Genomic DNA, 271,059 nt, shown 5'->3' with positions numbered 1-271,059 from the left:
TGGACCTTAGTGCTGCTTTTGACACTGTGGACCATAATACCTTACTAGAATGGTTGGAAAAATGGATTAGTCTCTCAGGAACCGTCCTCTTATAGTTCAGATCCTACCTCTCAGATAGGACGCACTGTGTTAAATATGGTGAAATGACATCTGAGCCCTTTAGTGTTACCTGTGGTGTTCCGCAGGGTTCAGTACTTGGCCCCCTTCTTTTCAGCCTTTACATGCTTCCATTAGGTGATATTATTCGCAAGTATAATATCAGTTTCCCTTGCTACGCATATGACTCTAAACTATATCTTCCGATGGAGGAATCTGCCACACTAAATTGTGGAAATTTGAGGCCTGCCTCACTGAGATAAAAGAGTGGATGTCACTCAACTTCTTGCGCCTTAACTCTGAAAAAAACGAAATGTTAGTTATTGGTCCATCTAAATGCCCTGACTTGTTCTCAAAAACTGCTGTGAACATTGAGAAATGTCACATCACACAGAGTGACTCAGTTAAAAAATGTAGGTGTCCTATTTGACCACGATCTGTCCTTTCAAACACACGTGAAGAATATTACTAGAACCGCTTTCTTCCATCTTTGCAACATTGCTAAAATTCCTATGCTGTCTCAGTCAGATGCGGCGATTATGATTCACGCGTTTGTTACCTCCCGTCTCGATTACTGTAATGCACTACTCTCCGGTCTACCAAAGTCCAAAATCAAGAGCCTTCAGCTGGTACAAAATGCTGCAGCAAGGCAAGAAAGTTTGATCACATTACCCCGATTTTAGCTAACCTGCATTGGCTCCCTGTTAGCTTAAGATATGATTTTAAGGTTCTGTTGGTATCATACAAAATCATGCATGGACTTGCTCCCTCATATCTTTCAGATTTAATTTCCCCCTATGTTCCGGTCCAGAGACTTCGCTCTGAAAACACTGGTCTACTAGTGATCCCAAGAGCCAAGAAGAGATCCGCAGGTCCGAGAGCGTTCTCCATCCGGGCCCCTGTGCTGTGGAATGCTCTTCCCCCTGAGATTCGATCTACAACCTCGGTGGAAATGTTTAAATCTAAGCTTAAAACACACTTCTACTCTATAGCTTATGAATAACCTATACTTTATGTTGATAATATGTGTATCATTTGCCCTCATGTAGGTTTTAGATGAGGGGATGGTGTCATAATAGTCTGTAATAATAGTTTGCTATAGTCTTTGATCTGTGCATGCCTTTGAGACTCTTTGTGATTAAGGGCTATACAAATAAACATGACTTGACTGTAAAAAAATGAGGATATACTGGCAATGTTCATGAGTCCGGTTGGACCGAAGTCAAGCATGTCATGAATAGTGTAACTTGACACATTTTAGTGTTAATTTAACACTGTCAGATTTGTAAGTGAGGAAGTTTAGAAAATCACTGTAGCTCAACCCTTTTAAAGTCAACTTAAAAAAATAACCTGACATTTAAAAATGGGTGTGTATATCAGTGTTCTGGTTTGCCCGCGTCCCTGCGTCCTAGACGCATCATTTTTGTTGGGGACGCATCGTGTCAAATCAACGTGCGTCCCCGGTAAGCAACTTTTTTGACACCAAATTGTCATTATTACCCGGTTACTTTTTTTTTTAACAAAGACTTATCGCACTCCAAACTTTTCGTCAGGCAGATCCGCCATTGTTGTTTTGGTCTCGCGGTTCTCGGCAAACAAGATCTCATTGCTTCGAGATGATGTCATTGTTGTGGTGCTTGTCGTCGAGGGAAGGTGAAAACCAACACAAAATTGGTAATTTCTTCAGTGTCAGTAATATGTCGAAACTTAATGCAGAAAGTGATAACAACGGCAATAATTCCGGCATGAAAAAACGGCGGAGAAATTCTTCGGAAGATCTCGAAGGCAAGGAAAACACGCGTGTTGAAGCGAACGATTCGACGGAAGAAAATAAACAAAAGAATACTCCTAGCAAAAAAAAGGACTTTTCTGCCAAAATGGACTAAATTATATTCCTGGTTACGCTATGAGGAGGATGATAATGGATTGGACCTTGAGAAGGCATTACGAATGTGGCGGGACAGCGAACCACAAAGAATATACGAATTGAAAAATCTGAAGTGATAAATGCTTTGTATTACCAATTAACTGTGATGATTAAAACTGCATGAACATATAGACTAATATTTCAGCAATATTATTTTCTACAATGTACAATATTTTTGTGAACTAAAAAATCTGAAGTGATAACTGCTTTGTATTACCAATAAACTGTGATGATTAAAACCGAATGAATACATAGATTTATATTACATATTTGTCGCCGATTTACAATTTCAACCTGGATAACACTAAATTTTGAGGACCCATAGATCTCTGTTGGGACCCATAGATATCTGAGCATGCGAGTACCCGAAAATGAACACTGGTATATGTATATTACACAGCCACTCTAACTACTTTCAACTCTATAAGTACTAACACTTATTTAACGTCTAAATAACTAAAGTTATATATAATTCAAACAAAAAACATGTTTTGATGGCCTTTCTACAGTTCTGTCTGTATGCCAATTTTTACGTATGTCAGTGACATATACATGCACTTCATAATTACTTTTAAATTGTGTAATGGAGACGACTTACAGTACATTCTCGCTCAATGCTGTAATGTAAATCTGGTTAGAGGCAGGGATGGATGCATGTGTTTCACAGTTAATGACGTGACACAATATTTAATGACTTTTTTGGTTGTATTTGACGTTTTTAAATTAATTGGGTTAAGGAAACTTTATGAAGGAGAATCTATTTAAATATGTACAGTGGAACCTCGGTTCTCGACCATAATCCGTTCCAGAACCCTGTTCGAAAACCGATTTGTTCAATCACCGAAATCATTTTTCCCATTAAAAATAATGTAAATCGTTTTAATCCGTTCCAACACCCTGAATGTTTACCATGAACGTAAACATGAAGCTAACCCAGGCTAATCGTACGTTTCTTGTTAGCGTAATCTTCCGTACGAAAGATTACGCTAACATGAACGTGTAAAAATAAAAAAAAAGGATTATGAACAGGATTTCTCACCTTTGTGGTGGACGGTGGGGAGAGAAAAATCATCAAAAGTTTTTCAACCTCTTCCAAAACTTGCGGCAGTTGCTTGCTTATAGCGCTAACTTCCTTAGCCGCATCACTCGATTTCACAGCCTCCTTATTCTTTACTATCGTACTGATAGTAGATTTAGCCATGCTGTATTCACTAGCAAGATCGGAAATTCATATTTAGCTATTATGTCTTTCTTAAAGGCAATAGTATGACGAACAACTTGTCTTTTTTCCCCTGTCCTGCTTGCACCGACCTTCTTCGGAGGCATAATTAGGGGCTAAAACACCCGTACGCCGCTCAGCATCGCACCCTAGCGTATCGGCGTTCGAACTCAGATTTTTTTGACCAAAAAGCGAAGCAAGAATTTCTCGAAATTTTTGGTCGAACACCGATTTGTCCGAACTGAGAGGCGTTCGAAAACCGAGGTTCCACTGTATTGTTATATAACTCAATCCAGCCTCTTGTGATAGTTGAAAAGCTCAATCAACTTTGTTTGTTTTATATACTAGGCAAAGTTACTAATTTAGTGTTTTAGTTCATTTTATGTGTGGGTTTCCCAGCTAAATGTGTATATCTCATCTCATCTCGTCTCATTAGCTGCACCGCTTATCCTCAGTAGGGTCGCGGGGATGCTGGAGCCCATCCCAGCAATCATCGGGCAGTGGGCAGGGGACACCCTGAACTGGTTGCCAGCCAATCGCAGGGCACACAGGGACAGACAACTCGCTCGCTCGTTCATACCTAGGGACAATTTGGACCGGCCAATCCACCTGAAATGCATGTCTTTGGAATGTGGGAGGAAACCGGAGTGCCCGGAGGAAATGTGTATATATTTTTCCCAAAGAATTATTTACTGTAGCTCAATTTAGCAAATATTGTCTGAAGAAGCAAAGTTTGCATCCTTGTTTGATTTTTATTAGATTTTTATAAACAGATATATATGCTATACCTTACTTTAAAAATTGTCATGGTGCCCAATTGGCCCCCACGATAAGGTAGCAGCTCATGGTGTCGCGACTGGGACAGTGGACCCAAATGCGGAACTTTCACACGACACTTTATTAAGGGATCGGGGGAATCAGGGAGAGAGGAAAAAAACAGTGATCTGGGCAGGTGGAACAGGAAGCCCCCGTGGCTGGTGACAGGTGGCCAGGCGGACAGCAGGGGCCATAGAGCTGAGCGTGATTGTGGATCGGAGCAAGTCGGGTAGCCGGAACAGGAGAACGCAGCATGGTTGTGGATCGGAACAAGTCGGGTAGCCGGGACAGGAGAACAGAGTGTGGTCGTGGATCGAAAACAAGTCAGGGAACCGGAGACAATCGGGAATCTCGGGGCAGGGGACCGATAGCAGGAATCAGGGGAAGCAATCAGGCAGGAAGACGAGGTGGGCAGGCAGGTCGCGGGATGCAGGAACAGGTGGGAATCAAACTGGGAGTGTCGTGTCCAGCATGGTCGCCGTGGCAACCGGCTGGCCCCGCCCCCTGGGCAACAGCTGAAGCAGATCGCCTAATTAGCGCGTTTGCTTCTTAAGGGGGGTTTGGGGTTTTGCGGGGGCTGGCTCATTGCATTTTCTGTTTTGCATTTAGTGTCTGCATCTCCAGTTCTGTTTTGCTCTGTCCTGTTTTGTTTGAGTCGGAAGAAACCTGTGTTTGCACGTTTTTAGTTAAAGCCTGTTTGTTCTGTCTTGTCCCTGAGTTTTGGACGACTTTTATTTTACTAAATAAAAGTTTTGACGCAATTGAGTTATCCCTTCCTGCCTCCTGCCTCCGTTCCGGTCCGGTCCCCTCGTGACAGAATGAGCCAGGATCAAAAGTGCTTTCTTTGCATGAGCTGAAGTACGCTAAAGCACTGACAAAGAGTGACCGGAGAGGAACCACTTAAATAATGAGAGGGATAATCAGGACACGAGTGGCAGCTGGGGCTGAAGGAGTGACACAGGTGAGGGTGATCAAAGGGCAACTGACAGGATCGTGACACATGGGGGAGCTCAAGGATGTCAATTATTCAATGATAATGAATTTTCCAAGTTTTCATGATTGGATCGGTATGATCGATACTATCCTGTATTGACTTGGACTACATTGATACCTAGAGGTCTAAATATAATGGAAGCTAGAGCTCTTAGATAGATAGATAGATAGATAGATAGATAGATAGATAGATAGATAGATAGATAGATAGATAGATAGATAGATAGATAGATAGATAGATAGATAGATAGATAGATAGATAGATAGATAGATAGATAGATAGATAGATAGATAGATAGATAGATTGATTGATTGATTGATTGATTGATTGATTGATTGATACCTAAAATACCAGTATCGCCATCCCCTAGTTTTGGTCATCCTATATCCCACAATTTTGGTTACAATTTCATTCACTATTGCTTACTTTGTTTTCATTAGTCTCAGTCTCTCTTGAGGTTTTCTAAGATCGTTGTCTTTACTTTTAATTTAGGTTTTACTTTTGATGAATTTGTTTTGCTTTCTTTATTCAGGATAGTGATGAGGTGAGGACAGACTCTCTTGTGAGTTGCTAAGCTCATTGTGAATTGCTGTTCCAATGTTTATTTTAGTGTTTTAGTGGTCTCCTCACCCCCCGCCCAGCAACGCTCTGTTTTCATCACTCACTTGTTTCTGAGTTTGTTGGGGGATTTCACAAAAGAAGCAAAAAAAAAAAAAAATACGCTCACGCCTCTGACAGCGCAGCTGCCAAAAAGAGCCCATAAAATTTTGGTTGTGATCCGGCTAATGGTGTAGATCCAGGGGTGTCAAACTCAGTTTAACTCGGGGGCCACACGATAGAACAAACATTCTGTCGGGGCCGGACTAGTCGATTAAAGAGAAAGAAAAAGAGCGATAAAGAAATAACAGAAACAGGGAGGGAAAAGGAAAGAGGACGGGACAAAGAAAGAAAAATAGAGAGGGAGAGAGCGTGAGAAACAAAAGATAAAAAGTCGTGATAGAGGGGGAAAAGAAAGGGAGAGGAAGAAAAAAATTGAAAGAGAAATAGAAAGACAGAAGGAGAGAAAAGAGAAAAGAAAACGCAAAGGGTATGAAGAGAGAAAGAGAAAAGAGACAAAGAGCAACAAAGGAAGAGAAAGAGACACAGAGAGTGAAAGAGACAGAGAAATAGACAGAGAGAGAGAGACAGAGACAGAGAGACATAGAGAGAGAGAGACAGACAGAGGGCGAGAGAGACAGAGAAAGAGGCAGAGGCAGAGAGAGACACAGAGAGAGATACAGAGACAGAGAGAGACAGAGAGAGATGGAGACACAGAGACAGACAGACACAGACACAGACAGAGAGACAGAGAGACAGAGAGACAGAGAGACAGAGAGACAGAGAGACAGAGAGACAGAGAGACAGAGAGACAGAGAGACAGAGAGAGATGAAAACAAGAACCACTGTACTCTCTTTGTTCGAGGCACCTGGCTTTGGCAACATCAAGTTGCCATATTTCAACCTGCAGCTTGTTTTTCTCTTGCGCTTCTCTGAGTGTTGTCTCGCGGGCCGGATTCAATCCCTTAGCGGGCCTGATCTGGCCCGCGCGTCGCCTGTTTGAGACCTGTGGTGTAGATCCAGGGAATGTATTTTCCTACTTGTGCAAAGATTGCGACATTTGGCCTTTTGGTTGTTTTCATTTATCTCTACTTGTATAAAACGTGAGTGATCTTACAGGAAAAATATGCAGTCGGTGCGTACTGAAGATGAGTCTTGGATCGATGATCCTCGGCTTTAAGCCTGCCTCTGGTGACCTTCTGAATAGTTGTCTGGTTGGTTGTTATGACGACATTTTTCAGCTGGAGACATTTTTCAGCTGTCTTTTGACAAAGGTGAACCATTTGGCTGTGAGTGTGGGAAGCGCACTCCGTTTAATGGATACCTGAGTGAAAGAGATCAAGTGTGTTTGAGATACCATTTAAATGCACATGTCAAACTGGAGATAGAGGTATTAAATAGGTTTTCCTTGAATTAACCTAAGTGTACAGGGAGTAATCCAGGGGTGTGAAACTCATTTGAGCTTGGGGAAGACAGGGTAGAAATGAAAGTCTCACGGAGGTAGACTAGAAGATTAAAGAGAGGAAAATAAAGAAAGAGAGAGAGCATTAATAGAGAAAGAAAGAGAGAGTAAGAAAGAAAGAGAGAAAAAAGAAAATGAGGAAGAAAGAAAGAAAGAAAGAAAGAAAGAAAGAAAGAAAGAAAGAAAGAAAGAAAGAAAGAAAGAAAGAAAGAAAGAAAGAAAGAAAGAAAGAAAGAAAGAAAGAAAGCAAGAAAGAAAGAAACAAACAAACAAACAAAGAGAGGGGGAGGGAGAGAGAGAGAGAGAGAGGGAAAGAAAGAATGAAAGGGAGGGATGAAGAAAGACAGAAAGAAAGAAAGAAGAAAGCAAGCAAGCAAGCAAGCAAGCAAGCAAGCAAGAAAGAAAGAAAGAAAGAAAGGGTAGGAGGGAGAGAGAAAGAACGAAAGAAACAAACAAACAAATAAAGGGAGAGAGAGAGAGAAAGAAAGAAAGAAAAAAAGACAGACAGACAGACAGACAGACAGACAGACAGACAGACAGACAGACAGACAGAAGAGAACGAATATGAGATAAAGAGAGAGAAAGTGAGAAAAAAGAAAGAGAAAAGAGAGAGAAAGGGAAGGAAAGAGAGAATGAGAGGGGGTGCAAAGAGAGAGAAAGAAAGATAGTGAGAAAGAGAGAGAGAGAAATAAATACAGGTACAGTCTCTCTGTGAGTGGCGCCTGGCTTTGGCCGTATACAATCTGTTGGCGGACCTGACCTACTCCGAGGGCTGCATGTTTGACACCCCTGGAGGAGTGCCCAATGGGTAACCCGACATACAAATTTTCAACTTTTTTCATCCCTGGAGAAGAAAATCCAATTTTAAGTTCGCAATGGACTCCACAACAAGCAGATGTTTGGCTGTTCGGCAGCAATCCTCTAAAAGAAATGTTTATTGTTACTCCCACTTGTAGATTACTGTAAAACTAAACACAAACGGACATGTCATTTATTTTACTGAGCCACATGTCTGCAAAGTCTGCTAGCTTAGCATACATGCTAACCTTTTGACATTAAAAAGCAGTAGATGTTATTGCACACCCTATTTTTACACGTGGAACACAATCCGTCTCCAGAATATTCAAGTCAAGTTAGTTAGTTAGAAAAAGTCTCAAAGGGCTGCACAGACCACCATCCCCCAGTGTTCATTTTACCACTGAAAAGTAATGGGTCCAGGGGACTCGCATGCTCAAAAATCTATGGTTCCCAAAAGAGATCTATGGGTCCCCAAAATTGAGTGTTATCGAGGTTGAAATTGTAAATCGGCGACAAATATATAATATAAATCTATATATTCATGCAGTTTTGAACATCACAGTTAATTGGTAATACAAATCAGTTATCACTTCAGATTTTTCAGTTCATATATTCTTCGTGGTTTTCTGTCCCGCCACAGTTGTAATGCCTTCTCAAGGTCCAATCCATTATCATCCTCCTCATAGCGTCACCAGGAATATAATTAAGTCCATTTTGGCAGAAAAGTCCTTTTCTTGCTTAGGAGTATTATTTTGTTTATTTTCTTTCGTCGAGTCGTTCGCTTCAATACACGTGTTTTCCTAGCCTCCCGTGTTTTCCTAGCGATCTTCCGAAGAATTTCTCCACCGTGTTTTCGTGCCGGAATTATTGCCGTTGTTATCACTTTCGGCATTTTGGTTCGACTTATTACTGACACTGAAGAAATGACAAATTTTGTGTTGGTTTTCACCTTCCCTCGACGACAAGCACCACATCAATGACGTCATCTCGAAGCAACCGGATCTCGTTTGCCGAGATCGGCGTGCGGACGAAAAACTTGAACCGCGAGACCAAAACAACAATGGCGGATCTGCCTGACGAAAAGTTTGGAGTGCGGTAAATCTTTGTTAAAAAAACAGTAATCGCGTGACAATGACAATTTTGTGTCGAAAAAGTTGCGTCCCGGGGACGCACGTTGATTTGACACGATGCGTCCCCAGCAAAAATGATGCGTCTAGGACGCAGGGACGCCGGCAAACGAGAACACTGATCCCCTGATCTGAAACCTGCATGCAGGCAAAGAAAAACTCAAAAACCTCAGCATGAGGAAACTAAGAAACCTTGAGAAGAGCCCGCACGTGAGGTAATCCCCCTTCAAGATGACCAGGCTGCAATAGATATTGCATTTGTCACGGGACCGGACCAGATCGGAGGCAGGAGGCAGGAAGGGTGAACTCATTCGCGTTAACGATCAGTTACTTTTATCAAGGAAATAAAAGTCGTCCAACACTCAGGGACAAAAACAAAAACAGGCTTACAGGCAAACAGGAACTCAGACTAGGAATACTCACAAAACAGGCTTTTACTCAGAACGGGCAAGTACAGGTTTCCTCAAGTCAAACAGAACAGAATAATGCAAAGTAATGCAATGAACCCGCAACCGGCAATCCCCAAAACCCGCCCTTAAGAAGCACACACGCAAATTAGAAAATCTGCTACAGCCGGTGCCAAGGGGGCGGGGGCCAATTCATTCAAAAGTGAAATTTTTTTTTGCATTGCCGGAAACTCAGCAAAATGCAACGTGATGTCAAGTTTTTGACACCTTTGATAATGACTTAGTTGCCACACTTGGGATTGCCGTTGCTCACTGTAGTTTCAAGCGTTGCTCACCGACTTTGTGTGAACGCTCAGACCCGTAAGGAAAATTACAGGGAACACTGATAGTAACTACAGTAGAGTTGCAAAATGTTATTAATAGTGCGTTACAGTACTTCTTAATCAGGAAAGTATTTGCGTTCCAGGAACACCTCATCTCATCTCATCAGCCGTGTCGCTTATCCTCATTAGGGTCGCGGGGGGGCTGGAGCCCATCCCAGCCATCTCCGGGCAGTGGGCAGGGGACACCCTGAACTGGTTGCCAGCCAATCGCAGGGCACACAGGGACAGACAACGCATTCGCTCTTTCTCACCTAGGGACAATTTGGACCGGCTAATTCACCTGAAATGCATGATTTTGGAACGTGGGAGGAAGCCAAAGTGCGGAGGAAAACAACGCAACCCACGGGGAGAACATGCAAACTCCGCACAGGAAGTCTGGAGCTGGATTTGAACCCACGACAGGTTCCCATGACATGAACTGTGCCGCACAAGCGCTAACCACTGCGCCGCCGTGCTGCCTGTTCCAGGAACACATTCTTTCGAAAAGTCTCAACACTGCTAATGGCCACTTCTTAAGGCTTTTAGCCATTTATGGACAGCAGTTTGTCCTCTTCAAGGTGCCCTCCTTGTGAATACTGTTTGGAGTTCCCCCAGCCTTTACCCATTCTCCGTCCGGCCTGTTGTAAACATTGTGAATCCGAAATCCAAACCCTCCGCCATTAAACTGCCCAGCCGCCACTCTCGGATAAAACAAACATCTGACCATTTGTTCGGCTTCTATGCAGGCGAGGAGGCCACTTCATCTCCATCCAAGTGATATTGTTGGACAAAGCCCGAAACCTACAGGGATCAATCACAGGTCTTTTTGCACGATTTCATCTTTTCTAATTTGTCACACTACTTAATGCTTCATAAAACCAGGCATTCTTCCACCATGCGTCACGATGACTTACCGGCAATGTTCCCTGTAATTTTCCACGGGTCCGAGCGTTCACACAAAGTCGGTGAGCAACGCTTGAAACAACAGTGAGCAACCGCAATCCCATGTGTGGCAAATAAGTCATTATCAAACATGTTCAAAACTTGAATCACGTTACATTTTGCTGCGTTTCCGGCAATGCAAAAAAAAATGTTTCACTTTTTTTATTGCAAAGGTTGTACGGCCTACAAACGTCATTTGTGTTTACAACAATTCTTTCACAAGATTTTCATTTCTTTTTCTTCCTGGTATCTTTTGTCGCATAATACTAACATTTTTGGGGCTTATTTAGTCAGTTGCACGATAAACAACTGTATTTATTCACATTTTTTAGTGGAAGTACAATGTTGGCAACAAGATTGACTTGGTATAATTGGAAATTATTTGAATGCAACAAGAAATTTTTCTTCTTTTTCCCTGTTTTTTTCTATTTTTTTTTTAATTCCTTTAAAAAAAATCTCATTGTCTTTATTTTTCCCGAGCTGTTACTTTTTTCTTTGTATTCTCTATTTACTTTTTTCCTTTGTTTTTGGCTTTTTTCTGAAATTTTCCTTCCTTTTTCTTTTCCTTTTGTTTCTTTTTTCTCAGCTTTTCACTACTTTTTCATTTTTTTTTCTTTTTTGTTCTATTTCCCCCTCCTCCCATTCCTTTAATTCATTTTGTGCACAACTTTACATAATATTTGGTCGTGTAGGGATGAAAGAAGCAAAAACAACCTGAAGAGCCGTTCGGGACCCGAAAGAGCCGGTTCTTTTTTGTGAGCCGAGCCGAAGAAGCCGGTTCTCGAAAAACTCTACTGACTTTACTCAACTTTGTTCCCCTCAACCTGTGTATTTTTACCTTCATGCACTGTAACTTTGACTTAATTGGCTTCTTAATTAGCAATTCCGAGCCCTGATTTTTGTGAGCTGGCTAGATTTTCTGCACACAAGCAGCTTAGAGGGAACACTGCGCTGGATAGATTTTCTTGTGCGCTTAGAATGTGCAGCTTAGAGGGAACAGTGCTCACCAGTTTCTTGAAAACAACAGAATGTGTCCCGTGACATGTGGGATGGATTTGGCGTGCTAAGCCAGGGACAGATACAGTCTGGTCGGCCAATTATCAGTCAATAACCTAAATATCTGTACTCCTTAAGGAGCTTTTTGAACTTTAATTTATTTTAATTAAAAAGTGAAAAGGGAATAATAAGGCCACGGTTCAAAGATTGCTGCAGCCTTATTAGTGTCAGAGACCAGAAATGGACAAAGGACCCAATAGCGCTCGTTTTCTCAGTTTTTATTGAAAAAGAGGGAGAGTAAGGCTTGCTTCCACGATCCGATGTTTATACCTGCCTATAAAATACAAATGAATACAGTTACAGTGGCGCATCTCAAGTATGCTTAATTTCTCCTTACTAATATTTTGATATTCTCTCTACCAAATAAACTTACCGGTACATCTTAGCCATAATTACAACAATAGAATATATATATATATATATATATATATATATATATATATATATATATATATATATATATATATATATATATATATATATATTATATACTGGAGCCATATCCCCCTAGTGCAGGGGTGTCAAACTAATCTTAACTCGGGGCCACACGATAGAACAAACATTCTGTCGGGGGCCGGATTAATAGATTAAAGAGAAAGAAAAAAAGATAGAAAAATAAGAGAAAGAGGGAGGGAAAAGGAGAGAGGACGGGACAAAAAAAGAAAAAGAGAGAAGGAGAGAGTGTGAGAAACAAAAGATAAAAAGTCGTGAGAGAGGGGGAAAAGAAAGGGAGAGGAAGAAAGAAATCCAAAGAGAAATAGAAAGACAGAAGGAGAGAAAAGAGAAAAGAAAGCGCAAAGAGAAGAAAGAGAAAAGGAAAAAAGGAAGTTAGAGCAAAAGAGGTTAAAAGACACAGAGAGAGAAAGAGACAAAGAGCAACAAAGGAAGAGAAAAAGAGAGACACAGAGAGTGAAATAGACAGAGACAGAGTGGGAGAAAAGGGGTGGAAAAGAAAGAAAAAGAGAGAGAAATAAATACAAGTACAGTGTCTTTGTGAGAGGCACCTGGCTTTGGCAACATCATGTTGACATATTTCAACCTGCAGCTTGGTTTTCTCTTGCGCTTCTCTGAGTGTTGTCTCGCGGGTCTGATTCAATCCCTTAGCGGGCCTGACCCGCCCCGCGGGCCGCCTGTTTGACACCTGTGCCCTAGAGAATGTTTGTTCTATCGTGTGGCCCCCGAGTTAAAATGAGTTTGACACCCCTGGTCCAAATGTTATATGCTCTCTGGTTACTTCGGTTTATATAACTACACTGCCTCTAAGTGGCGGAGAGAGTAATTGCATGTTTTTTTAATATTATTTGCATGCTTTGTTGAACAAAATCCATTTACGTCTACACCATACAAATAAATCCACTTGAATGTTGCGTTAGTGTTACAACCAAACCGTACAAGAAATCCAAATAACAAGAAACTATGTATGAATAAACATGCCAGGGGGGAACAGATAAGTTTATTTAAATGCCAAGATGTTTACTAACAGGGTTGGGTGGGGTTACTTTAACTTGATTACTTTCAATTACTTTTGGATTACTCCAATACCAAATATGCTAATAAAAGACAAAAGAAACTAAATATGAATAAAATGATGACTCACAACACGTGGTAAGCTTTCTCTCCTGGCTTTGATCTTTTTGATCTCCGGCAAAACTAACATAAAATGCGACAGAAACAAAATGAAAATAAATCCAAACAGCTTGCCAACATCATTGTTCCGTTCCATGTATTCCGTTACTCCCCAAGCCTGCACAAAATGTAGTCATTTTATTCATATTTAGTTTCTTTTGTCTTTTATTAGCATATTTGGTATTGGAGTAATCCAAAAGTAATTGAAAGTAATCCAGTTAAAGTAACCCTACCCAACCCTGGAAGTTGAATATGGCCACGTGACAAGGTTGCTTTGTTTGATTGGTTAAACATGGCGGAGACGGACAGTTGCCTACTTACGTAAGGAGGATTTATTAAATAACGAAGTAACGACTTCAATCTTGCCTAATGCAGCGGACTTAAAGTACCGTTTTTTTCACAAATTGACTCAAGTAAAAGTATAAGGATTTAAAAATACTCCTAGAAGTACAAAATTTCCCAAAAGTTACTCAAATAAATGTAACGGAGTAAATTTACTTCGTTACGACCCACCTCTGTCGTGATTACCTAAGTGGAGCCACCTGGGGTAATCATCTGGTGCGCTTCCTGATTGGATGGTGTTCCCCACTTAAGCTGTCAGCGTCAAGAGATGGACGTTCGAGTGTACTCCTAGTATCTCTGAGTGTGACTCCAACATACAAGGTACCCACGATTCCGCTTGCCTGATTCATGCCTGCTTCTCGTTGCCTGACCTATTTCTGTTACAAGTTTTACGATCTACTCTCCCGCCCCGGCCACCGACTTACCCGCTACGTTGCACCTTACGCTTTTCATCACGGAGCTGCCGTTCCGCCCGAAGAGGCTTGCGACTAGCAAGAGCCGACGTCCCAAGCCTGTTCCAATGATCCTTGTCAATAAAAACTCTGAAACTGACGCAATTGGATCCGAGTGTCCGTTCTGGTTCATGACAGTTTATTTTGTCTTTTATTAGCATATTTGGTATTAGAGTAATCCAAAAGTAATTGAAAGTAATCAAGTTAAAGTAACCCTACCCAACCCTGTTTACTAATAGTGTTAGTTGTAACGGTCGTGAGAAGGCTTTTCAAGCAAAATGTTTTTTTACTTCACCATTCAAATGCGTTGAAAGAGTTTTCTCTACTCGTAAATTTGTATTAACTGTAATGATAAGCTCCAGGGCTCATGCCCTTACAAAATGTTGTATTTTCCCTTACAAAATACAAAATAATCTTACACCATTTTTTTAAACATGTTTATTTATGTCGTTTAACATGTTATATTGTACATGTGTTTCGTTATATCATACATATTGTTAATTAACATTTTGTTGTGAGATACTGAGTTGCTCGACATGAATGAGGTTTATTATAAAAAAAGTTAAAAAATGAAGTCGCTTGGACGTTCAATGTAGAAGGAAAAAATGCATGCAAATATAATTTAGGAAATGAAATGATTTGCATTTCTCTAACGCTTTTCAAGTCAATGACTTCCCAAAGCGCTTTACAATGTGCTTCACATTTCCCAATAGCAGCCTTGCAGCCATGTAAGGCGCTAACCTGCTTATTGGGGGTATATTGAAGTTCAGTGTCTTACCCAAGGACACTTCGACATGAAACACGGACGAGCCGGGATTCGAACTGGGATCCCTTGATCCCAAGACGAGCGCTCTACCTCCTGAGCTACTGCCGCCCCAGTAGAATAATACATTTTCTTATTCAAATTATGAATTCATTTTCTGCAATAAATTATTGTTGGTAATAAAGGGATAACCACAAACCTGTCTTTTTACATTGTCTCCTTTTATACTTCCTTTTTTTTCTTAACTTCTTTATACAACATAATAATTCGTAATATAATGCATCAAAGCAAGAGAGCCGTTTGAGAGCCGGCTCTCTTTAATAAGTTGACCCGAAAAAGCCGGTTCTCTAAAAAAAGACGGACTTCCTTTCACTACACAACTACCATGGAATGATGCATGATGAGAAATCCCCAGGCGGCAGACGCATACGCACAGTAGCATCAAACCGCTCGCTTCGTTTGCAACGAAAAAAAAACGATACAGAGATAGAGGCTACCGCGGCGAACTCATTTGACTTGATTGATTTGCCGATTCGTGATAGTCGGTGTATACCGGATGGTACCCATAATTGATAAATCTACCTTTTTCCGTACAGATTTTCTTGTACGTCGTGCACGTCTTAAAATGCATAATAAATGTACTTTGTACGGCAAAAACGTACAGGTTGACAGGTGATTGCGAGTTATATTAATGAACGCAAATGAAAGCGCGGCTTGACGTATGTCTTGAGGTAACAAACGCGAATAGATATAGGAAAAAAATTGTATGTATAATTACATTTAGTTAGCTATAGCCAATGACGATGATTTTACCCGGGAGGGAAACAAATTAGTACACATGGTCTACAACAGGGGCGTCAAACTAATTTTAACTCGGGGGCCACACGATAGCACAATCATTCTCTCGGGGGCCGGACTAAAAGATTAGAGAGAAAGAGAGAAGGGGAAAGGGAGAAAGAGAGAGAGGGAGAGATAAGGGGAAAGCTAGAGAGAGAGAGAGAGAAAAGGGGAAAGCGAGAGAGAGAGAGAGAGAGAGAGAGAGAAAGAGAGAGAGAGAGAGAAAGAGAGAGAGAGAGAAAGAGAGAGAGAGAGAGAGAAAGAGAGTGAGAGAGAGAGAGAGAGAAAGAGAGAAGGGGAAAGCGAGAGAGAGAGAGAGAGAGAGAGAGAGAGAGAGAGAGAGAGAGAGAGAGAGAAGAGAGAAAGAGAGAGAGAGAGAGATAAGAGCGAGTGGGGAAAGCAAGAGAGAGAGAGGGAGAGAGAGAGAAATACAAGTTGAGTTTGTAAGTGGACATATTTCAACCAGCAGCTCGTTTTTCTCTTGTGCTTCCCTCAGCGTTGTCTCGCGGGCCCATTCAATCCCTTAGCGGACCTGACCTGCCCTGCGGGCCGCCTGTTTCACACCCCTGACCTAGAGCCACATCCGGGTAATGTCTTCAAAGTGCCTGATGTTACCTAAAAATATAACTAAATGTAATTTAAAGGCACGTATACAAATATGACTGCCCCTACCACGTAACATATCTCTGGATTTATTTTTTATCCAAGTGACAAACATTATATTTGCATTGGAAAAATGTCGCTATACATATATGATATATAATAAACAATATATAAGAGAATGAAAAAAATATATATATTTTGGGTAAGTTTATGCCTCAATTCCAGTCATTGGAAACGCTGCCGTACAGTGGCGCTTCGGCGTCACAGGGTCATACTCAGCACGCATTGTGGGAAATGTAGTTTTTTGACAAATCCCTCGATTGACTTACCTGTTTTAGACCCTCAGACGTTTGGCCTGCAGTTTATGAGTTTGACTGAAGTGGACATTTACCTTTTTTAAGGTGAATATTTGTGCAACCCTCGCAGAAAAAAAGTTGTTTACATCTTTATTCATTTTGGGGGTTTAATAGAGCTCGTTGTTTTCATAATAAACAGTGTCATTTTAAGACTTCCGGGTTGCTCTTCCGCCTCTCGTACGTGATGACGTTCCATTGTAAGTCCCGCCCACCTCTGGCCTCGACGCACCAGTTACGTCTGGCCGTAAAAAATAGAAACTTCCAAGATGGCCGAGGCCGTGGACTCCATGCATTTCCCAGCAAACAGCCAAACAAATTCCCCCCCAGCGCTGTTAGCTAAACGGCCACCGGAGAGCCAACCGCCGTCCTCTAACGACATTCTACCGCCGCCCACCAAAAAGGTCCGCCTGGAGGATAAGCGACCCAAGCACAGGAAAGTCAACGGAGAGGTGTGCGCAAGGGAAAAACACAACGGGAAAACGAGTTGTGGGAGCCCAGCGAAATTGAGTTTCGGGCCGGGCAAGACTAGCCACTCCGCCGCCCTGGTACCAGGAGCGACCCCCGTACGGAAAATCTTCAAAATCAGCAACTTCCTCGCCTCGCCGTCCAAAGAGAAACGGGCGAAGGAGAAGCGGCACAGGGAGAAAAGCGGCGAAGCGCAGCGCGTTTCGGCCGCGGCTGCGGAGAAAGTCAACCCCGCTCGCTGCCATACAAAGACGGAGAACGGCGACGAGAAGGCGTCGCAGAGAGGTAGGACGGCGCCTTTTTGCGCTCCCCGCTCTTTCCCTCTCACATTTTGAATCAACTCCATAGTAAGGATTCAAACATCTGTTGAAATGTTACATAACGGGGCTTGTGCCGCAGGCCACTGTGTGCTCGCATCAGGCCCTCCATGCAACGCATGTGGACGACTCTCTCATTCACACGTGGAAATATTTCTCCCTTTAGTACTTCAGCATGGATGTTTACTTATATTATGCTGCTCCTTTTGCACAGATCACGACGGCAAAGACAAGGAGCGGGATAGCAAGAAGGAAAAGAGCAGCAAAGAGTGGAAAACCCACAAACTGCCGTCAGAACGTGACATCTCAAAGGAAAACGGGGAAGTGGTGTTTCCTCTGCAGAGAGGTAAGCAAAACACCCTAGGCTCACATCAAAGCCTGACTTACATTTCAAGTCAAGTCATGTTTATCTGTATAGCCCTTAATCACAAATAGTCTCAAAGGGCTGCACAGGTTATTACACAGACTATTTTTCAGACTATTATGACACCATCCCCTAATCTGGAACCAACATGAGGGCAAGGAAAAACTCAAAAACCTTAACATGAGGAAAATGAAGAATCTTTGAGAAGGGACCGCACATGTGGCATCCCCCTTTCAGGATTACCAGACAGCGAAGGATCTTGCAATCACAAATAATACAGAGATATTGTCCACGGAAAGTATAGGTTATTCATATGCTATAGAGTAGAAGTGTCATGTTTATTTGTATAGCCCTTAATCACAAAGACTCTCAAAGCTAATCCCAAATAGGACTGCACGATTTTGGAGAGAAACATCAATTGCGATTTTTCAGACCTAAATTGCAATTTTGATGCGGTTTTCGTTATTAAAAGAAAAGTGCATTTTCTGTGCTAGTTTTTTTTCTGGGAGAACATAAACATAGGGACATGCAATCACATACCTGTCAACCTGTACGGTTTTGCCGTACAAAGTACGTTTTTTATGCATTTTAAGACGAGTATGACGTACAAGGAAATCTGTACAGAAAAACGCAAATTTGTCAATAGCATAAGTCTGCCGCCTGGGGATTTCCCATCATGCATCATTCAGAAAAAAAGATAATGTACGATTATTTTGTACGGGAAAATACGACAGTTTGTACTGGCATAGAGCCGTGGAGGTTGACAGGTATGCAAACATAACTGACGTACTTTGAGACAGAGAGTATGCAATTGTAACCAAACATCAATTATAAATGTACTGATAAAACAGAATTCCAGTTGTCGGGCTATTCCTCTCAGTGTAAGAAAACGATTAAGAGAGCGGCTGGCAAGCTACACGCTAACGTCGGGTCCCCGCGACTTCTGCAATGTTTTTGTGATGATTAAAATACAAGAGTCTCAAATGTTGCAGTTTTCCATGAGTCATAGCTCTAAGTTGTCTGCTTTATTGGTAATGGATCTGGTGTTTGACTAGCCACAATCGTCAGTGGTGGTTTAGAGTTGTTAGCCTAGCTGTTAGCTTTTCCTTCGAACGCCGCCTCATTCAATTACCTGACGCAATAAAAATCCAAGGAGCACCTGCTGGTGATCAGCTTTTCTTTGCGCTTTTCTGACTTTCCTCTGAGTCTGATTCAATTGATGAATTTATTTTCAATGTAAGGAGCAGCTAAAGTTACGAGTTGTGGCGTTTGTTTAGTTGGCCATTTGTGCAAGCGCTGCATGACTGGCAGCTTACACCAGCAAGTCTTGCAAACTTTGCCTCCCTTCTCTAGGTTTCTTCATTTTCCCCATGTTGAGGTTTTTGAGTTTTTCCTTGCCCCCATGTAGGTTTTAGACCAGGGGATGGTGTAATAATAGTCTGTGGTTTGCAATAACCTGTGCAGCCCTTTGAGACTCTTTGTGATTAAGGGCTATACAAATAAAAATGACTTGACTTGACTCTATTGGTTGGTGCTATTAAAAACCTGCTTCAGATTGGCTGGGGCTGTTAAACCACGAAATGTGACAATTCTTGTTGGCCAAACACTCCATCAATCAAAGAACATACAGGAACTATGACCCTTTGAAAAAAATGCAGTGATTTGCAGTAACACTAATGTACTACGTCACATCGCAATATCGATTCGATTTCAGTTAATCATGCGGCCATAATCCCAAATTCTTAAACATACAAAATGTGAGGAAATAGTACCTTTTTTGCATAACATCTAGATGTATTTCTTCTGTGTATTTCAATTATTTTCCAAGGTAATTAATTTTGAAGACAGCATGTGTCGTCTTTGTCATCTTGAGCTGTGACGTCTTCAGAAGAACACTAACACCATTTGCAAGCCAGTTGCCCGATTGTTTTACGTGTTAGCCGAAGAGGTTATGGGTGTTTTAAGCCAAGTTTTAATGGTTTTGTGGAGAATGCCTAAGCTTTGTCGAAGGTGTGGATGTAGCAATCGTACAACAAAGGGCGAGCAGCCAATATGAGGCTAACTGGCAAAAATAACACACAAGAACGGGGGGCTAACTAGGATCGATCAGCGAAAGGTGGCTGTAGTTTTGGCGGAAAGACACGAGGGTGGCTGACCAAAGAACCCACACTGAGCAGACAGGCTAACTGGGAACCAACAGCAAAAAGCTGCGAAGACTGACAGAAATAAACAAACCAAGGAACATGGCAAAACCGGCGCTTACGCGTGGCTAGCCGGTCAAACAACACACGGTGCCCAACACAACGAGCGCCAACCCGGCGAAAACAAAACAGAGAAGCCAAACGCTTAAGAGAAGCTAGCTGGAAAAAAATTATACAAACCGCGACTCGTGTGACGAAAAACATAAACAAAAAACCCACAATCACCTAGCTCTAAGCAGAAATGAACTGTAAGCAATCACTGTTCACTACAATCTCTTTCTGTTTCGGAGCATGCCTCAGATCTTGTCTTAATGAAGTATTTCTCAATTATTTTCTGTCATGCTCTTTTTTGGAATAAAAAATCCTCTCGCAGTGGGCATGAAAGGATTGCTCTCTTTTTTAATTGATCATGTAGTATTGGAGGGGACAAAACTATCAATATCAAGCGATCTTTGTTACACACCACCTCTATCTATCCCAAATCTACTCCTTTCGGCACATTTCCGCTAAAGAAAAACTCTAGCGCCTCATTAGTGTGATTAGATTGCAATGTCTTGAATTTACAACTTAATTTATTTGGCTTTGTGCTGTCCGCTGCCAACATTTTTAACATGGCAAGCATGCGGGTCTTTTCTCGTCTCCCTTCAGGGTCACAGTGAAATGCTACGGGGGGAGACTTTTGTTTGTCGCTTTACCTCGTCTCTTTTCGCCTGTCTACGAATCCGTGTTAAATATTTTTTTCATGGGTTCACTTGAGGGCCTGGTAAACTTCGTCTCCACACTTCATACTCAATGCTTATACTCTGTGTGTAATGCACTGCGTGGAGGCTAAATGTAAACAAAACACTTTTCCACTGAGAACGCCATTGCCCCTATATTAGTTGATGTGTAATTGCACTTTATTCTGTGAAAGATGCCCCAAAATGTTCACTGTAGTCAAACACGCCTGCGTTCCCCTTAACGAAGCCTCACGCCTCCCGGAGGGGGCCCGTCCCACTATTTGTGAACCACTGTCGCAATTTTGAAAGTGTTGTGTTTAATGGCGTCACAGCTCTACAGCAAACAAGCCCTATGGGGCATTTTTTAGACTAAATTTAGAGTCCTCCGACACTTGAAATATTTTGCATTATATTTGCTTAATTGTCTGGAGGAACATCTACAAAATTGTTGGCCAGTGAACCCCCTTTTATCACATTGCAGCCGCGCCAGTGAGGGGTCAAAATCTTTGATATGATGAGTACAGACGACGATGATGATGATCTGCATTTATATAGCGCTTTTCAAGTCAATGACTTCCCAAAGCGCTTTACAATGTGCTTCACATTTCCCAATAGCAGCCGTGCAGCCATGTAAGGCATGCACCTGCTTATTGGGGGTATTAGGGGTTCAGTGTCTTACCCAAGGACACTTCGACATGTATCACGGAGGAGCCGGGATTCGAACTGCGATCTCTTGATCGCAAGACGAGCGCTCTACCTCCTGAGCTTCTGCCGACCTAATTTTTTATTTAGTTTTACCTTCCTATGCAAAACACGTCAATTACTGTTAACATGATTTAAATGTATATGCAAGTGATGAGCAGTTTAAGATATTGCACATATTCAGGTTCTCTAAGGCCCACGGAAAATCAAATGTACTCTTATTTAGGTTTCTAATAAACTGATTTAAAGACTTGGTGACCTATGTTTATAACTAGTCACTTAAATTAATTCTTATAATTGGTCCAGAAATCCAATTTCTGATGTAAACTGATTATTGTCTGCATGTAATTTTAATTATCAGTGTGTTCCCATTACCCTCAGTTTTGCGCCAAAATCAATTTGCGCAAAAGAAAACAAGTTGTAGAAATGTGGGGATTTAAAAGAAATCTCACAAAATCCAGTCAAAGTCACAACGAGCATTTAGAATCCACAGGTTAATAACGCTTAAAATTTGCCAATATGTAACAAAAAATAAATACATATGCATATCTAACTTGTAGTTCTTGTATTGTTTTTCCAATTATGACCATGGCCGCACGGTCCTGACCAATGTACGGACTATGGACTTTGCATTGGCAGGATCAAATGGTACCTTCTTCTTCTGTTAAGAACTGCAAAAGCAGCGGCAGTAGACAGAAACAAATCTAGCGGGAAAACATTGCGAAAGATTTGCACCAAAAAAGTCCCGCACCAGTCAGTTGTTGTACTTGGTCGCCATTTTCTTTTACCTTTTTTTTCCTGTTTGCCGCCTTCTACGTTTTTCATGTTGGTTCTTAACCAGCTGTTAATCTACCTTCCTTTTCCTTGTGAGGAAAGACGAAAATTATAAGAAGTAGATTATTTTCTGTCAAATTTAAAACGTTTTAGAGTCAACGCGATGCTGCGTATGTCTCCCTGCTCCACCACAGCTAATATGTTGTTACCAGACTTCCAGGCTTGCAGCTGTTTTGTACAAGGAGGCATTAGTTGTGTTTTTGCAAAACAGAACTGATATTTGCATATTTTTTTATTTTAAAACAAGGAAACAATTTTGACCTATTTCACTGATCGTTTTTCCACACCTTCTAGTCCTACCACATTAAGTCGCAGACAACACCCCCACTATGGAAGATAACCAGTTATATTTTAATTCTGTTTTTATTATGTTTAAGAAGAGTACACCTCTTTATTTTGTTGAAGCAAAAAAAATTGTATTTTGTGTATTATAATGTCCCCTTGTGAAAATAATAACAATTGTGTGAGTTATTGCCAGGCTGCATATCACATTTACCAATGAAGATGCCTTAAACTGAGTCATCCTCAAGTTTACTAATGCTCAATTGCAAGGCTAGGCCGTACTTTTTAATGGTTATTCACGCTCAAGTCACAGATACTACAATAGATCTCTATCACAGTAATGCTTATTGGACCTAAATAGTACTTGTACCTCACATGCATAGTGTTTGATGAAAATAAAAATTAATTAAGTCGTTATGATGATGGTAGAATGGTCCAACGAGGGTTTCTATCACGTAATCTACATCTGGGCCACCCAAATAAGGCGGTCAGACTTTAGTTTACCTCATGATTATTGTGTTGATGTTTGATATACGGTGATCAAAGCTCCTCAAGCCCTAGCATAAATTATGGAATTACCAGTCTTGGACAAGTACTCACTCCCACATTTTATTCTGTAGAACTAACTCGGATTAAAAATCATGAAAAAATGTTTTTCAAAAGTGCAACTCCTTGGCATTCAGAAACACTAAAATAAATGAATAAAAAACTTTGTTGTGGTTAGTAACTGCTACTTTTATAGCCCAAGCACAGGGAAACTATAGGGAATCACCACACTCTGAGGAAAAAAATATGGAATCAGTGTATTTTGATTAGAAAATAAGGACACACTCAAGTCAATTTCCTTTCCTTAATTGGGGACCTGGATTAGATTAAGTCTGCTTGTAAATCAGCAGTTAAAAACAGTGCAGTCATTAAACCTCGGAGGGCAATGGATATTTATAAAAATGAACATTGGTATGATAGTTCATGTATTTTAGCCTATTACTCAATTTAATGTTTTTTAACTGCATTTTTTTTTACCACTAGAGGCACCTTTCATGATAGTGGCATGCCTTAACCTAAAAAAAGTAGCGCCCTCTCGTGGGAAAGGGTTGCTGTTTTATCATTCAAGAGTCACATGTGGGTAATTGGCATCCCGTGCTGCGTTTTATTAGCTAGTGCAAATTTGCCTCTGATTGGCCGGTGCCGTTAACACCCGAATTTTGACAACTCTGGTTTGCCAAATAACCAAGGGGGAAAACACAAACACAGAACTATAAATCCTTGAAAAAAAGAGAGGATGTTGCGATGAAATAATCGCACTACGGGACATCCAATATAAAGTAGATTTCGGTTAATAGTGCAGCCCTAATCTGCAGTCCTAATTTGTGTTTTTCTGTTGTTCATCTCAGAGCCCAAAGTAAAGTCTGAAGCCAGTTCTCAAGAAGAACTTATGCTCAAAAAGCTCAAAAAGAAGAAGAAAAAGAAGCACAAAGATGGCGAGAGAGCCAAAGACAGGCACGGCCGCCCCAAAATGTACCACCGCTCGTGCCAGACAGTTAATTCCGGAGTTTCTCTCGGTTTGGCCGAGTTCCTCAACCGAGTTAACGGCAACAGCGTCGGTGGGCTGCTTCAGAGCACTCACCATCAGGACCCTTCTTCCATATCCGCCTTGGTGAGAGACAGACTGGGATACAGCTCACCGCTCCAATGTACGCCCATGCCGAGTCTGCCCGGTTTGGAGTTCGGCCACTTGATCCACGTGGAGGTGCAAGCCAATGGGGGTGCCTCGGTGGCGCACGCCTACAGCGAGCAGCTCTCGGCCCTTTCGCCAGCGGAGATGCAGCGCTTCGCCCAAGAATTTGTCACCTTGTCTTTCAGTGAAGATGAAGCTCAGGCTGCATCTTTTGTCATGGGCATCATTCACGGAGCGGCCTCCTACCTCCCGGACTTCCTGGATTACTTCTCGTACAAGTTCCCTAACGCCCCGGTGAAGATGGAGGTGCTTGGGAAGAAGGACATCGAGACCACCACCATGAACAACTTCTACACTCAGGTAAAATTTCCCGAATATCAAATTGATAGTTCCTATCACATCAACTGCATCCAGGCAACATTAGCAGTGGTGAACATTTTGGATGGGTGTGAGCCTAAGTTTACCTTGTTATTTTTTTAGATTGACCTCAGAAATACAATGTAATGAGAACCTTTACAACATGAGAATTTCAATACACAAGTTTTATTTTTTTTTCACTCTATAAATCAAGCTCACTTTAAGAGGGAAAATCCAGTTCACGACTATTTCAATCGTAGACTAGTCCCTGTTTGCTAAAACGATTAATGGAATCATCAGATAATTGTTACTCTTTTTCTTAATTAAATCAACTTCATGCTAAATTTATGTGGAAAATGATCATAAACACAAGAAAATGGAAACAATACAATTTCATATTTTAGTGAACTTACTGTGGACAAAACCGTCACAAAATGTACAAAAATTAAATGAAAAATACACTTTGTAAAACCAAGTAAGCGCAGTGCTCAGTCAGTATAGACGTAAATCCATACATAAACCCCTGTCCATTTTTTTAGGGACAGGCATATAAATAATAAGTTAAGATCAAATAAACATTGTTTATCCCTTAAAACCAAGAACCGTTTCATTAGATTCAGATTCAGATATACTTTATTGTCATTTTACTACACGTGTATACAGAACGAAATGTCGATACATCTGACCCGTACAGTTTCCTTGAATGTACAGATATAAATAAAATGTCGTATTGAGTTGGAGTATTGAAGTACTAATAATATACTAAATAATTATGGCTATGTATAGTATTATACAATGGTGCAAAGAGTGCAAGAGTAGCAGCTAACCAGATGTGCAAAATGTGCAGTCAGGTAAACAAGTCACTGTACAGTAACAATAACACTGTAGTATGATAGTGCAGAGGAGAACAGATGTGCAAAGGAGTGGCTAGGTATATAGCAGCATTAGAACAGCAAGTAAAACAAATATGACGTGAATTTTGTGAGGTACATTCAGTGGTGAACTGCCAAGTCTAACAAAAGGACTGAATGATTCTCAACAGTTTGAAATCTAACCGTTTTGACAACTAAAGTTAGTCGTTTTTAATGCTGTCGTTTGTTCTTTGGACTGCATGCATTTAATTTGTCAGACAACGTCAGTCATAACGCTTTAGCTCTCTTTTGTAGCATAATATATATGGATAAAATGTACAATTCGTGTCATCAAATGCGTATTCTCTTGAACCTTACATAAATATGTTTTCCTCAATTGTTCAATCTGCTCTTTAAATGCTCTTGCATCACAGAGCTACCGCCCTAATACTCAAGATAAATATTAAAAACCTTGCTCGTCATCTATTTATTCCCCTTATGAAGGATAAAATGCTCCCGAACCCTCGGAGTTTTGGTACGCGTAGATAATGTTGGCGCTGCCATTTATGTTACAGCTCCAGACGCTATTGCGCGTGTGCGACTCAGCAGAGGTTATGTTCATGTAGCGCTGCTTCACTCTGTTTGAAACACGTATCAGACTACAATAGTCAACAATGGTTTCATCGTCTACTTTCTATAATTGATTTTTGTCGACCGTGTCAATAATCATTACAGCCATAGTTCTCAAGCAGTCCCTGGGCTACCGCACAGACCGCTCGTGAGCTCAATCCAGTTTGTTCATGTGCCTTTTGCTATCAGGCACCTGATTCTGCGCCCTTTGTTATACCTGCTGTATTCCACAAAAATGTTTTTTTTTTATCGCTTTTCATTTTATAGCATCTCCCTTTTGTGACCTTAATCATGAGTTCCAGAAAAGGAAACAGTAAGGTGTCTCAGAAAAAAGAATGATAAATATTTAAACAAAGCGGGAAACAATCGAAAAGCACGAGTGTGGTGTTCGTCTGATTGACCAAGCTAATACAATCGGTAAACTGCGAGTGCCTATCACAAAGCTGCAAAAGTATTTAAGCAACACTTGGCTGCAATAATTTCCGAGGGAGGTTTCCAAAAAACAACAGCAAAGAGGACGACAAACAAGAGAACTTGGCGTCTACAAAAGTTGCCATCTTGTGTTTAGTAAATAAAATTTAAAAATTGTGCTGTGAAAAACTGTGATCGCGTGCATTTAAAGTTATCGATCGATTAACTGCACCGCTTATCCTCAGTAGGGTCGTGGGGGTGCAGGAGCCCATCCCAGCTATCTTCTGGAGGTGGGCAGGGGACATCTTGAACTGGTTGCCAGCTAGTAGCAGGGCACACATGGAGACTGACAACTCGCTCGCTCATTCACACCTATGGACAATTTGGACTAGCCAAGTAACCTCACATTCATGTTTTTTGAAATGTGGGACAAAACCGGAGTGCCTGTAGGAAACTCACGCCAGTACAGTAAAAACATGCTAACTCTGCACAGGAAGGGTGGGAGTGGGATTTGATCCTATGACCTCAGAACTGTGCCGCAAACACACTTACCACTCAGCCTCCGTGCTGGCCATTTACGGTGATAGTAACTTTAAGTGTAAGGTAATCACATATCAAAAGTTGTGCTACCTTCCCCACTCCACCTCCTGCCGCACCTTCACACCTTCGTGTGGGCAACTTCCTCATAAAACAAACTCATTCTAGTTTATTATTATCATCTTATTTATCTTATCACTTATTACTTTATTTTTTGGATTTAATGACTATTTGTTTCAAGTGAGATAATTACGGTTCACTTGGATCCTTTTGGGAGGTGGGAATCCGGCTAATTATTATTATTATTATTATTTTAATTCATATTTGGATTTTTGCTCGTTTCACAATTCGAGGTGCAAGCACGATCCTGAAATAAATTAAGCTCGTATGTAAAGGTACCATTGTTTAGTGAACAAAGTTCCAGGCTGCATTATGACAACAAAAGTTCTCTGATTGATAAACAACACCCATAGGAGCTAGAGACAAACTAGTGCAAGAGGGGTCAGTGTTCAATTAAGGCTTTCTGGGACTGGTTTTGGCATCACTGACCCAAAGGTTTAAACGCACCCGGGCCATACCCAAAGGTCACACTGTAAGTCAGGGCCTTACTTTGCACTCTACTCGCCGAGTAATTGTACTTACAAAGAAGGTTACGTCACAAAGAAACGATACCTTACACCTTGGTTGTCCAAACTCTTCAGGTAGTGGGCCAGATTCCGCAAGCTGAAAATGTGTGAGGGCTGATTATTTAGCCTGGCAATTTTTGAACAGTCTAATGAATTCACCCCTTGTGAAAGGTTTGCAGTGCTTGGCGATCAGCGTCGCGACCTCGTAGTTTACCTTTGTAGCGTTCTCCTTTGACTTGAAGGGTCTTGTGAAAAAGCGCTGCTATGTAGTTAAGACAGCAACCAGTTGTTACACCTTTTCACAGCATGTTTTGTCTGGCAGTGCCTTTTGATAAAATATTCTTTGAAAACCGCCACACTATTTTGGCAAATTAGGCGCACGCAGTTGTTCTGAAATTTGGTGATAAAATATTCCTATTTCCACTTTTCCCAGAAGCGGCCGCCATCACAGTCAAGTCACATTTATTTATATAGCCCTTAATCACAAAAATGTCTCAAAGGACTGCACAGAATTACAATTACACAATTACCTGATCTTAAACCAGCATGCGGGCAAGGAACAACTCAAAAACCTCAGTGTGAGGAGAAAAGAGAAACCTTGAGAAAGGACCTCACATGTGGTAATCCCCCTTCGAGGATTGACCAGGGTGAATTACAATTAGCATTACTGTACACATAATAGTAAACATTAGGTAAGATGTTGAAAATGTCCGGAAAGTGCATGACATCAACGACGCCATCAACAGTGAACTTTCTTCTTTTTTTTTTTTTATTTACAGCTGCCACGTTGGAAATGGGGTGTACTCAAATTTTTACAGAAAGTAAAGGCAAGGTGGCCAAAGGGCTCCTGCCACCTGGTGAATGAGTGATTTATGTATTTAAAACATTTTTGGAGGGGTACAAATTTATTTTATACTGTCGGGTGGCCACATTTTTTAAACTTCATGACAGAGGCTGCGGGCCATTAAAAATGTGATCACAGGCTGTAACTGGCCCCTGTGCCGGACTTTGGACATGACTTCCTTTCCCCTTCCACATTTATTTGAACATCCAATTAGTGTAGACCCGTGAGAACATCAAACCGCGTTTGGTGGACACATCCAATACGACTGTTTACATTCGGGGATGCACGTGAAAATGGTCAGTTGTCTATCAAATAACCTCACGAGCAAACACAGGATGATTAACCAAAATGTCTTTTAAACACATGTTTTACATGTGTAAATTTTGGCCTCAACTGTGGGCAGGGAATTGCCCAAAAGTGTCTTTTGTGTGCAAAGATAGAAAGCTGGAAATAGTCAAGAAAAGCTGTGAGGGGAAAACTGCCTGACTGCCTAAATCGGCATTCCATCTCCAGGCTGTCGTACTTTGCGGTATGTTAGGTGCGCTTACGTTGCAGGTCAAGATGCAGAGATGGGATGTTTTGGGGGGTAAACTGAGTCATATTTCCGGTAATTAACTTTTGCCTGCTTTTAGCCATTTGAAAATGTCAATTCCTCTCTAAAACATTGTCAGGTTAAAAAATGTTTTTCACTAATCATCTGCCTGTAAATTCCTGCTCACAATTGCACTCCAAGCAGCTTCCCTGCCCAACTACCATTGAATATTTATTATATGATATAGCCAATACATATTCCTACTTGGTACAGTTCCAATTTATACTGTTGTCAAATATATGCCTATCAATACCTTCCACACTCTTAAAGTAGTTACTACTCAATAATCAAATACCATACGTCACTACAGATGATGAAAATTATTGTTGCGCAAATATTGTACTAATACATCTAATTGTGTCAGCCCAGCTCTCAACCAAACTTTTGAGTTCTCTTTTCGGTACATACATACATTTTAATGAGGTAACTATTAGGTGGGGAACGGGATCTATCTCTTGCACACTTTTCCCTTGTACACAGGATTTTCATTTTACCCTTGTCATTTGTGCCCAGTACAAATACAGCGTAAATTAAAATTGAAAAATGATCTACTACATATTTTAAGGGGAAATCTTAGGTAACTGTTATTCTTAAATTAGGTTGCAAATTTATGTTGGTGCGATGAGTAATTTAGCCTGTCTGAATGTTTTTGGCTGGACTTTCTTCGAAATTGGAACACAATTCTGGACCGCAAGTATAAAGTTTTGCCTAGCCCATGTCAAATTCACTTACATGACAAGTTGGAGGGTAAGCTGTCCAAAATATGAATACAAATGTCTGGCAACTTTACATTATGCAGTGTTCATTTGACCTGTGAAAAGTGATGGGTCCCGGGGACTCGCATGCTCAAAAATCTATGGGTCCCAACAGAGATCTATGGGTTCCCAAAATTTTGTGTTATCGAGGTTGAAATCTTAAATCGGCGACAAATATATAATCTATATATTCATTCAGTTTTAATCATCAAATTATGAATTCATTTTCTGCATCAAATTATTGTTGGTAATATACAGATTAAAGGGATAACCACAAACCTGTCCATTTATACTCCTTTTATACTTCCGTCTTTATACAACATAATTATAATATAATAATAATATCAATCATCAAAGCAAGTGAGCCGTTTGAGAGCCGGCTCTTTTTAATGAGATGAGCCAAAAAAAGCCGGTTCTCTAAAAAAATACGGACTTCCTTTCACTACACAACGAGATCTCGTTGGACGAGATCGGCGTGCAGACGAAAACACAAACCGCGAGACCAAAACAACAATGACGGATCTGCCTGACGAAAAGTTTGGAGTGCAGTAAATCTTTGTTAAAAAAGTAATCGGGTAATAATGACAATTTTGTGGCAAAAAGGTTGCATCTCGGGGATGCACGTTGATCTGAGACTAGATAGATAGATAGATAGATAGATACTTTGTTCATCCCCGAAGGGAAATTCACATTTCCAGCAGCATCCCTGAGCTGAGAACAATCGAGAACAATCGAAAATAACACTATGCAAGAATGATGCGTCTAGGACGCAGGGACGCGGGCAAACGAGAACACTGATTATGTTTTGGACCACTACCGATTGATCCAAATTAAGGCCATACATTATTTAATATGCAAATGTTACTTGACCTCTCTCCACTGTAATGCGGTTCCATCAAAGAGACAGATGTCACAGGCGAACTTTATCATATAAGCACTGTTGTGGCAATTTGTGACTGCATTTTAACAGTTTAACAATAAGCACAACACAACCATCTTTCCATCAGAGTCTATCAGTTATTTTTTGATGTTACTTGTTTTCCACCGATTTAAACATAGTCCTTCACGAATACAAGTGTCTCTTTGAACTACAGTATATGTGAAAACTGTGAAGAAACAAGAATGTGAATTGCACGTCAGCGCTTTCTAGTTGTATTACGAATCGTCTAATTATATCCAGGGCCGACCGCTGCAGTGTGGTGCTCAATACGACTGCACTTAAATTATATTCCGTTTTAGCAGCAGCCATAAAATGATCCTCCCGTGCAGTGGCACATTGAGACCAATCCATTTAGGTCACACTAACCTAAAATTATTCCATCCAGGGGGGCGCCTTTCAGTAAAGAACATTTGCCAAGGTCTACCACTTAGAGCTTTGTAATCAGATTACTTAATTAGCCCCATACACTAATATGATGGCGCACATAGGTTCTCTTATAACATTTCTCTCCTGACATTTGATTATTAACCTACTTTCTTACTCAAGAGCTACTTTGGAAATCCTGTATGCCACAATGAGATCAATATTTGGCAAAGACCTGTGGGTGAGGGAATAAAAAAATATTTGGCTGCTGTCCTCATGAGCTGTGATAAAAGCTAATACAAGACCTGCATATAATGCTTGTATGTTCCTACTTGAAAGCTCATCATTATTTTTATTTTTTTTCCTTCAAGCGAAGCAAAGATTTGTAATCGTTACTGGAAATGCTTTTGAGTAGTTGGTCATTGATTTTTATTAGTATGCAATACATCTTATACTTTATACTAAATTGGTTAAAACTTTTACAGCATTGTTCTATCTTGTGATGGGATTGACGGGTAGTTTGTTGAGTGTGTGGTCATTCAAAAAAGAGAACATATGACAATTTTTTGTTAGTCTGTCATTGTCTAACTAGCATTTTTATTACAAGTTTGTTTTCGTCTATCCGTTTCCTCTGCCTAGAAAGGGACATCATCTTCATTAATTTGTCCAGTTTGCCCAAATTATACTAAGGAAAATTATATAAAGATTCTGATATAGATGAAAACATATTTACCTATCCCTGCGACCCTACTGAGACAAAGCGGTGCAGATAATGGATGGATGGAGATCAAACATCTAGTTGGATCCGCCCATCTCTGTCTGTCCCTCGCCCCCTCATACACTCCCCTCCGGAGGAAAACAAAGCCTATACAACAAGGACAATACAACCATCTTCTTTGATCCTTTATCTCTTTGTTTTCCTTATATCCTCATTGTAAAATGTGGAACTGGAGTGCCACGTCCAATTTCGTTGTCACAATATATCCCATGTTGTAACAATGACAATAAAGGTATATTCTATTCTATTCTATATTTACCTATGTACAGTATAGTTTGAAATCAAAATTGCATTTGCCTTCCCAACAGATTTTTAGGCTTTACACTACTCTTATAACTCTCATGAAGAGCTTCGTAGAAGTAGTAACCACACACATTTTAAGTAGGCGAACTGAAACGTCAAAATCCTCCTAAGCAAAACACTGGTCTCTGCAACTTAGTTGATGACAATGTCATTGTCTATAGACATGAGAATTTCCTTTGAAGTGTACTTCAGCTTGAGGACAGTGAGCTTCTTAGCCGAATTTTCACACATTTTAAAGCCGAGAAGCTTCGCTCACGTTCAACCTGAGTACAGGAAATGCTCAACAGGAACTTGTATGCCAGCCCAATGAGATGGTAGGCATCTGTGAGGAGGTTATATTGTAAGAGGACCTCTAATTTAATTTTTTCATATTTTTCTTTTTTCTCTTTTTTTCCCCCCTGCCTTTTCCTTCCTTTTTCTCATTTTCCATGTATTATTTTGATTCTTGTAGCCTTTTACCTCTTTTTGTATTCATTTATTTTCTTTTTCTTTCTTGCCTTTATTAGTTTTTTCTTCTGTTGTTTTTTTTTTCCATTTTTATCTTTTTATTACTATTTGTCCCCCAAAATATTTTTTGTGCATAATATGATCATTTTTAGTATATGGATAAAAGCAACAAAAACAATCTGAAGGGGCTCTTTTTAGTGAGCTAAGCTGAAAGAGCTGCTTCTCAAAAAAGAGACGTAATCCCGGTCACTACGAGCTCATTTGAGTGTGAGGAGCTACCCGGTAAAGGCAGCTAAATTCACTGCTAAATTCAGCAAACATGTAGCACAACACACAACCTGGGACAAACCGACGACAGGGAAAAAGTGCACGATGATTAAAATGAATGATAAGGGCTTTTTCGGCTCCACCAAGCACCTTTTTACCCTCCATCGTATCTGACTCATATCTTTTGTTCTGTCCTATGTTGATTTCACTGCTACAGTAAAGAAGAATGGTGGTGGACCAAACCAACTTAGAATTTGGAACTGTTTTTATAATACTGCCTTAATTTAAAAAAAAATTGGACATTTTATTATTACAAAATAATTTGGCATGAAACAGTCAAACACTTCAAAGTTAACAATTTTCATTTGAACAAAAAGTGCTGCAGAAATACAGAGAAAAAATATGAACATAAATTAATAAAATATATCAGTAAAAAGAAAAATAATAATGAATAATATCTTTCCTCATTCGGCAATTATTGAGCATATTATCTATCATTTGCTCATTCAAAATGTTTATCAGATTTAAATATTTAACAAATGAGTTAACAAAATTTTGAAAAGTCTCTTTACATTTTTTTAATACTTTGTGGTTGATAATGATTTTACTACACATAAAATGTAATTTATTTCCATTCGTTTTGTTTTGTATGATAAGTCTAAATGTAATATGATCTTTGGATAAGGTAGTAGGAAAAGAGTATCTTTCTTACACATTACAAGACACATTTAAAAGTATTTTTGTGTGTTGTTAGGTTTTTAGACACTTGGACTTTTTACTCTTTTATAACAGAGAATATTATGCACTTTTTTTCCATTAGTCCAAAACTTTAATATTTGAATATAGGAAGTCATGAAAAATGTCCTTTTTAAATATCCGATTCATTTATTAATCAATAGAGTAATGAACCGATTTAACGTTTATTGAAAAATTGTTAGTTGCAGCCCTACACAAGACTGTAAGGCGCATGAAATTGAAACTACAGTAGTAGTGCGATGTTTAATCAGTCATTAAATATCACTGTTCAAAATTGCCAAATATTGTTTGCAGCAGAAATCGAGCACTTAAACACTGGACCATTAGTGGTACAGATGACATACAAAAAGTCATTAGAGCTTATCTAAATATCGCACTATTTTTACTCAAGTTGGCAGAATAAACAGTCCCTCCACTTATCCACCAGCATGTCAATAACCTCTCAGTTTAATATGTATATGTACGTAAAAGAGCTTGTAGTATTTTGCTGAATGTCTGTCCGTTTTCAGTTTCTTTGTTTCGCAACGTTATTGACACACAGGTTAAGAAGTGGAGAGACTGTTTAAGTTATCAGAATGCTCTATGCAAATCAGTGTTGCTGGCACAATGAGTAAAATGGTGATAACGAGGAAATCTTCCTTTTCGTATGACATCTGTACTACTGCAGGTCTAGGGGTAAAATTTCAATGCCCTCACCGACACAACGCGGGTTTAATCCGTTGCATACAATGTATTGAAATTTGGGCCAACGATGATCAGCGACTGTTTGATTATTGCTGAAATACAGAAGTATACTTAAAAACTTGTGTAGTAAGGCACATTGGTACATACTGTATGCAAATCCAATCTCATCGACCGTAATCTGCGGTATACACGGTGCACCGGGTTATAAGGCAGACTTTCACATTTCTGGCTAATTTGGGGTTTTTAGGTGTGCTTTACATCCTGGAAAATACAGTATATATTTTTTCATGCTTAGCCATAAATGTCCGGCAACAAATCTATATATACAGATATACTGTATTTAAGGCAGGATTAGTCGCTCAAACATATATAATTTTGATGCAGTGCAAAGAAAAAAACAAGCTTCTTTCAATGAGTAGTACCCCAACATTTCTGAATGACGATCACAGGACATTCATTGTTGCCTAATTCCTCATTGAGTTTCAGTTTTGCATCGTTTGCAGGCTAAACAAACCGACAGACCGCCCACCTCTGGTCATTCCGACATTAGTTTTGTTGGACGGAGTGATTAGAACATTATTGTTTACCATCTGATGTATAATGATGGAAGTATTGTGATGTGTCACCACAGGTGAAACGGACATATTCCCAGGGAACATACCGGGCGGGGGCCATGCGGCAAGTCAGTCTCGTGGGCGCCGTTGACGAGGAAGTCGGCGATTACTTCCCTGAATTCATCCGCATGTTGGAGGACTCCCCCTTTCTTGAGGTATCCATTCTTATTTTTTTATTTTGGAGTGAAAGGTGTTTCTGGTGGGTTATATTTCTGTGGGAAAATAACTTGAGAGAGGTTTGGAAATAATAAGCACTTGTTCCTTCAATCTAAGAGTTTTTTGTTTTTGGGGAAATAGTTCAATCCCTCATTTTTTGCAGGGCTTGGGTACCAAAAAGATCCTGCGATAGTCAGAACCCGCCAAGTACAAACATTCATGTATCTAAAAATACTCTAGTATACTGTACAGTACCAAAGAACAGGCCTTTTTTTAAAGAAATACACAAACTGTACTTGATAAACTTTTTTTTTTCCAAATAACTTCTGTACTGTCAATTCTAATTTGCCTTTTGAAAAAGTCCAACGATAGTCAAAACCCAAAAAGTAAAATGTTTATTTATAAAATACCTAATCGTGCAGTACATTGAAACCAAAGAGCCAACCCAATTTACAGGCTTGCACATTATTATTTTTTTTTTTTGATACAAATATTTTCTGTACTGTCAAATTATAAATACGCTAGTGTTGGTGCATGTATTGCACTAAGGAGCGGAAATTATCTCTGCATACTACGTTTTTACTTCACACGATACTTTGTCGCCACCATGAGGATGTTATAGAAAACTGCATTTACTTTTCCTTTAGCAGGTCGAGAAGTCCCAGGCTGTTGGCGGTGGAAAGCATCTTCCTCTGCTTTTTGTTGCTTTCGTCGGTCCTGGCATTTTGTTGACATGATGGCTTTTAAGAGAAGTTGAAAAAGATTTGCCCGTAGGTTATGTAGGTTCGTCAACCTCGTTCCTGAAACACGGGCAGATACAGGCAGAAAATGGGCAGGGCGACTGTTTAGCCAATCAGAATGCAGAACACAATGCACGATAAAAATCCGCAATGTAGCAAAACCGCAATAAGTAAACCACGATACAGCTAGGAATTATTTTATACATTGTTAGATTTGATGCAGTTCCCAAGTTTTGTTATGTCCACGAATTTAGTAAAGTGGCAAGCAAAGGTTAACTGCCATCTATTTTGTGTGTGTGTGTTTTTTCCCTTAGCGGACTTTGCCCTGGGGAACCTTCTCCAGTTTGCGACTGCAGAGCCCAACGGAGAGCGACGATGGCCCCATCATGTGGGTCCGTCCTGGGGAACAGATGATCCCCATGGCCGACATGCCCAAATCCCCCTTCAAGAGGAAAAGGTGTGTTGACTTGTATGGTTTCAAAGGGGTGCAGAAATTCCCACTTGAACTAAGAGTGCCCAGCAAAAAGTATCGGCCCCCAAGAACCGTATGTCATATTGACACATTTCAGGTTTCAAATTTAAAGCTAAAAAACTGAAAATGGTTTCTAGGAATCATCATCATGTGAGAGGCAATCATGAAGTGTAACCAAATTATTTCAACATTTAATATTATATTTACAATTGAAAACATAAAAAGTAGGTGTTGCAAAATATAGCCCCTGTGTTCTCTCAGCTCAGCCAACTGACTCCAGAAGTGATGACTTCTGAATGATCCAATGTTGACCTAAATGACTGAGTGCATTAAGTTTAAAAGGACGTGCCCTGCGATGGGCAGAGGTGTAAAAAGAAAAACACTTGAGAACAGACAGCATTAAGAACAAAGAACACACCAGGCAGGTCAGGGATAAAGTTGTGGAAAAGTTCAAAGCAGAAATGGGACACAAGAAGATTTACAGATCTTGCAGAGCACTGTGCGGGCAATAGTACTAGCAAGCCAATAGCCATATTGTTTTACGAAGTTACGAATATTTTGAGCAAAATATTGCTACTTTTTGTGGAGAATGTGTAGATGTTGTGTATTGGATGCAGTAACGGTACAGCAAAGGGTGAGCAGTCAAAAGGGGGTTACTGGCAAAAAACACAGAGAAGCGCCAACTGGAAACTATTTGGGACGGTCAACGAAAGGCGGCTACAGCTTCGGCGGAAAACCACACGGCTAGCCGCAACACGCAGTGAACTGCCAGGCTAACAGGGAACTGAAAACCAAAAGCGGCGACAGCTTTGGCGATGAACGCGAATCCGGCATAGAACAAACAAACGGTTACGGCAAAATTATTGGGTAGTGCGGCAAAAACAGGTTAGCCGGCAAAACAACACACGGTGAGCAGCCAAATAGAGCAAACTGGCCCCAAACAAAACCTGAAAGCCCTCAACAGCCCAATGCTAACGGAGAGCTAGCTGAAAAAAATTAAACCAGTTGGAACACGCAAACCAAAAGCCACAATCATCTACCTCCATGCAGAAATGAGGGGTATGTAATTGTTGTTCAATACAATCACTTAATGGGAGTCCGTTACCATTGGGCAAGACACTGAATCCCTAATGCCCCCAATAAGCTGGTCGGCGCCTTGCATGGCCGCTATTGGTGAGTGAGTGTGTGTGTGAATGGGTAAGTGTGAAGTTCATTGTAAAGTGCCTTGGAAGGTCTTCATTGACTTGAAAAGCGCGAAATAAATGCAGACCATTTAGCATTTGCAAAATGGTGTTTTGCTTCAAAGAAATCACCACTCAATTGCAAGCAAGCCAGGTGGTTCAACTTTGAGACTGATTTTTTTTCCCAAATCCCCTGGAGTGTGAAATATTTTGAAACAGATGTTTGTGAGGAGGAACACCACACATTCTGTGCCTAATTGAAAAACGAAACATCTATTTGGGAATACCTTTAAGAATTCTAGTGAGTAGAACGCCACGAGCATTTGACATCCATTTGATTGTATCTAAATTTGGAAGAAGAAGAAGAATTGTTAGCAACTGTTAGATTGAAATCCGTTAAACCCTGCCGTTGTTCTGTCATGTTCACACAAACATCGTTTGATTGCGTTGCAGGTCCACCAACGAGATCAAGAACCTCCAATATCTCCCCAGAGCCAGCGAGCCCCGCGAGATGCTGTTCGAGGACCGTACGCGAGCTCATGCCGATCACATAGGGCAGGGATTCGAACGGCAGACCACGGCGGCCGTGGGCGTTCTCAAGGCCGTACGCTGCGGAGAAGAGTGCGTACACACGTTTGGCATGCTTGCAAGGCTGGGCTTCACAACTCTTTGCTGTGTTTGTACGGGTGCTTGAAATCCTTGAAGATGCAAGAATATAAATGCTATGTTTTCAAGCATTGAAAAGCGCTTGAATTTGGGGTTAAGTTCTTGTCAATGCTTGAAACTGTTGCCAAGTATGCTTAGAACTTATGCCGGATCTGCTCTCCAGTGGCTTTGCTTTGCCGTTGCATTTCTTCTTTCTCCGTGATTAACTGCAGCTGGCATTAGTTTGCATGGCATTGTCCGATGAAGAGTCATCGCCCCCTACAGGATTTGTCCAGTAGGACAGGTGCATGCTTCATCTAAGTAGGGCACTATGAAGTTACTATTATTGGAAGGATCATGTATCAATTATGGACCTTTTTATGGGCCCTGTAACTAATTAAGGTACCATTTCCCAGGGGTAAATTTGAATGGGAAAAATTTCCTGTAACTGAAATTTCAGGCTACGTATTACTGTAATTTTTACTCAACACCCATATAGGGAGAGATTTATCTCAAAAGCAAATATTGTCACGATTTACCCCAAATCCTAAATTTCATGCTCGTTAAAGATTGTTTTTTTTTCCCAGGATAGAGTAGCCTGAAAATGGTAAAAGTAAAAGGCAGTTTCATATACAGTCCAAAAGGCAACCCAAACTCCAGCAAAGATGGAATAAAGAATGAGTACTTGAGAAATGAGTTGACTGAGGCTGCGATCATGATTTTAAGCCAGGAGATGGCGGCAGAGTAACAAAATTTCAAGTTGTGTACACTACCTTTACCCAGCTTCCAATAATTAACCTGTTAATCACAACAGAGTTATAACATAAGTCATTATAGAAATGCATATCAAAATGTATAGCCTTTGCGCTAATTAGTAACAAAAAGTAATTTTCAGCTTGGAAAAGAAGGAAGAGTCCTGACCCAACCACTCCTTTCTCTGTATATATGTGTGTATATATATATATATATATATATATATATATATAACGTATGCAGGGTTGGGTAGGGTTACTTTAACTGGATTACTTTCAATTACATTCGGATTACTCCAATACCAATTATGCTAATAAAAGACAAAAGAAACTAAATATGGATACAAATATGACTCACAACACGTGGTAAGCTTTCTCTCTTGGCTTTGATCTCCAGCAAAACTAACATAAAACGCGACGGAAACAAAATGAAAATAAATCCAAACAGCTTGCCAACATCATTTTTGCCGTTCCATGTATTCCGTTACTCCCCAAGCCTGCACAAAATTCAGTCATTTTATTCATATTTATCAATATAAAACAGCACATCCCTAACCCTAATAAGTGCCTTGTGGCAGCTGTTGGAGGAAATTATTTTTTTCAGTGCGGTGCTGCAGCAGAATCGCACCTGGTATGCTTAGATGCTGAGCGTGCTTTTGTTTCAGGAGCGATGGGCCTGCGCGGATCACCAAAGACGTGGTGTGCTTCCATGCCGCCGACTTTCCAGAAGTTGTGATGAGGCTGCAGCTCGACCTCCACGAACCGCCGCTGTCTCAGGTGCGTCCTCTAACAACCCACAAATTGGGTTCTGCTCCCATCCTAAATACAGTAGTTTTCTTTTCTCCGGGCTCCCAAAGTGAGATCCATCTCATCCGTGTTTAGAGTCACAGAAGTCGTCCTCTTGAAATTTTAATACAGCCATGGCTTAAGCTATTCTGGTTGTACCTGACGCTGCCTGAAGTTTTCGGTCCTATATTTTCCATACATAAGGCGCACCGGATTATAAGGCGCTACAATGGGAACGTCGACAAAACAGTCAGATAGTTCAGTCGAACTTATTACCCCCTTAACATTCCCAAAGCTTGCTAAGAAGCAAATACGTGTCTCAGACATGTACAGAAACAATGTCTGTACGATGTCACCAATCACTCAAATGCATCGTTCCAAATATCATTCGGAAGGTTAAAGTCTTGGGATTCAAGAAATGCCAAACATAGATAGATAGATAGATACTTTGTTCATCCCCGAAGGGAAATTCACATTTCCAGCAGCATCCCTGAGCTGAGAACAATCGAGAACAATCGAAAATAACACGGGAGCTGCTGGAGTGGCTGCCATTCGTGACGGCGCCGGAAGAACATTTCTTAGTTTCCATTTTATTTTTTGCTGGCAACTGTGTGGACAGCAAAGTAAGAATTTTATTGTGCAGGGAAAGGGGGTTCTTTACTGCGCATATGACAATAAACACTTTGAATTGAATTTAGTTTAAAAATAGACACATCACAGAAACAGCAAGATCGTTCTAAAACAAGATACCGGGAAAATATAAAGCCGCATAGCTCACCTAAGTTCTCTTGCAGCCTTCACGTTCATTAATGATACGTAACCATGGTCTTCTTACAACCGTGAGTGTAGTAAATCCAGGAGAGTAAAATATTTACAAATACAGAATAGTAAAAAATGTTTTCTCTATGCCGTAGTGCAACCGAACATGTGATTCACATCTTTTTCGGCCAATTGCAGGCTTTGTTTCGCCCCTTTAGCCTATGCGAGCCTGTAAATGATAAAAAGGATCCGCCCCCTTTACCTCCGAATAACTTTAGCCAATAGTGACTGATTCAAATGATGATTGACACATTGGTTAGGAAATGAAATGCTATAAATCCCAGCATACACCGCGGACTACTTTGCCTTCGGGGGAAAATCTAGTTGGCGGCTGCTTGTCTTAGTTGCAAGACTTTGCGCCTTAATATTGATCCATATATAAGGCGCACTGTATTATAAGGCGCATGGTCAGCTTTTGAAAAAAATCAAGGCTTTTAGGTGTGCCTTATAGTGCATAAAATACAGTAATTGTAATCCTGTGCAGACTTGACTGTACTGGCAATATTCTGTGTCCAATCGGAATTTTGCCTGCCTGTAAACGTACCCTGTGTCGGCCGGCCTCAATAGAAAAAATCCCCACCAATCACAAATAGAATGTTTGCACAGTTTATTAACACTAAGACAGACGAGACGTTTTGAATAGTCATCAAAAGCAAGTTTGCCCCTATCCTATTTGTTGCTTATCTTAAAATGTGTTGCCGCGATGCGCCCGCAGTGTGTCCAGTGGATCGACGACGCCAAGCTGAACCAACTGCGGCGGGAGGGCATCCGCTACGCCCGCATCCAGCTCTACCACGACGACATCTACTTCATCCCGAGGGGAGTCATCCACCAGTTCAAGACCGTATCGGCCGTCTGCAGCCTGGCCTGGCACGTCCGACTCCAGCAGTATCACCAACACAACGGCGACGAGGAGGCGGACAAGTGTAACCCTGACAGCGGCACACTGCCGATCAAGGAGGAAGAATTGGAGGAGGTGACGGAAGTAAAGAAGGAGTTACTTCCACCACTGCTATGTAAGGGGGGATTGATCCTTGAGCAGCAGGTGGACGAGGTGAAAAAGGAGGAGGAACAATGTCGAGGTGAAGTTTACGGAGAAAATGAGACTTCCTTAGTGGCGCCACCAAACGCAAGGGAAATAGGACAGGAGAGGAGTAATGAGGACAAGGAGAAGATCAAAGAGGAGAAGGAAAGGAGTAAAGACGAGGAAAGGACTAAAGAAAAGAATAGGGAGGAGGAGAAAGAAAGGAGTAAAGATGGGAGGGAACGGAGTAAAGAGGAGAGGGAAAGATTTAAAGAAGAGAAAAAAAGGATTAAAGAAGAGAGAAAGGATAAAAGCAAAGATGGGGATAGGAAGCCTAAAGTGAAGGACAAGGAGAGGGAAAAGGTGAAGACCGATTTAATGATGGCGGCAAGGAAGAGGGACAAGGAATCTGGAGTTAAAGGCGGCGGCATCTCGATTTTGCCTCTCAACTCCCGGCCCGAAGAGCAGCGAGACGGCTTCAAACACAAGTCGTCGCAAGGTAAAAAGGAGAAGAGCGGCCACCACTCGGAAGCTCCCGCACCCAAACCCGACCCCAAAGCCTCAGCCAACAAAACTCCGCTCAGGCGGGACGGCAAGAAGGAGGAACCCAAGAAGCCCCCCAGGACGCTCATCACTTTCGACATTTTCAAGCCCATGGAGGCCCACCAGACGCTCGCCCTCTCTTTTAAAACCCACCATCATCACCAACACGGCAACACCAAGCCCGCAGAAAACCGGACACTGGTCCCCTTCAAAGGGACTAAAGTGAAAAGCGGGCCGCAGCTTCCGGACCCTCCAACGCAACAGCACTCGACGCTTAAGCAGACCCTCAAAACTCACAAAGACTTCCTTGTATGAATGTCGGAAATTTTATCAGCGTTCTGCACACATGACGCGACTCCGGTTTTTGGCTACAGTGCACGAGGAACCTGCGCCATGTCAAAATTGGAGCCCATTCACATTTGTAAGGACTTGATAACTAAGCAGTCCATCTTCTGATGTCACTTCGGGCTCTCGCAAGTCACACAAACTGGCGGCGTTACAGAAAGTCGAAAAGCAGACATCATTGGATACGGTCCCGAATGTTGCCGTGGAGCCGCAGTAGGAAAACGTCCCGACATTTCCAACCCAAAACAGGTTTACGTGTATTCGTGTCCCCAAACATCTCCCCCTGCCAAATATTTGCCGAGCTTTTTTGTAGCGGAGGAAGACGAATGTTCGACGAGTCGCTCGCCTCACCATTGATTTGGCTTTCCGAGAATGTACGGCGACATCTGGCGGTGCCTGCTCACCACACGGCATTTTTAGTCGAAACTAGCGCCTATTGGAGGTACGCAACACTCACATACAGTAACAAAAATGGCGACATAATAATGAGCTCCTACTGAATGATTTGCCTTTTTTAAGAATTTGGAATTTGAAGCACTCCACAAATGATGAGAACAAGCGGAGTTTCTTTGTTTTTCGCAGACGCAACTTCCAAGCCAAAACCGGGCTGTAAATTATTATGTATTTACCAAAAAAACTGTACAGCATAAATAGATGTTATTAGCACCCAAGCGAGGAAATGTATACAGAAATTGCATATATTTTTTTGTAAGACGAGTTTTATTTTCCATAGAACTTATTTATATCATTTAACTGTCTTGTTTTTATTTGAGGTCGACGTACATGGACAACGTTGTTGTTTTTTTTAAAGAAATGTAAATCCATTTTATTTCCTAAGATAAAAAAACTTAGTAGTGTGGTTTATACTCTGATCAGAACCTCAATAAATGGTTCAAAACTTTTACCGATTACTATCCGGTGCCTTGCTTCTTTCAACGGATTGAAAACGCTTTATTTGTACCATTTAATTTGGTCGGATTAGTATATTAAATGAACAAATTCAATCACTTGAGTCAATTCTAATATACTTAAAAGTTAAATGAGAGGCCCAAAGCTCCATGTTTTCAAAAATTCCCTGGTTATTACCCAAAATTGTCAATCGGGTTTTTCAGAGCTTGCTCATGCATCTGTAGTTGAGGCCCTTTGGGGATTCTGTTTGACATACGTGCATTCATGTTTATAAACTGAATTCGGTAAAGCTGATATGTCACAAAGCGAGGCGGCATTAGCTCAGGAGGTAGAGCGCTCGTCTTGGGATCAAGAGATCGCAGTTTGAATCCCGGCTCCTCCGTGTTACATGTCGAAGTGTCCTGGGGTAAGACACTGAACCCTTAATAACCCCAATAAGCAGGTTAGCGCCTTACATGGCTGCACGGCCGCTATTGGGAAATGTGAAGCACACTGTAAAGCGCTTTGGGAAGTCTTGACTTGAAAAGCGCTATATAAATGCAGTTCAGTTCATTTATAAAGTGTGGTAGTTTCCTTTTGCTCCATTTGGCATGAAGGTGTGTATTGCATACAGGTGTCACACATTCTCTGTTATCGAGGCCATGGTGTGGTTTTCATGCTATTCACTGAAAAACAAGAGCAACCTCTTCAAATGATTATTTTTGCATGAGCTTGGTCATTCGGGAGGGACTCCGTGTGGAGCCGCTGCTCCTCCGCATTGAGAGGAGCCGGTTGAGGTGGCTCGGGCATCTGATAAGGACGCCTCCTTGACGCCTCACACGGAAGGTGTTCCGGGCCTGTCCCACAGACAGGAGGCCACGGGGATGACCTAGGACATGCTGGAGGAACCCAGTCTCTAGGCTGGCCTGGGAATGCCTCGGGATCCCGTCAGATGAGCTGGACGAAGGGGCTAGGTATAGAGAGGTCAGGGGCCTCAGGGCTTCCTTGCTGAGACTGCTTCCCCCGTGACCTGAACGCGGAAGAGGATTGATGGATGATTGTGACATTTGCAAATAATTGATTTTAAATCTCAATTTGCAACAGGCAATGGTAGTACCCTCGTACGACCGTACTTACTGGTTTTCGCCAGCGCAATGTGCTTAAGCCTCATTTGAGTGTGAATTGGATGGTCTAAAGCAGTGGTTTCCTACATTTTCTGTACCATGGTCTAGTTTATCCATCCATTATCTGAACCGCTTATCCTCAGTAAGCCCGCGGGGGTTCTGGAGCCCATCCCAGCCATCTTTGGGCAGTATGCAGGGGATGCCCTGAACTAGTTGGGTTTGGTGGTACGTCTAAAAATATAACCAAACCAACAACATCACTGATAATAATGAGCCTAAATCTACTGTGTAATAACTAGATCAGCAGGGATCTAGATGCCATGGGAAAAGGCATTTTATCTCATTATAACACTTATTTTTATTCACAGTACCAGACACTAATGTTATAGAATTGAGAAAACTGATGTCCTAAAAGATTTAAGTAAACGCAAAAAACAAAATTCCAAGCAGACAACTCTTTAGTGTATCTGATGCTGTATCAGACTTGGAAGGGCATTGAGTAAATACATTGCACATTTTATTTAGGTATTGTTTTCATAGTTTACATCATTTGATCATTTTATTCATAACTAAATATTTAACAATATGGTACTGTGAGTAAAAATAGTGTTATGATGAGATAGAATCAAATGTTTTTTCCTAAAACACAATTACTTTAGGAATAATGTAACTGAATACAGTGGAACCTCGGTTTTCGAACGCCTCTCAGTTCAGACAAATCTGTGTTCGACCAAAAATTTCGAGAAAATCTTGCTTCGCTGTTTGGTCAAAAAATCGGAGTTCGAACGCCGGTACGCTAGGGTGCGATGCTGAGCGGCGTACGGGTGTTTTAGCCCCTAATTATGCCTCCGAAGAAGGTCGGTGCAAGCAGGACAGGGGAAAAAAGACAAGTTATTCGTCCAACTATTGCCTTTAAGAAAGACATAATAGCTAAATATGAAAGAGGTGTACGAATTTCCGATCTTGCTAGTGAATACAGCATGGCTAAATCTACTATCAGTACGATAGTAAAGAATAAGGAAGCTGTGAAATCGAGTGATGCGGCTAAGGAAGTTAGCGCTATAAGCAAGCAACTGCTGCAAGTTTTGGAAGAGGTTGAAAAACTTTTGATGATTTTTCTCTCCCCACCGTCCACCACAAAGGTAAGAAATCCTGTTTTTATTTGTACACGTTCATGTTAGCGTAATCTTTCGTACGGAAGATTACGCTAACGCGAACGTACGATTAGCCTGGGATAGCTTCATGTTTATGTTCATGGTAAACATTCAGGGTGTTGGAACAGATTAAAACGTTTTTACATTACTTTTAATGGGAAACATTTCGGTGATTGAACAAATTGGTTTTCGAACAGGGTTCTGGAACGGATTATGGGTCGAGAACCGAGGTTCCACTGTACTAACTTTTTTCAGTAACGTACCCAACATTGCAAACGACTCATGGCCCGATTGTCGCTGACCACTTGTCTAAAGCTCTGATCATTTTAATGGATTTCAAACAATTATGTTTGAGTAATTTATTAGAAAAACTTTTAAAAATAGATATTGGCAATTAAAACAGCTGCATGGTTCTTCACAACTTTTTGTGTCCCATTTTTCTCTGCTCCTGATGTTTTTAAAGGTAAAAAAAATGCCCACTTGTTCAATTTGTCGCATTCTTTGATGCTTTCAGACTTTTCAAAGGGAAACTTAGAAACCCTAAATTGGAAATTAATCCGTCCTTTGCAGTAATCCGTGCTGATGCATGAGATAGGAGACAAATCGTAGAATTTGGGACTCTGGAATTTACTCCCAGCATGGGCGAAAGACACTGCGTCCTAGCTCCAGCAGGATGCCCCCCAAAAGAACCCAGAGGGGAACGCACACCACACTGAGCCACACATCAGTCAACCTCTCTAAGCGGGAGCACAAACTCAGGCAGAAGGCAACCTTGAGTCCCACAGCTGCCAAGTACCACAACCTGCGGGCTGCACCAAGGTCCTCCTCGCGCTCTTCCGGCACGCCCTTGCACCTTCTGGCCAGCTTGACCAGCAGGAGTAGGACCAAAATGGCGTCCAGCGTCCACACTGGCAGAAAGATGAGGAACCAGTTCCAATTCACTTTGGCGTCCAACTTCAGGACCAACATGATGAGGAAGAGAAGGCCGAAGATCCAGGAGAGGAACACTCGCTGCACCAGGGACATCTTCATCTACGACCCAATTCCAGACTATTAGTAAAGGAGAGAGACCCGGGTAAGATTCGAGTACTGGGGATTTTGAACACATTTAAAAACCCAAACACAATAGTGTTCATTAGTGATACATGTGTTCAGTCGGAATATGTTCACATTTGGATGTATTAACGTCAATGCAGCACGGAATTGGAGTGGTTGGAGCGTGTGCGACACAGTTCTGAGGTCATGAGATCGAACCGCCTGTGTGGAGTTTGCATATTCTCCCCGTGCCTGCGTGGGTTTCCTCCCACATTCCAAAAACATGCATGCAGCGAGTGAGTTGTCTGTCTCGGTGTGCCCTGCGACTGGCTGGCCCCCAGTTCAGGGTGTCTCCTGCCCACTGCCCAAAGATGGCTAGGAAGGGCTCCAGCAACCCCGCGACCCTACTGAGGATAAGCGGTGCAGATAATGGATGGATGAACCGTCAACATGAATAGGTGACTCTGAGATGCAAGCCTCCAAGACAGGTTGGTAAAGAAAAAGCAACACCTGGAACTTGCCATCAAAAAGAATAAATTAAAATAGGCAAACGACCAGACATTGGCTAACTCGTTTGAATAAATAAGTAGGGGTTTTCCTCATAGAAAGCAAACATTCTGAGTGATCCCAAACTAATGAATACTGTTGTTAACAAGAACATATTTAACTTACAACTCTTTAGGGACACCTTACACGACGCACCCCACCTTTTAAGAGAAAAATAATTGACAAAAATATATATTTTAATTCCATTTGAAGCCAGAAAGTGTGCACAGTTGAGTAGAACTACGATGTAACTTTTACGTGTGTTTTGCCGAATATCGACAGGGCACGTTAGCACAAGTTTAGCACATGAGACCAAACATGACCGACAACATCTTACCGTGCTCAGCAAGAGATTTGTTGGCGCTTGCTTCTTAACGCCGCACTCGGACTGAACGTTTATTCAACTCAAGGTGGACATTTTCATCCGTAGTTTAGGCGGAAAACGTGTTTGTTTTGAGCAACCAGGACAGCGGCTCACTTCAAGTTAGTTGGAGTCACGCGAGACTTCCGTGAAGAAGGCGGAAATTGAATTGAAAGGCTCTACCTTTCACAATAATAGCTTAGAAAATGCTCCTCAATAGTACAATTTTCAGTTTTTGAACACACTTTGTCGTATCTGGGACTGTATTCGTTTTGAAAAGATATTTTTTTTATTTTGATTGTTAATTATTTCTAAATTTTCATGAATAAAACTTGTACCTTCTGCGTGTGTGCGCAATTGCGCACTGCCCAGAGCTTTTCCGCTCAAATCTAGCCAGCTCACAAAAATCAGGGCTCAAAATTGCTAATTGAGAAGCAAATTAAGTCAAAGTTACAGTGCATGAAGGTAGAAATACAAGGGTTCCCCTGACGCTGTGTTCTAAATGTGGTATTTGGAAGTCAATGTCGAAGTAGAAAGAAGTTGAGTAAAGTCAGTAGAATTTTTCGAGAACCGGCTTCTTCAGCTCGGCTCACTAAAAATAACCGTCTCTTTCGGGTCCCAAAAGGCTCTTCAGGTTGTTTTTGCTTCCTTAATCCCTACATGACCAAATATTATCTAATATTATGCACAAAATGACTTAAAGGAAGGGGTGGGGACAATATATAAGACTAAATACAAAATATTAAAAAAAATACCAAAATGAAAAAGTAGTGAAGAGCAGGGAAAAAAAGAAACAAAAGGAGAGAAAAAAGAGCAGGAAAAAAATCAGAAAAAAGGCCAGAAAAAAAGAAACAAATAAAAGGAAATCGAGAACAAAAAAGCAAGAGAAAGTAACAGCTGGGAAAAAATAAACACAATAAGATTTTTTAAGGGAATTTAAAAAAAGTAGAAAAAACAGGGAAAAACAAGAAGTTTGTGTTGCATTTAAATAATTTCCAATTATACCAAGGCAATCTTGTTGCCAACATTGTACTTCCACTAAAAAAATATGAATAAATACAGTTGTGTATCGTGCAACCGACTCAATAAGCCCCCCAAAATGTTGGTATTATCCGACAAAAGATACCAGGAAAAAAAAAATGGAAATCTTGTGAAAGAATTGAAAAAACAAATGACGTTTGTAGGCCCTGCAACCTTTGCAATCGTACATGAGTCAATTCATTCAAAAGTAAAAAAAAAAAAAATTTTCATTGCTGGAAACTCAGCAAAATGTAACTTGATGTCAAGTTTTAGACATGTTTGATAATGATTTAGTTGCCACTCTTGGGATTGCTGTTGCTCGCCGTTGTTTCAAGCGTTACTCACCGACTTTGTGTGAACGCTCAGACCCGTAAGGAAAATTACAGGGAACATTGGTGATAACGTCTTAGGCATTTTTGTAAATGGTTCCATTTTTAATATTTGTATTACTCAAGACATGTGTCTCCCTTTCTTGATTTTACAAAGCTCTTTGAGTGTCAATTCATTGGCTGAAAATGCTAAACAAATAAATGTTTATTTTATTTTATCTGAATATTTAATTTTCAGATTTTTTCCAGTGTTCCATTACCCTTTTTAAAATAATTGTTCGCAGTTCATGGATCCCTTAACCACTCGGGTCGTCGGGACACCACTCCCTGTAGTGTGTCTTGACCAAGTACGGCCTGGCGGCACCCGTTGCTCTCCAGGTGATTTTTGGGGAAGAGGATTGCTCCCTCAAATAAAAAAGATAGTGTTGGTTTCCACGTTTACAAGTACAGTGGAACCTGGGTTTTCGAACGCCTCTCAGTTCGAACAAATCGGAGTCGGAGTCCGACCAAAAATTTAGAGAAATTCTCGAACGCCGGTAATGCATGAGTGCGTACGCTAGGGTGCAGTACTGAGCGGCGTACGGGTGTTTTAGCCCCTTATTATGCCTCCGAAGAAAGTCAGTGCAAGCAGCAAAGTTGCTACAGGTGAAAAAAGAAAAGTAGCGCGTACAACTATTGCATTTAAGAAAGAAATAATAGCCAAATATGAAGGAGGTGTGCGAGTGTCTGATCTTGCTAGGGAATACAGCATGGCTAAATCTACGATCAGTACGATACTAAAGAATAAGGAGGCTGTGAAATCGAGTGATGTGGCTAAGGGAGTGAGTGCTATAAGCAAGCAACGGCTGCAAGTTTTGGAAGAGGTTGAAAAACTTTTGATGATTTTCCTCTCCCCACTGTCCACCTGCGCCTCCTGCTGACCACCACAAAGGTAAGAAATCCTATTCATAATTTTTTTCTTTATCCTTTTTCTTTTATTTTTACACGTTCATGTTAGCGTAATCTTTTGCACGGAACATTACGAAAACGCGAACGTACGATTAGCCTGGGTTAGCATTATGTTTACGTTGAACATTCAGGTAAACATTCAAGGTGTTGGAACGGAGTCCAACATTGAGGGTGTTGGAACGGAGCCCCCTTTCCAATGAACCGCTGACCACTTGTTGTGGAGACCCGGGTGCTAAATGACTTGTAAACGGCCTGATTTTTTTATGTTTACACTTTCATGTTAGCGTCATCTTTCGTACGGAAGATACGAAGATTACGCTAACGCACGATTAGCCTGGGTTAGCTTTATGTTTACGTTAAACATTCAAGGTAAACATTCGGGGTGTTGGAACGGATTAAAACGATTTACATTATTTTTAATGGGAAAAATGATTTCGGTGATCGAACAAATCGGTTTTCGAACAGGGTTCTGGAACGGATTATGGTCGAGAACCGAGGTTCCACTGTAAAAGGTGAATCCTCCTGACCTGACTCAGATACACCACCTTCATCATCTGGTCGCTGTTATTATTTGGTGTAATGAGTCATCCTGCTCTTCAGAGATGAGCCGGATCTCAGCATTCCCAGTGGGTAGCAGCGTGCGACAATACTGATACTGGGGAGGAAAAAGCATTTTCTTCCGAAATAATGAGTATCACATCGGACAATATGCATTGCATCACTTGTGGCTTTCATATTTTATCAAGCTAAATCGGCAGAATTATTTACTAGGTACAGTGGAACCTCGGTTCTCGACCATAATCCGTTCCAGAACCCTGTTCAAAAACCGATTTGTTTGATCACCGAAATCATTTTTCCCATTAAAAATAATGTAAATCGTTTTAATCCGTTCCAACACCCTGAATGTTTACCTTGAATGTTTAACGTAAACATAAAGCTAACCCAGGCTAATCGTACGTTCGCGTTATCGTAATCTTCCGTACGAAAGATTACGCTAATATGAACGTGTAAAAATTAAAAAAAGGACAAAGAAAAGAATTATGAATAGGATTTCTTACCTTTGTGGTGGTCAGCAGAAGGCGCAGGTGGACAGTGGGGAGAGGGATGAAGGAGGAAGGAAAATTATTGTTTGGAAGCATGTTCTTTTCTCTTAAAATACAGATCTAATGACACTTGCTTCTGCCTTCTTTTTAGCACTTTTCTAAAGTGATTCATGACAGTGAATTATTCTTTAGTATCGTACTGATCGTAGATTTAGCCATGCTGTATTCCCTAGCAAGATCAGACTCTTGCACACCTCCTTCATATATTGCTATTATTTGTTTCTTAAATGCAATAGTTGTACGCACTACTTTTCTTTTTTCACCTGTAGCAACTTTCCTGCTTGCACTGACTTTCTTCGGGCTAAAACACCCGTACGCCGCTCAGCATGGCACCCTAGCGTACGCACTCACGCATTACCGGTGTTCGAACTCCGATTTTTTAACCGAACGGCGAAGCAAGAATTTCTCAATTTTCGGTCGAACACCGATTTGTTCGAACTGAGAGGCGTTCGAAAACCGAGGTTCCACTGTATTTATTAAATATTAGATTTCTTGCGTGCTTATTAAGGGTGGTGATGGCCCTGAGGAAGACACTGTCTCTGAGCCTGATAGTCCTTGTTTTAAAGGAATTGTTCACACTGTCACGGTTGCCATGGCGCCCAGTCGGTCCCAGCCGGGTGGCGCCGGGTTCTGTCACGGTTGCCACGGCGCCCAATTGGCCCCGCCCATGGACACCGGCTGAGACACGTTGACTGATTGCTCCTTGGGAGTACTTAAACGCGGTCCTTTGAGCCGTTAGTTGTCTGAGCGTCTGTGAAACTTCTGCAAGACTCCTGTTAAACTCTGTGAAATGCCTCGTCTGTGAATTTGCCTGCGTTTGATCCTGTTTTATTTTTGGCCTGATTTTTACCACTCTTGTTTGGATTTCAATCCACTTCTGCGACCATCGATCCCCGGATCGAGTGCGCGCGCATTCCTCCTCTCCCTAATAAATTGTGAGTACGTTACGCTATTGGGTTCTCAATCCTGTTTCCTGCCCTGGTTCGTGACGCACACAGGCATATAAATTGATTTTGAAATATGTTTTCCTCTGTTCATCCAATACAAGGTGACAATGAATTCTAAATCAACAAATTTGATAAACGATTGAGAAAACAGGAGGAATAAAAAGGGCTGACAGGAATTGTCCTCATATCTGTTTTTTTTTTTCTAAAGTTAGATGGTATTTCTCAAACTATTTAATGTTTCTATTTAGAAATACAAAATACAATGATTTTGTGTTTCTTAAAAACTCTAAATTTTGCATTTTCCTTATTTTGATGTTTTCATCTACATAGATTACATTTCCAACCCATCCATCCACCCATTATCTGCACCGCTTATCTTCAGTAGGGTCGCGGGGGTGCTGGAGCCCAGGCTAACGGGTCGTGCGAGCGGTTCCACCGCTCGATGAAAGCGGCCCTGCGCGCCGGCCTGACCGATGGGGACTGGGTCGATAAGCTACCCTGGGTCATGCTGGGACTGAGGACCGCTCCCAAAGAGGACCTTCAGTGCTCTTCAGCTGAGTTGGTTTAGGGTCAAGTGCTGCGTGTTCCAGGTGGGTTCATCCCAGACCCAACGTCTTCATTCGCCACGATGCCCACCGCGGACCATTGCGCCCTCCCTATGATGGACCGTTTAAGGTCCTGCAGCATGGTGACAAGACCATGGTCGTGGACATTGGTGGTAGGCCAGAGACTGTCTCCGTGGACAGGGTTAAGCCTGCCCACATGGATATGTCCAAGCCATTGGAACTGGCCCAAGCCCCACGGCGCGGCCGTCCTCCTGCGGCACGACCCTCCGGCCCCGTGGGTACCCACTCTGACCCTCCGCCCCCAGCACCTGTGGGCTCTCCAACTGAGTCCACAAGCTCTCCCCCCCCGCTGTTCCAGCTCCTTGTACCCGCAGTGGCCGGGTCAGCATCCCAACCAGGCACAGAGACTTTGACTATGGGTGAATTCTGGGGGGGCTTGTGTGGGTTTTACATCATTCACCCATGGAACCATTGTTCAGTTAGCGAGTTCCTAGGGGGACTCTTAATTCGGCCGGCTCTCGTGTTTGTTTTCTTTTGTTTTGTAAGTTTCGATTGCAGCCCATCCCAGGAATCATCGGGCAGTGGGAAGGGGACACCCTGAACTGGTTGCCAACACAGAGACAGACAACTCACTCGCTCATTTACATCGAAACAGGGACAATCTGTTTTTGGAATGTGGGAGGAAACCGGAATAAACCCACGCAAGCACGGGAAGAACATGCAAACTCCACACAGACGCGCTGACCACTCGCCCGTAAACTGCTCCATTAGATTTCCGTTTCCGTAAGAGTTTTTTGATTCCTTTTTCAAATCAGCACATCCATTTTTAAAAAAATATTTTGGAAACGGATTTCTGTTGCGCGTAAAAATCGAGGGCGCGATCAAATATATCACTTTTTAATATCGAAAAGTAGGAATGTAGGAGTTGAAACAAGACAAACCAAATCGCTCACTTTTTCACATTTTATTCAAATCATTTTTTTTTCCATACAAGCAAATATATCAAATGAATAAAAAGTACAACTCCATAGATTGTCCAAAAAAGTAAAGTACAAAAAACTTGAGGTAATTTTTGTCATTGTTAAAAAACATCCTTTTTTTTAAAAAAAAAAAAGCCCTTCATGTTTAAATGACATGTTGAATTATTTTTTTACGAATTCTAGCTGTCTGAAAAATTACAACACACTCATATTTAGAAGGTGCAAAATACAGTGTGAGACAACATTTATAACAATTGTCTTTTTCAAATGTAAACAATTAAAAAAATCCTCAACGGTTGTCTGTACATAGCAAAAAACAACAACAAAAACAGCAAAAAAAAGCACTTGAGAAGCAACTTTTTCCCTTTAGACTTCTAAAAGCAACAGCATTAAATCAGCCCATTTAGCCACGGTAGCGGAATTCGAACAAACACTTTAAGAAAAGCTGCAAATGTATAAAGACGCTTCATAATCTGACATTCCTTTTAACCAGGGTTGGGTAGGGTTACTTTAACTTGATTACTTTCAATTACTTTTGGATTACTTCAATACCAAATATGCTAATAAAAGACAAAAGAAACTAAATATGAATAAAATGACTACATTTTGTGCAGGCTTGGGGAGTAACAAAATACATGGAACGGCAAAAATGATGTTGGCAAGCTGTTTGGATTTATTTTCATTTTGTTTCTGTCGCATTTTATGTTAGTTTTGCCGGAGATCCAAGCGATCAAAGCCAGGAGAGAAAGCTTACCACGTGTTGTGAGTCATCATTTTATTCATATTTAGTTTCTTTTGTCTTCATCTCATCAGCTGCACCGCTTAACCTCAGTAGGGTCGCGGGGGTGCTGGAGCCCATCCCAGCAATCATCGGGCAGTGGGCAGGAGATACCCTGAACTGGTTGCCAACCAATCGCAGGGCACACAGGGACAGACAACTCGCTCGCTCACACCTAGGGACAATTTGGACCGGCCAATCCACCTGAAATGCATGTCTTTGGAATGTGGGAGGAAACCCGAGTGCCCGGAGGAAACCCACGCAAGCATGGGGAGAACATACAAACTCCGCACAGTAAGTCCGGTAGCTGGATTTGAACCCACACAGGAGGTTCCCAAGACCTTGTGCTGCACACGCACTAACCACTGCGCCGCCGTGCTGCCCTTCTTTTGTCTTTTATTAGCATATTTGGTATTGGAGTAATCCAAAAGTAATTGAAAGTAATCCAGTTAAAGTAACCCTACCCAACCCTGCTTTTAACATTCATGAAAGGGAAAATGGGAGCAACATTTTACAAGAAATGTCCATTTATGTCGTTTGAACACAGTTGTTGCATCCTGTGGGCAAAGGTTCTCAAGGTTTCTTCATTTTCCTCATGTTGAGGTTTTTGAGTTTTTCCTTGCCCTCATGTAGGTTTCAGATCAGGTGTAGTTGTTATGATAGTTTGTGGTTTGCAATAATCTGTGGTCTGTGCAGCCCTTTGAGACTCTTTGTCATTAAGGGCTATACAAATAAACATGACTTGACTTGAAATAATACATATATTTTTCAATATTGTATATGTTTGAAGTTGTTTAAAAAAATCTTTTTCACTATTCTTTAATGTTGTTATCATTGTCCTTGTTTTTTAATTGTTAAGTAGTCAAAAAAACAATTTAAAAAAGAAAGGATTAAAAAAAAAAACAAGTATAAGTACATGAGCTATCATATAAACGCCCATCTATTTTACGTAACATGAGCTGACATGATTGTCCGCCATCTTGCTGCTATGGGTACCCGAAAAACCAAAAACCTTGGAAAAGCATGCCAAAATAACCACCATCACCCACATTTCTTTCTTGTGCTTGTAAGTAGGGTTGGGTACGGTTACTTTAACTGGATTAGAAACTAAATATGAATACAATTATGACTCACAACACGTGGTAAGCTTTCTCTCCTGGCTTTGATCTCTTTGATCTCTGGCAAAACGAACATAAAATGCGACGGAAACAAAATGAAAATCAATCCAAACAGCTTGCCAACATCCTTTTTGCCATTCCATGTATTCCGTTACTCCCCGAGCCTGCACAACATTTAGTCATTTGATTCATATTTAGTTTCTTTTGTCTTTTGTTAGCATATTTGGTATTGGAGTCATCCAAGTCATTGAAAGTAATCCAGTTAAAGTAACCCTACCCAACCCTGCTTGTAAGCACTTGTTTTCGGTTGCACTACACAATACAAAGACATATAATAGTCAAATAATACACACCGTCCCTTCCCCATTCTTAATGTTTATCTGGTTAAATTTTTGATTTACTGTTTTTATTTTTTAGAGAACTGGCTTTTCAATTTAGATTTAAATTTTATTTTGGAGGCTAATTCCATTTTTGATTTCAAAAAACATTTTCGCTATTTGGTAACACTATCAACTATTTAACTTGCCCGATTTCTTTTTTTTTCATTTCGATGCAACTCCAAATTTTGTTTTTCAAAAAATGAAAATGTCTAATTCTAAAAAAAAAAAACTCTAAAAATGGCAGTTGTTTTTTGTGTAAGATATGAATATTTTTCATATCACAAATACTCTATCTTGCCCATTATAGTTTGAATAAGAATGTATTTTGATCAAAACACATATATTTTTAAAAGTGCGACAGAATTTTCCCAATTTATCTCAGAATGTTCTCTATCTCTGCAAAATAAAATTGGTAAATTGAGAAAAAATATTCAAACAAAACTGGGCAGATCTAAGAATATTATGAATAAGAAAGAAAAAAAAAAAGGGAATAAAGATGTTTCAATCGCCCCTTCGTTGAAGACCAAATTCATTCTCCAGTATTTAAATCATCGGTGCAAATACGACACCGGTACCACTAGAACATAAAATGTCTTTCTTTCCCGTCAAATAAAATGGCGAATATTGAACATCAACATAAAAACATTTTAAATCCTGACATATTATATGAAAGTATTATTATAACGATTTATCATTTCCGCGAATTTCTTATACAGACGCTCCCCTACTTACAACCATTCGACGTACAAAAAACTGCAAATACAATCATTTCTTTCAACAGGTCAAAAAATATCCTGACATTGCTGTTAGATTTTGTATCGTGTGCACCTTTATCCGAGTAGAGGACAGTGCTGTAGTGCTTCCTTCCGCCACTAGCAGCGTGTGGCGCTGTGAGAGGTCACCCAGCATCCACCCCGATGAAGAAATCCGGCTTCTACTCCCTGGTTTGTGTGTATACACACTGCACTGTATCTCTAGCACGCTAAGAACTTTGACGTTTTAATTGTTTAATATCTCGTGCATCCATTCGATACGGTTGGTGTAAAGTGTAAAGAAGAAGTGAGCCGTTTCTTTTGAAATGAAAGTGGAATAAGAAAGCTTGATGCGGTTGAGAAAAACGTTGGATTGCTTTTTTTTCGGCAACTTTTCACCGCGGAGGAGGAAGTCGCCTAACTCTTGAAGCCAGTCTTCCAAAAGTAAGTTAAACTCAACTTTATTTATCTTTATAGAGCATGCTATTTTATGAAATGTTTATTTTTTCAGTACAAAACAAGACAGGATACTTATATGTAATGGGTGTAATAATAACTTTTGTTAAATTGAAATTCCTGCTGAAATATGTTGTACAGTTTTTGTGTAAGTGTCCTGCAATGATGAGTCCAACAGTGCCACCTGCTGGTATGGGGTAAGGTTTGGTTTGGCTTTTGATCTTGTGACCGGAAGGCGGATGCCGTTGGCAGTCTACAGCGCGCTGCTAATGGTAAGGCACGATCTTTTGGGTGCTCCGCAAAAAAAAAAGTTCATTTTAAACATTAAAACCACAGCTGACAAATCTCTCAACATGTACAGTAATGTGATTGATGTTGTCAAGCTGTTTGGATTTATTTTGTTTTGTTTCTGTCGCCTTTTATGTTAGTTTTGCCGGACGTTGAATGTTGTGCTAAAATGCTAATTCCCCTTATAGTGTTGAAAATCAGCAGAGTAGCTAACCACGTGTTGTGTGTGACTCATTCATTTGCAGCAACTGTAATAAAAACCTCATCATCCAGTCCAGCGTGAATGTGGATCTTTGGTGGGACGGGTACACCGCGGTTACATATACAAGCCTTAAAGATACTTATATAAACCTTAAACATACAAAAAAAAGCACTGTAGCAACTTACGAACGAATTCAATTACGAACGATGGCCCGGAATCTATCTCGTTTCGTAAATAGGGCAGCGTCTGTAATTGATTGTAAAACAGCCAATAGTCGTATCAATTATATTAGTGAGTACCGAAGGCTCCAAAATAAGGCTGGTATCCACACAATACCTATTATCAGTACTCATCCAAACCACATTATTCTGAAATATGAATTTCGGAGATGTATGTTTTCCAAAGCTTGCTTGCATCTTTAACAATCTCTGCAGCCAACAGTCGCTTCACTTAAGACTATCTTGCAAAAAAAACTGTTAAAAAAGTCTTCAAGTTATGTTGTCGTACATAGAAACAAACAATCTTAAGAAACAATCCTTGCATTTTTGGTCATTGTTGCTTGTTGGTGGAGGTCAATGTGTACCGTATTTTCCGCACTATAAGGCGCACCTAAAAGCCTTTATTTTTTTCAAAAGCTGACCATGCGCCTTATGATACAGTGCGCCTTATATATGGATCAATATTAAGTCGCAAAGTCTTGCAACTAAGGCAAGCAGCCGCCAACTGGATTTCCCCCCGAAGGCGAAGTCGTCTGCGGTGTATGCTGGGATTTATATACCGGCGTTTCATTTCCTAACCAATGTGTCAATCATCATTTGAATCAGTCACTATTGGCTGAAGTTATTCAGAGGTAAAGGGGGCGGATCCTTTTGATCATTTACAGGCTTGCATAGGCTAAAGGGGCGAAACAAACCTGCCATTGGCCAAAAAAGATGAATGTGAATCACACGTTGGGTTGCACTACGGCATAGAGAAAACATTTTTTACTATTCTGTATTTGTAAATATTTTACTCTCCTGGATTTACTACACTCACGGTTGTAAGAAGGACATGGTTACGTATCATTATTGAACGCGGTGGCTGCAAGAGAACTTAGGTGAGCTATGCGGCTTTATATTTTCCCGGTATCTTGTTTTAGAACGATCTTGATGTTTCTGTGATGAGTCTATTTTTAAACTCAATTCAATTCAAAGTGTTTATTGTCATATGCACAGTAAAGAACCCCGTTTCCCTGCACGGTAAAATTCTTACTTTGCTGTCCACACAGCAAAAAATAAAATGGAAACTAAGATATGTTTGGCATTTCTTGAATCCCAAGACTTTAACCTTCCGAATGATATTTGGAACGATGCATTTGAGTGACATCGTACAGACACCGTTTCCGTACATGTCTGAGACACATATTTGCTTCTTTGCAAGCTTTGGGAATGTTAAGGGGGTAATAAGTTGGACTGAACTATCTGACTGTTTTGTCCACGTTCCCATTGTAGCGCCTTATAATCCGGTGCGCCTTATGTATGGAAAATATACGACCAAAAACTATTTTTGGGGGGTGCGCCCTATAACCCGGTGCGCCTTATAGTGCGGAAAATACGGTAAATATTTTGTTGTTCTTGAAAATAAAGCAAAACCCTGCTTCTCACAGTTCCATTTTCAAAGTTAAGGGTTCGTACACGTTTTTCATGGTCAAATTTAAAACCAATTTTCAATTTTTCCAGTACAGAGACCCCTCGCTACTTTGCGCTTCGGTTATCGCTGGTTCACTTCTTCGCAGATTTTTAATTGAATTGTCTTTATTGTCATTGATATCAATGTATCGTGCATTGTGTTTCCAATAGACAGTAGGGATAGATTAGGGAGTGTGGTCTGTGTTGGGTTGATGTGACTGTCTGTATGCACGACAGCGATAGGATGGTGTATGCTGTCAGTCAAATAGCCAGTTTGTCCATTCGCAGTCATCGTCTCCGAATCAAAACAAACTGGGAAGGATAGCGGCCAATAGCTTATAGTGACTCGTTACATTGAAAATCAATTCATCAATTCAATCAGACTTTAACGAAACCCAGAAGAGCAAAATAAAACGCTGATCACCAGTAGGTGCCCCGTGGATTGTTAAATCGAAAAGTCCGTTCGACTCTTTGGTTAGGCTAACAACTCTCTTAAGCCACCACTGTTGAACGTGGCTAGTCACTGTCGACAGAGCCACGAAACAGATGACTTGGAGTTACAACTTATGGGACGGCTACATTTGGGACTCTGGTATTTTAATCATCGCGGAGGCTTGGTTTAATCCGAGGACACCTTATGCTAGCGCGCAACTAAGGAAATTTTGTTTTCATTTGGTATAGTGGACAATAAAACCATTCACTCTCTTTTCGCCGACAATTCTGGTCCAAAATAACCGCGAAAACCAAGGGATCTCTGTACCATTAAAAGAAAATATCCGGTGTGAATCATTTATTTTGCACAGCCACGAATATGTATGGGATTTACGAATGCAATTTCAATCTCGCTTGCTCATTTATTAAGAGGGCGGCATTAGCTCAGGAGGTAGAGCGCTCGTCAAGAGGTCGCAGGTTCGATTCCCGGCTCCTCCATGTTATACGTCGAAGTGTCCTTGGGCAAGACACTGAATCCCTAATAAGCAGGTCGGCGCCTTGCATGGCTGCATGGCCGCTATTGGTGTGTGAGTGTGTGTGTGAATGGGTAAGTGTGAAGCACATGGTAAAGCGCTTTGGGAGGTCATTGACTTGAAAAGCGCGATATCAATGCAGACCATTTACCATTTACAAGAAAATCACAATTATATTCGTTTCGAGACGAATCTCTCCCCATATAGGTGTTGAGGAAAAATGACTTACATTTTCAGTTGCAGGAAGTTCTTCACATTACAACTTACCACTGGAGAACACTACCTACATTTTTTGAACAGCCCATGAAAATGTCCATAATTGGTATGTAATCATCAGGGTTGGGTAGGGTTACTTTAACTGGATTACTTTCAATTAGTTTTGGATTACTCCAGTACCAAATATGTTAATAAAAAGACAAAAGAAACTAAATATGAATAAGCCTGCACAAAATGTAGTAATTATATTCATATTTAGTTTCTTTTGTCTTTTATTAGCATATTTGGTATTGGAGTAATCCAAAAGTAATTGAAAGTAATCTAGTTAAAGTAACCCTACCCAACCCTGGTAATCATTGCACTAATACACATTTGATAGTGCCCTGTCTATGATGCACCTGTCCTCTCGGGAGCGACCCATCGGGGGTGATGATTGTCATAGGAGAATGCCGTACAAACTAATGCCAGCTGCAGTTAATCACAAAGGAAGAAGAAATGCAATGGCAAAGCCAACAGAGAGCAGTGTCCTTTCTAAACAGACTTGTTGAGAAACATGGCCACATTTTCAAGCATTTACAAGCACCTCACCCAAAATCCAGGCACTTTTCAATCTTTGAAAAGGGATTTCAAGCACTTGTATGAACCTTGACCCTTAAAAAGGAGGTTTCACTGTAGATTCATGTTTATAAGCCTCGAAGTTGTGAAGTTACATGGTTCCATGGAGAATTCAAAGATGGATTCAAAGCCATTAAATGTATTAACAAGCAGGGTTGAGTAGGGTTACTTTAACTTGATTACTTTCAATTACTTTTGGATTACTCCAATACCAAATATGCTAATAAAAGACAAAAAAACTAAATATGAATAAAATGATGACTCACAACACGTGGTAAGCTTTCTCTCCTGGCTTTGATCTCCGGCAAAACTAACATAAAATGCGACAGAAACAAAATGAAAATAAATCCAAACAGCTTGCCAAGATCATTTTTGCCGTCCCATGTATTCCGTTACTCCCCAAGCCTGCACAACATTTAGTCATTTTATTTATATTTATAAATCTGCCCGCTGCTATCAATAAATAGTAGCTTGCACACCCCGACAGAGTTTTTATCGTCGCCGGCGACTTTAATCGGGCATGTTTATGGACTGTACTTCCCAAATCCATTCAACACGTGGAATGAGCAATTAGGGAAAAAACACTGGACTGTGTGTATGAAAGACCTAGTTGGATCCGCCCATCTCTGTCTGTCCCTCACCCCCCTCATACACCCCCCCCTCCGGAGGAAACAAAGCCTATACTACAAAGACAGTTAAAACATCTTCTTTGTTCCTTTATCTCTTTGTTTTCCTTATCCTCACTGTAAAATGTGGAACTGGAGTCGTCCAATTTCGTTGTCACAATACAGGGAGTGCAGAATTATTAGGCAAATGAGTATTTTGACCACATCATCCTCTTTATGCATGTTGTCTTACTCCAAGCTGTATAGGCTCGAAAGCCTACTACCAATTAAGCATATCAGGTGATGTGCATCTCTGTAATGAGAAGGGGTGTGGTCTAATGACATCAACACCCTATATCAGGTGTGCATAATTATTAGGCAACTTCCTTTCCTTTGGCAAAATGGGTCAGAAGAGGGACTTGACAGGCTCTGAAAAGTCAAAAATAGTGAGATATCTTGCAGAGGGATGCAGCACTCTTAAAATTGCCAAGCTTCTGAAGCGTGATCATCGAACAATCAAGCGTTACATTCAAAATAGTCAACAGGGTCGCAAGAAGCGTGTAGAAAAACCAAGGCGCAAAATAACTGCCCGTGAACTGAGAAAAGTCAAGTGTACAACTGCCAAGATGCCACTTGCCACCAGTTTTGCCATATTTCAGAGCTGCAACATCACTGGAGTGCCCAAAAGCACAAGGTGTGCAATACTCAGAGACATGGCCAAGGTAAGAAAGGCTGAAAAACGACCACCACTGAACAAGACACACAAGCTGAAACGTCAAGACTGGGCCAAGAAAAATCTCAAGACGGATTTTTCTAAGGTTTTATGGACTGATGAAATGAGAGTGAGTCTTGATGGGCCAGATGGATGGGCCCGTGGCTGGATCGGTAAAGGGCAGAGAGCTCCAGTCCGCCTCAGACGCCAGCAAGGTGGAGGTGGGGTACTGGTATGGGCTGGTATCATCAAAGATGAGCTTGTGGGGCCTTTTCGGGTTGAGGATGGACTCAAGCTCAACTCCCAGTCCTACTGCCAGTTTCTGGAAGACACCTTCTTCAAGCAGTGGTACAGGAAGAAGTCCGCATCCTTCAAGAAAAACATGATTTTCATGCAGGACAACGCTCCATCACACGCATCCAAGTACTCCACAGCGTGGCTGGCAAGAAAGGGTCTAAAAGAAGAAAAACTAATGACATGGCCTCCTTGTTCACCTGATCTGAACCCCATAGAGAACCTGTGGTCCCTCATCAAATGTGAGATTTACAAGGAGGGAAAACAGTACACCTCTCTGAACAGTGTCTGGGAGGCTGTGGTTGCTGCTGCACGCAATGTTGATCGTGAACAGATCAAAGCACTGACAGAATCCATGGATGGCAGGCTTTTGAGTGTCCTTGCAAAGAAAGGTGGCTATATTGGTCACTGATTTGTTTTTGTTTTGTTTTTGAATGTCAGAAATGTATATTTGTGAATGTTGAGCTGTTATATTGGTTTCCCTGATGAAAATAAATAATTGAAATGGGTATACATTTGTTTTTTGTTAAGTTGCCTAATAATTATGCACAGTAATAGTCACCTGCACACACAGATATCCTCCTAAAATAGCTAAAACTAAAAAAGCCCCACTCCAACTTCCAAAATATTCAGCTTTGATACTAATGAGACTTTTGGGTTCATTAAGAACATGGTTGTTGTTCAATAATAAAATTAATCCTCAAAAATACAACTTGCCTAATAATTCTGCACTCCCTGTATATCCCATGTTGTAACAATGACAATAAAGGTATATTCTATTCTATTCTATATTTGGTATTGGAGTAATCCAAAAGTAATTGAAAGTAATCCAGTTAAAGTAACCCTACCCAACCCTGTTAACAAGGAATAACAAATTGTACATGTGTGAGTGGGCTACACGGTGGTCTGCCTGCTCTCGTGACCGTAACCGAGATTTTCAGAGGAATGAGGCGGGAAGTCGATGAAAATCCCTTCCGAGTCTGAATCGGCAGAGTGCGGCACTTGCCCGATGATGGTCTCGGGGCTGGATGATTCGCTAGGAGGCGAGCAGGACACGGTTGCCTTTCCTAAGTCGATCACTGTGGTGGTGGCTTCGGTGCCGTGGAGGGGCCCCGACGAGTGAAGGATGGAGGGCGACGACAGGGGCAGGTCCATAGAGGCGCCGCCCGTCTGCATCATGCCTGACAATCAAAGTGAACAATGTTTTTGCAATTAAAGGCAAGGGATACAGTACCAGTGTTCTCGTTTGCCCGCGTCCTAGACGCATCATTTTTGCTGGGGACGCATAGATAGATAGATACTTTATTCATCCCCGTAGGGAAATTCACACTTCCAGCAGTATACCCCATTGTTTATTAACAGATTAACATGATGCCCTAGGGGTGCTTGTAGCAGAGTGGATGATGTCACGCTAGTCCAAAAGTTCGACATCCCTGCGGCAGATGGAAATCTTTTTCTTTGTGTCCAGGGATACACCACCTCGTGTTAGCAAGTCCGCCTCCTCTCCGATTACCCCCGGCTTTCGTGTCTCTGAATAGCGGCGTTGAAGTCGGATAGCTCCGGGTAGCTCCGGGTGGCTACACGTTAGCGTCCGGAATGCTAAACGTGAGCCACGTTTCAGCAAAACACAGCAACTGCGCTCCCTGTGCGATGTTTTCCACCAGCACTCGATCTTATTTGGTCGTGAGTTCGCATTTACCATGATTACGGATGGTACCGAAGACTTATAACGCCGCTAGCCGCTTCGCTAGCTCCGGCTCTTCTTCCACGATAGGCCCCTTCATCACGCCGGCAAGAGAATTCTTCAGGGCAAGGAGTTGATTCCTTGAATAAACGCATTTTTGTGCGCTAAAACCCATGTCCATAGGATAGAGGTAATCCATAGTGTAGTTGTCAAAACGGGAAGAAAAACACCGAAGTTAGGAGCGGACAATAAAACAATAGGGCAGCTGCTGGAAAAGGCAGCCGCTCGTGGCAGCGCCGCTTTGATTATAGTCTCAAATCAACGTGCGTCCCCGGGACGCAACTTTTTTGACACAAAATTGTCATTATTACTCGATTACGTTTTTTAAACAAAGATTTACCGCACTCCAAACTTTTCGTCAAGCAGATACGCCGTTGTTGTTTTCGTCTCGCGGTTCGAGATTTCGTCTGCACGCCGATCTCGCTAGTGTGCAGCTTGCTAGCCGCTCTCTAAATCGCTTTCTTGCACTGAAAGGAGAAACCCTCCAATTTTGTAGTCCTTTTGGATAATGACAATAAAAAGCCTTTGTTCAACTGCAAATCTGTGTTCTGTATTTTTATTTGTAGATTTGTTATTTTGTTACAGTCGTACACTCTCAGTTGGTAAGAACGTCATCTCGAGGTAAGTTAAACCCTCTGGGTTTTTTATGAAGGTGCGACGTTACTTTGCAGATTTTTACTTTTGGCAAGGGTTCTGGTAACTATTAACCGCGATAACCGAAAGATTATTGTACCTTTGAAGTGCGAGCCCACGCAGAGCCTGTTGGAGGCGGATCCCGACAGGTCGGAGCTGGCCGCCAGCTCGGCGTATTTCAACTTTTGTTCCTCCATGCAGGAAATCATCTCGCAGGCCGAGTGCCGCCGAATCCCACCGCTGCCCACCGAACCGCAATCGGCGTCGTACTCGGCTACGGGCGTTAGCAGCAGCGGGATGTTGTAGCTTTTCGATCGCACGACCGGGTTCTTGGACAGGTGCTCTGCAGACTTGGACCAGCCCCATTGGAAGCGCTTTTCTGTGGAAGGAACCACAACAAGGCGGTCTTGTTTTTAGGAACTATGAAACAATATCAACATATTCATCTACTTATTCATCTATAGATATATAGATAACCCAAATCTTAGATAACAAACGTTTAACTAGAATAGAATAGAATATACCTTTATTGTCATTGTTACAAAATGGGTTGAACATATTGTGACAACGAAATTGGACGTGGCACTCCAGTTTCACATTTTACAGTGAGGATAGAAGAGAACAAAGAAGATAAAGGAACAAAGAAGATGTTAGTCCTTGTTATAGGCTTTGTTTTTCTCCGGAGGGGGGTGTATGAGGGGGTGAGGGACAGACAGAGATGGCCGTATCCAACTAGGTCTTTCATATTACTGTACACACGGTCCAGTGTTTTTTCCCCTGGTTGCTCAGTCTACGTATTGAATGAATTTGGGGAGAACAGTCCTTAAGCATGCCTGATTAAAGTCGCCGGCGACGATAAAAGCTCCGTCGGGGTGTGCAAGCTGCTGTTTATTGATAGCAGCGAGCAGGAGATTTAGCGCTATGCTAAAGTTAGCATCCGGTGGAACGTAAACAGCAATCACAATGACCACAGTTAGCTCTCTCGGTAGATAGAAGGGTCTATACGATACTGCTAGAAACTATATCGAGTGAGCAGTGTGTGTTAATGATTCAGCTGTTATTGCAGCGCATAGTCCCCCACCCCTGTTTTTATCAGAGTCTCTGTCGTGTCGGTGTAGCGTGCGTCCTGCTAGTTGGACTGCTGCGTCGGGGAAGCCAAGACTCCGTGATGACAAAAATACTGCAATTTCGGACAAAGCTGTTGGTGGCGATCTGCAGCTCAAATTCACTAATTTTGTGGACGATGAATCTGGCGTTGGTCAGGAACATGCTCGGAAGCGCTGGTCTGTGTGGTAGCCTTCTTAGCTTAGGCTCGAGCGGCAGCCTCGCTTTTACTTTCGCTCCCTCTGCCGTCTCCGTCGTTGTCGGCAGGCAGATCACCCAGGGTGATCCCGGTAGTCTCTGTATATCCCTCGAGATGTTGTGGATGTTATTGTAGTCGTGAAAGGAGTTGAAGAGAAATTATGAGGGATAAAAGAACACTAAAAACAAAAAGACGAACTGGAGAGCCTGAAGCTGCTGCACTCGCGCGCGCCGCCATCTAGACTCCTGCCAGCATGGCTAAATTAGATATTTAATGTCTAGAGCAGTCAAGGGAAGCCTAGCTAGAATGGATCCCTGAAGTGTAAATCAGTCCGTAGCAACATAGCTAAAGCCGATTTTTGACGTAGCAGTAAAGGGCAGCCTAGCTTTTGTCTTTCATCAGAATCCTGCTTAGCAAACGAATCTTTGACATCGAAGGGTAAGCTAGCTCGAATGGATCTTTGACGTCTAGATCGTCCGTAGCAGGGCTCTCCAATCTATTTCAAGGCGAGAGCTAATTTTTGTTACTAATTAGCGCAAAGAGTTGTAAGATATGCATTTTTAAAACAATAACATATTATGTTATTACTATGTTGTTACTATGTTATGACCAGGTACTTTATTGGAAGTAGCATTAGAAGAAACCAAAAAGAAATATTTTTGCTAGAAAATCACAATGACTCAGCAATATTGAGCTATTTTCAAAAAAGGTAAGCGGGAAAATCAGTCGTTCTTAGGTGGCAGGCCTACAAGTAGCACGTTGGAGACCCTGGTCTGTAGCAACTCAGCTAAAGCGAATCTTTGACGTCTGTAGCAGTCAGAAGCAGCCCAGCTAAAAAAAATCTTTTAGGTCATAATCCGTCTGTAGTAGTGTAACTAGAGGTGATCTTTGAAACCTATAACACTCAAGAACAGCCTACGTAGAATAGATCTTTGACATCTAAATCAATCTTTAGTAACCTAGTTAAAGTGGATCTTTGACGTCTATAGCACTCAAGAGTAGCCTAACGATAATGGATCAAAATCTAGGTCTTGGCAAGGTACTTGGCTGACTCGGACAAGCCCCACTGAAAGAGTTTTTGAGGCAGGATCAACAACAAGGTGGTGTTATTTGAAAGGGGGTAAACAACAACAATGATAGTATCCTTAAAAGTGGCTTAACGAAGCCAAAGATTATGTCCAGGTGCTGTTTGTTTTCCTGCAACACTTGTATCCTCTTGGGGCCTGCTAACTATTAATCAAAATGCTTTCACTTTAGTGCCGGGAAGCCCGCTCAAGAGCTTGCCTCCCTGCATTCCCTTTTTCTTACAAAGTTTCACTATCCTTATTGCTCATTTATGCAATATATACTGCCTGTATATATTGTTCAGTGTTCTCGTTCGCCCGCGTCCCTGCGTCCCAGACGCATGATTTTTGCTGGGGACGCATAGTCTCAAATCAACGTGCGGCCCCAGGCCGCAACATTTTTGCCACAAAATTGTCATTATTACCCGATTAAATTTTTTTAAACAAAGATTTACCGCACTCCAAACTTTTCGTCAGGCAGATCCGGCAGATGTTGATTTGATCTCGCGGTTCGAGTTTTCGTCTGCACGCCGATCTCGAGTTGTGTGGTGAAAAGTCCGTCTCTTTTTAGAGAACCGGCTTTTTCGGCTCAACTCATTCGAGAGAGCCGGCTCTCAAACGGCTCACTTGCTTTGATGCATTATATTACAAATTATGATGTTGTATAAAGAAGTAAAGAAAAAAGGAAGTATAAAAGGAGAAAATGAAAAAAAGACAGGTTTGTGGTGATCCCTTTAATTGGTATATTACCAACAATAATTTGATGCAGAAAATGAATTCATAATTTGATGATAAAAACTGAATGATTATATCGATTTTTATTATATATTTGTCATCGATTTACAATTTCAACCTCGATAACACTAAATTTTGGGGACCCATAGATCTCTGCTGGGACCCATAGATTTTTGAGCATGCGAGTCCCCGGGACCCATCATTTTTCACAGGTAAAATGAACACTGATTGTTTCTCTTGTACATTTCTCAAAGTGTAGTTCTTTCCCCCAAAAATGTCCTTACACTGATCCCCGGGAGTCGTAATATTAGTCTTACCCAAAACACAGCAGTGGTCCTCGCTTTCATCACCAGAGTAAAGCCCGTGAGTCCCCAAGTACGGCGAGACCACCTTCTGGACTAGCGACTCCAGCCTCAGGTAGTCCTCGGTCACGCCACGAGACTCGTGAACGCCCTGAAGGCATAAGACAATTTTGCGTTTTCACGATGGCTTTCCGAGTCGCCGCAAAGAGTGAGGAGGGCGTTTACCTGCAGTATGAGAAGCATCTGCGTAACAGAGGGCGGGATTCGCGCCCGTGGCCGAGATACGGCATCCTCTAGCTTGACGCTCAGAACGATTGTGCTCCGGAAGTGCAGCAGAGCCAACTGGCGGACGGATGGTTCCTTGCCCTATTACCCATGAAAGCCACAAGCAGGGTTGGGTAGGGTTACTTTAACTTGATTACTTTCAATTACTTTTGGATGACTCCAATACCAAATATGCAAATAAAAGACAAAAGAAACTAAATATGAATATATATATACCGCAGCCATATCCCCCTAGTGGGAGGTGGCTAGAGTCATTTCTGGCTCTTTTTGGGAGATTGATACAGAGGAGGGGAACCCAACTGAGATGTTGGGAGTCATTCGGTGGCCAAACCCCCCAATTCCAACCCCTAATCCCAAGCAGGGAGGCAACGGGTACCAATGTGTAAGTCTTAGGTATGACTCGGCCGAGGCTTGAACCACAACCTCCCAGTCTCGGGGCGGGCGCCATATCCCCAAGGCCTAGCATATTTGGTATTGGAATAATCCAAAAGTAATTGAAAGTAATCAAGTTAAAGTAACCCTACCCAATCCTGGCCACAAGACAGCATTATTTATTCAATTTAAATATTGTGTGGGTGTATGTTGGGTCGGCATGACTGTCCGTGTGAGCGACTCTGATAGGCTGGTGTATGCTGTCAGTCAAACAGCTTGGGTGGGATTGCGCATAAGCCATCGTGTCTACCCAAAAGAAACTGAAGCACGGCTTCAGCTAGTATTTCAGTGACTCGTTACATTAAAAAGAACTTCATCTATTAAATCGGACTATGAGGGCAGTCAGATGAAGAAATTGTAATTACTAGTAATGGTAATCCAGGAGTCCCCAAACTTTTTTCTGTGACGGCCACATAACTTTTCCCTTCTCTGATGAGGGGCCAGGGTCAGTTTGTAACAGAAAAAGTGTGATGATTGCAGGAGTGCCTAAATGTAAAAATGTATTGTAAATCTCACCTGCAAAATAGATGGTAAATGTCAGTCTCACACGACACCATTTTCTTGTTGACATTAAGAGTGATTTATTGAACAAGTCTCATTAAATCATGTGAGGTCCCGTGAGCCCCAAAACACCCTTCTCTGACCTGTGAGACTATGTCATCTAGTGGTGATATACTGGTACTTCACTTTTTCTGCTTTACAAAACAACACCAAAATCCCAAAATATAACATTTTAACTAGTCAGCAACCCTTGTTGCGCCGTATAAAATAGTTACTAACTAATAGTTAATAATGAAAATAGTTCATAACTAAGAATAATTTTATTGCAAAAGTCCAACTTCATTATCAAATACAAATACACATATATGAAGAAAAAAATCAAAATGCTTTCTGGTATTGTTCAGGGGGCCGGAACAAATGTGGAGGCAGGCCGCTTCTGGCCCGCGGGCCGTAGTTTGGGGACCACTGTGGTAATCACTGGTGAAAGGAGAACCCCTCCGATTTTGTTGTACTTTTGTATAACGACAATAAAGACAATTCATTCAACTGCAATTCTGTGTTCTGTGTATTTATATGGAGATCTATAATTGTTTTTTTATTAGTCAGTAAGTATGTCGTCTTGAGGTAAGTTTGACACTTTCAAAAAGGGGAATCGCTACTTTGTGGATTATCACTTTTTACCCCGATTTTAGCTAACCTGCATTGGCTCCCTGTTAGCTTAAGATGTGATTTTAAGGTTCTGTTGGTAGTATACAAAATCATGTATGCACTTGCTCTCTCATATCTTTCAGATTTAATTTCGGTCTGGAGCCTTCGCTCTGAAAATGCTGGTCTACTAGTGATCCCAAGAGCCAAGAAGAAATCCTCAGGCTCAAGAGCGTTGTCCTTTCGTGCCCTGGTGCAGGGAAATGCTCTGCCCCCTGAGATTCGATCTGCAACCTCAGTGGAAATGTTTAAATCTAAGCTTAAAACACACTTCTATTCTATAGAATATGAATACCGTAAATTCCGGACAATAAACCGGAACCTTTTTTCCCAAACGTTCAACCCTGCGGCTTATTCAGTGATGCGGCCAATTTATGGTCGAGTACAAAAGGTAAGATTTAGACCGGTGGAATATATGCGCTGAGGAAGACTGCAACTTCTTGGCTTGACTAGCGGCAAGAAATCTTTCACTAAAACTGGCCGCATGAAAGGCAACTTTTTCGCAAGTCTGCCAGTGGATCCTGACAGCGTGGGGCAGCATAAAAAAATCCACCATCGCCAACGGGTTCCGAAAAGCCGGTCTGCTGCGTGACGGAGAGGAGGGCAGAAAATCAGGAGTGGATGGGAGCGTGGGACGACGTTTATATGACAAAGTTTCTTTCCGACACTGAGGAAGACGACTTTGATGGCTTCAGTTCTAAGGAGGAAGATGAGGACGGTTTACCGTGATTTTTACAAGTACGGTATGTTTTTTTAACTGACCCGTTTACTGTGTTGCGAGCGTGTTGCTACCATTAACCGCCCTGTCACAGGCACCGTTTGGGATGAATGTTATATTATTATTATGAAAGCTTTGAAAACTCTCTCGGTGTACTGCCTTTCTTTGTAAATATGTGTAACCATGTATAATATGTATTTGCAACTGTATATTTTTGTAATGTATTCATTTTAGAGACTTATTCTGATATGTTTTGTACGGGCGAATCAAAAAGAAGGGGCGTTACAAACACGGGCTGACGGGAAGTGGGTAAAGGTGAGTGTTTGTGGACACGGCGGACAATAGTGGATATATATTTTTCCCACCCTTACCTTTGGAAACTTTTTTCCTTGGATTACTTTCAACGGGACCCGGACTCTGCAGGTCTGCATCAAACCTTAAGTATGGGTATCATTTTCTGTTCATTTTGCCGGCTGTGAATTTTGGACTGTGTACTTTATTGAAGGACATTCAATTTCTATCGCGGGACTTAAAGTCGTCGGGTTTGGGTTAATTTAGTGTTTGTGTTACATTTTTTAATGTGGGCGCATGCGGCTTATATACAGGTGCGGATGGTGTAAGTACAAAATCGGTTTTCCTCTTAAAATGTGGTGGGTGCGGCTTATAATCAGGTGCGCTCTATAGTCCGGAATTTACGGTAACTTATATTTTATGTTGACAATATCACGGGATGGTGTCATAATAGTCTGTAATACGGGCGGGTACTTAGGGAGTGCGCCGATCAGCTGGCTTGTGTACTAACAGACATTTTCAACACCTCGCTAGACCAAGCCAAAGTACCATCATGCTTCAAATTTGCCAACATCATCCCAGTGCCAAAGAAAACCCAGATCTTATCACTCAACGATTACCGGCCCGTTGCACTGACTCCTATCATAATGAAGTGCTTCGAGAGACTGGTTAAAGAGCACATCACCTCCAGTCTCCCCTCTTCATTCGACCCCTTTCAGTTTGCCTACAGGACAAACCGCTCCACCAGGGATGCCATCTCCTCTGCGCTTCACCTGAGCCTGACACACCTAGAGGAGAAGAACACCCATGTGCGGATGCTGTTCCTGGACTTCAGTTCAGCATTCAACACCATCATCCCACAACATCTGGTAGACAAAATGGGGCTTCTGGGTTTCAACACCCCCCTGCGGAACTGGCTGCTGGACTTCCTCTGTGACAGACCCCAATCTGTGCGGATAGGTCAGAACAGTTCAGATGTCATCTACCTCAGCACGGGCTCCCCCCAAGGCTGCGTCCTAAGCCCCTTGCTGTTCACCTTGATGACACACGACTGCGCCCCTAGGTCCGCCACAAACCACATCGTGAAGTATGCTGACGACACAACGGTGGTGGGCCTCATCAGGGATGACAACGACCTGGCCTACAGAGAGGAAGTGGAGCAGATGGTGGGCTGGTGCAAGGACAACAGCCTGGTCCTGAATGTTGACAAGACTAAAGAGATCATTGTCGACTTTAGGAAAAACCAGCCCAACCATGCCCCACTTTGCATCAACAACAAGGCTGTGGAGGTTGTCAGCAGTATCAAGTTCCTAGGGGTGCACATCACAAACAAACTCACCTGGTCCGTGAACACTGCATCTCTGGTTAAGAGGGCACAGCAGCGCCTGTACTTCCTGCGGAGGATGAGGAGAGCCCACCTGCCCCCACCATCCCTCATCACATTCTACAGGGGCACCATAGAGAGTATCCTGACCAGCTGTATCTCTGTGTGGTGTGGAGGCTGCAGCGCTACCGACTGGGGTAGTGTGAGGAGGGTAACGAGGACAGCGGAGAAAATAATCGGGACTACACTTCCCTCCATTCAGGACATTGGCCAGAAGCGCTGCTTATCCCATGCTAAGAACATTACCGGGGACCCCTCTCACCCCCATCATGGACTATTCACTCTGCTAGCCTCTGGGAAGAGGTACTGCAGTGTGCGGTGCAGGACCACCAGGCTCCGCAATAGTCTAGTCCCCCTGGCCATTAGACTGTTAAATGGTCAATCTAACATATAGTTAACTAAAATCTAAACGGCTGCTAATTTGACTTTTGCACTAGTGGCAGTTTTTTTATAGCTTGCCACTCCTTGCACATTTGATCTCTGCACTATTGTTACTTACAGTGTTATTACTTACAGTGTTATTGTTTACAATATAATGGTACTGTGTACCTGACTTGTTAACCTGACTGCCCATCTTGCACATCTGGTTAGCGTCTCTTCTTGCACTATCGGCACTATGGTAAATAACACAATACAGCTTTATTTATATCTGTACACTGAAGGACACTGAGGGAAACTGTGGGAGTCAGATCCATCGACATTTCGTTCTGTATACACGTGTACTAGAATGACAATAAAGTAGATCTGAATCTGAATCTGAATCTAATAATAGTTTGCAATAGTCTTTGATCTGTGCATCCCTTTGGGACTCTTTGTGATTCAAGGCTATACAAATACACATGACTTGACTTTTTGCAGGGGTTAGGGGGTGGCTTTGCCCAACTTTTTGTCTCTTCTGTTAAAGTCATGGCCCGCGGCCCACGTCCGGCCCCCAAAAAGGTTTTCTTCGGTCCCTGGGGTGATCTTAATTTATTATTGTATCATCCACACTGAATTGTTGTGCAGTTGTTTGCACTGTACGAATACTTTATTTCATCATCAAAATATAGAATGATAGAAAATTGCTGGGAAGCACGGAGGTGCAGTGGTTAGCGCGTGCGCGGCACGGTTCTAAGGTCTTGGGAACCTCCTGTGTGGGTTCAAATCCAGCTACCGGACTTCCTGTGCGGAGTTTGTATGTTCTCCCCGTGCTTGCGTGGGTTTCCTCCGGGCACTCCGGTTTCCTGCCACATTCCAAAGACATGCATTTCAGGTGGATTGGCCCTAGGTGTGAATGAGCGAGCGAGTTGTCCGTCCCTGTGTGCCCTGCAATTGGCTGGCAACCAGTTCAGGGTGTCCCCTTCCCACTGCCCGATGATTGCTGGGATGGGCTCCGGCACCCCCGCGACCCTAAGGATAAGCAGTGCAGCTAATGAGATGAGATGAGATCTTCTTGGCCGTCATTTTTTGGTATATATCATGCAGGTTTTCTGGAACTGTGCAACATGATGATGCCGGTATTCAAGGCGTGGTTTTCCCGACTGAAAGGTAAAACCCGGGACACAAATGCACTACTTTGTGGCGCTTTTGTGACGGTGGCCCACCTGGACGGGATGGAAGATGGCCTGCAGCATGGGAAGCACGTCACAGAAGAAAAAGTCCCACGTCTCAGCCAGAGAGTCTAGTAACTTCTGACCTGGAAGTTGATGGACAGAATTGGAAGTGATGTAAACAAATAATAGACACATTTTTCTGCCTAAGAGAGAGCAGTGGGGCTATCTTACATACCGTAAATTCCGGACTATAAGCCGCTACTTTTTTCCCAAACTTTCAACCCTGCGGCTTATTCAGTGATGCGGCCAATTTATGTAATTTTTCCAACGGCCGCCAGAGGCGATCGAGTACAAAAGGTTAGATTTAGACTGCAACTTCTTAGCTTGTGCATAAAATTAAATTAGCGTAGACATATCCTCATCATGCAAATTGCAAAAAGAAAGGCTCATGATGCAATTGTCAAGCTAAACGCAATCGAGCAGTCCGATATAGAAGGAAACAGAGCTACTTCACGTAAACTTTACTTTGCGAGCGTGATGCTAGCGTGTATTTGAATATGGGAGCATGGGATGATGTCTTTATGACAAAGTCTCTTTCCCATACTGAAGGAAGACGACTTTGATAACGTCAGTTGTAAGGAGGAAGATGAGGACGGTAAACCGTGCTTACTATAAATACGGTATGTTTTCTTAACAGAGCTGATTATTGTGTTGCGAGCGTGTTGCTAGTAGCGTTTTGCTACCCTTCACAGGCACGGTTTGGGATGAAAGTTATAATATTATAATTAAAGCTTTGAAAACTCTCTCGGTGTACCGTCTTTCTTTGTAAATATGTGTAACCATGTATAATATGTATTTGCAACTGTATATTTTTGTAATGTACTTATTTTACAAACTTATTCTGATATGTTTTGTACGAGCAAATGAGAAAGAAGGGGCGGGGCAAACGCAGGCTGACGGGAAGTGGAGTAAAGGTGAGACGTGTTTGTGGACGCGGCCGACAATAGTGGATATATATTTTTCCCACCCTTACCTTTGGAAATATACACTTTTCTCCTTGGATTACTTTCAACGGGCATCCGGACTCTGCAGGTCTGCATTAAATCTTAAGTACCGGTATCATTTTCCGTTCATTTTGCCGGCTGTGTTCTTTAGACTGTATCCAAATTGGTTAATTTTGTATTTGTATTGCGTTTTTTCAATGTGGGCGCATGCGGCTAATATACAGGTGCGGCTTGTCTCATCTCTCATCACATCAGCTGCACCGCTTATGTATGTACAAAATCGGTTTTCCTCCCGAAATGTGGTGGGTGCGGCTTATAATCAGGTGCGCTCTATAGTCCGGAATTTACGGTAATAAACAACTCTGCACAGAGTTTCTTTGCAGATATCCAAAGCTAAAGGTAAGCAGAGCTGCATGATGTTTGGTTGACTGCATAAACTAGAACATTCTTTAAAACACATACTGTGCCGTGAAAAAGTATTCCAATTTCTGTGTTGTTTTTTTTTGCATATTTATCACTCACAAAGATCAAGATGATACTTTGACATCACACTTCTAACTTATTCACTGCCTGCCTTGCTAAAATGGATATTCAACGTCTATAGCAGTCAAGGGAAGCATAGTAGAATTAGTCTGTAGCACCTGAGCTAAAGTGGATCTTTGACAGCTAAAGCAGTCTGTAGCAACCTAGCTAAATTGAATCTTTGACGTCTATTGCAGTCAAGGGCAGACCAGCTTGAATCTTTGACGTCATAATCCATCCGTAGCAGCGTAGCTAGAGTGGATCTTTGCCGTCTATAGCAGTCAAGGGAAGCATAGTAGAATTAGTCTGTGGCACCCGAGCTAAAGTGGATCTGTGACAGCTAAAGCAGTCTGTAGCAACCTAGCTAAATTAAATCTTTGAAGTCTATTGCAGTCAAGGGCAGACCAGCTAAAATGAATTTTTGACGTCATAATCCGTTCGTAGCAGCGTAACTAGAGTGGATCTTTGCCGTCTATAGCAGTCAAGGGAAGCATAGTAGAATTAGTCTGTAGCACCCGAGCTAAAGTGGATCTTTGACAGCTAAAGCAGTCTGTAGCAACCTAGCTAAATTAAATCTTTGACGTCTATTGCAGTCAAGGGCAGACCAGCTAAAATGAATCTTTGACGTCATAATCCGTCCGTAGCAGCGTAGCTAGAGTGGATCTTTGCCGTCTATAGCAATCAAGGGCAGCTAAGGTAGAATGGATCCTTGATGTCCCAATTAAACTGAAGAAACCTAGCTAAAGTGGATCTTTGACGTCTATTGCAGTCAAGGGGAAATTGATTTTTGACGTTTTAATCCGTCCAGAGAGGCGTAGCTATAAAAGATCTTGAGGATAAGCTAAGATACCTGAAGACGGCTTCACAGAGTCAAAATAATTGTATTATTTTTAGAATAAACTGTTACCTTCGTAGAACCTAATTTTGTCCCTTAGGATGACCATGCCCTTAGTCAGCAACTGGTTCTGCAAAATAAAATCACAAGAAAAAGACAACAAAATAAGATAAAGGAATGTATACAACCAGTCTAACATTCCCAACCAAAACAAAATCTACAAAAAAGGTTTTATTGTATTTAATGTAAAATCAAAAATAAAAGCTTACTCTTCAAAATCTTTTTTGCCAAGTTGTGTTTGTTTAGAATTTGAGTCCAACTTCACAAAACACGGCTTTCGGATTGAATTTGCATTTTTGGGATATGAACGAAGTATGAAATCAATATGTGTGTCATGGGGCGTTTTCTTCTTCTTCTATGTATTATCAAACAAGACAATTATTAGTAATAACTCAGTTAATTAGTCATTTTAGGTAACCATGAAACCATGAATAGAGATTTGAAAGCCTAATTGTATTTGAACAGGTGCTGATAAACAATGGTGACTGAGTTGTTAAGTGTAACATTTAAGCAAGCTATACAGTGTTCTTTTGAGCTGTGAAAAGTGATGGGTCCCGGGGACTCGCATGCTCAAAAATCTATGGGTCCCAACAGAGATCTATGGCTCCCCAAAATTTAGTGTTATCGAGGTTTAAATTGTAAATCGGCGACAAATATATAAATAAATATATAAATCTATATATTCATTCAGTTTTAATCATCACACTTATTGGTAATACAAAGCAGTTATCACTTCAGATTTTTCAGTTCACAAAAATATTGTACATTATACAAAATAATATTGCTGAAATATTAGTCTATATATTCATGCAGTTTTGGCAGAAAAGTCATTTTCTTGCTAGGAGTATTCTTTTGTTTATTTTCTTTCGTCAAATCGTTCGCTTCAACACGCGTGTTTTCCTTGCCTTGGCGGTCTTCTGAAGAATTTCTCCGCCGTTTTTTCGTGCCGGAATTATTGCTGTTGTTACCACTTTCTGTATTATGTTTCGACTTATTACCGACTCTGAAGAAATTACCAATTTTTTGTTGATTTGCACCTAATACCAATTGTTTTTATGGAGGCATACTTCTCTTTCACTCGACAACCACCAAAACAATGACGTCATCTCGAAGCAACGAGATCTCGTTTGCCGAGATCGGCGCGAGACCAAAACAACAATGGCGGATCTGCCTGACGAAAAGTTTGGAGTGCGATAAATCTTTGTTAAAAAAAAAAAAAAAAGTAATCGGTTAATAATGACAATTTGGTGTCAAAAAAGTTGCGTCCCGGGACGCAGGTTGATTTGAGACGATGCGTCCCCAGCAAAAATGATGCGTCTAGGACGCAGGGCCGCGGGCAAACACTGGCTATGAATAGCTATTTACAGCTATTTAAGCACGAGGTAAGATTTAACATTTCTGTTCAATTAGTTTACAATTGTTTTACTATGAAAATTTTTCATTGGGCGCAGTTTTTATTTAAAAAATGAATGCTGGCTGGGGTTTCTTGGTTAAAACAATTACGATCATAATCATAACCTGACAGATATCACCCTGACCTCATCATCATAAGTTATAAATCTGTTTTCAACACTTAGTAGAAAAATATATGTGCATATATATATAGTACATGAATATGTTATAGGGCAGCACGGCGGCACAGTGGTTAGCGCATGTGCGGCACAGTTCAAGTCATGGGAACCTCCTGCGTGGGTTCAAATCCAGCTCCAGACTTCCTGTGCGGAGTTTGTATGTTCTCCCCGTGCTTGCGTGGGTTTCCTCCGGGCACTCCGGTTTCCTCCCACATTCCAAAAAAACATGCATTTCAGGTAAATTGGCCGGTCCAAATTGTCCCTAGGTGTGAATGAGCGAGTTGTCTGTCCCTGTGTGCCCTGCGATTAGCTGGCAACCAGTTCAGGGTGTCCCCTGCCCACTACCCGATGATTGCTGGGATGGGCTCCGGCAGCCCCGCGACCCTACTGAGGATAAGCGGTGCAGCTAATGAGATGAGATGAGAGATGAGATGACTATGTTATATTTACAGTATATTATATAAAAAAAACTAAGAGACCATTGTGGGTAGATGGCAGTGGTATTGGTTAGGGGGTACAAACAAAACAGATTAAAGGTTAAAAGGACAGTGTGTATTATTCAGCGCCTCCAAAGGGTAAATAACAACTCTGTTCATTAAACAACAAATATTTATTTAATTATTAAGCAAAAATACACAAATTATTATAGAAACTTCCATTTTAAATAATACCCGTAGGTTATTATTATTTCACCCAGAAGGAGCTGACTTACTCGTCCGCATTCTTGTTGCAAAAAAAAAGGAAAAGGCTGGGCAAAAAATGGGATAAAAATAGGCTGGTTCGGACACTTTGAGCCTCTGTCGTTTGTATTCTTCCTTATCTCTTTTAGCACTCGTTTTCTGTTGCACTACACAATACAGCGACATGTAGCGGTCAAATAATACACACTGTCATCTTTAGTATGGCCAAAATATTCTGCCTGACAGCTAAAATGCAATATATACAATATATATAAGCATTGTGTTTATTTACCGTAAACTCCGGACTATAAGCCGCTACTTGACGGGACTTGAAGTTTGGCTTGGATTAATCTCGTGTTTATTTGGTGTGGGTTCATGCGGCTTATATACAGGTGCGGCTTGTGTATGGACAAAATCGGTTTTCCCCTTAAAATGTGATGGGTGCGGCTTATAATCAGGTGCGCTCTATAGTCCGGAATTTACGGTAAATCAAAAGGTTTCTAATCATTGTCATATATTTCTTTATTCTTTCAGTATTTTTTTTAAATCTCAAATAATCATGCAAGTGTTGAAAGAGGATTACCTGAAGGTATTCGGTGAAGAAGGAACCCAGCTCAGTTTTCAGCAAGTGCCTGTCAAAAGGACCTTGAATTTATTGAGTGACTTGTGATTTCGAAGTTTTGTTAGTCAAGTCATGTTTGCAAACATTTACTTGTCACAAAAAATAGGACAGAGCATGCATGCAAAGAAAAAAGACGACCTAAGTTTTATTTAAATTAAAAAAAAAAAACACTGGAGTTATAAAATAAAGAAAATAGTGTTAAAAGAGCTGTATGGAATTTGGAGCTTTTTAACTCTCTGCCACCATCTCTTGGCTTGAGTCGTTATTGCAGCTTTACTCATCTCGTCCCTAATGCTTGTGCAAGTACGTGCATTTCTTAGACACAGTCAAATAAACTCTTTCTTTTTCTTCTGTTTTGGGTGGGCATTTGGAATATACTTTAAAAGGGCCTCTTCTTACTTTCACCATTCAAATGCTACACTAACAAATACCTAAAAAGAAAACCCAGGGGACACGCATGAAGTTACCCTCCACCCCACACCCCTCCCCTCAATTCCTCATACCTGATGTGTTCTGCGACCAGAACTGCTTTTCTAAAAGTAAGATAAAAGCAGTTAGGCTGAATGGAAACCAAATTTATAAGGGCTCTTTGAACTCACTTGGGCATTGTTGACACCTAATAATTAGAGATAATATTCTACTTATTACGGACACCTTAAACGACATGCTTCACCTTGAATTATGATGTACTGCACAAGTAATCTCTCAGGGTGTGACTTTTCACCTTGAGTAAAAGTTGACTAACATGACCAAGTGCAGTGCAGTGTAAAATACGAACTCTTATCAGAGTAAAATTAACTGTACGTTCAGTGTATATTTTAAACTCTGTAGAAAGGAATATATATTTATCGGGGTAGTGTTAAAATTTCCTCTTTAGGTTATTTTACTGTGCCGCTGACATCAAAAGGCATATGTAATTTTTGAAATATCAACCAATTCATCCTCCAGAATGGCATCTGAAATGTTTTCAGAATCACAGGTGTGTTTAGTACAGTGGAACCTGGGTTTTCGAACGCCTCTCAGTTCGAACAAATCGGAGTCCGACCAAAAATTTCAAGAAATTCTTGCTTCGCTGTTCGGTCAAAAAAATCGGAGTTCGAACACCGGTAATGCGGAGTGCGTACGCTAGGGTGCAATGCTGAGTGGCATACGGGTGTTTTAGCCTCTAATTATGCCTCCGAAGAAAGTCAGTGCAAGCAGCAAAGTTGCTACAGGTGAAAAAAGAAAAGTAGTGCGTACAACTATTGCATTTAAGAAAGAAATACAGTAACAGCAAAATATGAAGGAGGTGTGCGAGTGTCTGATCTTGCTAGAGAATACAGCATGGCTAAATCTACGATCAGTACAATACTAAAGAATAAAGAGGCTGTGAAATCTAGTGATGTGGCTAAGGGAGTGAGTGCTATAAGCAAGCAACGGCCGTCCACCTGCGCCTTCTGCTGACCACCACAAAGGTAAGAAATCCTATCCATAATTCTTTTCTTTATCTTTTTTTTTTTATTATTTTTACACGTTCTTGTTTGCGTAATCTTTCGTACGGAAAATTACGATAACGCGAACGTACGATTAGCCTGGGTTAGCTTTATGTGGGTGTTGGAACGGAGCCCAACTTTCAGGGTGTTGGAACGGAGCCCCCTTTCCAATGAACCACTCACCACTTGTGAAGACTTGTAAACGACCTGATTTTTGTATTTTTACACGTTCATGTTAGCGTAATCTTTCGTACGGAAGATTACGATAACGCGGACGTACAATTAGCCTGGGTTAACTTTATGTTTACGTTAAACATTCAAGGTAAACATTCAGGGTGTTGGAACGGATTAAAACGATTTACATTATTTTTAATGGGAAAAATGATTTCGGTGATCGTACAAATCGTTTTCGTACAGGGTTCTGGAACGGATTATGGTCGAGAACCGAGGTTCCACTGTAATTAGATTGCATGCGTTGTTGAAAAGACTAATGCCCCACACACCGAAATAAACAAACACGGGTCGACAATGGCAAAATGCCAATTGCCATTGGAGACGCTCACTGATAGCCACAAGGCTTTGCTGTTTATGTCATAAGTATGAGTGTGTATATGTGTACGCATTGGACAGGAAGGTCTGTGCAAAGATAATGGCATATCTGCCCTAAACAAACGTCAGAAAAAAACAGCATCGGTAATGCTAAGAGTACCGAAAGCTCAAGCTTGTAGACTGGCCTAAATTGTATATACATCAGAGCAATAATGCAATCAATAATAGTGCAAGGATTTTTATCAGCAACACATTTTCAAAATCAGTCGAGAAAGATAAATACTCATTTTTTTATACATGGCATATATATATATATATATATATATATATATATATATATCAACATACACACACACACATGAGAGAGAGAGAGAGAGAGAGAGAGAGAGAGAGAAAGCAAGACCAAGAGAGAGAGCGAAAAGTGAGACAGAGAGAGTGAAAAGCGAGAGAAAGAGCGAAAAGCAAGAGAGAGAGAGAAAAAGCAAGACCAAGAGAGAGAGCGAAAAGTGAGAAAGAGAGAGTGAAAAGCGAGAGAAAGAGCGAAAAGCAAGAGAGAGAGAGAAAAAGCAAGACCAAGAGAGAGAGCGAAAAGTGAGAAAGAGAGAGTGAAGAGCAAAAGAAAGAGCGAAAAGCAAGAGGGGGAGAGAGCAAAAAACGAGAGAGAGTGAAAAGTGAGAGCGAGAGAGAGTGAAAAGCAAGCAAAAGAGAGAGAGAAAGCAAAAAACGAGATAGAGAGAGAGAGAGAGAGAGAGAGAGAGAGAGAGAGAGAGAGAGAGAGAGAAATTGCATCTACTTATTTTTTTAAGTCTTGTGTGTTTGCTTATGCTGATCATGGCCTGGGGAAAGCATGTACTATTTTGGAAAGCTTTACCAAATATTTCGTATTTTCTTCCCCCTAAATTAGATCGCCTCTGTGTTTTTGTCTTTAGTTTGTCTCTCTTAACTCATTCAATGCCATAATATATAAGTACGTTTTCAGAAGCATTGTCCCTGAGTGCGCAAACATTAATATCCACTTTTCTTGTTTTATCTTTAAAAACTATGAAAAAGGATTTGGTACTGTTCATCCGTGACAATCAAGCCTCTAGGAATAATTTCAGTATGATAAATCACCATGAAATGGGATGAGTGGCTTCGATCTGATCATTGTCTACACATCGGGGAAGCCCTCACTTCCTAGTGTGGATTCTATATCCAACGAATGTGTGTAGGCAGCCACATATGACGAGTAGGCATAGTGAAGCAATTTGGTGAGAGTTGAGCAGAATTTACTCTTACATTATTTTTTAACATAATTTTCTCTATTCAGTCATTATTACATGTTTGTCCTGGAGTGCCATGTTTAATCTCATTGTAAACAATGTTCGCTACGTTCTTATCAATAACAATACAGACAATTATATGTTTAAAAAATATTTTTGTAAGTATACCTTTTTTCCCCTTTACTAGAAAAAGTTAAGTTGCTAAACATCTTCAAACTTGAAAAAAAAGTTCTTAAAAATAAGTTTTTTTTTTCTCAGATTGTGAAGAATGATTTTTTTTTTCTGTGAATAAACTCTTCTTTTTGTATGAGTCTTATTAATTCATTTTAACGGTGTTACTCTCGTAAATCCATGGCTTAACTCACCTGACGCCTTCATTTAGAAGATAAAGTTCATTGTCGGCCAAACCCTTCTTCTGAAACACTGCAATGACAGCATTGTGGATGCTGAAAAGACACAAAAACACAGCTTTTTATTACGTTCTACAACATGATGATAACAGCGAAAAGATTTTGAAAACCTCTGTTAAGTAGCCTTGCTACATATAAGCTACTTTAATTATGAGTAATCCGAGATACGGATGCCTTTTAGCAAAAATATCGCCTGACATATGACAGAAAATACAAGGTACGATAACTTCCAGAAGCTTCCGCGAGAGCGCCGAGTACTGGAAATGGACGGACATATTCTGTGGCACAGCATGGGGAAGCAGTGAGTGAAGATACCAAAGCCGCGGAAGAGTTTACACAGCGCTTTGCTTCTTTTTATTTATTTATTCATTTATTTTTTCTAATTCTATACTAAAGTGTTAAACTGCAACAAAACGGGCCTTTCTTGGAAAAAAAATGTCACACTGAAGAGCAGGGATGTCAAACTCAATTGCACAAGGGGCCAAAATTCAAAACACACTTAAGGTCGCGGGCCAACCAGGATAAACATTTATTGAACACACTTAAACTGAATGTTTTTGGAACATAAATATGAATAAAAACAGACAAGAATATTAAATTTAAACCTTAAATCACTTATACAGAATTTATTATTTTGCTGTAAATAAAAATATCTTTTTAAATTATACAACTTAGAACTTAACTTAAGCAACATAACATTAAAATAACATTCAAATTCCTTTGCTACTATGTCAATGTATATATTAAAAAAACTTAAATATCCCAAAAGATTTTGCTCTCCTTAATATATCTCCTGTCAAAAGTACAAATATGAAAATGCTACACAAATTATTTTGTAAAAACGTCACAACATTCTGAGAACAGGGAGCCTGATGTGCTTACCTTTGGCGCAGACAAAGTAGGGCGAGAGATGGGAGGGAGTGCTTGCACTTTTTGCATAGCTCCACCCATCCCTCCCACTCACCCAATCAAATAACTTTAAATTCTCTTCCAGTGTCTTGGCGTATTTACAATTTGTTCCGTGGATTCTGAACACTGAACACAGATTATATGTGCTGAAGAGGGAAGCTGCTGGTCCCTAAGCCCATAAAAGATAGTCTAACCTCTTCTGTGCTAATGCCAGTGGTGACTCCAAAGTAAAGCCACTGTTGTATCAACAAAGAACCTGCGCACAATTAAGACTCCTAAAGTCAGTTATCTCTGCCCTCCACTCACAGTATAAGGTTGCATTCTTTTTGGCCAAGCTTCCAAGGGCAGTCGGGGTTTTCTTAGGTGTTCGTTCTACCCATCATTTTACTTTGTTTGTTTTCCTTTTATTGGATCCTCCATGCAGAGGGACCCCATCTTGCAATTCTTTCCCCTTCCCTCGTTGGCGTGCACGGGCTTGTCGGCACGCTAGTCAGCGGCGTACTCTTCCCAAGTCCTTACCAAAGAAATATGAAAATTCCGGTTTGCTTTAGGCTCAGTCCCTCAAATCAAGTTAATGTGTCAGGCTCGTGCGGGGCTGTGACAACATCAAACCGCATCTGGTGAACCCACGGTACTATCGATTCAAGATTTCGCCTCTGGATTGGCCGGTGGAGGCAAGTGCTCGAACATATCATTGTTTAGACAGCATACCTGTCAAACCTGTACGTTTTTTGCCGTACAAAGTACCTTTATCATTTATTTTAAGACGTGTACGACGTATAAGAAAATTTGTACGGAAAAACGCAAATTTGTTCATTATAGGCACCATCCGGTATACACCAACTATCACGAAACGGCAAATCAATCAAGTCAAACGAGTTTGCAATAAACTCCCATCATGCATCATTCTGTGGTAGTTGTGTAGTGAAAGGAAGTCTGTCTCTTTTTAGAGAACCGGCTTTTTCGTCTCAACTCATTAAAGAGAGCCAGCTCTCAAACGGCCGACTTGCTTTGATGCATTGTATAACAAATTCATCTCATCTCATTAGCTGCACAGCTTATCCTCAGTAGGGTTGCGGGGGTGCTGGAGCCCATCCCAGCAATCATCGAGCAGTGGGCAGGGGACACCCTGAACTGGTTGCCAGCCAATCGCAGGGCACACGGGGACAGACAACTCGCTCGCTCATTCACACCTAAGGACAATTTGGACCGGCCAATCCACCTGAAATGCATGTCTTTGGAATGTGGGGGGAAACCAAAGTGCCCGGAGGAAACCCACGCAAGCACGGGGAGAACATACAAACTCCGCACTCCGGTAGCTGCCCTATATAACAAATTATCATGTTGTATAAAGAAGTTAAGAAAAAAAGGAAGTATAAAAGACAGGTTTGTGGTTATCCCTTTAATCATTATATTACCAACAATAATTTAATGCAGAAAATGAATTCATAATTTTAATAAGAACATTTATTATTCTACTTAATTATATCTGCATGTATTTTTTCCTTCTACAGTGAACGTCCAAGCTACTTCATTTTTGAACTCTTGAAAGTATTGGGACAGTGGCTCAGGAGGTAGAGCGCTCGTCTTGGGATGAAGAGATCGCAGTTCGAATCCCAGCTCCTCCGTGTTACATGTCAAAGTGTCCTTGGGTAAGACACTGAACCCCTAAGCACATTGTAAAGCGCTTTGGGAAGTCTTCATTGACTTGAAAAGCGCTACATAAATGCAGACCATTTCATTTCATTTTATAATAAACCTCATTCATGTCGAGCAACTCAGGATCTCACAACAAAATGTTAATCAACAATATATATGATATCACAAAACACATGCACAATATAACATGTTAAACTACATAAATAAACACGTTTGAAAAAGAAATATGGTGTAAGATTATTTTGTATTTTGTACGAGAAAAAACGACAGTTTGTAAGGGCATGGAGCCCTGGAACTTGACAGGTATGAGACAGTTCAATTGACAAATTTACAGTCCAAATAATTTTTGTGAAAGGCCGCCGAGACCCTCGAAAGCCTTACCTGTTCCAGGTGGCGTTGGCCCCAGCCCTCTTCTGCTTCTCGCCTCTGTCCTCTGGTGACCCTTTTTCACTCTTACCCAGCTCGCTGAGGCTGGGCGAGCTCATCAGCTTGAGCCGGTGTAGAGTCCTCATAGAGAAAAAGGAGAAGGTCCGAGGTTATGCAAATCAGGTACGGTCAAATGAAGTCCAGGGAGGGAGACAGAGGAAAAGGAAGACCAAGGACAGTGCAAAACAAATAAGCAGGACAGTGATGCCAGAAGAAAGCGTAGGACGGGTGCCGCCTTCCCCGAACTCTCTGACACAAGAGAGAGAGGACGGACGGAATTCTCAAACAATCCCACCATTGAAACCAACAAATACGTTAATATGCTTCATGCAGATCTCCAGAAAAGTACAGGCGGTAAAGCTGGTTAGAGGAACTCTCGCACGGATCGGTGATAAGTTCAGGAGGAAGTCCAGTTACAATACGGGACAATAAAAGAGAAACTCCTTACTACTTGTGTGTGAGGCAATTGTGCACACTAGCACAGCAAACTAACTACCGATAATAGTGTAAACAGCAGTAGTGTGTCATGGAGGCCATGGCGCCCAATTGGCCCCCCGGTGTATAGCCCTAGCTTCTGTCACGTTGCCATGGCGCCCAATTGGCGCCCATTTTTTTCCCTGGTATCTTTTGTCGCGTAATACTAACATTTTTGGGGGCTTATTTAGTCAATTGCACGATACAGAACTGTGTTTGATTACATTTTTAGTGTAGGTTCAATGTTGGCAACAAGATTGACTTGATATAATTGGAAATTATTTAAATGCAACACAAACTGTTTCTTCTTTTTCCCTGTTTTTTTCTACTTTTTTTTTAATCCCTTTAAAAAAAATCGTATTGTGTTTATTTTTTTTCCAGCGATTACTTTTTTCTTGCTTTTTTGTTCTCTATTTCTTTTTTCCTTTTATTTGTTTCTTTTTCTTTTTTTCTGGCTTTTTTTCTAAATTCCTACTGCTCTTTATTTCTCTTTTTGTTTTTTTTCCCAGCTCTCCACTACTTTTTCATTTTGGTATTTTTTTCTTTTTTGTTCTAATCCCCGTTCCTTTAAGTCATTTTGTACACAATTTTACAGAATATTTGGCCGTGTAGGGATTAAAGAAGCAAAAACAATCTGAAGAGCCGTTTGGGACCCAAAAGAGCCGGTTCTTTTTAGTGAGCCGAGCTGAAGAAGCCGGTTCTCGAAAAACTCTACTGACTTTACTCAACTTCGTTCTACTTCGACCTTGACTTCCAAATACCGCATTTAGAACACAACAACAGGGGAACTCGTGTATTTTTACCTTCATGCACTCTAACTTTGACTTAATTCACTTCTTAATTAGCAATATCGAGCCCTGATTTTTGTGAGCTGCCTATATTTTCTTGTGCGCGGAAAAGCTTTGGGTAGTGCGCAATTGCGCACTCACGCAGCTTAGAGGGAACATTGGTCATCATTAGTGTTTTCCAGATAATTATGGCTAGGCTATCCAGGAGCTTCCAGTGTCTTAAAAGTATCCAGTCTCTAGTATTTTGAAAGAGGTAGGGTACAGACCCCTATACTACAGTTTGTAAATTGATTTCTTGCTCTGTCAATCAAATGACACGTACCTCACGATACGTCACTGGCAGGAGGATACATTTATGGGAGGTCGCTGGTTCGCGCCTCGGCCGAGTCATACCTAAGACTTATAACATTGGTAAAATGGCGGCGCCCTCTGTTGGCTGCGGCTGCATCGGCTCGCTACAACGGGTCAGGTGTATCGACATTTCGTTCTGTGTACATTGTTACAAAGAATGACAATACAAAGGAAATTATTATTATTATTATTATTATAAGTGCACAAAAATCTAAGTGTGTGGCTAATCAATTCCCTGAAAATTAGCTGGAAATGTTGCAAGTTGTGATGGTTAAAAAGCAGACTAGAAAAAGGCAAGTGGATTTCAAGTGTAATGCTACAATTTACTGTTGTGTAAGAAGAGTAAAGAATGTCAGACACCTAATAGTTATTTTTGACGGAATAAGTGACTACAATAAAAAGAGATGCTGGATTTTTTTTTATAATAGGTTTTACTGGCTAAATGTCTTAAAAATTGTTTAAAAGCAGGCACAAATAATTTGCCAAGCTTCTGTATACCCACCAAAAGGCTGAATATTACTAATTGTTTTTTTCTGTTTTTTTTTAAATACAATAAAATGTTGTGTGAGCTCTAGCCGGACTAAACTTGACATTCAGATTTAACATAATGTTCATCAAAAATTAAGGACTATGAAGGAATATTGTGTGATTTTAATCAATTTTATGATGAGTTCATAAATGATTGAAGTCTACATTTTCACGCGATGGCGATGCGTTTCATTGTTTAACAAAAATAAGTAAACAAAATATTTCAGTGGAGATAATTATACCTGGGAGTAGGCTCTCCCAAGTCAAGGACCACTGGCATTCTGCACTTGACACGTGATGCATTCAAAGATCCCATATGGTCTAGCGGTTAGGATCCCTGGTTTTCACCCAGGTGGCCTGGGTTCAACTCCCGGTATGGGAAGCATTGCTCTTACAAGGGTACAGGAAACTTCTGTCTTCCAACAAAGTTACAACACTCCAGCACTTGTGTTTTAGGGGCGGCATTGGCTCAGGAGTTAGAGCGCTCGTCTTGGGATCAAGAGATCGCAGTTTGAATGCCGGCTCGTCCGTGTTACATGTCGAAGTGTCCTTGGGTAAGACACTGAACCCCTAATACCCCCAATAAGCAGGTTAACTTGCATGGCTGCAAGGCCGCTATTGGGAAATGTGGAGCACATTCTAAAGCGCTTTGGGAAGTCATTGACTTGAAAAGCGCTATATAGATGCAGATCATTTCATTTCTAAGACCAGAAACATTTTCTGAACTTTCCAACATTCAACAAAAAGCTCTGCTACCTGACTGTTTTTTTTTTCGTTATGTTCCATATAAAGCTCAATTTAAAATGTGTTTTTTTAAATAAATTTAACCTGAAAACATTAATTGTATAACTGTTACAAGCATGGCTAAGAATACAACTTCACAGGGAAGGATCCTCACGGTTCTTAGTGCAAAGCCACTTTCACGATACTGCTAGCACTACATCAGTGAGCATATGGTCATATGGTGTTAAATTAACACTGGTTATTTTACTGGGTCGACAACACAATGCATGACCATTTTGTTGATTGCTGTGCACTGAAAATTAGTAAGACAGTTGCTTGAGGATAAGATAGATAGATAGATAGATAGATAGATAGATAGATAGATAGATAGATAGATAGATAGATAGATAGATAGATAGATAGATAGATAGATAGATAGATAGATAGATAGATAGATAGATAGATAGATAGATAGATAGATAGATAGATAGATAGATAGATAGATAGATAGATAGATAGATAGATAGATAGATGTAACGAAGGGAACAGACAATCCCATTTCACCTCCATTTTAACTTTAGTGCAAGCGAGTGGCTTCTTGGAACTTTTCCAACAAATTTAAAAAGATGAGCGAGGGAAATATATTTTTGTTTTAATAGGGTTTATGTAGGAAGACAAACATGACACAAACACTAAAGGGATTTTAATTCTCTGCAACTCCAGACAAATTTGTTTTTTATTTTAGGCTAAAAGGGCGCTTAGGATCGACAACTGCATTGCATCAGTTTTTTGCTTGTCATGTCTGTCAACATCATGTGAACCCATGATCAAATAAAGACCTCTCCCTCCCCCTTGACTTGCTTGTGTTACAACAGTATGTTTGAGTTTGCTCATTTCCCACGCACAAGGTCAACTGTTAGAAAGAATAAGCAGTTCTGTGAACAAGTAAATGTTATGTCCGCTAATCACAGGCTTGAAAGACAGATCAATTGTCCCCAACCGGCAATAGCCGATAGAATATAATGCTGAACCTTCCAGTGTTCTCGTTTGCCCGCGTCCCTGCGTCCTAGACGCATTATTTTTGCTGGGGACGCATCGGGTCAAATCAACGTGCGTCCCCGGGACGCAACTTTTTTGACACCAAATTGTCATTATTACCCGATTACTTTTTTTTTTTTAACAAAGATTTACCGCACTCCAAACTTTTCGTCAGGCAGATCCGCCATTGTTGTTTTGGTCTCGCGCCGATCTCGGCAAACGAGATCTCGCTGCTTCGAGATGACGTCATTGTTGTGGCGGTTGTCGAGTGAAAAAGAAGTATGCCTCCGAAAAAAACTGTTTAGGTGCAAATCAACAAAAAATGGGTAATTTCTTCAGTGTCGGTAGTAAGTCGAAACATAACACAGAAAGTGGTAACAACGGCAATAATTCCGGCATGAAAAAACGAACACTAGCAAGAAAAGGACTTTTCTGCCCAAATGGACTCAATTATATTCCTGGTTACGCTATGAGGAGGACGATAATGGATTGGACTTTAAGAAGGCATTACAACTGTGGCGGAACAGCAAATCACGAAGAATATATGAACTGAAAAATCTGAAGTTATAACTGCTTTGTATTACCAATTAACTGTGATGATTAAAACTGCAAGAATATATAAATATTTCAGCAATAATATTTTGTATAGTGTACAATATTGTGAACTGAAAAATCTGAAGTGATAACTGCTTTATATTACCAATAAACTGTGATGATTAAAACTGAAATAAATATAGATTTTTATTATATATTTGTCGCCGATTTACAATTTCAACCGCGATAACACAAAATTTTGGGGACCCATAGATCTCTGTTGGGACCCATAATTTTTGAGCATGCGACTCCCTGCGACCAATCACTTTTCACAGGTAAAATGAACACTGACCTTCACCACAGGTCAGAGAAAATACCTTTTGGATCCATGTTGGTGTAATTCTGTAGACATACAGTGCTTGCAAAGTATTCATCCATCAATAACTTTTTGCCATACAGTATTGCCATATTTCAGGCTTCTAATTTATTAATAGAAAAACTCTAAATAATTTATTAGAATCAACTACATTCAGATTCAGATTTACTTTATTTTCATTCTTGTACACAGAACGAAATGTCGATACATCTGACCCGCACAGTTTCCTTGAATGTACAGATATAAATAAAATGTTGTATTGAGTTGGAGTATTGAAGTACCAATAATATACTAAATAATTATAGCTATGTATAGTATTTTACAGTAGTGCAAAGAGTGCAAGAGGAGCAGCTAACCAGATGAGCAAAATGGGCAGTCAGGTAAACAAGTCACTATACAATAACAATAACACTGGAGTACGATAGTGCAGAGGAGAACAGATGTGCAAAGGAGTGTGAGACATGACAAGAAAAAAAATATTTGTATTTTTATTAGTTTAATGAATACTTGAATCTGTAAATTCAGTTTGTTCTTGAGTATTTAATACATTAATACATTAATTACCTAAATAATAATGGTTTCTATTTTGAGGGTTTCGACTATAGAGGAATGTTTTCGGAACGCAACCCCGCAAAAACTGGGGATTACTGTACACAAAAAGTGTTTTCCAAGTTTTGATAGTATACCTGAACTTTTCTTTCCTGGAAAGATTTTCATTTCAAAACAAAACGATTTCAATCTAAAATCTAAAAAATGCTTAAAGGGACACTGTCACGTCTGACGCGGTTGCCATGGCGCTCAGCTGATTCCAACCGGGTGGCGGCGGATTCTGGCGCGGTTGCCTCGGCGCCCAGTTGTCCCCGCCCATGAACACCGGCTGAGACGTATTTGACCGATTGCTTCTTAGAGTACTTAAACGCGTTCCTTTGAACTGTGCTTTGCTGGAGCGTTTGTTATCCTTGTTAAACTTTGGTGAGACTTCTGTGAGATTTCTGCAAGTTCTGTTTAATTCTGAGAAATGCCTAGTCAGTAAATCTGCCTGCGTTGGATCCTGTTTTGTTTTTTGGTCTGATCCGTTTGTTATTATTTTCTGTTTCCCGCTCCGCTCCGTGACAGACACCACGTAAAATGAAGAGCACAACATGTGGATGTATTGTGTACCGATAACTGTAGATAACATAAACCTCGTATATGGTACAGTAAATTCTGGACTACAAGCTGCTGCTAAACACTGTGGCTTTAAATACGGTGCAGCTTAATCTTCTTCTTTGTGGCAGCACCGAGGAAAATGGCAAGCTGCTCTTTTTGACAATCCATGCGCTCTATAGACAAAACACCACGGAAAATTCTCGAAACATTTATAATGCCCTTCGAGAGAAATTAGTCAATGTTTATTTGTATGTGTATTTAAAATGTACTCTCATTATTTAAACTGTTTCACCCACGAATAAAAAACTCCATTTATACATCTGAAATGAACAGCAGTGGAAGGTATCAAAAACGCTACATTTCTTTTTCTGTATCATCCTTGTCAATATCAGGTCGCTGAAGTTTCCTTTAATCCTCGAAGAATGATAACAAGATAATTTAATCTGGTCAATTTCCGCGATTACTGCTCGCAACAACAGCATGAAAAGACAAGTCTGTGTTGCAATCTGGCACAATTCTGCACATTTTAAGTGACGCTGCCTTTATGCGCCTGTTCTTTTGGTTTAGTAGTAAAAATGTGCTTATCTTCGTAATCGCCACCTCGAATAGTCACATGATCCAAAAACATGTGACATAAACAACTATGAGCAGAATGGAAAAGGAGCAGCTGAAAATAATAAATGTATGCTGGGCTTAAAATGTGCAAAATAGACATGAATTACCGTAAATTCCAGACTATAAGCCGCTACTTTTTTCCCAAACTTTCAACCCTGCGGCTTATTCAGTAATGCGGCCAATTTATGTAATTTTTCTAACGGCCGCTAGCGGCGCTCGAGTACAAAAGGTAAGATTTAGACCGGTAAAATATATGCGCCGAGGAAGACTGCAACTTCTTGGCTTGTGCATAAATTAAATTAGCGTAAACATACCCTCATCATGCAAAATGCAAAAAGAAAGGCATGACTTGACGGTCTGCTGCATGAGGAGAGGAGGGCACAGAATCAGGAGTGGATGAGAGTTCCAGCGACAGTGACAGCGCGAGTGAGGCTGCGGGAGCGTGGGACGATGTCTATATGACAAAGTTTATTTCCGACACTGAGGAAGACGACTTTGATGGCTTCAGTTCTAAGGAGGAAGATTAGGACGGTTTACCGTGATTTTTGCAAGTACGGTATGTTTTTTTAACAGACCCGTTTACTGTGTTGCGAGCGTGTTGCTAGCGTGTTGCTACCATTAACTGCCCTGTCACAGGCACCGTTTGGGATGAAAGTTATATTATTATTATGAAAGCTTTGAAAACTCTCTCGGTGTACCGTCTTTCTTTGTAAATATGTGTAACCATGTCTTATATGTATTTGCAACTGTATATTTTTTATGTATTTATTTGAGACACTTGTTCTGATATGTTTTGCACAGGCGAATGAAAAAGAAGGGGCGGAGCAAACGTGGGGTGACGGGAAGTGGGGTAAAGGTGAGACCTGTTTGTGGACGCGGCGGACAATAGTGGATATGTATTTTTCCCACCCTTACCTTTGGAAATATACACTTTTTTCCTTGGATTACTTTCAACGGGAACCGGACTCTGCAGGTCTGCATCAAACCTTAAGTACCGATATCATTTTCAGTTCATTTTGCCGGCTGTGATTTTTTGACTGTGTACTTTAATGAAGTACATTCAGTTTCATTCGCGGGACTTAAAGTCGGGTTTGGGTCAATTTTGTGTTTGTGTTACATTTCATAATGTGGGCGCATGCGGCTTATATACAGGTGCGGCTTGTGTACGTACAAAATTGGTTTTCCTCTTAAAATGGGGTGGGTGCGGCTTATAATCAGGTGCGCTCTATGGTCCGGAATTTACGATAGTTCATTTTTATTGTTGTTTAGGCCTGCGTAATAAATTCTGCAGCTGCTAGTATACAGACAAAATAGTTTGAGCATGCAATTTTTAATCTTGTCAGGTGCACTCTGTAATCCAGAGTTTATAGAAATTTTGACTTGTATTTGTTGCAGGTAGTTCTAGAATGTTTCACGCACCAAACCTGGTAATTTTACAGCCGCCTTACTCCCTAAGAAGGGCAAAAGATGGTTTCGACTTGATGACCGACGTCGAGATTTACCGGCACGCATATAAGGGGATTACCCAGAATGCTCCAGTTAGGAACCTTTAATCTTGACATGCAAGTGATGCTCACCTCCTGATAGGATGCTCATTGCCGCCTTCCAAGTCCGGACTTGAGGGAGGCGCCGAGAAGGTGCTGAAGTTGAGAGAGAGGGGCCGGGGGGAGGACCGGGAGGCGGCGTGCCTCCGCCTCAGCCCGTCCAGCATCTTCAGATGCCAAAGAAAAAAAAAGGATGTTAAAATAAGCCAAGGACAGGAAAACTTAAAAAATAAACATAATCATTCATAATATCTTAAAGAAAAAGTAACTTGGACTGCATTTTTTATAGCTCAAATCACTGAAGAACTCCCAAAGCGCTTTACAATGTTTTCAATACTGTCATGTCCTGCACGGTTGTCATGGCGCCCAGCTGGCCCCGCCCCTTGACACCGGCTGACCTGCATTTTCCTGATTACTCCTATGGATACCGTAAATTCCGGACTATAAGCCGCTACTTTTTTCCCCAAACGTTCAACCCTGCGGCTTATTCAGTGATGCGGCCAATTTATGTCATTTTTCTAACAGCCGCCAGCGGCGCTCGAGTACAAAAGGTAAGATTTAGACCGGTGGAATATATGCGCCGAGGAAGACTGCAACTTCTTAGCTTGTGCACAATTTAAATTAGCGTAGACATATCCTCACCATGTAAATTGCAATAAGAAGGGCACATGACGCAGCTTTCAAGCTAAAAGCAATCGAGCAGTTCAATAAAGGAGGAAACAGAGCTACTGCACGTAAAATTTACTCTGCGAGTTCGTTGCTAGCGTGTTTTTGAATAAGGGAGCGTGGGACGACGCTTTTATGAGATGGTCTCTTTCCCATACTAAAGGAGGACAACTTTGATGACGACAGTTATAGGGAGGAAGATGAGAACTGTTTACCGTGATTTCTACATGTACGGTATGTTTTTTTTAACAGAGCCGTTAACTGAATTGCGAGCGTGTTGTTAGTAGCGTTTTGCTACCCTTCACAGGCACGGAAAGTTATAATATTATTATTAAAGCTTTAAAAACTCTCGGTGTACCGTCTTTCTTTGTAAATATGTGTAACCATGTATAATATGTATTTGCAACTGTATATTTTTGTAATGTATTCATTTTAGAGACTTATTCTGATATGTTTTCCACGGGCGAATCAAAAACGGGGGCTGAGGGGAAGTGGAGTAAAGGTGAGACGTGTTTGTGGACGCAGCAAACAATAGTGGATATATGTTTTTCCCACCCTTACCTTTGGAAATATACATTTTTTTCCCCCTTGGATTATTTTCAACGGGACCTGGACTCTGCAGGTCTGCATCAAACGTTAAGTACCGGTATAATTTGCCGATCATTTTGCCGGCTGTGGTTGTTGGACTGTGCACTTTATATTCAGTTACAATCGCGGGATTCAAAGTCGGGTTTGGGTCAATTTTGTGGTTGTGTTACATGTTTCAATGCGGGCGCATGCGGCTTATGTACAGGTGCGGCTTGTGTAAGTACAAAAGCGGTTATCCTCCTAAAATGAAAATGTGGTGTGTGCAGATTATAATCAGGTGCGCTCTATAGTCAGGAATTTACGGTATTTATACCTTCCTTTTGGAACTGCCCTTGGCCAGATCATTGTTTACCCTTGTTGGAAACCTGTTCATGCCTGTTTATTCTTGTTGTGCTTGTTGGACTTTGTTGCACTTCAGTGTAACATTCTGAGAGATTCCTGCAAATTCTGTTTAATCCCGTTAAATGCCTAGTCTGTAAAATTTGCCTGCATTTGAGCCTGCTTTGTTTTGTTTTTGGTCCGTTTTGGTCCGTTTTGGAGGACAACTTTTCTTTCTCAATTAAAGTGACAGATCGCTTACGCAAATGAGTTACAACTTCCTGCTTCCCGACCCGTTTCGTGACAAATACCTATTTATTCACAAACACTAAAGAGAAGGCAAGTCATGATTATTTGTATAGCCCTTAATTACAAGGAGTCTCAAAGGGTTGCACAGACCACAGATTATTGCAAACTACAGACTATTATTACACTATCCCCTGATCTAAAACCTACATGAGGGCAAGGAAAAACTTAACATATTGTGCATTCGGTGTATTGAACTTAAAGGGAAACGTAGCAATATTCATTCACTAGATGTGACTGCATCGTGTAGTGAACAGGTGTCAAACAGGCGGCCCGCGGGCCAGATCAGGCCCGCTAATGGATTGAATCCGGCCCGCGAGACAACACTCAGAGAAGCGCAAGAGAAAAACAAGCTGCAGGTTGAAATATGTCAACTTGATGTCGCCAAAGCCAGGTGCCTCGAACAAAGACACTGTACTTGTATTTATTTCTCTCTCTCTCTCTTTCTTTTCCACCCCTTTTCTCCCACTCTGTCTCTTTCACTCTCTGCGTCTCTCTTTTTCTCTTTCTTTGTTGCTCTTTGTCTCTTTCTCTCTCCGTGTCGTTTAACCTCTTTTGCTCCAACTTCCTTTTTTCCTTTTCTGTCTTTTCTCTTTCTCTCTTCATACCCTTCGCGCTTTCTTTTCACTTTTTCTCCTTCTGTCTTTCTATTTCTCTTTGGATTTCTTTCTTCCTCTCCCTTTTTCTCTCACGACTTTTTATCTTTTGTTTCTCACGCTCTCTCACTCTCCTTCTTTTTCTTTCTTTGTCCCGCCCTCTTTCCTTTTCCCTCCCTATTTCTCTTATTTCTTTATCTCTTTTTCTTTCTCTTTAATCTACTGGTCCGGCCCCCGACAGAATGTTTGTTCTATCGTGTGGCCCCCGAGTTAAAATGAGTTTGACACCCCTGGTGTAGTGCAACCTCGAGTGCTACAAAGCACAAGTAAGACTTATATGTCTTAATCCCCTTTTTGTTTTGTTTTTCTTTAAAAAAGGCTTATATGAGGCTTTTATTTTTATTTTTTTAATGAATTGAAAAAATACAACAATTTTGTATCCACCCACACCAGTGAAATCTCTCAAGAAATGACATATTACGGCTCATATGTTTTCTGAAGCCGAGCCCTAATTGGTGTTACCCATGCCCTCACAAGTTGTGATGTCAATTTCAGGTAGAAAGTAACAAACTACCACTAGGAAATGCAACCTTAAAATTTTGGAAAGCCAATAACAAATGTCTACAATTTATATGTAATCCTTACTCTAAAACACGTATCACGGTGGCTTGGTTAGGTGTAACCTGTGCTTATCCTCTTGGGTGCAACCCGTAGAGACAATGCCATACAAACTAATCCTAGCTGCAGTTCATCACGAGGGAAGAACAAATGCAATTGCAAAAGCAAAGCTACCAGAGAGCAATTTTGTCTTCATTTTTAAGCAGACTTGTTGCAAAACAGGTCAACGATTTCAAGCATTTACGAGCACTTCACCCGAAACTCAACCTTCTTCAATCCCTAAAAATTCTACATGAGGAAATTTCAAGGATTTCAAGCACCCGTACAACCCTGGACTAAACACATTTCAGTTTTTGTTTTAATGCACTGGAATCCGAATCTGTATCGAGTCGGCCAACTGTGTTTTCAAAGCGTTATCTTGCATGTGCAGTCTTGAGCTACAGTTTCGTGTGTGTCGTTTCCACGCCAACTGGAGGAGTTTTGCAATATTTGCTCAACTCGCACTGCAACATAACCACACAAGTACACAGTATCCAAGCATAAAAGCATGTATAAGCTTGCCCAGCAAAACTACAAAGGAATTGAGCATTTATTTAATGTTCCTGAGGTCCATCTTTTAATCCTTGGACTGAGATTACATTACTGGCACGAATATCCTTTATTAGAGTCCCTTTTGGTAAATAATTAATCCCTAGAAATGAGTAACAGTGCAGTACTAGCAAGGCTATGGCCAGAAAGACCAACTGTTGGTTATTGGTCCATCTAAATGCCGTGACTTATTCTCAAAAACTCCTGTGAACATTGACAAACGTCACACAGAGTGACTCAGTTAAAAAACTTAGGTGTCTAGAACCGCTTTCTTCCATCTTCGCAACATTGCTAAAATTCATCCTATGTTGTCTAAGTGATAGGTTGGTCGTTTTGGTTGTAACATTTCTCAGAATTCACTGTGTGAATATAACTTGTTTTTATATTCCTAAATATAAAAACAATCTTTCACACACACACACACACACACACACACACATGAAGTAACGTTTCAATAATCAGTCTAATTGCATCTCTTGTACGTTTATCAGTCTTGTACTCTTTTATTTTGAAGTCGCATTTCCGGTGTATTTATCTGTTTCCTGTGTGAAAGAAGTTAACTAGACACACGGGGGGCGGGCAGTGCGGCCGGGGCACTCGCCCGGACAGTGCTATTAAATTTATTTACCTTAATGCTTGTTTTTATTTGAGTAATTCTGCCAACATAGAGTTTATATAAGTTTTAACTTTATCACTCAGTCGGATGCGATCCTGAAAGGGAGATTACCACATGTGCGGACCTTCTCAAGGTTTCTTCATTTTCCTCCTGTTGAGGTTTTTTAGTTTTTCCTTGCCCTCATGTTGGTTTCAGATCAGGGGATGGTGTAATAATAGTCTGAAATAATAGTCTGTGCAATAACCTGTGCAGCCCTTTGAGACTCTTTGTGATTAAGGGCTATACAAATAAAAATGACTTGACTTGATCATAGAATGTACCATCCCAAATGGACACAAAGTATGTGCAAGCACCAAGATAACTGCTTTATATTAATTAACAACAAAAAGCAGTTATTTTGATCAGCGCCACACAGATATGAAATAGGCGCCGCAAAGGCCGACATTCCTAATGACGCCCTCAACTCCAGTCAGTTATTTTAATGGCTTCCAGCCAAACACTTCTACAGTGCTTTTGCAAAAGCCCGTTTTCTCTGGGGATTGCAAAAAAAGGCATTTTCCTTGACATTGCCATTTGTGTAGTAACACACATAACAGCTGGGCATGCTGTTTATATTGTGACTCTAAAAACGCAACTCAACATACAAATATTCCCTCACTCCATTCAAACTAGTACTGCTACTAAAGCTGTTCTGGGCCAAAAATGTGCACGCATCCTGTGCTGATCTGTGAATGACATAGGCTGGAAAGCGATCTATAATCATCTCATCTCATTAGCTGCACCGCTTATCCTCAGTAGGGTCGCGGGGGTCCTGGAGACCATCCCAGCAATCATCGGGCAGTTGGCAGGGGACACCCTGAACTGGTTGCCAGCCAATCGCAGGGCACACAGGGACAGACAACTCGCTCGCTCATTTACACCTAGGGACAATTTGGACCGGCCAATCCACCTGAAATGCATGTCTTTGGAATGTGGGAGGAAAACCGGAGTGCCCGGAGGAAACCCACGCAAGCACGGGGAGAACATACAAACTCCGCACAGTAAGTCCGGTAGCTGGATTTGAACCCACACTGGAGGTTCCCAAGACCTTAGAACTGTGCCGCGTTAACCACTGCGCCGCCGTGCTGCCCGATCTATAATCATATTTATTCCTATTAGTTTATTTAGTACTGTTTTTAATTTACTAGTTTTTCACCCTGCTATTAACTCATTCAGTGCCATAACGTAAAAATTTGTAATCAGAAGCATTGTCCCTCAGTGCCAAAATGTAAAAATATGTTTTTTAAATTGTGAGTATCAAGCCTCTGGGAATGGATTTAGTATGAAAAATCAAAGGGCAGAAGTGGTTTTAAATAGATCTTTGTCCACACATTAAGGGAGCCCCCACTTCCTAATATTGCTCCCTGTGTACAGCGATGGAAGTTGGTAGTGAAGCGTGAAGCAGTGTGTGAGAGAAACTAATACAGGGTTCCCTACAGCTTAAGGCAATTTAAAATCAATAATTTTCGAGATTTAATTAAGATCAAGTCGACAAAAAAAAACGAATTAAAACCAACAATAAAAACACACAGAAATATTTCTTGCACACAATACATCATGCCTCACACATATTAACCGTCATAGCTTTTAGCCATGACACAAAAACGAATTTTCAAAAAAATGTTTAACATCTGTTCTCCCCGTGCTTGCGTGGGTTTCCTCCGGGCACTCCGGTTTCCTCCCACATTCCAAAAACATGCATGTCAGGTTCATTGGCCAGTCCGAATTGTGAATGAGCGGGCGAATTGTCTGTCCCTGTGTGCCCTGTGACTGGCAACCAGTTCAGGGTGTCCCCTGCCCACTGCCCAAAGATGGCTGGGATGGGCTCCAGCACCCCCGCGACCCTACTGAGGATAAGCAGTGCAGATGATGGATGGATGGATGTTTAACATCTGCACAAAATGGAGCACGATACATTTTCCTAATATTTTTGTACTATGGCTATGGAGGCATTCGATTCTATTCATTTATAATTACCAAAACGACAAGGACATTTGGTCAAAACCTTCCCAAGCAAGATACTGTGGTTCTACTCGTGTCCTAAATTTCGTGAAGCTTGAGATGGAATAAATGTTTAACGCTTTTCCATGGCTGTGACGTCACTTGACGCCCCTGTTATTTGGGTTCCTCCCCATAGAAACGCGCCACCTATGGATCAGACGGGTGAACAACAGTCTGGGATGCGAACGTTTTCTTTTCTTTCATGTTCTTGACACAAAACAAGCATCAAGGCGCGGTTTTTTTAACGACTACCTTGTTTGGGTGTGTTTTCAGTCCAAGGTGAGCTCGGAAGCCACACCAGTCTTGCGAATCTTTCATAAAATCTCCCCTCTCCCCTTTTCCTTTGTCTTTTTTTTACGATAAGAATTTTACGACCACCTCATAGTGTTGCTTTGCTGGCCTAGCGCGTGCAGAAATCGAACGAATTCTTAACGATTATTTCCAAGAAAATCGCCAAGTATTCTGATGCACATGCATGCAACAGTCCAAGAAAAGATTGTTCAGAAAATGTTCCCAAAAATAAAGAAAGTCCTCCCTCTTAAAAAGCTTTTATTGTGGAACGAAAGTTGCCACGCTTACCGTTCCTATTCCCTGTCGCCTGGATCCAGCAAAGATGACGCGTGCATATAGCTCCAATGTCAGTTCAGTTCCGTGAGCCGGGCTAGATAGAGTCCATTTTCGGGGGAAACGAGAAGGATGAGACCGGTGTGCGGTCCCAGGGATGCGGTTGCGGTCGGGTGGGTAATGGTGTTAGCTGGACAGCCCGGAGCGTGAAGTACTCATTCATGAAGCATAAACCTCCGCTCGTTCCCGTGTGCGCGCCCCCGCTTTGTTTTGATGAAATGCACGCGATCCCGCAGCGGCACCATCTCGCACGCGCGTTAGTGTCTGTTTACGCAAGGAGGTGTGGCGTTGGAGTTTGTGTATGGTGGAGTAGTGTACTTTACGGGATGTTCGTGAACGCCCCAGGACCACATGCAAGTGGCACGCGCCCACTATTGTTTCTCTGTGCATGCGCGTTATATACGTAGTCCGTCTTCGACGTTTTACTTTAGTCCTTTTTTTTTTTTTTAATATTATACAGTAACATACCTGTCAACCTCCAGGGCTCCATGCCCTTACAAACTGTCGTATTTTCCCTTACAAAATACAAAATAATCTTACACCATCTTTTTTTTCAAACGTGTTTATTTATGTAGGTTAACATGTTATATTGTACATGTGTTTCGTGATATCATATGTATTGTTAATTAACATTTTGTCGTGAGATACTGAGTTCCTCGACATGAAGGAAGTTTATTATAAAGAAAAGTTCAAAAATGAAGAGGCTTGGACGTTCATTGTAGAAGGAAAAAATACATGCAAATATAATTAAGTGGAATTTTACTATTCAATTATGAATTCATTTTCTGCATCAAATTATTGTTGGTAATATACTGATTAAAGGGATAACCACAAACCTGTCTTTTTTCATTTTCTCCTTTTATACTTCCTTTTTTCTTAACTTCTTTATACAACATACCAATTCGTAATTTAATGCATCAAAGCAAGTGAGCCGTTTGAGAGCCGGCTCTCTTTAATGAGTTGAGCCGAAAAAGCCGGTTTTCTAAAAAGAGACGGACTTTCTTTCACTACACAACTACCACGGAAGGATGCATGTTGGGAAATCCCCAGGCGGCAGACGCATGCGCACAATAGCATCAAACCGCCAGCTTCGTTTGAAACGAAAAGAAAAAAAAACGATACCGAGATAGAGGCTACCGCGGCGAACTCGTTTGACTTGTTTGATTTGCCGTTTCGTGATAGTCGGTGTGTACCGGATGGTACCCATAATTGACAAATTTGCGTTTTTCCGTACAGATTTTCTCGTATGTCGTACACGTCTTAAAATGCATAATAAACGTACTTTGTACGGCAAAGCCGTACAGGTTGACAGGTATGCAATTAACTTATTGTTTTTATGTTTTTTTCAATGAATTAAGTTTGTTTGTTTTTACCGCTAAGAGTCGCTTATACTATTACGAGAAGTTGTTTTAAATTTTCTGGTTGAATAGTTGTTTTTTTAAACGTGAATACATTCTATAATCTCAGGTTTAAACTTCACAATCATCCTATTCAATCAATTGAAGGTGTTTTTTTATCTTGATTTAATGAATTAATTTTCTGTAATAACAAAAAGACGAAAACGTTGGCAAAAAAAGTTTCCTGCATAAAAATATTTTGTAAAATGAGCACGTTACGATTTATTTTCAAAGTTTTTCCATTGCCGTAACGGGGATGTTGACCCGACCAATGTGACCGCTATGTAGGCACGCTAGCTAGCAGGCTGCTCGGAGCGTTGACGTATCGAGTGTTCTGTGCAGCAGTTTTTCAACCTTTTTTTGAGCCAGGGCATTTTTTTTACATTGGAAGTATTTTGCAGCACACCACTAACCAAAAATGGAATAAAATGACACTGAACAGTATGTTTGATAACAATATAATTTATAATACCCCCAGTTTTTACAGCACAGACACTTGACAATGACATAATATTTGCAAAAAATGATTCATAAATGTTTTATAACATTTTAAAAAGTCACATTGGATTATTATCTAGTGTGTCGCGGCACAGTGGTTGAAAATCCCTGTGGATTCGACTACCGCTTTTGTGAGTTCTAGAGAATTCAATGCGTTTCCTCTTCTCACCACAGGGAGTAGTAGTGAGCTATTCAAAGCCAGTGACGACGAAGCAATATAGCCAAAGCAAGACTGCGCGCGCTTCTATAATTTTTAAATGTTTTGGAATACTTGTTGTTTTACTCGTTTAAATCTTACCTTTTTTACATAACACTTTTAAATATGTCTAAAATATCAGAGAAGGGAATGTCGCCTCCCACGCGCTTTGGCCAGGTATGAAAAAAAAACGTAACAAAGCAACTTTGAAGAGATTTTCTTGACAATTGTCACTGTGTATTCATATCAGCTTGTACAAAATGGAAGTTCATACATATTATCCTGCCCTGTTGTTATCAAATGCCAGGTTTGAACGTGCATCAAATTGGTACTTTTTCTCTTCCCACATCAGTTTGCTTACACAGCTGAAGAGCAGCAGGCTGTGCACAATGCACTGCGACAAAAGCTGGGGCCAGAATTTATCAGCACCAGACTGGCTGGAGGAGGACAGAAGGCAAGTTTTTTTGAAGATGGAAAATAAATTCAACTACTTGTGTAGTCTACAAGTACGGGTGCTTGAGATCCTTAAAAATGCTTGCATATGAATGAGATTTCATGGATTGAAAAGTGCCTAAATTTTAGGGTAAGGTGCTTGTGAATGCTTGAAATTGTTGCCATTTTTTTCAACGATTCTGCTTAACAATGCCGCCAACACTGCTCTCTGTTGGCTTCGCTTTGCCATTGCATTTTTTCTTCCCTCGTAATTAACGACAGCTTAGAGCAGCATTAGTTTGTATGGTATTTCCTACAGGTTGTATGCTACACATAAACGGGGCAATGTGAAATGTGTATTAGCACAAGGATTACATATCAATTATGGACATTTACTGTGGGCTATGCAATTAATTAAGGTAGTGTTTTCCAGTGGTAAATTGGAATGGGAAGAACTCTCTCCAATTAAAAAAGTAAGGCACATATTTCTGTCAATTTTACTTAACACCCGAATAGAGAGAGCTTTGTCTCAAAATAGAATATATTCACGATTTACTCACGATCTAAAAACATATATCTTGATAGTGTTGGGAATTAAACACATTCAATTGTACCGTTTACCTAATTATTCGAATTAGTTATTTGACTCCATTAACCAAACATAACCTTCATTCACCCAGCTATAAATGCTCTTTTCTTTTCGGGAAAATATGGGCAAGAGACCGGCATTTCCACACGGGGGCAGATTTATTTTCTTAAAGTATTTAACTAAGTGAATTCCATCGAATTAGCCGAATTATTGTTGAATTTGTCGAATTAGTCTTTGTCGAGCCTCCCTCTCGATTGTCCCTCGCGATCGATCTTCTGAAGTTCTTTTCACAAACTGGGGTGTCGGCCACCCCCATGGGCGGGCCGGGAACTTGATTTGATTTCACTTTTATTAGCGAAGGGAGCACTTAATTTGAATACACTTTATTAATACTTATAATCAAACACAAAACACTTCGCACCATCATCACATTAAAAACTTCACCGGTCCTGTGAAAAGCTAACAACAGAGTAATATGACTGATAATGCATTGTGTTTTGTCTTACTGTGGTATTATTTCATGACCAGGATTTAGAATCTTTCATATATAGAGGCAAGACATCACAACGAATCTTGTCACATAATCATTAATATGAGTTTTCGGCGCGAACCTTCAGTGACTCAACAGCTGTTCACGGTTCATGGATCTCTTATCCACCTTGGTTGTCTGACCACCACTTTCGGTGGTGTGTCTTGGGCAAGTACAGCATGGTGGCGGTCATTCCTCTATAATACGTTTTTATGGGAATGGGGTTAGCTCCCTCACATGAAACAGATAGCACCGGTTTAAATGGTTACCAGTGGCGAAACCAGCCTCCTGAATTGACTCGGATACAGCATCTCCATCTTCTGCTCACTTTTGTTTATCATTCTTAGAATTTCTGGTTCCTCATTGGTAAATTGTCACTAAAACATAGTCGATTCTTTTATCGGCCACTGGAAGGAATCCTCTAAGGTGGCGCCAGCAGACACCAGAGTTTCCCCTAAGGACAGCTGAAGTGCCTGCAGATCTGTCCTGAAAATAGCTGCATCATTGTGATTTTCTACTGGAATTTTTTGTGGTGGTTATTTCCTCCCACGTTCCAAAAACAGGCATGTCAGGTTAATTTGCCAGTCCAAATAATAACTAAGTCTGAATGAGCAGGTGAGTTGTCGGTCTCTGTGTGCCCTGCAATTGGCTGGCAACCAGTTCAGGGTGTCCACTGCCCGAAGATAGCTGAAGATGGGCTCCGGCACCCCACGCGATCCAAATGAGGATAAACATTGCAGAAAATTGAATGACTCTATTTAATTCTATTTCCAATAATTAATTTAATAATAAAATAGCAGTGTTGGGCCATGAGGCTAAGCCCTCTTAGCTGGCTTAAAAAGTATCTGAATCATGTGATGGTAATTATATTTTGTCCATCAATACTTGGTCATTAATGACCGATGCCGACAGTAATTCCAAATTGTTTGTTAACTTCCTTTCATTGCTTTTCCCCTATATGCGCTGCTCCCAGACATGTACATTTTCATCTTACCATTTAAGTATTACTCTTGCTAGGCTTAGAAATCTGCCAGTAGGACTGCAATGTTTTTTATACAGGCATCGCCGCAGCATAACATAACTTTGATTCTGTTGGTTTAGCCAATCAAATCTTCAACTGGTTCAAATATTGACGCTAAAGAACCTTGAGAAATGTTACCTCTTTCACAAACAGGGGGCAGTAATTCACCCAAATGATCGCGCCGTTTGACCACTGTACAAGCAAATACAGTATATTGTATTGATTTTATGGAATATTTTTCCAATGGGTGAAGGAGAAGAAGAAATTGATTTGATCCCAGATATACTGTCGAAGCCATTTTCAAGACAAACCTTTCGAGAAAGAGCTGGATATTGTTAAGAAATATCAACAGAGGGAAAAAAACGTTCAGCCCAGGAACAAAACGTGGTACATGACACGAAGGGAACTATGTGGAGCTTCTCTCCACGATTGCTATGAGAGGCACAAATTTATGTTACCACCTGTCCACTTATTTTTTTAAGTTTTTAGTGGGGCATTTGGCAAAATAGAATAGATGGTGATCACTGCTTTTGCTGAAGTAATGGGGAAAGAGATCAAAAGTTTGGGAATCAAGCACTGTTTGTCTCTGTAATGGTGAAAGAGACGACACATGAGAGTAATGGAGCTCAGCTACGTCACGGACTCTAGTGTCCAGGAGCGCTTCGTCAGATTTGGAAATGTTACCAGTGAGAAGCGAATGTCTGGGTAAAGTTTAAGAAATGCATATGAAAATGGGTGCCCTTTGCACTAATTAGTAACAAAAAGTTGCTCTCATTTTGGAAAAGTTTGAAGACCCCTGCTCATTAAACTATCCATGTTCACTGTTGAGACATTTAATGATAAAAATCCCCAGTACAAACTATAAACACCCGAAAACGCCAGCCAGGCACCTAGAGCAATTTGATTGTGTGATCAGTAGGGCCGGGCAAATCATTGCACATGTCGCATCCTTCCCTTAAGTCATTGAGCAGAGTTTTTTTGTAAATTTGTCGCAAAATGCTGCAAATGAGATGGATACCAATGTTTTAAACTTCAAGATGTCTGTATTCATCTTATTTGCAGTATTTTGTGACAAACTTCCTAAAGAACTCTGCTTGCACATTGTTTTGTGGACAAAAGTGACTGTAAACAGTAGCTCAGGAGGTAGAGGTCGCAGGTTCGATTCCTGTCTCTCGAGTTGAATGTCAAAGTGGCAATACATGGGAGACCTGGGCAAGACGTGGAACACCTAATGCCCCCGATCAGCAGGTATCTGTGTGTGATCGTGTTGCTTGAATGTGTAAGTGTGAAGCAAATTGTAAAGTGACTTAAAAAACATGATATAAATACAGACCATTTACCATTCATAGATCTTGAATAACTGCGCCTGACAAATTGTAGATATAAGTCTATTTGTTGTTATGCAACACAGGCTCTATCGTTATTTTTTCATAGATTTTTATGAAATCATCAAACATCAGAAATGTGCGGAAGAAGTAGCTTTTGTCTGGAGAGCATATTTGGTGGTTTTGTTGAAGTTTGTCTACAAACATTTAGTGACTTAACGGCTGTACAAGGCGTTAAAAAGTCCATCTCCTTGAAACCGATAAATGAAAGGTAACTACGGGTATTTGATTGTTGCAGGTATGCTACATCGAGGGTCATCGTGTGATCAGCCTGGCCAACGAGATGTTTGGATACAACGGCTGGTCTCACTCCATCTCGCAGCAGACTGTCGGTACTGTATGCGTCTCGTATCTGTTGCCATAGTAATGCGTTTCCGTGACAACCGGCGCCACCGTGTTCCTGTATCTGCACCAACAGAGACTCCTGTTTGCCTTTGTAGACTTTGTAGACCTGGTTAACGGAAGGTTCTACGTCGGAGTCAGCGCCTTCGTCAAAGTGCAACTTAAGGTGGGGAATGATTTGCAAACGGCCTAACCACCCTGACAAAGCCTTGCGAAAGTATTGTACCCAAGACCCCCCTCTCCCCAAGAACTTTTTAAAATATTGCCATATTTCAGGGTTCAAATTTAGAGATAAAAAACAAATATTTCATAAGGATCTACAACATCTAAGACAACCCATCCATCCATCCATTATCTGCACCGTTTATCCTCAGTAGGGTCGCGGGGGCGCTGGAGCCTATCCCAGCTATCTTCGGACAGTGGGCAGGGGACACCCTGAACTGGTTGCCAGCCAATCGCAGGGCACACAGGGACGGACAATTCGCTCGCTCATTCACACCTAGGGACAATTTGAACTGGCCAATTAACCTGACATGCATGTTTTTGGAATGTGGGAGGAAACCGGAGTGCCCGGAGGAAACCCACGCAAGCAGGGGGAGAACATGCAAACTCCGCACAGGAGGTTTGATCTCACGACCTCAGAAATGCACCACCGTGCTGCCCCCATGTAAGACACAATCGTGAAAAAACAAATGTATTCAATGTTTTATACTGTGGTAACAAATACAAAATTGACAAGTAGACGCTGCAAAAATATTAGCCGCCTTTGAGGTAATACTTTGTACAACTTCCTTTTGTTGCGATCACAGCCACAAGTCTTTTTAGTTTTGCCTCTATCAATATTGCACATCTTCAAACAAATATTTGCCCATTTTTCCTTACAAAACAGCTCAATTTCCTTAAGGTTTAAAGGTAATGGATTGTGCACAGTATCTTTCAGATCTTTCCACAAATGCTATGTGGCTTTGCACTCAGCCCAACAAGTTAAATTTTGGTCTTGTTTGACCAGAGCACCTTGTTCCACTTGTTATCTGTGTCTCCCATAGAGCTTCTTGCAAACGACAAACGGTATTCTTTCAGAAAGGGCTATTATTTTTGCCACTCTTCCATAATGGGCAGATTTATACTGAGTACGACGAATAGTTGATTTATGCACAGATTGTCCCAACTCTGCTGTGTATGCCTGCAGGTCATCTAATGTGATCATGGGCCACCTAGCTGCTTTTTCGAATAGTTTTGGCCTTTGGCGTTGTAGCAAAGCTGTGCAAAGTAAACCACGATACAAGGAGGGATTACTGTATTGTGATTCCAGGTGCAGAAAAGTGTCATTTTTGCATGCTGTATTTTTCAGGATGGCGCCTTCCACGAGGATATTGGCTATGGAGTAAGCGAGGGGCTAAAGTCAAAGGCTTTTGCCTTAGAGAAGGCAAGAAAGGAAGCGGTCACTGACGGAATGAAGAGAGCACTCAAGTAAACAGTGAACTGTACTAATTTTGACCCGTTTCCATTCTTTTGACCCGATCTATTTTTGTTTTTTTACATCCAGGTGTTTCGGGAACGCCCTCGGAAATTGCATCCTTGACAAAGCCTACCTTCAAGCAATAAACAAGATCCCCAAGCAGGTAAACAGACATAACTTCATGCTTTCACTCTGTGTTGATGAAACGTATTCACAAATGTCATTGATATGGTTACGGGTTACCTGTTGAAAAATGTAATTAGTAACGTAATCTGAGTACCGTAATATTGCAGTAATGTGACTTGATTACTATAAATAACCAATACCAAATATGCTAATCAAAGACAAAGTAAACACTGTTACATGTATTCCGTTACTGCCCAAGCTTACTTGTATGTTACTTGAATCCTGGATCCATAATGACTTTGGGACTGTCATTGAAAAATGAAAGGCCTAAAAAAAATTAGATACTTAATTTGCACAGACTGGCTAAAAAGGTACAATGTATGAAATAATATATGACAGGCTTATTACCAGATGCTTATTTTAAGTGTTTTGTTTATTCAATTCTCATAAATCGACAAAGAAACTAAAGTGCTTGAAAAAAATCATTCAAGCAACCAAGCATTAAAGAAGAAAAACTGTTGAGAGATCTAAAATGCAAATAAGTTAATTGTACTTTAAATAGAGTGGTTGGTTATGATAAAGAATAACTAGCTTGATTGCACTGCACATACTCGCGCTCCCCTTTTATGGAAATACATGTTTTAAGCTTTTATTTGATGATGATGCTGCAGTAGTTGGCACAGTCTAATGCAGGGATGTCAAACTCAATTGCACAAGGGGCCAAAATTCAAAACACACTTAAGATCGCGGGCCAACCAGGATAAACATTTATTGAACACACTTAAACTGAATGTTTTTGGAACATAAATATGAATAAAAACAGACAAGAAAATTCAGTTTAAACCTTAAATCACTTATAAAGTATTTATTATTTTGCCCTAAATAAAAATATATTGTTAAATTATACAACTTAGAATTTAACTTAAACAACTTAACATTAAAATAACATTCAAATTCCTTTGCTCCTTTGTCAATGTATATATAAAAAAAAACTTAAATATCGCAAAAGATTTTGCTCTACTTAATATCTCCTGTCAAAAGTAGAAATATGAAAATGCTACACAAATTATTTTGTAAAAACGTCACAACATTCTGAGAACAGGGAGCCTGATGTGCTTACCTTTTGGCGCAGATGAAAAAATAAACAAAAGGAAGAGAAAAAAAGAAGGAAAAATTCTGAAAAAAAGCCATAAAAAAGAAAAGAAAGAAACAAAGGAAAAAAAGTAAATAGAGAACAAAAAGAAAAAAGTAACAGCTAGGAAAATATAAACACAATGAGTTTTTTTTAAAGGAATTTAAAAAAAAAGAGAAAAAAAAACAGGGAAAAAGAAGAAAAAGTTTGTGTTGCATTCAAATAATTTCCAATTATACCAAGTCAATCTTATAATCAATACAAGGAAAAAAAATGAAAATCTTGTGAAAGAATTGTTGTAAAAACCAATGACGTTTGTAGGCCGTAAAACCTTTGCAATAATACATTAGTCAATTCATTCAAAAGTGAAACATTTTTTTGCATTGCCGGAAACCCAGCAAAATGTAACTTAATGTCAAGTTTTGGACATGTTTGATAATGATTTAGTTGCCACATTTGGGGTTGCTCTTGCTCACCGTTGTTTCAAGCTTTGCTCACTGACTTTGTGTGAATGCTCATACCCGTGGAAAATTACAGGGAACATTGCTTACGAACCATATGCACTATTGAAAAGGGCCACGAGCCATAGGTTCTCGTACCGAGTAATCATCTTACACAACTTGAAATGCCCTTTGAAGAATGTTTGGCTGCCATCTTACTACCACAGACGCTCATGTGGGAACTTTACAAATGTAGCTTGTCCTGGTGTTGCTTTTTGCACTTAACGGCCACTTAACTTTTATTGCTGAGCATGGCGTGTGATGATCGCCAAATCCTATAACTTGGGTATCTTTGACTTTTTCCCCACTGTTTTCTTCTCTAGCCACTCATGATAGTTACTTGGCAGGCTACTGTATAGCTTAGGCTCTTTTGTTACTGTTAGCGTAACAATGTAAATAAAGATTTGAAGAGCTCGTCAAGCAAGCCAACATGGCTGAGTTCTGAGACTCAGGGTCCCAACGCTTGACAAAAACCTGGTTTGCATTTTGCAATCTTCCACTAGACTTTTTATGAGCACCTCCCGCTAGTTAGCCACTTACACCAGCTCTGACCGACTCCAGCAATTCGCCTGGTCTGCGTACATCCACCTGGCTTTTGTCGTTGCTCGCGGGGGGTTAACAATACCTTTTCAGTGTTCTCGTTTGCCCGCGTCCCTGTGTCCTAGACGCATTATTTTTGCCGAGGACGCATCGTGTCAAATCAACGTGCGTCCCCGGGACGCAACTTTTTTGACACGTAATTGTCATAATCATTTTTTAACAAAGATTTACCGCACTCTGACAGATCGTGGCGGGAGATAAACAAGAGCCAAAACACAGGAAAAACGGAGATTCGCAGACGGACCGACAAAAGGCGACTGTCAGGACAGCGTTTAAATACTGACAGGGAGCCCATCTGTCACGGGTGGGGCCAATTGGGTGCCATGGCAACCGTGACAGAAGCTAGGGTTACACAGCGATGGCAACAGTGACACATCACTGCTGTTTACAATATTATCGGTTGTTAGCAGTGTTCTCGTTTGCCCGCGTCCCCGCGTCCTAGACGCATCATTTTGGCTGGGGACGCATAGTCTCGAATCAACGTGCGTCCCCGGGACGCAATTTTTTTGACACAAAATTGACAATATTACCCGATTACTTTTTTTTTTTAAACAAGGATTTATCGCACTCCAAACTTTTCGTCAGGCAGATCCGCCATTGTTGTTTTGGTCTCGCGGTTCGAGTTTTCGTCTGCACGCTGATCTCCAGTTCGAGTTGTGTAGTGAAAGTCCGTCTCTTTTTGGAGAACCGGCTTTTTCGGCTCAACTCATTTAAGAGCCGGCTCACTTGCTTTGATGCATTATATTACGAATGATTATGTTGTATAAAGAAGTTAAGAAAAAAAAGTATAGAAGGAGAAAATGAAAAAAGACAGGTTTGTGGTGATCCCCTTTAATCAGTATATTACCAACAATAATTTAATGCAGAAAATGAATTCATAATTTGAATAAGAAAATGTATTATTCTACTTAATTTGCATGTATTTTTCCAAGCGACTTCATTTTTGAACTTTTTTTAATAATAACAGGGATGTGATTGAGGTGAGGAGAAAAAGTCTGAAACCTAGCCGGGGGTTTGGGGGCCCAGGGCAGAGCCCAGTGGGGGGGCGACGCCCCCCCCAAAGCTCCTGGGTTTTAAGCAATTTACTTGTCCTAAACCATGCTTAAATTAATAATTTAACATCTTTAGAAGATTTAAATAACAAAATAATTTGCCCACATACCTGATTTTTTTTTGTAAATACTGCAAGGTCAGTTCAAATGCAGTTCAGACCCTGCAGCTTGTGCAACGATGTGGCCAATTTATGCAATCTTTCTAACGGCCACCAGGGTGCGCCAGAGCAATAAAGGAAAGAGTGAGACAGTCTGATTTGTTTGCTACGCAAGTGAAAAAGTCGGAATTCCGACTATAGTCGGAAAAATCTCATCCCTGTAATAAACCTCATTCATGTCGAGCAACTCAGTGTCTCACAACAAAATGTTCATTAACAATATATATGATATAAGGAAACACATGTACAATATAACATGTTCAACTACATCAATAAACATGTTTGAAAAAAAAAAAAGATTATTTTGTAAGGAAAAATACGACAGTATGTAAGGGCATGGATCACACAAAATTTTGGGGACCCATAGATCTCTGTTGGGACCCATAGATTTTTGAGCATGCGAGTCCCCGGGACCCATCACTTTTCACAGGTCAAATGTCACTGTCTTCTATTCATGATGCGAGGTATCGTCACTGGGCGTCGACTTCCGACTCTCACCTGGCGAGAAATCATGCATTCTCTCCTTTCACCACAATAGCCACTGCCCGCGCTGGATCTCGCCCAGACCAAGCGCTCTGAAAGCGAGCCATCCGTGGAGAAGGCTCGTTTTTGCAGCCTATCGCGGGAGGCGAGAGCAGAGCCTGCCGTTGAGGCGCTTCCGACGCTCATCGCCAACAACCTGAGGGAGAGCGACACCAACATTCCTAAGGCGGACGCTCAAGACATCCAAAGTGATGGGGAAAGCTCAAGGTAAAAAATAAGTCATCTGCAGCTGTGTTCTGGGGCCTCATTCTTAAAAGTCTACGCACTGTTGGGAATTAAACACATTAAAAAGGTAGCGTTTACCAAATTATTCGAATTAGTTATCTGACTCCATTAACCAAACATAACCTTCGTTCACCCAACAATGCATGCTCTTTTCTTTTTCGGGAAAATATGGGCAAGAGACCAGTATTTCCACACGGGGCAGATTTATTTTCTTAGAGTATTTAACTAAGTGAATTCCATCGAATTAGCTAAATTATTGTCGCTCGAGGCTTCCTCGAGCCTCCTTTTCGATTGGCCCTCTCGATCGATCTCCTATCTCCTGAAGTTCTGTCTTCTGAAGTTTTTTTTCACAAGCTGGGGTGTCGGCTTCTCCCATGGGGCGTGCTGACTCCTCCCATGGGCGTGCCGACTCCTCCCATGGGGCGGGTCAGGTGCTAGCTTAACCACATCCTCGCTGAAAGGCGTCGCGATATATCAGCAATGCGCTTCTCAAAACAATGCCTGACGTCCTTGTGCGTCTGGCTTTCTCCGTCAGATTCCTGTTATCAACAGAACTAAACAAAACATTCGCATTCGGAACGGCGCGACCTGTCATTGACCGTAAGCCTTCTCTGTGAAAAATCTTCATTGCATTCAATAAATTTAACTTGTATAAAATCCCTTAGAGTCAAATAAATAAAATATAAAATCCTTCAGTCAAGTCAAGTCAAATTTATTTATATAGCCCTTAATCACAAAAATGTCTCAAAGGACTGCACAGGATTACAATGACACAATTACCTGATCTTAAATCAGCACGCACAAAACATCGACTTTCCGGGAGCACACACTAAAACAAAACATCCCGTGCCTCACTCTTTCTGCACAATAAAAGAAATGTTCAAAATAAAAGCTCTGTTTAGGTAAGACGCCTGAATTACATTTGTACTGTAAATGTTGCTCGTTTTGTTAATATTTAAAAGAGGAAAATGAGAGGACCATCGTCATCTGGTTCGTCAGGCCCAATTGGTTCTGGCGCCATGGGGCGGCAGTGGCTCAGGAGGTAGAGCGCTCGTCTTGGGATCAAGAGATCACAGTTCGAATCCTGGCTCCTCCTCTGTGTTACATGTCGAAGTGTCCTTGGGTAAGACACTGAACCCCTAATACCCCCAATATGCAGGTTAGCGCCTTACATGGCTGCATGGCCGCTATTGGGAAATGTGAAGCACACTGTAAAGCGCTTTGGGAAGTCTTGACTTGAAAAGCGCTATAGAAATGCAGATCGTTTCATTTCATTTTACCTGCCAGTTCTCCTCCGTGGGGTTGAGCTCCAGGGTTGCCTTTCCCCCAGTTATCGCACACACACTCTTGCATTGTCGGGCGATCGCAGTCTTGCCTTCCACTCTAACGTCGGGCCACTTCTTCCTTATTTCTGCCACGGTCCGGCATTCTTATGGAAAACTGTTGACAGCATCTGCCACATGCTGCCACTCCTCTGCCTTTTTGGCATTTTAATGCCAAAGCCAAACCCCCTAAAAAAAAATGGGTTCTGACCAACGTTCCCTGTAATTTTCCTTACGGGTCTGAGCGTTCACACAAAGTCGGTGAGCAACGCTTGAAACTACAGTGAGCAACGGCAATCCCAAGTGTGGCAAATCAATATCAAACATGTCCAAAACTTGACATCAAGTTACATTTTGCTGAGTTTCCGGCAATGCAAAAATTCTTTTCACTTTTGAATGAATTGACTCATGTATTATTGCAAAGGTTGTACGGCCTACAAACGTCATTTGTTTTTACAACAATTCTTTCACAAGATTTCCATTTCTTTTTTTTTCCTGGTATCTTTTGTTGCATAATACTAACATTTCTGGGGGGTTATTTAGTCTGTTGCACGATACAGAACTGTATTTAATCAAAATTTTTTAGTGGAAGTACAATGTTGGCAACAAGATTGACTTGATATAATTGGAAATTTAAATGCAACACAAACTTTTTCTTCTTTTACCCTGTTTTTTTTTCTTTTCTTTTTTAATTCCTTTAAAAAAAATCATTGTGTTTATTTTTTCCTAGCTGTTACTTTTTTCTTTTTGTTCTCTACTTTTTTCCCTTGTTTCTTTCTTTTCTTTTTTTTCTGGCTTTTTTTCAGAATATTTCCCTTTTTTTTCTCTTCCTTTTGTTTCTTTTTTCTCAGCTTTTCACTACTTTTTAATTTTGGTATTTTTTCCTTTTTTGTTCTATTTCTCCCCCTTTAAGTCATTTTGTGCACAGTTTTACATAATATTTGGTCGTGTAGGGATAAAAGAAGCAAAAACAACCTGAAGAGCCGTTTGGGACCCGAAAGAGCCGGTTCTCTTTAGTGAGCCGAGCCAAAGAAGCCGGTTCTCAAAAAACTCTACTGACTTTACTCAACTTCGTTCTACTTCGACCTTGACTTCAAAATACCGCATTTAAAACACAGCGTCAGGGGAACCCTTGTATTTTTACCTTCATGCACTGTAACTTTGACTTGAGTTGCTTCTTAATCAGCAATTTTGAGCCCTGATTTTTGTGAGCTGGCTAGATTTCCTTGTGCGCGGAAAAGCTCTGGGCAGTACGCAATTGCGCACACACGCAGCTTAGAGGGAACATTGGTTCTGACTATCCACCTCACCCACAAGAACCGCCACTTTACACTGTGTGAATTAGAACTTTCTGGTTATTTTTTTCGCGTTTGGTACGTTTAAATATTCATTATAGGGACCATTTTTTTTCGGTTGGGCACAGAACGTGTAGGGTTCCTCCCCACAGTCATGCAGATATGTCTCAAAATATTCCACATGTATCCTTTCAAGGGAATACCCCCTGCCTTTTATAGGCATAAAGGGACTGATCCCTCATGTGTGCCAACTTTGGAGTTCATTGTGATTTATAAAGAGAAACAGGCAAATGAGGCTCAGATGTGATTGGACAAAAACAAAGGTCTAGGTAAAATAATCTTATTTTGTACCGTGGTGCTTTCATGGTCTCAGACAGGCGTCGGCGGAAACGCCGTCCGATTCGCACACGGATCCCAAGCAGTTGCGCAAGCAGCGGCAGCAGCAGCTCCAGCAGCAGTTCCGCAAGGAGATGGAGGCCAAGCAACTTCTGCAAAAGCAGGATAACATCAAGACGGAGAACGGGGAGCTCGTCCTTGGCGAAGGAGGTGACGCTTTCATTTAGTTCAGGGGTCTCAAACTCAATTGAGTCGGGGGGGCCGCTGAAGCTAGGACCCGGGTGAGGTGGGGACAAATGGGATCTTCCACAAAAGGGACAGTGTTTTTTATTTGTCCAGTAGATCCCGATGCCATGTGTAGAGCAACCGAAAATGAGTCCAAGAAAGACTACAGACTATGGAGAGTCGTTACCCAGTTTTTCACAATGAAAAACAAAAAGAGAAAGTTTTTTTTTTCCCAAACTGAAACAAACGTGAAGAATAAATTTTAAAGAGAAAGGAAACTGGAATAGAAAAAGTACGGGAAAATAAAGCAAAACAAAAAGAAAATGGAAAGAAAGAAAATAATTAACAAGTGTCAGGTTTAACCCAACACTTGTAACAAAAACCTGCATACAAAAGACACAGAGAATTGTGTATGGTTTACTTGCAAGGAGAATGACAGAAGATTGCTTCAGTGACAATCCTCCTCTCACTCTGAAGCAGTCTCCCCTCTGCTTGCCTTTTTATTTAGAAAGCAACACCCTAGTTACAAGGTGGCTTCGACTGCTAAGGGGAAAGGGGTGCGTTTGAAGGTTAAATGTTCCAGTTGAAACCAGTTCTTGCACAACAATTTGTTATTTGTATTGTGACTGATTAACTCTCTTTACGCTATCTTCAGGAAAGAACCTTGGCCTGCGGTCAAATCTGTAACTGATTCATACCGTTAGTTTTTGCCAGGGTGCAGTGGAAAACTTTTAGTGTGAGAACATCTTATTTTGTAAGCACAATATTTCAAGCAAACATATAACACACATAGATTATAGTAAAGTTGAATAACTTATGTACATTATTCCAACAAGAAGAAAAGACAAAAACGAAACAAATTCAATTTTCTCTCCTTTTCTTTTTATTTTTCGATTCGTTTTTTTTTTATTTTACTTTTTTCATGAGCATTACTTTTTGTCTTATTTGATTTGATTTTCATTTTTTTCTATTCTTTTTTTTTAGTCCTTTTTTCTTTGTAGTCAGACGCGTTTTGGTGATTTTGGGTCTCCTTCCCTTGTGCTTTTGCCCTCGTTTTCAGTGGCACGACCGAATACCGTGACATCTAGTAGGAAAATTATACACACTGTCCTGTTAACTTTCATATTAAGGCGAGGGCCTCAAACTGTCATCCTGGGGGGCGCAATTGGCCCCCAGGCCGTGAGTTTGAGACGCCTGCTTGAGCTCAAATCCCTAGATTGCAATCTTCCTTCTTATTTTTCTGCAGATGATCCCGACCTCTGGAACTTCACCCTAAACGGGACGGAGGAGCCGGTCTTCCCGAATACGCCCAGCCGCCACAAGATGGAAACGCGGAGCAGGACCCCGCAGAGGAACGCCGTTACAGCGCCCCAGAGGCCAAATTCCGGACATTTGGGAACACATCAAGGCGGAACTTCGCTTAATACCAAACAAGGTGAGGAGAATGGTAAATGTCTGTCCCAGGGGTTTCATACTGTGCAGCCCATCCACAGAGCATCGACATGAGGATCCGTAGACCTGTTTCACAGGGTTCGTACGGGTGCTTGAAATCATTGAAAATGCTTGGATTTTGAGTTGAGTTATCAAGGACAGGAAATGCTTGAATTTTGAGTGAATTGTTTGAAAATGCAGTCTGACTCTATAGACCACGCAACAAATGACGAAAAAAGGGGTGTGAAAATAACTAGCTCTTGTGGCTTGTCATATGCAAGGTTGGGTAGGGTTACTTTGACTGGATTACTTTCAATGACTTTTGGATTACTCCAATACCAAATATGCTCATAAAAGAAACTAAATCAGAATAAAATGATGACTCACAAAACGCGGTAAGCTTTCTCTCCTGGCTTTGATCTCCGGCAAAACTAACATAAAATGCGACAGAAACAAAATGCTTGCCGACATCATTTTTGCCGTTCCACGTATTCCGTCACAAAATTGAGTCATTTCAATATCATTACAATTGTTATATCATGGGTAATATAAGCATTTTGCTTCTTACTACCACTTTTCGAACATATTACAGTATGTAACGTTATTTTGTTGTTAAATTATTGTTTTTGTTCAGTTTTTATTTTGATGTTCGAATAAAGTTGTCATTCATTTCATTCATTCATCCCACGAAAAGTATCCGAGTACTCCCTTAGTATCGCTATTGGAATGGAATAGCCCAGCTGATGTATTATCAAAGGGGCCTCCTGTGACTGAAGCCATCATTTTGTGTCCACCTTCCAGTTCAAAGTCCACAACGAGCACGGCAGTTTATGAAGAAACGAAGACTGGACACCTGACGGGTGACCTCCTTCTTTTATTTTTTGTGATTGTTCAAAACGTTCGCCGCTTTTGCAGTTTTTCCAGGAATAAAAATTCAGAATGTCGCTTGAATAAATGGCCGTCGGCTGAGCAGTGTTGTGTTTCAGGGAGCAAGATATTGAAGGGATACTGACTTAGACTATAGAGCGCACCTGATTATAAGCCGCACCTACCACCTTTTAAGAGGGAAACAGATTTTGTACATACACAAGCCGCACCTGTATATAAGCCGCATGCGCCCACATTTAAACATGTAACACAAACACCAAATTAACCCAAACCCGACTTCAAGTCCCGCGATTGAAACTAAATGCCCTTCATTAAAGTCCACAGTCCAAAAATCACAGCCGGCAAAATGAACGGAAAATGATATCGGTACTTAAGGTTTGATGCAGACCTGCAGAGTCCGGGTCCCGTTGAAAGTAATCCAAGGAAAAAATTGTATATTTCCAAAGGTAAGGGTGGGAAAAATATATCAGATGAACACATTTACTCACGCAGGGCAGTTAATGGTAGCAACACTCGAGCGCCGCTAGCGTCCGTTAAAAAAATAACATAAATTGGCTGCATGACTGAATAAGCCGCAGGGTTGAAAGTTAGGGAAAAAAGTAGCAGTTTATAGTCCGGAATTTACGGTAATCTGTAATAACCAGGGTTGGATAGGGTTGCTTTAACTGGATTACTTTCAATTACTTTTGGATGACTCCAATACGAAATATGCGAATAAAAGACAAAAGAAACTAAATATGAATAAAATGATGACTCACAACACGTGGTAAGCTTTCTCTCCTGACTTTGATCTCCGGCAAAACAAACATCAAATGCGACAGAAACAAAATGAAAAGAAATCCAAACAGCTTGCCAACATCATTTTTGCCGTTCCATGTATTCCGTTACTCCCCAAGCCTGCACAAAATTGAGTCATTTTATTCATATTTAGTTTCTTTTGTCTTTTATTAGCATATTTGGTATTGGAGTCATCCAAAAGTACCGTAAATTCCGGACTATAAGCCGCTACTTTTTTCCCAAACGTTCAACCCTGCGGCTTATACAGTGATGCGGCCAATTTATGTAATTTTTCTAACAGCCGCCAGCGCCAGCGGCGCTCAAGTACAAAAGGTAAGATTTAGACCGCTGGAATATATGTGCCGAGGAAGACTGCAACTTCTTAGCTTGTGCACAAATTAAACTTACCCTCATCATGCAAATTGCAAAAAGAAAGGCACATGACGCAGCTTTCAAGCTAAACGCAATCGAGCAGTCCGATAAAGAAGGAAACAGAGTTATTGCACGTAAACTTTACTTTGCGAGCGTGTTGCTAGCGTGTATTTGAATATGGGAGCGTGGGACGCTGTCTTTATGATAAAGTCTCTTTTCCATACTGAAGGAAGACGACTTGGATGATGTCAGTTATAAGGAGGAAGATGAGGACGGTTTACCGTGGTTTTTAAAAGTACGGTATATTTTTTTAACAAACCCGTTTACTGTTTGGCGAGCGTGTTGCTAGTAGCGTGTTGCTAGCTGTCACAGTCACGGTTTGGGATGAAAGTTATATTATTATTAAAGCTTTGAAAAGTCTTTCGGTGTACCGTCTTTCTTTGTAAATATGTGTAACCATGTATTATATGTATTTGCAACTGTATATTTTTGTAATGTATTTATTTTAGAGACTTATTCTGAGTTTTCCACGGGCGAATCAAAAAGAAGGGGCGAAAACAACGGGGGCTGACAGGAAGTGGAGTAAAGGTGAGACGTGTTTGTGGACGCAGCGGACAATAGTGGATATATATTTTTCCCACCCTTACCGTTGGAAATATACACTTTTTTCCTTGGATTACTTTCAGCGGGACCCGGACTCTGCAGGTATGCATCAAACCTTAAGTACCAGTATCATTTTCCGTTCATTTAACCGGTTGTGGTTTTTTGGACTGTGTACTTTATATTAAGTTAAAATCGCGGGACATAAAGTCGGGTTTGGGTTACTTTTGTGATTGTGTTACATGTTTTAATGTGGGCGCATGCGGCTTATATACAGGTGCGCTCTATAGTCCGGAATTTACGGTAATTGAAAGTAATCAAGTTAAAGTAACCCTACCCAACCCTGGGAATAACCTATATTGACCAAGATGTCAAAGACTTGGCATTTTAAATGTGTGTTTAAAGAAAGGGAAATGTTAGAGCAGGGCTTTAAAACCCAATCTACTTGAGGGCTGCCAGAGTAGGGGGCCACATCGGATCCAACGTTCCAATACTCTCAAATATTTCTTCATCTTAAAGATAAAAAATAGATAATGAAATGGGCCAACTCCTGTTCACTAGCAAAATAAGCCTCTCGTGTATTGATTTTATCCGGATCATATTTTTTTTTGATTTTCTGTCCCCCTGAAAAAATACCAAAGTTGTTTCCATACATATATAGGGTAAGTCCATGCTCCTTAGCACAGCTTTTAATACACAAGACACAGCAATGAGCTGACTTTGAGATTTTTTTCATTTGCCTCATGTTGAGGTTTTTGAGTTTTTCCTTGCTCTCATGTAGGTTTTAGATCAGCGGATGGTGTCCTAATAGTCTGTGGTTTGCAATCATCTGTGGTCTGTGCAGCCCTTTGAGACTCTTTGTGATTAAGGGTGTCACAAATAAACTTGACTTGTCTGAGTGGCAAAATCCAATTTGTCGGTCACTACCTGCGTCTTCTCTTCCGATCTCTAACTGGCTATCTTTGTGCCCCCCCTTTTTTTTTGTCCCACTCTCATTCTATTCTCTCCATTTCTCTGTACACATCTCTCTTGGCCCCTTTTCCTTTCTCTGTGCTTGTTTATCATCTCTGTCTCTTTCTGTGACTGACTCTGTATCCCTTTCTATTCCTTTATCTCTTTGTTTTCTTAATCCTCACTGTAAAATGTGGAACTGGAGGGTCACGTCCTATTTCGTTGTCACAATATATTCAACCCATGTTGTAACAATGACAATAAAGGTATATTCTATTCTATTCTTTCTCTTGGTGTCCCTTTAGCTCACTTTCTTTGTCCCTGTTTCTTCCTATGTCCCTGTCTTTGTCAATCTCTTTCAATTTCTGTGTGAGCCTTTCTCTATTTCTGTCCTTTGTCTCTCCCTGTTTTTTCTTTCCATTTCTGTCTCTGTCCCTTTCTCCATCCCTGTTCTTTTGTTTTTATTTCTGTCTCTCCCTTGCTTCAACTATCTGTCCCTTATTATGTTTGTCTGTCTTTATCCTTGTCCCTTTATCGTTCACTCTGTCTGTGCGCCTTTCTCTTCCTTTTTTCCCCATCTTTTTCTGTCTGCTTCTGTGTCCCTGTCTCCGTCTGTCTTTGTCTCATGCTTTCAAATACTGTGTTTAAAACACACTGCAGAGAGAACTTTTCTGAGCTTATTATTTTATTTTTTCGTATTCACTGTGAAAGTTGTGAGCGAATTTGTCCCTATTTTGAGCCTAGCCTAACTAATTAACACAGAAGTATCCTCCATATCAAATTCAAACAGGCCGCAATGTTGTTAAACTTTAATAGTAAGGCCACGTTATCGAGTAACACATTTAACAAGCTGGGTGATGTAATTGATTTTTTTTTAATTTTTTTTACATTTTATACAATGTGAAAAAAAACTTACACAATAACCAGACACCGAATTACAGGAATTCCATACGGAAAGAGAAGAATTGTGTCAGTAGCCTCGCGTCTTGTTTTTCCGAAGTCCTTCACGGCTCTTTTAAGCTTGTGCTGTACAGTTGCTATCAGGTTGACCACCAGTAAAGCCGGCATGCAGAAAACACATGGAGATAGATACACCGCTATTCAACTTCTGCCAGGGACTAGCGATGTGAATGTGGGCAAAAAAACATGGTGACCTAAAAGGTAAACGCTTTTTTTAAAAAAAAAAAAACATCCGGCAACCCTCTCGTCAGCATGCAGATGAAACCATCCTTATTAAACTTTGCATATTCTGCATTGCAGGAATTTTTTTTTCTCTAGAGAAGTTTTAACTCGTCAAACTACAAGCGGGCCGCTGGAGGACCTCTGAAATGGTTATAGGGGAAAAACTTGCTCAAGACGAAGGAATAAGTAACCAAAAGCAGGGTGCAATTATTTACGGTGGGGACACAATTCACATTGTTTGTTGGTCTAGACGTGGATCATATTCCGAATCTTAAGGTCCTTTTTAACCATTACACTTAACATCGGATTTATTTGCCTTGAAAAGTTTATGACACTTTTGAATTCAATTTTTGCGAGGACGGTGTAGTTCTCATGAATATACCTCTAGTTCAGGGATGTCAAACTCCATTTGGCTCAAGGGCCGAATCCAGACGTAAAGAATGTTGACCTAAAATTTAGGGTGTCCAAACTTTTCAGAAAGCGGGCCAGATTTGGTAAAGTGAAAATGCAGTCTTGCATTCTTTGAACAGTTTTTAATAAATTCATCCTCAGTGAAGTTTTCAGTGCTTGGCGTTCAGCGGCACAGCCTCGCAGCTCTCCTTTGTACCATTTTCATTTGACTCGCAGGGTCCCATAAAAAAGCGCAGCAGTGCCGTTAAAACAGCTTCCATTTGCTTCCCCTTTTCACAGTGTTCGTTTACGATTAGGTTTTTGTAGCACGTTCGGGCTGGCAGTGCCTCTTGAAATTACATTTTTTTAAAACAGTCTCTTGGCAAATTAGGATTTGTGTGAAAAAACTACCCGAATTTTCTTTCAGTCAGTTTTCTTTTTTATTTCCAAATGTTGTAAATGGGGTGGGCTTAAATTTTCACAGAAAGGTAAGGTGGCCAAATGATTTTATAGTGCTTTCAACATTACTGGCGAGCCACATAATATTAATTTTATGACAATAAAAATTTGACCACGGGCTGTAAATGGCCCCTGGGCCGGACTTTGGACACGCCTGACCAAAAATGTTTCGATTTGATTATTTGGGCACGCCGCTTTACTGTTCGGCCTAAATTAGTAACCTACCCTACATATTATAGTCACAGATGACAAGTGATCTTTTCTAGCACATTCACAATGGGAATGATTTTCATGTTTTTTTAACAATTGGGTGAATGCCGTTTTTGACCTGAACCAACTCACCGCGCTATAACAATTTGGTTACAGTTTTTACACATTTCCACCCTCTTGTGTGTGATGGGGGCATCTGGTTTGCATTTATTTTAAAAAGCTGAACTTTTAATAGAAATGACCTGGGGCAGGTATCAGAAACCTGTGGCTCTAGAGGCGCACGTGGCCCTTTAGCGCTGCCCTAGTGGCTCCCTGGAGCTTTGTTTGTGGAAAATGTTGACGATGAACACGACATAAAATGTTTTTTCCCCCCAAAATAATATTGTGTATAAATCCCCTTTTCTTTTGTTTTTTTTCTAAAACTATGTAACATCCTATATGCCCACATTTCTCGGGTAAATTTTGTGTAAATTATAACTATAACCTTATCCTCCTTGTTTTATAACCTTATCTTCTTGTTTTTTTTTAACCTCACTGAATGTGTGAAACTGGAGTATCATGCCCAATTTTGTCACAATATGTTAACCCATTTTGTAACAATGACAATAAAGGTATATTCTATTCTAAAAAAAAGCTTGTTTTTTTGCAGCTTCAGACATTTTGTTGTTTAGTTTGTTATGGCTCAACGTGTTGCCCAAGAAACACTTTTTTTTTGACACACTCAAATTTTTGGCAGGCCGCGGGCTTCATGTTTGACATACCTGCTCTAGATGTATATAAAAACCCCAACCTGTTATAAACGCTTGTTACGGAACATACACGTGAGGATGCAAGGCACTACAGTTCTTCTCGCGGTTTATTAGGGTAGTACGTGTGCGTTACATAATTTTGGTGCTCTACGTATAAAACGAGAAAAAAAAAAACGAGTAGATGGCCACACAATACACTAAAGTATATACATAAAGAGCAAGAAAGATGGCGGTCGTTTGGGCAGGAAAAAAAAAGATTTTTTTATACAGCAGGAGGAGAGAATACATAGAGATAATAAACCCTGCAATTGCACTTTATATCTCTTAACTACATGTTGTTTAACAACCTTTAATAGTAATTACAGTGAGACAACATCAAAATCTGATGGCTGAATACAGGTCCATAAAGAACATTTGTTTATTAAATAAATGTGTAAAAAAAAAAAAAAGACCACAGAAAAAAGAGGGAACCCCGCTATCGAAGCTGCAAATCTGATGGGCTGTGAAAACTACCGATCCAAAAAACTAGGTTATGAAACTTGCGTGGGAGTTGGAGTGAAACCGAATTGGGATTCGTTCAAGTGTAAACCGACAAAACGAAAAAAAAAAGAACAACACCGGACTGTGTCGTCAATAGCAGCATCGCCTTCGCTTCGCGGTGCTCAACACCATGCCTTTTTTTTCTTCTTCTTCTAATCATACGACTCGGAATTCGTGTGTAGAAAATGCAAAAAATCACAGATGACAGCGGACATAAATATGCCGAATATCTTATGTACAAAAAAATGTCTTGGGGGGTGGGGGGGAATAAGGCCACAGTTACAAAAGGGGGGGCAGTTTGCTCATCTTCTCTCACGTTATTGCATTGACGTCATTTCGGGAATATTGCTAACCTTCCTTCCTGCTTTCACTTACCGAGTCTTTCTACTCTCATTGACAACTTGACTTCTCGCCTTACGAGCAGGTCGATATTTACTACGCCGTACCACTTTTGGCATGGAATAAGGAAAACATGCGGCACGCGGGTGACAAAAAAGTCAAAGGCATTTCGGGTACGATTTCTGAATGCGTCTTCGTTTGGACTGCTGTCAAAGCCTCTGACCTGGGCACTCCGGTCCTCGAGTCCTGCGTGATCCTGGAGGTTTCTCTAGTCCGATCCAGTGGATTCCAATCGCCAGGATCGTTAACGAGCTCTTGCTGACGGCCTGATCGTTTGCATCGCCTGACTTGAACAAAGGAAACCTCCAAAATCACAAAGGACCAGCGTGACCAACCTCTGCTCTATAGGCTTCCAAATATCTTCTTCAACTTGCCGTTTATGGACAATAGAATTGTGTGTTTTAAATCCTATGTCCTTCAAGGACTCTTGCAGTCTGATTTCAACCTGCTGAAGGCGTTCTATAACACTACGATCCAAGAATCAGTTGATGGGACCACTATGTTCTCTTCACACTAGAAAATGATCCTGTTGGAGCAGACCTGGGCACTACAGTCTTTGAGGGCCACGTGTCCTGCATGATTTGAGGTTCCTCTTCTCAAAAACATATGATTTAAATCACCAGGTCAGCTTGCTCACGAGCTAATACTTTGTATAACCTGAGTTGAAGAAGAGAAACCTAAAAACACATACAGGACATGCAACCCGTGAGGACCAGAAAAAAACTCCTCTGCCGTACATACTTCAAACTTTCTTCAACTTGCTGGTCTTGATAGGATCTAAAACAACAATTTCTATTGTCTGTCCTTTTAATGCCTCTTCCAATCTCATTTCAACCTGCTAGTGACATTCTATTGCACTTGCAACCAATAATCAATTGATGACCTTCATGTTCTTCACTTGAAAATGATCCTATTGGAGCAGACCTGGGCACTCCTGTATCTTCATTTCTGAGATTTATCTTCTTCATGAAGACGATACGGATCTTGGTAACAATCCTGATGGTGGAAATAACCAGGTTTGAAGAAGAAAAACTTCAAAACTCATGCAAGCGCCCAGGTCAGTATTAGAGGCCATCGATCGAGACGTCAATTGCGCTTTGAGCATGATCATCGGAGGTTCTCACGGAACCTGAAATTTCACCTCGACGCCGACTATGGCAAACTTTTGGCGCACGGCGCACGTCCGCCCGTCACGAGAAAATAAAGACATCTTTGGCTGACCAATCAGCTCGTCACAGCTCAATTTCACAGCGAAACAAACGGGCCCGAGTGTAAGCCGTGTATGTATTGCACGCTCCCTCAGACAGGGCCCGGCAGACTTCCTTCTGCCTGAAAGGATGACACGGAAATCAAGAAAAAAACATTGAAAACAAAAGAAAACGCTCGGGGAGCTGGTTCTTACGCGTGCGCTCGGGCACTGGACTGGGCTACGTCGGCCTTATATTGGGTCCTCCCTGACTGACCGAGTTGGGGCCGGCGGACGAGGCGGCCCCCATGTGGTACCCTTGATGCATGGTTACCGGCGTGGCCATGGTCGGCTGGTACTGGGCCGGGTTGAGCAGGCCGACCTGGCAGTTGCCCGTGGGTCCCGCCCACTGAGGAGCGCCGTACGAGGCCGGGGCGTAAGCGAAGCCGGGGCCGAGGGAGCCTTTACGGGGGACGGAGGGGTTGGGGGGATGCGCCGTGTTGGAGGTGCTAGCGGAAGCGCTGGCCGTCGAAGGGAGGGTCGGGCAAAGGTAGCCGGGAGCGGACAACTTGCGCCCCATGTTGGTGGGAGGGATGACCTGAAATGGACAACCCCAAACACAATCAGTACAGAGCACGTTTGACATTTCTTTCCTCGCCTGTATTACGGCGTTCTCCGTTGTCACGGTAACTCAATTTACTGTCCCGGAATATAAGGCGGACCGTGTTTTTCATACTGTATGTCGCAGTGTTTATCATAGTTTAGCATTTTTCACAACAGCAGCGGTGCAGGACAAAGACTAGGAACCTTCCCGTGGTGTCCTGCAAAGGGCTCTCTCCCGGGGGAGCCTTACGAATCCAACTCAGTCCACTCAGACTCGCTCTCTCTTTCTTGGTCCTCTCTCCTTTTTTGTCTCTCAGGTACTCATAGAAAAGAGCCATAGGTTCCCGACTCCTGGCTTAAGGCAAGTTAAATCCAAGCATTTAAGACTCTTTAATGCCTTTTGAAATTAAATTTAAGACCAAGTCGACAAATTACCACAATTGAAACACAAAAAACCCCAAATGCTTCTAGTGAACACATGACCTGCCACAGTTTTTCGCCTTTGCAGAAAAATCTACACTTTCCCATGGTCTAAAGTTCCTTTGTGAGACCTTAGACACGCATCAGCTCTGAAAGGTCCCGACTGAAACCACATCCCCGATTTGATACTTCTGTTATTTTGTCACCAAAGTAAATACACGTGACTAAATCTTTTTAGTTTAAGCTAATATATATGTTATTGATGTGTTCATATTTTCAAGACTTTCGAGAATTTGATTTAAGACATTTTAATGCCAATGAAGGCCTTATTTTTAGAAGAAGGAATTCAATGCCTTTTAAGACTTTCCAAGGATCCACGAGAACCCTGATCCAAGAGTTATCTGAATAACACCTTATATGTTATTTTGTAACTGACATTACCAGGCATTTCAATCTTGTAATGTTAGTGTACCTGTTCAGCCTGTTGTTCTATTTTCAATTGCCTTTCAAGAGGATGCACCATGTTTTAGTATTGGTTTTATCAAATAGATTTCCCCCCAAAAACGCGACTTATACTCCAGGGGTGACCTGTATGAAAGTATAATCAGGTGCTCCTTACATACCTCACAGAATACAGTGGATAAGATTCCATATGCATACAGTAAGTATAGGTATACCTTTCCATACAAGGCTTCACAACAAGATTTTACAGTATATTACTGTGTGTTGGCAATGATTGCGCAAATTGCTGACTTAAATTGCAAAAAACTGTATGCAATGGGAGAGTGTAATCACGTAACCACTTGACCAGTAGTAATAGGAAATGCAGGGCGTCAGACTTTCTCATTATGACACTACTTTTACTCACAGTGCCACAACAACCTAATGCATTGTGAATTCGGATAGGTTAACGCCTCTCTACGCCAATAGCACCCCGGTTTAATATGTAAAAAATATAAAAGAGCTTATATCAGTGGTAGGGAACCTATGGCTCGGGAGCCATATATGGCTCTTTTCATGAGTACGTATGGCTCTGAAATAAAATGTAACTATTGCACATCTCTCTGTGGCGTTCCAAAGTCAAGTGATTTCATCCTGATTTTGGTCCATATAGAGCCGAAGCAACTTAATGCAGAAGTTCGATAAGAAACCATTTAAACTGATAAATAAAAACGATTGGGTGAGCAGTACAGGTGGGCGGATCCCTGCACACAGCACAAGCCACTTCCTTCTCTCTCTCTCCCTCAGTGCAGTCTACACCCAAAGTGAATATGACCATATGCTTATCGTTTGCAGTCATTTGTGACATTTTTACAAAAGAACTTTGCATGCACAATGTTTTGAAAACGTAATTAAGGACAAATTTCATGGAAAGAAATTGCCTCAACACTCTTAACTGAAGGTGGAAGACAAATTGAAAATGGCATATTTACATTGATTTGGGACACAGGATTTGGCATTTTTATCATTTCATACATTTGATTAAATCATCAAATGACACACGGTGAAATAAAATGTGCTGAAGAATTAGCTTTTGTCTAGAGAGCGTGTTTGGCAATTTCAATTTTGTCTGAAAATATATGATGTGGCACTCTCAATTTCTTTTTAAAACATTTTTTGCTTTTATGGCCCTTTGGGTTAAAAAGGTTCCTGACCCCCGGCTTATATAGTACTTTGTTAGGGTTTTTTGGAACATTATTGAGGCACAAAGGAACACTGGTGACATTGTACAGACAGGTGTAGTCAGTGCACGTCTTACATCATGTCCCTGAGGTGCTTGCGCTCCGGTTTTCGAAGCCTTCTTGCCCTGCGAGAGACTGATGTCTTTGGCCCAGTTGTCGACCAGCTGGTGCAGGTCATCCGTGAAGGTCCCCTTGCACTTTTGCGTTTGAGCCGAAGTGGCGAGAGTAGCCGCCCCGCTCGCATGGGTCAGGGAGAGCGAGTGGTTCTGGTACGGACCCGAACCGTTTGTGGAGGTGGTCCCGCTTGCTGCTCCGATTTAAAAAGATAAGAGGGGAGGGAAATATGGATGGATTAGATAGCTAGGGACAAGTTGTTGCAAATAGTTCATTATGTTTGTGGGTATAAAACATTTATAATTATTAGATATCATTTTAAACACTTTTTCTTCTGAAAAAACATGGTGAAAGTAAATAGAAGACATTTTTTGCTTCGTTCAATTTTGCTTTGCCACAACATCTAAATCTTCATAGTGGACTTAATACCAAACTTTCGTTATTCATGGTTTGTACACTCTTTTCGTGGCCAAACAAAATCAGCCAGCTTCACTGTTAAACTTTAGTTTGACTTGCTACGTGCCTACAATGAGTAGGTCGACTTTTCTGAGAAGAAAAACATACAGCCGCTGAGGAATAAATCATTGAATGAATAAGTGAGTGAGCGAGAGAGACAACATGGCCGATGTCCCGCCCACCAGAGCCATTTACCTAACCGCGATTGGTTATTCAGCTCCGAAAACAACATGCGTCATTCATATCCAATTGCTATTTTAAATATATTTTTTGTTGTAAATGTTTTGCATTTAGATAGCGCTATTCAAGTGAATTAAGACTTTACCTTTTACACACTAATCAATAGCAGTGTCAGCCATGCTTATCGGGGGCATTAGGGATTCAGTGTCTTGCCCAAGGACACTTCGACATATAACCCAGAGGAGCCAGGACTCGAACCTGCGACCTCTTGATGCCAAGACGAGCGCTCTACCTCCTGAGCTACTGCCGCCTGGCTGCATTTGTGAGTGATTTTTCCCCCCAGATTTGAGCTGTGCCAAACTAATTGGCACAAAGGTATACATATCAAACTAGCACAAGCCAAACAAACATGAAGCATTCATATCAAGGCGGGGCCTCAAAGTACTGTCCTGTAGGCAGTGAATTCGAGTCCCCTGGTTTAGATCCATACCTGTGGGGCAACTGCTGAGGCTCGGCAAAGATGGAGACGATTTCAGATCTTGTCCAGATGTTCCAGCTTCTGTTTGGAACGTCTCTGCAGCTGAAGACGTACTTTGATTGGAGGCAGACTGCGAGCAATGAGTGTCGGATGAGGCCGGACATCCTGCACATATCAGACAGGTGTGACCAAATCAAACCTGAGTTGCACAATGTACCAGGTAGTGATAAAAATTCCAGCCCTTTGAGGGAACCGGCTCTTTTCGGCTCAACTAACAAAAAAGACACCTCCAGACCCAAAACTAAGACTACGGCGAACATTGAATCCCACATCTCAAAATATTAGGGCGGACTCTTCTTAATAAGGTTGTAAGTCTTTGTGCACAATTACACAAGTATTCAAGGAGGCTGCAACGATTTGTCGATGTTGTCAAGATAAATGGATAATAGAAATAATCGACAGTTAATTCTTTTGTTGTCAAACATGTTTTTCCAACAGAGTGAGTCATCTCTCCGTGTATATAACTAGAGGATTAAGTAAATTTTTTCACTACACAACTACTATTTAAGGTCAACAAAAACATAGTGCCAGAAAACATCCGTAAATTATTCATTCGAAAAGAGGGCAATTATAATTTAAGAGGCTGTAGTGAATTCATAATCCCAAAGGTGAGAACCACCAGGAAAAGTATCTGTGTGTCTGTGTGTGGAGTCAAGCTTTGGAAGGGTTTGTAAGACGAGATCAAACGGTGTCCAACTATTCAATTGTTCAGGTTTAGATACAAGGAACATTCCTGGCGGAATACAGAGATGGAGGAGGGTGGGGTATGAGTGGTGCGGGAGATTGGGAATAGTGCGTCTAGTTAACTTTGTGTTATTGTTGCTAATCTCATATCATAACTGTTATTATTAATATCATTACAATTGTTGTTATATCATTGGTATATTTAGTGGAGAAGATGAAGGGGTAGGTAATATAAGCATTTGCTTCTTTCAGATTCAGATCTACTTTATTGTCATTCTAGTACACGTGTATACAGAACGAAATGTCGATATTCTTACTACCCCTTTTCGAACACATTATATAACGTTATTTTGTTGTCGAGTTATTATTTTTGTTGTTTTTATTTTGATGTTCGAATAAAGTTGTCATTCATTCATTCATTCAATATCATTTCTGCTGAAAGTAGCACATTCGCTACAGTGTTTCTGTCTCAAGCACATAATCATACGGAAATGGTGGCGTCAACATTAAGTACATGTACCAAAACTTCTAAACTTTGTGATAAGTGTTTTGTTTTTACTATTGGACAAGTGCAAATGAGATTCCATCGGATGCCATTTTCTTATTTTGACTCACTGTTCGTTGTTTTTACTATTGTATCATTGTCGCTTTTGGCCAATTACGTAGGTGTTTTCAGATTTCCACACACTTTAGAGCTAATCTGTTTTTTTTTTTGTAACCTTGAAATTTTAAAAAAGAGAGGGGGCTCGGATGAGGGCTCTAAGAAAAGAGGAAATGTTCTCGTCTATGAGATACTCTCTCTGGCCTCCTTGCAAGTTAGAATTCCATTTATGTCTTCTCACCTTATTTTGAGTGCCTCCTAAAGATTAAACTTGACAGTTTGGGATCATTTTAACTGGGATACAGCCAATAAAACGACTACTTTTCATAGTTTGCAAAGCAGACCTTGCTTACCATGGCAGTAGCTCGGTGACGCAGTAACATTAAAAGACAGTTGGAAAAATTCGACTGGCCTCCGTAAAGTAGTGTTCAAGCCAATACAGTTTTAATGACATGCATTGTACACGTAGAATAGAATAGAATTATAGAATAGAATTTTACTTTTATCGTCATTCTTTGTAACCATGCACACAGAACGAAATGTCGATACACCTGACCCGTACAGTTAAACCGTAGCGAGCCGATGCAGCCGCAGCCAAACAGGGCGCAGCCATTAGGTGACCAAACCCCCCAATTCCAACCCTTAAAATGCCGAGCGCCAAGCAGGGAGGCAATGAGTACCAATGTTGTAAGTATGACTCGGCCGAGGCTTGAACCAGCGACCTCCCAGTCTCAGAGCGGGCGCCCTACCATCTAGGCTACCGGTTATACAGATACACAGTAATCCATATTCTCATGGTTGCATTCCAAAGACATCCTGCGATACCCAAAACCCGCCCAAGTAGAAACCTTTAATTCATTAATTATTTATTACTCAAGAAGAAACACAATTCACAGGCTCGTGTATTTGTTTAACAAAAAAGAGTACTGTACTTTAGACTTTTTAATTATGTTGGCCTGTAGAGGACTGGGCACTACCAGGCTGTACTTGCCCAAGACAAACCACAAGAAACGATGACCCAACAGCCTTAGTGGTTAAGGGATCTGCACGCACGCACACTCTCTCAAATTGTAATTTTAAAAATAATCTTTCCGTTCTATCGCACAACTGTATTGATAATAGACTTTACATTAAACTTTTCCGCCATCATGCCGAGGTTATGGGAAACTGCATTTACCTTCCAGTTCTGTCCTAGAGAAACCATTAATTATTCAATGGCCATTCCATGGAATAAGTAGTATAGTGAACCCGTTTTTGGTTTATAGGGATAAAACATGTTTAGCTGTTTCTAAAAAATTAAGAGAGGTTAATCATGGGTTTATGCCTCACTGCCAGATCAATGCACCTGAATTCTATAATCTGACTTTTGTACATACCAGCAGAATGTTCAATAAAATGTATTTTGCACTAAGCCCATTTTTTGACCATTTTTCATGTGTACATTATAAATTCCCACATCATAAAATCAACTTCACGCTAAATTTTTGAAAAAAGAATAATTATCCGACTCATCGCTTCATTAGTCGGTGACGAGTTGACTATTTTATTAGTCGCAGTACTGGTATGCACTTGTACATTTATCTTACATGCCATTATAACACATTTCCTTTTTTCATGAGAGTTTTCCTACCAGAGAATATGGGGCTTGGCTGTCCACTGCTTCTGGGGGATTTGTAGCTTTTGCTCTTGAGCCTGCGTCTACCTCCAGCCATCGCCACAGCAGGAGAAAGTATAGAAGGAGGAGCCGTTTTCCCCAGTCGGGAGAAGAGGGCCTCGATTTCCTCTTTCTGGCGGGTCTGGAGGGCCTGAACCTCCAGCATGTGTCTGGAATAGCACGCAAGCATTCAAGAGGGCCATCCTGACATGTTAACATACTGTAGGCCAGCCAAGTCATTGCATACCGTTCTCTGAGACGACCAACTTCTTTCTGCAAGGCTTCGTCCTCTGTTTCGGAGTCTTCATCGTTGTCACTGCTGTCACATAATGACGTATGTGCTTTATGAGAGTCCAAAGAGGAGGGCCCGTTTTGGACACTTGAACATTGCGATGTGCTGGAACTTGCTGCTGATGTCACTAAGGGAGAATAAAGAATTATAATTAAAGAGTATTATTATTATTCAGGAGGAAGGAAAAGACAAATCATATTCCTGAAACTATTCCCGCAGAGAACAATAAAAGAAGGACTGCTATCACAAAGATATAAAACCGGTGACTTTTCGTAGGGTCATCAACATTTTTGTAAGAGCCTATAAAAGTAAAACTTTTAAAGCAATTTCTGACTTGTACAAATGTTTGATGGCAATTGGTGGCCATTCATCAGTCTATTAAAAGAAAATGGAAAAAGGAGATAGATTCATAAGTAACAGAATACGAGTGGTGCAATATCTGTAAAAGACGGTGCACAGCCACTAACTCCCGGATTCCGAAGGAATTAAATTGGAAGAACCTGGTCAGATTTTTGATTACCCCCAAAAATTGAAGAAGTTTTCTTGAGGTTCAACAACCGTGCTGGAGAGCATGTAGAGAGGAAAACGTCCACAAGCATACATATTTGCTGTGTCCAAAAATGAAAGATTACTGGGACAAATGATGGTTTGTTTAAAGAAAATTGTGGGATATGGGATACCTACAACATTTGAGGTGCTCTATTTGGGGAATCTAACAGAAGAAATATTACAGAAAAAGATGAATACCTGGTAAATATTTTTTTTTTACAGTTAGCAAAAAGGCCATAACAAGATTACGGTCTAAACAAAAGCCCCCCACCGTGGAGCAGTGGGTGTGCACTGTGGAGGAATTATTTGTAATGGAGAGGACTACATTTAGAATAAGAATACAGGAGACCCAATTCATGGACAAATGGTAAAAATGGATGGATTGCAGGAAAAATAAGGACACCACTAATGAAAAATGAAGACTAGACTGAGTAATGACTTGAGCATGGAAGATACTACCCAACACTGTAAGGTTGTATTGTGTTTTTTTTTCCTTTTGGTTTTCTTACTTTCACATTTTCATTTTTTACACGAAAAACAGTGGGGACAAGCAAGAAGTTACTTTCCACCACACTCCTCCTCCCAATTCTCTTACCTAATGTGTTCTACCCCAAACAGCTCTGCAGAAAGTAAGAAAAGCGGATCGGAGCAGTGGAAAATAAAGCATAAGGGCTATTTAAACTCAGTTGGGCATTGTTTACACATACAGTGCTTAATAGAAAAAATATTTGTTCAACTTTTTAAAGACTTCTCAAAAGATGCACCCCAGCTTTAAAGGCTTAAAAAAAAACTAACAGTAAAATATTTTCAGTGGCTGATAACCCGCTACACACCTGTGACTGAGAAGCGTCCAACTTTTGAGGAAGCAGTTGTTCCCGATGAGGCATTGGTGCTGGTGGAAACCTGGAATCGGCCTATTGCTACAGTGGGAGAAGTGCGAGACGAGTCGCCGTAATTATGGTCCGTTTCGCACACTGCGCTGGACAGAGTGGACGAGCGATGAAGGGTGTTTTCTGGGCTTGATGGGGGAGAAGATGAAGGTGTGGAGGAAGTTGATGTGGAGGATGGTGTGAGAGAGGAAGAGGAAACAACGCTGGCAGGTTCAGAAACTGCGCTGGATGCTCCATCGGTAGCAGCGGACACCTGGGCAGAAAGACCAAAGAATTTTAATGATGGATTTATGGGGTCTGACAATCTCAGTCAACGTTGAACCTACTTGGAAACGACCAAGAGTGAAACTGGCTTCTGCAGGGTGGACTGCATTGCCCCCTTGAACAGTTTCAGGGCTGAGAGCTCTCCTCAGTTTGGCATCCAAATTATCCAGAGGCTGTTGTAACTTTTAGTAAAACAAAATGGTTAACTTTCCCAGGTATATAACAATGAAGCATATTATTTTCATACAATAGCTTATAAGTGATGTTGCAGTACAAATAAAAACAGGAGACCTCACCTGACTAGGGCCAGGGAATGGAGGTAAAGTGTCAGACGGCACAGTAGGAGCTTGATCAAAACCAGTAGGTAATGTCTATAACGATAAACCGCAAAGACAAAATACTGTATTATGGTTCAAGCATCAAAAGAAGCATTTGAAATTAACTGGATTTCACTCAAACCCACAAAATTATTTTTTTTGTGAAGAAACACTACTGTGTTTTACATTGAAACATAAGAGTACAGTATATAAAAAAATGCGTTAATAGTGTGTAATTTCAAGCAAACAATCCTAACAACCCAAAGTAAATTAGTTGGGACTTCGGCTTTACTTCTCACAAATGCCTAGCTTTGAAATGTTTCAGGAAAAATTACGTTTAGAGAAAATTGGTTATCTTAAGTCAGTAAAAGAAATCACGTATGTGTAAGAAAATGTATATCAACTAACTTTAATATGCAACATTTTTCGAATTCGACACTTGAGGCATCCCTAACAAATAACCAACAGAACTTCTGTATTTGAGTCATAGTGATTCACGCAGAAAAAAATGTAATTTGGGAACTGTCACCAAATCAGACGCAAGAGTTAAATATCAAGCAGAGAGCTGCCAAATATTGAAAATACTATTTCAGAATGAATACAAATTATTTCCAAATTAAGAAAGTTTCTTCCTAGTAGCATTTAAAAGCACCATTTTTAAAATAGTTGTAATTGATTTTTAGGCAATGTTATCACTTGGAACAAATTGCCAATAGAGTAGCAATCATTAATAACTTTATTATACAAATGTGGAATCAATATAACTGTTAAACATTTATATTAATCAACATATTTGAACATATCAAATTTTTAATGCAAAACAAACCTTGCTTGATATTTTCTTGCTGTTTCATAGAAAATGCATATGGAGTAATTTCTATAAACTGGCGTCGTAAACTACCTAAGATTTGAATTATTTGGTAGCTCTGTAAGCAATTTACTTCCAACCAACATTCCCCCACTTTTTTTTTAGAAAGGCAGCAAGGCAACTCATTAAACCGTGAAAAATATAGTAAGATTGAAACACATCAATCGAAATGAATTGATTTTCATATGTACAGCGCGCATTAGAGCGCTGTCAGTATGTTTCACTCAGAGCAGGCCGTGGAGCACTTGCACATGGCCTGTTTTCCCCTCCTTTTTCCCCACACGAGCACAAACTCAGAAAAACACGAAAGAAAGAGCCACACAAAATGTAACAGTCCACTATAGGGAGAAGAAATTATGACATCTTTACTTTTGGCGATTGCACGAACAATGAAATGTGTGTATTGGGATTTCTAGAATGTGCATTTTGTGTAATGTTCGTATTTGATTTTTCACTAACCTGTGCTCTGGGCTTGGATGGTGGCGTCTGGACGTGTCCTGAAGGCGTTAACCCTGGAGTTGTTGTAGACAGCGGAGTGACAGCTTGCACCCCAGACGTAAGTGGGAGGTTTGAGGGAGGTGCTGGAACTGTACCAGGAGGTGGAGAGGATGTTCCAGTGGGAGGGGAAGAAGTCCCGGTGTTCTGACCAGTGTCCACGGACGTGCTAGCGGTACTTGCGCTCTGGTCTTTAAAAAGGGATCGCAGCTTTTTATCGAGGGCCTGGATATCATCTCTACCCGCCGCTTTGTTCTGAACTTCAGCACCCTCAGGCTCTACTGGCAGCGGTTGGTTCTGGCTGGGCCCGGGCTGGGATGGATGTGCGGATGAATTCATAGTTTGCGAAGATGATTGAGCACTGTTGAATGGTTGCGGATCAGAAGCAGTGACAGAACTCGTGTTGGTGCTCAGCTGTGACACGGGCGCTGCCGGGGCAGACGGTTGCACGGCTGGGGTAGAAATGGAGGAAGAAGAGACTGGGAGGACACTGATGTTTGGAGCCAACTGTGAGGTGGTCTTTTCATGCAAAGTGTGGGCTGGTGGATGGGAATCATTGCTGACAGGAGCTAGATTCTGAGACTGAGTTGATGCAGTTGGAGGAGAAACTCTCCCATTGGCGGGATGTGTCTGAGCTGTTGTAGTGGTTACAAGGCCAACGGGGGGAGAATTGGAACTAGTAGTGGAGAGTACTGCGACGGGGGGAGCCAGAGAACTCTGAGTGTTTGGGACTTGTCCGGCATCACTCGATTGGATTGTGTCAGCTTCAAGATCAGAGCTTGGAGGATCAATCATGCTGCTACCTCTCTCTGCATAATCCTGCCTCATTTGGCTAAAAGCCTGCTGCAGAATCCCAGGTGGTGCTGACAAAGAAAGTCCGCATGTCATATTCGGACCTGAGGGGAAAAAAACACATTAAATGAAGAAGCAGAAAGAACTAAACCCCTTAAACGTATTTCTCCCTTATTTTACCTAAGCCAGGCTCATTGCCAAAAGACGTATTAGCGGAGGAAGCGCCAAAAAACTGTTCTCTTAAACGAGACTCTGGTACCGGGCTTACAATAAACCTTCGTCCTGCTGAATGCACCACCTGGGCTGTAGTGCTGGGTGAGATTCCTGAGGTAACATCCACAAGTTAGATACACATTTGAATGTAAAATATATTGATGTGAAAATGAAAAAGGTCTACCGGGCAGCATGGGAACCAAAAGCTCTGGCTGCTGTTGAAGCTCTGTCATCTGTAGAAAGACCAACAAATACATGACGTTTATTCAATAATCTTGGCTGGATTCAGGCTTCATTGTACAAGTCAAAACGTTTTGATGTACAGTATATGTGACCAAATGACAGCAAAATGAGTCATGGCAGCAACAAGAAAAGAGGAAAAAAATAAGTATGTTTAGATTCAGATACTCTTATTACATTTTAACCTAACTTCAGAATTAGCTTTAGTTCAAATGTGTCAAATATGTAATAAAACAAGATCCCAATTCAAAAAATGACATGGAAAGTAACCTCAGATGGTGTGTGAAACATAGGAATTACATAGGAATGGACCCATTTGGAATGCGAATTCCATTTTACTGTTGATGTGTAAATGAAAACCAATTTGAATCAGAAAACAGGTTGTTCGACCAATTATACTGAAAATAAAAGCACATTTACTCAATCTTACTTAAACATTCTCAGAATAATTTCTGCAAAACAAATTGTGTAATTCAGTGTAATGAGTGAGTAGGTATTTTAACCAAAAACATTGATTTTGCAGACACTTGAAATTATAATTGGACACGACAATCTTCTATTATTGCATAAGATGAATAAAGTAGGAATACACTTTTGTTTTTGTACTTTAAAAAAAAACACTGAAAAAAATGCAACATTTAATTCTTTAGTATTTATTTTCAATAAGAAACCATAAAATCACCTGGGGAAAGGCTTCTTTCATGCCCTCTCCTTTCTCATCTGCCATTTCAATGACTTCACGGACCTGCTCGATGAAGGATTCACGCTCACTTTCTAGGATGAATTCACTCTCAACCTGAAACAGCAAGTCATTTTACGTTTGCAAAGATAGACAACTAACAATTAGGATTCAACATGAACTTGCACTTTGAACATCATTGCACCGTGATTGTAAAATGCAAAAACAGCTATTTAGAATTAAAAAGGTCTATGGGCCTGACAGAGGAATGTAGACCTTAATATGTTGATTTATTTTGGCCTTGTAAGGTAAAAAAAAAAAAAAAAAAAGAATCGACAATTTTGTGTTGTTCCACCTTGCATTTGTTAATGCATGGCATTAAAAGAAGCTTTGAGTGACTAGTTCAGTAAATCATGTAAGGCACCCTATTCTCCTCACTGCTTTTGGCGCACTCTGCTGGACATCCATAGTTTCCACTGCTCCAGTAGAGCCCACAACAATTAGGTGATGCTATTATTTATTACATTATCCCATATTATTAGTATATAGTATTACATGTATGTGACATGATACTTGAATGCTAGATTTTGTTCAACTACTAAAATTGCATTGTGAACTTTTATGATAATTTTATATTTTGATCTAAAGCCCACATTTCCGAAGTAAACACAAGTTAAGATTTAAATTCTTCTGGAAGGTTCTGAAAATGTATGCTACACTCGCATGGCAAAACTATACATCAATATAATGAATAACAAGATAGCATGCCCGCATTTTCAAAACAATTTCAATTGCATTAGTATTGACTGGACTTTCTTTTATAATAATGAGTGAGTTTTCTGATTTAATTACACTTCAATGTATATTAGATCGATTTTGTTTATTGTGTTGCAGCTTAATTACATTTACATAGCTGACAGCATTTTGACGCTGTAATTTAAGTATCATTATTTTCGATATTAACTCAGCAATACGCACACCGAATTATTTAAAAAACAAAACAAAAAAATAAGAAACATTTAAAAGAAAAATAAATTACCATTATTTGTGCAATCTCTTCTGGATTGTCACCATCCAGATCAAATCTGAAGGTTACCATCTTCCTGTTGTGTGTTTCCAACTGACACTCAGCTACTCTGTCTCCTGCATTTGATATCTGCATAAAGAAATTGTGTCAGAGAAGCAACAAATATGCAAGTATGAAAAAAAGCTCGAGATGCCTTACACTTATGACATTCAGTTTGGCCTTTGTGCCCTTGTCATGCCGTGAGCGGCTGCGGACTGATCGGCGTTGGTACCGCTTTAGTGAGCGCCCCTCATGGCGGCCCCCTGATGTTGAAGTGCCCTCATTGCAGTCACTTAGACCTGAAGCTGGGTCTGACAAACAGCTAAAAATGGGACATATATCCAGAATTAACAACTAAGTAACTAAAACATATTGAGATAATAATATGATGACTTTAAAAAAAGATTTTGATGCTCACGGTTCCACAGAAGGCGGCAATAAAGAGGACGTTGATGCCGACTGATCAGCAGGAGTTGACTGACTGGCAGAGGCCTGAAAAATATTAGTCAGTAAACCACACTACCCATCATCACCGGCTTTCTTTCATTTATGTTGCAATAGTTGTAAGCATCCAGCACAATAACACTTCTAAACATTATATGTATGTGGTACCTCTTCATTGACCTTATTTCTTTCGAATTGCTCCTGAAACTATTCAAATTTCCCAAAATAAAATAATATCAAATGAATTGGGTTACTTTTGTCCTCTCAAATGCATCCATGTGAACCTTAAATACCTATAAAAATAGTTTCCACTTAAAGGTTTATTATCGCTTAATAAGGAGGATTTACAATCATTAAGAAGGGAAGCAATTAGCCAAGGTGACTGGTATGGGATTGAACGACTGTTGATGATACAATAGCATTTATTCTACACTAAATAAAGTTACTGTAACTTGAAATAAGTGTACACCATAAAAAAATAACAGGACCATTTTTATTTTATTATTTGCCTATAGTAGATTGCATTTTTGAAATGGACGAGCTAATGCTGGTGGTAAGCAGTCATGAGCCGTGATCTTATTTGAGCGGTGGTCTCTAGTGGCAGTCTCTGGGACAGCTTGTGAACTGGATTTTATTACACATAGCGAACAAGATTTTTGTTGCAGATTAAACACAAGATTTTTGATTTACGAGTTTTGAGGTGCTCGTATAAAGAGGTTCCGCTCCATTCAGAAAATAACCATATATCTGTTGTTTTAACAAGTTTGTGGTAAGACAAGTTCAGTTTGATCCACTTTTGAAACATTTCTGGATTAGTTCTCTTAGTTAGTAGCTGGAGTTTCTGTGACGACCAGCAAAACAGTAGGTGCACAGCCATTTGACTTGGGTGGTCAAAGGAAACATCAGTACATTCTTAAATTTCTTAAGGTAAAGTCACACAATAGACCGGTAACCCGCTTTAGTCAACAATCAGAATATTTTGATTATTTTAATTCTCAACATTCATCAACTAAAATAATCAGTGAAAGCAAAAAGGTTTACAGCTAAACCACAAATGGCAAACGACACAACACAATAAATACATTGAGTACCTGCAGCGCAGATAGGCAAGATGCCTGATAGAGGAAGAACAGATGCTCTGCATTGGGTGGCGGAGACAAGATAAAAGAATTTGGACTACCTGCCCAAGACTAACAGTCATGCAGGAAGTGATCGGCATGTAGAAATGACAAAAAAGAAGAAGATAAAAAAAAAAACTAAATAGGAAAGCCATGGAAATGAGAATGACAGAAGAAGGCACACAAAAAGGTCTAGGAGATAAAATGCAGCAAGACGGGGAGTGAAGTGAATAAAAGACTAACATGAATACTCTCACCTGTAATGGAGTTTGAGTTCCGGCCTGTGGTAAAGAAGAGCTCTGATTGGTCGTAATAATCTCTGTTGATTGATTTTGCTGCTGCAGTGGAGGAGACGACTGAGAGGATGAAGGCATTAAAACTTGTTGGCCCATCTGCAACAAGCAAACATTAACAAGAAATTTATCAAATTGTACTTTCTTACAATTTGGGTATTTTTTTCAGATGCCACAATCGATACGTACGTTTTTTTGTTTGTTTTCTTTTTACTTTTTACCAAAGAAAAAAAAATACTACTGTCTTTATGTGTACGAATTTTTTTTGACTGATGTTTTTGTCTGGTGTTTTAATGTATTTCAAGCACACCTTACAAAGGCACTAGACAATAATACATCAGTTGGTTACCAACAGAAAACAAGGAACTAAAATTATATTTAATATGTACCTTAAGTGATGGTTGATGGTGTACTCCGTACTATAAAAAAGTGAACGTAAAATAAAGTGAGAGTGGGAAAATTAAAATTGGAGAAATAAAAACAAACCAGAACGTTGGGACTTATAACAAGCTACATCACCGCAACATGAGGCAAAACACATCCCTCTTATGACAAAACCGATAAATTCCTTTTAATGCACCGCAATGTTGTTTGAATGACCAGCAAATGGAGAGACAAACCAGCAGCTCATGCAACCCTTTTCATCATAACTCAGTATTTTTAGAGGGTTTTCTCGAAAAAAAAAAGAAAACTTATCTAAGAGTACCTGCTGTGGTGCAACTGGGGTAGACTGGTTGTTGGGAAATGTGGGCACAATTTCAGCCTGAAGACCTGGCATTTGGGGTTGAACCTACAAAAAAGAAAACATCATGACTGAAATTCAACAAAGATAAATAACAACTATTATGTAAAGGTGATGGTGTATGGACTCCTATTTTTGTGACTGCATGGTGATACACAGCTAGTTGAACAGGTGTGAAACACAGTTTTAGATGCGACAAGGGAATAGTGATGGGGAACAATGTAAATAGATATAGATTGGTGCTTCTGATTCACCAACAATGGAACTGAGCCCATTTGGGAGATGACTCACCACTGACACATGCTGCTGCATTTGTTCAGTTTGTGTCTGAGGGCATGCCACTTGGGGCTGAAGCTGTTGACTGGAAGGGGCGCAGTTGAGCATTCCGGGCTGAACTGGCTGAGCTTCGGTGGGGAGCATGGAGGAACTAGACGTTGTTTCACCAGTGTGTGAAACTGTTGGGTGAAATAAAGCGGATGTGCAATGACATATCAATTTTTCATTTGCAACGACTTTTTTGAGGGATTTTATAGTACAGTGTAAAGCAGGGATGTCAAACTTACTTTGGCTCTAGGGTTGTAGCAAAAAAAAGAATGTCAATTTCAAATTTTAACTTACCGTAGTTTGGTTTCAGTATTATGCTTTATCATTCGGACTACTTTAGTAACCTACTCGACATATTATAATTATGCATGACAAGGTATGTCTTCCCAACATAACACATTTATTCACAAACAATAGGAGAAAAATAATTTTCATGTTTGGCATTGAATGTTAACTGGTTAATTTAAACAGTTGAGTGAATGCAATATTACACCTAAACCAACTCTCTACTCTATACAAACTTAAGTGGGAGCTGTGAAGTGATGTTTTTTTTTGCCTTTATTGTCGTACTGGTTTTAAAGGAATAAAAAGAATACCAAGTGAAAGTTTTAGCAGCGCCACGGAAATAAGATTAGACTGCATCAGATCAAACTACTAGGCTGGGCCTACTACGGCTAAGAGTATATACTTCACTAGCCAGAAGGAGCATTTAGTTTGACTTTTCAAAGAAACGACCAACGCAGCACCCGCAGTCACCAGAATGCCCTTTAAGGACAGCTGAGGTGCCCGCGGACCTGTTCTGAAATTAGCTCACCAGTGCTGAGTCATTGAGATTTTCGAGTAAAATGATTTATAGTTTTGGAATTACTTTTTAAACCTGCTTCCAATAGTTAACCTGTTAATAGCATTGAAGCATAGTAATAAAATGTTAATATTTTAGAAACGCTAATCAAACTGGGTGCCCTTTGCACTCATTAGCAACAAAAAGTAGGTCTCTGCTTGGAAAAGGTTGGAGACCACTGACCCAGAGACTTTGTTTTTTTTTGACACACTGTACTCAGAAATTTATGGCAGGCCGGAATAAAGCGGGCTGTATGTTTGACATTACTGGTGCTAGTAAAACAAATCGTTAGCGATATAAAGCCAAAGTATAAAAAAAAACTTCTTCCAGCTTTATGTCTCTTAGCTCAGCACAAAACAGGTAAGTCAACAAAATATACAAATAAAAAATAATGTAATATTTTGCACTTTTACTGTACGAATATCTAACCTCTAAACACCCCTATAAAGTTGTTAACACCCCCCGGGGAACCTCAGCTGTCCTAAGGGGGGCACCTTGTTTATGCGTGTATGTGAATTATCTTATCAATTTAGGAATACAAACTTTAAAACAAATAAAATAAAAAATGTATTTGCCGTAAAGCAGAATGAGCAGCACATGATTGCTAGAGAAATGCCACAAAGATAGGTATTTTTTTGTACTAATTTGCTATATCGGCAATAGGTTTTCATGATTCAGCACTAAACCTGAACGTCGAAATTTTTCCATACATACCTCCGCCAATGTGCTGATTTTGGTCAGATTCCATCTCTTCTGACTCAGGTTGACTGGCAGCTGTATTTTGAATTGGGATTTGCCCTGTTGACTGGGAGGCATAAGGGCTACCCTGTGTCAGCCCCGTCACCTGGGTGGTTTGAGAAGTGCTGTAGGTAGTACTGGGAAGGTTCTGCTGGGATGTTGACTGAGCTGGCACGGATGTGATTTGTTGGTTGGTTTGTATTGGGGGAATATAGGGGCCTGGTGGCTGCACTGACTGAGAGAGCGGAACCTCTTTGCTGGGTGGGAGGCCTGCTTGCTGGGCTGTTGGTATCTGTTCTTCTTCAATTCTTCTGTTTTCTTGATTTTCTCTGACCTTTAAAAGCAAATAGAACCAAAAGCATTAAAAATCCATTCAAAAGGCAATCGCAATCTTAATCATGGATGGCATTTTGTATAAGTAGGACTGTTGTCCAAATACACCTGTTGTCGTTGAGCTCGCTTGCGACTTATGAGAGACACTCTGTCCTTGATGGCTTTCGCAATAGTTTTATGGTCACCTTCACACACATACCCAGACTCAACCTAATGTAGATACAAAGCATCAATCTCAGAAAAGATCATTGATAAGTCGGATAAGATTAGGTGTTCAGTCTGTCAAATTCACCATTTCCTGAGCCACGTCATCGGGAACATCCTTGCTAAGGTCGAAGGAAAACTCAATGGCTTCGTTGTCTTTGTATTTTCCTTTTAACTTTTTGATGTCCTCAATTCTCAGCCACAATTTAATTGCCTCCATCTCACCATCATCCTCTTCAGCCAGCTCCACACGCACGCCTGTGTCTTCTTGGAAGAAGGCATGATTCAGTAGGTCCTTGATTGAGTACCTACAGATAAGAAGGGAGAAGAGTTAAATCAAAAAACAATGATGTTACCTGTACTGAAGGGGTAAATTGTCCTATTTAAACAGCTTGTGCAGTTTTCTTTTAAAAGTGACACCTCTCATCCTTGTTCTGGCGAATACATCCCTCGATGATCTCTTTCACCTCAGGAATGGCCACTTTGTCAAAGCTACCCGGCTTCACCCCCTACAGGACACACAGAACACTGAATGAAAATGGCTTCCCCACCTAAAAAAGTCACTACAAACTTGGAAGACTAGCCCTATGCCTTTATTTCTGAACCCTTCCGCACCTCAGACTCTCAATCTTGGTTGCCGAGGGCCAAAATAATGAAGGTTAAGATTTTTCCATCCGAAGCCGAATTTTAAACATAATGATGGTTTTCAAAATTCAGCAGAACATGTGAATTTTATGATAGAGGCCACAGGCCAGTAAAAATTTGACCACGGGCCTTAACTGGCACCCGGGCTGCTCTACATAACCAATATGTCAAACAAGACAAGGTTTAAAACAGTAAAGTATCTAGCTGATTTATAAACTTCTAGCAAAAGTGAAACAAAAGCAAAAAATGTAGTTTAATCAATTTTCTTCTGCTTATCTGAGGTTGTAACGCAGGGGCTGAGACTTCACAGGATAGCCCATGCTTCCTTCTTCACAGCTACTTCCTCATCATCAGCAGAATCCTTATGTATTCCGAGACCGGCCAAGAGACAATCTCTACAGCATCTTGAGCGTCCCCAGGGACCCCCAGCAATAGAGCATATCAGGAACCCCTCTCCGGCGAGGTTCCAGGAGCCATTTGAACTAGACGTAAAAGCTACTTAGCTTCTCAGAAGAGTAAATATTGCCATCAACTCTTATCCTATAATTGCAGGACTGATCAGTGTATTTTAGATGAGAAGGCGAAACTCTAAAAGATATTTTTGCTTAAAAAAATCCCTGGTTGAATTTCCCTTTCACTAAAAACCTAAAGAGGGCTCAAAATGTCCCTTTGTCCTACTTGTATTAGTGCTTTTTTTGTTTCAGGCAAATAACCTTAAGGAAACAGGAATCTTTTTTTCCTGTTAGGATGCTTTTAATATATATTTTCTAATTTCACCTGATTCAAACTTTGGTTATCATTTACATTGTGGTGTATTTAATATTTTCAGAAAAATATTCTAGAATATATATATATATATATATATATATATATATATATTATAAAGACAAAAAAATAACCTAATGTAAATTACTGAGTGTTAAAAGTGACTCACGGTGGTTGCTGAAAAATTGAATAATACTGCTTCATACAGTGAATAAATATGGGTCCAAAAACACGTTTCACAATGACTGGATTTGTGTTGAGTTTAACAATTTTCTTTTAACTCGAATGAGCAGACTCAGCAAAGTTTAAAAAAAGTTTCACTTAACATGATGCTATGGGTTAAAAAAATGTCACGGATAAAGAAAGGGAAACTGTCATATTCCATTCCACGAGAGTCTAGGTTAAGGTTAAAACTTCTCGTGTCTGGGAAAGTTGCCACAAGTATGAATCATATGACTAAAGCGTGATAACGTGACATCCTTGCTTCTTTGTCCATTACTATTTTTTCTCCTACTATCTTTAATTTTTGGGCGCTTACTTCTTTCCATTAATTGCTGACTGGAAGATTAGTCACACAGTGCTTCTTCAGTCTTTTGTCAGCAATCCATGGCAGGATTTCAGATGGGTTATTTTTGCAAGAAACATAAGGAAGTCGGGATTAGACAAGGGTTCTTAGGTTTTCTATCTGCGACACTCGTGAGTTAGGTACATTTAGGAAATATGTGTCCTGAGATTTCAGGAGTATAAAATCTATGCAAAAATCATTTGAAAAGACATAGCTTGAGGTGTACGACTGGAAAAAGTGTACATTTTATAGAAAGGACAAGTGACAATTTTTCACTGTGTTTTTTTCAGTAGCATTGAGAAAAACAAAAAACAAAAAGGTGTTAGGTTCATTAAAATGTGTAGTGTATTTCCTTGGAGTAGACCATTTAATTTGATTTCCTTCAAATAAGTATCCATAACAGAATTTGATCCAATCAGTTTCATAACTGTGCATACCAGTCAAATCTTTTTCTTTTAATCATTTCAAATAAGTTTTTAATTTGATTTTACAACCATGACATTTGGCATCAAAAGAAAACGGAGAGGAAGGAGATGCAGAAACTTAGGATGAAAACTTACGCTGGTTACTCTGCGGTAGATCTGTGCAGCGTTTTGGCACTCTGAGTAAGGGTACTCTGAGGTGGCCATCTCCAGCATGCACATTCCAAAGGCATACACATCCACTGACTCGTCGTACTTCTCTTCATACATCTCAGGCGCCATGAACTCAGGGGTACCTTAAATCAAAACAACTATTCAGAACTCTCTTCCTTACTGACAGCGTGGGCTTCTCAACCCACTGCCCCTTCTCTGCTCCTCTAACCCGTGAGGGCATGAGGAAGCGGAGGATGAGGAGAGTGACCGGTCTGACGACATCTCCTGTTGTGGACCCTGCGAGGTGGAAGGTGGAAAAAAAGAGGAGAGAAAAGGGGGAAGGAAGGCAAACAAAGAGAAAACAAAAAAGGAAGGAAAAGCTGAACTCAGTTAAACCGTAGGGAGAAGTGCACAGGTTTGTCTGTGTAGGATCTTCAATTTTGGAATCTGTATGTCTGAGGTAGCCAATGAGCAGAAAGCCAAAATTTAAGCCAACAGCAGTCCAAAGCTATATTTGCATAGTAATTTCATAGGCACTCAAGGTAAAGGGCCTCAAAAAATATACTCAAACTATTGTCAATGATTATGTCAGATTCTCAATTAGCTATGGAAAACACTTATGAAGAGTTCAACGATCAACCAAACAGTTTGCATTTCATAAACACACACTTACCTTTAGAAGACTGACTTACCGGGTCTTCTTAATTTGCAGACTAAACTTCTTATTTTTGGTAAAAGTTGAGCAAAGTATTTTCCATAGCTAGTTTAGTTTTCTTGGCAGTATGTCTCTGAACATCAGCTCCTCATTAGTAATAGTTCATCCACAATCTTAGATCATACACAGAAAAACGTATTTGCTTAATCAAATGCATTGTTTTTGTTCAAATTGATGTGTGTTCTAGCACACTGTCAAGACTTACCAGGCCCATAACAGTTCATACTTTTCTTCATTGACCAGCAGTACCCTATTTATTCCAAACAGCAGAATGGGGCACCGCTGTAGCTAGAGCCTACATTTTAAGCAAACGGCTAACGAGAGAGAAAGTGGGGGACACCTCCCTGAAATATGAACGACAGAGAAAAGCAATCTGCAGTCCTGCAATAATTTTAAAGACAGTAAAAGACAAACTCTAGCAAGGAAACCTGTTGAAGCAAATCGATAGATTTGTTAAACATGATGTGTCTGATTGGCAAACAGACCACATATTTCCAAACCACAGAGAAAGACCATTCAATCTAAAACAGAAAGAACGGCCATACCTTAAGCCATTGCCAGGTTAGCCTGCAAGAAGCCATAACAACTATTATAGTAATAATGTTTGACAGCAGGAGAAAATTAGGCGCTACTTACATTCAGTAGGAGCCTGGAAAAAAAACTACTTTGGATGAACAAAGTATTCTGTACAATGACCAATACTTGAATGGATAAAGTGTGAAATTGCTGTGGTGATCTACCTAAGATTACCACAATAATTGGCCTCCATTTGAGCTGTGGTTTGAAGGACAGCTGAAACGCTGTGGTCTGTTTTTGAATGACATCATCAAAAACAACATGTCATCAGGTGAAAAAGTACCCGATTAGATACCATTTTTAACCAACATTTCGTAAACCGTGATAACCAAACTGCCCCAAAGCAAGAGAAGCAAAGTAGAAAGAAATTCTGTCTAAGTGTCATACCTATAACACTCTTGGCAAAAGATGCACGCTTTAGTGTAGCCAGTCCAAGGTCCCCAATCTTAACAGACCCCGTTGGGCCCGTGATGAAAATGTTGTCGCACTTCAGGTCACGGTGGATGATGGGTGGTGCACGAGTGTGAAGAAAGTGGAGCCCCTTGAGAATCTGTCGGCACCAGCTCCTCAGGACTTTAATCTTCATCACTTTGAACCTCTTTAGATAGCTGAAAGAAAAGCATTATGAACCTTAAAAAATAAATTAAGTTCACCAGATCGTATAACAGAATTTAACAATCTGTAATTGATCGTTTTAGGACAGAAAAATAACAATTTTATAGAGACATACGTTTTGAGTGTTCCAGAAGTCATGAGCTCGGTAACCAGAACAATGCACTTCTTGCCCTTGGAGGGTCCCTCCCATGAGTCATAAAAACGGACAATGTTGGGATGTTGGAGGCCCTTTAGCATCCCAGCCTCCTCCTTAAAACGCTGTCGCTCAGTCTTTGATAGCTTTCGGTCCTATAAGAATCACAAGGTAAGATAAGAATGTTAATTAAGCAACTCATTCATCAACTGGAGAAAAGGCACTTTTTGATAGAATGTATAGATTACAACATTTGTCCCATTATTATGTTTTTTACACAAGTGTCATTTTTGAGGGAAAAGAAAAAGCATTGTATGTTCAAATACTCACTTTTTTTTCAGTCACCTTGTTTTTTATTTATTAGGTGACTTAAATTTGTAAAGAAATACATCAAACAAATCATAAAAGTCTGTTAAACACAAAAAGGACTCAAAAAATCTATTGTTTTTGTAGTATTGTCTATTTTGATGGGACAGTCAAATCAGAAAATTGTAGCCTTTTAAACACTGGCGAACTTTGTTTAACATATGATGTATATCCTTACATACTCAAACAAGAGTTTAAAAAAATTACTCGGGTAAAACTGGTTTAGACTTGAGTAAAATGGTTATGGCCAATAATGGTAATTAGCAAAAATTAAGTGTGATTTTTTTCCCTCTCTTAATAATTGCAATTGTGATTTTTCTGATTTCATCAGATTAATGGTGTTAGAACACTGGTTCTTAAATAGTAGGACGGGCTCAAGGCTCAGTCAAGGGGGGCTCGTTTGACCTCTGCAAATGTTTTTATTTTTTAACTGTCATAGAATAAAGCGCTACTGCATCTCCACTACATTAAGGGGAAGTGGCACTCTCACATGGAAGGGCACAAGAGGTTTTCTTATTATTATGGGGGCATGACAGAAAATAATTGACAAGCACTGTGTTAAACAAACGCGTTATTGCCAGCATTACATTCCCACAAGCACCGCCTTTACCGCAACTGATGTCATAAATCAATATCAAGGAGCACATGCAAATAATGTAGTTTGATTAGATATTATTCACTTTATATATTTTGTGGGGTTCTTCTTTGAGACTCTTTGTGATTAAGGGCTATACAAATAAACGTGACTTGACTTGATCACTGCATTCATAAGAATAGGAAATAGATATATTATTGTTGAACCTATTCAGTGCAGCAAAAGTCTGGAATGTAAATAATCGCCCTCGTCAAATTCCTGGAAATTCCTGGCGTGAACCACATTTACAACATGTGGAATTTTAGTGCAAAGAACTCTAGTCCAGTAAGAGTAGCTCACTGTTATTCTTACTGTTAAAGACCTGCCCTGAACACTCCAGAGACTTGGCCAGCAGCCAGAAATTCAACCCACAAGTAAGAGGAGAACCGGTGCTCTGACCTGAAAATGCGTGGGGGGGAAACGGGACGCCTGGACTGTGACCGACAGCATTGGTATTTGATTGTGATCACTTTTCAATGTTTTTTTAATGGAATGAAATGTCAGGAATTAAAATGACTATTTTTGGGGCGCATAAAATGTATTAATTCGATATTATACTGAATGAGTAATTTGCACCCACTGACCTACTTTTCAAGGGTGTTTATCTCATGGGAAAACGGTTCCTCTTTCACGTTTCAAACACAAAGTGATGATAGCCATGTCAAACATCCAAAGCGCACACATGCTCTGAGTTCCAACACTAAGCCCTGCCAAATGTCAAGTTGGCCCACTAATAGTTGCCTTACTACTTCCCTGTGCACTTTTACTGACGGTCAGAGTTTCCGCCTGTCATAAATTGGCACAGTAATCAACGAGGCTTTCAACCACCCCTATAAAGAAAACCTGACCAAGCATTCCGGTGTACTGAGCCCAAATAGTCGATTGTGTCAAATTACATCAAAAATGCTGGTGTATGCTAATAATGAAGCATACTGTTATATAAAATCATTTACAATTATTGACCTCACAAAACTAATCCTATGCTCAGCAACATTAGAGTCGTTATTTTTTGTACTTTGCTGATTTACAGTGTTTGCTCTATTAACTTTAGTTAAGTTTTGGGTCTGGTCACTTCAGATTAATGCAAGGAAATATTTCCTCTTTGATGTGTACTAGATCCATCTGCAGTGCAAAAGCGAACAGGATATTTGATATTTAGTAAGTGGATGAGATTGAGTCGGATGAGAAACGTGAATAGTTTTGGCAGGAGCCTCGTGCTTACTTGCCATACTATGAATGTCACAGTTCATTCTTGGCCTAGAAGTACGTCAATGGGAGGCGGGGGGGAAACATCCTCCTTACTCAACTGTCCTGGCTTACAGTGACTTTGCACCCTTTACAATAGAGTTATCAAGACAGTGATTTGAAAAGATGGGTTGTTGTTGGATTGTGTCATGACAACAAGGAATTTCTGCAAGTTTTTCTCAAGTATGAAACAGGAATGTTTAATGAAAATATTTGTTAGGTAGGTCATAGGCCTATTCTGGGCTGTTGGTTGATGACGGTTTGGGTATTTTCTTTATCACATGCTAGAAGAAGCCTGCTAAGTAAAGCTGACGCGTACAATCAGAAACACAAATGCTCTGCATAAAAAATTATGAGCACGTTAGAGTGTGCAATATGACAATATTAGATTGATTAAGGACTTTAACAAAATTGTGATATTTGAAAAACAAATAGTCTTTTTTATGTTCAGTTTCCAGCAATGATTAATTCGTCTCCTCTCATTTGGGTCCAATAGTGCTTTTCATTTTATTTATTCCTAGAAATTAATACATTTGTGGAAAAACTGTTCCATATGACAAATAGTTATTCTTTCACACACACTGTACGCTCACGGATTACACTCACACACCTTCCTATAATAGCGCCCTAAGTGTGGATTTCACTGTGTAAAGAAATACAAATTTCTGGAGCCCATCTCCAGGCAGTGGGCAGGGGACACCCTGAACTGGTTGCCAGCCAATCGCAGGGCACACAGGGACAGACAGCTCATTCGCTCATTCACACCTAGGGACAATTTGGACCGGCCAATTCACCTGAAATGCATTTTTTGGAACGTGGGAGGAAACCGGAGTTCCCGGAGGAAACCCACGCAAGCACGGGGAGAACATACAAACTTCGCACTGGAAGTCTGGAGCTGGATTTGAACCCACGACAGGTTCCCATGCTGCCCAATTTCTAAACCTAAGATTTCTTAAAAAAAAAAAAACATTCGGTATGAGAAATGTTTTTTTACTGAATGAGTTTTTTTTGTACCACTTCTTGGCCCTAAATATTACACACTTACTTTTAAATAACATGATGTTTAAACCGATTAATGAACAATGGGGGCACCATGCAATGAAAACAAAATATTATGTAAACGCTTAACTGGATGCATGGGAAAAAAAAGGCGCCAACAATGAATTACTATTAACTGTGACATATGATACATTGAAGGAGGTGCTAAGCATATGAAAGAAGCCCACTTGTTTAATTGATGACGATATGTGCTTAACTGTGTAGAAATAAGTGTTCTACATTCTTACATTTCCTTAACTTCCGGCGCAGTCACGAATGGCAGCCACTCCAGCAGCTCCCGTGCTATTTTCGCTACTTTTGTGATTTATTTATTTGTTGAGTTATTTTTGCTTACTTTATCAGTGCCTTGCAACACTTGGATTACTTTCTATCCTATGGATATGGGTTTCAACTCGCAAAATTACGTATATTCAAGAAACCTACTCCTCGAACTGAAGAACTCTCGAGCCGGCACGGTCCCTTTTTTACCTAACGAGGTAAGGCGACCCTACCGGGGTTGCAGAGCCGGTGCTAAAGTAAAGGCTAAGCGGCTAGCGGCGAAGTGGCGATACAAGCCCACGGTACCGTCCATAATCATGGGGAATGTCAACTCCCTACCGAATAAGATCGACGAACTGGCTGTGCTTGTGAAAGACATCAAAGCATACAGGGAGTGCAGCTTGCTTTGCTTTACGGAAACGTGGCTCACGCCTAGCATCACGGACGCTAACATCGCGCTAAACGGCTTCTGCGCTGTTCGGGCTGACAGAGGGACAAAAGTCAGTGGGAAGCGCAAAGGAGGGGGACTGGCTATCTACGTGAACACGAGGTGGTGTAACCCCGGGCATGTAAAAACCAAGATTTCTATCTGCTGCCGTGATGTCGAACTTTTGGCTGTAAGTCTTCGTCCCTATTACATGCCCAGAGAGTTCGGACACGCCATTGCTGTCATTGTTTACATCCCACCGCGCGCTGATGCGGAAGTAGCGTGTGACGTCATCCACTCCGCAGTGGCAAAACTTCAGACACAACACCCGGAGGCTGCAATGTTAATCTCAGGGGACTTCAACCACGTGACTCTTGATAAGACACTGCCCTCTTTCGTCCAGTATGTGAACTGCAAGACCAGGGGAAATAGGACTATTGACCTTCTGTATGCGAATATAAAAAATGCATACAGCGCTAAACCACTGCCTGCCCTTGGAAAAGGAGACCACAACCTCATTCTGCTTAAACCACAGTACAAACCAAGAGTGAGGAGGCTACCAACAACCACACGCTCATTTAGAAAATGGTCCACCGAGGCAGAGCAGGCTCTGAGAGACTGCTTTGGATGTACGGACTGGGATGTCCTGCTAGGGTCCAGCAGTGGGGACATTGAGGAGATGGCAAACTGCACTACTGACTACATTAAGTTCTGCATGGACAATGTTGTTCCTATAAAGACTGTACGCTGCTATGCCAACAACAAGCCCTGGATCACGAGAGACATCAAGTGCCTTCTGAACCAAAAGAAGAGGGCCTTTAAAAATGGTGATCATCAGGAGCTAAAACGAGTACAGAAGGAGCTCAAAGTCCAGCTCCAGAAAGGGAAGGAGCAGTACAGGAGGAAGTTGGAGAAAAAGCTGCTGAACAACAACATGAAGGAGGTGTGGGAAGGGATGAAAACAATTACTGGCTGCAGCACCAAGCAGAGTGTGGCTGTGGATATAGATGTGGGGCGAGTCAACCAGTTGAACAACTTTTTCAACAGGTTTGACCACTCCGCCTCATCCTCACCCCTGAGTTGTGCAGCTGTCCTTCCCCCTCCCCCTCTGGACACTAGCATGGAAGACATCCCCCCACTAAAAATAACTTCAGCCCAGGTGTGTGGGGAGCTGAGAAGGCTACGAACCAGCAAGGCAGCTGGTCCGGATGGAATATCCCCCCGACTGCTGAAAGCCTGTGCGTCTGAGCTGGGAGACCCTCTACAGCGCATCTTCAACCTGAGCCTTGAACAGGGGAGGGTCCCTCAGCTGTGGAAAACATCCTGCATCATCCCAGTCCCAAAGAAATCAAGACCAGAGGAACTCAACGACTTCAGGCCAGTCGCCCTGACATCACATGTGATGAAGACCATGGAGCGGCTGCTGCTGCACCACCTGAGGCTACAGGTCCGTCACGCCATCGACCCACTGCAATTTGCTTACCAGGAGAAGGTGGGAGTGGAGGATGCTATATTATACATGTTACACCGATCCCTCTCTCACCTGGATAGGGCGAAGGGGGCTGTGAGGATTACATTTTTGGACTTCTCTAGTGCCTTCAATACCATACAGCCTCTGCTACTGAGTAGGAAATTGACAGAGATGGGAGTTAGCTCACACCTTGTAGAATGGATTACTGACTACCTGACAGGCAGACCGCAGTATGTGAAACAGGGGGGCTGTACATCGGACACCGTGGTTAGCAGCACAGGATCTCCGCAGGGGACCGTTCTCTCTCCGTTCCTATTCATTCTATATACATCGGACTTTAAGTACAACTCTGAGTCCTGCCATGTGCAAAAGTTTGCAGATGACACTGCGATCGTGGGATGTATCAGAAACGGGCAGGAGGAGGAGTACAGGAAATTGATTCAGGACTTTGTCCGATGGAGCGACGCAAACCACCTGCACCTAAACACCACCAAGACCAGAGAGATGGTGGTGGACTTCAGGAGAACCAGAACTCATCCGGTTCCTGTAACCATCAAGGGAGAATGTGTAGAATTTGTCCAGACCTACAAATACCTGGGTGTGCAGCTGGACAACAAACTGGACTGGACTGCCAACACAGAAGCTCTATGTAGGAAAGGGCAAAGCCGACTTTACTTCCTCAGAAGGCTGGCCTCCTTCAACATCTGCAAAAAGCTCCTGAAAATATTCTATGAGACAGTAGTGGCAAGCGCCCTCTTCTATGCGGCAGCGTGTTGGGGAGGCAGCGTCAAGAAGAAGGATGCCTCTCGTCTCAATAAACTGGCTAGGAAAGCGAGCTCTGTTGTGGGCAAAGAGCTGGACAGCCTAACAACAGTAGCTGAGAGACAGGCACTGAAAAAGCTGAGGTCAATCATGGACAATCCATCGCATCCGCTTCACAGCATTATCTCCGGACAGAAGAGCAGTTTCAGTGACAGACTGCTGTCACTGTCTTGTACTACGGACAGACTGAAGAGATCTTTTTTTCCTCATGCCATGAGGCTCTTTAACTCCACCCGGCAGAGTAAAGGCCCACATTAAACCACACCACCTACATTGGATATTACTGAATCTTACTGCATTATGTGTTCTGTGTAGCACTATTTGGTTACTCTATATAACATGCTAAAGTGGGCATTTGCACGTCACACTGGGTATTTGTATATTGTATTCTTTTGGCTTTATTATTGTACTGTTCTCAGCTCAGGGATGCTGCTGGAAATGTGAATTTCCCTTAGGGGATGAATAAAGTATCTATCTATCTATCTATCTATTCAATTCAGGGATCATTGTTGAACTTAAAAATAAATTATACGTTTGCATTATTTAAATTAAAACCTGTTCAGCGGGTATAGTTGGCCAAACATGTTTCCCCTTTAAGTTCAACATGATAGAGGTCAGAATAAACAAATTAGTAAAACAAAATGTTTTGAAAAGAAACACGTGGTGAATTGAAATTTTAATAAAGCGCTTTACACGTCAATGAAGACCGCCCAAAAACTCCCACTAACTAACCCGATAGCAGCATCGGCCATGCAAGGAAACTACCAGCTCCTCGTGGGCATTAGGGATTCAGAGTCTTGCCTAAGGACACTTCGACACGGAGGAGCCGGAGATCGAACCTGCACCCTCTTGATCCCAAGAGGAGTGCTTTACCTCCTGAGCTACTGCCGCCCCAAGCATGTATACAGTAACAGGATCCACAAATCAGGCTACCGTTTGATTTGTTCAACTTACAGAAACTAAGAGGCCTTACTGAAGAGTCAACAACGAGAAGTGCAGTTCAGTAAAGCAGAGCTGAATCATCCAAGACCATCATAAATAACCCAACAACCTCTAAAAATAGTATTGAGTGAAAAAAACAACGCTGAGGGCTGGTTGTGTCAGGTCCTTTCACTGAATTTGACACTGAGGGCTAGAGCTGGGGTCGAGGCATAAGGGTCACCATAATTGGGTAGGTTAGTCCTCATTCATTTCACTATTAGATTAAATAAAGAATAAAAACTAGTATGAGTAATTTCTTGTCTGCAATCAACCAAGTTTGTATAACTGATGCATGGCATTGAAGTCAAAGATTGACCTATCTTTTTTTTTTCCATCTTTCTTGGGGTTTTGGGTTGGCATTTGGACTATACTGGAAATAGGCCTCTTCTTGCTTTTGCCATTTTCATGCTACAGTCACAAATAGAAAGAAAAAATGAGCATAAAGTTACTCTCCACCCCACAGACCCCGATTACGTCTTAATGTGTTCAACAGCCCAAACAGCTTGAAGATAAAAGCAAATAGGCGCAATGGAAAAAAGATTAAAACTCAGTTTTGCATGGGTAACATACACTTAGACCCTTCATAATCCTGTAAAATTCACCTAAAATCCCAATCCAACAAAACTGTTTGAAGAATATCGATAGCAATTTGAAAGGTAACACTCAAATGTTGTCCCCAACCAAAATAATCACTGCAAGTGCTACTAACATTGAGTAATCTATGGTGGAACACACAGAAATCAAAGTTTTTTTTCTCGCCTTAATTTTCTTTTGCAATCGGATGCCTGGAGAAGAGTCTACACTCCTTTTAGCTGGAAAACAGCCGGGACAATAGCATAAAGCCTTACCTGGTCCCAGGTTAAACCTAAAAAACTAAACATTGTATTTTACACATTTTTCTAAAGGTATGTCGAGGCTTTTTTAAAAGTGTCCGTCAGAGACGACTAATTTACAGCTCAACTTTTGCAACCGTGTTTTTTACCATGACCAATTTTTAGACATTTTGAAAGAGTTGTAATTGTTTGACTTCTCTCTTTAGAAGTCAATCACTGTGCACACTTGTGCGTGATAAGTGGATGTAAAAAAGGATCCGGACGTTTATTACGCACGTTTACTTTCGGCTCTGATTTGAACACACATCGTCAATATGCCTATATTTAATGTCATTGGCTAACCAATCAACCATCATTTGAATCGGTCACCACTGGCTGAAGATTAGTGAAGGCATAGTAGGTCATGACTATTTTTTCAGTATAGACCCTTTGTGTTATCGCAGACTGTGGAGAAAAAAAGCTTGCAATTAGTTGAAAGTGGTGTCAATCAAAAGGTCAACAGCTAACACCCATACTGGAACTGATTTTTACTAGTTAACCTGTAAAAGGGAATTATGGGGAGAAAAAGACATTGCATAAAAAAATTATCGAACGATGCAGAAATCTGTTAGCTTTATCGTGTGTTTAAGAGTAAATATTTTACGCTGTTGGATTGTAGCTTTTCCACAATACACCCCTGCGCCCATTCTAAGACCTGGACACATTTCCATTTCACTTTTTGGGCGCTCATACAGCCAGGTTCTCATAAGGTACCTCGAACAAAATTCGACTGAAAATTCAGCTATTATTACCTGGCCAAACAATAATATTTTGGCGTTTCTTGGGGAGGACTAAATCCAGCATTAGGTAGGAGTAGTTACAAGTAACTGACACGGCTCCTTGCCCGTGATGTAGTGCTCGTTTCAATACATCTTTCTATTTTACTTTTGATCGCATGGAAATCAAATAAACACATCTCCTCTCTTTTAATGTAAACAGACAAACTAACAAATTTCAAACCAAAACATGGGTTCTATCGGCATTTATTTGATGCAGGAGTGGCAGACGCAAAACAAAAGCTTAAATGATTCTCCCCAAAATGAAGAGGGCGGGATAATTTTTACTTCTTGCTTAGTGGATAACAAAGCAGGCCATATCTGGTGCCGTCGCTGGGCCAACGATGTGGCGAGGTGGAATTGTGGAAATAACACCGTTATCTAGATCAATGTTTCTCAATCTATGTCCCGTGGAACACTAATGTGCCATGGAACCATGATTATAGTGCCAAAGGAATATATGATTTCATCAAATAATCGAAATCAAACTGAGAATTACATTTTTGGAAATATCCGTATTCTGAAAGTGCTCTGCCTTTAAGAGATTACTTTTAGGAAGTAGATATACATTATTGTATTTCTTTTTGAGAATATTGAGCCTTTATCTTCTTGGCTTTTTACCTCACTGTGAATGTGTGAAACTGGTGTGTCATGCCCAATTTCGTTGTCACAATATGTTAACCCATTTTGTAACAATGACAATAAAGGTATATTTTATTCTATTCTATTCTATTCTATTTAATGAACCCGATTAGAAATTCTCATATTCAAAACTGTTGGATATATGCACTAACCATACCCTCGTTGTGCCAACAATTTCAGTATGAATGACAGAAACCAGGTATGGACATATCAAATTTGCAGAAGTAGCGAATGAAAAGGCAAGGCTCAAGCTCTCTGTCAACTTTAATCTTGTGCATAATTGGCGTTGCAAATAATACATTTTGTCACAGTTTCTGACAGTTATCCATCGTGGAAATTGATAAAGTGAGTCCTTGCACAGGAAAGGTTGAACCCAGACACATCCGCGTGGTAGAACGAGATCAGAATTTGAAATGAACTCCAAGGCCTCCTGAGCTATTCAGGGTAGGGGTTTGGGTGGGGGATGGTATTTAGGATGCCTGAGGATCACTTCCTTGTCTCTGAATATTTGGCATTGGTGAGAACCTGTAAAAAAACAGTTGAGAAAGGAGCAACTGGAACAGGTGTGGTTTGGATCCAGGGGGTCTCACTCGCTTGTATTCTCTACTTTTGTACTATTGGGGGTGGGGAAAATGCCCTATCTTTGGAGGCATCGTGATTGAAGTGAAAAATTCTGAATCTATATAATTCTAAAAATTGGGATGTTAATGTGTCAAGTAAGGCAATGCGTCTTTGCCAGTGGTCACCAAACTACGGCCCGAAGGCCGGATTTGGCTTGCTAACGGATATTATCTGAACCGCAAGATGATGCTGAGAAAAGCATAACAAAAAAAGTCCCTTCAAGTCAAACATTGCATTTTCAATGCAAATAATCACAATTAGTGCTTTAAAAAAGGGAGATATTACTCTTGTTTTTATTTGTAAATTATTATATTTGTATATTTTGTGTGTTTCAAAATCAATTGGATGCTTAGGTAAATGCATACTTATGTTATCTATTTTCCTTATGTATTGCAGAGGTATCGGATTTTAAGAATATCGGCATATACTGTACAAAAAAATGAATACAACAATGAGCAATGTTTTATTCTTCATTCAAACCAATACGGCCGGTGACCCAAAAAGTTTGAAAGACCCCCGTGTTGTGCTGTTGGAAGGCAAACACAATTACGTTCACTGCAACATGTGGAGCGTAGTTGTTTCCCTTAACAGAGTCATTTGTTACTCTCAAGCGTAATCGTAACGTACCGAAAGATTTCCACCCCTATTCATTATGGAACGAGTGTGACTGCAATGCACAATACGCAACAAATTGATAAATGTATAGATTCAAAAGGTTGAAGTTCGACAAACCTCTGGAGCAGTTTTAAATGCATTAAGTTAATAATTACTGACACGCATTGCAGTAACCATATAAAATTCTTAGATTCCGCCTGCCAACTGGAGTTTAATGCGTTTTTTTTGTGTAAGATTTCCAACATTTTACTTGTACATAAGTGATTTTTTTTCAGTGTTTCAACATGTGATAAGCATGGAAGCCACGCACACAAATGGACGCGCATGCACCCTTTGACCACCCCCCCACCAAAACAAAAAAAAAACGTTGAAGAATGAACGGAAGCAAATCAAGTCCAACTTGTTGGATAACAATACAAGCGCCCGGCAACTTTTTTCTGGCACCAAAGCCCTGGGGAATATGCAAATGTAATTTGTTTCAGTATCACTGAGCATATTTTCAAAAAGAGCCAAATAAACACGAAAATTATGTGATCTACAACATGACTGATAAATGTTTAGGATTCACTCATATAAATCATTTAATTCATCTTGAGCAAAGATGGCAAAGGGATTTAATGGTTCAGGGAAGAAAAACAAACAGGTAATCATGGGAGAGCTTTGGCAAACCACGTTAGGGGATTCTAGCTTCATATGGGCTACTGTAATAATTTCAGATGATAAAAACAGGCACTATCATTTGATGGGGTTAAACCATTTATTTCAAAAAACATACTCTGACCCTAAATTAAGCATTGAAAGTGACAAACGTTGTTGAATACATGCAACCAAGCTTAAAATCAAGTATAGACGAGTATGAACACAATACAACCTAAAATTTACAATGTATTTGTTTCATGTCCTTTAAAGTCTGATTTATCATCAAATACATCGAAAGACTTGTTTTCCTTGTAGTGCTTTTGTGTGTTTATTTATATCTTCATTCTTTAAAATCTCTGTTATCATGAATAAAAAATGGTTTTATAATGAGTTATGGTCTGATGCGCGTCACACATTTATAAATACAGTACTCCGGCCTGTGCAAACTACACTGATTTTAATTAAAACGCATCACCGAAAATGCCCGATTCACGCGGGCAAATCACACAATAACCCCCTCCCCACCAAGACATATTTTCTCTTTGGATCTTTACAATTTACGTAGGTAACCATTTTGACTTAAAAATAGTGAATTTCTCCTAAAGGTGTAAAATTTTCATACCTGAATGTGTTCATTTAACCACTAATAGATTGTTTTGATCAAGGGAGAGTTGTTAAAACTTGAGGTTTCTTGACCCTCAATCCTGCAGGCTGTGAACACACATTTCTCACGCCTTTAGAGCAAGCCAGCCGAGATACCCACTATCAATTTTTTTTTTTAAAGTATTTTAACCTATAATTATAACTGATATTTGGTATGTCTTCTAGACTGCTAACAATTGGTATAAATCCCCTTTATATTGGTCCAACCCTAAAAAAATACTAAACTTGGCGACTATAACTATGTGTAAACTCTCATGTCTGAAATTTTACACACGTTGAAAAAAGCGAAAAAAGAACCAGTAAAACCTCTGCAACGTCGACTGCCAAAGCGATAAATAAAACGATAGAAATGGTTGACCCCTGCCTACTTTTGTTAGTTGTCTGTTTAAACAGGAATGCAGAGGAAGACGTCTGGTTTCATGTTAAGACGCACAGCGCAGGTTAATGTGTTTGTGCTGTTTAAGGAGGAAAAAGTATACTGTATATAGCTGACAAATGCCCATTCATGAAAAAGAGTCACAGAAACCTGCATCACTACTCTGTCATAGCTTGTTCTGCAGGGCTAACCTGACAGTCAGGCTCCAATTCCAGATATGACCAACAATAACTAGGGCCCTCAAATGCAATGCACTAATATTGCATTACAAACACCTTCCATCCTCAAGGGTCACAGACTAGGGCTCCAACAACTAATTGATAAGAGATTAAAATCCATGATTCAAAGTGTTGGCAACTAATTAGATTGTGGATTTGTGGTATTAGGTCATTTATGAGCCACCAAATACATTAAATCAATGCAAATAAGACTGCACACCATTCCGTTGTGGCGCGAGGATTTGTAGTACTGCTTTGGTCTGGCAGAGGGTGCCAAGATCGTTCTTACAAAAAGGTTATGTTACATTTTTAAAATCCTAACTATTAAACATTGCGTCATTTACAATAAAATTGGCATGAAAGTTTAAACTTTGGAGTTTTTGACTGTTTCATCGTAAACAAAAGTAACAATTTTCAAGGGAAGAGACAGTGCTGCAGAAATACAGAGAAAAAAGTCTGAAAATAAGTAAATACAATGAATAAAGTAAAAATAAAAATCATGATAATGGTATTTTCAACAGGTTTAAATTATTGAGCATATATAATTTTCATATTGGGAATGTTTATCAAATTCCCGAAAAACAAATTAGATGACAACATTTTGAAAAGTGGGCTTGTTTAATTTTTGATATGCGTTTTGAGGGTTAAAAAAAGCTCTACACATAAACTGAAATGTATTGCTCCCTCTTTTTTGTTTTGTGTGATAAGTCTAAATATATGGTCTTTGGATACGTTGGTAGGAAAGAAATACCTTACATATTTGCTATCCAGTCAGCCAGAGTGCTGCAATGATAGAAATGTAGTGGTTTCAGGGGTATAGGACCTGAAAATGGACTGGTTATACAGATAAACTATGTTCCAAGCTTGGTCATGGAAATAATAAACATAGTGAAAGAAGGTACCATTGCATTAATGTTAATGTATAATAGGCGTCAATAGCATGGTGCCAGCGGACACCAGGTAGACCCCTAGGAATACCCGAGTGGAAAATTTCCGAAAATAGCTTATTGCCAATTTACAGGGAATTTGATTTCTAACTGGCATGAGAAATCATTGACATAATTAGTGTCTTTAAATACAAGATCAATTTTTCCCCCAAAAAATTTAAACTTACCCTCTCTTTAATATATGTAAATAACTCTGTGCCCTTGTACAAGACAAATGTTTTAGAGGTTGACTGAACCCATTTTACCCCTACTTTTAATAATTGCAACCTGGTAATAAACACGACATTAAAGGGGGGTATGTCGGTTGAGGTGGTGAAAGATAAATATTTTCTCTATTAAGTACATCTTAACAATGCTCAACTGAATCAAAAGAGCCCTTGTGCTTTATTTTCCTCTGTGGCTATCTACAATTATCTTGTATTTATCAGAGTTGTTCGGGTGGGACACATTAGGTTCAAGGAATGGGGCTTGGGGGTGAGTGCTGGAGAGTTACAAACAAAAACATTGGGACGAGTATGATGTATTTGTAAGTGTAGCATTAAAATGGTAAAAGTAAAAGGAGGCATATTTCAATTAGAGTCCAAACGCCAAACCCCAAGAAAGATGAAAAAAGTCCATTGCGCATCTAATAAATGCATGTAATTACACGCGCATAATGAATGAGCTACGGTTGCAACTATGACTAAGCGAGGAGATTGCGTCAGAGCGTAAGAAGGTACTAAAATCCAGACATGGGACCAAGTCACACATGTGCAAGTCTCAAGTAAGTCTCAAGTCTTCACCTTCAAGTCCCAAGTAAGTCCCAAGTATTTTTTTCTTGGGCAAGTCAAGTCACAAGTCAAGTCCCGAGTCTTAGATTGCCAAGTCCAAGTCAAGTCACAAGTCATAAAAACAGCGACTCGAGTCGACTCGAGTCCAAGTCACTAAGTCTCAAGTCCCCATGTCTGCTAAAATCCATACAGCTCCTTTAACATGGTAACGAATTGCTATATTATTAGAAATGCGTATCACAATAGTAGCCCTTTGCACTAAACAGGAACAAAAAAAAGCAGTCCAGCTTAATAAGGTTGTTGACACCATAATTGCTAAACCAAGTGTTTTCAAAGCGATTTTTGTACGATGCTTTCTCAATCTTTTTGACAGAACTTGGGGCGAAAGATTTCAAAAATGAAATATGAACTGCTGCCATTCATGAGGAAGACCACAAAGAAGAGTGGGCGGAGGATAGATAGACCAAAACAAGTTTTGGCAGGCCAGACTGCTGTGCTTCACACAGGAGATTCTTCTGTTAGGAATGTGACCCACTTTACATTCACACAAGCATTCTGAGTACATGCGCAGTGAGCAAGCGTGCTTGGTAGGGGGAGGGGCAAATGCCTGTAATCTTGACGTTGGTAAGTGTGCATGTGAGGCTATGGCTCTTGTGTGTGCGCTGATATTGGACAAGCAGGGAGCGTGACAGGAAAAGCCAACAATCCATGTGGCGAATCAGGTCACACTTTGCTTAGGGGCATGGAGCTGCTTCATCTGGACACATTGAATAAAAGCTACCTTTTTTGTCTTCCCCATTTGTTTTCAAATTCAACAAGCATATTTTTCTTCTTTTGAGCTGGGCACTATTCAGTTAAAAGTCAATCACCTATTTGGCCAAAATATATGACCAGTTGCATTAGGCGCTTAGGAATGATTTAAAATGACCTACATTGTTTGAAGCAATTAGTATTAAAAATATATCACTGTATTTTCTGCACTACAAGGCGCACCAGATTATAAAACACAATGGATTAAAAACCACACCCCCAAAAAAGTATTTTACATGAAATTGAGACTACAGTACGAGCTACTGGGTTAATTCCTGTATAACCGTTGTTGGAGCTTCAGTTGGTGCAATGAAAACAAAATCGATAGTCGACGATTGAAACCGCAATATATGAAATGAAATGATCTGCATTTATATAGCGCTTTTCAAGCCAAGACTTCCCAAAGCGCTTTACATGGTGCTTCACATTTCCCAATTGCGGCCGTGCAGCCATGTAAGGCGCTAACCTGCTTAATGGGGGTATTAGGGTTTCAGTGTCCTACCCAAGGACACTTCGACATGCAACACGGAGGAGGCGGGATTCAAACTGCAATCTCTTGATCCCAAGACGAGCGCTCTACCTCCTGAGCCACAGCCGCCCGATATAATGCTTACAACGGGAATCAAATCCTGATCATGGCGGTAAGGGCACTGACACTTTGCCACTAGAACACCAGTACTACAGATAATATATGAAAACGCAAAACAGCTTATCTCATTATTACACAATTTTTACTTACATAGCCAAAAAAACTTATTTGCATAGTGCATTCTGATAGTCTCTCTACATCTTCACCTTTGCATCAATAACCTCTCGGTTTATTATATATACGTACATAAAAACAGCTTATATCTGTTAAATTTGTTTTCAGATTCTTTGCAACGTTATTGACGCACATTTCAACAATCTATTTATACATTATAATGTGTTTTGTCTATCTAGTGACACCAGCATATTTCAGTGAATCATGAACACATCCATCCCTCCACTTTCAAAACCCTTAAGGGTCACAGACAAAAAAAAACAGCAATATATTGAATCGTCAAATGGAAAATAAGTACATAATGAAGATGTGTATCCACCTTTTTAAGAGATGGTAGTGTTACATTGCAAAATTAATTGAATGTATCCATCCACCCATCATCTGCACCGCTTATCCTTAGTATTGTCGCTGGCGAGCTATCTTCGGGCAGTGGGCAGGGGACACCCTTAACTGGTTGCGAGCCAGTTTCAGGGCACACGGAGACAGACAACTTAACTTGCTCACTCATTCATTCACACCTAGGAAGAATTTGGACCGGCCAATCAACTTGCCATACATATTTTTTGGAGGAAACCGGAGTTCCCAGAGGAAACCCACGCAAGCAAGGGGAGAACATGCAAACTCTGCACAGGAAGGCCGGTAGCTGTATTTGATCCCATGACCTCAGACCTTTGCCACAGACGCGCTAAGCACTCAGCTGCTGTGCCTCCTATTTAAACTTAAATCATAGTTAAAGTCTTTAAATCACTAGCCTAAACAACACCAGCATTTGGGGTTTTTAAAAATAGCTCAAAAGCGATGCTATGGCATTTTGGCAAATTTCATAATTTATAAAAAAAACTATGCTCTGTCAATTAACACGAGTGTGTGTGTGTTGTTCTCAACAAATCTAAACTCTTAAGTGTTTAAAATGGTTTGCTTAATACAATGATATAATTAGTGGTTAAACAAATATGCCCATTTAGAGGACTCTTGAAAATGAAAGACAAATGAACTGCAGTTATTGGCATCTGGGTAGAGAAGCAGGAATCAATCAGCAATTATTTAAAGAAAGTAGTGTGAAGCTCATAACAAAATTAAAGCCATGACAACCAGAATCGATCAATTTTGTGTATATAAATATTCATATTTTCAAGTTGTAGAGAAGTTAAATACAGTATCATGACTTTGGATTATTTTTACAAAATAATGCCATCCTGGTCACTACGGTGTTAAATTGCAATCCTCTAGCATTTTGTCCTCTTACACAACTTGATAACGTATATTAAAAATGTTTCAGTAATTGTAACATGAAGGAAGACTACAAATCACAGACTCATAACAAGTCTTTTGAGGCAAATCCCAGGATGCACTTAAAAAGAAGACGTCAATTCATCACTCAACAAAAGACCATTACTCCACCTTTAATGGCCAATCAATCTGGATAATGCACCGATTTTATTATGCGAGTCATATGTGGTTCAAATAACCAAGGGGAACTGCCATTGAGCTGAATTAAGTTGACAAACATAAGGTCCTAGTCACAACTTGCTCATTACAAGGGTTGAATTCAGCCAACTGAAATAAGAATTACTGCAGTTTGCTGAATAGTGACTTTTAGTGCCATTTTGGCCACCAGGTGACCAACTAATTAACACATTTTTAATACATTAATACATTCAGATATCAACATTACAAAAATTTATTTCGGTTTTACATCATTCAAGCGAGAGTGTTTGACGGAGAAATGCTGCAATAACTTGCAAATGTTTAAGTGCATCTTATGAATATTCTAAGACTAATAGACTACCTAAGGGTCAACTTATTTTCCCCCTTCCATCTATTCAGTGGGCTGTGGTTTTATGACTGAATAACTCAGAGCACAGTATTTTAGGTAATTTTAAAAGTAGTTGAACGCTACCCGTTAAGACTAAGAGCAACAGAAATTGTGACCTGAATGGCATGGGCCTTAAGGACTATATAATAGTCTTAAAGCAGTTTGAAACCACGCAGTCACTCCCAATATTATATCCAAGCAGCCAACCTTAACATGTCAAGTGCATAGGTATGTAGTAGACAAAAACTGTACCGTCTCAATGACATGGCATTGTCTCACCAAACCAACATAAGACGAGCAGCGAATTATACATTACACATGCACAACCAGAGCTTTAAGATCAGGGCTGAATGTGCGCAACACGGCATCCATTTGGTGGGTAGGAAATATCTATTACAGGGGTCCCCCCCTTAATATTTGATATTCCACAATGTAAAATAAAAATATCTTACCTGTAACTCACACCAGGCCACTTCTACTGTAGTTTCTGTATCCAAACCCTTGTAGACAGTTTTAAAGGACCCACGCCCAATTTCGATGTCAAACTTCAGGAAACGTCCATCTGGTGATGTTCCCACTGCTTTTGTTTCAGCCTCCTCGATATCCTCTTGCACCTTCTTCTCTGCTTCCCTCTGCTCTGCCTCCGCGCGAGCTTTGGCAGCCTCCTTGTCCTCTTCCTCGACATCTCCATCGTGCAGTACCTTTGGGTCAGCTGAGTTATCCGGCTCGCTTTGACTCAAGTCGGGCATGGACTGTGTCTCCACCACCAACTCAGCATCACAAACATCTTGTATGATAGACGTTTGTTTTGTAGGCACCGCATTCACATTGGAGATGTCAGTGTCTTTCCGTTCCCCACTTTCCAGAGTCTCAGTAGACTCCGCTTTACGAGGCGCACTTTGTTCGACTTGTGGTGCACGGACAACTGTAGCCTGTTGCCGCTGCACCGGGGCCTCTCGTATTTGGCCGCGCTGAGCTGCAGGTATAGGGATCCTACTCGGCAAAGGGAGAGCTAAAGCTGTGGCATTGCAGTCGCTGATGACACTGCGACGAAAGAAACGGTGCTCTGGGTTGCAGCGGTCACGCTCCATAGTGTGATGCCGCCGCCTAACTTCTGCTGGGCGGGATTCGTTTACCATCGAGTCTGAACCAGAACTGGGACCATTTCCACTCTTTGGAGGGGGAGCCAGGAACTTTACCATTTTGTCATCAGGCTTTTCCGACATCCCACACAAGGAGTACGAGGAAGACAAGAACTGAGGAATTAAGATAAAGAAAGTTCCATTTCAGCTAAGGGCTTTCGGTTTAACAGTATCTACAGGCAAAAAAACCTTTTCTTATATCTTAAAGTCTGTCTTTATACGCAAAGTGCAAAGAAGGGCAGAAGTGAATAGGTTGTGTTCTTTGAGAAAAAGTTTGAACACCAGTACAGGGCAAATAATCTTGATGTCTTTTCACGAAATGCCATAAGTCTGCACCACCCATTCTGTAAGACACGGGTAGTAGAAGATTCTGTCAAGCATAAAGACTCCGTGGTGAGGAAAAAGCGCGCACAATTCTCTTGGAGATGCCTGGACTCTGAGCAAAAGCCCACAGGTAAAACAATCCAAACGTGCTGTTGTCAGGTTTTACTGCAAAAAAGGAGAAGAACATAATTCAGGTTATAACACACAATATCTAAAACGGACTACAAGTGAGTTTATATATAAAAAAAAATAATAATCAAACGGACGTTATTAGTTCGGGGACTTGCTTTGTTTTTCTCTCCCTTTGATAATTTTACCATTTCTAAAGCACATATTTTAAATGTAAACATGCTCTACATTAATATTCCGTCTTTCAAGTAAATGAAGACCCCCCCAAAGTGCTTTTAAATGAAGTAGATATAAAATTATAAATAACGATATATAGGTAGCCAGAGATAATGATAGTTAAATATAAAGACGTCGTGGTTAGCTCATTCGCCCAACACGCGAATGGTCCCCGGTTCAACACCGGATGGAAACATATGATGGCCGGGATTGGCGCCACCAGGCCATACTTGCCCAAGACACACCACATGAAATGGTGCCCCTACAACCCTAGTGGTTAAGGAATCCAAACAACCAACCAAACAACAAGAGGCTGGTTATTATACGTCTTACATGTCACATTGAGTAAACATTTTGAATGATCCTGTACTGTATGTCAAATTATCCCTTTTACTGTGCAATAAGGATAATTTGAATAATGGGTGTGGTCAGAGTTGGCAGCCTAGTAAGTGACCACTCTGCCATGAGGTACTTTGAATATTAATAATCATTTGTTGTATCGGTGCAGTCAGTTTTAGTGCCATACATTGCAGAGTTTGGGATCCACAACTTCTAAAATCTGCCTCATTTTTCACAGTGAACAAATCCTGACTAGAGACGTAATATATATTAATTTTTAAAATTCAGATAAAACAAATTACTGTGTGAGAAATCTAATTTTGCTATAACCTAACATAAACCTCTCCCAACAAGTGAAACATTATTAATAATAGAATTATTGCATTAAGTTGTTTGAGTTAAACTATGTTAAGCAGTCACCCTCCAATTGCACCATCATCTTCCTAATATATAACATTTGTCAACTCAACCCGTTTGCCAAATGGACAGCTGCTCTAGAATGCCAGTTCAAATCTAAAAAGAGTAAAGGTGTAATTAAAATGATCACATTGCAATAATCGCATAAGAACACAAGGTTAAGGCTGAACAATCGGGCTGGGGTGCAGTGGGTGTACTTGAACTGTTGAATCTGACACCGACTGTAACCACTAAGCCCATTTTAGCCCGTAGTTTGGAATGTCACCCATTTAAAATGCAATCAATACAAACAATCGATTAAGGCTAATTAAGTCATGCACAGCCCAGCGTGACAAGTACAACACACAATACAAACCGGGCAGAATAGATGGTCGACTGAAAATGTGAATGGAAGAATATTATAACAGCAGTGTTTTCTTTCGTTTCTTATGCGGTTAAAACGGCCATTATGCAGCCATGGGTGAGTCTTTTGTTGCCACGTTTCCCTCAGTTCTTTATGTGACGCCGACTGCAACTTAACATTTTCAAAGAAACAAAGCAAAGCAGCAGTGACCGGTTCTTTGTTAGCTTGCTAGCACTGAGCTGGTTAGCTTTGAGGAGCTAATCCTGATCCCGGCGGCCTAACCACCAGTGAAACGTCACGCCGCGTATTTTCCTCAGAAATCCCCCGCACCTTATACCACCTTACCAAGCAGAAGAAAATGTACTCTAAAATTCATTTTAATGTGCGGCCTTACCGTCTAGGAATCGAAGTTCCATCCCCGAACCATTACCATAGCGCGCCGGTGAGAAGCCGAATTGAAAGCTATGAGACAGGCTAGCAGTGACAACTAGCATAACTGAATTAGCTTAGCGTCATCACCGTGAGCTAGGCGGGTCTTGCAGATGGCCCAAAGACCTAGACCCGCCCCCTTCCCTTCCGCCGCTACGATTTTCGCCTTCATATTTGACAATTAAAACGACGAAAACGACCATTTTAATGACTCGCTGCCAAACGACTACATTCGACCATATTTCACTCACCTGGTGGAAGATTTCAGGTGTTATGAAGAGATAAATAAACGCTGACCTACCTAGCATCCACGACGCAACTGACATTCACCGGAGTTGAAATGACTCTCGTGGAAGAAGTCGTTTGAAAAAGAATACATGGTCGGTATTTGAGTATTAGCGAGTAAGTATATTCCAGTATACTGAAGAAAAATGGGACATTTACGGGAGGTTTTAGAGAAAAAAAATCCCCCAGCAACGCAGTTCCTTCGCTTCGACGAAGAAACGGGGGTTTCCGTCTGCGCATGCGCGTACCGAATGACCTCATAACCACCGCACTTGCCTATTCGAATTATGAAGCACGTTACGTTACATCAAAACGTCTTCGTACGAATTGAGTAACGGGATATAATTTACACGATTTCATTTGCTGTGTTCATGCAGTAATTTGTTTTCCTTAAGTATTTTGTTTCCAGTCATGCAAATACATAACATTTGATCTAAATTGATTTCACGTGACTTTAGAATCACAGCACAAAAACAGGGGGGGCTGAGTTTATTCGTTGTAAGAAATGTTATGACTGCGCGTCATAATGCAGTAAAAAAATAAAATAAATTTTTGATTGTAGTCGAACACCACACTCTGGTGGTAATGTTTGGTAAAAAAAAAACTACCTAAGGACTATCGCGTGAATACTGTATTGGTCGAAAAAAACCTAATATTCAAAGCCCCAGAGTGTCATATTTCACCACTAGTCAGCACTGTTGTCTAATGCAAACGAAAAGCATCCATCCATTACCTGCACCGCTTATCCTCAGTTGGGTCGCGGGGGTGCTGGAGCCCATCCCAGCCATCTCCGGGCAGTGGGCAGGGGACACCCTGACCTGGTTGCCAGCCAATCGCAGGGCACACAGGGACAGACAATTCGCTCGCTCATTCACACCTAGGGACAATTTTGACCGGCCAATTAATCTGACATGCATGTTTTTGGAATGTGGGAGTAAACCGGAGTGCCCGGAGGAAACCCACGCAAGCCCCAGTGTGTCCTATTTCACCACTAGTTGGCACTGTTGTCTAATGCAAACGAAAACCATCCATCCATTACCTGCACCGCTTATCCTCAGTAGGGTCGCGGGGGTGCTGGAGCCCATCCCAGCCATCTCCGGGCAGTGGGCAGGGGACACCCTGAACTGGTTGCCATCCAGTCGCAGGGCACACAGGCTCGCTCATTCACACCTAGGGACAATTTTGAGCAGCCAATTAACCTGACATGAATGTTTTTGGAATGTGGGAGGAAACCGGAGTGCCCGGAGGAAACCCACGCAAGCACAGGGAGAACATGCAAACTCCGCACAGGAAGGTTGGTAGCTGGATTTGAACCCAAGACCTTAGAACTGTGCCGCACACGCGCTAACCACTGCGCCGCCGTGCCGCCATACGAAAACCAATGCCAAATTATCACAGTGTTGCGGCAAGGGTTCCAATCCAGCTACCGCAGCCTCCCCGAGTTGGAGTTTGTTCTCCCCGTGCTTGCGTGCGCACTCCGATTTCCTCCCACATTCCAAAGATGCATGTCAGGTTAATTGGACGGTTCAAATTGTCCTTAGGCGTGAATGAGCGAGTGAGTTGTCTGTCTCTGTGTGTCCTGCCACTGGCTGGCAACCAGTTAAGGGGATCCCCTGCCCACTGCCTAAAGATAGCTTGGATGGGGTGCAGCACCCCGCGACCCTACTGAGGATAAGCGGCATGGATAATGGATGGATGATAGTTCATGAATTTCTGCCTAGTATTTAATTCAACGTTTTTCTTTTTTTTTATACTGAATGGGAGTTTTTGTACTACTTGGAGGCACAAAATATTACACATTGTCTCTTTAGGTTTTAACTTAAAGGGTTTAGACCAGTGGTGTGAACCATACGGCCCCGCATTTCAGATCAGGCCCACCAACAGATTGAATACTGCCTGCGAGACAACGCTGAAAGAAGTGCAGGTGAAATTAGGCCGCAATGACCTGTAGTTTTAAATCCCTCCACTTGATGTCGCCAGAGCGAGGCGCCACTCCAACTCACCCAATGTAGCTGTATTTGCTAACTATCGTTTATCAACCAGAGAACATGTTATGTTATCCACTTAAAATGAAGTCAAGGAAATAAAAAACAAAAAAATCAATTTAAGTCGTTAGATTAATCATTTTAATTATTTGCACTTAAATGAGTATTTGTGTGACAATTTTGTCACTTTTCATTTTGCAATAGTTTTCATGAGTTAAATCAAAGTGTGTAGTATCTAACGATTAGATAGATTACAAAGGTGTTGACTTGGGGGCCACACGATATAACAAACATTCTGTCTGGGGTCAGACTAGTAGACTAAAGAGAAATAAAAAGAGAGATAAAGAAATAAGAGAAAGCGGGAAGGGAAAGAGATGAAAAGAGAAGTCGTGAGAGAGGGGGAAAGAAAGGGAGCGGAAAAAAAAAATCCAAAGATAAATAGAAAGACAGAAGAAGAGAAAAGTCAAGTCAAGTCATTTTTATTTGTATAGCCCTTAATCACAAAGAGTCTCAAAGGGCTTCACAGGTTATTACACATGGAGAAAAGAGAAAAGAAAGCGTGAAGGGTAGGAAGAGAGAAAGAGAAAAGGAAGTTAAAGCAAAAGAAGTTAAAAAGACAGAGAGAGAAAGAGACAAAGAGCAACAAGGGAAGAGAAAAAGAGAGGCACAGAGAGTGAAAGAGACAGAGACAGAGAGTGGAAGAAAAGGGCGTGGAAAAGAAGGAGAGAGAGAGAGAAAGAAATACAAGTACAGTGTCTTTGTTCGAGGCACCTTTCTTTGGCATCAAGTTGACATATCACAACCTGCAGCTTGTTTTTCTCTTGCGCTTCTCTGAGTGTTGTCTCGCGGGCCGGATTCGATCCCTTGGCGGGCCTGATCTGGCCCGCGGGCCGCCTGTTTGACACCTGTGACCTAAATGGACAGTTTTTATTATTTAGATGCATGTTTTACCTAAAGATTTAGTGAGTGTTATTTAGCGCACCATAATGGTAAAAACAGCTTTATTCACTGAGAAAACATTATTGATTTAAAAATAACAAATACATAAACTATAATACTGTCCAGTGTAAACATGCATTTAAAAAAATATATTCTTAGATTGAGGAATTTGAATTTATTCTATGTAACATGAGCCTCACCTAATGGAGATGACGTCATTGGTCGCCATCTTGCTGCTTTGGGTAACCAAAAACCTTGCTAAAGGCTGGACAAAAAAAACTACAAGAAAAATGGCGCAGCTTGGTCAGTTTGAGTCTATGTTGTTTGTAGTATTTGTGTTGTTTATTTTGTCAAATACACTTGTTTAAATAAATCATCTTTGTCTTTATTCGACATTGCCTGTCTTGCTGTGAGTAAATAGGTGCCTTATTGTGTTTGTAAGGTCTATCATCACTTTTTAAGGGGAGTTACAATCATTAAAGAGAGCAATTGGCTGAGGTTGACTTGCACTGGCTCCCTGTCTATTTAAGATGTGACTTTATGGTTCTGTTACTAACAGGGTTGGGTAGGGTTACTTTAACTTGATTACTTTCAACTACTTTTGGATTACTCCAATACCAAATATGCTAATAAAAGACAAAAGAAACTAAATATGAATAAAATGACTCAATTTTGTGCAGGCTTGGGGAGTAACGGAATACATGGAACGGCAAAAATGATGTTGGCAAGCTGTTTGGATTTATTTTCATTTTGTTTCTGTCGCATTTTATGTTAGTTTTGCCGGAGATCAAAGCCAGAAGAGAAAGCTTACCACGTGTTGTGAGTCATCATTTTATTCATATTTAGTTTATTTTGTCTTTTATTAGCATATTTGGTATTGGGGTAATCCAAAAGTAATTGAAAGTAATCTAGTAAAGTAACCCTACCCAACCCTGGTTACTAAGATACAATCGTTTGCATGGCCCTCTTATCTTTCTGATTTAGTTGTGCCCTGTGTTTCCGCACTACTCCCCCACTCAGAAAATACTGGTCTATTTATGACTCCAAGAACCAAGAAGAAAGAGTACACTTATTGTGCCCTGCTGCTGTGGAACACTAAGCCCTCATAGATAAGATTTGGAACCTCAGTGGCAGTGTTTGAATCGAGATTTAAGACGTTTGTATTTCATAGCTCAAAATTGATGTCAACCTCTGACTATTTTTTTATTGTCTTTTCCTGCTGGGTGGTTGGTAGCTAAGTGAAGGAGAATGACGAGTCCAGGATATTGCACGATTCTGATTCTGAATCACCTAATCACCACCTAAACCTGATGCATACCATCATCTTCAGTCTACTGCGTTTACTGGCTGACTGCGATGGAAAGCTGTGCCATTGTTGTCTTGGACTCACACTACTGATATTCTCCCTAATGTATGTATCTATTCACATCCAATCTGTATTTCCTGCAAATTAGACGGTCAGTTAATTGCACACATTTGTTTGTGTGTCATCAGTGGGGAGGGGGCGTGGCTCGTAAGACAACAACAAAATCAATGGACCAAACATGAGCAGAGAAGTTACGGTGAAAAAGTGCTGTATTTTTTCTTTTCATTTGTACAATTATTTTTGCAATACACCATGCCTGGTGAAAAAAAAAAATGTCTTGGACAATACTCAAAAATGCGGGAAATGTTTAATTGGTTTGAACACAAAGTACAAAATAGATATGGAGTGTCTCGGCTGTGTTAGTTCGCAAGCTCTCAAGATTGCACAATCCATGGAAGATGAAGGGTTCCCTGCTTCCATCGGCTGGTGTTGGCTTCAATGTGAGTGTATACGGCAATTTAAAACTACAAGAGAAGGGGTGTCAAACATGCGACCCATGGGCCGGATCAGGCCCGCCAAGGGTTTGAATCCAGCCAGCAAGTCAACGCTGAGAGAAGCCCAAGAGAAAACTAAGATGCATTTTCAAATGTGTCCACGTAATGTGCCAAACCCAAGCCACTTACAAAGACACTGATACTGGATTTATTTCACTCTTTTTCTTTTTTTCTCAGTCTCCCTTTCTTTCTTGCGCTATACCCCCCTTTCTTATTCTCTAGCTCTCTGCCTTCATCTGTTTCTTTTTATCAGTATCTCTTTCTCACCCTCTTTTTCCCTTTCTTTCTTGCTTTCTTGCTTTCTTGCTTTCTTGCTTTCTTGCTTTCTTGCCTTCTTGCTTTCTTGCTTTCTTGCTTTCTTGCTTTCTTGCTTTTGTGCTTTCTTGCTTTCTTGCTTTCTTGCTTTCTTTTCATTTACAAGTCTGGCTCCATGAGAGTGTTTTTCCAAGCATGAGGCCCCCGAGCTAAAATGTGTTCGAAACCTCTAAACTCGGTAGTTACTTTCAGAGTAACGCACTGCTTCTGGGTTTCATGTCAGTAATCTGGGGAAGAACACCTGTCAACCTAAAGTATGTTTTTTATGCATTTTAAGACGTGTACGACGCACAAAAAAATCTATACAGAAAAACGCAAATTTGTCAATGATGGGTGGCCTCCGGTATACACCAACTATTACGAAACGGCAAATCAATCAAGTCAAAGGAGTTCGCCGTGGAAGCCTCTATCTCGGTATCGTTTTTTTCGTTGCAAACGAAGCGAGCGGTTTGATGCTACTGTGCGCATGCGTCTGCCACCTGGGGATTTCCCATCATGCATCATTCCGAAAAAAAAATGGTGTACGATTATTTTGTATTTTGTACGGGAAAATATGACAGTTTGTACGGGCATGGAGCCGTGGAGGAACACATTTACATCGTTAATAATCTAGAAACTGGAACTAATTTAATTTATTTTTAATTTATTTTATTCAGTAATGCGCCCAGCACTGAATTTGTACCTAATATCGTGGCCGCCTCGTTCTCGTGAACGCGCAACTGAAAGAGAAGCGTGGCGAAGACTCGTATCGGGAACGCGCAACCGAAGGTTGCTGACGTCACCGAGGCGCCCTGGCTACCAGGCTCTCGTGAGCTGCTGGCAAAAGATGGCAAAATCGCTAACTCTAGAATACACACTCGTTTTGCAATCGAAATGACAATGCAAAATGGTTTTGGTAAGCTAGGTTAGTCCCGAATGCTAACAAAAAGCTAGTTTAGCGTAGAGGTTTTTACCACTGGCTATTGTATAGTAGCAAGGGGAGGAAAAACGGAGAGATTCTTCTGGCTTGACCACGTACATGGCGACACCGGCCTCCTTGTGTTACATTATCGTTTGTTAACGGGAATGCCAGGTACGTAAAACCCGCTATATAACCAATTAATGTTATACATGAATGTTTCGATCATAAGGGTGTCTCCTGCGCGATTGACTCGAGTCATTGGGATCGTGCCCAAAATTGTCTCATTCTGCTATTGACATTTCGATGGCGTGTTATTTTTGCATAAACAACCTTTAAATCAAACCCAGAAACATGTTTTTTTGTCTTGATCAATTTATCCAAGAGGGAGTTCTTCCTCCCCGCTCGTCCGTTGTGGACAACCCTTTTCCCCCCTTCAGTTCTTAGTTTTCTCGTCAAGTCATCAAATAACACTCTGCCCTTAGTGCTTTTAACTATTTACGGCTATTTGAACACTCACGAAGCCAAGGTGATTCATTGCTTTGTTGCTCTTCATTTTGAGATGGTTCATAACGAAGATTTTTAAACGTCACCGTTAGCCGGTTATAGGGAAAAAAACGTTAGCTGCTAGCAAGGCCATGCAAAAGGGGTTTTATGTTGGTGGGATCCGATTGAGGAAATGAATCGACTGACCCTTCCCCTTTAGGAATCGATTATTGGCATGATCATCATGGATGTGGCCAAAACCCATTTAAATGAAATGAAATGAGATGATCTCATTTACACACAGCTTTATCTCCAGACAGAAGAGCAGCTTCAGCGACAGACTGCTGTCACAGTCTTGTACCACGGACAGACTAAGGAGATCTTTTCTTCCTCATGCCATGAGGCTCTTTAACTCCACCCAGCGGAGTAAAGGCCCACATTAAACCACACCCCCCACATTGCATATTAGCGTATTTTTATTGCAGTGTGTATTCTGTGTAGCACTATCTAGATACTCTATATAACACGCTACATTGGGTATTAACACGTCACATTGGGTATTTGTGTATTGTATTCTTTTTGCTTTATTATTGTTTTGTTCTCCTGCGCAGGGATGCTGCTGGAAGTGTGAATTCCCCTGCGGGGATGAATGAAGTATCTATCTATCTCTCTCTCTATCTATATATCTATTATATAGCGCTTTTCAAGTCAATGAAGACTTCCCAAAGCGCTTTACAATGTGCTTCAAATTTTGCCCATTCACACACCAATAGCGGCCGTGCAGCCATGCAAGGCGCCAACCTGCTTATTGGGGGCATTAGGGGTTCAGTGTCTTACCCAAGGACACTTCGACATGTAACACAGAGGAGCCGGGATTCGAACTGCGATCTCTTGATCCCAAGACGAGCGCTCAACCTCCTGAGCTACAGCCTTCTTTATTGATTCTGGTGGTATTGTGTCCAGCACAATCTTATAGATTAACATTTGCTAGCTTTGTTCAAACGATTGCCACAGTGATTCACGACCTTTTTGATCCAAGGCACATTTTTTTCCCATCGGGAAAAAAAGAAATTACATTTTTTTTGTATATAGTGATACAGTCTCGAATACAAACCTCAGCAATAGCTGAGTGTAGCTCCTATGCTGTTAGACAGATAAAAGCTACTGGACTTGTTCTAGGTTTGAGGAGTGGTAATATTTATTTTGTTAAATATGTTTAATTTCGGGCAGCATGGTGGTGCAGTGGTTTGCGCGTGTGCGGCACAGTTCTGAGGTCATGAGATCGAACCTTCCTGTGTGGAGTTTGCATGTTCTCCCCGTGGGTTGCGTGGATTTCCTCCCTCATTCCAAAACATGCATGTCAGGTCAATTGGCCGGTCCAAATTGTCCCTAGGTGTGAATGAGCGAGTGATCTGTCTGTCCCTGTGTGCCCTGGGACTGGCTGGCAACCAGTTGAGAGTGTCCCCTGCCCACTGCCCGAAGACCGCTGGAATGGGATCCAGCACCCCCGCAACCTTAATGAGGATAAGCGGTACAGATAATGGATGGATGGATGGATGTTTTATTTACTTTTCAGTTTGATAGCCGGTAATCAACTCTAATTTCGTTGTTAACCTATTTTTAGTAGCAACATTTACGTTTATCTGCACTGATATGGTTTAGAATTAACAATCTATTTTTTGTTAGAATAAGTTACACAGTTATACACTTTGAATTTCAATGACAGTTCGAATGAATGACAAGAAGGTTCATTTAATAAGCAAAAAAAACACAATTCCAATGTTTTCCAGTTCAGGGGATCCCAAATGAATGGGTGGAGAAGCACCTTTTCTGTTACTGGCTCCATCTAGTGTTAAAACTGAGAAGTGCAACCGAGTTGAGCTCAAGCGCTATGTGCGGCCCATATTCAAATGTATTTTCAGAACTTGCTGCGGGCCACTAAAAACTGACCCGTGGGCCGCAGATGGCCCGCGGGGTGCAGTTTGGACACCCCCGGGCTAGACTTTTTTTTTAAGAAAAAAGCCAAATGTGCCTTCTCTCCGCTACAGGGGGCTAAAGGTCTAAAAGAGCTGACATCCATTTTGGTTTCATTTTAAAGACAATATTGTGCAGTATTTTTCAGCTTCAGTAGGGCCAGGCCTAGTAGTTTGATCTGATGTTAATGCTTGTTCTGCTACACTCAGATTCAGATATACTTTATTGTCATTCTTGTACACGTGTATACAAACGAAATGTCGATATATCTGACCGGCACAGTTTCCTTGAATGTACAGATATAAATAAAATGTTGTATTGAGTTGGAGTATTGAAGTACTAATAATATACTAAATAATTATAGCTATGTATAGTATTATACAGTAGTGCAAAGAGTGCAAGAGGAGCAGCTCACCAGATGTGCAAAATGGGCAGTCAGGTGAACAAGTCACTACACTCTTATCCACTATTTCCTTTTTTAAAATTTCCAAGCAGTTTGGCAATTGACACAAGCATATTTTTATTCATAGCACCCACTTGAGTTTGTTTATGTCTGTGATGTTTGTTGTGAGTAGGTTCAGATGTAAAGCTGCGTTTAGTCAACTGTTAAACAAATTATTAACACATTCGTTGCCAAACATGAAAATCATGCGTGATAACCGTAGTTAACAAACCCCATGTTAGAAAGCTACCACAGAAAAACACCAGTTTTTAAAGCTATGACAAAAAACAGTATTTTCAAGCAGTGAAAAAGTAAAATATAAACAACAATTGTAAGGACTTACAGCTTTCGATGGAATTTCAAACCACCGGCTCGAATGGAGCCTAGAGTTAAAACTCATTCAACACCCAAAGTAAGTATGTGTTTTCCGTGTTTGGCATACATTCTTCATCCTGCATATAATTACTTAAAATTTGTTATGTTAGATTGACAAGCAGAACTTCCATCCATCCATTATCTGCACCGCTTATCCTCAGTAGGGTTGCAGGCAGTTTTCCCGCTAAGCTGCACGCGTGCGCAATTGCGCACTGCTCGCACATTCTCAGCGCACAAGAAAATCTAGCCAGCGCACAAAAATGAGGGCTTAAAATTACTAATTAAGAAGCGACTTAAGTCAAAGTTACAGAATAGAACAAAAAAGAAAAAAATACCAAAATGAAAAAGTAGTGAAAAGCTGAGAAAAAAAGAAACAAAAGGAAGAGAAAAAAAAAGGAAAAATTTAGAAAAAAGCCAGAAAAAAAGAAAAGAAAGAAATGTACGAAAAAAGTAAATAGAGAACCAAAAGAAAAAAGTAATAGCTCTGAAAAAATAAACAAAATGAGATTTTTTTAAAGGAATTTAAAAAAAAAATACAGAAAAAAGAAGAAAAAGTTTGTGTTGCATTCAAATAATTTCTAATTATATCAAGTGAATCTTGTTGCCAACATTGTACTTCCACTAAAAAATGTGATTAAGTACAGTTCTGCATCTTACAACCGACTAAATAAGCCCCCAAAAATGTTAATATTATGCGACGAAATCTATCTGGAAATAAAAAGAAATAGATATCTTGTGAAAGATTTGTAAGAACAAACGACGTTTGTAGGCCGTACAACCTTTGCAATAGTACATGAGTCAATTCATTCAAAAGAGAAAAATAATTTTGCATTGCCGGAAACTCAGCAAAATGTAACTTGATGTCAAGTTTTGGACATGTTTGATAATGAATTATCTTGCCACACTTGGGATTATGGTTGCTCACTGTTGTTTCAAGCGTTGCTCACCGACTTTGTGTGAACGCTCAGACCCGTGGAAAATTACAGGGAACATTGGTCGCAGGGGTGCTGGAGCATCCCAGCTATCTTCGGACAGTGGGCAGGGGACACCCTTAACTAGTTACCAGCCAGTTGCAGGGCACACAGAGACGGACAATTCACTCACTCATTCATACCTAGGGACAATTTGGACAGGCCAATTAACCTAACATGCATGTTTTTGGGGAATGTGAGAGAAAACCGGAGTGCCCGGAGGAAACCCACGCAAGCACAGGGAGAACATGCAAACTCCACACAGAAGGTTCGATCTCATAACCTCAGAACTGCGCCGCTCACGGGCTAACCACTGCGCCGCCGTGCACAAGCAGAATTTAAATTATGAAAATATATTTGGCAATATTCCTGTTTATGACAATATAATTCATTCTTGTAATAACTTTTGATACCAAAAACCTTATGATAAGAACAAAAACTATTGAAAACAACCAGATTCAAAAGAACTGTGATGCATGGTTCTTCTTTGCAGTTGATGACATCTCTGCAGTATTAAGAGATAGAATCAATTGTAAAAAAAGTTCAGAGAAAAAGTCATTTACCTTCATAAGCAGGGATACCGATAAAAAGAGACGCAATTGGTAGAATAGACCGCAGGTGTAAAGTTAAAGGCACAGTGTGACGGCTACACTGTGATACACTGTGACGGCTTTGAAACTACAAGCAGACATGTCAATTTGAGGTATTCAGGTTCCATCCCGGACTATAATACTTCCACTGCAAGATGTTGGCTTTCATGCACAAACTCCTCAACACAAGCCCCCGCTGACTACAGAGCACAAGGGGAGTCCACTATAGCAAAAACCATGAGGACAAACCTAAAAGTTTTGGGATGCTATTCTCTGGAGTGATGAGCCTAAACTGAAACCTTTTGGGCTAATGTGTCAACAGTATGTGTCAGTCATGTTGTGTGGTTGTTTTGCACATGAAATCTTTTCCATGTGCAATGTATTATAATTCAATTCACTACCAAGAACTCCTTGATGCAAATGTTAGCAGTCAATGACATTGGCGAGAAGACGTTGGACCTTCCAATAGGACAATAATCTGTAGCGTACCTTAAAATTGAGCACAGCTTGGTTGCAAAAGAAGGGCCGGGAGATTCTGGAGTGGCAATCCAAATCCCATTGAAAATCTGGTCCGACCTGAAGAATGCAGTTGCAGAATGCAAGCCAAAAAATACTTTTCAACTGGAGCCTTTACTCATGAGTAATAGCCAAAGATACTTGTAGATCGCTGCAACAACTTGTGTCAAGCTATACCTTGAGTCTAAAGGATGTTATTGTTGCAAAAGGATATATTATTTAGTGCTATAGACCTAAGAAGTTGAATTTGTATCTCAAAGTAATCAGAAATACCATTCATTGACACATAACAAGCATTTATCTTGTAATTTGAGAGTATTTGTGTATTTGACAATGTTATTAATTTATGTAATCTAACTAGTCATATGAAGAACATCCTAACTGAAAATGTAAACAACATATTATAGTCGTATTTACCCAACACCGAAATAGAATGGAATGTATTTTAGTTCTCTAGTTGACATACTAATACAGTATTCGCACTGATCGCTTATTAGCCTTTTGGCTAGGATCTTGGCTTAGCCTCTTGGCTAGGATCAAGTGTCTCGGCCTGTTGGCTGTGAGGTGAATCATGATTTGACTGATAATGGATAATGGAAAATGGACAATGACCCAAAAAATAGAATAAAAATAAATGTATTTTTTTTACATTGCTGCTTTTTGGTTTTAACTTTTTCAAAAATGAAAAAAATTGAGTGCCCAAAGCGGGGAATGTTTCAATTAGTCAATGCTCTTGACATTTCCAAACCAAAAGTATCGATATCAGATCGGTATCAATCAATACTACCCTGTATTTACTTGGATCAGGTTGATATGAAAATTCCCAGTATCACACATTCCCAGTGAACGGAGGGTCAGGTGTACAGTGTAACAGATGAATGTTGCTAAATTTAAGTTATGTTTTTTCTTTGCAGATCACCACCACATTTAGCATCAACGGGGAATATCTGCCTGTCAGTATAAATTGAGAGACATCTTCCATCACGAACATCGTGCCTTCTGCCTCCTGCTGAGCAACCATAACAACAAGCACAAGGCACCTATCCAAATTTACTTTTGCTGCTAGCCTTTAGTCTTTTGTTCCGAACATGTATGGTAGCGCCCGCTCAGTGAGAGGGGATGCCAATCACAGTGGAGGCAGGGATACAGGAGGGGGCGGTAATCAGGGATCAGGTCGCTCCCCTCGTCTCCCTCGCTCCCCCCGTATGGGCCACCGTCGCACTAACAGCACAGGGGGAAGCGGAGGAGGTCCTGGAGGTGCAGGGGGAAAGACACTTTCAATGGAGAACATCCAATCCCTCAATGCAGCGTATGCCACTTCGGGACCCATGTACCTTAGTGACAATGAAGTGGCTATGGGGGAGCACCTTCCTAAAAGTGCGGGCGGTGCAGTGACCACAATGGGCCGACAACGGGTGACTTACGGTTCGAGGACCGGAAGCAGCAGCGGTGTAGTGGCGGCAAGCACACCCAACATCTCCACTTCTGTGCCTTCAAGCACGGTACTGCCTGTGGGCCTGATGACGGGCGACGCTTTGGCTTTTGGGGAGCACCACATGGCATCAACGGTACCCCATTCTGTACGGCAGGCAAGGGACAATACCATACTTGACCTTCAAGCACAACTCAAAGAGGTATTGCTGTCATTTGGACTCGGGGTTACACTTCCTTAGTTGAACATAGGTAAAAATTCTATCACAAGGGATGATACATTGCAGTGTTGGGCTGTGCATTTCACACATAGGCCTTCAGTAGTGCTACGTTGGAATCAAGCCATCCCTCAATAACTATTTTATGGCTATAAAGCTGCAACACATATAAAAAAGCATCAATAGTAGCCCCATAACATAGCAATATTATTTCAGAATATAGTTGCAGTTTACTCGCCCAAAAAATCCTTTTTTTTTGGTACAAAAAAAATCCACGCTCCTTTCTTCAAGAAGATTTAAATTACCGTAAAATCCGGACTATAGAGCGCACCCGATTATAAGCCGCACCCACCACATTTCGGGAGGAAAACCGATTTTGTACATACACAAGCCGCACCTGTATATTATCCGCACGCGCCCACATTGCAAACGTGCAACACAAACACAAAATTAACCCAAAAATCACAGCCGGCAAAATGAACGGAAAATGATACCGGTACTTAAGGTTGGATGCAGACCTGCAGAGTCCGGGTGCCCGTAGAAAGTAATTCAAGGAAAAAAGTGTATATTTCCAAAGGTAAGAATGGGAAAAATATATATCCACAATTGTCTGCTGCGTCCACAAACATGTCTCACCTTTACTACACTTCCCGTCAGCCCCCGCTGTTTTTGCCCCTTCTTTTTGATTCGCCCGTGGAAAACATATCAGAATAAGTCTCTAAAATAAATACATTACAAAAATATACAGTTGCAAATACATACCTTACATGGTTACACATATTTACAAAGAAAGACGGTACACCGAGAGAGTTTTCAAAGCTTTAATCATAATATTATAACTTTTATCCCAAACTGTGCCTGTGAAGGGTAGCAAAACGCTACTAGCAACACGCTTGCAACACAGTAGACAACTGTGTTAAAAAAACATAACGTACTTGTAGTAATCACAGTAAACCGTCCTCATATTCCTCCTTATTACTGACGTCGTCAAAGTAGCCTACCCCAGTATGGTAAAGAGACTATGTCAAATAGACGTCGTCCCACGCTCCCTTATTCAAAAACACGCTAGCATCACGCTCGCAAATTAAAGTTTATGTGCAGTAGCTCTGTTTCCTTCTTTATCGGACGGTTCGATTGTATTTAGCCTGAAAGCTGCGTCATGTGCCTTTCTTTTCGCAATTTGGATGGTGAGGATATTTCTACGTTAATTTAATTTGTGCACAAGCTAAGAAGTGGCAGTCTTCCTCGGCGCATATATTCCACCGGTCTAAATCTTACCTTTTGTACTGGAGCGCCGCTAGGGGCCATTAGAAAAATTACATAAATTGGCCGCATCACTGAATAAGCCGCAGGGTTGAAAGTTTGGGGAAAAAGTAGCGGCTTGTAGTCCGGAATTTACGGTACTTCTATTGTACAGATTATTCTTGAATTTCAGTTCCATCAGGAAGTTCCTTTTTTTAAGTTGCATGTGTTCTTTGTGTCTGCAATTTTTTCGTTTGTGTGTGTGTGTGTGTGTGTGTCAATTTCTATCGACCGATCCGATAGTTGTCACTGACAGATTTTAACTTTTGGCCCTAGCTGAGATCATCAAACAAGTGAACCACATACAGATTGACTGCTGCCTGAAATTGTATAGTTTTTATTATACTAATACAGTGATTGCACACAACTAGAACAGATATCAAGACAATTCTGATATATTTATTGCCCATCCCTTTTTTAGGTAACTTAGGTAACTTTCTCATATCATCTGAACATCATTTTGCACATATTTGCGAACAAATTCTTTGCTAATGTTTATGACCTGGAAATGTCTTTGGAAAACTGGTAAAATCCGAATATTTTTAGTAATTCTAATTGTTGTCACATTATTTACTGCATTCATAAAATCCGAATATTTTTAGTAAATATAATTGTTGTCACATTATTTACTGCATTCATCCCTGTATCAAAGGTTCTGCGGGAAAATGAACTGCTGCGGCGGGAAGTAGAGGTGAAAGAGAGTAAACTGAGCTCATCCATGAATTCAATCAAGACGTTTTGGAGTCCAGAGCTGAAAAAGGAACGAGCGCTTCGCAAAGATGAAGTGTCAAAGATCTCTGTTTGGAAGGAACAGTACCGTGTAATTCAAGATGAAGCTCAGGTGAGTTTTCCTTAATTGTTTACGTTAGTTTAGGTCATGGCCATCAAACCTTTTCTTATAAAATGCTGCTTTGGGATTTGGGTTTTGTTCCTACTGGGACCATGGACTGAGTGTGGCTTATCCTCAAGTAAACCAACACATTTTGATTCTCCCGTCTCTTTCACATTTGCAGTTGTCATTAGTGTTTTTTTTTTTTGCCTAATCCCGAGATTTTTGTCCAATCACACATTTGGCAAATCCCACAAACGTGACATTATCTCCTTTCTGGTTAGGTGCATTCAGTTCAGGCAATTAGCGAAAAGTGAAACTATCCAGGGTGGACAAAACACTAAAATGTGCCTCGAATACACTGATTCATTTGTTTAAATCACACATATAGTGTTTTCAAACCATCTGTATGTAGAATTGAATAGAATTTACTTTGATTGTCATTCTTTGTAACCATGCACACAGAACGAAATGTCGTTACACTTGACCCGTACAGTTTAAACTGTAGCGAGCCGATGCAGCCGCAGCCAAACAGGGTGCCGCCATTTTAGACCCAACTGCTGTGTTGGAAGTCATTAGGTGACCAAACCCCCCAATTCCAACCCCTAATGCCGAGCGCCAAGCAGGGAGACAATGAGTACCAATGTTGTAAGTCTTAGGTATGACTCGGCCGAGGCTTGAACCGGCGACCTCCCAGTCTCAGAGCGGGCGCCCTACCATCTAGGCTGCCGAGCTGAAGGTGTGACTTCTGAAACAACACACCCAAAGATCGCACATTGTAGTCGGTTAAAATTTAAATGTCAACTGTTTCCCCAAAGATTTATATATGAGGCTAAATAAATGAATGGATAGATACCCACATGCAACAGTTATGTCCGTTATGCCCGAGGAGTAGCAACGCATACGACAATACTACAATGCTCACAGGCATGTATGTGTCTACTTTATTGGAACAAATAAAACGCATCTGCGTCTTTCTCATAATTATTTATTTCGGGTAACCTGAGAGCTCCTCAAGCTGTGGTAACACAATATGGATGCAAAATCCCAAATATGGAATTTCTTGTTTTGCATCAAATACACCATTTAAAAACACATTGCCTAAAAATACAGCAAGAGTGTGAATGCTGCCAATTCCCCAATTTTTGTCAGTCAGTAGATGGGTATGTGTTCAGTACTAGTGCCTTCACAGGCATTTTCACAGTATTGAAAAGGTGATGAAGGGAGGCGGTGAGGACGGGCTAAAAGTGTTAATTGCAGACAATATGAAGATAAAAGATGAACAGGCTACTGTTGAAATAAAAAATGGGAAATGCGAGGAGATGAACAGTGGGGGCTGAAATGAAAGGGCAGATGTCTCAATGTTACTCTTAAAGCATCACCAGGTTTAAGATCGGGTTAGTGACATAGCACTGCTTTACAAGCGTCAAATTCCACAAACTTTGCAACACTACCCTGGTCTGATTAGGTTTCACCACTTGCCTTGCACTGGATAGTCTCAGTAATTATTTTTACATGCAGGCAATAGTCCGACTGGGATCAGAAGTCAGATTTTTGGAACGATCCAAAGGAATCACATAGAGACAAAACAATAACCCTGTACGTATGGCACTTGTGAGTACAGTGGAACCTCGGTTTTCTAACGTCTCTCAGTTCGAACAAATCGGTTCTCGACCAAAAATTTCGAGAAATTCTTGCTTCGCTTTTCGTTCAAAAAAATCGCAGTTCGAACGCCGGTACGCTAGGGGCGACGCTGAGCGGCGTACGAGTGTAGATTGCCCCCACCCCTCGTGAAGAACTGTTGTCACGGCAACGCGCACTCCTTTTCTGTTTTCGTTTTTCAAAAGCGGTGAAGGGAGTGTTTTAACCCCTAATTATGCCTCGGAAGAAGGTTGGTGCCAGCAGCAAAGTTGCTACAGGTGAAAAAAGAGGATTAGTGCGTACGACTATTGCATTTAAAAAAGAAATAATAGCAAAATATGAAGAAGGTGTGCGAGTTTCCCTTCTTTCAGGAATATAGCATGGCTTCTGCCGACCGGTAAGAAATCCTATTCATAATTATTTTCTTTATCCTTTAACCGCTCACCACTTGTTGTGGAGACCCGGGTGCTAAATGACGTGTAAACGACCTGATTTTTTTATTTTTACACGTTTATGTTAGCGTAATCTTTCGTACGGAAGATTACGCTGACGCGAACGTACGATTAGCCTGGGTTAGCTTTACGTTAAATATTCAATATAAACATTCAGGGTGTTGGAACGGATTAAAACAATTTTACATTACTTTTAATGGGAAAAAAACGGCTTCGGTGATCGTACAAATCGGTTTTCATACAAAGAAATGGAACGGATTATGGTCGAGAACCGAGGTTCCATTGTATTCCAAATACAAAGATGTCATTATGTCAGCATTCAACGTTTGACGTTAAATAAAGGAAGATTTTATTTTTGTCACACTAAATTAAGGAAGCATTGGGCTTGTTTCCTCCTAATGTCAAAAGTAAGCTCTCTTCCTGTGACCCATGTGTTTACCAGAAGTGTTTGTACACGGCTTGCCAAAATAATCGACTTACACTAAATATGGATGGATAAAACTGTGACATCCATCATAAGGTGATACCTCGGTACATAAATGAATTTATTGAAAAAAATCGGGATTTGACCCAAAAAATTGTATTTTTATTACTTCGGTATTTGAACAAAAAATTGTAATTCGACCAAACTAGAACTCTGAACACAGCCGAACGTGAGATAAGCGGCAGGTTGTCAGGGCGTCACATTCTATTGAAGCGTGTCGTTTCCCGGGCCTTGTCCCTCCGTCTCCTCCTCTGTGCATCCTGCAAGCACAAGTAAGCAATGCGATTAAAAAGACAACTTTACCAAGACTGCAGGATCAGGTCTCTATGGCGGGGTACTCACATGCTAACTGGGACAAGCTGATGCTTGACAGTCAGCCTTTAGTAAGTAATCTTTAGTGGTAGCATCTGGAAATTCTTTTAACTCTGATTTTCTCTCATTTGGATTGCTACAGGGCCATTTCATAATTGCAATTCTGTGCCAAATAAACACAGCATGTCATCAGTTAAAGCACTTAATTACATCATTGTAAATGTTTTACAGCACCATTCAGTGTTCATTTTACCTGTGAAAAGTGATGGGTCCCGGGGACTCGCATGCTCAAAAATCTATGGGTCCCAACAGAGATCTATGGGTCCCCAAAATTTAGTGTTATCCATGCCATGACAAACTGTCGTATTTTCCCTTACAAAATACAAAAAAATCTTCTTTTTTTTCAAACATGTTTAGCTATGTAGTTTAACATGTTATATTGTACATGTGTTTCCTTGTATCATATATATTGTTAATGAACATTTTGTTGTGAGACACTGAGTTGCTCGACATGAATGAGGTTTATTATAAAAAAAGTTGAAAAATGAAGTCGCTTGGACGTTCACTGTAGAAGGAAAAAATACATGCAAATAGAATTAAGTAGAATAATACATTTTCTTATTTAAATTATTAATTCATTTTCTGCATTAAATTATTGTTGGTAATATACTGATTAAAAGGGATCACCACAAACCTGTCTTTTTTTCATTTTCTCCTTTTATACTTCCTTTTTTTCTTAACTTCTTTATACAACATAATCATTCGTAATATAATGCATCAAAGCAAGTGAGCCGTTTGAGAGCCGGCTCCCTTTAATGAGTTGAGCCGAAAAAGCCGGTTCTCTAAAAAGAAACCGACTTTCACTACACAACTCGAACTGGAGATCGGCGTGCAGACGAAAACTCATACCGTGAGACCAAAACAACAATGGCGGATCTGCCTCACGAAAAGTTTGGAGTGCGGTAAATCTTTCTCAAAAAAATGATAATGACAATTTCGTGTCAAAAAATGTTGCGTCCCGGGGGACACACATTGATTTGACTATGCGTCCCCAGCAAAAATAGGACGCAGGGAAGCGGGTAAATGAGAACACTGACCATTACACAAATAAAGTCATTTTTTAAGAGTAATTAGTACTTGTTAGTCTAATTTGATTGTTTTTCAGCTGCTAACACAGGAATATAATTCCGACATGAAGAACTGTACTACTTGTTGAAACCATATTTTTATGTCAGATATGAAGATTTTCTCCCCAATCTTGCAGCACCTCCAAATGACAGTGCAGGCACTCCAGGATGAGCTAAGGATCCAGCGTGACCTAAACCAGCTACTCCAGCAAGACCCCGCCAGCCAAAGCCGGGATTTAGCCTTGGCGTCCGAACCGACCGAGGAGAACTTTCGACGACTGCATTGTGAGCATGACAGGCAGGCCAAGGAGCTCTTTCTACTTAGGAAAACCTTGGAGGAGATGGAGTTGAGAATTGACACGCAGAAGCAAACCCTGGGAGCCCGAGATGAATCTATCAAGAAACTCCTGGAAATGCTGCAAAGCAAAGGTTGGTGGGAGTTTCTGCATCCTGTTAACTTAAAGATTGTTTACTGTGGAACAAGCTGATTTTTCACATCCGCCCCTGTATGCAATGAAGATATTTGTGGGTGCCTGTGAAGGAAAATCGCTTGTCTCGCCGTTCGGCTTGCAGCTTTCATGCCTTCGTGATGTAAAACTCTGTCAAAACAACAAAATGTATGAGTCATATTCGACAGGCTATATTTATTGCATTCTGCTTTCAATACTGAAAACGGTTTGCCCTATGCAGGGTTGGGTAGGGTTACTTTAACTGGATTACTTTCAATTACTTTTGGATGACTCCAATACCGAATATGCTAATAAAAGACAAAAGAAACTAAATAGGAATAAAATGATGACTCACAACACGTGGTAAGCTTTCTCTCCTGGCTTTGATCTCTTTGATCTTCGGCAAAACTAACAATTTTTTTTCTTTCTTTTGTCTTTTATTAGCATATTTGGTATATTGGAGTCATCCAAAAGTAATTGAAAGTAATCCAGTTAAAGTAACCCTACCCAACCCTGGCCCTATGTTTGTGTTAGTTTGAGACTTGGATAATTCATATAAAACATCATATGATAAAAAAAACTCTTTAAAATCCTTGTCCATGTATTAGCCTAGGCTAGCCCCCAGCTTAACAAAATATTTATTATGTACTTATTCATTACTAATATGTGTTCAGGTCAATCTGCTAAGGCATCAGAAGAGGACCAGGAGCGCACCAGGAGGCTGGCCGATGCAGAGATGCATCGGCATCATCTGGAAAGCTTATTGGATCAGCGAGACAGAGAGATAACTGCATTGAGAGAAGTAATTCCATGTTCAACTTTGGGAACTATAACAGTAACTTCTTCATCTGATCAGCAGAATAATTGTTCCATACAATGGAAGAATAGATCATTAATAATACGAAAGTGATGAGAAAATGTGTGTACTTACCATTTCCACTGTATGCTTTTGTGGCTGCTGTATACTTGTTATTGTTTGTGTTTTTATGTAAGTATTGGGGTTTGTATTTTGTAATTTCTTACAAAGTAGTACTAAGCAAATCTTTCCGGACAACAGGAGCTGCATCGCAGATATGAAGCAACACCGGAGTCCACCAAAACCAAAGCTTTACAGACAGTTATTGACATGAAGGTAAGGACTTTTCTACACCTAAATCTTGTTGATCTTGTCATGTCACTCTAGTTTTATGTATTAATCACTCAACCACAGGATGTAAAGATCAACTCCATGGAGCGAAACATGAGAGACATGGAAGAGGAACTGTTAATGATGAAGTCTAATGGACTTCTAAGCTGCGAGGAACGACAGGAAGAAATGAAGCAAATGGAGGTCTATCGTAGCCATACCAAATTCTTGAAGAGCAAGGTGAAACAAATATGAGATTTTTGTTGTTGTGGGAAATCATATCATCAATTTTTTAAGAGGGTTTCAAAGTAAGGAATGTTCAATGGATTCTGCTTTATCGGGATGCCAAATTTTGTCGTTTTAAGGGAAACATCTCTTCCATTTGCAATTGTTATAAGAAGCTGATCTGTGGTTTTGTCGCCACTGTCCACCCAGATGGAGCAGGTGAAGCAGGACCTCTCCAGGAAGGACACTGAGCTCCTCGGGCTTCAGACAAAATTGGAAACACTCACCAACCAGTTTTCAGACAGCAAACAGCACATTGAAGTTCTCAAGGAGTCTCTTACTGCCAAGGAGCAGAGGGCTGCTATTTTGCAAACTGAGGTACAGCGCAATCAAATTCAAACCACTAGTTGAATGAGTAAACGGATGGATTCATTCATCGCTCATTCATTCATTCATCCGGATGTGTAGATTCCGTATCTGTGAATCTTTTATGAAATTCCTCATGAGTTTCAGCTCTGAGCATGGTCTTGGTTGGAGATAGAGATGTATTGAGTTACAGCATGGACGCTGAGGCTTACAGTCTTGTCTTCTTGACCCGTAGACCTCTTACAAAGTCTTTAGTTTGCATAAACCTATATATGCCTATCATCCACAATACACACCGCTAGGTCAGTGATGGCGCCAGACAGCATACCTTCTTTTCCAAGGACACAACAGATGCCAATCAGGATGTAGACGCGATCATTATTACCGCAAATTCCGGACTATAGAGCGCACCTGATTATAAGCCGCACCCACCACATTTCGGCAGGAAAACCGATTTTGTACATACACAAGCCGCACCTGTATATTAGCCGCATGCGCCCACATTGAGAAAATGCAACACAAACACAAAATTAACCCAAGCCCGACACAGTCTAGAAATCACAGCCGGCAAAATGAACGGCAAATGATACCGGTACTTAAGGTTTGATGCAGACCTGCAGAGTCCGGGTACCCGTTGAAAGGAATCCAAGGAAAAAAGTATATTTCCAAAGGTAAGGGTGGGAAAAATATATATCCACTATTGTCGGCCGCGTCCACAAACACGTCTCACCTTTACTCCACTTCCCGTCAGTCCGCGTTTGCCCCGCCCTTTCTTTCTCATTTGCTCGTGCAAAACATATCAGAATAAAATTTCTAAAATAAATACATTACAAAAATATACAGTTGCAAATACATATTATACATAGTTACACATATTTACAAAGAAAGACGGTACACTGAGAGAGTTTTCAAAGCTTTAATAATAATATTATAACCTTTATCCCAAACCGTGCCTGTGAAGGGTAGCAAAACGCATCTAGCAACACGCCGTGCATGTAGAAACCACGGTAAACAGTCCTCATCTTCCTCCTAAAACTGACGTCATCAAAGTCGTCTTCCTTAAGTATGGGAAAGAGACTTTGTCGTATAGACGTCGTCCCACGCTCCCTTGTTCAAAAACACGCTAGCAACACGCTCACAAAGTAAAGTTTACGCACAGTAGCTCTGTTTCCTTCTTTATCGGACTGCTCGATTGCGTTTAGCTTGAAAGCTGCGTCATGTGCCTTTCTTTTTGCAATTTGCATGATGAGGATATGTCTACGCTAATTTATTTTGTGCACAAGCTAAGAAGTTGCAGTCTTCCTCGGCGCATATATTCCACCGGTCTAAATCTTACCTTTTGTACTCGAGCGCCGCTGGCGGCCGTTAGAAAAATGACATAAATTGGCCGCATCACTGAATAAGCCGCGGGGTTGAAAGTTTGGGGAAAACGTAGCGGCTTATAGTCCGGAACTTACGGTACTTATGTTTTGGTTCTACAACTCTTGCATCCAAAAAATTTGACTACACCCATGAGTATCGCCATCAGAGAGAGGACAAGGTGTATTGGAGCACCCTCTGCTCGCTAGTGTTTTTTCTTTATTTAGCCTTTCTATAAGACTTAATTGCCTGCACAAAATGTATTCAATTTTTACACTATTTCATGAAGATCTAAGCAAGACAAGCAGTGTAGAACCAGCGGTGAATGGCGGTAGTTTCTGCGTGTTTATGATAAAAACCTAGAATCAATCTCTAAACAAAGCCAACTAAACAATCTAATGGCACAGATCCCAGAGCTAAAAATAACTCGTACAACACGATGAAGCTCTGTGGTTGCGGTAGGACTATTTTGTAGATGGTTTGAATATGGTGTTCCTTTGGACCCTTTGGCTCCAAAATGATAAATTTGGACAGCTCTGAATATAGGTGCCAGACACCCTTATTGTTATTGTGAAAATGGGGCAAGAGATTTTTAGGTATAAAGGTAGGCTGTACCTGAAGAAACCTATAACAGCTTCTTAAAGTGCCATGTCTAATATTTTTGAATATGATGTTTCATCACTTTGCTATTATTGGCCATCAAAACTATTCCATTCTATTCTTAAAACAGCAAGATCAGTGGGTTATTTACTTATGTCCATTTCTTTCCATGTCAGGTGGATGCATTGCGTTTGCGCTTGGAAGAGAAGGAGGCAACTCTGAATAAGAAGAGCAAGCAGATCCACGAAATTTCAGAAGAGAAAGGCACGCTCAATGGCGAGATCCATGACCTTAAGGACATGCTTGAGGTGAAGGAGCGCAAAGTCAACGTGCTTCAGAAAAAGGTGATTGGAACTTAACATTGGTAATATCAAAACTTGAAAAAGATCTGAGTCGTTACCAATGTTCCCTCTAAGCTGCGCGCGTGCGCAATCGCGCACTGCCCGCACATTCTCAGCGCACAAGAGAATCTAGCCAGCTCAAAAAAATGAGGGCTCAAAATTGCTAATAAGAAGCGAATTAAGTCAAAGTTACAGTGCATGAAGGTAAAAATACACGGGTTCCACTGACGCTGTCTTCTAAATGCGGTATTCTGAAGTCAAGGTCCAAGTAGAACGAAGTTGAGTAAAGTCAGTAGAGTTTTTCGAGAACCGGCTTCTTCGGCTCGGCTCACTAAAAGGAACTGGCTCTTTCGGGTCCTAAACGGCTCTTCGTGTTTTTTTTGCTTCTTTAATCCCAACATGACCAAATAATATGTAAAATTATGCACAAAATGACTTAAAGGAAGGAGGGAATAGAACAAAAAAGAAATAAATACCAAAATGAAAAAGTAGTGAAAAGCTGAGAGAAAAAGAAACAAAAGGAAGAGAAAAAAATAAGGAAAAATATAGAAAAAAGCCAGAAAAAAATGAAAAAGAAAGAAACAAAGGAAAAAAGTAAATAGAGAACAAAAAGGAAAAAGTAATAGCTCTGAAAAAATAAACACAATGAGATTTTTTTTAAAGGAATTTAAAAAAAAGTAGAAAAAAACACGGGGAAAAGTTTGTGTTGCATTCAAATAATTTCTTATTATAGCAAGTGAATCTTGTTGCCAACATTGTACTTCCACTAAAAAATGTGATGAAGTACAGTTCTGTATCTTGCAATCGACTAAATAAGCCCCCAAAAATGTTAGTATTATGCGACAAAATATATCAGGAAAAAAAAGAAGTGGATATCTTGTGAAAGAATTGTGAAAACAAACGACGTTTGTAGGCCGTACAACCTTTGCAATAATACATGGGTCAATTCATTCAAAAGAGGAAAATAATTTTGCATTGCCGGAAACTCAGCAAAATGTAATTTGATGTCAAGTTTTGGACATGTTTGATAATGATCTAGTTGCCACTCTTGGGATTGCCGTTGCTCACTGTTGTTTTAAGCGTTGCTCACCGACTTTGTGTGAACGCTCAGACCCGTGGAAAATTACAGGGAACATTGGTCGGTACTAGTCCATACTAAAACGCAGCAGGAAAATGTTCTTACACAGTATCCCGGACCAAATCAAGGAGTCATGAATAATTTTTTATTTTTAGCAGTTGTTTATACCCCTCCGCACCTCAAATAAAAGGATCACAATTTCCAGGGACAGTAGTTTTGACGTCTATTCTACCCTTTTAAACTCCTTTTTGCCTGGTGTTTTTATGCTCCCCTTGAAGATTGAGAACCTCCAGGAGCAGCTGAGGGACAAAGAGAAGCAAATGAGCAGTTTAAAGGAAAGACTCAAGTCTTTGCAGGCTGACACGTCCAACACAGACACTGCCCTCACCACGCTGGAGGAATCTCTTGCAGAAAAGGTAAGAGAACACCTGTACACATGGCAGATGAGTAAATAAACAGCTTCTCGCTTTACTTTCTTTGAACGATCCGTTTCATACTTGAGGTGTAAATGCGAGGTTAAATCAATTCGTCAGGTAAGTGACAATCACCCAGCTGGCATTGTATAGAAGACATTGAAGAGTTTTGAATATACCGTATTTTCCGCACTATAAGGCGCACCAGGTTATAGGGCGCACCCCGAAAAAATAGTTTTTGGTCCTATATCTTCCATAGATAAGGCGCACCGGATTATAGGGCGCTACAATGGGAACGTCGACAAAACAGATGATTCAGTCAAACTGATTACCCCCTTAACATTCCCAAAGCTTGCAAAGAAGGAAATACGTGTCGAAGACACGTGCGGATGCGGTGTCCGTACGATGTCACTCAAATGCATCGTTCCATCATTCGGAAGGTTAAAGTCTTGGGATTCAAGAAATGCCAACCATTCCTTAGTTTCTATTTTCTTTTTCGCTCGCAATAAACACTTGGAATTGAGTTTAATTTAAAAATAGACACTCCATTCCATCCATTATCTGCACCGCTTATCACAGAAACATCGAGTTCAGTCTGAAACAAGATACAGGGAAAATATATAGCCGGAGTAGCTCACGGAAGTCGTTGTGTTCAATAATAATGTGCAGCCATGCTCCTCTTATATCCGTGAGTGTAGTAAATCCAGGAGAATAAAATATTTACAAATACAGAATGGTGAAAAATGCTTTCTGTATGCCGTCAACCATGTGCTATACACATTCATCTTTTTCGGCCAATTGCAGGCTTTGTTTTGCCGCTTCAGCCTATGCCAGCCTGTAAATGATAAAAAGGATCCGCCCCTTGACCTCCGAATAACTTTAGCCAATAGTGATCGATTCAACTGATGATTGACACATCTTTTTTGGCCAATTGCAGGCTTTGTTTTGCAGCTTAAGCCTATGCCAGCCTGTAAATGATAAAAAGGATCCGCCCCTTGACCTCTGAATAACTTTAGCCAATAGCGATCGATTCAAATGATGATTGACACATTGGTTAGCCAATGAAACGCCGGTAAATAAATCCCAGCATACACCGCGGACTACTTGGCGTTCGGGGGAAAATCGAGTCGGCGGCTGCAAGTTAGTTGGAAGACTTTGCGACTTAATATTGATCCATAAATACTGTATTATAAGGCGCATGGTCAGCTTTTAAAAAAAATAAAGGCTTTTAGGTGCGCCTTATAGTGCGGAAAATACAGTACTATTAACGTCATGAATACATTTGAATTGAAATTTTAACAAAAAAATCTCAGCAGATTCGGCTTTAGCATTGCCAAGTGGAAAAGTGGAGCCTTCCTTCATTTTGACATTCATATACAGTACAGTCTATTTTTATCCATATGTGTATGCAGTGTGTGTTTCATTTACACTTTGTGATAGGAACGAATCATAGAGCGATTGAAGGAACAGCGAGACAGAGATGACCGAGAGAAGACTGAAGAGTTGGAGTGCACGAAGAAGGAGCTGAAAGAGCTGAAGGAGAGGTTGAGCTTATTGCAGGGAGACCTGTCAGACAGAGAGGTGATAATCATTCAATTCCGAACACAGCTATTCATCTAGTGTCTTTTATTATAAGATGAAGTTTCTGTAAAAGTTTAAACAAAATATTGTCACACTTTCGAAAAATGTATATTTGTGAATTTTGTTCTGTATACTTAAGTTATCTTAAATTTTCACGTGATCACATTTTTTGGGGGGGAAGTAATTGCCCAAGACACCAGAGGAAACGGTGCCTCTGCGACCCTAGTGGTTAAGGGATCCAACCAACCAACTAAATACATATTTTTGTTGTGATTGCTGTCAGAGATAGTCATTATTAAGACTCTTTGGTGGCTGTATTTACACAGATAAAATACATATATTGTTAAAAACTAAATCGTGATACCAGGAGCAAAAGTACTCACGTCTTCCATGTTGGTTGAAAGAGAAAAAAAGAACGCCCCCAGGGGGGCGTGGTTTATTACACGTCAGTGAAAACATTACACACATGAGCACGACTTCACAATAAAAGAATATAAGATTGATAAACGTACAAGAGGTATAATTAGACTGATTATTGAAACGTTGTTTATGTGTGTGTGTGTGTGTGTGTGTGTGTGTGTGTGTGTGTGTGTGTGTGTGTGTGTGTGTGTGTGTGTGTGTGTGTGTGTGTGTGTGTGTGTGTGTGTGTGAGAAAGATTGTTTTTGTATTTAGGAATAAAAAAACAAGTTATTTTCACTAGACTGAATTTCTGAGAGATTTACATCCAAAACGGCCACCTTGACAATTTCCCCATTTTTATTGTGCTCAGACATCTCTGCTTGACCTAAAGGAGCATGCATCATCGCTGGCTTCTTCAGGCTTGAAAAAGGACTCCAAACTAAAGAGTTTGGAGATTGCCCTCGAGCAAAAACGGGAGGAGTGTCACAAACTGGATAACCACCTTAAGAGAGTAAGATATTTTATCTTGCCGCTGGTTTGTAATTTGAAAACCTTTACCTATATCCTCTCATTTTCAGGCTCAGAATGCAGCTCTAGAAGCTCAGGCCAACACTGAGGTGGCAGAACGCATTAAAAGCCTGGATCAGGAAGTGGCCCGCCACAAAGAGGATTCTGGGAAATCGCAAGCCGAGGTGGACCGCCTGCTTGAGATCCTCCGGGAAATGGAAAATGAGAAAAATGAAAAAGACAAGAAGATCATCGAGCTAGAGGGGTAGGTCTTTAATTATGTTTCTTGAAGCATCTTGTACTACATTACTCACTATTTTTTGACCCCAAAAACTAAAACAATCAAAGCTTTTGCAAGATATGGTGACAAGTCTATAGCATTCTGTATCACTGCTGTGTCAGTAGAAAACAAGTTAAATTTCATATTTAATTTAAAAAGAGAAAAACAAAATTAATTAGTACATAGGGTACTCGACTTTTGACAATAAAAGAAAATCATGTTTTAACTTCAATCCAAGAACCAACACTGTTATGCTGCAACCAATGTTCCCTGTAATTTTCCACGGGTCTGAGCGTTCACACAAAGTCGGTGAGCAACGCTTGAAACAACAGTGAGCAACAGCAATCCCAAGTGTGACAACTAAGTCATTGTCAAACATGTCCAAAACTTGACATCAAGTTACATTTTGCTGAGTTTCCGGCAATGCAAAATTATTTTTCTCTTTTTGAATGAATTGACTCATGTACTATTGCAAAGGTCTACAAACGTCGTTTGTTCGTACAATTCTTTCACAAGATATCCATTTCTTTTTATTTCCTGATAGATTTTGTCGCATAATATTAACATTTTGGGGGGCTTATTTAGTCGGTTGTAAGATACAGAACTGTACTTAATCACATTTTTTAGTGGAAGTACAATGTTGGCAACAAGATTCACTTGATATAATTGGAAATTATTTGAATGCAACACAAACTTTTTCTTCTTTTTTCCGTTTTTTTTTCTACTTTTTTTTAAATTCCTTCCAAAAAAATCTCATTGTGTTTATTTTTTCCGAGCTGTTACTTTTTTCTTTTTGTTCTCTATTTACTTTTTTTCCTACATTTCTTTCTTTTCTTTTTTTCTGGTCCTTTTGTTTCTTTTCACTACTTTTTCATTTTGGTATTTATTTCTTTTTTGTTCTATGTTTTAGTCATTTAGTCATTTTGTGCATAATTTTACATAATATTTAGTCATGTTGGGATCAAAGAAGCAAAAACAACCTGAAGAGCCGTTTACGACCCGAAAGAGTTGGTTTTTAGATAACATCTTCTGCTATAACAAAGACATTTGTGGTATGTTCTAATATGAGTTACTTTTCATTTGGTCATGATACAATTATTTCTTCATGAAATTTGAACTCTTCAACATGATTTATGTGTTAACTTAGTAATCACATGAGTTAGATATGATGATATTCTCAGTGATAGTTTTTAAAAGCAAAGGCAGTCCAATGTTTTTTAATGTGACTGATTTTGAGTTGACTTAAACTGTAATTTTATATGGGATAGTTCAAAATACATTGAAAATTTATGCTGTTGTTTTGTCTATTTCTTTGTCATCTGAGTGCATTGAAAGTACTTAAAAACACGGAAAACCCATGTGCTTCGGGGAGCTTCGCCCGACTTGTCCCCCCACCAGGGCACTGCCCTGGACCTAGCTGGGTGCCCGCGGCCCCCAGACCCCCGCCTAATTTTCAGATAATTTCACTTCGGTCAAATCACATCCCTGTTAATACTACAAAACGTTGCTGTTACATGGTCTGCACGGATAACTTGGGATATGATTACCAGGATTATATGGTGGGAGTTTTTTTTTCCCCTCTTTTTTTTCTTCAAACCATTCCCAAAACACAAGTAGGATGCTCAACATAATCAATAGTGGGTTTAGACATCTGGACTTAAAACATTCGCAGAAGTGATACACTTTTATGTTTTCTCTATCTCCATTCTCTCTATTGTAATTGTTCTTGTCTTTTAATGCTCACTTGCCTTCTTAATGGATATTTTCCACTCTCACAGTTTGGCATCAAGGTTAGTACATTTCCTTTGGTGCTTGCATCACTTTTTTCATCATTTCATCAAAACTTGTCTATGTGCCTTAATGTATGCAGCATTTCCATGTTTGGTACAAGTTGTGTACGTTAACTTACGTTGTTCCGCATGTGAAAACATCATGGCTAGATGTAAACACAGGGATTTCCTTCAAAAAGAAGTGGGAGCTGTTTTGGGACTGAGCATAAATTTATGTGGATAAATGTCACTATTGTTTCATTTTGTAATCTGTACAATAGATTGGTATCCATACCACGCATTAAATAAATCAATAATTCTGCTATGTTTTTAACGGTTTGACATAAAAAACAGGGCTTTGAAATTTACAATTGAAATTAAAATGATGTCCAAACTCATCATAGACCTCAAATTATTGAGTTTGAAATCACTGGCATACAAGGTTTTGCAAGTTAAATTAAATTGCGATTGAAATTCCAAGAAATTCCAATTTGCACAAATTTTGATTCATTTGAAGATGAATGCGGTCTGTAACATACTTTTTCATGACATGCTCACTTGCCAGCACGCATCAGTTGGAAATTCAAAGTAACGAGCTACTTTTTTGTGTCAGTAATCTGGGGGTAATGTAATTACCGTATTTTCCGCACTATAAGGCGCACCGGGTTATAGGGCGCACCCCCAAAAAATAGTTTTTGGTCCTATATTTTCCATACATAAGGCGCACCGGATTATAAGGCGCTACAATGGGAACGTCGACAAAACAGTCAGATAGTTCAGTCAAACTTATTACCCCCTTAACATTCCCAAAGCTTGCAAAGAAGCAAATACGTGTCACAGACCTGTACGGTGTCTGTACGATGTCACCAATCACTCAAATGCATCGTTCCAAATATCATTCGGAAGGTTAAAGTCTTGGGATTCAAGAAATGCCAAACATTTCTTAGTTTCCATTTTATTTTTTGCTGGCAACTGTGTGGACAGCAAAGTAAGAATTTTATTTTGCAGGTAAAAAGGGTTCTTTACTGTGCATATGACAATAAACACTTTGAATTGAATTGAGTTTAAAAATAGACTCATCACAGAAACATCAAGATCGTTCTAAAACAAGATACCGGGAAAATATAAAGCTGCATAGCTCACCTAAGTTCTTTTGCAGCCATCACGTTCAATAATGATACGTAACCATGGTCTTCTTACAACCGTGAGTGTAGTAAATCCAGGTGAGTAAAATATTTACAAATACAGAATAGTAAAAAAAGTTTTCTCTATGCCGTAGTGCAACCCAACGTGTGATTCACATTCAACTTTTTCAGCCAATTGCAGGCTTTGTTTCGCCCCTTTAGCCTATGCGAGCCTGTAAATGATAAAAAGGATCCGCCCCCTTTACCTCCGAATAACTTTAGCCAATAGTGACTGATTCAAATGATGATTGACACATTGGTTAGGAAATGAAACGCCGGTATATAAATCCCAGCATACACCGCGGACTACTTCGCCTTCGGGGGAAAATCGAGTCGGCGGCTGCTTGCCTTAGTTGCAAGACTTTGCGACTTAATATTGATCCATATATAAGGCGCACTGTATTATAAGGCGCATGGTCAGCTTTTGAAAAAAATAAAGGCTTCTAGGTGCGCCTTATAGTGCGGAAAATACGATACTTATTTTGCCCTCACAGGCCTCCATTCAAAACAAATGGAGCTGGTTGGGTTGGTTAACATAAGCCCTATCGAGTCCATCTATTGTTGTCCATACAGGCAGATGAAAGACCAGACAAAGAAAGTGGCATCTCTGAAGCACAAAGAACAGGTGGAGAAAAGCAAGAATGCACGGCTTATAGTGGAAGCCAAGAAACGTGAGGACAACATGTCTGAGAGCTCACTGCAGGTGAAGGTGAGGCGTTAATGCTCAGCACCAAGGCATCACCATAACTGACTATTGATTCCCGGTCTTGAACTGTAGGACTCCCTGCGTCAGAAATCTGAGCGCATCGAGGAACTAGAGGAGGCATTGAGAGAGAGCGTGCAGATCACTGCAGAACGCGAGATGGTGCTCGCCCAGGAGGAGGCTGCCAGGTCCCTGAACGAGAAACAGGTACACGCACGACTAACGCAACGGCACATCTCACTGTTGAATGGAAGAAAACCCGCGTTGTGGTCATCATTCATTTTTCTTTAAATTGACGCCTCTTTGCTGGGCATTCCCTCCTTCTTTCAGTTTTTTGTCATTTTCTTTCTCTTCCCTTCTAATCTTGCTACTCACCGACTGTCAGAAGTACTCACTCAATGCAATGCATGAGTCCAACCTCGCCCACTTAAAGTGGTTTAAGGTACGAGCCTTGTTTTTGCGTGCGTGTATGAGTGCGAGTGTGTTACATCTCACTCACAGGTGATAACGAATTATGAACACCAACACTTATTGCACATATGCAGCCTGAAAATAACAAGTCTTTGTTGTTTACCTTCCAACATGTTCAGTTTTCAGAAAAAAATCTCTTTTCAAGTGTGGTATTGATAGACCCATAGCGCTTTATTACACAATAATATTAGTGTATTCCCTTGCCATCTTCCTGTCAAGAAAGGAACTACAGCAGGGGTCTGCAACCACCGGGCCGCGGATCGGTACTGGGCCGTGGTTGTTTGGTTCCGGGCTGCATAGAAAGAAACAAAAGCTTGCCTTTTTTCTTTGCATATACCATATTCATTTGTATACTTGAATTTTTTTTGACCCGAAAAAAAACCCCCCTCGAAGTCTGGGTGAGCGTTAGACCGAGTAATATAGCAATGATTTATCCGTCGACAAGTATCGCTGATTTTATTCACTCAACATAGAAAAAAGTGGGAATCAAACCTGGATCGCAGAGATGAAAACGCGGAATCCTTACTAAAACAAGAGGGTTGAAGATAACAAAGGAAAATGAATTAGACTTTATCCCTTCATCGTACTATATTACTCAAGGTGCCACGTTGTACAGCGTTATAACGGAGCTTTATGGGAAAGAGTTCAGCCCAAAAAGGAAAAAATAGTGTGATGATGAGATAAAATCAATTGTTTTCCCCATGTAATCTTGATACTTAGTGTTCTAGGTCAGGGACCTCCATACATTACATAATTAATGGAAATAGCGTTAAATAGACTCAGTCAACCACTAAAAAGAATGTACTTAAGAAAAAACAAAAAGACCAGCACTAGGGAGATATTTGGTCCCACGAGGACCATGTTGGAGACCCCTGGTCTCGTGTTTACACAGTGGATTTGGGCGTATTATTATTATTGTTGTTATTATTACGAATATCATTATTGGGTCAGGCCTTGAGAATAAAGTCAGACATGAAACCAGTCAGTCGTACAGAAAAGGTTGTCGACCACTGAACTACAGTATAACGGATTAAAGATAGTAGTGTCATTCTATGTCAAATTACCCAACTATTCTGTACTTTTTGAGTGATTTACACAACACAAAATGTTTTAGGTGAGTAGGAGCGGGTGATTGGGAGCTCACAGTCAAAGGAATTTTTGCATTTTGTGCCAGATCGTTGTTGCTTTTGTTTCAAACTCTACAATTTCAGGGATTACAGAGTCAATTTCTGCCAATTACATATGCAGGGTTGGGTAGGATTACTTTAACTGGATTACTTTCAATGACTTTTGGATTACTCCAATACCAATTATGCTAATAAAAGACAAAAGAAACTAAATATGAATCAAATGATGACTCACAACACATGGTAAGCTTTCTCTCCTGGCTTTGAACTCTTTGATCTCCGGCAAAACTAACATAAAATGCAACAGAAACAAAATGAAAATAAATCCAAACAGCTTGCCAACATCATTTTTGCCGTTCCATGTATTCCATTACTCCCCAAGCCTGCACAAAATTTAGTCATTTTATTCCTATTTAGTTTCTTTTGTCTTTTATTAGCATATTTGGTATTGGAGTAATCCAAAAGTAATTGAAAGTAATCCAGTTAAAGTAACCCTACCCAACCCTGTTAAAATGCATTCATTTTCAGTTTTCTCGTGTTGTTTTTGAAAAGATAAGGAGAATGTTCATTAAAAGAAGGATGATTCGATTTAAAAAGTGTATGCTGCTGCCTTGAATATTTCAATTGTGGTTTAAAAAAATCACTTATAGCAAAAGAAACAAAAGTTGAGTTCGGATTTTTTTTCAATTGGCTTGTTTAAGTGCCCAGTGATTGTGCAGAACTAAGGAACCCTCGTTCACCTACAATGGTCCTACCTGCATTTGGATGTCACCTTCCGCTAACCCACTTTATTCAATGAAAGGGATCTCTTGTAGAGTTTCCTGTGGAACTTACCATTTGAGTGGTCACCAGGGTTCCTTACCTTTTGGTATAGAATTATTCAATTAGATGTTGTGTACAGCTTCTACTTCACTCACCCTTTACATCCTCATAATACTTTGGGCAACCCTTTATTTTACCAAAGCATTTTATCTTGTCAAAAATGCAATTTTTCTATACAGCATCTTCTAGTTTCCCAACTGTTGTGTGTGTTTTTGTCAAGATGGAGGAGTTGCTTGGGGCTATGGAAAAGGTGAAGCAGGAGCTAGAATCCATGCGGGCCAAACTGTCCTCAACCCAGCAGTCTCTGTGTGAAAAGGAAGCCCACCTCACCACCTTACGAGCCGAACGCAGGAAGCACCTGGAGGAGGTGCTTGAGATGAAGTAAGGACACAGCGGGGTATATTGTTCATCAGCCCTGCAGAAGGCTCTGGAGTTTATCCCAGCTTGCTAAGCTATATTAATGTTGATTTGCATGCGTTTTACTAGGGCTGCAACCAGTGTTCCCTCTAAGCTGCGTGCGTGCGCAATTGCGCACTGCTCGCAAATTCTCAGCGCACAAGAAAATCTAGCCAGCGCACAAAAATGAGGGCTCAAAATTACTCATTAAGAAGCGACTTAAGTCAAAGTTACAGTGCATGAAGGTAAAAATACACGGGTTCCCCTGACGCTGTGTCCTAAATGCGGTATTTTGAAGTCGAGTCAAAGTAGAACCAGGTTGAGTAAAGTTAGTAGAGTTTGTCGAGAACCGGCTTCTTCGGCCCGGCTCACTAAAAAGAACCGGCTCTTTCCGGTCCCAAACGGCTCTTTAGGTTGTTTTTGCTTCTTTAATCCTAACATTACCAAATATATAAGTAAAATTATGCACAAAATGACTTGAAGGAAGGGGGGAATAGAACAAAAAAGAAAAAAATACCAAAATGAAAAGGTAGTGAAAAGCTGAGAAAAAAGGAAAAAAAGGAAGAGGAAAAAAAAGAAGGAAAGTTTTAGAAAAAAGCCAGAAAAAAAGAAAAGAAAGAAATGTAGGAAAAAAGTAAATAGAGAACAAAAAGAAAAAAGTAACAGCTCGGAAAAAGTAAACACAAGGACATTTTTTTAAAGGAATTTAAAAAAAAGAAGAAAAAAAACATGGAAAAAAGAAGAAAAAGTTTGTGTTGCATTTAAATAATTTCCAATTATATCAAGTCAATCTTGTTGCCAACAATGAACTTCCACTAAAAATGTAATTAAATACAGTTCTGTATCGTGCAACCGACTAAATAAGCCCCAAAAATATTAGCATTATGCGACGAAAGATACCAGGAATAAAAGAAAAGGAAATCTTGTGAAAGAATTGTAAAAACAAATGACGTTTGTAGGCCCTGCAACCTTTGCAATCGTACATGAGTCAATTCATTCAAAAGTGAAAATAATGTTTGCATTGCCAGAAACTCGGCAAAATGTAACTTGATGTCAAGTTTTGGACATGTTTGATAATGACTTAGTTGCCACACTTGGGATTGCTGTTGCTCACTGTTGTTTCAAGCGTTGCTCACCGACTTTGTGTGAACGCTCAGACCTGTGGAAAATTAGAGGGAACATTGGCTGCAACCAATTAGTCGACGTTGTAGGAAAAAATTTGTAATGGATATAGTCGACAATTAATTCCTTTTTCGATCATTGTCGCCAGACAAGTTTTTCTAACAGAGGGATGATTCTCTACCTGAAAAATAATCTCTGCTGAGAGTCGAGCATGCGCAATTGCATCTTTGTAACATAAACAATCAGAAATGGCGGCGTCAACATCAACTACGTATATCAAAACTTCTTAAGTTTGAGAGTATTTTAACCAGGATACAGCGGATAAGAATACTCCTTGCAAATCTTGCAAAACAGACCTTGCATATCATGGCAGTAACTCGGTGACGCACAAACATTTAAAGAACACGTCAGACAGTTGAATAATACATAGTCTGACTCGCCTTAAAGCCAATACGTTTTTGATGACATGCGTTGTACGTTTTATAAGTGGAAATTTCGCTATAAAAGAGAGCTTGAGCATTATAACGGACTGTTCCTGACAAAAGTATTTGATATTAAATGCATGAAGACCAAAGAACAAACGTTAGTTGTTAAAACGTTAAAAAGAACAAACGTCAGTTCTTTAAAACGTTTTTTTATTTTTATTTTAAACTGTTGCGACATGTTTAAAATAAAAAATCTTCTTGTTAGACTTTGCAGTTGACCACTGAATGCACATCATATTTGTTTTATTTACGATTAACTGATGCTAATGAGTCTGTTCGAGGTTTACAGGGATTATTTATTTGCCTGTCCCTAAAATTGGAAAGAGGTTTGTTAATGGAATTATTGACTGACCACTGCTCCTAATTAGCTATTACTAGTTCAATTTTTATTTAAATTGTATACGAATATGGAGCATGCTGATTAAAAGATGTATTCTTCATTGTACCCATTAATCTTGTGCTATCATTTGCCACATGATTACATCAACTTCATGCTAAATTTAAGAAGAAAAAAAATCCAGATAATTTGACTAATCGTTATAATAATCGGTGATTTGCCAACTATTTAAATGTGTTATTTGCAGCCCTAGTTTTTACTAGTAACTTTTTCTACGGCCCTGCTGACAGGCAGGAGGCACTGTTGGCGGCCATCAGTGAAAAGGATGCAAACATTGCTCTGTTAGAGTTGTCGTCCTCTAAGAAGAAGAAGACCCAGGATGAAGTGTCTTTGCTGAAGCGGGAAAAAGATCGACTGGTGCAACAGCTCAAGCAGCAGGTAGATGGGTTAAAAACTACTCCTAAGGAGGTGTTTGGAAATGAAAACGGAAGAAAGAGCAATATATCTACCTCACGTGCATGCAGTATTCCCAAAACTTTTCTGTACCTCGGACCGGTTTAATGTCTGACAATATTCTCACGGCCTGGACCAATAATTACATAAATAGTGATAAATTAACAATAAAAATGAGCCTAAATCAAATGTATAATCTCTAGACAACTCGGTATGTAGATGACATTGGAAAAGGCATTCGATTTAATTTCATCATCACACTTTTTTTACTCATGTTGTTAGAGAATGGATAAAACAGAAAGTCATCCTGAAAGATATATTTAAACCCCAAAAATCACAATATGAAATGATCTGCATTTATATAGCGCTTTTAAAGTCAAGACTTCCCAAAGCGCTTTACAGTGTGCTCCACATTTCCCAATAGCGTCCGTGCAGCCATGTAAGGCGCTAACCTGCTTAGTGTGCTATTAGGGGTTCAGTGTCTTACCCAAGGACACTTCGACATGTAACACGGAGGAGCCGGGATTCGAACTGCAATCTCTTGATCCCAAGACGAGCGCTCTACCTCCTGAGCCACTGCCGACCCAATAGTGAAACAACATTTTGGTGTATCTGGTGATGAATCAGACTTTAAAAATGTAAAAAATTTGCCTTATTTTTTGTTTGTTTGTGAATACACATTTTTTTCACACCCAAAAAACTCAGTTTGGGGGCAGGTTATGCCAAGGTTTTACTGTCTTATAACGCCGTTATTGAGCAATGATTGATCAGCTGACAAATATCACTGACCTCATTTGATATTATTTGACTGATCATTGCTCAAATAAGGTAGTTATGCACACCCAATCATTGAGTACTTTTGTGGGTAAAAATTCAATTTAAGTAAAAGAAATAAGGGATTTTTCTAAACACAACACATTTATTCACAAACAATAGGGAAATCATTATTTTCGTGTTTGGCATTAGACCAGCTCGGTGGCCTTGGGGGTAGGGCGCCCGTCCCGAGACTGGGAGGTTACAGGTTCAACCCTCTGCCGTGTTATACCTAAGACTAATAACATTGGTACTCATTGCCTCCGTTCTTGATGCCCGGCATTTAAGGGTTGGAATTGGGGGGTTTGGGTCACCTAATGACTCCCAACACATCAGTTGGGTTGAGCAAGGGGGCTGGGAATCCCCTCCTCTGTATCAATCTCCCAAAAAAAAAGGGTCAGACTGTTTCTGACTCTAGCCACCTCCCACAAAGGGGATATGGCTCCGGTGTGTATATATATATATATATATATATATATATATATATATGGCATTAAATGCATTAACAATTTATTTTAACAATTGAGTAAGTGCTGCTTTAAATGTAAACCAACTCACCACAAACAAACAAAATCAAGTGGGAGTTATGAATGTAAATATACTAGCCTCAATTGTCATAAAAATACATACTAAAGAAATAGAAAACAATACTTTTAGAAGTGATCAAGCGATAACATCAGCTAAACTATTAGGCTATGCTGAAGCTGAACACTAGAGTATAATCAATAACATACAACTCGACTGGACGTCAACTCTTGTAAACTTTGACTGCCCTCTAGCGGTGGGAAGGAGCATTTCTTTTTGTTTTACAAAAAAAAATAATCATAACTCTTGATAGAAATGAGCTTAAATCATCCAACGGGCCGGATCAGACTCCAGGCCGTGTGTTTGAGGTGTCTGTGCTGGAAGGTACGCTTTTGCTTTCTTCTAGAGATAATTGCTTTTATATTTTATTACAGAAACATGCGCTAATAACTTATGAATAAAAAATTAACTTCCAAATAGAACGTTCTGCCAATGGGGTAAGGTACTGTACATGTGCTGAAGTTATTTGGATGTAAAGCAATTGATATTATTATAAACAACAAAAAACATGAGATCGCTAACTGTTTATATATTTTTTGGTCCACTGGTTAATTGCCAGACTCAAAACCGTATGAAGTTGATGGCAGACAACTATGAAGACGAACACTTGAAGACTGCCACCGGCCAGACAAATCACAAGCCCTCCCCGGACCAGGTACTTTACTCGACTCCGAAGTTTTTGTTTCCTACTTACAGGGTGTTCCAAAAGTCTTGGCCACATTTGAAGTCCCCTTAGTTGTGTGCTTGAATTTGCAAAAACTTGCTTGAAGTGTGTCTTGGGACCAATGGGTGCTCACATTGAAAATTTTCGACCATTCAATGTAGAAATTGAAATTACCGTAAATTCCGGACTATAGAGCGCACCTGATTATAAGCCGCACCCACCACATTGTAAGAGGAAAACCGATTTTGTACATACACAAGCCGCACCTGTGTATAAGCCGCATGCGCCCACATTTAAACATGTAACACAAACACAAAATTAACCCAAACCCGACTTCAAGTCCCGCGATTGAAACTAAATGTCCTTCATTAAAGTCCACAGTTCAAAAATCACAGCCGACAAAATGAAAGGAAAATGATACCGGTACTTAAGGTTTGATGCAGACTTGCAGAGTCCGGGTCCCGTTGAAAGTAATCCAAGGAAAAAAGTGTATATTTCCAAAGGTAAGGGTGGGAAAAATATATATCCACTATTGTCCGCCGCGTCCACAAACAGGTCTCACCTTTACCCCACATCCCGTCAGCCCGCATTTGTTCCGCCCCTTCTTTTTTATTCGCCCGTGCAAAACACATCAGAATAAGTGTCTCAAATAAATACATTACAAAAATATACAGTTGCAAATACATATTATACATGGTTACACATATTTACAAAAAATGACAGTACACCGAGAGAGTTTTCAAAGCTTTAATAATAATAATAATATAACTTTCATCCCAAACTGTGCCTGTGACAGGGCAGTTAATGGTAGCAACACGCTCGCAACACAGTAAACAGGTCTGTTAAAAAAATTTACCGTACTTGTAAAAGTCACGGTAAACCGTCCTCATCTTCCTCCTTAGAACCGAAGCCATCAAAGTCGTCTTCCTCAGTGTCGGAAAGAAACTTTGTCATATAGACGTCGTCCCACGCTCCTGCAGCCTCACTCGCACTGTCACTGTCACTGGAACTCTCATCCACTCCTGATTCTGTGCCCTCCTCTCCGTCACGCAGCAGACTGGCTTTTCGGAACCCGTTGGTGATGGTGGATTTTTTGATGTGCCTTTCTTTTTGCATTTTGCACGATGAGGGTATGTTTACGCTAATTTAATTTATGCACAAGCCAAGAAGTTGCAGTCTTCCTCGGCGCATATATTCCACCGGTCTAAATCTTACCTTTTGTACTCGAGCGCCGCTGGCGGCCGTTAGAAAAATGACATAAATTGGCCGCATCACTGAATAAGCCGCAGGGTTGAACGTTTGGGGAAAAAGTAGCGGCTTATAGTCCGGAATTTACGGTAGTTTCTTAGATATTCAGTGTCAAACTTTTTCCAAGTCTTGTGGAACACCCTGAACAGTAACTGATCTTCACATTTCAGGCAAATTCATTATGTTTGCCAGTGCTCAACGATGTACATACGATAACAAAATATTCCTTTCTTACCGCTGCGCCTGGCCACCGTTATGGCCCAACAGGACGACGAGGAGGGTATTTGGGCATAGCCGACATTTTGCCCTTTTGACTTTTTATTTTTCTTTCTCTCTGTGCCATTTTGTTACCAATGGTGAGCATGTCTCAAATAACAGATGTGTCTTCAAATTTGTTACTTCACATCTTTAACACTTATGTTGTGTTAGGGTCAGGGTTGGGTAGGGTTACTTTTACTTGATTACTTTCAATGACTTTTGGATGACTCCAATACCAAATATGCTAATAAAAGACAAAAGAAACTAAATATGAATAAAACGATGACTCACAACACGTGGTAAGCTTTCTCTCCTGGCTTTGATCTCTTTGATCTCCGGCAAAACTCACATAAAATGCGACGGAAACAAAATGAAAATCAATCCAAACAGCTTGCCAACATCATTTTTGCCGTTCCACTTATTCCGTTACTCCCCAAGCCTGCACAAAATTGAGTCATTTTATTCATATTTAGTTTCTTTTGTCTTTTATTAGCATATTTGGTCTTGGAGTAATCCAAAAGTAATGGAAAGTAATCCAGTTAAAGTAACCCTAACCTAAAATTGAATAACAATGGGAACATATGGTTATGGATGCATATAATGTTATAACGGTTAGTGGTGCGAATTTCTAACACAACATGAGACTTAATTGTGTTTTTCCTCACAAATCATCTTGTTTCTTGATTTTTTTCAGTTTCTTCATTTTGTCTCCCCCATGTTTTTGGTCTTTGCTAGTCCAAGTGTGTTTCCATTGTGTTGCTGCATGCACGGATTGAGTGTTTATTCTAAAAGTTAAATTTGAATGTTTGCATGCCAACTGTCCTGTCTTTTGCTATGGGTCTTTATAACTTTTTGCAGTCTGATCAATAAGGTACAAAAATACTTGACCTGAAATTGGGAGTAAACATTGGCATTGGAGAAAAAAGTATTGACACGGATAAGGATTCCATATACAATCAAATTACAGTATACCAGTGTTCTCGTTTGCCCGCGTCCCTGCATCCAAGACGCATCATTTTTGCTGGGGACGCATAGTCTCAAATCAACGTGCGTCCCCGGGACGCAACTTTTTGACACAAAATTGTCATTATTACCCGATTACATTTTTTTTAAACAAAGATTTACCGCACTCCAAACTTTTCGTCAGGCAGATCCGGCAGATGTTGTTTTGGTCTCGCGGTTCGAGTTTTCGTCTGCACGCCGATCTCGAGTTGTGTGATGAAAAGTCCGTCTCTTTTGAGAGAACCGTCTTTTTCGGCTCAACTCATCCAAGAGAGCCGGCTCTCAAACGGCTCACTTGCTTTGATGCATTATATTACGAATTATGATGTTGTATAAAGAAGTTAAGAAAAAAAGGAAGTATAAAAGGAGAAAATGAAAAAAGACAGGTTTGTGGTTATCCCTTTAATCTGTATTTTACCAAACAATAATTTGATGCAGAAAATGAATTCATAATTTGATGATTAAAACTGAATGAATATATAGATTTTTATTATATATTTGTCACCGATTTACAATTTCAACCTCGATAACACTAAATTTTGGGGACCCATAGATCTCTGTTGGGACCCTTAGATTTTTGAGCATGCGAGTCCCCGGGACCTTTTCAGAGGTAAAATGAACACTGGTTATACTGTTGTTATATTTTATGTCCTTTCTCTCTGTTGGTTTAAACTTTAGTAGACACTCAAAATAAGGAGAGAAGACATCTATGGATTTTCAACTTGCACGGAGAAACGGGGAAAGAAGCCTTCAGATAGGAGAATTTTATTCCCAGTTTCTACCCTCCCCTCTTATTATGAAACCTTCAAGATTCCCAAAAAAAACAGATCAACCTTGCGGGGTGTAGAATCAAAGAACAGCAACATTATTGGCCGATAGCAACAATGATGTCAAAACAACGAACGACGGCGCACAGGATAGTCAAAATAGAGTACCGTATTTTCCGCACTATAAGGCGCACTTAAAAGCCTTTATTTTTTTCAAAAGCTGACAATGCTTCTTATAATACAGTGCGCCTTATTTATGGAACAAAATTAATTCGCAAAGTCTTGCAACTAACTTGCAGCCACCGACTAGATTTTCCCCCGAACGCCAAGTAGTCCGCGGTGTATGCTGGGATTTATTTACCGGTGTTTCATTGGCTAACCAATGTGTCAATCATCATTTGAATGGATCACAATTGGCTAAAGTTATTTGGAGGTCAAGGGGAGGATCCTTTTTATCATTTACAGGCTGGCATTGGCTTGAACGGCAAAACAAAGCCTGCAATTGGCCAAAAAAGATGTGTCAATCATCAGTTGAATCGATCACTATTGGCTAAAGTTATTCGGAGGTCAAGGGGCGGATCCTTTTTGTCATTTACAGGCTGGCATAGGCTGAAGCGGCAAAACAAAGCCTGCAATTGGCCGAAAAAGATGAATGTGTATAGCACGTGGTTGACGGCGTACAGAAAGCATTTTTTTACTATTTTGTATTTGTAAATATTTTATTCGCCTGGATTTACTAAACTCACGGATATAAGAGGACCACGGCTGCACATTATTATGAACACAACGACTTCGGTGAGCTACTTTGGCTATATATATTATCCCTGTATCTTGTTTCAGACTGAACTCGATGTTTCTGTGATAAGCGGTGCAGATAATGGATGGAATGGATTGTCTATTTTTAAATTAAACTCAATTCCAAGTGTTTATTGTCATATGCACAGTAAAGTTGCGAGCGAAAAAGAAAATAGAAACTAAGGAATGGTTGGCATTTCTTGAATCCCAATACTTTAACCTTCCGAATGATGGAACGATGCATTTGAGGGACATCGTACGGACACCGCATCCGCACGTGTTCTCGACATGTATTTGCGTCTTTGCAAGCTTTGGGAATGTTAAGGGGGTAATAAATTGGACTGAATCATCTGACTGTTTTGTCGACGTTCCCATTGTAGCGCCTTATAATCCGGTGTGTCTTATGTATGTCAAAAATAGAACCAAAAACTATTTTTTCGGGGTGCGCCCTATAACCCGGTGCGCCTTATAGTGCGGAAAATACGGTACTCAATCTCAATTGCATTTGTCCAATATTAAAAACTGAATAAACGAATCACTGTCCATCATTCCTTGAAAACTCAGCCTCCCTCCCTTTTTTAATCCTAATAACTAGAGGAGGGAAGCAAATGGTGAAAAAAGTACAAGCCTTTTTCTTTAAAAAGCAGAACATCTAGTGAAAACCTAAATGATTCTTTTAGTGAAGAAATTAATTTGTAATTAATTATAATACTTTAGTGACATCATATGGGGTCATATGTCTTGACAAAACAAGAGCACCCGAATAGACTTTGGCTCCCTATCCGAATTAAATATAAATTAATTGAATTGTGTCTCCTATACTTGATATCAACATGGTAAAACATTGTATGCAACAAGATTAGACATGGCACCCAAGGGTAAACATGTAATAAAGACTATTTAAAGAGAAAAATAAGATTAAAAAAAAACGTCAGGATAAATAGGGACAAAAAATGTCGTACTTAGAGACTGGCCTTGATTATAAAAAGAGTGAAATGGAAGAATAGGACATCATAACATTATTGCAATGAAAAATAGTTGTTGTTGTCATTTATTCTGGATATGCTTTACAAGTAGGGTACTCATACCTGTCAACCTGTAGGTTTTTGTCATACAAAGTACGTTTATTATGCATTTTAAGACGCGCACAAAAATCTGTACGGAAAAATGCAAATTTGTCAATGATGGGTACCATCCGGTATACACCGACTATTGCGAAATGGCAAATCAATCAAGTCAAACGAGTTTGCCGCGGTAGCCTCTATCTCGATATGTTTTTTTTCCGTTGCAAACGAAGCGAGCGGTTTGATGCTACTGCGCGCATGCGTCTGCCGCCTCGGATTTCATGTGGTAGTTATGGAGTGAAAGGAAGTCCGTCTCTTTTTAGAGAAGCGGCTTTTTCGGCTCAACTCATTAGCTCTCAAACGGCTCACTTGCTTTGATGCATTATATTACGAATGATGATGTTGTATAAAGAAGTTAAGAAAAAAAGAAAGTATAAAAGGAGAAAATGAAAAAAGACAGGTTTGTGATTATCCCTTTAATCAGTATATTACCAACAATAAATTAATGCAGAAAATGAATTTGAATAAGAAAATTCTACTTAATTATATTTGCATGTATTTTTTCCTTTTACAGTGAACGTCCAAGCGACTTCATTTTTGAACTGTTTTTTATAGATAGATAGATAGATAGATAGATAGATACTTTATTCATCCCCTAAGGGAAATTCACATTTCCAGCAGCATCCCTGAGCTGAGAACAATACAATAATAAAGCCAAAAGAATACAATATACAAATACCCAGTGTGACGTGCAAATGCCCACTTTAGCATGTTATATAGAGTCACTAAATAGTGCTACACAGAACACATAATGCAGTAAGATTCGGTAATATCCAATGTAAGTGGTGTGGTTTAATGTGGGCCTTTACTCTGCCGGGTGGAGTTAAAGAGCCTCATGGCATGAGGAAGAAAAGATCTCTTCAGTCTGTCCGTAGTACAAGACAGTGACAGCAGTCTGTCACTGAAACTGCTCTTCTGTCCGGAGATAAACCTCATTCATGTCGAGCAACTCAGTACCTCACAACAAAATGTTAATTAACAATATATATGATAAAACGAAACACTTGTACAATATAACATGTTAAACTACATAAATACACGTTAAAAAAAATGGTGTAAGATTATTTTGTATTTTGTAAGGGAAAATACAACATTTTGTAATGGCTTGGAGCCCTGGAGCTTAACAGGTATGAAGTACTGCAAGGCTTCCTGATTATTCTCAAACATTTTTCAAAAAGAAAACATGTAAAATAGAAAAACAAATGAAGAAGCTACATAAACCAGAAAACAAAGGAAGAGAAAAAAAAATAGATATTCAGACAGGAGTGAGCAGAAGCGTAGCTTATTAGCTCTCACCCCTTTACAAAACAGCATTGAGCAACGTATATATTTTCTGTTTTGCGCACTTTAAAGTAGTGATGACCAATGTTCCCTGTAATTTTCCATACGGGTCTGAGCGTTCACACAAAGTCTGTGAGCAACGCTTGAAACAACAGTGAGCAACAGCGATCCCAAGTGTGGCAACTAAGTCATTATCAAACCTGTCCAAAACTTGACATCACTTTTTTTTTCTGGTATCTTTGTCGCATAATACTAACATTTTTGTAGGCTTATTTAGTCGGTTGCACGATACACAACTGTATTTAATCACATTTTTTTAGTGGAAGGACGACGTTTGCAACAAGATTGACTTGGTATAATTGGAAATTATTTGAATGCAACACAAACTTTTTCTTCTTTTTCCCTGTTTCTTTTTTTTAATCCCTTTTAAATAAAATCTCATTGTGTTTATTTTTTTCCTAGCTGTTACTTTTTTCTTTTTGTTCTCTATTTACTTTTTTCCTTTGTTTATTTCTTTTCTTTTTCTCTGGCTTTTTTCTGAATTTTTCCTTCGTTTTTCTCTTCCTTTTGTTTCTTTTTTTTCTCAGCTTTTCACTACTTTTTCATTTTGGTATTTTTTTCTTTTTTTGTTCTATTCCCCCTTCCTTTAAGTCATTTTGTGCATAATTTTACATAATATTTGGTCATATAGGGATGAAAGAAGCAAAAACAACCTGAAGAGCCGTTTAGGACCCGAAAGGGCCGGTTCCTTTTAGTGAGCCGAGCCGAAGAAGCCGGTTCTCGAAAAACTCTAAAAACTCACACACGCAGCTGAGAGGGAACATCGCGCTAGATAGATTTTCTTGTGCGCTGAGAATGCGCGATTGCGCACACGGGCAGCTTAGAGGGAACACTGGTGATGACCCTGGGGAAGAAACTTTTTTTAAGTGACCTGTAGCGCTTACCAGAAGGCTACAGGACAAAGAGCTGGTGGTCTGTGTGAGGGGGGGGGGGTCCTTGATAATGTCACAAATTTGGCCACGCGGTAGTCAATAAATTACTTTTCAAATTGACTTCGAACAATTCCAAAATAATCTCATTGGAATTCGTCAGACTCCTTTACCATTTATTTATGAAATGAAATGAAATGATTTGCATTTCTATAGCGCTTTTCAAGTCAATGACTTCCCAAAGCGTGCTCCACATTTCCCAATAGCGGCCTTGCAGCCATGTACAGCGCTAACCTGCTTATTGGGGGTATTAGGGGTTCAGTGTCTTACCCAAGGACACTTCAACATGTAACAACAAACACAGTGGTGAGTCAGGGTACAACACTGCAAGTGAAAATGAACTCACCTATTTCTTTTTTTACTTTTCATCTTTTTCAGTTTAGAAACTTCTTCAGTGACATTGTTCCAGCAGTACTATTTTAATGAAATGGGTTTGAGTGTTTTATAAGTTTGATGATTGTTGGTTATTTTGTTGTAATGTTTTCTTCTTGGATCCGAGAATCGATTACACGATTTAACCGACCCACCCGTCCAATATCCACAGATGATACACCCTGCTGTAACCCTATGCCAGAACCGCAACAAGCTCAAGATTTACATCGCCCATTTGACTGACCTCTGCTACGACCGCGACCCTACCATCCTCAGCCAGCTGACTCCGCCCGACCACTACCACCGCAGTGAGCCCGAAGACTGGGAGGACGAACTCCTGAAGATGTCGGCGGAACAGGTATAGCAAGAGTACATAAATGTGGTCGTAACTTTAACTCATTCAATGCCAGAGGTTTTTGACCCGGTGCCAGACAATTTGTCCCATTTTGAACCATTTTTTGAGGCTTACAGAAAATGTAGTTCTGTAGCTGTATTGGCATTGGACATACAGTAAGACCTCGGTTATCGCGGTTAATGGGGACCAAAACCACCCGCGATAGGTGAAAATCCGCGAAGTAGCGGCGCACCTTTTTTTTTTTTTTTTAATTATTATTTTTTTAGACCTGGTTAATGGGGAACAAAACCACCCGCAAAAAGTGAAAATCTGCGAAGTAGCGACGACCCTTCAAAAAGGAAAAAAAAAATTAAAAAAAAAAATTCTCATCTCATTATCTGCACCGCTTATCCTTATTAGGGTCGCAGGGGGGCTGGAGCCCATCCCAGCCATCTCCGGGCAGTGGGCAGGGGACACCCTGAACTGGTTGCCAGCCAATCGCAGCTGCAAACCACATTAGTTCTCTCAGCTTGCTGCGTTCTTCATCGACGCACAAGCTGAGTGATCCACCGCTAAGAGTCGTACAGCTGGGCGATTTTACGTCCGCCCGGGACGATCGGAGACAAATTCACGACAGGGTTTATACTTGCGCCGCACCGCGGGTGCCGTTCGGTCGCTACCGCGAGCGAGCCCCTAACTCGCGGCGCGTGTACATGAAGCCGCGAACGTCGAACCGCGAAGTAGCGAGGTCCCACTGTACCCCAAAACCCTCAACCCTCACCTTTCATCAGAAAAAAAGTAAGCTTTTACCATTGTTTGGTAAACAACAGGTAAACATGGCTAGGTTTCCTAAAAATACTAGTTTCCAAGAAAACCTGAGCATGATACCAAGCTGATACCAGGCCAGCCCAAGTACAGTATATACCTTATACCAGGGGTCGGGAACCTATGGCTCTTTCTATGAGAACCTGTGGCTCAGAGACAAATTTGATTGCATGCAAATTTTCTCCATCTCGTTCAAAACTTGAGCCATTAATCCTGTTCAGATACACGCAGAGCCAAACCAAAGCTGGATTATAAAGCAGTACTTTTCAGAATATGTAGGGCACGTTTTCACTGCGATTTACAGTCAAGGTGTCACACAAAAAAAACTCGCTTTGTCTGTACAATGCTACAGAATCCTTTAAATAAAAGCTCACTATATAATCTGTGTTCAGTGTTCAGATACCTAATGATGAAATCCACAAAACAAACTGTAAAAACGCCAAAACACCGGAAGAGAACTTAAAGTTATTTGATTTGGTGAGTGGGAGGGATGGGTGGAGCTATGCAAAAAGTGCAAGCACTCCCTCCCATCTCTCGCCCTACTCCGTCTGCGCCAAAGGTAAGCACATCAGGCTCCCTGTTTGCAGAATGTTGCGACGTTTTTTACAAAATAACTCCTTGCATCTAGTTTTGAAACCAATATGTATGAAAAAACAGGGTCAAAATGAGTTTAACCGATCTTGAGTCATTGCAAGAAAGAGACAAGTTTAAAGTGGTATGTTTGTTGATTTTGGGACACGGGCTCTGGCATTATTCTCTTTTCATCATTTTTATCAAATCATCGAAAAATAAATGTGCTGAAGACTAAGCTTTTGTCTGGGGCACGGGTTTAGCAATTTAGTAAATTTGTCTCATGATATATGGTGTGGCTCTTTCCCAAAATAAAATTAATATATTTTGCTTTTATGGCTCTTTGAGTCAAAAAGGTTCCCGACCCCTGCCTTATACTCTGTAGGTATTGACCACATTCATAGATCACTCCAAAATGTGGCATGCAGTAATTATAACAAATTAACGTTTGTGTCAATTTGCCATTGCTACGTCAAGCTGAAAAAGGAGCTGGAGTCGTGCGAGAAGGAGAGCGGCGAGCTTCAAGAATACGCCAACTGCGTCCTGCAGCAGATCGCCGACTGCTGCCCTGACATTTTGGAGCAGGTTGTCAACACGCTGGAGGAGTCGTGCTGATCCATGGAACCGACACCATTTGGTCCTTGAGGTCACAATATCTCTATACAATCCAACCCTAAAGTGCTTTCCTGTCCCATCGTGACAGCGGTTTATATATTAAAACCAACTGTGTCGAGACGCAGGTGAAAGAAACAGCACAGCATTATAAACATTATGAAAATACGGTGGAACCTCTAAGGCAGCGGTGTCAAAGTCAAATGGGTTAGATGAGAAAATCGTCACCATTCGATCAGTCCAGCTCTTAGCCTGTAGTTCAATTTTTAAAGTGGCGCATACAGTCTGGTGCAGTGTTTCAACTGGTGGGTTGGGACCTAAAAGTGCATCTCAGACGCGTTTTCAGTGGTTCGCTTAGTCAAGTCAAGTCAAATTTGCACAGGATTACAATGACACAATGACCTGATCTTAAACCAACATGCAGGCAAGGAACAACTCAAAACCTCAGCGTGAGGAAAAAGAGAAACCTTGAGAAGGGACCTCACAAGTGGTAATCCCCCATTCAAGATGACCAGGGTGAATTACATTTAGCATTACAGTACACAAACATAGTAAACACTAGGTAACATGTTGAAAATTTGTCCGGAAAGTGCATGAGAGCAGCAACGCCCCCAGCCTGTAAACTAGTCCAGAAAGTCTGTGACGGCCACAACGCAGCTTCCCATCTCTGCCAGCTGGTCCATGCAGACGTTCACATGCTTCAGGTCAAACGCCGGTCCGCTGACTCATCTCAAATCGTCCTTCTCCTTCGTATCACCACCGGGCAGGCGGTCGGAAAAAGACAGGACAATACGGAATATGAGGTGGGCATCAATCATAAGCTTTGGAATAGAATTGTCTTAAGCCTCGATTTAAAAACTTCCATTGAGGTTGCAGATCTTATCTCCGGAGGCAGGGCATTCCATAGCACCGGGGCCCGGATGGAGAACGCTCTCAAGCCTGCTTGGCAAAATAGTGTTGAGAAATAAATAACTGAGGGTCATTTAACTCTTTAACAGTCGATGCTGATAAATCTCTGCAAATGGGAGTTGACACCCCCCAGTTCGCTTTACAGAAAAAGACTGATAAAGTCTGTTGACACATCTTGAGCAAGGCTTAACACAGATACAGCAGCTTGTCATGGTAGGATGATGGGTCCTGAAGTCATACCAGTTGAGGACCACTGGTCTATTGACCCTAGTTGAACCTACTGATAAGCTAGCGAATATATATTCCAATATGACGGTGGCAGGCTGTGCATTTTACTTCGAGGCCTTCAGCTCCAGTCTGAATTAGTGATGGGTCTTTCGTGAACGAACCAGCTCTATGATCTGGTTCCTGGAAGTAAAAATTCCCGTTTTATTTGTGAGGAGTAGTGTGGAGGTAGAGGTGATTTGGGCCGATCCTGGCCCCCGCCGCTGTGGGTCTGAAGGCAATGTGGTCCGCTCGGGGAACAGGCAATGTGGAAATTGGGGATGCGCGAAGGGTCCCGTGTGACAGGTAAAGCCTGTATTTTGTAACCAAAGTTAAACAAGACTATAAAAAAACAGACAAAGAAGAAGAACAATGACAGGTGGAGAATAATTTTTAAAAAGTCAGCAAGAAAGAACCTCAGCCTGAAGTGACGGCCTATTTGGAATTATGAAATAAGTATTAATGGACACAATATAATTAAAATCACATAAAAAAATAAACACCGTGAGACTTTTTTAAAAGGAATTTTTTAAAAATTAGAAAAAAAAAACTGAAAAAGGAGAAAAAGTTTGTGTTGCATTCAAATAATTTCCAATTATATCAAGTGAATCTTGTGGCCAACATTGTACTTCCACTAAAAAATGTGATTAAATACAGTTTAACTAAATAAACCCCCAAAAATGTTAATATCATGCGACAAAATATATCAGGGAAAAAAAAGAATTGCGAAAGAATTGTAAGAACAAACGACGTTTGTAGGCCGTACAACCTTTGCAACAGTACATGAGTCAATTCATTCAAAAGAGAAAAATCATTTTGCATTGCCGGAAACTCGGCAAAATGTAACTTGATGTCAAGTTTTGGACATGTTTGATAATGAATTATCTTGCCACACTTGGGATTATGGTTGCTCACTGTTGTTTCAAGCGTTGCTCACCGACTTTGTGTGAACGCTCAGACCCGTGGAAAATTACAGGGAACATTGCCTGGAATCCTCCAAAACGTAGCTGTGTCCTTCAGAGGTTCCACTGTATGGGTTATCAAACCTGAGCACAGAATCAGAACGTCTATTGCAGGCCTTCATCTCAGTCAGTAGGGGGCATAAAGCACAATTTGACATGTTTATGACCCCTGGGAAAAAAGGGCTTCACTGATCTTTTTTCACTTTGGGCAGGAGAGCACTCAGTCTGAATTGCATCCTCTATGGACTCACAAGTAACTGCGGAATTTGAGATTAAACCTTTTGGAACTTTTCTGCCTCGGAAGTCAGGGAGGCTAATTGAAGTCCTTTTTTTATTGACATTTCAATCAGGGCAAATTTCTTTCATATTGAGTTTTGAGCTCAGCGCCAGAAATATTACAACTTGTAATTCCTTTTAAGGCATTTAGTCGTTTTTTATAATAAGTCTCCTTTATTGTAAGTATGAAAAAAAAATAAGACTGAGGCAATGAAAGCGTTGGGTTTATTATTCAAATCTCTTATTCGTTTGATGATTTTGCACATGGCGCTCACTTTTTACGAGCAATGCAATGTTTCTTTGGAGAACGTTTTAGTGGCCTTGGACTATGTTTGGGAGATTTGGGGGCATATAGGGAGAGAAGTAAACCTAGCCCTGGGTATTTTTTCCCTTTTATTCAACGGGTGCTAACAAACTATGATTTGTTTAATTTCTTAATTCAATGAAATTAAAGGGCCCAAAATGTCAAGTTGGCCAAGTACAACCCCCCAAAAAATAGAGTGCTCGCAAAAGTACTGCCACCCAAGAACTTTTTGCTATATTGACATATTTCAGGCTTCTAACTTATAGATAAAAATCCTCAAAATATTTTCTAAGAATCAACAACATGTTAGACACAATCGTGAAAAGAAACAAAATGTATTCAATATTATTATTGTGCTAAAAATATTGCACATCTTTCCAAATATTCTCTATATGATTGAATTTTGGACTTTGGTTGGCCATTCCAACACCTTTATATGGTTGGTTTTCAACCATTCTATTGTAGATTTTGTGTTATGGTTAGGAAGGTGAACCTGTGCCCCATTCTCAGGTTTCTAAGCAGTCTCTACCAGATTTTCCGCCAGTATCACTTTGTAATTGACTCAATCTATCTTACCACTAACTCTTACAATCTTCCCAGTCCCTGCTGAAGAAAAGCAACCCCAGAGCATGATGCCACCACCACCAAGTTTGACAGTGGGGATGGTGTTCATTTTTGCTCTCATCTGACATGAGCACCTTGTTTCACATGTTATTTGTATCTCCCATGTAGCATCATGCAAAGGCCAAACAGGTCTTTATATGGTATTTTTACAGATAGGGCTTTCTTCTTGCCACTCTTCCATATGACGATTACGACTTATAGTCGTTTATGCACAGATTGTCCCACCTTAGCTGTGTATGCCTGCAGGTTAGGGTTAGGTTGGGTCTCTTGGTTGTTTTCCTGATTAGTTTTCTCCTTTCTTAGGCTGAAGTTTTAGAGATACGGCCAGGTCTTGGTAGGTTTGCAGTGGTTTTATGCTCTCTCCATTTGTGTATTATGCCCGCGCAGTGCGCCGGGAGATTTGTAAATGTTGTGAAATCTCTTTTTACCCCAATCCCGCTTTGACTTTTTCCACAACACTATCACGGACCTGCCTGATGGGTTCTTAGGTCTTCACAATGCTGTCTGTTCTCCATTGTCTCCTTTCACGGACCCCTGAGCCCATCAATGAGCAGGTGCATTTAAACGAAGACTTAAGGACACACAGTGTCACTCTGTCATTGGATCTTTCAGGAGTTATCAGGAAACTTCTGGAGTCAGTTAGCTAAGCTCAAAGAAGAGGGGGCCAATATTTTTCCAACACTTAACTTTCAGTTTTTTCGTCGTAAAAATAAGATTTAATGTTGAAATAATTTGGTTTCACTTCACAATTGTGTCTCACGTGATTCTGAAATGTGGCAATATGACAAAATAAGATGTAGGCGGGCAAATTACTTTTGCTCGGCACTGTAGGCAGCGCCTGAAGAATAATTTTCAGTGTCCTGTTTTCGATCTTGGATTTTAAAATACTTTTGTAAATAAAATGAGATTTAACACGTGCTGTGACAAAATGAAACAAGCGGGCCATGTCGTTTGTTCTTTTCTTAAAACGGAAAGGAAAAAAAAGAACGACAATAACATACCATTGTTTACTTTTGTGGGTGTGCGTGTAAGCACCACTGGCCCAAGTCATGAGAATCTTCTATTGAAATATACATTTGAATGCGTAGATATTTATAAATGTTAATCGTATCGGCTGTACAGTGGACGTTTGTACAGAGAGGTGGACTATGTCACATGTGAAAAGAAAAAGAAATATTTCCGAACTACGTACCGGTAATTGTGTGACGGGGAGATCATTTCACCCCATTCTTTAAAAAAACAATTCTCGCTGTTGTTTGTCATTTATATTCATGTAAGCCTGATATTGTAACTGGAAGCTGTTTTCCGGTGCAGTGGGACCGCCAAAGTTCAGCCAAAACTCGCCGATTTCTTTCTTACCGGGACGAGCACTATGGTAATTATTTTTGAATCATCTACGAAATTTCATTTTTCACTTTTACATAGTAAGTAATGTAATGTTTATTGAAAGTATTGTTAGATACATTAATCAAAACATGACACAAAACTAATGCGGAGAGTGAGCATGGCCAAATTTGGTCACCTTACGCCTCCTCCCCTAAGAAAATTCGAAAAATCTATCTCTGCAAACCTAACACGGTCAGGCAAAAAATTCCAAATTTTTGGTTTCCTGAAAGAAATAAAGTTTCTCTGCAAGTTGCTGGTAGGTCTAGGCACCTGTAACTTATATCTGTGACCACGTAAACCATCAACACGACAGAACTCAAAAAATTGATCAAAGGGTACGTGGTCCTAGTACTGAGCCCTGGGGTACCCCACTACAAACTTCCAACCACGCTGAAAGAACATCGTCAATTTTTACGCATTGTTTACGATTTGACAAGTATGCAGTTATCCATTTAATCAGTTTTCCACTAATACCATAGCATTTCAGTTTTTGTAAAATCTTGACATGAGACACTTTATCAAAAGCCTTGCAAAAGTCTAGTAAACAACATGACCAGCCATATTGCGAACGAAAAACATACTGGTAATATTATTCAAATGAGCTATCAAGTTAGTCATGGTAGAATGTCCGGACCTAGTTTTTAAGGATACCTAAATCTACACACCTCACCTTTAAATGTAGAAAAAAAGTAGCGGCCTGTGGCCCGAATTTTAGGATGTGTGAAAGTGAAAAATGACGACGAGCGGTAATTTTTTGGATTAAACTACTATTATTCAAAATGCAGTATGACCAAATGCATTTTTTTTTAAAGTTCAAAACGTCTGGCCTTGATAAAACTCGATAGTTCTCTTCTTGATTCATTTTCTTTTTTTTTCTCTTTTTTTTTTAATCTTTTCTTAGCTTTCTACGCAAGTAGTGAGTTTATATAAGTATAATCAGGTTAAGACCATTTCTAGGTTAGGATGCAAATAATTATTGGCATGGTTGCTTGTACACTCATCAGCATCACTACGTTGTAAAAACTGTCTGTGACAAAAAGTGGAATAATTACAGGAATAAAAATGAAATATAAGTCTTGCAAATTCCTTATGGGAATACTTTGTACATGCTTCATTATGGAAGGTGAACGTATACGTGGTGTGTGAGTGTGTGTGTGTGAAGGGGGGTGAATTTGCCTTACTGTCTCATCTCTAAAACACGTCATTGAAAATCTGTGTAAGATTATTTTTCTTATTATTTAAAGGAATTGCTTTGGGCATTTGTACAATAAATGGATCTGCCTTGGACCCGGCTCTTCTTTTTTTCCCCTTTTTTCAATGTTTTCTTGTTCTTTTTCTTTTTTGTTCTTTATTGCTGGGTAAATAATGTCACTCTGAGTCTATTTAGCTTGAGTTTTTCCTTGTGCTCTTCAGCACTCGTATTTCATTTGCACAATACCATAAAGCAGGGGTGTCAAACTCATTTGAACTCGGGGGCCACACGATACAACAAACATTCTCTTGGGGGCCGGACTAGTAGATTAAAGAGAAAGAAAAAGAGATAAAGGAATAAGAGAAAGAGGGAAGGAAAAGGAGAGAGGGAAGTACAAGGAAAGGGAGAGCGTGAGAAAGAAAAGAGATAAAAAGAGAAGTTGTGAGAGAGGGGGGAAGAAAGAGAGAGGAAGAAAGAAATCTAAAGAGAAATAGAAAGACAGAAGGAGAGAAAAGAGAAAAGAAAGTGCGAAGGTTAGGAAGAGAAAAGGAAAAAAAAGTTAGAGCAAAATGAGTTAAAAAGACACAGAGAGAGAAAGAGACAAAGAGCAACAAAGGAAAAGAAAAAGATGGACAGAGAGTGAAGAGAGAGTGGGTGAAAGGGGGTGGGAGAGAGAGAGAGAGAGATTCAAGTACAGTGTCTTTGTGAGAGGCACCTGGCTTTGGCAACATCAAGTGGACATATTTCAACCTGCAGCTCGTTTTTCTCTCGCGCTTCTCTGAGTGTTGTCTCGCGGGCCCGATTCAATCCCTTAGCGGGCCTGATCTGGCCCGCGGGCCGCCTTTTTGACACCCGTGCCATAAAGTGACATCTAGTGGTCAAATTTTACACACTGTGCCTTTAATGCAAACCACATCTGTGTTCTAAGCATGCAAAACATTTAAATGATGGGTTGACAAACTATGTTATTCATTAATTCAAAAAAAAGAATGTGCTGTCCTCAATTTACCCCTGAACCAATTCACCATGCTATACAAACTCAACACTATTGTTTAGCGGTGGAGCGAGCACTTGGTTTGAATTTTTTGAAATACCTTGAATTCCGGACTACAGAGCGCACCTGATTATAAGCCGCACCCAACACATTTTAAGAGGAAAACCGATTTTGTACATACACAAGCCGCACCTGTATATAAGCCGCATGCTCCCACATTTAAAAATGTAACACAAAATTAACCCAAACCCGACTTCAAGTCCCGCGATTGAAACTAAATGTCCTTCATTAAAGTCCACAGTCCAAAAATCACAGCCGGCAAAATGAACGAAAAATGATACCGGTACTTAAGGTTTGATGCAGACCTGCAGAGTCCGGGTCCCGTTGAAAGTAGTCCAAGGAAAAAAGTGTATATTTCCAAAGGTAAGGGTGGGAAAAATATATCAGATGAACACATTGACTCACACAACTCCTTTTTCTTTAACCAACTTTTTACCCCCTCTTCTTTCCTTGTCTGTCCCTCACCTTTAGCGGTCCCCACTTAAACTAGGCACCCCGCGTTTGTTCCGCCCACCTTTTTCATTCCCCTGTGCAAAACATATCAGAATAAGTGTCTAAAATAAATACATTACAAAAATATACAGTTGCAAATACATATTATACATGGGTTACACATATTTACAAAGAAAGATGGTACACCGAGAGAGTTTTCAAAGCTTTAATAATAATAACATAACTTTCATCCCAAACCGTGCCTGTGACAGGGCAGTTACCGGTAGCAACACTCGAGCGCCGCTGGCGGCCGTTAGAAAAATGACATAAATTGGCCGCATCACTGAATAAGCCGCAGGGTTGAAAGTTAGGGAAAAAAGTAGCGGCTTATAGTCCGGAATTTACAGTAAATTATAACTTGATAAAAATGACGTATTCATAAATTCATTGCAGGCTGAGTTAATTAGTCCAAGCCTGCACCAGACAATGCTGCCAAAAGCTAAAGGGAAAAATGAGCCGTGACCTGCAGTTTCAAATATGTCCACTGGATGTCGCCAAAGCTAACCACCACTCGCCAAATCATTTGTCCACAGTAGTTGTATTTGGTAACAACCATTTATCAACCAGAGAACATTTGAATTAACAAATTTCCCAAAGTCAGGTAAATATTTCATTTTAAAAAATGTAATCAATGAAAAGCCAAAAGCACTTTTAAAGCATTAAATATTTTCCATTTAAATTGGTCTTTGTGTGGTATTTGTTGTCCCTGCAGTTTCCCCGAGTTGGATAAACAGTAGTGAAAATGCATTAAATTGTGTTTTTTCTTTTTTAACAAAATTACAGTTGGCAGACATTAAAAAAGAAGACATTTTAGTGAAGGAAAAAAAAGGGAAAAAACCCTCAATAATTGTATAATCAAATTGTATAGCCCAGAATCACAATTTACTGAAAATCCCCACGCTACACCTAAGGCACTTTATATATAATATATACAGGGTTGGGTAGGGTTACTTTAACTTGATGACTTTCAATGACTTTTGGATGACTCCAATACCAAATATGCTAATAAAAGACAAAAGAAACTAAATATGAATACAATGATGACTCACAACACGTGGTAAGCTTTCTCTCCTGGCTTTGATCTCCGGCAACATTATTTTTTGCCGTTCCATGTATTCCGTTACTCCCCGAGCCTGCACAAAATGTAGTCATTTTATTCATATTTAGTTTCTTTTGTCTTTTATTAGCATATTTGGTATTGGAGTAATCCAAAAGTCATTGAAAGTAATCAAGTTAAAAGCAACCCTACCCAACCCTGGTGATGGGTGACCCAACCCTCTGTCAATTGTAATAAAAAGTTAAAAAATAAAAAAAAATACGGTACCGTAAAACCTCGTGTATAAGGCGCACCCAAACTTTTAGGTCTCTTTAGGTCTAAAAAATGTGCATTATACACGATTAAATACGGTAAGTGTCTCAGGAGCAGTGTTCCCTCTAAGGTGCGCAATTGCGCACTGCTCGCGCATTCTCAGCGCACAAGAAAATCTAGCCAGCGCACAAAAACGAGGGCTCAAAATTACTAAGAAGCGACTTAAGTCAAAGTTACAGTGCAGGAAGGTAAAAATACACGGGTTCCCCTGACCTTGTGTCCCAAATGCGGTATTTTGAAGTCGAGTCCAAGTAGAACGAAGTTGAGTAAAGTTAGTAGAGTTGGTCGAGAACTGGCTTCTTCGGCTCGGCTCACTAAAAGGAACCGGCTCTTTCGGGTCCTAAATGGCTCTTCAGGTTGTTTTTGCTTCTTTAATCCCAACATAGCCAGATATTATGTAAAATTGTGCACAAAGGGACTTAAAGGAAGGGGGGAATATAACAAAAAAGAAAAAAGTAGTGAAAAGCTGAGAAAAAAAAGAAACAAAAGGAAGAGAAAAAACAAGGAACATTTTGGAAAAATACAGAAAAAAGAAAAGAAAGAAATGTTGGAAAAAAGTAAATAGAGAACAACAGCTCGGATAAAATAAACACAGTGAGACTTTTTTAAAGGAATTTTTAAAAAAGTAGAAAAAAACACGGAAAAAAGATGACAAAGTTTGTGTTGCATTCAAATAATTTCCAATTATATCAAGTGACTCTTGTTGCCAACATTGTACTTCTACTAAAAAAATGTGATTAAGTACAGTTCTGTATCTTACAACCGACTCAATAAGCCCCCAAAAATGTTAATATTATGCGACAAAATATATCAGGAAAAAAAAAGGAATGGAAATCTACGTTTGTAGGCCGTACAACCTTTGCAATAGTACATGAGTCAATTCATTCAAAAGTGAAAAAAATGTTTGCATTGCCGGAAACTCAGCAAAATGTAACCTGATGTCAAGTTTTGGACATGTTTGATAATGACTTAGTTGCCACACTTGGGATTGCTGTTGCTCACTGTTGTTTCAAGCGTTGCTCACCGACTTTGTGTGAACGCTCAGACCCGTGGAAAAATACAGGGAACTTTGCTCAGGAGTAGCAAGGAGCAAAGTTAAAAATTGCAGCTTAAAATGAAGGAATCAAAACCTTAGGTTGACAGCCAAGCAAATGCATGAGTGCAGCTCTGAGGTTTCTATCTCTGTGCCCGTAGATGAGAGAAATCAGACACCTGGGAAATAAAAAAAGACATATAAACAAAAAGCCCTGCATTCGTGGAAATACATCACCGCTCAATTGAGATGATAACGTGACCATGATGCTCTGGTAGAGCACCGCCACCAGGCTAAATCCCAACTGCACCATATGTAGCAACAACGTTATACGGGCTTTCTGCGCCGAGTCTTTGGCCGTGGCCGCCGATCTGGCCGACGGGACCAGGGCCCAAAAACTAAACGTGATCATCAAGCACGACAAAGTGAACACGGAATACGTGACGACTTCATAGTACAACTCAGAAACCGGAAAAAGGAGAATGAGTGAGATGGTGCAGAAGCGTGTCATCGCCAAAGTCTCCAACAGCTCAGAAGGATACATCAGCAGTAAAAATCCCTGAATAAGAACATTTAGAAACCCGCAGATCCACACGACGAGCATGGTCTGCACCGTGTTCCTGAAGGTGACGATAGAGGCGTATCTCATAGGATGACACACGGCCACGTATCTTTCCAGAGACATCGCCGCCAAGGTTACTGGCGAGGTCAAACTAAAAAGACGAGCCAGAAGGGTAGCCAAACCGCACACGGGGAAGGGCAGGGTGGTGTGGCTGCTGGACATCACGTACATGAATTGGCTGAGGACCAACTGCAGCGTGTCTGTCAGCAGCAGGTTGAAGAGCAGGACGTAACGGGACGTCTCCTTGAAAACTTGTTTGCTTCTCAAAGTCACCAACATGACCAAGTTGATGACCAGGAACAGGAAGCAGCTGGAGCAGGTGAAGGTGGCGCCCACCACTCGCTCCACGATTCCCAACTGGGCTGTTGCGTTGGCCAGTTTCTACGTAGAAAACAAAATGACATCCAACCAGGGTTGGGTAGGGTTACTTTAACTGGATTACTTTCAATTACTTTTGGATTACTCCAATACTAAATATGCTCATAAAAGAGAAAAGAAACTCAATATGAATAAAATGATGACTCACAACACGTGGTAAGCTTTCTCTCCTGGCTTTATCTCCGGCAAAACTAACATAAAATGGGACAGAAACAAAATGAAAATCAATCCAAACAGCTTGCCAACATCATGTATCCCGTTACTCCCCAAGCCTGCACAAAATGTAGTCATTTTATTCATATTTAGTTTCTTTTGCCTTTTATTAGCATATTTGGTATTGGAGTAATCCAAAAGTCATTGAAAGTAATCCAGTTAAAGTAACTCTACCCAACCCTGAATTTAGCATTTGTAGAAAGATCTGAAAAATGCCGTGTACAAACAATCACCATGAAACTTTCAGAAAATTGTAAGAAAGAATGGGCCAAAGTACACTACAAAGTATTAACTCAAAGGGGGGCAATTTTTTTGCCACGTGTACTTTTCAATTTTTTTACTGTTAGCACAAAAAGAAATGTTGAATGTTTTTTTTTTTATCTATGAGTTAGAAGCCTAAAATATGCAAAAAGGTCAAAGAGTCTTGGGGGCCAATACTTTTCCAAGACACTGTACACGTTTTCTGCTATGTCTTTTATCATGTGGCTATTTTAAAGTAGTTTTAGGGGTCTGCTTTAATGCCAGTATATATGCTAATTTGTAAGTTACTAATTACTTTCAGAGTAAAGCGCAGGGTTGGGTAGGGTTACTTTAACTTGATTACTTTCATATACTTTTGGATGACTCCAATACGAAATATGCTAATAAAAGACAAAAGAAACTAAATATGAATAAAACGATGACTCACAACACGTGGTAAGCTTTCTCTCCTGGCTTTGATCTCTTTGATCTCCAGCAAAACGAACATCAAATGCGACAGAAACAAAATGAAAATCAATCCAAACAGCTTGCCAACATCATTTTTGCCGTTCCGTGTCTTCCGTTACTCCCCAAGCCTGCAAAAAATATAGTCATTTGATTCATATTGAGTTTCTTTTGTCTTCTATTAGCATATTTGGTATTGGGGTAATCCAAAAGTCATTGAAAGTAATCAAGTTAAAGTAACCCTACCCAACCCTGCCTCCAACGAAGGAACAGAACGACGAGCATTTGGGTCACAACGCATTGGACCGCTCGCCAGCCGCCCTCTTCTCGCTTTATATGTCGACTTGCACCGTGTTGATTTGTCTGGTAACCGCGCAACCATGCCACAGCCAAGCCCCCACTACCATATTCCGGTGTCACTCCGGAGAATAAGTGATACCAGATACACAACATTCAGAACTTGTCAAGAAACTAAACCAAAAACTTTTATTCGGGTTTGATCACTGTTGGGCGCGTTATTGAAAAACTATAATTACTGTGTTTTCTGCACTGCAAAGCGCGCCGGATTATGAGATAGATAGATAGATAGATAGATCGATAGATACAGTAGATAGAGATAGATACAGTAGATATAGATATAGATAGATAGATGGGCAGCACGGCGGCGCAGCGGTTAGCGCTTGTGCGGCACAGTTCATGTCATGGGAACCTGTCGTGGGTTCAAATCCAGCTCCAGACTTCCTGTGCGGAGTTTGTATGTTCTCCCCGTGCTTGCGTGGGTTTCCTCCGGGCACTCGGGTTTCCTCCCACGTTCCAAAAACATGCATTTCAGGTGAATGGGCCGGTCCAAATTGTCCCTAGGTGTGAATGAGCGAATGAGTTGTCTGTCCCTGTGTGCCCTACGATTGGCTGGCAACCAGTTCAGGGTGTCCCCTGCCCACTGCCCGGAGATGGCTGGGATGGGCTCCAGCCCCCCGCGACCCTAATGAGGATAAGCGGTACGGCTGATGAGATGAGATGAGATGAGATGAGATGAGATAGATAGAGATAGATACAGTAGATAGAGAGATAGATACAGTAGATAGATAGAGATAGATAGATACAGTAGATAGATAGATAGAGATAGATAGATAGATACAGTAGATAGAGAGAGAAAGATAGAGAGAGAGAGATAGATACAGTAGATATAGAGAGATAGATAGATAGATAGAGATACAGTAGATAGAGAGATACAGTAGATATAGATAGATAGAGAGAGATAGATACAGTAGATAGAGATAGATAGATACAGTAGATAGAGATAGATAGAGATACAGTAGATATAGAGAGATAGATAGAGATACAGTAGATAGAGATAGATACAGTAGATAGAGATAGATAGAGATACAGTAGATAGAGAGAGATAGATACAGTAGATAGAGATAGATAGAGATACAGTAGATAGAGAGAGATAGATACAGTAGATAGGGATAGATAGAGATAGATAGATATTTAGAGATAGATAGATACAGTAGATAGGGATGGATAGAGAGAGAGAGATACAGTAGATAGGGATAGATAGATAGATACAGTAGATAGATAGATACAGTAGAAAGGGATAGATAGAGATAGATACAGTAGATAGAGAGAGATAGATAGATACAGTAGATATAGAGAAAGATAGATACAGTAGATGGGGATAGATATAGATACAGTAGATAGAGATAGATAGATAAAGTAGATAGATAGATAGATTCTTTATTCATCCCCGTAGGGAAATTCACACTTCCAGCAGTATCCTTGTGTTGAAAATAAAACAATAATAAGGTAAAAAGGAATATAATACATAAATACCCAATGTAACATGTTGATATAGAGTATTTAAATAGTGTTACATAAAATACACACTGTAATAAAAAGAGGGTAATATGCAATGTGGGGGTGTGGTTTAATGTGGGCTTTTACTCCTCCGGGTGGAGTTAAAGAGCCTCATGGCATGAGGAAGAAATTATCTCCTCAGTCTGTCCGTGGAACAAGACAGCATAAAGCGCATCACCCCAGAAGAGTATTTTTTTGAAAGATAGTTTATGTATTAGGCGCATGGAATTAAAACTACGGTAAAAGTGAGGGTCTCGTGGAAAATAAACGCATTCAATTTTTTAAAAAGTTTTTTCCATCGAACTTAAATCATTATAATCTAGTTTCACCACAAAATTAACATGTTAACCACAGGAGGGCAAGAAAGACCACTCTATATGTTTGTCAAAGGCAAAACAGTGACTGTATTATTTCATTTTAACTATCCATCCATCCATCATCTGCACCGCTTATCCTCAGTAGGGTCACGGGGTGCAGGAGCCCATGCCAGCTATCTTCGGGCAGTGGGCAGGGGACACCCTCAACTGGTCCTCTCCTAGGGACAATTTGGACCGGCCAATCCACCTGAAATGCATGTCTTTGGAATGTGGGAGGAAACCGGAGTTCCCGGAGGAAACCCACGCAAGCACGGGGAGAACATGCAAACTCCACACAGGAAGGATCGATCTCACGACCTCAGAACTGTGCCGCCGGGCTGCCCTTAATTTTAGCTATGCATTTCCGATTTAATCTGCCATACTCTTCTGCGAATAAGGCGTAATGGATTATAAACAGAGCCCAAGGCATAAGTGAACTATGCGGCTGCTTAGGGCCCCGCGACCACTAGGGGGCCCCAAAGAGCGGTTGACTTTTTTTATGCCAACTTTGTCCCCATTGTCACTTTCGTGTGTCTAAAACAACAAAAACTACTACAGAAATACAACAAAAATACTACATAATCACAACAAAACTAAAATATCAAATATAGTGCTTATAAACAGGGACCTCGTGTATTAATTTGCTTTCATTCTGAAAAAAAAACTTTAGAATTACTACAGAAACACTACTAAAGCAAAATACTACTACAGAAACATTAGCCTAGAATTACAAAAGAAAAAACTACAGTAATATTACAAAAATACTAAATTACTATGACAAAAATAAAACTATGGGAATACTACAAACAATTACAAAAATATTGCTAAAATACTGGTTTGGAAATACATCAAAAATATGTCTGCAGAATTACTACGAAAATAGTACTTCATAATGCAATAATACAAAACACGACCAGAAAAATATTATATATAACAGAAATACAGAAAAAATACAACTACAGATTTACTATAAATAATAGAGTAGGGAAATACGACAAAAATACTACCCAAAGAAATACTATGGTGATGTTTTACTACAGAAATACTACAGATATACATAACATTTTCTACTACGGAAATGCTACAAAATACAACAGAAACCGCTCAAAAATACAAAAAAATAATAATAGAGTATTACTTAAAAAAACAAAATCATGAAAGTGTTGTAACACTACAAAAATACTACAAACATACCATTAAACATCTACCACAAAAATACTACAGAAATACTAAGATTTTACTACTATGGAAAATCTACCAAAAAACTACTGCAGAAATAGTACAGAAATAGAACTAGAGTAATACTACAAAAATAACTACTGAACTTCAACAAAAATCAGACAGCAAAAATACTAAAAATATAGTCCAGAAATACAGCAATTAGTGGCCCCGCCAAGACTCTTTGACCTTTTCGCATATTTCAGGCTTCTAACTCATAGATTGAAAAAACATTCAACATTTCTTTTTGTGCTAACAGTAAAAATATTGAAAAGTACACGTTGCAAAATTATTGCCACCCTTTGAGTTAATACTTTGTAGTGTACTTTGGCCCATTCTTTCTTACAAAACAGCTCAAGTTTCTGAAAGTTTCATGGTGATTGTTTGTACACGGCATTTTTCAGATCTTTCTACAAATGCTCTATTCAGGGTTGGGTAGGGTTACTTTAATTTGATTACTTTCAATTACTTTTGGATTACTCCAATACCAAATATGCTAATAAAAGACAAAAGAAACTGAATATGAATAAAAGGACTAAATTTTGTGCAGGCTTGGGGAGTAACAGAATACTTGGAACGGCAAAAATGATGTTGGCAAGCTGTTTGGATTTATTTTCATTTGGTTTCTGTCGCATTTTATGTTAGTTTTGCCGGAGATCAAAGCCAGAAGAGAAAGCTTACCACGTGTTGGGAGTCATCATCTTATTTACTCTGAAAGTAATTAGCAACTTACAAATTAGCATATATACTGGCATTAAAGCAGACCCCTAAAACTGCTTTAAAATAGCCACATAATCAAAGACATAGAAGAAAACGTGTACAGTGTCTTGGAATAGCATTGCCCCCCAAGACTCTTTGACCTTTCCGCATATTTCAGGCTTCTAACTCATAGATTTTAAAAAAACATTCGAAATTTATTTTTGTGCTAACAGTAGAAAAATTGAAAAGTACACGTTGCAAAAATATTGCCCCCCTTTGAGTTAATACTTTGTAGTGTACTTTGGCCCATTCTTTCTTACAAAACAGCTCAAGTTTCTGAAAGTTTCATGGTGATTGTTTGTACACGGCATTTTTCAGATCTTTCTACAAGTGCTAAATTCAGGGTTGGGTAGGGTTACTTTAACTTGATTACTTTTAGATTACTCCAATACCAAATATGCTAATAAAAGACAAAAGAAACTAAATATGAATAAAATGACAAAATTTTCTGCAGACTTGGGGAGTAATGGAACACATAGAACGGCAAAAATGATGCTGGCAAGCTGTTTGTATTTATTTTCATTTTGTTTTGTTTTGTTTCTGTCGCATTTGGAGTTAGTTTTGCCGGCGATCAAAGCCAGGAGGGAAAGCTTATCACGTGTTGTGAGTCATCATTTTATTTACTCTGAAAGTAATTAGCAACTTACAAATTAGCATATATACTGGCATTAAAGCAGACCCCTAAAACTGCTTTAAAATAGCCACATAATCAAAGACACAGAAGAAAACGTGTACAGTGTCTTGGAAAAGTATTGCCCCCCAAGACTCTTTGACCTTTTCGCATATTTCAGGCTTCTAACTCATAGATTTTAAAAAAACATTCGAAATTTATTTTTGTGCTAACAGTAAAAAAATTGCCCCCCTTTGAGTTAATACTTTGTAATGTACTTTGGCCCATTCTTTCTTACAAAACAGCTCAAGTTTCTGAAAGTTTCATGGTGATTGTTTGTACACGGCATTTTTCAGATCTTTCTACAAATGCTCTATTGGATTGAGGAATAGATTTTTGCTTGGTTATTCTAAATTCTTTATATTGTTAGTTGTTAGCAATGCGTGAGGAAGAAATACCCCGAGCTTCGGGAGGAAAAGTAAACTCCCATCCAACTTTCTGGTAAACACATAATCAACTTGTTTTGGACACCTGTAACCGAGCTCCCAAAAGGCTCTTTCAGGGGCATTAATAATTCAAAATGTTTTTGAAAAATGTTGACATGATTAATGAGTCCTGGGGGTGCTTTGTGTGTTTGTATCGTTCGACACTTGTAGAAAACAAGTGTCAGTCACATGATCTCTACGGAACTTTGCTTAACTTTAATTTATTTCTCAGTACGGAGGGCCGAATCAATCATTTGACTAAAAGCCGAGAACGCGACGATTGTTGAAGAAGGAAGAGGCTGCTAATGCTAGTGGCTAATCCTACACCACAGGTGTCAAACAGGCGGCCCGCGGGCCAGGTCAGGCCCGCTAAGGGATTGAATCCGGCCCGCGAGACAACACTCGGAGAAGCGCAAGAGAAAAACAAGCTGCGGGTTGAAATATGTCCACTTGATGTTGCCAAAGCCAGGGGCCTCTCACAAAGACACTGTACTGTACTTGAATTTCTCTCTCTCTCTCTCTCTGTGTCTCTCTTTTTCTCTTCCTTTGTTGCTCTTTGTCTATTTCTCTGTCTGTGTCTTTTTAAATTATTTTGCTCTAACTTCCTTTTTTCCTTTTCTCTTTTTCTCTTCCTAACCTTCGCACTTTCTTTTCTCTTCTTTCTCTCTCTCTCTCTCTCTCTTTCTTTTCCACCCTTTTTCTCCCACTCTCTGTCTCTGTCGCTTTCACTCTATATGTCTCTTTTTCTCTTTCTTTGTTGCTCTTTTTCCCTTTCTCTCTCTGTGTCTTTTTAACTTCTTTTGCTCTAACTTCCTTTCTTCTTTCTCTCTCCCTACCCTTTGCGCTTTCTTTTCTCTTTTCTCTCCTTCCGTCTTTCTATTTCTCTTTGGATTCATTCCTTCCTCTCCCTTTCTTTCCCCCTCTCTCATGACTTCTTTTTTTATCTCTTTTGTTTCTCACGCTCTCTCCCTCTTTCTTTGTCCCACCCTCTCTCCTTTTCCCTCCCTCTTTCTCTTATTTCTTTATCTCTTTTTCTTTCTCTTTAATCTACTAGTCCGGCCCCCGACAGAATGTTTGTTCTATCGTGTGGCCCCCCGAGTTCAAATGAGTTTGACACCCCTGTCCTTCACGATACTAAAGCTAACAGCTACCCGCTAAAGCTAAATTTGTGCTCTGTTCAGGCAGCCGACAGCCACGGATTCAAAGAAAAATAATACTTAAACTAAAACAAAAAAATGATTCCTTCACAGTGCATTCATTTTCAATTTTCCAATGTTTCCATTGAGCAACACTAGATGTGTCCGAACCAGAACAAATGGTAGACCCAAATGCGTAACGTTTCACACAAATGTTTAATGGGATATCGAGGAAACAAGCGACAGCGATCCGGTGCTCGCTGGACAGGGGGAGCAAGCAGCTCACGGGATCGTGATCGGAATGCGGAATTAGATTTGCCGGACCGAGAGATCGGCAATAAACTCTGCAAAACGGGTCGATAGCCGGAGCGGAAGATCAGAGCGTGGTCGGTGGTCAAAAACGGGTCAATAGTGAACTGAAAAGTGTACAAATACATTACAAACGGAGATTGTGAAACGCCTGAAGAAAGAGTAAATGCACCAGACTCTTACTTTGAAAATTTTACAGAACCATTACAAACTGAGGATTCTTATTCTGAAAAGTTTGTAGAACCATCACAGACCAAGGTGTCTTATTTCGAAAAGTCTCTCGAAGAATTAGTCAACCAGGACTATTGTTCTAAAAAGTCTACTGATATACAACGCAAAAAGCTCCAGAACAGATGAACAGTCCAGACTCTTACTCTGAAAGTTGTAGACAAACAGGAAATCAGGAACGGCCGAGCAGGATACGGATGAAGACGGGACCGACGGGAGCCAGAGTCAAAGTGCTTACCTTGCGTATGCAGAGGTTGGTTGACGGACTAACAATGAGCGAACGTAAAATTGAGTTTAAATAGGAGGGGAATCAATCAGGCAACTAGCAGCAGCTGGCGCCAAACGACCGGGCACAGGTGAGTGCAATGAGTAATCATGACAAGATGTCCATGATATTTGTTAGTGCTAATTGCTAATGCTAATATACTCAATGACAGCAGCTTAAATAAAGCTAGTAGCTAATATTCTGTTAGTCTCAGCAAGTTATAGCAATGACAATACAGATAAACAAACAGCTAACATCTAAAGCGAGCTATGTTCTCACGAGTTAAAATCATAATTTAAATAAGTAGATATTCGATGGGTTTAAATAACTAAAATACTTTATTTCAATTTTCCATTTTTTTAAATCGAAAAGATTGATGCTAGAAGCTATCCGTAATTACTTCAGTACCTTCAGTAGACTATAGATTCTATTTAAGCAAAAATGGGCAAAATTGGCTTCCAAAAACACATAATAGCGATTTCCTATCGTTCACTCAACTGAACTATTTCTTGAAATAGAATTTGATTGAAACACAATCTGGGAGAAGTATTGTACAATGATAAAAATAGACTATTTGTAATGTATGATACAATAATGTTTCAAGATCAAAACGTAAACGGGCTTTTACTTTGGCATATGTGCTTTACATTATTTCTATCAGTGTTCTGGTTTGCCCACGTCCCTGCGTCCTGGACGCATCATTTTGGCTGGGGACGCATAGTCTCAAATCAACGTGCGTCCCCGGGACACAACTTTTTGGACAAAAATTGTCATTATCACCCCATTACTTTTATTTTTACCACACTCCGAACTTTTCGGCAGGCAGATCCGCCATTGTTGTTTTGGTCCCGCGGTTCGAGTTTTCGTCTGCACGCCGATCTCTGTCAACGAGATCTCGGTGCTTCGAGATGACGTCATTGTTGTGGTGCTTGTCGTCGAAGGAAGGTGAAAATCAACACAAAATTGGTAATTTCGTCAGTCTCAGTAAAAAGTCGAAACATAATGCGGAAAGTGATAACGGCAATAATTCCGGCACGAATAAACGGCTGAGAAATTCTTCGGAAGATTGCGAAGGCAAGGAAAACACGTGTTCGAGTTTGAACAATTCGACGAAAGAAAATAAACAAAAGAATACTCCTAGCAAGAAAAGGACTTTTCTGCCAAAATGGACTAAATTATATTTGTGGTTACGCTATGAGGAGGATGATAATGGATTGGACCTTGAGAAGGCATTACAACTGTGGCGGGACAGCAAACCACGAAGAATATATGAACTGAAAAATCTGAAGTGATAACTGCTTTGTATTACCAAGTAACTGTGATGATTAAAACTGAATGAAAATATAGATTAATATAATGATTTCAGCAATATTATTTTGTATAATGTACAATATTGTCATGAACTGAAAAATTTTGAAGTGATAACTGATTTGTATTACCAATAAACTGTGATAATTAAAACTGAATGAATATATGGATTTATATTGTATATTTGTCGCCGATTTACAATGTCAACCTCGATAACACAAAATTTGGGGACCCATAGATCTCTGTTGGGACCCATAGATTTTTGAGCATGCGAGTCCCCGGACTCATCACTTTTCACAGCTCAAATGAACACTGTTTCTATGTACCAATGCAAAAAAAATTCTAATAAGTAATACAGTCTTGGTATACTTTTACAATGCATGAGGAAGAAATACCCCGTTTTTCTAATACGTATCGATTATTATACATAACTGCATGACGTAATGTATCCTGAACTGATTGAAATGCTCGATGATGTTTGTTTATTGTCAGGGTTACTTTAACTGGATTACTTTCAATGACTTTTGGATGACTCCAATACCAAATATGCTCATAAAAGACAAAAGAAACTAAATATGAATAAAATGATGACTCACAACACGTGGTAAGATTTCTCTCCTGGCTTTGATCTCTTTGATCTCCGGCAAAACTAACATAAAATGCGACAGAAACACAATGAAAAGAAATCCAAACAGCTTGCCAACATCATTTTTGCCATTCCATGTACCGTTACTCCCCAAGCCTGCACAAAATTTACTAATTTTATTCATATTTAGTTTATTTTGTCTTTTATTAGCATATTTGGTATTGGAGTAATCCAAAAGTCATTGAAAGTAATCAAGTTAAAGTAACCCTACTCAACCCTGATTGTTGTTTTCAGAATGATGTCAGCGTTTCAATAAATCCGTTCCCATAAGGCTCAAACGGAGCATTAATAATTCAAAATGTTTTCACTAGATCTCGTTGAATAAACCTTGTGGGTGTTATGTTTTCTCTTACGCTAGGGGAGACCGGTTGGAAAAAACAGAACAGCAAACTTTGAGCCGGTGGTTGATCAGCTTTTGGTTTTGTATGAATTAAAACACGATAAAAAAAGGTAGCAAAATCGGAGAGAATCTGTTCATTTTGTGAAAAAATTATGTAAGAGTGGATAATGGATTATAAGAAAAACATGAAGATCCGGTGAAGTAGTTGTCCTTCAATTTGCAGAGGAGGCATAATATTCAGATGTTTAAGTAGGTTCCTGGGGCCATATATACAGTGGCTGGCGAAACTTTTTGGCCCCCTTGAACTTTGTAACCTTTTGCCACATTTCAGACTTCAAACATCTCTCATCTCATCAGCTGCACCGCTTATCCTCAGTGGGGTCACGGGGGTGCTGGAGCCCATCCCAGCAATCATCGGGCAGTGGGCAGGGGACACCCTGAACTGGTTGCCAGCCAATCGCAGGGCACACCAGCTAGGGACAATTTGGACCGGCCAATCCACCTGAAAGGCATGTCTTTGGAATGTGGGAGGAAACCGGAGTGCCCGGAGGAAACCCACGCAAGCACGGGGAGAACATACAAACTCCGCACAGGATGTCTGGAGCTGGATTTGAACCCACGCAGGAGGTTCCCAAGACATGAACTGTGCCGCACATGCGCTAACCACTGCGCCGCCGTGCTGCCCGACTTCAAACGTCAAGATATAAAACTATAATTTCTTTCAGTAAGTGGGACACAATCATGAAGTGGAACACACTTTATTGGATATTTTAAACTTTTTTAACTAATAAAAAATGAAAAAGTGGGTTTGCAAAATTATTCCGGCCCATTGAGTTAATACTTTGTAGCGCCACCTTTTGCTGCGATTATGACTGGAAGTTGCTTGGGGTATGTCTATCAGTTTTGCACATTGAGAAACTGATATTTTGGCCCATTCCTCCTTGCAAAACAGCTCGAGCTCAGTGAGGTCGGATGGAAAGCATTTTCAGTTCTTTCCACAGATCCTCAATTGGATTGAGGTCTGGACTTTGACTTGGTCATTCTAACACCTTGATATGATTTTTGGTGAACCATTCTATTGAACCTTTTGCTTTATGTTTTGGATCATTGTCTTGTTGGAAGACAAATCTCCGTCCCAGTCTCGGGTCTTTTGCGGACTCCATCAGGTTTTCTTCCAGAATGGTCCTGTATTTCGCTCCATCCATCTTCCCATCCATTTTAATCATCTTACCTGTCCATGCTGAAGAAAAGCAGGCCCAAACCATGATGCTGCCACCACCATGTTTGACTGTGGGGATGGTGTGTTGAGGGTGTTGAGCTGTGCTGCTTGTAGACGTGGTCAGGATCATAAACAGGTTGTAAGTCGGAACGGGAGAGCAGACGCTGTTGGGATCAAAAGGGGTCGTAGCCGGAGACAAACGGGTACAAAAACGGGACAGGCGGGAGTCAGGGGTCGAAAAAAAAGGCTTGCCTTGAAAAACAGAGGTTTGCAGATGGACTGACAACAGGAGATTGACAGGACAGGGTTTAAATAGTGGGGAAGCCAATCAGTCAACAAGCTGCAGCTGGCGCCACACAGGCAGGGCCAATTGGGCGCCATGGCAACCGTGACAGTATCGTACATTGTATCTAAGATCAAATCGATTCTAAAACTCTCATTAAGGCCCCTCTCTAATATTTAATATAAATAGCACAACACATTCAAGTCATTAGTCTAAAAAAAAGACACTTCACAAAGATGCATTTGAAACACATCTCTCCTTTATTCATAAATATCACTACAATAAAAATATAAATCACTTTAAATTACTTTTCCTTAGCAAATACTCTGAGACTATCGTTCGAAAGCTTGTGAAAAAAAGTCCCATGGTCAGCAGTTTGTCGTTTTGCTTGGTTCTTGCATAAAAACCTTTTCAGACGTCAGTCGAAGCTGTACTACTGTAGCACAGACGACGCTACGAATAACTTCAATTTGAAGTACAAAATATTACATACAAAAAATATCGCTAGTTTAAAAATACATGACTCCAAAACATCACTGTTATAGCACTACCATAGTTTTTTTGTGCAGTTGTATAAAAGGATAATCTGTGCTGAAGTTGCAAACGTATGCGAGAATATTTAGTACTGTATCTGTAGGCACTGCTGTGTTTTTTTGCACTATGAAGCGCACAGGATTAAAAAACATAATATTTTCATACACAAGGCGCACCGGACTATAAGGCGCAAGAAATTGAGACTAAGGTGAGAGCTACCGTGACTATTTGTGTATAACCCTTGGGCTCTTTATAAGCTCATGGCATACAATAGCGCAATGAATAAATATTCGATAAATATCCACGATTAAAATCGCTTAACATTGTTTGCGACGGGAATCGAACACGGATCGCAGCGTTGATGGCGCTGACACTTAACCACTAGATCAACAGTGGTTAAGAAAATACACAAATAAGGCATTAAAGCTTGTCACGTTATTAACTATTCTTACTCACGGTGCTAGAAACACTGATTTGGAGAGACTGTTAAACCCAGGCGTGCCAAACATACGGCCCACTAGCCAGATCCAGCCTGCTTGATGATTCAATTCGGTTTGCAATACATTTCTAAGTATGTTAAAAAAAAATTCTGAAGGTCATTTCTATTAAAGTTGCGATATTTGAAAATCAGTGCAACCCAAGAACTCTAACTGGCCAGTAGAGGGCAGGAAAGGATATACCTTCAGCTTTAGTAAGTCCAACCAAGTAGTTTGATCTGATATTATTGCCTACGTACTGCTTAAACTTTTGTTTTTTATTCTTTTATTAATTTAAACCTTTAAATCTTTATCCATAACTACCGCTTGAGTTTGCATAGAGTGGCGAGTTGGTTCAGATGTAAAACTGCATTTACTCAATTGTTAAATTCACCCAGTTATCGAATTCAGTGCCAAACATGAAAATCCATTTTTTATGCCTATTGTTTTTGAATAAATGTGTTGTTTATGAAGAGATACCTTGTCGTCCGTGATTACAATATGTAGGGTAGGCTACTAAAGTAGTCTGAATGATAAAGCATAATACTGAATAGCACAGCTAAAAATGTTTTAATTTGAAATTATTTCATTGATTCGGCCCGCGTGATAACAGAAAGTCTGGATCCCGCCTCATAGTCAAACGGGGTTTAACGCATCAAGAGTGCCACATACGAATCTGTGTTCCTGGGACCGTGAGTAAAATAGTGTGATAACGAGACAAGCTTTAATGCCTTTTTGTTTGTTGTCTGTACCACTGGAGATTTAGTAGTTAAGTGTTTACGCCCTCAACGCTATGACACGGGTTCAGATCCCTTTAAATACAATATATGGTGACTTTGGCCAGTGATGATTATCGATTAATCGATCGTTGCCTAAATACTGGTGTGGTAACACACTTATAAACACTGTTTGCATTTCCATTCTTATCGACAGATTTTAGGTGCGCCTTATAGTCCTGAAAATACGGTACATGGAAATAAACAACCTGACATTGACAATAAGTTACCACTTGGAATATTCAATCAACTTCAATTTGTCTTTGAAATGAAGGGAGAACATGTCAAAAAAAATTGAAATGAAAAGGCTAGAGCAGTGAGCTGAACCCTGAATATTTGATTAAGAGGAGAAGAAATAGTAACCATTACCCTGGCGCACTTGCTTAAAAACAATGAGTAGCCATGCATTTTTAGCTATCGCCGCAGGGGTCGGGAACCTTTTTTGACACAAAAAGCCATAAAAGCAATTTTTTAAGAGCCACATCATTACTTTAAGACAAAATTTGTCAATTACTCTCTCCAGAGAAAAGCTAATTCTTCAGCACATTTGATCTCTTTGTGATGTTTGCTAAAATCTGTGTAATAATCAGGGTTGGGTAGGGTTACTTTAACCCGATTACTTTCAATGACTTTTGGATTACTCCAATACCAAATATACTAATAAAAGACAAAAGAAACTAAATATGAATAAAATGATGACTCACAACACGTGGTAAGCTTTCTCTCCTGACTTTGATCTCTTTGATCTCCGGCAAAACTAACATAAAATGCGACAGAAACAAAATGAAAATAAATCCAAACAGCTTGCCGACATCATTTTTGCCGTTCCATGTATTCCGTTACTCCCCAAGCCTGCACAAAATTTAGTCATTCTACTCATATTTAGTTTCTTTTGTCTTTTATTAGCATATTTGTGTTATTGTTACCGTTTACCTGACTTGTTTACCTGACTGCCCATTTTGCACAGCTGGTTAGCTGCTCCTCTTGCACTCTTTGCACTACTGTAAAATACTATACATAGCCATAATTATTTAGTTTATTATTAGTACTCAATACTCCAACTCAATACAACATTTTATTTATATCTGTAAGGAAACTGTGCGGGTCAGATGTATCGACATTTCGTTCTGTATACACGTGTACTAGAATGACAATAAAGTAGATCGGAATCTGAATATTTGGTATTGGAATAATCCAAAAGTAATTGAAAGTAATCCAAGTTAAAGTAACCCTACCCAACCCTGGTAATAATACTGCCAGAGTGTGTTACATATCAACAAATTACTCCTCAAAATGTGTCACACTCCCACAGGCTCAATTTGACTGTCATTTTGTTATAAAGATTTCAAAAAAAGGTGCAAGCAGTTTTTTTGTAGAAATGTCACAAAATACTGCCAACAAGAAGTATACAGATGTATCAGCTCTGTGACGGCTATGAGACGGCAGCGAAAATACATTGTTTAATGAGCCTCCAAATACGTGATACAGTAGAGACCCATACCCAAAACGGGGAATGCTGGTATAACACTGTAGTTGGGATTCTGTCTTATATATATTACGGATAGAACCATGCAATTACAGTTTTGTTCCAGCTTTACACAGAACACAATTTTAACGATACAGAAAAGATTATCATGTCTGTATTTTATCTCCGAGCCATATTTGGCTCGCCAGCCCTACGTTCCCGACCCCTTTATTAGTGTGAGACGTGAGTTAGACTACATCGTGCATTGGCATATAGTAGACAATCACATTCACACCTCCTGACAAGTCTCAAATATTGGAAATACAGGGTGACCCAAAAAGATGTGTACCCATATTTTATTCTATATAAAAAAAAATCAATTTTTTAAGGAATGTCTTCTTTTGCAGGACGTGAAAGGTGAAGCTATGGATGATCATTTGCAGCTATAGTTGCCCTGAAAATGTCAGCAGAAGATATTCTCCCTGGAGACCTATTTTGTGACAAAAATCATACCAGAGTGTACAGATTCAGTTTCGAAAGCGTTTCTATTGTCGCAACTTTCCATCAAAATCAACGATTGTTAGTTGGATAAAGAAGTTCAGAGAGCATGAAACTGTAGTGGACCTATGTTCTAAAGCCACAGGGGGAACTTATTCAGGCAGGGAGAAGAGTGCAAGGACAGAAGAAAACATTGCTGCAGTGAGGGATTTAGTTAGACGCAGCCCTAGGAAATCAGTGCGTAGACGCAGCCAAGGACTCGGAATGACACTGCGGCGTGTTCTTACATCTGATCTGCACCAATACCCATACAAGATCCAAATAAAGCGAAAATGAATTGATGCTGACAAGGAAAAGCGAGTAACAATGTGTGAATGGTTCAGTAATGTGCTTGAAAATGATGAAAACTTTCTTGAGAACGTTTGGTTCTCAGATGAAGCCCATTTTTTGCTTTCTGGGCACGTCAATGGCAAAAACAATATTTTTTGGGGTTCAAAAGTTCCAGAAGAAGTGCTTCAGAGGACGCTTCATTCTGTTAAATGTACTGCCTGGGTGGCCATGAGCAAGCACGGGATCATCTGGCCTTTTAGGTTTGAAGATGATGACGGCCGAAACTTTCGAAACTGATTCTGTACACTCTGGTATGATTTTGTCGCAAAATAGGTCTCCATGGAGAACATCTTCTGCTAATTTTTAAGGCCACCATAGCTGCAAATGATCATCCATAGGTTCACCTTTCACGTCCTGCAACAGAAAAGACATTCGTTAAAAAATGAAATTTTTTATAGAATAAAATATGGGTACGCATCTTTTTGGGTCACCCTGACTTTGGAATGTGGGAGGAAACCACTGCAAAGAGGAAAGGCACCAGACCCAACAATTGAGAAGGTCTCGCTATGGTTAACCTGTACTTTTCACCTGACGCGCTCGCTTTCAATCATTTGCCACAGGCCCAGGTTGAGAACCTTGAGGCAGGGCAGCTGTGTGATCCTCTCCAGTCCCCGCTTGGTAATTTTAGTGCATCCGTACAGGTCGATACCCGTCAGCTGCGTCAGATGGTCAGCAATGAGCTCTAAAGCCTTGTCGGTGATGCGCACGCATTGTCCGATATTGAGCGTTTTGAGCTCGTGCATCTGCCTCACCATACGGTTAATGCCGTCGTCGCTAATGTGGCACGAGCACAGCGACAGGGACTTGAGCCTGTAGAGTCCATGCGCCACGTACGCTAGACTTTGGTCGCCGATCTTGTCGCAGAAAGACACATCCAAACCGGATAAACGCAGCGAACCCTTAGCCAGGTGCATGACGCCTTTGTCGCTGATGTTGTCGCACGAGCGCAGGTTAAGGGTGCCTAACTGGCTCATATGAGACACGTGGATCATGCCAGCGTCCGAGATCCCGCCGCAGAAACTCAAATTCAGGACTTTGAGCCCGCCCAAGCCTTTGGATACATGCTTAAGCGAGAGATCGGTGAGTTTTTGACAATCCTGCAGAGTGAGCTTCTCCAGAGCCAGACAACCCTCTGCCTCGCTGCGTGTCATGCCCGAAAGGTGCCCAATGCCCACATCAGAAACGTGGCGGCAACTACGAAGGTTGAGGCTCTTCAAACGGTGCAATCCCCAGGCCACTAAGAGGAGCCCGGTATTTGTGATGTTGCTGCAGCCGCCCAGCTCCAGCACCTCCAGGTTTTTCAAGTACTGGGCGATGCGGCCCAGGCTGGAGTCGCTGATCTGCTTGCACAGGCTCAGGTTGAGGAATCGCAAAGACGGGATGTCCTGCACAAAAGCGTTGCTCAAACCGTTGTCCGTCAAGCTGAAGCAACCACACAGGTTCAGGCTCTCGATGTGTGGCATGCCCTGAGTCACGTAGCTCAGGCTTCGTCTCAAACTGAGGATTTGGACTTTTTTGATGCCCCGGTTCTGCAGGCTGGGGAAAAGAGAAGGGTTTGCACGGCGCAGATGCAACTTGGCTTCTACCCCTCGCCACACAGACTTGTGATAAGACGCGTCTCTCCAAGCCGCGCACACTTGGGACACCCTGCCTTTGTCTTTTAAGTCCAGGTAGCTGAAGATGATGGCCAGGATTTCCGGAAAAAGGCACGAAACGTGGGTCTCCATTTCAAACATGGGGAAAGGAAAGAGGCGGGTGGGGGCGCTAACAATGCGGCCGTTGTTAGCGAGCCCACGGAAAACTTGTGCGGTACACCCTGGAATTTTGTATAAAAAAAGCAATCCGCGTCAAACGCCCCTAGTATGCGTTTTGATATGAATAACAGCTTAAAAACAAAAGTCCTGAAGCAAAGAGTAATAGTTACCGAGCCGGCCAACAAGGTGAATGCCTCCAAGCTAGCTAGCATATGGCAGCTAAGTGTTCGAATAGACTTCCTCGAAGACCGTATCCCGTAGTCCGGCTCATTGTGTCCGAAAACTTCCGTTTTCAGCTACAGGAAGATTAATGTGAAGCCACTTTTTGGTAGTAAGAGTGGCTGCATTTTGAAATGGCGGCTCGGGACTCTGTCGACTAAGCTAGCTTTAAGCCAGGCTAGCCGCTAATAGTGGTGTGTCGTTCGCGAGCGAAATGGCTCTGTAAGCCGGCTCCCGATCAATCAAGAGCCAGCTCCCTTCGAGAGGTCTTGTGATCGGTCAAGGTGGAATTTTCTCAGGGATTCCACATACCTGTCAACCTGTACGATTTTGCCGTACAAAGTAAGTTTACTATGCATTTTAAGACGTGTACGACGTACAAGAAAATCTGTACGGAAAAACGCAAATTTGTCAATTATGGGTACCATCCGGTATACAACGACTATGACGAAACGGCAAATCAATCAAGTCAAACCAGTTCGCCGCGGTAGCCTCTATCTCCGTATTGTTTTTTGTTGCAAACGAAGCAAGCGGTTTGATGTTACTGTGTGCATGCATCTGCCGCCTCAGATTTAATGTGGTAGTTATGTAGTTTTTTTTTTGCTATTTTTTTTCCCTTTTATTTTCTTTGTTATTGTATGTGTTTGTCTTGCTGTCGGTCACCCCTCTTGAGGGATATGACCAAGGTAGATAGAGAAATAGACAGATAGATAGTCATGTAGTGAAAGGAAGTCCGTCTCTTTTTAGAGAACCAGATTTTTCGGCTCAACTCATTAAAGAGAGCCGGCTCTCAAACGGCTCACTTGCTTTGATGCATTATATTACGAATGATTATGTTGTATAAAGAAGTTAAGAAAAAAAGGAAGTATAAAAGGAGAAAATGAAAAAAGACAGGATTTTGGTGATCCCTTTAATCAGTATATTACCAACAATAATTTAATGCGGAAAATGAATCAATAATTGTAATTGAAAATGTATTAGTCTACCTAATTATATTTGCATGTATTTTTTCCTTCTACAGTGAACGTCCAAGCTACTACCAACTTTTTTTATAATAAAGCTCATTCATGTCGAGCAACTCAGGATCTCACAACAAAATGTTCATTGACAATATATATGATATAACGAAACACACGTACAATATAACATGTTAAACGACATAAATAAACAGGTATGTTGTTGACTTAAAATATTTTTTTAAATCGACCAGGAAACGATCAAAATATGACAAGAAATGACTAAAAAACAAAACAAAAACCCTACCAAAACAAAAAAAAGATGACCAGGAAACAATCAAAATACAGTAGAAGAAAAAGACAAAAAAATAGCCCAAACGCACAAAACTGAACTGAAAATGACCAAAACTGACCAAGGAACAACCAAATAATGACTAGAAATAACAAAAAAAATGAAACGACCATAAAATGAACAGAAATTGATTTTTGTGAAGAATCTTTCATTTTTTGTAACATACTTGTTTAAGGAGGCAGCACGGCGGCGCAGTGGTTAGCGCTTGTGCGGCACAGTTCATGTCATGGGAACCTGTCGTGGGTTCAAATCCAGCTCCAGACTTCCTGTGCGGAGTTTGTATGTTCTCCCCGTGCTTGCGTGGGTTTCCTCCGGGCACTCCGGTTTCCTCCCACGTTCCAAAAACATGCATTTCAGGTGAATTGGCCGGTCCAAATTGTCCCTCGGTGTGAATGAGCGAATGAGTTGTCTGTCCCTGTGTGCCCTGCGATTGGCTGGCAACCAGTTCAGGGTGTCCCCTGCCCACTGCCCGGAGATGGCTGGGATGGGCTCCAGCCCCCCCGCGACCCTAATGAGGATAAGCGGTACGGCTGATGAGATGAGAGTAGAACTTGTTTAAGGGACCCAACCGTCTAGAAACGCTTTTTCCTTAATCTTTTTTTTTTTTTAGCTTTTTTTCTTCTTTTTTCCTTGCTTCCTCTCGTATCTTTGCAGTTTGTATTCCTTCTTGTGCTCTTTAGTACTCATTTTCTGTTGCACTAGACCAGGAGTAGGGAACAGGTCGTGCCGTTCCGAATGCGAATGTTTTGTTTAGTTCTGTTGATAACAGGAATCTGACGGAGAAAGCCAGACGCACAAGGACGTCAGGCATTGTTTTGAGAAGCGCTTTGCTGATGAGTTTTCTTTAGACATCGCGACACCCTTCGGTGAGGAGGTGGTGAAGCTGGCGCTCCCATGGGAGGAGTCAGCACGCCCCATTGGAGGGGCTGACACACCAGCTTGGGAAAAAGACGTGGGCAGATGAACTTCAGAAGATCGATCGAGAGGGACAATCGCAAGGGAGGCTCGACGAAGACTAATTAGACTAATTCGACAATAATTCAGCTAATTCGATGGAATTCACTTAGTTGAAATGAAATGAAATGATCTGCATTTATATAGCGCTTTTCAAGTCAAGACTTCCCAAAGCGCTTTACATTGTGCTTCACATTTCCCAATAGCGGCCATGCAGCCATGTAAGGCGCCAACCTGCTTATTGGGGGTATTAGGGGTTCAGTGTCTTACCCAAGGACACTTCGATATGTAACAAGGAGGAGCCGGGATTCGAACCTGCGATCTCTTGATCCCAAGACGAGCTCTTAAATACTTAAAGAAAATAAATCTGCCCCCGTGTGGAAATACCGGTTTCTTGTTCATTTTTTCAAAAAGAAAAGAGCATGCATTGTTGGGTGAGTGAAGGTTATGTTTGGTTAATGGAGTCAGATAACTAATTCGAACAATTTGGTAAACGCTACATTTAATTCCCAACAATACTAATAATAAATATACTACTACTACCACTAATAATAATAATACTAATAATAATGCAATGTAGAACAGTGCATTACAACAAAATTGCAATAAAAATAAATGCAATGGTTATAATGGCAATCAATGTCTCAATATTAAATTAGGTAAATACATTTTATCAACTTATTAGTAAATGTAAGAGATTCAACCTGAGTTTTTTTTCAAAAATTTCATTAAGTAATCACATTACAAATATTTGTATAGATTCCCTGGAGAAAAGCCACTTCGGAAAGGGCAGAACATGCAAACTCCACACAGGGAGGCCTGTACCTGGAATTGAACTCAAGAAGTGTGAGGCTAATCATATACTGCCACCACAAATATACTCCTTGTCAGGGTTGGGTAGGGTTACTTTAACTGGATTACTTTCAATTACTTTTGGATTACTCAAATACCAAATATGCTAATAAAAGACAAAAGAAACTAAATATGAATAAAATGACTAAATTTTGTGCAGGCTTGGGGAGTAACAGAATAATTTTGTCTTTTATTAGCATATTTGGTATTGGAGTAATCCAAAAGTAATTGAAAGTAATCCAGTTAAAGTAACCCTACCCAACCCTGCTCCTTGTATGTGTATATTTTTCAATGGTAATTGTCTTTTATTTTGTTTTTGTTTTGAGAGAATTGGCTTTGGCCTGCAGTGGTTATACTTTCCCGCTAGAGGGAAGCAAAGTATTAATACAGATGACTGCAACAGAATAGGGCATAATATTTGATGTCTTATTGGCACAACAAAGGTTTGTTTTTGTAAGTCGCAGTCAGAATTACAAAAAGAACGAACCCACATCTTATTAATCATTTAATTGGCGGAGACAGAAACTAATAAATCAACTGTAGCGTAGAAAAAAAGGTTTCTGTCTTACCTAAAGAAAAAAAGATACAGTAGGTTCGTCGGTTTCATATACAGTGGAACCTCGGTTCTCGACCATAATCCGTTCCAGAACCCTGTTCGAAAACCGATTTGTTCGACCACCGAAATCATTTTTCCCATTAAAAATAATGTAAATAGTTTGAATCCGTTCCAACACCCTATATGTTTACCTTAAAAGTTTAACGTAAACATAAAGCTAACCCAGGCTAATCGTACGTTCGCGTTATCGTAATCTTCCGTACGAAAGATTACGCTAACATGAACGTGTAAAAATAAAAAATCAGGTCTTTTACAAGTCATTTAGCACCGGGTCTCCACAACAAGTGGTGAGCGGTTCATTGGAAAGAGGGCTCCGTTCCAACACCCTGAATGTTGGGCTCCGTTCCAACACCCCGAATGTTTACCTGTAAACATAAAGCTAATCCAGGCTAATCGTACGTTCGCGTTATCGTAATCTTCCGTACAAAAGATTACGCTAACATGAACGTGTAAAAATAAAAAAAAGGATAAAGAAAATAATTATGAAGAGGATTTGTTACCTTTGTGGTGGTCAGCATAAGGCGCAGGTGGACGGTGGGGTATTCCCTGGCAAGATAAGACACTCCACCTCCTTCATATTTTGCTTTTATTTCTTTCTTAAATGCAATAGTTGTACGCTCTACTTTTCTTTTTTCACCTGTAGCAACTTTGCTGCTTGCACAGACTTTCTTCGGAGGCATAATAAGGGGCTAAAACACCCGTACGCCGCTCAGCATCGCACCCTAGCGTACGCGCTCACGCATTACCGGCGTTCGAACTCCGATTTTTTGACCGAACAGCGAAGCAAGAATTTATCGAAATTTTTGGTCGGACTCCGATTTGTTCGAACTGAGAGGCGTTCGAAAACCGAGGTTCCACTGTAGTAAGTCTAGAATTGGCTGTACTTGCCCAAGACACACCACATGAAATAATGCCCCTACGACTCTAGAGGTTAAGGGATCCAGCCAACTAACTATAATCGTACTAAACCAAATTAATCAGTTCAAAATCAAATATCGGCATCGGTATTTGCTTACAATTTTTCTTCGCATGTCAATTCTTACCCTTTCGTCAAAAATATTTTGCTTATAATATGTATTTTAGAATCCTTGTATTCATCATTAAATAATAAAAAAACAACAAAATGATTTAAGACAGAAGACAAGTTATCTCACTTTAAAGGGACACTCTGTGTTATTCGACCACTAAATAGAGGTAGATTGTGTTAGGGAAAAAAACTATATCACAAATGTAGTGTTTACCAAATTGTTCGAATTAGTTTTCTGACTCCATTACCAAACACAAACTTTATTCTCCTAACAATGCATGCTCTTTTCTTAATTTTAGGGAAACTTATTGACAAGAGACAGGCATTTTCACACGGGGGCAGATTTATTTTCTTAAATTATTTCTTAAGTGGCCCTGCGATTGGCTGGCAACCAGTTTAGGGTGTCCCCTGCCCACTGCCCAGAAATGGCTACGATGGGCTCTAGGAATAAGCGGTACAGCTAATGAGATGAGATGAGATTTCTTAAGTGAATTCCATCGAATTTTTCCGAATTATTATCGAATTAGTCTAATTAGTCTTGTCGAGCCTCCCATCTCTCGTTCTCCGATCTGTCTCTCTATCTTCTTCCGTCTTCCGTCTTTTTGACACGTCAGGGCATCGGCCACCCCCCATGGGCGTGCTGACTCCTCCCCTGGGCGTGCTGACCGGTGCGTCACGAAGCCCCCCCCCCCTTGTGGGCGGGTCCGGTGCCAACTCCACCTCCTCTGGCAGACTCTCAGGTGGCCTCCACTTAGTCACCACCTCCTCGCCAAAAGACGCCGCCATGTCTGAAGGACTCACAACAAGAAAGTTTATCAGAAGACTTGTCTCCTTTTCCCGCGTCACCCCTTGTCCTCGTTCTTGTTTTTCTGTAAACAATTCTTGTCCAGGCCGCACCGACCCCAAGCCTTCCCTGTGAAAAATCCCCGCTGCATTCAACAAAATTTAATTTGTATTATATTAAATCCCTTATAGTAAATTAAATAAAATCCTTCAATTGGTTAGTGAAACCAAAAACGAGAATTGACCATTTTCCTTCTCATTTTTGTTGCCCAGCCTTCCACAAAGTTTTTGCTTTTAGGGGCTACAAAGAGCAGCAAGATGTCAGACAAGCATGTCAGCTCCCTCTAGGTGGATGAGAAGTTTAACGTTCAATAGACATGTCAAATGAAGAGAAGACATCAATGGATTTGGAACATAAAAGGGGGAAGGAAAAGGACACAAATCTCAGATAAGGAATTCCAACCTGTTCTAAAAGCCCTCCACTGAGACCCTTCGTTTTATTAATCTCCCAGGTTACAAAAGTAGGCCCACCTTATAGGCAGGGTTGAGTAGGGTTACTTTAACTGGATTACTTTCAATTACTTTTGGATTACTCCAATACCAAATTTGCTAATAAAAGACAAAAGAAACTAAATATGAATCAAATGACAAAATTTTGTGCAGGCTTGGGGAGTAACGGAATACATGGAACGGCAAAAATGAAGTTGGCAAACTGGATTTATTTTAATTTTGTTTCCGTGGCATTTTATGTTAGTTTTGCCGGAGATCAAAGAGATCAAAGCCAGGAGAGAAAGCTTACCACGTGTTGTGAGTCATCATTTTATTCATATCTATCGAATCGACGCCACAATTCTCAGTATTTCCCACCCCTATTTCAAATCTTTTAACCTGCTATAAGGCCACAAAGAAGCACAAATGTCAGAGCTTGGCTTTAGGCTGAGGAGGTGTCAGACAACATTAAACCAGCCCCGGTTGTATGTGAAAGGATGCCGTGACACTGAGGTGAAAACACAAGTTGACACTGACTCACAAAAGAAAGGCGAAAGTGCGAGCGACGGGTGAAAAAAATTGGGGGGGTTGTTGACCGAATGTGTGATTCTGTGAGACCGAGGTGAAAACACAAAGTTGACACGGACTCTCGGAGAGTGAAGCGAGTATGAATATTATTGCCAAAAATATTTTGCCAAGAACTAATGCTTACAGTAGGTTTCATTTTTTTCCAACAATAGACAGCCAGCTCCTTTCTCCATGCTTTGTTTCCCTCTTGTGATTGGTCAATATGCATTTTATATTTTATATAAACATACCTGTCAAGTTCCACGGCTCCATGCCCTTACAAAATGTTGTATTTTCCCTTACAAAATACAAAATAATCTTACACCATATTTTTTTTTTCAAAAGTGTTTATTTATGTAGTTTAACATGTTATATTGTGCATGTGTTTCGTTATATCATCTCATCAGACGCATATGCACAGTACCATCAAACCGCTCGCTTTGTTTGCAACCAACAAAAAACGATACCGAGATAGAGGCTACCGCGGCGAACTCGTTTTGACTTGATTGATTTGCCGTTTCTTCATAGTCGGTGTATACCGGATGGTACCCATAAGTGACAGATTTGCGTTTTTCCTTACAGATTTTCTTGTACGTCGTCCACGTCTTAAAATGCATAATAAACATATTTTGTACGGCAAAAACGTACAGGTTGACAGGTAAGTATAAAGTACATAACTATATGATTATATAGGTATATAAATATATAAGTGTATAAGTATATAAATATATAAGTACATAAGTCTATAAGTATAAAAAGGTTCAAAGTTTAAATGAGTTAAAAGTTCACTGAGGAGTGGAAAAAATGCTATATGATTCAGTGGAATAATAGATATTTTGTTAAAATCCTTCATTTCTTTTGCGCATAATATCACACGATTATTGGTAATAAGCTGATCAAGTGTCATGACCAGAACAGAATTAGGACCCAGATGCGTAACGTTAACCACAAGTTTATTGAGATATAGAGGGAAGGCACCGCCCGTGATCCGGTGCTCGCTGGACGCGGGAAGCAAGCCGCTCACAGAATCGGAACGTGTTCCGAATGCGGAAGTGGATCTTCCGGAGCGGCAGATCGTGGTGCTGAAGACGGAAAAACAGGTCGATAGCCGGGACAGGAGAGCAAAGCATGGTCGGGTCAAAAAACGAGTTCATAGCCAAGCGGGAGATCAAAACGTGGTCGGGGTCAAAAAACGGGTCGTAGCCAGAGACAAACGGGGAAATCAAAAACGGACAGGTGAAATAGCGGGACCGACAGGAGTCAGAGTCAAAATGCTTGCCTTGTAAAGACAGAGGTTCACTGACGGACTGACAACAGGCGAGTGAAGGACGGAGCTAAAGTAGGACGGGGAACCAATCAGGAAGCCAGCAGCGGCTGGTGCCAAACGAGCGGGCACAGGTGAAAAATAATCAGTCATCATGACATCAAGGGACCCCCAAAAATCAGTTATTTTGTCTTTTTTTCCCCTTTTTCTCTTCTTTTTTTAATTTCTTCTTTTCCTACTCTTTTTTTCTGCTTTCTTTGGGTGTTCACAGCCCACCCCTGCCCCCTTTTGGTAACGCGCCTGAAGGCAAGGATGAACCAGCTCTATTTCTTTTATAGTAGACTTAAATCAAATCTGAAATTTAGTTGAGGGATCTTCTAGCCCAGTGAATGGTAATAGTTTGTACAGCACTTTGAGATTTCTTGAGGTTAAGGGCAATACAATGTTAGAATTAAATATTACAAATGTATCGATTACCAAATTGTTCGAATTAGTTATCTGACTCCATTAGCCAAACACAACTTACAATCGCATAACAATGTATGCTCGTTTCTCTATGGAAAAATGAACAAGAGACCGGCTTCAACGCCGCTAAACAGAGACACGAAAGCCGGGGGGGAATCGGAGAGGAGGCGGACTTGCTAACACGAGGTGGTGTATCCCTGGATTTTCACAAAGAAAAGTTTTCTGCCGCAGGGATGTCGAACTTTTGGACTGGCGTGACGTCATCCACTCCGCTACAAGCACCCCTAGGGCATCATGTTAATCTGTTAATAAACAACGGGGTAGACTGCTGGAAGTGTGAATTTCCCTACGGGGATGAATAAAGTATCGATCTATCTATCTATCTATCTTTTTCCACACGTGGGCAGATTTAATTTCTTGAAAAATAAACTAAGTGAATTCCATCGAATTAGTCGAATTAGCCGAATTAGTGTCGCTCTTTGTCGAGCCTCTCTCCCGTTTGTCCCTCTCGATCGATCGTCCTCTGCCCACGCCTTTCTCCCAGGGGCGGGCCAGGAACGCCCACCTGGGCTCCATCTCGTCGCCTCGATGTCTGGACTAGTCAAAACATCCCCGTGCGCTTCCACGTCATCAGGGCCTTGTTCCCCAAATATCGCCAGCCATCTGCGCCAGAATTCTGTTACCAACAGAACTAAACAAAACATTTGCATTCAGAACGGCGTGACCTGTCATTGAACTCAAGCCCTCTCTGTGAAAAATCTTCATTGCATTCAATAAATGTAACTTGTATAAAATCCTTTATAGTAAAATGTATAAAATATAAAATCCTTCAACAAGTAAACACACGTCTTGATCAATGTTCCCTCGCGCACTGCCCGCACATTCTCAGCGCACAAGAAAATCTAGCCGGCTCACAAGAATCAGGGCTTGAAATTGCTAATGAAGAGGCAAATTAAGTCAAAGTTACAGTGCATGAAGGTAAAAATGAATCTTGTTGCCACTTCCACTAAAAAATGTGATTAAGTACAGTTCTGTATCTTACAACCGACTAAATAAGCCCCCGAAAATGTTAGTATTATGCGACAAAAGATACCAGAAAAAAAAAGAAATGGAAATCTTGTGAAAGAATTGTTGTAAAAACAAATGACGTTTGTAGGCCGTACAACCTTTGCAATAACACAAACATTTTCTTCTTTTTCCCTGTTTTTTTCTATTTTTTCTTAATTCCTTTAAAAAAGATCTCATTGTGTTTAATTTTTCCCAACTGTTACTTTTTTTGGTTTTGTTCTCTATTTACTTTTTTTTTTACTTTGTTTCTTTTTTTCTGGCTTTTTCTGAATGGTTTTTTTTCTCAGCTTTTCACTCCTCTTTTTATTTTGATATTTTTTCTTTTTTGTTCTATTCCCCCTTCCTTTAAGTCATTTTGTGCATAATTTTCCATAATATTTTGTCTTATAGGGATGAAAGAAGCAAAAACAACCTGAAGAGCCGTTTAGGACCCGAAAGAGCCGATTCCTTTTAGTGAGTCGAGCCGAAGAAGCCGATTCTCGAAAAACTCTACTGACTTTACTCAACTTCGTTCTACTTTGACCTTGACTTCAAAATACTGCATTTAGGACACAACGTCAGGGGAACCCGTGTATTTCTACCTTCATGCACTGTAACTTTGACTTAATTCGCTTCTTAATTAGCAATTTCGAACCCTGATTTTTGTGAGCTGGCTAGATTTTCTTGTGGGCAAAAAAGCTCTGGGCAGTGCGTAATTGCGCACACACTGAGCTTAGAGGGAACATTGCGCCAGATAGATTTTCTTGTGCACTGATAATGTGCGGGCAGTGCGCGATTGGGCACGTGCGCAGCTTAGAGGGAACATTGGTCTTGATATGTTTATGTTTGGCAGCACGGCGGCGCAGTGGTTAGCGCTTGTGCGGCACAGTTCATGTCATGGGAACCTGTCGTGGGTTCAAATCCAGCTCCAGACTTCCTGTGCGGAGTTTGCATGTTCTCCCCGTGCTTGCGTGGGTTTCCTCCGGGCACTCCGGTTTCCTCCCACGTTCCAAAAACATGCATTTCAGGTGAATTGGCCGGTCCAAATTGTCCCTAGGTGTGAATGAGCGAATGAGTTGTCTGTCCCTGTGTGCCCTGCGATTGGCTGGCAACCAGTTCAGGGTGTCCCCTGCCCACTACCTGGAAATGGCTGGGATGGGCTCCAGCCCTCCCGCGACCCTAATGAGGATAAGCGGTACGGCTAATGAGATGAGATGAGATGTTTATGTTTTTGCCATACTGTCAGACAAATATTGATTCCCTATTTTCGAGGATTACTATTTCAGTCCGTACATTATGTCGACGTCAACATAATTCGCCACGATATCACGGCTGTAAGACGGAGGGGAGGAGGTTGAATACATTCAACAACAGGTTACAATTCAGCCTGAATGAGGCAGAAAATCTACATTTCAGAATCAAAGATAACTGGGGGGGCGTTCATAGCGGACGGGAGCTGTCAAGGCTCCTATTTATTTTGTGACAGTATCGTGGAAAAAACTGACACTTCAAACGTAGGCCTTTGTCTTTATCTTGGCAGGTTTTCAATCTTTGCTCTATTTCGGCACGCACCATTGCGGTAGGCTGAGGCGTCCTTCTCCACCCGGTGATTTTTAGATTCTCTTTTATCTGTCGTGAAGGCCTTTTGTTGTTTTTGTTTTCAACTTGCTCTTCGAGGACTTCCTTTTTATTTCGCAAGTCGCTCGCCACACGTTGCCAGCAACACGAGGTCGGAGATGACACGCTAATTGCGTTCTAAGTGCAAAAGTCCTGTGTAACAAACAGAGGTGGGTAGTAACTACCGTATTTTCCGCACTATAAGGCGCACCTAAAAGTCTTAATTTTTTTCGAAAGCTGACCATGCGCCTTATAATACAGTGCGCCTTATATATGGCTCAATATTAAATCGCAAGGTCTCGCAACTTACGCAACTGCCGCCGACTCGATTTTCCCCCGAACGTGGAGTAGTCCGCGGTGTATGCTGGGATTTATATACCGGCGTTTCATTGGCTAACCAATGTGTCAATCATCATTTGAATCGATCGCTATTGGCTAAAGTTATTCGGAGCCTCGGATAGGCTAGAGGGCCGAAACAAACCCTGCAATTGGCCGAAAAAGATGTGTCAATCATCCGTTAAATCGATCGCTATTGGCTGAAGCTATTCGGAGCCTCGGATAGGCTAGAGGGCCGAAACAAACCCTGCAATTGGCCGAAAAAGATGACTGAATAGCAATAAAGAAACATGTTTCATTAGTCTGTATTTGTAAATATTTTACTCTCCTGGATTTACTACACTCACGGTTGTAAGAAGACCATGATTGCGTATCATTATTGAACGTGAGAACGTGAGTCATCCAACTTTATATTTTCCCGGTATCTTGTTTTAGAACGATCTTGATGTTGCTGTGATGAGTTGAGTGAATTAAACTCAATTCCAAGTGTTTATTGTCATATGCACAGTAAAGTTGCGAGCGAAAAAGAAAATAGAAAGTAAGGAATGGTTGGCATTTCTTGAATTCTAAGACTTTAACCTTCCGAATGATATTTGAAATGACGCATTTAAGTGACATCGTACGGACACCGCATCCGCACGTGTCTACGACACGTATTTGCTTCTTTGCATGCTTTGGGAATGTTAAGGGGGGAATCAGTTTGACTGAATCATCTGACTGTTTTGTCGACGTTCCCATTGTAGCGCCTTATAATCCGGTGCGCCTTATCTATGGAAGATATAGGACCAAAAACTATTTTTTCGGGGTGCGCCCTATAACCCGGTGCGCCCTATAGTGCGGAAAATACGGTAAGTACATTTACTCCGTTACATGTCGCTCGAGTCTCTGTGTAGCCTTTTCTGAAGTGCTCCAGCCTTTTTCCTCTCCGCCCACGTCTTTCCGCAAGATGGTGTGCCGGCTCCTCCCATGGGCGTGCCAGGGAAGCCCCATGTGGGCTCCACCACCTTGCCGCGATGTCTGGAAAAACTCAAAACAACACAGAGCGTTTCTACGTCATCAGGGCCTTGTTCTCAAAAGCGTCCACCGTCAGAGTCCAGTTATCAAAATATTCTGCATTTGGAACAGCGTGACCTGTCATTGAACTATAACCTTCATTGCACTCAATAAATGTAACTTCTATTCAATCATATAAACGTATAAACAACTGACTCGCTCATTCACACTGAGGGACAATTTAGACTGGCCATTTAACCTGAAATGTATGTTTTTGGAATGTGGGAGGAAACCGGAGTGCCCGGACAAAACCCACGCAAGCACGGGGAGAACATGCAAACTCCACAAAGGAAGGTTCGATCTCATGAGCTCAGAACTGTACCACACGCGCGTTAACCACTGCGCCGCCTTGTTGCCATGCTTAATACAAAGAAACTATATTAATAATATTGTTAGCAATTAAATATTAGAATGTGTCGTTTACCAAATTGTTCGAATTAGTTATCTGACTCCATTAACCAAACACCCCCTAACAATGCGCGCTCATTTTTTTGGGGGAAAAGATGGACAAGAATAGCCGACATTTTCACACGGAGGTAGATTTATTTTCTTTAAGTATTTAACTAAGTGAACTCCATTGAATTAGCCGAATTAGCCGATTAGTGTCGCTCGAGTCTTCGTCGAGCCTTCTCTCTCGTTCTTGCTCGATCTTCTCCAAGTTCTTCCATTTCTCCCGGCTCACGTTTTTTCCCCCACAAGCTGGTGTACCGGCTCCTCCTATGGGCGGGCCAGGAAAAGCCCCCACGTGGCCCCACCATCTCGCCTCAATGTCTGGACCCCGAGCGTTTATCAAATCAGTGCCTGGTGTCCTGCGTCTGGCCTTCTCCGTCAGAGTCCTGTTATCAACAGGACAAAACAAAACATTCGCATTCGGAACGGCGTGACCTGTCATTGAACCTAAACCTTCTCTGTGAAAATCTTCATTGCATTCAATAAATGTAACTTGTATAAAATCCTTTATTGTAAAATGTATAAAATCCTTCAATATGCAGAATGTGTCCCACCTGCAAAGATAATTACCACCCCTGCCTTAACTCTTCTGCAATCCTCACTCCTTATCCTCTACATTTTCCATGTTACCTATTACTTCCCGTCTCTCTTTTTTTTCTCTTCTACATCTTCCCTTGCTTTTTTCCAACCCCCTAACTCACACCCTCCTCATTTTATGCCACAGGCCAGCAGATCCCTCCTTTGTTCATGACATCTGTTTTGTAGAGTGATTAATAGAGATGAGCATGTGGGATGAAGTCCTGTATGGAGCGGGAGGAGGGGGAGGGGGCTAGGATAAAAAGACCCCAGGTAACGTGTGTATATGCATATGATAATCATGACCATTGAAAGGGAGAGGGGAGTAGGGGGATGGTTGTTTTTGTATTTTTCCCATAAATTAACATGTCCATTGACGTTATGGACTACCACCTGCAAAATTTAATTTTAACAAATTGACAAAAACAAAAAAAAAAAGGATTTTAAATATGTGACAAGGAACACATAGGAACGTCTTCTTCCTTTCCTCCATTGGAATGATTTATGGTCTTTGGGGTCAAAAATCCTCCTGAGGGACGGACCTGGGTTTAAAGGTCACTGGGGCAGGTTGAGCAGGTCAGTGGTAGATCTAAGGTTGAGGGCGGCTGACAGAAAATTGAAAAATCATGATGAGCACAATTTAGGGATTGAAAGATTTTACATATTTTACTATAAGGGATTTTATACGATTAAATACAAGTTACATTTATTGAGTGCGATGAAGATTGTCACTGAGTGGGCTTCAGGTCACGCCGTTCCAAATGCTAAATATTTTGACTAGGGAATTTTGATAACAGGACTCTGACGGAGAAGGCCAGACGCACAAGGACAGACATCGCCACGCTCTTCTCCGAGATGGTGGGGCCAGGTGGGGGTTTTCATTGGCAGGCCCATGGGAGGAGCCGGCACACCAGCTTGCGGAAAAACGTGGGCAGAGGAGGAAAGGCAGAAGATGGAGAGAGGAGGCTTGACAGAGACTCGAGCGACACAAATTCGGCTGATTCGGCCATATATTCGAAGGAGTTCACTTAGTTAAATTGTTTAAAAAAATTAAATCTGCCCCCGTGTGGAAATGCCAGTCTCTTGTTCATTTTTCCATCAAGAAACGAGTGTGCATTGTTAGGAGAATGCAGGTTATGTTTGGTTAATGGAGTCAGATAACTAATTCGAACAATTTGGTAAACGCTACATTTTAATATTTACTTCCTAACAGGATGGGGATATGGAAATAGACCCATTTTCAAGCCTAGGTCATCCCTGGATCAGCAAAGGAGGCGTGCGCATTGTTGACCCAAAATAAAATCAGTAGCAGTGCGAGTTTGAACGGAGCAAGAGAAGATTTGTCAGGGAGGACCAGAACAGAGCAGGAGACCCCAGAGCGTTCGTACAGTTCTTTATTTGGGGAAGCGTAAGGGTTAGCGGGAGACGTGATCAATCGTAGCGTGGGACGAAGGCAGGTCGAGTTTACCAGGACTGAAGAGAAGATCGTAGCGTGGGACGAAAGCAGGTCGACCTGCTTTATGTCCCGTTCCTGCCATTCCTGTAAACAATATTTTCTACCAGGGTGCTCTGAACTTTCACTGCTCATTGAATTTAAGCCTACTCGGTGAAAATCTTCATCGCACTCAATAAATGTAACTTGTATTCAATCGTATAAAATCCTTTATAGTCAAATGTATAAAATCCTTCACTAGCTGTTGTATGTATTTGTGCCCAAATTGCAATTTTAAGGAATTTTTGTTATTTAAAAAGCACCGTTGGAGCCTCAGGCCGCAAGCTTTTATTTTCCGTCCCCAGTGCCAATTTTCTATCCGAGAAGTATCAAGTTAAACCAGCTCTTAGTGTTTTGAGTATTTGTCTGACTCTGAACATGTAAATGACAGAGATCATCAGAGGACATTATTAGGATAGCATTAGTGTCAGGTGAAATGTAACCAAAGTGTTTGTTAGGACCAGAATGGAAACAGGACCCAATTGCGTTACGTTTCTCACAAGTTTTAATAAAGGAGGGAGGAAGGGCTGCACCCACGATCCGGTGTTCGCTAGGCGCAGAAGCAACTCGCTCTCGTACCCGGATTGTGACCTGAACACGGAAGTTGATCTTCCGTAGCGAGCGATGGCGGTGTCAAGGACGGAAAAACAGGTCGATAGCCGGGACAGGAGAGCAAAAACATGGTCGGGGTCGGAAACGCATCGTAAGTCGGGACGGGAGAGAAGACGTGGTCAGGATCAAAACGGGTCATAGCCGGAGACAGACGGGAGCAAAAATGGGACAGGTGGGAGTCAGGGTCGAAAAAGGCTTGCCTAGTATACGCTGAGGGACAGACAGGACTGGGTTCAAATACTGACCGGGCACAGTCACATCACTAATCATGACAGTGGCTAGGATAGTCTGCAAGTTTGCTACTATGGGTGCTAGCTAGTAGTAAATTTTACTTTTTCAAAATTTCTTTTAGTGTTTAGTGAATGACCTGACGGTTGTTTGTGATCTGAGTTTTTTTCCAAGACCTGTGATTCTAGACTTTTCGCAAAGGGTTGTATTTAAACGTGTTTTAGTTATCAGGAATGGATGTCAGTGTTCATTTGACCTGTGAAAAGTGATGGGTCCCGGGGATTCGCATGCTCAAAAATCTATGGGTCCCAACAGAAATCTATGGCTCCCCAAAATTTTGTTTAATCGGGGTTGAAATCGTAAATCGGCGACAAATATATATTATAAATCCAAATATTCATTCCGTTTTAATCATTACAGCTTACTGGTAATACAAGATTTTTCAGTTCACAACAATATTGTACATTATACAAAATAATATTGCTGAAATAATTATATTAATCTATATTTTCATTCAGTTTTAATCGTCACAGTTAATTGGTAATACAAAGCAGTTATCACTTCAGATTTTTCACTTCACAATATTGTACATTATACAAAATAATATTTCTGAAATATTAGTCTATATATTCATGCAGTTATAATCATCACAGTTAATTGGTAATATAAAGCAAGTTATCACTTCAGATTTTTCACTTCGTATATTCTTCGTGGTTTGCTGTCCCGCCACAGTTGTAATGCCTTCTCAAGGTCCAATCCATTATCATCCTCCTCATAGCGTCACCAGGAATATAATTGAGTCCATTCTGGCAGAAAAGTCCTTTTCTTGCCAGGTGTATTCTTTTGTTTATTTTCTTTCGTCTAATCGTTGGCTTCAACACACGTGTTTTCCTTGCCTCCGCAATCTTCCGAAGAATTTCTCCGCCGTTTTTTCGTGCCGGAATTATTGCCGTTGTTATCACTTTCTGCATTATGTTTCGACTTATTACTGAGATTGAAAAAATGACCAATTTTGTGTTGATTTTCACCTTCCCTCGACGACAAGCACCACAACAACGACGTCATCTCGAAGCAACGAGGTCTCGTTTGCCGAGATCGGCGTGCGGACGAAAACTCGAACCGCGAGACCAAAACAACAATGGCGGATCTGCCTGACAAAAAGTTTGGAGTGCGGTAAATCTTTGTAAAAAAAAAAGTAATCGGGTAATAATGACAATTTTGTGTCAAAAAGGTTGTGTCCCGGGGACGCACGGTGATTTGAGACTATGCGTCCCCAGCAAAAATGATGCGTCTAGGACGCAGGGACGCGGGCAAACCAGATCTGAAATGATCTGCATTTATATGGCGCTTTTCAAGTCAATGACTTCCCAAAGCGCTTTACAGTGTGCTTCACATTTCCCAATAGCGGCCTTGCATTGCAGCCATGTAAGACGCTAACCTGCTTATTGGGGGTATTAGGGGTTCAGTGTCTTACCTGTCAGGGATAGACATTATTAAAACTATTTAGTGGCTATGTTTGCACAGATAAAATACATGTATATAGTTTAATCATACATGATGGTGGGAGCAAAAAACTCACGCCCTTCTTGGCTGAGGTCCCGAACAGAGAGAGGGGAGTGTTTATTAACGTCAGAGGAATCAGTACAGACAAGAACACAATTTCAAAATAAAAGAATACAAGATTGATAAAAGTACAAGAGATATAATTACACTCATTGTTGAAACGTTACTTTATGTGTGTGTTTGTATGAGAAACATTGTTTTTATATTTAGTAATATAAAAACAAGCTAATTACCTTGTGACAGAAAATCAAGAGATTTTCATTGAAAACCTGACATACCCACGGACACTTCGACATGTAACACGGACAAGCCGGGATTCGAACTGGGATCCTAGATCCCAAGACTCTACCTCCCGAACCACTGCCGCCCCAAAGAACGAGAACACTGGATGTGTTTTATAGTTGGATGTGTTTGGGAAGCTGGTAACAGATTCATTCGTTTTTAATGATTTCGTATCTATTTAATCATTTTTATATCCGAAAAAATTGTAAATAATTTGAGATACGAGCAGGATCCTAAATGAAATTAAATGAAATCATCTGCATTTATATAGCGCTTTTCAAGTCAATGACTTCCAAAGCGCTTTACAGTGTGCTCCACATTTCCCAATAGCGGACTTGCAGCCATGTAAGGCGCTAACCTGCTTATTGGGGGTATTAGGGGTTCAGTGTCTTACCCAAGGACACTTCGACATGTAACACGGACGAGCCGGGATTCGAACTGGGATCCCTTGATCCCAAGATGAGCGCTCTACCTCCTGAGCCACTGCCGCCCCCAAATTTGTCCCAATAGCGGCCTTGCAGCCATGTAAGGCGCTAACCTGCTTATTGGGGGTATTAGGGGTTCAGTGTCTTACCCAAGGACACTTCGACATGTTTCACGGACGAGCCGGGATTCGAACTGGGATCCCTTGATCTACCTCCTGAGCTACTGCCGCCCCTAAAACAAGCTTATAAGCGGCGGTATCACTGTACTGTCGAAGAAGCGGGAGGATGCTATCTCTGCATAATGACTTCTTCTGACAATTACTTTTGATGTAATGCAGAACATCCCCGCTGTCTCCCCCCCCCCTACAGTCCCAAGTCCCTCTCCCTTCCCTCCTTCCACCCTCCTCCATCTTCTAATCTTCTCCCCTTACTGCGTGCCGTCTATATTAATGTCTGCCGTGCTGACATCGCAAATGACAAATATATTTACGAAGAGCGACACGTTCTGGGTCCAAGAGTGACTGGCTGGGTAATGATGCGCGCTAGCTCACTTGCAGGGTCAAAGAGCCGTGTGTGCAGGGGGGTCCAAAACACATCAAGGGGGAGAGTAGGGGAAGATGCAAGGCTTTGTCTTTTTCCTCATCATTTCGCTGCTTGTGTTTGTCATTTTTTTTTCAATTAGGCACACACCGTGTAGTGTTCCTCCCCACAATAATGTGAATATGTTGCAAAATAATCCAAATTTTGTCACGGACCGGACCAGGGAGGAAGGAAGGGTGAACTCCTTTGCGTAACGACCAGTTACCGTATTTTCCGCACTATAAGGCGCACCTAAAAGCCTTTATTTTTTTCAAAAGCTGACCATGCGCCTTATAATACAGTGCGCCTTATATATGGATCAATGTTAAGTCGCAAAGTCTTGCAACTAAGGCAAGCAGCCGCGGACTCGATTTTCCCCCGAACGCCAAGTAGTCCGCGGTGTATGCTGGGATTTATTTACCGGTGTTTCATTGGCTAACCAATGTGTCAATCATCATTTCAATCGATCACTATTTGCTAAAGTTATTCGGAGGTAAAGGGGGCGGATCCTTTTGATCATTTACAGGCTGGCATTGGCTGAAGCGGCAAAACAAAGCCTGCAATTGGCCGAAAAAGATGAATGCGTATAGCACGTGGTTTGACGGCATACAGAAAGCATTTTTTTACTATTCTGTATTTGTAAATATTTTATTCTCCTGGATTTACTAAACTCACGGATATAAGAGGACCATGGCTGTACATTATTATTGAACGCAACGACTTCGGTGAGCTACTCTGGCTATATATTTTCCCAGTGTCTTGTTTCAGACTGAACTCGATGTTTCTGTGATAAGCGGTGCAGATAATGGATGGAATGGAGTGTCTATTTTTAAATTAAACTCAATTCCAAGTGTTTAATGTCATATGCACAGTAAAGTTGCGAGCGAAAAAGAAAATAGAAACTAAGGAATGGTTGGTATTTCTTGAATCCCAAGACTTTAACCTTCCGAATGATGGAACGATGCATATGAGTGACATCGTACGGACACTGCATCCGCACGTGTTCTCGACACGTATTTGCGTCTTTGCAAGCTTTGGGAATATTAAGGGGGAAATAAGTTGGACTGAACTATCTGACTGTTTTGTCCAGGTTCCCATTGTAGCGCCTTATCATCCGGTGCGTCTTATGTATGTCAAAAATAGGACCAAAAACTATTTTTTTCTGGGTGCGCCCTATAACCCGGTGCGCCTTATAGTGCGGAAAATACGGTACTTTTATTTAAAAAATTAAAGTTGTCCAACACGCAGGAACAAAAACAAAACCAAAACAGACTTACAGGCAATCAGAAATTCAGACTGGGTAATACTCACAAACAGGCTTAAAGTTACTAACTCAGACAAACGGGCATGACAGGTCTTCCTCGAATCAAACAAAACAGGACAGAGCAAAACAGAACAGACTAATGCAATGATGAAGCAACCGGCAGGCCTCAAAACCCGCCCTTAAGAAGCACACACGCAATTTAGACAATCTGTTACAGCTGGTGCCAAGGGGCGGGGCCAGCTGGTTGTCATGGCGACCATGCTGGACATGACAAATTTAGTGTCAAAGTTGAAGGATTTTATATTTTATTTATTTGACTATATTTATAGCATTTTATACAAGTTACCGTAAAATCCGGACTATAGAGCGCACCAGATTATAAGCCGCACCCATCACTTTTTAGGTGATTTGCCACTTTTGTACTTACACCAGCCGTACCTGTATATAAGCCGCATGCACTATTTAGATATTCTATGTAACACGCTACAGTGGGCATTTGCACGTCACATTGGGTATTTGTATATTGTATTCTTTTTGCTTTATTATTGTATTGTTCTCAGCTAAATGTGAATTTCCCTGCGGGGATGAATAAAGTATCTATCTATCTATCTATCTATCTATCTATCTATTAAAACATGTGACACTATCAGGCTGTAGATTCCGCAATTGTAACTCAGGGGTTTTGGGGTTTTTAAGGGTTATTGTTCTATCTTCGTTATGCAATTGTAACACAGTAGATAGTACACAATCCTAAAACCACAGTCGGCATCATGAATGGGAAACGATACCCGTAATTAACGTATGATGCAGACTTGTAAAGTCCGGGTCCCGTTGAAAGTAATCCAAGGAATAAAAATGTATATTTCCAACGTTAAGGGTGGGGAAAATATATGTCCACTATTGTACGCTGCGACAACAAACAGTTCTACCGGTAACTCAGCTTTACCCCACTTCCCATCAGCCCGCGTTTGCTTCGTCCCTTCTTTTTGATTCTCCCCTAGAACACATAACAGAATAAGTCTCTAAAATAAATACATTACAAAAATATACAGTTGCAAATACATATTATAAATGGTTACACATATTTACAAAGAAAGACGGTACACGGAGAGAGTTTTCAAAGCTTTAATAATAATAATATAACTTTCATCCCAAACCGTGCCTGTGAAAGGTACCACCACGCAAGTAGGATCACGCTCGCAATGCATCAAATGTGTGTGTTAAAGAATAGCATCCTGTAATTGTGAAATCAACGGCAGCTCAGTAGCCTAGATGGTAAGGCGCCCGCTTTGAGACTGGGAGGTTCGGGTTCGCGCCCCGGCCGAGTCATTCCTAAGACTTAAAAAGTGGTCGGCGGCGCCCTCTGTTGGCTGCGGCTGCATCGGCTCGCTACAACGGGTCAGGTGCAATCGACATTTCGTTCTGTGTACATTGTTACACAGAATGACAATACAAGGAAATTATTATTATTATTATTAAATGGTCCTCAACTTTCTCCACGTAACTATTGCCATCAAAGGCGTCTCCCTTAGTATCGGAAAGTACCTTTATTTAACAGGCAATGTATGCATAAACTTAGAGGTTGCAGTCTTTCTCGGCGCACATATTCTGCTGGTCTTAATCTTACCATTTTATACTCCAGCGCCGCTGGTAGCCGTTAGAAAAATTACATAAATTGGCCGCTTCACTGAATAAGCCGCAGGGCTGAACATTTGGGTAGAAAGTAGCGGCTTATAGTCCGGAATTTACGGTACATTTATTGAATGCAATGAAGATTTTTCACAGAGAAGGCTTAAGGGCAATGCGGCCTGGACAAGAATGATGCAGCAACTGGGACAAGGGCTGACGCAAGAGAAGCCTCTGTGGCGCAGGGGGGAGCTG

The 271,059-nt window shown here is 40.6% G+C and overlaps 8 protein-coding genes across 15 annotated transcripts; 3 read left to right on the top strand and 5 right to left on the bottom strand.

Annotated features, from left to right (window-relative positions):
• Nucleotides 1-17,014: 17,014 nt before the first annotated feature.
• Nucleotides 17,015-43,471, top strand: LOC148362189 (uncharacterized). The gene is made up of 8 exons (XM_088339601.1): nt 17,015-17,532; nt 17,779-17,910; nt 24,061-24,704; nt 35,117-35,254; nt 36,310-36,452; nt 38,102-38,269; nt 39,711-39,822; nt 41,366-43,471. Exons 1-8 carry the CDS (start codon nt 17,049-17,051, stop codon nt 42,530-42,532), a joined length of 2,988 nt encoding a protein of 995 aa, XP_088195727.1. The 5' UTR covers nt 17,015-17,048; the 3' UTR covers nt 42,533-43,471.
• Nucleotides 43,472-46,072: 2,601 nt separating this feature from the next.
• Nucleotides 46,073-47,823, bottom strand: LOC148362188 (transmembrane protein 60-like). Of its 2 annotated transcripts, none has more exons than XM_088339603.1 (2): nt 47,647-47,823; nt 46,073-46,778 (listed from the first exon to the last, which is right to left on the bottom strand). In XM_088339603.1, exon 2 carries the CDS (start codon nt 46,758-46,760, stop codon nt 46,356-46,358), a length of 405 nt encoding a protein of 134 aa, XP_088195729.1. In that variant the 5' UTR covers nt 46,761-46,778; nt 47,647-47,823; the 3' UTR covers nt 46,073-46,355. The 2 variants fall into 2 exon arrangements, with proteins under 2 accessions (XP_088195729.1, XP_088195730.1); XM_088339604.1 differs by having other exon boundaries at nt 46,073-46,760.
• Nucleotides 47,824-62,867: 15,044 nt separating this feature from the next.
• Nucleotides 62,868-101,486, bottom strand: prr5a (proline rich 5a (renal)). Its single transcript, XM_088339605.1, has 11 exons — nt 101,257-101,486; nt 94,375-94,508; nt 86,177-86,302; nt 83,183-83,263; nt 79,496-79,544; nt 76,674-76,731; nt 74,292-74,383; nt 68,618-68,758; nt 68,408-68,543; nt 65,089-65,367; nt 62,868-63,792 (listed from the first exon to the last, which is right to left on the bottom strand). The coding sequence occupies exons 2-11, from the start codon at nt 94,506-94,508 to the stop codon at nt 63,506-63,508; spliced, it is 1,383 nt and encodes a 460-aa protein (XP_088195731.1). The 5' UTR covers nt 101,257-101,486; the 3' UTR covers nt 62,868-63,505.
• A 1,903-nt stretch (nt 101,487-103,389) lies between these two features.
• On the top strand, nt 103,390-119,053 carry rad52 (RAD52 homolog, DNA repair protein). Its single transcript, XM_088339606.1, has 10 exons — nt 103,390-103,569; nt 103,745-103,846; nt 107,587-107,680; nt 107,789-107,856; nt 109,042-109,160; nt 109,237-109,312; nt 113,256-113,467; nt 116,476-116,648; nt 117,910-118,098; nt 118,896-119,053. The coding sequence occupies exons 1-10, from the start codon at nt 103,519-103,521 to the stop codon at nt 118,949-118,951; spliced, it is 1,140 nt and encodes a 379-aa protein (XP_088195732.1). The 5' UTR covers nt 103,390-103,518; the 3' UTR covers nt 118,952-119,053.
• Nucleotides 119,054-122,866: 3,813 nt separating this feature from the next.
• Nucleotides 122,867-171,659, bottom strand: LOC148362185 (serine/threonine-protein kinase WNK1-like). 5 transcript variants are annotated; one of them, XM_088339596.1, is made up of 29 exons: nt 171,452-171,659; nt 168,264-169,442; nt 150,003-150,175; nt 149,660-149,880; nt 147,967-148,124; nt 145,852-145,940; nt 145,520-145,739; nt 145,336-145,437; nt 144,871-145,228; nt 143,283-143,446; nt 142,956-143,039; nt 142,639-142,668; nt 142,214-142,348; nt 141,930-142,028; nt 140,813-140,886; nt 140,554-140,716; nt 140,368-140,484; nt 139,332-139,445; nt 138,594-138,642; nt 138,377-138,520; nt 137,369-138,300; nt 136,021-136,095; nt 135,787-135,906; nt 135,404-135,713; nt 133,977-134,148; nt 133,706-133,899; nt 130,743-130,895; nt 129,580-129,809; nt 122,867-127,395 (listed from the first exon to the last, which is right to left on the bottom strand). In XM_088339596.1, the coding sequence occupies exons 2-29, from the start codon at nt 169,035-169,037 to the stop codon at nt 127,039-127,041; spliced, it is 5,811 nt and encodes a 1,936-aa protein (XP_088195722.1). In that variant the 5' UTR covers nt 169,038-169,442; nt 171,452-171,659; the 3' UTR covers nt 122,867-127,038. The 5 variants fall into 5 exon arrangements, with proteins under 5 accessions (XP_088195722.1, XP_088195723.1, XP_088195725.1 ...); XM_088339597.1 differs by lacking the exon at nt 171,452-171,659 and adding an exon at nt 171,116-171,201; XM_088339599.1 differs by lacking the exon at nt 141,930-142,028.
• A 5,676-nt stretch (nt 171,660-177,335) lies between these two features.
• On the top strand, nt 177,336-226,427 carry LOC148362184 (ELKS/Rab6-interacting/CAST family member 1-like). 3 transcript variants are annotated; one of them, XM_088339594.1, is made up of 21 exons: nt 177,336-177,606; nt 183,701-184,420; nt 186,390-186,578; nt 190,720-191,011; nt 191,706-191,833; nt 192,089-192,163; nt 192,242-192,397; nt 192,593-192,760; nt 194,884-195,051; nt 196,405-196,542; nt 197,980-198,120; nt 198,891-199,031; nt 199,099-199,292; nt 202,834-202,969; nt 203,039-203,170; nt 203,349-203,405; nt 205,604-205,764; nt 208,014-208,161; nt 210,134-210,229; nt 218,247-218,432; nt 220,281-226,427. In XM_088339594.1, the coding sequence occupies exons 2-21, from the start codon at nt 183,875-183,877 to the stop codon at nt 220,416-220,418; spliced, it is 3,390 nt and encodes a 1,129-aa protein (XP_088195720.1). In that variant the 5' UTR covers nt 177,336-177,606; nt 183,701-183,874; the 3' UTR covers nt 220,419-226,427. The 3 variants fall into 3 exon arrangements, 2 of the variants coding, with proteins under 2 accessions (XP_088195720.1, XP_088195721.1); XR_015850845.1 differs by lacking the exons at nt 203,349-203,405; nt 220,281-226,427 and adding an exon at nt 211,754-211,842 and having other exon boundaries at nt 218,247-218,394; XM_088339595.1 differs by lacking the exon at nt 203,349-203,405.
• Nucleotides 226,428-230,356: 3,929 nt separating this feature from the next.
• LOC148362183 (odorant receptor 131-2-like) lies at nt 230,357-231,181 on the bottom strand. Its single transcript, XM_088340214.1, has one exon. It carries the CDS (start codon nt 231,179-231,181, stop codon nt 230,357-230,359), a length of 825 nt encoding a protein of 274 aa, XP_088196340.1.
• Nucleotides 231,182-247,240: 16,059 nt separating this feature from the next.
• Nucleotides 247,241-249,502, bottom strand: LOC148362182 (F-box/LRR-repeat protein 14-like). Its single transcript, XM_088339171.1, has 2 exons — nt 249,281-249,502; nt 247,241-249,172 (listed from the first exon to the last, which is right to left on the bottom strand). Exon 2 carries the CDS (start codon nt 249,090-249,092, stop codon nt 247,881-247,883), a length of 1,212 nt encoding a protein of 403 aa, XP_088195297.1. The 5' UTR covers nt 249,093-249,172; nt 249,281-249,502; the 3' UTR covers nt 247,241-247,880.
• Nucleotides 249,503-271,059: the final 21,557 nt, after the last annotated feature.

The sequence above is a fragment of the Urocampus carinirostris genome, chromosome 7, assembly GCF_059441175.1.
Source record: "Urocampus carinirostris isolate Australia breed hairy pipefish chromosome 7, RoL_Ucar_1.0, whole genome shotgun sequence".
NCBI classification, from domain to species: Eukaryota; Metazoa; Chordata; class Actinopteri; order Syngnathiformes; family Syngnathidae; genus Urocampus; species Urocampus carinirostris.
Note: the sequence above shows the minus strand (reverse complement) of the source record. Positions and strands in the feature narration are given on the sequence as shown.

Excerpts from the sequence above, each read along its gene's own strand:
- LOC148362189 (XM_088339601.1), top strand. The coding sequence starts at position 17,049 with ATGGCCGAGGCCGTGGACTCCATGCATTTCCCAGCAAACAGCCAAACA. Across the intron at positions 17,911-24,060 it reads GGTGTTTCCTCTGCAGAGAG|AGCCCAAAGTAAAGTCTGAA; the intron begins GTAAGCAAAACA and ends TGTTCATCTCAG. Across the intron at positions 35,255-36,309 it reads AGGACTCCCCCTTTCTTGAG|CGGACTTTGCCCTGGGGAAC; the intron begins GTATCCATTCTT and ends TTTTTCCCTTAG.
- LOC148362185 (XM_088339596.1), bottom strand. The coding sequence starts at position 169,037 with ATGTCGGAAAAGCCTGATGACAAAATGGTAAAGTTCCTGGCTCCCCCT. Across the intron at positions 140,717-140,812 it reads TTGCCGCCTTCTGTGGAACC|CTGTTTGTCAGACCCAGCTT; the intron begins GTGAGCATCAAA and ends TCCCATTTTTAG. Across the intron at positions 136,096-137,368 it reads CATCCAAGCCCAGAGCACAG|ACATTACCTACTGGTTTTGA; the intron begins GTTAGTGAAAAA and ends TTATCGTTATAG.
- LOC148362183 (XM_088340214.1), bottom strand. The coding sequence starts at position 231,181 with ATGTTGGTGACTTTGAGAAGCAAACAAGTTTTCAAGGAGACGTCCCGT.
- LOC148362184 (XM_088339594.1), top strand. The coding sequence starts at position 183,875 with ATGTATGGTAGCGCCCGCTCAGTGAGAGGGGATGCCAATCACAGTGGA. Across the intron at positions 186,579-190,719 it reads TAATTCAAGATGAAGCTCAG|CACCTCCAAATGACAGTGCA; the intron begins GTGAGTTTTCCT and ends CCAATCTTGCAG. Across the intron at positions 203,171-203,348 it reads GGTCCCTGAACGAGAAACAG|AAGTACTCACTCAATGCAAT; the intron begins GTACACGCACGA and ends ACCGACTGTCAG.
- prr5a (XM_088339605.1), bottom strand. The coding sequence starts at position 94,508 with ATGCTGGACGGGCTGAGGCGGAGGCACGCCGCCTCCCGGTCCTCCCCC. Across the intron at positions 83,264-86,176 it reads GCCAACGCCACCTGGAACAG|CATCCACAATGCTGTCATTG; the intron begins GTAAGGCTTTCG and ends GTGTCTTTTCAG. Across the intron at positions 68,759-74,291 it reads CCATCTTCCATCCCGTCCAG|GGCAAGGAACCATCCGTCCG; the intron begins GTGGGCCACCGT and ends CATGGGTAATAG.
- LOC148362188 (XM_088339603.1), bottom strand. The coding sequence starts at position 46,760 with ATGAAGATGTCCCTGGTGCAGCGAGTGTTCCTCTCCTGGATCTTCGGC.
- rad52 (XM_088339606.1), top strand. The coding sequence starts at position 103,519 with ATGTCTAAAATATCAGAGAAGGGAATGTCGCCTCCCACGCGCTTTGGC. Across the intron at positions 109,313-113,255 it reads TAAACAAGATCCCCAAGCAG|CCACTGCCCGCGCTGGATCT; the intron begins GTAAACAGACAT and ends TCACCACAATAG. Across the intron at positions 118,099-118,895 it reads TTCGCTTAATACCAAACAAG|TTCAAAGTCCACAACGAGCA; the intron begins GTGAGGAGAATG and ends TCCACCTTCCAG.
- LOC148362182 (XM_088339171.1), bottom strand. The coding sequence starts at position 249,092 with ATGTTTGAAATGGAGACCCACGTTTCGTGCCTTTTTCCGGAAATCCTG.